The sequence below is a fragment of the Mobula birostris genome, chromosome 7, assembly GCF_030028105.1.
Source record: "Mobula birostris isolate sMobBir1 chromosome 7, sMobBir1.hap1, whole genome shotgun sequence".
In the NCBI taxonomy this organism is placed as follows: Eukaryota; Metazoa; Chordata; class Chondrichthyes; order Myliobatiformes; family Myliobatidae; genus Mobula; species Mobula birostris.
Genome location: NC_092376.1, coordinates 104315379 through 104576583, shown reverse-complemented (window position 1 = coordinate 104576583; position 261205 = coordinate 104315379). Strand labels below are relative to the sequence as shown.

Genomic DNA, 261205 nt, shown 5'->3' with positions numbered 1-261205 from the left:
AAAAGAGTGTAATATTGCAACAGTTGATCTGTCGGGCCATAGTCCAGTTCCTATGCCTCTAATTCTGGAAAGGAAAATGAGGAAAACGCTTTGGAGGCTAAATTCACATATACTCAATAATCCGAAAGTAATGGAGAAATTACAGGGAAAAATCAAAGAATACTTGGACCATAATGACATGGGAGAAGCATCACCAGTGATCTTATGGGATACATTGAAAGCTGTACTGAGAGGGAAAATTATTTCCATTACTACTCACATGAAAAAATTCAATGCACAAAAATTAGCAGACCTTCACGGAAAATTAAAATGACTTCAAGTTGTAGATAGCAACAAAATTAGCTCTAATTTCAAACAGAAAATTAAGAAAGTGCAAAGTGAAATTGATGATATATACACATTGGAAACTCAAAGAAACTTTCTTTGCGCGAGACAAAAGAATTATGAGGTAGGAGGAAAATCAGCTAGATTATTAGCATATAAGGTACGTAAACAAGCAGACAATACAATTCATAAAATAAAGAACCCAAAAACAAAGCTTGTGGAGAATACAATAGGGAAAATTCAAGAGAGTTTTGAAACATATTATCGAGAGCTGGACTCTCAACCCCAGGCCTCCAATGAGCCCTATATAGACACTTCCCTGAATTCTTTAGATCTACCCAAACTGACAGATTTACAAAATGAATGCCTATTGGAACCAGTAACTGCCAAAGAACTGAATGCGGTCATTAAAGGCCGGAAAGTCTCCAGGCTCTGACAGTCCTGACGAAGGGACTCGGCCTGAGGCATCGACTATACCTCTTCCTGGAGATGCTGCCTGGCCTGCTGTGTTCACCAGCAACTTTTATGTGTGTTGCTTGAAACTCCAGCATCTGCAGACTTCCTCGTGTCTCCAGGCTCTGATGGGTTTACCCCAGAGAGGTACAAATCACTGAAGTCACAGTTAGTTCCATTATTACTTAACACCTTTAATTGGATTTTACAGAGAGGAGAAATTCCACCTTCCTGGAGAGAGGTGATTATCTCAGTTATTCCTAAAGTAAAAGTAAAGGCATCCGTTAGTCCAGCGGTCCCCAACCACCGGGCCGCAGACCAGTACCGGGCCGCAAAGCATGCACTACCGGGCCGTGAGGAAGCAATATGATTTGGGGATATGAGTCAGCTGCACCTTTCTTCATTCCCTGTCACGCATTGTTGAGCCATTACGCACGCGAGGTCATTACTCGCGCGTCATCCATGTCAGCGCGGGAAGAAGATAAACTCCTCCAACTTGCAAATGACGGTGGGATGAAAAGTATGTTTGACATGACATCTCTGCCGGTATTCTGGATCAAAGTCAAGGCGAAATATCCTGAGATAGCCACGAAAGCACTGAAAACGTTGCTTCCATTTCCAGCATATCTCTGCAATGAATGCAATGAAAACTAAATTGCGGAACAGACAGGACATAAGGAACCCCCTTCGAGTATCGCTGTCTCCCATCACCCCTCGATAGGACCGTCTTGTTGCAGGGAAACAAGCCCAGGGCTCCCACTGATTCAGCGATATTGGTGTGTTGAAATCATTTTATATGTTCAAACGGGGAAAATATGTGCTGTGTGTTTAATATCCAAACGTTACTTAAAATGTTATGATACCATTGACTTACTTATGTAACCATATAACAATTACAGCATGGAAACAGGCCATCTCGGCCCTTCTAGCCCGAGCCGAACGCTACTGTCACCTAGTCCCACCGACCTGCACTCAGCCCATAACCTTCCATTCCTTTCCTGTCCATATACTTGTCCAATTTTTCTTTAAATGATCATCTCAAACCTGCTTCTGCCACTTCTACTGGAAGTTCGTTCAACACTTACTTGAAGCTCCCCTGATAATTGACTTATCACTATATTCATGCGAGGAAAATATGCGCTGTGTGTTTAATATTAAATTCGTTAGATAAACCCTTTTAGAAACGAAATTGAGTGTATTAGCCACTTATTACCGACATTCCGGTCGTGATTCACACCCTGCCCCCCCGAACAGAATCGCCAAAAAGGATTTGCAGAGGAAAAAAACATCGGCAGGTCACGACGCGCATGCGCACTGGTGCCCGCGCAAGGCTTCATGGTCATTGTAGTCTTCTCTGGGTAAACACAATGTATTTGGCTGCTACTCGTCCGTTGGCAACCCTCCCCTCCCACCCCACCCCCCCCCCCCCCGGGTCGGCCGTTCCGCAAGAATATTGTCAATATTAAACCGGTCCGCAGTGCAGAAAAGAAAAGGTTGGGGACCCCTGCATTAGTCTTGCGAGACCATGGATCTGCGCGTGGAAAGTCTTCACTCTCCAGGGTGCAGGACTGGGCAAGGTTGTATGGAAGACCAGCAGTTGCCCATGCTGCAAGTCTCCCCTCTCCACGACACCGATGTTGTCCAAGGGAAGGGCATTAGCACCCATACAGCTTGGCACCAGTGTCCTAAAGAGGGTAAAGATAAACTAGAATGTGGTAATTACTGACCAATCAGTATTCTTAATTTGGGCTACGAATTATATACATCTATATTAGCTCGTAGACTGGAAAAGCTTCTACTTGGCCTCATCCACTTAGACCAGACTGGGTTCAGTCAGCAAAGACAAACTCAGGACAAAAAGGAGAACTTTACACATACTAGAGCAGGTTATTAAGAACGGGACAGAGACAATGGTAGTGGGATTAGATGCTGAGAAAGCTTTTGATTCAGTTAGTTGGGTATTACCATACAGAGCGTCAGGAGGATTCAGCTTTCAAGAAAAGTTTATTAAGGTAATCCAGACTTTATATGACAGCCCTACAGCTTGAATTAAGATAACTGGGGACCTCTCTGACTCTTATTTGAGACAGAGGAACTAGACAAGGATGCCCAATTTCCCCTCTCCTTTTTGCACAATATATTGAACCTCTTGCCCAACTAATAAGACAGAGTGAAATTGTAAAGGTATCAAGGTGGCAGGGATTGAACAGAAGGTGGCGCTATTTGCAGATGACGTTTTAGTCTATTTGAGTGAACCAGAAAAGTCATTTATAGGAATGTTTACACTGTTGGATGAGTTTAGGAAAATATCAGGTTATAAAATTAATGTAAAGAAAATGCAGGGTTTGTCCTTAAATTATACCCATCCAAAAAACTGCAGGATACTTATGATCTAAAGTGGGAAGCCAAATCATTAAAATATTTAGGAATAACCCTGCCAAAAGATCTTTCAATATTGTCACAGGTAAATTATGGGCCATTAATTTCAGAGATAAAAGCAGATATACACAGGTGGAACCTTATCCCCTTTTTTAAGTTTAAATTCAGGGATAAATACCATGAAAATGAATATTCTCCCTCAGTTACTTTAACTTTTCTGGACTTTACCTGTGGAGGTAGACGATAATCAATTCAGGGAATGGGACAAATGGATTTCCCACCTTACCTGGCAAGGAAAGAAACTTAGAATCCGATTTAACACCTTACAGTTAGGAAGGGAAGGAGGAGGTATGACACTTCCTTGTTTGAGAGATTATTTATATGCTTCACTGATAACCCCTCTGTTATATTGGTGCAATAGGGAATATAAGGCTAGATGGAAGGAAATAGGATTTGGATTGGTTGACAGTCTTCCTCTACAGGCCTTAATAGCAGACAAATGATTGATGGCCCAATTGGAAAAGATTAAAAACAGCTGGATAAATCTTACATTAAAAATATGGCAGAAGGTGGCTAATTCATGTGGAATCAATAACATGTTAAAACTTTTCAGGTGGTGTGCATATGGTACCGAATTCCTTCCCAACAGAGGAGATAAAAGATCTGAACTGTGGATAAAGAAAGGTCTTACAACCTACCTCTCATTTACACGTAAAAGTGTATTACAAAGTTTTCAGTCCCTGCAGGACAAACATGGCCTAGAACATAATGACTTTTTTTAGGTACCTTCAAGCATGATATCATGTTAACCAGAGTTGTAGATATACAGACTTATCAACAGTAGAATTTTTCAAGATTCTGAATTCGGCTTACAGTTCAATACCAAGTAAATCAATTTCTCGATTATATAATGCCCTCTCTCATGCCAAAAATGAAAACACCTTGTTTGTTAAAGAGAAGTGGGAGAAAGAAGCGGGGTTGGTACTTTCAGAGGAGGCTTGGGGGAAAATATGCAGCTTCCAGTAGTCTTCAACTAACTCTTTGATTTGGAGAGAACATTGTTGGAAAAATACTATAAAATACTTCAAGACCCCAGACCAGGAAAAACATAAAGACACAAATGTGGCGTGTTAGAGAAGGTGTGGCTCCAAGGAGGTAAATCATTTCCATATTTTTTGGGACTGCCCTAAATTAGGTTTATATTGGGAAGGTATTCACAGAACATTAGTTAAGGTATTTAAGACTCAGATGCCTCTGAACTTTGAGACGCTCTACTTGGGGGATGTGTTGTTTTTGGAACAGAAGAAAGATATAAAGCTGCTGCAGGCCCTTTTAGTAGCAAGTAAGAAATCAATCACCAGAAAGTGGTTAAATCCAACATCACCTACATTAGAAGATTGGCATGAAATCATTTTGGAAATATTTAAAATGGAAAAGATGACCTACTCGCTGAGAATTCAAAAGGAAAAAAATTATCAAATTTGGAATAAGTGGATTGAATTTATAACCCCAGAGCAAGCAGACTTTAGATGACTCTCCGAATGGTTTATACTGTTTGTCTCACCAACGTAGTAATAGTGTTAACGTAAACACCCTTTGCTCAAATGTTTACTGTTCTTTTTTTTTTGGAAAATGTGGAATTAACACAAGGAAAAGATCTGGGGAAATTTGGACCAGAAAGAAATGGACCACAAGAGATACATGGAAATTAGTATTCAACCACTATGATTAATATTTTTATAACAACTATTAACATTATTTAGTTTAATAGAGTGGAATTACAATTGCACATTAACATCTATTTGAGTGCCTAATTATTTTCTATATTATCTCATTGTGCACTTGTGAATGTACAAATTATTATAGATTTGCTCACATAAAAAATGGAAAAGGTTATACATGTAAAAAAAAAGTTTGTGTATTACTTGTGAATACCTTATCCAAATAAAAATAAAATTTTTTAAACATGACATTGGTGAGGCCTAATTTGGAGTACTGTGAGCAGTTTTGGTCACCTACCTACAGGAAAGGTATAGACAAGTCTGAAAGGGTACAGAGAAAATTTTCAAGGATGTTGCCGAGTCTGGAAGACCTGAGTTATATGGAAAGATTGAATAGGTTAGGTTTATTCCTTGGATTATAGAAGACTGAAGAGGAGATTTTATAAAAGTATACAAAATTAAGAGCTCAATTTCAATATTTTAAGAGAAGTTAGGACAGGTACATTGATGGTAGGGTTATGGAGGGCTATGGTCAATGGGAGTAGGCAGTTTAAATGGACTAGATGGCCTGAGGGCCCTGTTTCTCTGCTGTACCTTTTGTAATTCAATGACGAGTAGTTAAAAAGCCTTCAAACAACCTTCAACAATCACCCTCTGCTCTTTATCTCAGAGGCAATTTTGAATCAAACTAACTACCTCTCTATGGATTCTTTGGGACCTAATGTTCCACCAAACCATAAGAGATAGGAGCAGAATTAGGCCATTTGGCCCATCGAGTCTGCTTCACCTTTTTGTCATAGTTGATCCAATTTTCCTCTCAGCCCCAATCTCCTGCCTTCTCCCCCTATCACTTCATACCATGACCAATCAAGAATCTATCAACTTCTACCTTAAATATACATAAAGGCTTGGCCTCCACAATTGCCTGTGGCAAAGATTCACCACTCTCTGCTGAAGAAATTCCTCCTTAATCTCCATTGTAAAAGGATGCCCCTCTATTCTGAGACTGCGGCCTCTGGTCTTGGACTCTCCCATCATAGAAAACATCCTTTCCACATCCACTCGATCAGACCTTTCACCATTGGATAGGTGTCAATGAGGTCACCCCTCATTCTTCTGAATTCTAGTGAATACAGGCCCAAAGCCATCAAATGCTCCTCTTATGACAAGCCATTCATTCCTGGAATCTCATCATGAACCTCCTTTGAACCTTCTCCATTTTCAGCACATCCTTTCTAATAAGTAGCCCATAACTGCTCACAATATACCAAGTGAGGCCTCACCAGTACCTTATAAAGCCTCAACATTACATCCTTGCTTTTATATTCTAGTCCACTTGAAATGAATGGTAACATTGCATTTGCCTTCCTCACCATAAACTGAACCTGCAAATTAACCTTTGGGAAATCCTGCATAAGCCAAGCCATCGTGTCGCATAAGATCTTGCTAAAGTCCAAATAGGCAACATCTACTGCCTTAGTTCCATCACCTGTTTGGCTATCTCTTCAAATAACTCTAAGATGGCATCAAACATAGTTTTCCACACACAAAGCTATGTTTGGTTGTCCTAATCAGCCTCCGTCTATCCAAATGCTGGTAGATTCTGTTCCTCAGAGCTTCCTGCTGTAACTTCCCTGCCACTAATACAAAGCTGACCGGTCTGTACTGTTGTTGCCAGACATCCCACCCTGGAAAAACTCATTTCAGGGAGGAAGCACCACCACTCCCCCTCCCCCCAGTCAACCTCCAAGGGCATATGTATGTAGGACATTTGATTATGAAAGAACACAACAATTTATTTGCTTACATATTGAAACTAGTTACACACACATATATTTTGTTGGCAGTGTCAATGCTAATAGCTAAATGCTAATGCAAATAGCTTTTCAATTTCTTTTGCAAACTTTCCTTGTACTGTGATGTGGCTTGCTTGGCAGATTTGAGCATTTTGCCAGAAGTCTCAACCTCATAGCAGTCTGTGTCAATGAATTTGTTAATTTTGCAAGACTTCAGATTCACAAGTGTTTCGTGAGATAGCTGACTTCTGAATTCTGTCTTAATGTGACACACCATGCTGAATGCCCTTTCTACATCACAGTTAGAATTTGGCAGCACCAAAAGCAGCTTCATCAACTGGCAGAGCTCTTTGAATCTCAGCTGCCCTGTGCTCACAGATTTTACTTTGGACAGCTTCCCCCAGAACTCGTCAACTGGCAAACTTTTGTAGTTTGGCCCCAGTCCTTCAAGGTTAGTTGAGACATAATCCAGGACTTCCAAGTGGAGCTGTTCTCTTGCATCTGCCTTAATCACATTTGGAAATCTTCCTGCCAAAGTCAAAATCTGCTCTGGAGTCACCTCATCTTAGCTGTCTGTATTGACCACTGACAGATTTTTCAAGATTTGGTCTCTCATGGGGAACATCTCTAAGATTTTTTGAAAGCACCTGACATAGAATGCTGTGGCATCTTTGAAGAACTGCTTTGTCTTGTAAGGGGGATCTCTTGTGCTTCCTTGCTTATATTATATTATCATGGAGTTTTTTTTTATTCTATTACAACTATAAGCAAGACTACAGGGTGTTTGGTCTCATCATGTAGGACATCAATAGAGTAGCTCCTTAGCACCTAGCCAGCTAGTTTAAATATTGTTAGCTATGCTAATGAACAAATGCCACCTGTTAAACTCACCTCAGCATGTCTTTTACAGTCATTTAACCCACCATGGGCAATAGAAAAGTCACTCTTGCAAAGAGTTCAGTGAGCAACGCTGTCATTATTTTTGACCCCTCTTAGGCAGGGGTACACTTTAGTGTAGTCTGGGGTGAAGTACCGTTTTATATTTTCTTTTTTTGGAACACACTGCCATGGCGGTGCAGGACACTAAACTGACTGAAGGGCAATGAAAGAGAGAGAGAGAGAGAGATCGACTGTAAAGCCTGTCCGCAAAGAAAACTGATAGGTCTACATAACACAAAGAGAGAGCAATCAGGATTCTCATTCTCTCTCTCCCTCACTCCCTCTCGCTCGCTCGCACTCAAAGTAATCGATTTCCAGGATATTGTATATAATTTGTGGGTGTCAGGGAGCTGCTATCAATATATGGGAGACTCCCAGAACTTCCGGGAGAGGTGGGATGTCTGTGTTGCAAGACTTCATAAACAAACAATTGACATTAGCCACCCTCCAGGCTTCAGGAACTTCGCCAGTGACTAATGAAGCAAATAGCTCACAAGGGCCTCCACGTTTTTCCTTCAGCCATCCACAAATTCCAACACGCCTTGCCTCAGATCCTGAGGATTTAAGCACCTAAATCAGGGGCAGTGTAGCTCAAAGGGCCAGAAGGACCTACTCTGTGCTATATCTCAATAAATATAATAAATAAATAATCAATAAATATCTCTCCTTGGTATTGTTAATGCTTTCCAAAATGTCTCCATTTTTTCCCCTTAGCTCTTGAGCAACCATGGTTTTCTCCCCGATAAACACCAAGGTAAAATATTTATTAAAAATCCTACCCATCTCCTGCAGCTTGAGATATATGTGGCTCTCCTGCACTCTGAGGGACTTACTCAACTCCCTGACCACCCTTTTACTCTTAATATATCTATAGAAACCCTTGAGATTTTCATTAATTTTACCTGCCATATTCACCTCATACCATCTGTCTGCCTTTTTATACCAAAGGATTCAATCATTTCTACATACATTTACTTATTGATTGATTGATTGATTGAGATACAGCACAAAACAGGCCCTTCCAGCCCTTCAATTCACACCATCCAGCAACCCCCAATTCAATCCTAGCCTAATCACAGGGCAATTTACAATAATCAATTAACCTATTTACCGGTACACCTTTGGACTGTGGAAGGAAACCAGAGCACCCAGGGAAAATCCAAGCATTCCATCCTTACATATGGTGTCGGAGTTGAACTCCGAATTCTGACGCTCCAAGCTGTAATATTGTCGAGCTAACCGCTATGCTACTGTGGCAATCATCCTAAACCCAATGTATGCTTCCTTCCCTTTCTTGACCAGAACCTCAATATCTCTTATCAAACAGGATTCCCTAAACTTGCCAGTTTTACCCTTCACCCTAACAGGAATATGCTGCCACTGGACTTTTGATATCTCACTTTTAACTTTCCTCCACTTGCCATTCATTTCTTTTCCCTCAAACAGCTCTCTCGATCAATCACCAATAGATTTTTAATTTAGTGATACAGCATGGAAGCCCTTCCGGCCTTTCGAACCAGGCCACCCCAGCCACCCCAATAAACCTGATTAAACCCAGTTGTCCCAATTAATCACAGAACAATTGACAATGACCAATTCATCTAGCCAGTAGTGTACATCTTTGGACTGTGGAAGGAAGCTGGAGGACCTGGAGAAAGCCCACGCAATCCACAGGGAGGACAAACAAGAGACTCCTCACAGAAAGGTATTGGCATAGAACTCCAGACTTCAGGATACCCCAAGGTGTAAGAGCATCATGCTAACCACTAAGCTACTGTAATTAGCCCTGCTCCAGTTTTGGACCCCGACCTCTGGACCTGTTCGATACTCTTCCATCACTATCTTAAAACTGTTCGATAGAGTTATAGATGAGGTGGTGCTCAAGTGCTCTCCGACCACCACCTCTATTACTTGCCTGCCTTGTTCCCCAAAAGAAAGTCCAATATTGAACCCTTCCAAGTAGTTCCCTCTATATATTGAGTAGGGAAACTTCCCAGGACACATAATACCAATTCTATTCCATCCAACCCTTTAGCACTCTGTGTGACCCAGTCATTACTGCAGAAATTAAAAATTCCCCATTAATACAAGCTATTATTCTTACAATTATGAACAATTTCTCAGCGTGCCTTCTCCTTGAGCTCCAGCTGGTAATTGGTTTGTTTTGCTATGTGATCAAGCACATTCAGCTTTTATTTTAATGAGCAGTTTCAGATCTGCATTAGGTCACTTCCTGTGCAGGCAGGAAGTACTAGGTATAAAAGCACATTGGCTGTTAGTAGGCTTATGTCAGGAATGAGTGAAGACTATCTGCAGATATCCTAGATGAAGCATTACTTATAAGTTGATATTATATTGTCCAGAAGTTAACCTAAAGGTATTAATATGATTTTTGCTAAAATATTATTTTTAGCTTATTAGACACTAATCTAGATGCTAATGGTTTACACATACTATTTAACTATGGTATTTACTTATTGGAATATTATGTATTTACCTGCAGGGAATTTAACTGAGTTCTAACTTAACTGTATGTATTTACTTGTGGAGTAAAGTGGTAATTGCACTGTATTACTTTTCAGCTTCACTCCTTATTTCTTATGTCACACCATTGAGTCAGCAATAAGCCCAAGGAGCTAAGATGCTATATCCTGTCTCTTGTGGCATTTTAGAATGGAATTGGGCTGACAGTCTAGCTGATGTTATAACACCTCAGTGAGGTTAGTACAATTGGGGTGTCTTATAAAGTTCCACTGGAAAGATGTTCCACTTGTTCCTAATTTCTACCTATATGGCTTCATTGGATGATTCTCTGGGAATGTCATCTCTAAGTACTCCTTATCAGAAAGGCAACATCCACTCCGTACCTCTGTCATGCCTGTTTAAAAGAAAAATCTATGTCCTGAACACTGGGCTGCCTTTCCAGTCTTTCTCTTATCCATGTTTTGGTTATGACTGTAACATCCCAGTCCCGAGCCAGTCTAAACACTGAATTCATGTTGTACCTGTTAATCCCTAGGCATTGAAATAAATGGTAGTTTAATGCAGGTTACCGTTCTTGCAGGTTACTAGTTCAACCTGAAATCCACCCTTTTAGTACAGGTTGCCTCTACTTCAGAAGAGATGCCAATGCTTCAAGAAATTGAATCCCTGTCCCCTGCAGCAGCTCCTCAGTTGAACATTCATCTGGTCTATCTTTATATTTCTGACCCCACTTGCACGTGGCACCTGGGGTAATCCAGAGATCATTAACCTTGAGTCACCTTGGACCATCATGAAGGCACTGTGGGACAAAGACAGAATGGATCCTGTGCGACAGTTACTTGAGCAAATTTCCAGATTACCTGGAAGGACGTCTCTTTGCCAGAACTCATCAACAGAAAACGAGAGTACACATCTGGCAGTGTAACGAAAAATGTTAATGTACGTTTCTTGTTCTTTTCAAATTCAGCAGCAAGAGCAACTCACAAACAAATGAGATGTGGTTGTTGTGTTAAGTTCTGAAGACAATAATAGGATAATATTCATTATAATCATAAAACTACAGAATGATAAGTATTCTTTATATTCTATTAACCACTCAGTGAACTGATGTATGCAGTACTGGAGGGATCCCTTGTCAGTCTAGCATTCTGTCAGCAACAAACAAGAGAAAATCTGTGGATGCAGGTGTCATGTGTGATGCCAAGCAGAGCTACTGGATGGATGATGCTAATGAGAGAGATAACGGAAGACAATGGCGAAACATTCAAAATGCTAATGAGAGAGATTAACGAGAAAGAAACACAATTCAGATATTGACAGACCGTTTGCTTTGAACCTGAACTGTTTGAAGTTTGATGGACAGGTGATACCCCAGCAGGGGGATAAAAAGAGCAGGTTTGCTAAGGCACGAGACACGCCACGAGACCCTGGAAAGAGCAGTGTGCCCCCACAAGTTGGTGGAAGTTCGGAGGACTGGATCGCGGGAATCGGTCAGAGGCTCACAGGGTGTAAAGGTACGATCGGTGGGAACCTGGGGTGTGTGTCCGCCCTTGCCTGGGTGCCAGGTTCACTGCGGAAGAACGATTGTATCTGGAATGGAGGGGTCACAGTCGGTGACCACAGCGGGATCAGAAGACATCAAAAGGTCTACCCAAAACCAACTGTGTCTCTCTGTCTCTCTCTCCTCCCACACCCCCCCCAACGGTACAACAACAGCAATTACTTCGAACTGCACTAAACTGAACTGAACTCTGCTTCACTTAAGACTGATCATTTTACCCCTAGACTGCGATAGAGCTTGGTTGATTCCTATTACCCTATTTCTGTGTATATGTGTATCAACCAACTATTTGGGGTTTCATATAAGACATGGGATCACAATATAATGCAATTCCACCACCTACTTGGGAAGCAACCAATAATTTAAACTTGCAGAGATGGAATTATTTAAATGACAGTTTATAGTGAAACTTGGAATTCCTGTTGGAGGACTAATACAACTTCGGTTTAGAATCAGAATCAAGTTTATTTTCACTGACATATGTCATGAAATTTGTTGGGTGGCAGTGAGATATTAAAAATAATACTTTAAATTCTAATTAAATAAACACAAAGTCTGCAAATGCTGAAAGTCCAAAGAAACACCCACACAAAATGGAGGAACTCTGCAAGTCAGGCAGAATCTACGGAAATGAATAGACAGTCAATGTTGCAGGCAGAGACCCTTCAGTCCTGAATGTCTGGGCTCAATGTTGACCGTTTATTCATTCCCATAGATGCTTCCTGACCTGCTGTTCCTCCTTTTTGTGTGTTGCAAGAACAATAGTGAGCTTGTTGATGAATTCATGGACCATACAGAAATCTGATGGCAGAGAGGAAGATTTCACGCACATATGCTCTCACCTCATCCTCCCGCCACCCCACTAGGAATAGGGTTCTCCTTATCCTCACCTACCACCCCACCAGCCTCCGGTTCCAACATATAATTCTTTGCAACTTCCACCACCTCCAACGGGATCCCACCACTAAGCACATCTTTCCCTCCCCCACCTCCCGCTTTCCGCAGGGATCGCTCCCAACGTGACTCCCTTGTCCATTTGTCCCCCCCATCCCTTCCCACCGATCTCACTCCCAGCACTTATCCTTGTAAGTGGAACAAGTGCTACACATGCCCTTACACCTCCCCCCTCACCACCATTCAGGGCCTCAGACAGTCCTTCCAGGTGAGGCGACACTTCACCTGTGAGTCGGCTGGGGTGATATACTGCGTCCGGTGCTCCCGATGTGGCCTTCTATATATTGGCGAGACCCAATGCAGACTGGGAGACCGTTTCGCTGAACACCTACGCTCTGTTTGCCAGACAAAGTAGGATCTCCCAGTGGCCACACATTTTAATTCCACGTCCCATTCCCATTCTGATAACGTCTATCCACGGCCTCCTCTACTGTCAAGGTGAAGCCACACTTAGGTTGGAGGAACAACACCTTATATTCCATCTGGGTAGCCTCCAACCTGATGGCATGAACATTGACTTCTCTAACTTCCGTTAATGCCCCACCTCCCCTTCGTATCCCATCCGTTATTTTTCTTTTTCTCCCTCTCCCTCCTTTTTCTCCCTCTGTCCCTCTCACTATGCTCCTTGCCCATCCTCTGGGATTCCCCCCTCCCTGGGCCTCCCGTCCCATGATCTTCTCATATCCCCTTTGCCAATCACCTGTCCAGCTCTTGGCTCCATCCCTCCCCCTCCTGTCTTCTCCTATCATTTTGGATCTCCCCCTCCCCCTCCCACCTTCAAATCTCTTACTAGCTCTTCTTTCAGTTAGTCCTGATGAAGGGTCTCAGCCCGAAACATCGACTGTACCTCTCCTTACAGATGCATGCTGCCTGGCCTGCTGCATTCACCAGCAACTTTTATGTGTGTTGCTTGAAATTCCAGCATCTGCAGATTTCCTGGTGTTTGCAGAGAGGAAGAAGTGTGTACCCTTGATAGAGATGGCTGAGTCACACAACCTTCTGCACCTCTTCCAATCTTGTGCATTGGAGCCTCCATACTCGGTGATGATGCAACCAATCAGAAAGCTCCCCATGGTACATCTGTAGAAATATGCTAGAGTCTTTGATGACACAGAAAATCTTTGCAAACTGTTAATGAAATATAGCCACAGGCATGTCTTCTACATGATTGCATAAATATGTTGTGCCCAGGATAGACCCTCTGAGATGTTGACACTCAGGAACTTGAAGCTGCTCACCCTTTCCTTAATGAGTCCCAGTGTGTGTTCTCCCAACTTCCCCTTCCTGAAGTTCACAATCAATTCCTTTGTCTTAATGACATTGAGTCCACGGTTGTTGTTGCAACACCACTCTACCAACTGATCCACTGCACTTCCCTGTCACATTCTGAGATTCTAACAACAGCTGTCATCAGAAAATTTAAAGATGGTGTTATAAATTTATAGGGCTGGGCATTGCCACAAAGTCATGAGTGTAAAGAGTAGAGCTGTGGGCTAAGCACGCATTATTGAAGTGTACATGTGTTGATTGTTAGTGTAGAGAAGATGTTACTGCTGATCTACACTGTCCTCTCTTAATGAGAAAGCCTAGGACCCAACTGCAGAGGGAGGCCCAGGTGTTGAATCTTGTACTGAGGGTATGATGGTGGAGAATGCTGAGCTGTAATCAATAAACAACAGCAACAATAGGTATTTGCTGTTGTCCACGTGGTCCAAGGCCAGGTGGAGAACTAGTGAGACTGCATCTGCTGTAGACCTGTTGTGGAAGTAGGCAAACTGCAGTGGGTCCAGATCCTTGCTCAGGCAGGAGTTAATTCTAGACATGACCAACATCTCAAAGCCCATCATTACAGTACGCATCACTATGTATGCTACCAGGGAGATCACCCTGCTCTTCTTGGACACCAATGTGACTGATGCCTTTTTGAAGCTTGATTCCACCACTGAGAGGTTGAAGATGTCCTTGAACATTTCAGCCATTTGGTCAGCACAGGATAAAGATAACAAGATTAAAAAGTAGCATTATTTGTCACAGGTACATTGAAATATGCAGTGAAATATGCCTTGCCAGGTATACCATTGGGGCCTGACACCTTGTGAAGGTTTACCTTCTTGAAGGATATTCAGCTATTGACCTCCATGACAGAGATCACAGGATCAACAGATGCCTAAAGATTTCACACAGCAGTAGTTTTATTCTCCCTTTCTCAGTGTGTATAAGGGGTTGAGCCTATTGTGAAGTGAAGAATCATAGCTGGTTATGCCGTTAGGTTTGGGGTGTTACGAAATACAATAAAATTGGAAAGACACAGTTCAGTAAAGATCTTGGCCAGTGCAATGACATAACATAATTTGCAAAACACCATTTGCTGAAATCATGTGTATATTAAAGTTGACAAGGAAGTAACTAAGTAGTGTTTAATGTGGAAATCCACAAGTGTTGAATGGTGGAGTTGAATAACTTAATGAAGAGTAGGCTTAATGAAGGAAGAGATCTAGTGTGACAATTTTGTCATTTGAAATGCTAGTCACTTTAAGAGATAAACAGGGCTCCTGTGTTCTGCTGGCAACATTTATTGTTTGCAAGGCTTCAGTAATAGAAATATCTAGGAATAATGGAACACTGTGTATATGTTTAATTCCTGGAGATCAAAACAAAGAATTGAAATCCACTGCAATGACAGAAGATGTTTACTTGAGCTAAAGTTTTTGTATTTCTTTAAGTTTGAAATGGGTTTTGGAATGTGAAGTTAGATGAATGATCATCATATTAGGCTACTTTTCACACACCATTGAGTAAGATACCACTAGAGCTAGATGCAATTTGGAATCACTTTTGCACTTGAATTTTACCAAAAGAAATGTATGACTTAAGAGAATTGGAGTCACCTCTGAAGATTTGTGGCAGTAAACATTGTAGAAAATCAGGAAGTAATATCACATAAACAAACAGATGCTGCTCTTCAAAGGTGCAAAAAGTGTGGAATAGTGCTAAGTTAAGCAAAAAGAGAACCATCTTCAGGAGCTATTATTGAACATATCATTATATATGCAAAGGACTTTGTGTAGATCTGGCCAAAGTTAAAAGAACCTTGGAGGTGTCAGGCTCACCGATGTGCAGAATATTTTAGGTCATGTTAAATATCTGAAAGTCTTGCTCTCACTCATTTATCACTTGTAGTGAAGCCGCTTGGATATTTAAGAGGGGAAGGTACACAAAATGTTCTAAGAAATGAGACTGATGAAATGTAAATGAACCATCACCACAACACTGATTCTTAGTCATTACACTCTTGAAGAAACAACTTTATAATGTGAAGTTTCATAATCAGGACTTGGCGTAACAGAAGTATAGTAAGGACAACCAGTTACCAACGCCTCAAGAACATTAATAATAATGTATGCACACATTAGGTAGAAGCTCAAGGCAATTGATTTTGCTTGTGGTAGATTTAAACTGAGTACCACTGGACCAAACATAGTGAATGCAGCAACAGTTCAATGATATTGCTAGCAATTATTCCAAAATCACTATATGGTGTATACTTAACGACTTCAGAAACCATCACCAGGTGAACAGCACTGGGAAGAAGCGAGCACTAGCATATACCCTGAGCAGAGGGTACTTGCTTAGGATCTACAATTTTACACGAATCTGGAAAGGATTGATAACAATGAAATCATTCTAGTTAGAGATACACTTTGGGAATAGTTTCATCTGGCATTGGAAGTAATCCATTTCTGAAGCAACTAGGAGTAGTTCATGGAGTCAGAGTCAAAAAGTATAGAAAGAAGCCCTTCAGACATCGGGCTTGTGCTGACCATCAGGCACCCATTCATATTAATCTACACTAATCCCACTTTGAGGACTCCTCACAGTCCTCCCAAATTCTCCACTCACTGAATGCTTGGGCCATATACTGTAGCTAATTAGCCTACCAAACCGCACATCTTTGGCATCTCAGAGGAAATGAGACCAGAGGTTTTGAGGGATATAAGTGAAATTCAGGCATTTGGGACCAGATCAGAAAAATACCTTGGGTGGCACGTCATTTACATTCTGTTTAACTCTATTACACTGTGACACCTGGGGGAAACCTATACAGCCAGAGGGAGAATGTACAGATGTGCTGGATATTCATCATCCAGGGTCAGCTTTGTGATAGCCCCAGCTTTTTAGAAACTGTTTAAGGTTCAAGATGTTAATTGTTAATCTTTAACTAATACTATTTAAATATCTTCTTGAGGGACATCTACTGTCCAGACTCAGGACACCTACTTAACTAAGACTGCAACCTACTCAGAAGAAACATTGCCAATGTTAACCTATTCAAAGGCTCCATCTGTCTGACCAGATCAATACAGTTGTGAAAATATGACATGTAGGTGAAGTTATCACTATATGACCGGCAAAGCAATATAAATATTAGAAAGCAGTAATGGTGGGGAGGAGATACAGACATGCAGCCCATACCTCAACCTCAAGAAGGATCTCTTCTCAGAGCCTTCTTTTAGTAATGGACTCATTGGTATACTTTTCTAGATTGTACCAATTGTACTTGTATTTGGAAATCATTCACAGAATTATAATTTGTTAGAACTACTCCTCAAGTAGTTCTCAACTCCTCATATGCTGTTTTAAATAAAATAATTGTGTTTAACATGCTTCCATAACTGGAAATATCTCCTCCTTGATTGGGGAGGGAAGAACGCACCACTTGGAATAATTGTTATTGACAACTCAACCACTTCAGAAAAGAGACCAAAGTAGTTAAGCAAATTAGTCTTTGAACAATAGGTTGATGTAGTATAATTCCCCTTCAGTGATGAAATTCCCCTGACAGACACCAATAAGACTTGAGATCTTGCCTGTAGTTTAGGACTTGTTGGCCAGAAAGAACTACAGTATATAAATCATTCAAATGAATCAAGGACAGTAGAGCAGACAGACCAATTGTCTTTGGTCTTGCCATGAGGTGTAAGGAATAGAGGCTGTTATTTTGTGAAGCTGCTCTGAACTGGAGTTGCATGGCTTGATCAGTGTTTTAAAGTAGGTGAAAGCTATGCTTTCAATGCATTCTGGTAAAGCTCCTGGATTGAATGGTTTTTCAGTAGGATTTTATAAAAATTTGAATAATTGCTTTCTCCATATATGTTAGAAATGCTCAAAGATTCTTTTTTGTTAGGAGAGTTACCTCCCACATTTTATGAAGCTTCTATTTCTTTAATTCTTAAGAAAGATAAAGACCCTACTGATTGCGCTTCATATAGTCCTATTTCATTATTAAAGGTGGATGCTAAAATTCTTTCAAAAATAATGGCTAATAGACTGGAGAATATTCTAGCTAAAATTATTTCTCAGGACCAAACTGGTTTTATAAAAGGCTGTTATTCCTTCTCTAATACTCAGAGATTGTTAAATGTTATATATTCATCACTTTCTAAGACTCCCCAATGTGTTGTTTCTCTTGAGGCTGAAAAGGCATTTGATAGAGTTGAATGGAAATACTTATTTAGAGAAATTTGACTTTGGTACTAATTTTAATAAGTGGATTAGAATGATATATAAAAGCCCTATTGCCACTGTTATTACTAATAATTGCAGATTTTTTTTTTGACTTTCATGGGGTATGAGACGAGGATGTCTGTTAAGTCCCCTGTTATTTAATTTGATGTTGGAACTTTTGGCTATTGCACTTCATGAAGCTAAAGATATTCAAGGAATTTCCATAAATGGGACTATTCATAAGATTTCCCTTTATGCTGATGATCTCTTAGTTTATGTTTTGAATCCTGAAGATTCTGTTCCTAGTTTATTGAAATTATTAAATGAGTTTGGAAAGTTTTTGGGATATAAATTAAACCTTAATAAAAGTGAATTATTTCCTCTAAATGATTCTGCTTCTATATATGATGACAGTCCTTTTAAAGTTACAGACTCTTTCAAATATTTAGGTATTATCATCACTAAAAATTATGGAGAGCTTTATAGAGCTAATTTGGATCCTTAGTGGATTTTATGAAGCAAATATTTTGTAGATGGATCCACTTACACTTTCGTTAGCTGACCGAATTCATGCAGTTAAAATGATGATTTTAGCAAAATTGTTATATGTTTTTCAAAATATTCCTTTTTTTTAAATGTTTTTTTTATCAGGTTGATTCTATTATTTCATCCTTTGTTTGGAATAATAAAAGACCAAGAATTGGAAAATATCATTTACAAAAATCAAAAAAGGATGGAGGTCTTGCTCTGCCTATTTTAAGAATGTATTATTGGGCGGTTAATATACACTATGTGTGTTCTTGGTTATATTGGACCGCTAAAAATGAACGACCACCTTGGGTTGACTTGGAATTGAAAGCTGTGAAACAATTTTACTTAACTTCGTTATTAGGAGCCTCTTTACCTGTACAACTAGCCAAAACTTCTATTCTAAGTTTATATCCTATGATTAAGCAGTCATTACGAATTTGGTACCAGTTTCGTAATTTTTTAAATCTTAAAAAATTTAACCTTCTTAGATTAATTTATTGAAACTATTGACTTAAACCTTCACTTAATGATCCTACCTTTTCTCTTTGGAGGAATAAAGTAGTTTATTCCTTCATGGATCTGTTTCAAGAAGGTCGATTGATGTCTTTTGAGAAATTAGTAACTAAATATTCTCTCTCGTACTCACATTTCTTGCAATATCTTCAGGTCAGACATTTCTTACAAAAATATTTAAGTGATTTTCCATATATACAAGATTCTGACCTGTTAAACATTATTATAAAAATGACTCCTTTAGCGAAAGGTTTTATTGGGAAAATTTATAATTTACTATTACAACAGTATAATTATCCTTTATTAAGAATAAGCAAGATTGGGAAAGAGACCTTAACATGACCTTGATAACAGAGGATTGGTTGCGAATTTTGAAATTAGTTAACTCTTCTTCGATTTGTGCCAGTCACACTCTAATTCAATTTAAAATTGTACATCGTTACTATTTGACAAAGGAGAGACTGTCTAAAATATTTCCTAATGTTGATAGTCAGTGTGATAGATGTAAAACAGAGATGGCTACATTGACACATATGTTTTGGTCGTGTTCTGTATTGAAATAGTTTTGGAAATCTATTTTCTCTATTACTTCTAAAGCTTTAAAAATTAATTTACAACCTAATAAATTGACAGTTTGGTATTATTCCTCAATATATTCACGTTATTTCTACATCAGACCAACATGTAATTGCATTTGTCACATTATTGGCCAGAAGGGCTATTTATTGAAATGGAAAGATGCCTCTGCTCCCACTTTGATACAATAATTCTCTCAGGTGATGCCATGTCTTAGGTTGGAGAAAATCAGAAGTCGAACTTTTGATCCTCGATTTGACTTTGAGAAGAGGTGGGGTTCTTTTGCCCATTACTATCATTTGATTTAATTAAGATGGTCCCCTTCTGATTCTTGTGTAATTGGATTTGGTTGGCGGATTGATGTTTTTCTTTTATGGAAGCTTGTATGATGTATAGCTCCGGGGTTGTGCTCCCAATGGGTTTTTTTTCTTGTTAGTAGGGGTTCTTTTTTCCAAAAAAAAAGTTTTAATGTTTTGTTTTTTCTTATTATTATTGGTATACTGTTTAGCTTGGTTAATCAGTTATTTGATAGTTTAACTCTTATTGTACATATTGATATGTTGATTTGATTACTTTAATGTATTTTTGTTGATTTTCAATAATAATTAATAAAAAGATTTAAAAATGTAAAGAAATAAAGTAGACACACTGATGCTCCAGGTAATCTGCTGGACCACAGATCATTTCTAAATAAGAAGTTATTTGTGAGGTGTAGTGGGGTTTGTCCTGAGTGATTCAAGCTGGTTAATGGGTTGGTAACTGAGTTAGAACAAAGAGTCATTAATTTACCAGTTCTGACTTGCAGGAGGAGGGCAATAAATGGATGCTGACTTGGATCAGAGCCAATAAGGTGCTATATATTATTCAGAAGACCCATAGTCAATGATGCTGAAATACAACAGTTGAACTGATAAGAAATTAATATAAAACAGATTTCAAATGCAAAAAAAACAGTAACAACTTCAAAGATTACCATCGCAGCTACACATGAGAACAAACCTACATAGAACACACAGAGAGTGGATGGGGACTATGAGGAATGCATGGCTAGCATAGACTTCTTTGCCCTGTATTATCGTTTCTATTCTTTGAGGGTCAGTGAAACCTCGTGGGTGTGCATACAGGTACCTAGTGTATGAATTCATGTGCTTGTTAGTTTAGATAATAAAGGTACTTGTTGGTAATTACAGATTCTCTCCGATCATTATTACCTTGTAATAGACACTTGAACAGGTACAGGTACACTCAGGCTACGTCCACACTAGACCAGATAATTTCGAAAACGCCGCTTTGAGTAAAAACAACAGGCATCCACACTACTCATTTTTCAAAATATCTCTTCAAAAACAGATATTTGGGCGAATCTGCTCCTACTGGGCATGTGCAGACACATCTACAGAAAACAAGCGAAGAGGAAACAGTATAATATTTACGTTTCCACGGCAGCATTGTTCTATTTCCATTGGTCAAAAACTAGAGTACCAACAACAACAGCGAAAGAAAGTTTTCAACAATGTCTTCGAGGAATACAAAGAAAACCTCCGCTGGAAAAAGCAGGCCTAGCTTCTTCATTTAGACAGACAATGACGTCGAGCTGTTTCTGCGAGTTACAAACAACTACAAAGTCAGCAAAGCGGTGGAGAACGTGGAGATGTTTAACTCCAAACAAGCTATTAACGTAGACAATAAAGTAAAAAACACATGCATGAAGCCGTCCTCTACCCAATATCAACAAGAGAGTGGAATCTTCTGCCGCCAGACCTGCGCAGTATTTCTGACATTAATATTTTTAAAGATAGACTCAATGAAATCAATTTAGGGGATCTAGTCAAAAAAGCTCACTTTACAATTTAACCCTCACGCCGTTCACACTGACTGCACGTTATAACAGCCGTCCGGCAGTGCTTGCGCAGTACCAAGCAGAAGCAGAAAAAGCATTGTTGTTGTGGTGCTGTCATGACAGCGCTTTCAGATATCTCCATTTACCCCATCCTCACTGCAATACCGAAGAGTTGTTTTCAAATTTACACACTCTGGAGAGTGTTGTAGAAAAGCTCCATTTTCAGGGGATGAAAACGTCGTTTCAGTGTGGACAGAGGGTCAAAACGAAGAGAAAAAGCTTCATTTTCAAAATTATCCGGTGTAGTGTGGACGTAGCCTCAGTATCATCACATAGACTACACACAGGCAGCATGCACAAGGTCAGGATTGAACCTGGGGGTCACTGGAATAGTGAGACAATATTGCCACTAAGCTTTAGCCCAAGGAGCTCTAGGATAGAATCGTGCATTATTATTCTTACTTTAATTTTCAAGATTAACCATACAGGGAAATCTAATTTCAAATGACAGTGGTGGGACCAGTTGCATATACTGTATGATAAGAACCAATCACTCCAGGCAGCATGAGTGCACAGGATTAAATTTATTAAATTAATAAATAATGTGAAGGCACAGGTTACGGTGTTCAAGTACTGTCTTGGATTTTACCAGTTACACACAATGCACATGTAAGTAAAACAAAAAGAGAAGCCACATATCCTCTATAAACCGTTAAAATGAGATTTAACTTATCTCCCTGAAATCTAGTCCCACTTCTATGTAAACATTTGCTTTTATTATTAGATTAAAATTCCAAATGGAACAAGCAGGGAGAAAAATATGACTTTTCACTGCCAACCCCACTCCCTCTCCACAGCTCTTTTCCAATGAGGTAGTAGAGTGAGGCAATCAAGTTCAGAGGTGCTCCTGAGATCTTGGAAGGTTCAAGGTCAGATCTGTGCATAATCTGCTCTATACTTGACCCTTATTGGGTTATGGTCTTGTAAGTGAACATAAAGGGCGGTGGTGAGAGATGTTTGCAGAAGGCCCACAGAACTACGCATGTTGCAGGAAGAGTAAATGGTGTGAGTCTGTAATTGGAGTGAAGGAAGTTTAATGATGGGGACGAGGCACAGCCATATCCTTCTAGTGGGAAGCTCTGTATGATGGTAGGGATCAGGAGCCCCTGCCTATCACTACCCCTTTTTCACTCCAATTACTGACTCAGACCATTTATTTGCCCTGCATCTGGCTAAGAAAGGCCAGGGATTTTGTGTTCCTTAGGGAACTCGCCCAGTGATGTATCCAGCAATGTTACCAGATTGGAATCAAGTAAATCTGCTGGACTTCAACATCAATAGTGGGCATTTATGTAGCTCTGTCGATAGCAAAAGTATCAGACACAAAGACTGATACTAAGAAAAAATACTGAAAGTTCAAAGGCGCACATTTTAAAGAGTAGTTTAAAAGAGGAGAGAGACATTGAGAGGGGGAGTGTTCCAGAAAGGGAATGTTTGCATCTTAGGCAGCTGAAAACAGTTGCCAAAGATAGAGTAAGAACAAACAAAACATAAAATCAGGGATGGTACAGGAGGCTAGAAATTGAGGTCTGGAGAGATGTGGGACGAAGGGTAAGAGAAGATTACAGGATGGCGGTTAGAGCGGGGTGGTAGAGGCTTTGGAAGAATTAGAACAGAGTACAGTTCAGGAACAGACCCATTGGCTCACAATGCTGTGCTGAACTAATCAAGCTGATGGTGCCCATTTAAACTAATCCCTTCTCTCTGCACAAGGTCCATATCCCTTCGTTCTCTGCATATTTATGTGCCAACACAAGAGCCTTTGAAACACTGAACATATGTGCCTCCACCACTAATCCTGGCAGCCCATTCCAGCAGTGGCCACTCATTTAAAAAGTAAATTGTCTTTGAATTTCCACCACCTCCCACGTAGAAATGCACGCCTTCCATTAATAGATATTTTGACTCTGGGGGGAAAATGTAAGCTGTCCATCTATACCTTCATAATTTTATAAAATTCTATCAGGTCTCCCCTCAGCCACTCCAGAGAAAACAGCCAGAGTTTGTCCAACTTTTCCTTGTAGCACATGACCCCTAATCCATACAGCATCCTGGTAAACCACTCTGCAACCAAGAGAAAATCTGCTGATACTGGATCAAAGTAATACACACACTTACGCAGTCTCTCCAAAGCCTCATAGCCTTCCTATAATGGGATGACCAGAAATGAATGCAATACCCCAGGTGTGGCTGAACCAGACTCTTACAACATAACTTCCTGACTTGAAGTTGATGCCACTACCAAAAAAGGCAAGGATGCCCCATCCTTTCTTTATCATTCAATCAACTTGTGTGGCCACTTTTAGGACAAGCTCTAGGAATTTGAATCCAAACATTTTGGAAGCATGGGTGAAAATTTTAAACGTGGGTACTTCAGCTATTTTAGTGGATGGCTCACAAAACCAAGATCTAGCCTGCTCCTTAATGAAGTTCACCTGAAAAGGTCTGTTAAGTGCAGCACTGTGGTATTGGCCCAGATAGTTAGACCTGATTGGTGTTGACCGTGACTTGAAGCCACAAGTTCCTTCCTCACATCATTACAGTGTTGTTTCTGTGACAAGGTCTCAACAATAGACTGCAGATACAGATGAGGAGGAGGGAAAACTGATGAGAAATAATCCATTTAAAAAGGTTGCATTTTCCAAAAATTTTTAGCACAGAGATGCATTCAGTGTTGCTAAGGGGGGATGTCTTGAGGCCAGAAAACTCGGAAGACTGGGTGTTCAGAATATCACATGCTTTCTACCACAAAAACACACTTAAAGTGTTTTCTATTGGTTGCAAATCCTTGGATTAATTCAATGCTGGTCTAGAAGGGAACTGAAACAGCATAGCCTTGGGTGAGGACTACAGAGAGGTGGAGCAAGATGAAGGGCAGGAGAGATTATGGAGGAAGGTGTATGATGGATGGCAGATAACATGGTGACAGAAGATCCAAAGCTCTCTGGAATGAAGTGTCCACTGATGGTTATGCAGCAGAAGGTCTGATGGCTAGGTTGGTAAGGTTCAGATGATGGTGCGAGTTTCCTGTAATGGTAATGGAATTTAACTATGGTGGCCATTAAGGACCACAGGAAATGGTGACTGAGGGACAGAGGTGGAAGAAGAGGAGGTCAGGAGGGGTGCCAAATGATGGCTGGACCTTGGGAGGGTCAACAATAATACACTCTTTATGGGAGGAAGGGATGTAGCTGAAGGGTAAATTTATTGGGTCTGGAGGAAACATTTGATCATCCTGACTTGCAATTACCATGCAAGTTTCCCCTTTCTTACATTTTCCAATTACTGGGTTTCCCAAGCCACGATAATCTTGACACATAAATAAAAAGAACAATCGTCAGCACAAAAGCACAAGACCCATAGTAATAGTTAATAAATAAATTGTCTCCATCAAACCTAACTGGAAAGACCAACTTCAAGGTTTATGGGTTCCTATTTCAGATCTTTTAGAAACAGTCTTTGATCTGACCACAGTTACTTTTTTTGGAAGATAAGCCTACTTTTCGTTCGTAGTTCCAGTGACTGTCAAATGGCCTGGATCAAATTATATGACATATTGTACTTGAGTACTATAGCTGTTCATTTCATCGTGCCTGCTTACCCTCATTTTTTTCTTGAGGGTTCTTCCTATGCTGCAAATTTCTTTTCAAGTATTTTTAAAATTCCCTTTTTGAAAGATGTTGTTGAATATGCTTACAACTTTTCAAGTAGTGCATACCAGATCATGAACACAAAATATATCCTTTCTGTGTTGTTTTGTCAATTGTCACCAGGAAAAAAGGTGTCCTACTTATTGAACTATAAAAACTGTTCATGATTTTGGGCACGCTTCCGAATCTTCCCTAACCCTCTCCACCATGAAGAGAATACACTTAACTTCTCTCCATAGAAGTGAAGCCTCTCCGCCTAAATTTAATCTCTTAATCCTGCCGAAGGGTTTCGGCCCAAACGTCAACTGTACTTTTTTCCATAGATACTGACTGACCTGCTGAGTTCCTCCAGCATTTTGTGTGTGTTGCTCTCTTAATCTTAAATCTATTCTAATAGATCTCTTTGGCATCTTCTTTAAAGCCTCAACCTCCACCCAAAAATTTTAACCCAGAAGTAAATGTAATCTTTGAACTGCCTAACTAGTAACTATAAAGATTCAGCATGAACAGCCTTACTTCAGCACTGAATATATTGATTACAATTATCAAGGATCCCACATTGTGCTTTAAAAGCTTGTTCAGCCTTGAGCCCCCAAGGTTACCAATACTGTATAACCAGATACAGCTCAGTAACATAAATTTTAAAAAAAAAAGCAATAGTTCAGATACTGAGCCCTAGGGATTGTTGCTACATGCTGTCCTTCAGTTTGTAAAGAGAAACACAATTGTTAACAATTACTTTCTGCAACCATTTAGTTTTGGATCCATGCTACTCCCCTCTTGCTATGATTGGATTTTCATTCCACCAAATGCAAAATGTCATATTTTGCCTTGCCCTTCTGTATGGCCACATATACACCAACAACACTGTCTTCATCACTGTACCCTGATCATTCATCAACTAACTCAAATTCATCAGCCTGAATGTGCTTAAGAAATCCACATGCTGATAATTTGTAGCCCATAATATCAATCAGTGTGAATTACACTTGTCTCAATTTATTGTCTCCGAAAACTTCCCACCACTGAAGGTAATCAGACTGGTCTGTGGTTGACGGACATTGTTCCCTATTCTTTTTCAACATTTTACAATCCACCAGAGTAGCAATTTATGAATGTTCACTTAAATTTTGTTTTGGATCATTGGCAAGTGAAATATTCACTCTTGTTGTACGGCATTAATTTCATACAAAAGACTTCAGAATCAAGGCCAAAGGCAACAGCTTAGAATTCTATCCGCAAGTAGCCTTGGTTGTAAATGGGTAGGGGATTCATCCAAGGCTTCCGGATCCCGATTGCTACCCACTGATCCCTGCTGGATTGTTGAATAAGCAGTTCCAATGTTGAACAACTACTTATCCTCATGTTTCTGGGCCGATGCTGAAGAATAGACACCTAGTACAAGGTATCAGAAAATGTCTGGCTGTCACTTGCTGCTGGAGGGATCAATGTCTTCAACCCAGGAAGGGAAAGACTGAATGACAAAAGGGATTTTTCAAACTTATGAGAATATTTTCACAATATTAATTCAACCAAAAACGACTTGAGATATGTAGATTTGGGTTGCAATTTGAACGATGCAGGTTTTCAAGAATGGCTCCCCTGTATTTACAGCTGCTTTGAACTGGATGTCACATTCACTGTTCTGCTGGTATTGATACCATGAGTTCCCAAGACAGCAGAGATCTGGATAGTGCAAGTGCTTCTTGAGGTGTTCCAGGAAGGTCTCCGCTAAAGCCAGACTTTGTTTCTTGATACAGACTATGGATAGTCCCTTCTGCAAAATATGGGGAAAAACGACAGTTAACTAAAGCTTGTCCAGTTCTAATGGATATATAAAAAGCAAGTATAGAACAAGTGATACAGAAATTCCTTGGCACTCCAAATCCATTTCATGTGGTGGGGTAAATTTCAACCAACCATTTTGGAGATGGGCCTTAATTGTACATCTCAGGCTATCCCAACTCTACTTGATCTGCTCTTCTAAGGTGGCGCAGCAGCATGTGGCTTTACCAGAGGAATCTCTGCTCCCATTTCACCTCTCACTGGACAAAATAAAAAGAATTCTACACATTATGGTTGAAGCAGTCTTCAGCCTCTGATTATAACCTTATGGATTTTTGTTGTAGATGCTTGACACTGTTACTCCACTGTATCTTTTTGTAAATAAAATGGCAGAGGTGTTTTATGTTTCAGAAAACCAGAGTAACTCTTACTGAACATCAAAAAACTAAACTTCAAGCGCACCCAAAACCCTTTTCGTAATAAAGTCATGGCGTCAGACCAGCATCTTAAAGTGAAACCCCAACTCAATGTTGGTGATTGTGAATTATGTACATTTCCAACAATTGCATGACCCTACACAAGCCGCCCCAGAGTTCACGAAAACCGGCATTGTGAGCCTGGCTGGCGCTCAGACAAGTCGCGCGGCTTGGGTCCTATGTTCCAAGGGTGCGTTGATATGCTCACAGTCACGTTGGGATGGCAGGGGCAGCGGAATACTCCAATTCTTGGTTTAAGGTGATCTACCAAAATACTTTCAGGTTTATCACTTTGATCTATGAAAAATGTCTTTTTTTCCTTCATTTCAAAATGCGGAATGGGCCAGTTTAAAGGGATGCCAGTGTGCATCATGGTGGACAAAAGCAAACCAGGTAGAATGTTGATCAACAGGAACCCAAGGGTGCTGTATGCCATGATGGGAGGTCAGAATAGGTAGAAAGGAATTGAATTTACTGAGGAGGGTGGAACGCTGTTGAGAAGCTGCCGTGAGAAATGAAATTACCTGGCACTCATAACAGCTGCCTGTATACCAGCTCTGTCACGGACAACTGCAGGTTGTCTTTTGGAGCCGTTCTGAGCCCCAGCAGGACCCTTGGGAGATGATCATGCCAACACTCATCCATCAGGGAAGCCCTCAGAGCAGCTTTTAAAGAGCGGTGAAACCCCTTGCGTAGGCCATTGGACTGCAGATGATACACTGTGATGTGATGTTTTCTAATGCTAAGGTTCTGGGCTGTGATGCTTTGATATTAATTGGGGACTCTGGTCAGAAGAAATATCAGATGGGGGTGCCAAACCGAGCAATCCAAGTGCTGATGAATGCTCGAGCCACGTCGGCAGCCATCGTCGATGCTAGGGGGATGACCTGTGGCCACCTGCTGAAGTCCACCATGGTGCATGAAACTGCAGGACAGGGGAGAAGAGAACCAACAGGGTCCACATTGACATGGTCAAACCGTCGCTCAGGGACTTCAAAAGGTGCCCATGGCACCTGAGCATGATGGTTAATTTTTGCCTGCTGGCACTCCACACCAGCTGCAGGATCACACACAACCTTTGCCACACAAACTATAGTGCAACCAGTTTCTGTGAAGCCTTCCAGCCCGGATGCGAGAGGCCATGTATGGAGTCAAAAACAGTCTGCCAGTGTGTTTAGAGGCACGATGGGGCAAGGGTGACTGATTGAGACATCACAGAGGAGAGAAACCCCAGCTTTCCCAAACCTAATGTCAGTCAACCACAGGCCTGTGGCTGGTGTTCTGTAAGCCTGAACCTTTGGGTCAGTAGGTTGGTCGGATGCCATGCCAAGACAGTCAACCCCTATGTGTATGGCCTCAATGGCTGGCTGTGAGAGGCAATCAGGCAATATTTTGCCTCTTGATACGTTGTATATCAGTTGTGAATTTGGATATTAAGGCCAGGTGGCATTGATCAGTATTTATTCTGTTCAAATAGACTCACCACTCTCCCAGCTGTGGAGTTGCTGAGCGACACTACTACATAGAAATATTTGGTGTTGTTGGCAGAGACATCTTGAGGCACAAATTGAGCACCTGCTTGTAAGAACCAAGTGATGGCATTTTGCACCCGAAACTCCAGCAGTTTCAAAACTATTGTATTGGCTGACATGTTCAATAACTCTGAAATCCTCCTACAACATCAAGGTAACCAATGTAGGTTTTCACAAATAAAATGGCGGAGGCATTTTATGTTTCAGAAAAGCCATAACAACTCATTTATTAAAATAAACTGAACTCTAAGTGCGCTAAAAAAACCCTTTACGTAATAGTGTCATTCCATCGGACCAGCCTCAAAGTGAAACACCAACTCAATATCAGTGGTTGTGAATTATGTACATTTCCACGCAAGATGCTACCCTACACCACCATCGAGAACACTTACCATGCATTCCTACACCCACACTTCGGAAAATCGGATCATCTGCCTGTACCTCTAGTCCTGGTGTATAGGCAGAGACTAAAGTACGCAGCGTCAGTGAGGAGGAGGAGTTTGAGTTGGTGGATTGGACAATACTCGGGACATATCTTTGAATTTGAATAAGTACACCACAGTTGTCATTGATTTTATCAAGGTCTGTGTGGATGAATTTGTGCCTTCGAGAATATAGCAGACATATCTAAACCAAAAGCCAGGGATCAACCAGGAAATTCATAGCCAGCTGAGGGCTACATCTGTGGCATTCAAGACTAGTGATCCAGAACTATACAAGAAGTCCAGGTAAGGCCTACAGAAGGCAATATCAAAGAGCAAAAAACAAATCTGATTGAAATTAGAGATGGAATCAGATGCATGTCAAACTGGCAGGGTTTTCAGGGTCATTACTTCCTATGTGGCAAAACCTTAACATGAATGGTTGTCATGCTTCACTCCCAGATAAGCTCAATGTTTGCAATACATGCTTTGAAAGGGAGAATAAAACTATAGCTGTGCGAATCCCTGCAGCATCTGGTGACCCAGCAATCTGTCTCAGGGGCCAACGTTAGAACATCCTTCAAGAGAGTGAAGCCTCACAAGGCATCAGACTCATTGATTACCTATGCCAATCAACCAGTGGGAGTCTTCAATTATTAAGGACATCTTCCAATATTGCAATCTAAGGTTCTTACCTGCTTTAAAAGGATGACAATCATAACAATGCCCAAGAAGAGCAGAGTGAGATGCCTCAATGAGTATCATCTGGTGGCACTCACATCTACTGTGATGAAGTGCTTTGAGGGGCTAATCATGGCTGGAATCAATTCCTGCCTAAACAAGGACCTGGACCCACTACTTGTATCTACAAAAGGCTTACAGCGAATGCAATCTCACTGGCTCTCCGCTCAGTCTTGAACTACCTGGACAATACCTTTATCGGGCTGCTGTTTATTGACTACAGCCATCCAATTTCTGAATGGACAATGAACCCATGTACACTACCTCACTTTTTTTGAAACACTTCTTTTGCACTTAATTTAAGTGTATCTGTGTGATCTTACTGTAATTTAGTTTTTTTTTTAAATTATGTATTGCAATGTACTGCTGCCACAAAACAGCAACCTTCACGACAAGCACAATTTTATTAAACTTGAGTTTGATCCCACAACTAACTTCTCTGGGACCCCATCTAGCAAATTTTCCATACATCCCTGTAGTTTTTCCCATCCATTACCCAGCCATCAGTTCATACCTATGTACTTCCTCCAATCCCACATCCCCTAATTTTATCTAATCATTTAATTGCCTTAGTTGAAACACCAAACACATTCAGTTTTACTTTACTTGTCCTGCTGGTTAAAACCTCGCACTACAATTTTCCAAACTCCATTTTACTTTCAATTCATCCATATCAACTCCCCTTGTTTTTACTTACTAATTGCCCAGTTACCACTAAATAATATATTCCACATTTTTCTTATTACTGTCTCCTTATTCTGGTTTCATTTGGCATACAGCACTAGCTCTTGCTATACTTACTTGCGTGGGCCAGTGTTAGAACCTTCTGTCCTGTGGTTTATTTCTGCTTGGAGGTAACAATGGTCTCTTATTCATCTGAACACCAAGACCAGCGCTGAGTGCTGTCTGGCTTTGTAAGCTCTGTAACCAAAAACACAAGTTCATTATTTCCAGCATCTTGTAATTCAATATTTGCTGCTTAGGAGTTGTGGGGATGATTTCTGTGTATGGATGCAATCTATGCAGCTAAACTTCATTGTTTTTGCTCACAAGAGACTGCAGGTGCTGGAATCTGGAGTGAAAACAAACTGCTGTTGGAATGCAGTCATCAAGCAGCTTTGCTGGAGGGACAGGGATGATCGATGCTTTGGGTCATGGCCCTGCAAGACTGAGAGTGAAGAGGCAAGACAGCCAGTATAGAGAGATGAGGCAGGCGATTGAAGGAATCATGTGAACTGGAGGGTGATTGGCAGATGAATGTAGGTAGAAAAGCAGATACGGGGAGATTAGATTCAGGGACAGGTGGAAACAGATAGGGAATAAATATGGTCAGATAGACAGGTGGGGGAAGGTAGAAACAAGAAGCTGGAAGATTATAATTTGATCCAGATGAGGGACAGGACGAGATAATGGGCAGATAGATTCAGATGTTCAGATTTAATCTTCACCTGCTTTCTCAAAATCTCCTTTTCACTATTGAGTTTGTCTAGACAGAATTGGAGATTGTGTTTATTCCAACAATACAGTGAATACAATGCATCATATCTTACCCAAAAGTTACATTAGGAATTTAATAGAATATAATGAATTAGTGAGTGAGGTTCAACACCATCATTTCATCAGAAACAATACTACTACATTTAAAGTGTCCTCTTAATCTGTAACCAATGATCCCAAAAGTTTGATTTTGGAGGTGATGCACATAAAGGAAGAAAGAATGTGTTTAATTTATTCCTTCCTGAATGCCAATGAGCAGGATTAAGATCCCTTTGCTTTTGTTCTGTCAAAAACATGATCAGGTGTTAGTCCAAATATTGCTGGAAAGGCAAACTAGGTCCAGTACGCAAAAAGAAATGATTATGTTTGGGTACAGTGGATAGACCTGCTGCCTCATAACTGCAGTGACCCCAGTTCAGTCCCCAACCCTAGTGTTGATGTGCAGACTTCAGACAGACAACGTGAATTTCTCCTGGAGACACTGGTTTCCCCAGGTCCCACAGACATGTGCTGGTAGTTTAATTGGCCAAGGTAAATTTACTTTCCTTCATGGTCCTGAAAAACAGTCATTGACCTGAAATTTTAACTTTCCTCCTCTTTCCAGACATGTTGCCTGGCCTGCTGAGGACGTTCAACACATCAGTATTTTCTTTTCCCACTTCATCACAAAACCCCAGTTAGATTCAACAACCAAAGAGTCTAACTTTGACATGAGGAATGTTCTTCTTCTTTAGCATGTAAACAGCTAGTAATAGCTGCCAATACTCTCCTTGTGCTTTTGGATCAATACATAGTGACTCAGACTGTTGAGTAAGCTTCAAAGCTCTCCTCCTCTCATCTTTGTCCAGCATTGAACTGAGACAGAAACTAAAAACACCCGTTCTTCAGCTGGATCAAACAGGATCAAACCATACACAAAATACTCTAGGCTCAAAACAACACTCACGACACTCAGCAGGTCGGGCAGCATTTTCAGTGGAAATGATCAGTCAACGTTTCGGGCCAGAACCATTCGTCAGGACTGAAGATGGAAGGGGCAGAGGCCCTATAAAGAAGGTGGGGGGAGGGTGGGAAGGAGAAGGCTGGTAGGTTCCAGGTGAAAACCCAGTCAGGGGAAAGATAAAGGGGTGGGGGAGGGGAAGCAGGGAGGTGATAGGCAGGAAAGGTGAAGAAGGAATAGGGGAAAACACAATGAGTAGTAGAAGGAGGCGGAACCATGACGGAGGTGATAGGCAGCTGGGGGAAGGGGCAGAGTGAAACTGGGATAGGGGAAGGGAGGGGGGAGGGAATTACCAGAAGTTGGAGAATTCTATGTTCATACCAAGGGGCTGGAGACTACCCAGACAGCATATGAGGTGTTGCTCTTCCAACCTGAGTTTAGCCTCATCATGGTAGTAGAGGAGGCCATGTATGGACATCTCCGAATGGGAATGTGAAGCAGAGTTGAAGCGGGTGGCAACCGGGAGATCCTGTCTATTGTGGCGGATGAAGCGGAGGTGCTCGACGAAGCGATCGCCAATCTGCGTCGGGTTTCACCGATGTAGAGGAGGCTGCACCAGGAGCACCGGATGCAATAGATGACCCCAACAGACTCACAAGTGAAGTGTTGCCTCACCTGGAAAGACTGTTTGGGGCCCTGAATGGTGGCAAGAGGGGAGGTATAGGGACAGGTGTAGCACTTACGCTTACAGGGATAAGTGCCAGGTGGGAGATCAGTGGGGAGGGACATGTGAACCAGGGAGTCGTGGAGGGAACAATCCCTGCGGACAGCGGAGAGGGGTGGAGAGGGAAAGATGTGCTTAGTGGTGGGGTCCTGTTGAAGGTGGCGGAAGTTGCGGAGGATAATGTGCTGGATCTGGAGGCTGGTGGGGTGGTAGGTGAGGACAAGGGGAACTCTGTTCCTGTTGTGGTGACAGGAGGATGGGGTGAGGGCTGAAGTGTGGGAAATGGAGATGTGGGTAAGAGCATCACTGATGACGGCAGAAGGGAAACCAAAATCCTTAAAAAAAAAGAGGATATTTTGAGATGTCCTGGAACGGAAAGCCTCATCCTGGGAGCAGATGTGGCAGAGATGGAGGAACTGGGAATAGGGAATGGCATTTTTGCATGTGGCAGGGTGGGAAGAGGTATAGTCGAGGTAGTTATGAGAGTCAGTGGGTTTATGGAAGATATCAGTGGACAGTCTGTCTCCGGAGATGGAGACCGAGAGATTGAGAAAGGGGAGAGAAGTGTCTGCGACGGACCAAGTGAATTTGAGGGTTGGGTGGAAGTTTGAAGTAAATTTGATGAAATTGATGAGCTCAGCATGGGCGCAGGAAGCAGCCCCAACGTAGTCGTCAATGTAGCGAAGGAAAAGTTGGGGAGCAGTACCAGTATAGGTTTGGAGCATAGTCTGCATCAAACCATACAACTGAATCATAGTTGGTTAATCCCAATCTTTTGCTCATCAAATCCTTTCATCTTGTTAGCTATCTCACTGCTCAGTCAGCCATATACATAAAAATATAGACGTGGTCCATCCTTATAATTTAACCCCTCCAGTCGTTGTATATATGTGACTAGCCACACTTTATGTTTTCCCTTCTAGCCCCTGTCATTGTCCGAATTGCATGTTGACCTCTTGACCAAACACGATCAGTTTTATTCAGAACAAACTGGATTTGTAAGAAAGATGGTTAGAGTATTTTGTCTGTTTCACAAAGTGCTCCTTGAGACTGATGTGCCTTGAAGGCAGACTGAGAGCTCCCAGCTGTGTACCTTTGGAGTCCGAGGGAGAGGATCTGCTGGCAGAGGTCTGTTCGGTGGACTTTGTTTTGAAAATTTAACATCAGCATCTTTTGCAGTAATTGAAGATTGCAATCCTGGTATTCTAGGGCTAGGCATTTTAAAGACCTGCTGGCTATTGCTGGCTGGAGAGGTAGACCGAGGGGTCGGTAATAGTAAACCTGGATGCTGAGGATGAACGGAGTGAGGTAATCGTGGTTTTGAAGGCACTGCAGGGCTCTGCTGTTGTCCAGTCTGGGGAGAAGAAAAGGAACAGATATACAGTACTTGGTTACATATTTGCCTTTGTTCTTCTCTCTAACCCTCTTCTCCCAGTAATCAACCAATACACATTTACCACCTGCACTCTTTCACAACACCCCCCCACCTCACCCCCCAAGATAGACAAGCAGGTGAAGAAGGTACATGGCACTTTGCCTTCGTCAAACAAGATCATGAATATTACGTGTGAGATGCCACATTACAGCTGTATGAGATGTTGGTGAGACAGCTAGAAGAGAGATGAGATTAAGCTGGAAAGCAGGAAAAGAAAACGTTCATGAGGATGTTGGTGGGACTTGAGGGTTTGATTTACAAGGAGATGCTGAATAGGCTGGGACTGTATTCCTTAGAGCAAAGGAGAGAGTTGATTTTATAGAGGTTCATAATATTACGAACGGCACAGAAATGGTGGATGGTCACAGTCTTCCCCAGGGTGGTTAAGTGTAAAACTAGAGGAGATAGATTTAAGGTGAGAACAGAAAGATTTAAAAGTATGTTTCTCATACAGGATGTTGTGGGTATATGGAATAAGTCACCCGAGGAAGTGGGCGAGGAGGGAACAAAAACAATGTTTAAAAGATGTTTAGACAAGTTTGCACGAATATGGGCCAGATGCAGAGAGATGAGAATATCTCAGGAAGGCAACATGGTCAGCGTGTAAGAGTTGGGCCAAGAGGCTTGTTTCATGTTGTATGACATTATGTCTCTCTCTCCCTCTCTCTCTCTCACACACACACACACACACACACACACTCACTGTCTACCAACTGTATACATGGCACTGAAGACATTGAGTGGAGTTGTAAATCAGGCAAGTTCCTTTGGCAACACACATCAAAGTTGCTGGTGAACGCAGCAGGTCAGGCAGCACCTCTAGGAAGAGGTACAGTCGACGTTTCAGGCCGAGACCCTTCGTCAGGACTTCTTTCAGTTAGTCCTGACGAAGGGTCTCAGCCTGAAACGTCAACTGTACCTCTTCCTAGAGGTGCTGCCTGGCCTGCTGCGTTCACCAGCAACTTTGATGTGTGTTGCTTGAATTCCCAGCATCTGCAGAATTCCTGTTGTTTGTGTTTAAGTTCCTTTGGCAATACCTTTGCCCAAGTATCCATTCTCAAAGAGTGAATGAACAAAACAATGATCATGACTGCTATAAGATGCTGAAAGTGTATGTGATGTGCAGAGGAAGGGAATGCAAGATGGTGTAAATATCCCCCTTTTTGTTGAGAGAAAGGTGATACGACTATTATCATATGAAGATTACCATGTAAAGTGCAAATGAAGTAACTTGACTGTGAGGGCTAGCATCCCAATGTGATTAAATTCACAATGGGAGGAAACAACAAAAGCTTCAACCTCAATTTATAGCCTTACTGTGGAAAGGCACACTGAGGCAATGAAGAGGTGAGTGATATATCTGGCTCACCTCTCTGGAGAACATAGTAATTAGATGACAAATTCTAGGCCAGTTAGTCTTATTCTGATTGCAATATGTGATATGGATGGAATTTAGAGCAACTGGAGGGAACAAGTGTTAACCAGAGCCAATCAGCAAGAATTTCCATGACTGGCTGTGCTTGATCACCATTGCACAAACCTTTGAAGAGTTGCAATGGGAAAAATGGGGAAGTGACAATGTGGGTTATGTGGATTTTCAAAAATGCATTTGGTAAAGAGACAAGTGAAATTAAAGTGGTGTTTGAAAACGTACACCTCCCGCTACTGATTCAGGATGGTCCAGCCACATCAATACCTGTACTCTGCCCCATTGACTTCTCTGTAACTGAATTTCAGAGGCAATGTACTAATGGGGCAAGATAACACAAGTGGTGTCACCAATGGAGGATGAGTTTTGGCATGCATTTTCTTACTTTCAAAGCCATCCTTTAAAAGTTCTGAAGTGGCTTCAAGCATGCATATCATCTCTCTGAAAGAATCCCACATTCACAAAACACATCTCTTCACATTTCAGCACATCTACTGGGCCTATATTAATGGTTAGTGTGGAGCACTCAGATACCTAATCCAAATTGTGGATTGAATCAAGGTCATCCAGAGTAAAACAATGCAACATCTTACTACTTGTCAACCTTGCCTACAATGCCATCTGTGCAATTAACTTTGCCTCTAAGTGTCCTGTTGTCTCTAAACACTGCATTTTCTGTCAACCTTACCTTTGCATCCTTGTTTCTGATTTGGAAGGTTGGGTTGGAATGGCTGTTGTTTGTTTTCTGGTCTACATTATCAGCACTGGGAAATGAAACTGCACTGCTCACATTCTGCTTCACGTATCGTTCATAATCCTTCAGCATGTTAGAAATACCACTGCAGGGAATGCAAAGGAAAATTGCATGTGAGAAAGTAAATGTCTTCTCTTATGATTGTGCAATGGTTTGTATCAGTAGGAATGTGCACATATCATCTCTGTCTCCTTTCTTTACATTCCTTGTTACAATACAGGCAGCAATCTGGAGAAAGCAGCTAAGAAAAACTCAAGTTGATTTGAGATGCAGATTATTTTAAGTTTTCACAGCTATCTTAACCACTTTGGTGCATGCCTTCATCCCGGGTTCAGTTGACATTGCTCCCAGTGAGTCACAAGCAAGTTCAAAGTTAGCCTAATCATAATATCCTTGCCCAATTTTCCCCAGCCTTTGTTGTCAGGTGGCTGGGCTCTTCCATCCCAGGGATGGTACAGAATGACCTGGGCAAGGGATCAAACCAAGATTTCTCAAGGATTTCTGAGAGAAGTCAAAAAAAATTCAGTAGTGCTAGGGTTTTTGAATTTAAAACAATGCAACCCAAATGTACCAGTCACTCCAGAATATGATAAAGTGCATAAGGGCAAGATTGCTGTACTCACTTTCAATGATACTACAACTCATGTCCTCAATACTATCTACCTACCTACCTATTTATTTACTATTTGTATTTGCAGTTTGTCTTTCTTTGCACATTGGTTGCTTGTCAGTCTGTTTTGTGGGTAGTTATTCACTGATTCTATTGTATTTCTTTGTTCTAATGTGAATACCTGCAGGAAAATGCAGGGTAGTTTATGCAAACGTATACATTCTTTGATAATAAACCTGCTTTGAACTTTGAAATGTAGTTAGAAGATAGACAAAAGCAAATATTCTTTTGCTCCATGTAAAATGATACATTTTAAATTCCCTGCATCAAATGATGGTATGCAATTTAGTTCTCTGTCTCTTCAGAATAATCTTGTGATAGGCAAATGCATAGTCTTGGGACTTTAGAACCCACCTCATGTGCTTGAATCCAACCTGGGCTAACCTTGGTTGAAATTTAGCACCAGAAAATATGGGTACTATTGACATTAGAGCAATATTATGGGAAGAAAGATAATCACCATACAGAGGTTGCAGAGAGACACAATTCCTCTGAGAGTGCAAGATGAATTAGAAGTGAAGGTCTAGTTACCAGAACTGCTTTGCATCGGGCCTTGAGTTCCTGATGCCCTGAGGACAGATGTATCTCCGTTGGTAACAGTAATACAAAACGACTCCAATGCCACACAGCAACAGAATGACTGGCACCACAATTCCTGCTGCAATCAGACTATTATCTGCAAAAACATAATTCCTTTGTTGAATGTATACAAGTTTAACCTTAAATGTATTCTCAATATCAATTCTCATACACTGTATGATTGTCATTTAAAGTATATTTATCTTTTGAGGAACAACTGACTGCTGATGCTGGGATGTGGAGCAACAAATAATCTGCTAGAGGAACTCAGAGCTGCATCCATGGAGGACAGAGGATTTGTCAACTAATGCAATGTCAAAACAAACCACCTGATGAAGAACCCAAAATGTCAACTATTCCTTTTCACCCTAAGATGTTGCTCGATCCATTGAGTTCCTTCAGCAGATGGTTTGTTTTGAGAGCTTGACACTCAGTTGAGAAACAAGTAAAATGGAGCAGGATTGGTGAGGGTGAAGAAGTTGTCTCACTGCTTCGAACCAGTCTACCTCTGAGAGCTGGTTCAGTTACTCCCCAAATTAATCAGACCAATATCCCTTTGGAATGCCCAGAATGTCAGCATGGCTTGGTGTTTGTTGGCCATTCCAGGTTGATGCATCAATACGACACTGGTGATACCTACACAGTCACCTATAAGATTAGACATTAAACTGAGAGCTCAGATGTATTTTTCAGGTGCATGTAAGAGAACAGTTTCCCGCAGTGCTAATAGTTGTTCCTCAATAACACTAATACACCAAGCATGGACACCACGACTATAATTAATATTGATGTTTGCAAACCAATACCCTGTACTAGTTGGCTCTTGAATTCCTAAGTTACAGCATTGATTACATATCAGAAGTATTTTACTGGATGTAAAATATTCTGCATATACTAAGGTCATTAAGGCACAAAATAAACAACTCTACTTTGTCACATGTCTTTTCTACATTAACAAACAACCACAGTGGTTTAGGCAGCTTTTACGGGGTGGAGGAGGTGGGATTGTGAAAGGGATTGCTGACAATTTGGGTGAAAACGCTGCATCAGGGCCAACCCAGTATCAACCCAAAATGTCAACATCTCTAACAGAAGATAAAAACAGCATGTAAAAGGAGCAATGTTACAATAGTCATGTGGGACTTCAATATGCAGATAGATTGGGAAAATCAGGTTGGTCCTGGATGCCAAGAGAAAGAATTTGTACAATGCCTATGACTTTGCTTTTGAAGAGCCACTTGTGGTTGAGCCCACTAGGGGAAAGGCAATCTTGGATTGGGTATTGTGTAATAAACCTGATTTAAATAGGGAGGGAGCTTAAGGTAAAGAAACCTGTAAAAGGCAGAGACCATAATATGATAGACTTCACTCTGTAGTCTGAGATGGGGAGGGTAAAGTCGGATGTATGAGTATTATAGAGGAGTAAAGGGAATTCCAGAAGCATAAGAGAGAAGCTGGCCAAAGTTGATTGGAAGGGGACACAAGCAGGAATGATAATAGAACTGGAGTTTCAGGGTGCAATCCAGAATGTGCAGGACAGATACATTGCAAAGATGAAGACATATTCTAAAGGATGGAAGAGGCAACTGTGGTCGACAAGGGACATCAAAGACAGCTTAAAAGCAGGAGAGAGGGCATATAGTATATTAAAAATTAATGGGAAGTTAAAGGATTTTAAAAACCAACAGAAGACAATTAAAAAAATCCATAAGGAGAGAAAAGATGAAATATGAAGGTAAACTAGTTAATAACATAAAAGTAGATACTGATAATTTTTTAGATATATAAAGAGTAAAAGAGAGGTGAGAATGGGTATTGGACCACTGGAAAATGATGCTGGAGAGGTACTAATGGGGGACAAAGAAATGGCAGATGAATTTAATAATTAATTTGTGTCATTTGTCACTGGGGAAGACACTAGCAGTAAGCCAGAAATTTCAGAGTGTTGGAGGCAGAAGTGAGTGTAGTTTCAATTACTAAGAAGAAGGTGCTTGGAAAGCTGGAAGTTCTGAAGGTAGATAAGTTACCTGGACCAGATAGGCTATACCCCCAGGGTTCTAAAAGGGGTAGCTGAAAAGCTTGTGGAGGCATTAGTAATAATTTTTCAAGAATCATTAGATTCTGGAAGACTGGAATATTGCATATTGAAGGGAGGGAGGCAGAACAAAGCAAATTATAGGCCAGTTAGACTGACTTCAGTGGTTGGGAAGAGGTCATTACTGAGGATGAGATTTAGGGTACTTAGAGGCACATGATAAAATAGGTTAAAGTCTGCATGGTTTCCTTATGGAGAAGTCTTTGCTGAGAAATCTGTTGGAATTCTTTGAGGCATGATAGGCAAAGGAGAGTCAGCGGATGTTGTCTACTTAGATTTTTGAAGACCTTTAACAAGGTGCATGGATATGAGATTGGCTTACTGGCAGAAGGCAAAGAGCGGGAATAGATGGGGGCCTTTTCTGGCTGGCTACTGGTGACTAGTGGTGTTCCACAGAGGTTGTTGTTGGGACTATATTATATGTCAATGATTTGTATGACGGAATTGATGGTTTTGTAGCTGAGTTTGCGGATGATAGAAAGATAGCTGGAGGGACAGATTGTGTTGAGAAAACTGGTAATCCGCAGAAGGACTTAGACAGATTGGAAAAATGGGCAAAGAAGTGGCAAATGGAATATAGTGTAGGGAAGTGTATGGTTATTCATTTTGATAGAAATAATAAAGGCATATATTATTTTCTAAATGAAGAAAATTCAAAAATCATAAGTTCAAAGAGATTTGTGAGTTCTCGTGCAGGATTCACTAAAGGTTAATTTGCAGGTTGAGTTGGTGGTGAGGAAGGCAAATGCAATGTTAGTTTTCATTTCAAGAGGACTACAATACAAGAACAAGGATATAATGCTAAGCTTTATAAGGCATTGGTCAGACTGCACTTGGAGTACAGCATTATGAGTAGTTTAGTGCCTTATCCTCTGGAGGGTCCAGAGAAGGTTCACAAGAATGATTCTGAGAATGAAAGGGTCAACCTATGAGGAGTGTTTGATGACTATGGATCTGTAATCACCGGATTTTAGAAGAATAAGTTGAATCTTATTGAAACCTATTGAAGGACTATAGAAAAGACTAGATAGAGTGGATGTTTCCTATAGCGGGGGCTCTATGACCAATGAGCACAGCCTCAGAATAGAGAGACATCCATTCAAAACAGCGATGAGAAGGAATTTCTCTAGCCAGAGGGTGGTGAATCTGTGGAATTCATTGCTATGGATGGCTGTGTGGCTGTGGAGGCCAATTCATTAAATATATCTAAAACGGAGGTTGATGGTTCTTGATTAGTCAGGGTCAAAGGTTACAGGGAGAAGGCAGGAGAATGGAATTGAGAGATATAATAAATGATGTTTGATGGAATGGCAGATTGGACTTGATGGGCGGAATGCCCTAATTCTGCTCCTATGTCTTATGGTCTCATCATCTTGCGGCTAAATCCATCCCCCCCCCCCCCCCCCCCGCCCGACTGCAGATGCTGCTCGGCCCACTAAATTCTTCCAACATATTGCCTGTTGCTCCAAATTCCATCATCTGTAATCTCTTGTGTCTCTTTTCTACATTAGGATAGCAGTACAAAAGGTACACATCTACTCCCAAGCACATCATATGGGAGCTCAAAAAACAAGCTCTGAGGTCTGGTAAGGCCAAAGGATAGACTCTGTTTTCAGATATCAGAAAAATAGGAAGATGTCTGTGCTACTCGCTTCCAATCCAAGACAGTTTCTCCTCTGTCATCTAACAAATCTCTAATAAAGATGGTATATCCATTGTGGATTGAAAACTAAAATGATTTTTTTTGTGGCTGGCTCTCAAATGCCCTCTGAAATGGCTTTGAAAGCTTCTCAATTTAGGTACAATTAAGTGTGGGCAATAAATACTAGCCTTGCCAGTGGTAACCAGATGCTGAAAAATTAACGAATAATAATAAAATAATTATCTGGAATAGGATTTGAACAATTTACCTTGGAAGTAAGAATGCTGCCAATTAGGACAAACTATAGGATTTGATCTCTTCAGTCAAGAGTAGGTTTGACATAATTTACTCACTCTTGCTACATCTTCCGGGATTTCACAGAAGCCAAGTTAATTCATCACTGCACCGTCTGGAAAAGGTGCTATTATAGTTAGAACCAACCAGCACAAGTCCCAGCAACACACACATGCTGGAGGACCTCAGCAGCTCAAGTAGTATCAATGGAAGGAATAAACAGCCGATATTTTGAGCTGAGACCCTTCATCAGGTCTGGAAAGGAAATGGGCAGAAGCTAGAATATGAAGGCAGGGGAGGGGAGTGAATACAGCCTGGCAGGTGATAGGTGAGACAATATGAGGAAGAAAGTGGGTGGGGGGTTGAAGTAGGAAGATAGAAAAGGTAAAGGGCTGAAGAAGGAATCTGACAGCAGAGGACAGTGGACTATAGGAGAAAGGGAAGGAGGAAGGGCACCAGAGGGATGTGATGGGCAGGTGATGGGCAGGTGATGAGAAGGGGTGGGACAGTAACCAGAATGGGGAATGGAAGAAAGAAAGAAGAGGGCAACATCAACGTTTATACCATCAGGTTGGAAGCTACCCATACAGAATATGAGGCGTTGCTCCTCCAACCTGAGTTTAGTCTGATCATGGCAGTAGAACAGGCCATGGACAGACATGTCAGAATGGGAGTAGTAAGTCAAATTGCAATAGGAATCCCCTGGAGAACTGCCTTTTGCAATGGACAGAGTGAAGGTGCCTGACAAAGTTGTCTCCCCAGGCTGCATGGTCCCACAGATATAGAAGGGGCTGCATCGGGAGCACTGGATGACTCCGAAAGACTTGCAGGTGAAGTGTCATCTCACCTGGAAAGACTGTTCAGGGCACGGAATGCAGAGGAGGGTGGAGTGTAGGGGCAAGTGTAACACATCACGGTTGCAGGGTTAAGTGCCAGGAAGGAGATCAGTGGGGAGGGTTGAGTGAGTTTTTAAACAAATGACAGGATGGGAAGAAATATAGTCAAGAAACCGGGAGAATCAGTCTGCTTGTAAAAGATGTCAGAGATGGAGACAGATTGAGAAAGAGGAGAGAGGTGTCAGATAGACCAAGTAAATTTATGGGCAGGGTGGAAGTTGTAGGCAAAGTTGATAGCATTAAGGAACTCCAGAAGGGTACAGGAAGCAGTACCAATGCAGTTGTTGATATTGGAGAGAAAGATTTGGGGAGCATTACCATTGTAGGCTTGGAACAAGGACTGTTCCATGTGGCTGACAAAAAACAGGCATAGCTGAGGCCCATGTAGGTGCCAATGGCTACACCTTTGGTTTTGAGAAAATGAGAGGAGCTGAAAGAGAAATTGTTGAGGATGAAAACCAGTTCTGCCAGAAGAGGAGGGTGGGTGGTGGAGGGGAACTGGTTAGGTCTGTTGTCCAGTAAGTGGAGAGCTATTAAGACTCTCCTGATTGGGGGGGGAGTGGGTAGGAGGGGGATGGAAGTGTATAGGGACTGGACATCCATAGTGAAATTAAAGTGATCAGGGCCAGAGCTGATGGATGTAGGAAAGAAGGGATGGAACCAATGGGGCCAAATCAACTCTCAGGATCATTGGGCGACTTGCATCTGGTGAGTTCTCAATAGTATGGGAGAGATAGTGGAGCATCAACAGGTTCATTAATGGCCTTGTGGCACCCAGTAGACACAGAAAGGCAGAAAATGTGCAGAATTCCTCATTTAGATAAGAGACTTCTTGTTATTCAATTTGACTGGTCACCAGCTTGTACATGCAGGACACGAAGAGTGAAGTGTGTAATTCCTGTTTTCACCATCAGGTGGCACTGGTCTCATAGTTCCAAACTGTAAAGAACAGCAATCTACTACAGAGTTTTGCAGTTAACCCTTCCTGCACAACAGTACTGTGGCAGACAGCAGCCCTATTAGATCAAGTCTCAATGCAAAGGGTTAAACACTTAAGAGATAAGTAATTTCTGCTCTTTGAGTACTGTGAATCTTTACAATGTTATCTTTGCAGGAAACAACGATATTGAAGACTGGGACAGAAGGTCTGAAACGCCGACTGTTTGATTGTATGATTTACTGCTCCACTGCGAAGTCTCTTTGAGGCATGCCTACCCTAAAGAAGTTTAAATCTTCTCTTCGATGGATTTCTGCGAGACCCTTTCTCACTGCTGTCCCCTCTGTGATCTCCGATACTCTCTAAGCAGGTGCTCACCTAGATTCGCTTACCAATCACCGGCCAGCTTGTAATCCCCCTACCCCCTACATTCCTATTCTGGTTTCTGGCCCCATCTTCTCCAGTTGTGAAGAGGGGTCTCAGCTCAAAACATCAACTATTTATTCCCCTCCATAGATGCTGCCAGATTTGCTGAATTCTCCAGAATTTTGTGTGAGTTTCCCAAGGCTTCCAGCATCTGCAGAAAATCTCGCATTTAGAATTTTGTACTGATTGCGGGAATTGATTGTGGGGTGTGAGCAGGGAAAAGGAGCGGGGGTTAAGATAATAGGCCATAATATAACTGAATGGTGGAACTGGCTCTTGGGATCATAATTTTGATCTTAGATCATGGGTTCTTATAAGTAAAAGCACAAACACATCTGAAATCTTGAGCTCTGAGCCCCTTTCATGGGCAGCAGGCAACTGGTTATGTGGCATCAGGAGTACTGCAGACATTTCTCAGCAAGTTAACACAAATGCATAACAGATGCTTCACAAAGTGATCTGACCAACTCTTACAAAGCAGATGAACTGAGAGCAGGGAAGGAGCAACCAATCCATCAAACTTGCCCTGCAGTATGGGGCTGAGGAGTTTCGCTGGGTCTTCCATCCAGAAACATCCAATCACAGGTCAACAAGTCCCTGACTGTCAAGATTGCATCTTGGAAAGTGAAAGTCTGACACGTTGGATGTCAGTGACTCCTGCATATGACTTCCTGCTCTACCCCCGACTATCCAAGCCAAGAGCACCCTGGCCCAAGCGATTGGATCTGCTTTACATCTGAATGAAATCCCCGTCCTGACCGAAAAGTTATTTCCATTTCTAATTTACTGTATAATAATATTTTAAATAAATTTCCAATCCCTCACCTTCAGTCTCACTAGGTCCATTAGTGCATGTGGGCATCAGGGGCTTGGAAAGAACAGCAGTGAAGCAAAAGTCCCAGAGGCATCTAGCAGAGGGTTCAAAGCCCTTTGAGTGTAGCATGATACCAAGAGCAAAGTCAAACCAAACTCAGTGTTAGACAATATCCGTGGAGACAAAGAGATAGTCAACAATTTGGGTTGTGAAGGACTTGTGCATCAAGTCAAGCTCACTCAGGCTCACCCTGAAACATCGACAGACCTTTAGCCTTCGCAGATGCCATTGGACCTAATGACATTTTCCAGTTTGTTTCAGCTCCAGTTTCCAGCAGGCACAATCTCTTGTGTCTATCAATGCTTGTTTCTCATAGGGTCCAGACCTGAGATGATTAACTTTCCCTTTGCTAATTTCTCCTGCTCATTGTTCTGGAGTGAGATTTTTGACTACAAAATTATGTAAAGATATCTGCGACCTCCTGGGTCAGTAAGTTATCAGGAATGTTCATGGAAGGAACCTCAGGCCTGGCTGCTGCCTGAGGCCTACTCCTCCTTTCAAAGGCTGCAGCAATCAGAATTCAACCAGATTGAAAATCAAAGCCACATATAGCAGGTCTGACCACAGGAAGAGGGCATGGGGTTGAAGCAAATGTGGGCAGAGGGCAGGGTCTACCACAATCTGGAGTACTTCTCTCCTACCACCTCTCTCGCAGCCACATAATCTCCCACAAGTATAAAGTCAGAGGCAGCTAAGAGCTGCAGTAATTTTCATCAACGAGCAGGCACTCAGCTTTAAATCCAGACAGTTCTGCAATTTAACGCCGTCTGCAGGCTTGGTTTATAATTATTAATACTTTTGCCAAGCCAAGTATACTAATCGCTGGTTTGAATTTTTCATTTGCTTGCCTTCACAGCCACTCAGCAGTGGATAGAGTGTGCTGGATTTCTGCAGTATGAAGTAATGCTTCCTGACACCATCGCCCTATGGCCTGTCTCTAATTCAATGTTCTCTAAATTCCCTGCTTTGTTCCCAAAGGACTTTTAATTGAATTATCTTAAATAGCTTGATTAGATCACTCCTGAATCAACTAAATTGAGGGGAATACTCTACATAGAAGAGTCAATTTAACCCTTTAAGTCCCAGTATCATTTGTTTGCAATAGAGATATAGAGTAATACAGCGCAGAATCAGTATTGTATCTGGTGCTCCCAGTGTGGTCTCTTGTATATCGGGGAGATCCAATGCAGATTGGGAGACTGATTCACCAAGCACCTACGCTCCGTCCACTAGAAAAAGCAGTATCTCCCAGTGACCACACATTTCAATTCTGCTTACCATTCCCATTCTGACATGTCAGTCCATGACCTCCTCTACTGTCACGATGAGGCCACACTCAGGTTGGAGGAACAACACCTTATATTCCATCTAGGTAGCTTCCAACCTGATGGCATGAACATTGACTTCTCAAACTTCCAGTAATGGCCCACCCCCTTCACCATTCCCATTTTCCTCTCTCATCTTTTCTTACCTACCTGTCACCTCCCTCTGGTGCTCCTCCCCCTTTTCTTTTTTTCATGGCCTTCTGTCCTCTCCTATTAGATTCCCCTTTCTCCAGCCTCGGATCTCTTACACTAATCAACTTCCCAGCCCTTTACTTCACCCCTCCCCCTCCCAGTTTCACCTATCACCTTGTGTTTCTTCCTCCCCTCCCCTCAGTTTCTTACTCTGACTCCTCATCTTTTTTTCCCCAGTCCTGATGAAGGGCCTCAGCCAGAGGTATCAACTGCTTACTCTTTTCCATCGACTCTGCCTGACCTGCTGATTTTCTCCAGCATTTTGTGTGTGTGTTGCTTGGATTTCCAACATCTGCAGATTTTCTCTTGTTTGTGACAGATGCAGGCCCTTTGGCTCAACCTTTCCATTGCCAACCTTTTGCCCACATTTGCCTATATCCTTCTAAATCTTTCATATCTACATACCTGTCCATGTGTCTTGCAAATGTTATTACTGTACCTGCTTCAACCTCTTCCTGCTGCAGCTCATTCCATATACAAACACCCTTTGCTTGAAGAAGTTGCCCGTCAGGTCCTTTGAAACCTTTCCCCTTTCACCTTAAGACTGTGCATTCACCTGCTCTCTGCCCAGTAAGATTTTACATTGTGTCTGCAGCACCTACAATGTACAGTCTAGAATTAAAGTGGAAATTATATTCATGCAGCATTGTGACAATGAACTCTCATTCCTCACGTACAGTCAGGCTTTCCAACTCCACCATCCACACTGCCTCCGTGGCCCCGTTTGTTGCAGAAAGGTGGTGCCCAGCCAGGCTCGCAGTGGCAATTGTGGTTGTTGTTACAGACCTGTGCCAAGATAAGAGAAAAACACCATCAAAATCCCACCATTTTAACCATGATTGTTCACGCAGGAAGGCATCAGTGATCACCTGTCCAGTTCACTGTCCCTTCTGTTTCTCCTGGAGCTTTCCCTGCACAGCACTCCCATCTGTGATCACCATCTCAGCAGAGCCCCTGTACTCTGAGATGGGGCTTCCATGTGCCCCAGAGTTTATACACCATCTCCTTTTTCTATCAAGTCTGCTGCCTCACAGTTCCAACATCTCTTTAAAACTTTCCAGCTGATTCCAGGCCATTCATAGATTAATAATCACTGACTTATGGGAAACCACTACATTTGAACGTGCTTTTAGAAGATTATTAATTTCTGAAGTCTAATATGCATACAAGCATTTACTTCTACAAAAAGTAGAACTACTTTCCTCCTCCTTCTCTTCCCCCCATAGTAATTTTTCTTTATTATCCATCTGAGTGCTTTTGATATCATTCATTGCAATATTGTGGAGGCATGGTTACCATATCAAGTGAATTTCTTTGTGGATTTTCCAATTTATGGACTACATCGACTTATGGATATCTGTAAAAATGTAGCCCATTTGTTATCCAGGAATCGCCTGTATCTCTACTTTCAAATGTCTCCTCAAAACTTCCCTCCGTGATTATACATTGATTCCCCTCCCTAGCTTGCCATTAATTGTGATATGGTGCTCATAATCTCTCTTTCATTGCTGACCACAACCAGAATCTTGACTTTGAATTACACAGATATACAATGCAAGTCATAACCTTGCAGCCTTCTAGATTCATAGTCTCACAGGATGGATACGGGCCGCTTGGCACGGCTTAACAACCCCAATTACGACACTTGTCTATCTGCCTGCATTTGCCCATATCCCTCAAAACCTTTTCAATCCAAGTACCGGTCCAAAGTCTTTAATGTTGTACTGTACCCATTTCTATCATCTCCTCTGGCAGTTTGTTCCATGTGCCCACCATGCTGAGGGTGAAAAGCATGCTCTCAGAGCCCCTTACCCTCTCAACTTAAACCTTTGCCCTCTGGATTTAGGCTCCCTTACTCTGGGTGCCTAAAGTTTCAAAACTCTTCCATATATCCTCACCCAACCCTCACAACAATTAAAGCTTCAATCCCAGGTCTCTGTAATGATAACCAGTTAGTGTGGCACAATACAATTAATCATTGCTGCAATTTAACTGGTGGGGGTTAAATACTTTATTCATAATCTGTATTCCAAAGTATTATGTTCATAAAGAGATCCTCATTTCCACATAAAGAGTCAATAGAGGCTGTGCTTATGTCACCACTGGGAGTCCCACTTAGAGATCAGTGAACTATTGTTTGCGCTAAACTGTTCTGAATTTGTTCCCTTAACATGTAGATTTTTTTGGTCAGGATATAGATCAGAAGCTTCTGGTAAAGGTCTTCGAAAGAGTGCAGAGCATACAGTAGCTGACAGACTTAGTCTAGTTAATGACCAGTCCAGTTAGTGTCCAACTCAGATGGTGTTATGACTATAGTATATCTGGGTGGAGGCTTCAGAACTCGGTTGGGTGAGGGGTGGGGGGGGGGGGAATCCCTGGAAGATAATCCGGTCACAGACAGGATGAATGGTCCCAGGGCAAGTGAGTCTGAAACTGGAGGGCACAGATTTGAGGTGAAAAGGGAAGGATTTAAAGGGGACGTGAGGAGCAAGTTTTTCCACACAGAGGGTGGTGGGTATCTGGAATAAGCTGCAGGGGGTAGTGGTAGAGGTGAGTACAATACAACACTGAAACAGATTTGGACAGCTACACAAATAGCGAAGATTTATTTATTTAGAGAAACAGTGGGGAGTAGGCCCTTCTGGCCCTTCTCGTCAACATCAGCAATCCGCAACAACCCCGATTTTAACCCTAACCTAATCAAGGGACAAATTACAATGACCAGTTTACCTACCCAGTATGCCTGTGGACTGTGGGAGGAAACTGGAGCAACTGGGAAAAAACCCACACATTCCACAGGGAGGACGTATAGAGACTCCATACGGAGGAACCCAGATTTGAACTCTGAACTCTGACACCCTGAGCTGTAAAAGCATCACGCTATGGGACAAACATGCAAATGGGACTAGTTCAGGTAGGCAGTTTGGTCAGCACGGTCAGGTTGGGCTGAAGGGTCTGCCTCTGTGACTCATTTCAAATCACATGACTGAGGCACTGCAGGAGTCTGTGGTGTCTATAGGTGTTTCACTAATTATTAACATTGAGACCCAAGCTCAATAATACATTGCAACTCACAGCTCACCCCCAAATTCCTTGAACCTAGATGTGTTTCACACTTACCCCGTGATTGTGGCATTTTGCAGCACACTCATCAGCGGCCAGGAAGGAAGCGTTCTGACACCGTCCTTCAAAGCAGATCTGTTGGAACAAAGGAACAATAAGCAAAGGGAAAATGGCTATTTGCTCTTACATAGATGAACCAGGCTAAAACCCTGGAAATCTTCAACCTAACCCTCTCATAGCACAAAATCAGGCCACTCGACCCATCTACATCTGTACTGACCACTGTGCACCCATCCATATCAATCCCAACTTCTAGCCATCGTCCAGACACTGATAGAATGGTGTCAGCAACTGCTTCCACCTCTCTCAGGCCGTGTATTCCAGGTACTCTCCACTGGGTGAGAAAGGATACCTTACATTTAGGTCCCCTGATATTAAAGTTTCTTGCAATGTACGCATCCCATACCCCACATAATTTTATATACCTTAACCATGTTCCCTTTTAGCCTTCTTCACTCGAGAGAAGACGCACCTAGGCTCTCCACTCTCCCCTCATTACTGAATGCCACCACCCTTCCCCATCCCAGGCACCATCCTCTCCAGCACTACCATGTCCTCTGTGGAGATACGGTCAGCACTGAGACTACTGTGGTTCTGTAGGTTTCCACAATACAACAAAGTGAGGCGTTTTATGTTTAACAAAACCCATAACACATTATTGAACTCTAAAACCTACACAACAAAAGTGTGCTGAGAAAACTTACAATATAACGTCATCAGGTCAAACCAGTCTCTTACAGCGAAACTTCAACTCAATGTCTGTGGTTGTGAATTATATATATTTCTCCCAATTACAATACCTGACACAGGCGCACCCTAGAATTCACCAAAACTTGTGTTGTGAGCCTGTCCGGAGGTCAGATGACCCGCCCGACTCGTGGTCCTGTGTTCCATGGGTGGAGGAACCACAGGTGCCTCTGGCTCATCCAGAATACGTTGACATGCTCATGGTCACGTTGTGACATCAAGGACATGGCAGCAGAATACTTCAAATCTCGCTGGGCCAGTTTAAGGCGATCTACTGAAATATGTTCAGGTTTACCCCTCTTATCTATGATAAAAGGCTTTTCTCCCTGTTCCAAAACACCAAACAGGCATCATGTGGGGGCATAAGGGTATGCTGGTGTGCATCATGATGGATAAAAACAAACAAGGCAGAATGTCGGTCAACAGGAACCCGAGTGCTGTACGCCATGATGGGAGGTAGGAATAGGTGAAAAGGAATTGAATTTACTGAAGAGGGTGAAACACTGACCAGGCCGTCCTGGAGTCAGGAATGACATCATCTGGCACTCGTAACGTCTGCCCATATACCAACTCAGTCATGGACAACTGCGGGTCCTCAGTTCTGAGCCCCAGCAGGATCCATGAGAGACAATGGTGCCGACACTCATCGATCTGGGAAGTCCTCAGAGCAGCCTTTAAGGAGCGGTGAAACTGCTCGCATAGGCCACTGGACAGCAGGTGATACATCACGGTGCGATGTTTCCTAATGCCAAGGTCCTGGCGAGAGGCCTGATATGAATTGGGTACTGCAGTCAGAGGAAATACCAGATGGAGTGCCAAACCGAGCAACCCAGCTGCTGATGAACACCTAAGCCATGTCTGCAGCCATTGTCAATGCTAGAGGGATGACGGGGTGGAGGAGGAGAGGGATCGGAGGTTGGGGGTCCGAGCAGAAGACCGGTGAGTCATAGGAGGTGGAAGACCTAAGGCTGTGTGCCCAGAGATCTGAAATCTTTGGGCACAGAGCTCTGAAAAACTGACACAACAGACTTTTAACATCGTGAACCAGCTAGTTGATTTTAAATATTTCCCCTCTTGCTGTGAAACAGAGACATCTCTTTCTCCCTTACTGGGAGAGAGAGAGCCTGTGGTTTGTCGAATGCCGGGTAAACAATGTAGTCTTTGGTGTACTGCAAGTCTGTGTCCTTGCTGTCGCCTTGCTCATACTTGAGTATTCGGTGGCGGGTGCCGATGCTTTTTTGTTTGCCAGTGGGGGGAGTGGGGATCGTTGCTTGCTGCCACTTATGCGCAGGAGGGAAGGGAGCTGGGAGGGACTTTGGGGTTCTAACATTTAACTGTCTTTCATTCTTTGGGGGCACCCCTCTGTTTTCACGAATTTTCAGGATGTATATTGTATACATCTCTCTGACACTGAATGTACCTTTGAAACCTGGAATGATTGGGTCAAAAAGCATATGGCTGGAGGATCTCAGCAGGTCAGGCAGCATCTGTGGAGGCAGATGGGATGGCCAATGTTTTTTATTACTAGCTCAGTCTTGATAATTTGGCCACCTTTCTTCCCCTTCATCCTGACACAAGGTTTTAACCCAAAACATTAACTATTTGCATTCCACAAATGCTGCTCAACCTATTAAGTTCTTAACACAACTGTTGCTCCAGATTGCAGTATCTGCAGTCTGTTCTGTCTCCCTGAATATATATAGTGAATCACTGCTCTTTGAAGCAAAGAATTCCAAAGATGTGTGACAATCTAAGAAAAGAAATTCTTCCCTAATTCTGTCTGCTATGGGCTACATCCTTAAACTATGTCCACTAGTTCTAGATTCTCTGCACAAGGGGAAACCCTCAACATCCATCACTTCAACGCCCACAGAATCTCAGATATCTGACATTAGATATTCTAGTAAGTTTGCCTCTCACTCTTATGAGCGTCAATATACGAGGGGTGATTGATAAGTTTATGGCCGAAGGTAGCAGGAGTCAATTTTAGAAAACCTAGCCCATTTATTTTTCAACATAGTCCCCTCCTTCTTTGTAGAAGTCAGCGGCTTGGACCTCCAGAAAGTGGTCCACAGCAGGGGTGATTGATGAGTTCGTGGCCGAAGGTAGAAGGAGATGAGTTATTAACTTCAAACTTTCTGCATAATCACTCAGAGTTGAACTGCATGTGCATGTAACAAGAGCTGTATAAATCATCTCCTTCTACCTTAGGCCACAAACTTATCAATCACCCCTTGTAATTATAACTGTATGCTGAACTCCAGATGTAGTCTCACCAGTTATCGTGAGGTTTTCTTACTTTGAGACACTGTCCCATTTTTATTAAAGGCCAAAATTCTATTTGAATTCCTTGATACCTGCTGTGTCTCTGCATGAACTAACAGCATCTGCTGTTTCAAAGTCAATTAGATTTGCTCATTTTGACTCAGTCCAATCATACCTCACACCCATTCATTTCTCCTAGCAGAATAACTTACATGGTTGTCAGTGCATTTTGTTCCAGTCATGACCAGTCCTGGATCCAACATGTCCCCTTCCAGCTCGAGAGTTGTGTACACATGGGTTCCCCTGCATTGCACCCTTTTCCCGTTTACCACTATAGTGGTGTCTATGGCAACAGCATTTGGCCCAAGCGGTTTCCTAGCATGACTTTGACACTGTATTTTCCCACACTTGGCATTCCTTTAAAAACAGAAAAACACAAATATTAAACCAATTCTGGGAACCCAGGAGGGATTATAGCAGGGGAACAAGCCCTTTAGACCACAAAGACTATGTTGACAAAAATGATACTGATCTTTGTTATTGACCGACAGTGTGTATGATGCCAAATATCAACCTGTCCCTTTTGGTTTAGGAATTTGTGTATAATATTGTCATAAATAGGTTGTTCAATTAAAACACACGTCTTAGCTGGTAATTTCATGCCACTCTTCACTCCTCTGCCTTTCTGTTGGTGTCCACCATTCCCACACCATCTCCTTTACCTTCTGTGCTGCACTCTTCTTCATGGTCTCCCCAATTTCCATCCCTCCCATGACTTGCCCATCTCTTTGGTTACTTCCTATGTCCATTCACACTCCTGCTCTCCTCCCTGTTGTCATCTATCCCACTCCCTCTTTCTCCTTCTGCCCTTTATCTTTTATTATATTCTTACTCACATATTCTCTTCTCTTTCTCTCCTTTAATTACTTCCCTACAGAGTGAGGTAGCAGATTTATTGGCTGCTTCAGTGGGTGTTTTATGTTCTCCCCGTGAAAACGGTGGGCTCTCCCTAGTGCTCTAGTTTCTTCCAATGTCCCAAAGATTTGCAGATTGGTAGGTTAATTGGTCATTGCCCCAAGCATGTAGGTGAGTGGTAGAATCTGAATGAAATTGCCAGAAATATAGAGAGATTAACATAAGATCATTGGAGAATGAATGATAAGTTGGCACAGTGTTTCTGTGGAGTATGACTCTATGCATCTAGATCTCATAATGTACGATTAATCACAGAATAATTTTGAAGTGTTTGCCACAGTTATTTTATTACCCTGTGGCCATATTTTGTTTTATTTACACGTAACCCAAATTATTGGGGGTTTGCATTCCTAGAAAACTTAATTTTTCATGATGCTTACTCACATCATCTGTGCATGCATCAAGAAACACAAGCTGAAAATAAATTGTGTTGATTTGATTTTTTCCTCACACAGATTCCTTGAGAGAAAATTTTATTATGCATCTCAAATTCTTGGAAAGTTACTTGTGAATTTGGTAAGGGCGAATTTCCATAACCTGAAGAGGCATAACACGAGGATCACCTGTACTAGCATGCTCAGTTGTCAATGTGGTTGAATGGTAACACTCTCACCTTTGTCAGAAGATCATGAGATGTTTTGCTCCAAAGATATAACTGAAATTCTCGGCAAACAGTTTTGTTCAATACTGAGAAAGTACTACATTTCAGGATGAGTTGCTAAACCATAACCAACTCCTAGAGTCAAACAATAGGACAGCATAAAAACATGCAATTTGACCCCACTGGTCCATGCCAAGCAAAATTCCCATCTAAACTACACCCATTTGCCCTCGCTGAGCCCATATCCCATCTAAGTCTTTTGAATCCATGTACCTGTACAAGGGCTTTTTAGATGTTGTTAATGTACTTACCTCAACCACTTCCTCTGACAGCTTATTCTGTATATGGATCACCCTCTGAGTGAATAAGTTACTATTAAATCTCTCCCTTCTTATATTAAACCTAGTTCCTGGTACCCCAGCCCTAGGGGAAAGATTGTGCAGTCACCGTACCTATGCCCCTTGAGTCCTATAAAATCATTTCTTATTCTCCCACACTCCAATAAATAAAGTCCTAGCCTGCTCAACATCTCTCTGAAACTCATTCCCTCACATCCCAGCAACATCACTGTAAACCTTTTATGCACTCTTTCCAGGTGAATGACATCTCTCCTATAGCGGAGTGACCAACACAGAACACAATATTCCAAAAGTGGCCTCACCAACAACTTTTACAACTGAAATATATCGGTTCCTTTTCTATACTCAGTGCCCTTTCTAAACTCAGACTGATGAAAGCAGCTTGACAAAATCCTTCTTTACCACCCTATCTACCTGTAACTCCACTTTCAGGAAGCCATGTACCTGAACTCCAACACCTCACAAAGCCCAAATGTTCACTGTGAAAATCTTACCCTGATTTGTCTTAGAGTGTAACATCTTGCACACTGAGTTTAACTTCATTTGCCATTACTTGGCCCATTTCGCCAACTGATCAAGATCTCATGCAGGTCTTGATAACCTCCTTCACTGTCTATGACACCACTAATTTTATGTTTCTCCAAACATACTAACCACGCCCTGTACATTTTCATCCAAATCACTGTTATGGCTGACAAATAACAATGGGCCCAGCACTGATCCCAAAGGCATGAAACTGGTCAGGGCCTCCAGTATGAAAAACAACCTTCCACCATCACCCTCTGCTACTGAGCTAATCATGTATCCAATTAGCCAGCTCTCCCTGGACCCCATCTGATCTAATTTTCCATATCAGTCTATCATGGAAAACCTTACCAAAGCCATTGCAGAAGTCCATATAAACTATATCTACTGCCCAACCCTCATCGACTTTCTTGGTTAATTGTTTGAAGAATTATAATTGGTGAGACATCATCTGCTCCAGATAAAGCTGTGCTGATTTTCGGATGTAATGAAGACTCTATTGCACTGATTCTCCCTGGATCCCACTAATATTTCTCCCTCAACTATTACTGAACAAAATACAAATTATCTGGCCAGCTATTACTGAACAAAATACAAATTATCTGACCAATGTCATCTGTGGGAGCTTGTGTGTATATTTCCTTAATAGCAATGATGACTGAAGAACTTTATTGGTTGTTTAGTCTTTTGGAAAACGCTAAGATTGTGCGAGTATACAAAGAAATTTGCTTCTTTCTCTCTCTCTGTTCTCCATTAAATTAATCTTTGGCAACATTAGACAGGCAACAAATAGAAATCAGCACAATTGTTTGGTAGATTAAGAACTTTCGTTGAAGTCCAAGGCTAATTGGGTGGATGGTGTGAAATTGCCCACTCTACTGGTGCTGTTAATGATACTCAGGTTACCTAGTCTTCCCCTCCCAGCCTCTCTGCTGCTCCACATGAGATGAATCAAATACAACTGGAAATAGACAAATGAATGCAGGTGCCTTCATACCTAGTGTCACACTTGCGGTAATTTCCCCGATGATCTTTGCCACAGTTGCCATAGGCATCCCCAGCATAATTCACATTTTCAAAACATTTTGTCGGAGCAACTCGAGCCCCTGAAACAACAGAGAAGATGATCAGTTACTTTCAATTAGGGAGCAGGACCTCACTCAAAACCATCACCAGGAAATGCCAGAAAACTTACAACAAGTAGCAATGACATTCAAAGCCTAAGATAGTAATTTTCAACTAACTTGCAACTATCAACAACTTTCTTGTTGATCAAAACATACCAAAATATTGAAGCAAAATCAACAAATATCAGAACTACTGTATATTTCCACACTGGCCATGTAAAGATGGACTAACCTACAATCTGAGCTAATGCCTCACTGCAATCTAGCTTCCAGCGGGCATGAGTAACTTTCCTGATTAAGGAAACATAAGAGCCTGCAAATGCTGGAATCTGGGGTGAGGAACAAAGAGCTGATGGAAGTCAACGAGCCAAACAGCATCTGTGGAATCAAAGTCTCGATGCAGGGTCTCGAACATTAACCCCTCTGCATCTACAGATGCTGCTGACCTGCTGAGTTCCTCCAGAAACTTGTTTTTGCTCCACTATCTAAAGAGTTGCAAATGGGAATGAACATTGTGCAGTCATCAGCAAACGTCCCCATTTTTAACTTTATAGTGGAAGGAAAGTTATTGAAGAAGCAGTTAAAATAATTGGAGCTGATACAATGCCCTCAGGATTTCCTGCAGGACAGAGATGACTGTCCTCTGAGAGCCACAACAATCTTCCTTCATGCAAAATATAACCTCAAGCATTAAATGATTTCCTTTGATGCCCATTGACCTCAATTCTCCCTGGGACCTTGATGCCATACTCAGTCAAATGTTTCCTTTGATTTCAAAAGCAGTTTGTCTCAACTCATTTCTGGAATTCTGCTCTTTGGTTAATATTTGGTCCAAGGCTGAGGTGATGTCTGGAGATGAGTGTAACCCAAACTATAACATTAATAAGTTATTGGTGCTTAAGTGTTGCTTGATAGCACTATCAACAAATACAGTAACTATGCTGACTATTGAGAGCAGTCTGATTGGACAGTTGTTAGGTAAATTAGACTTGAAATTCTTTTTGTGCACAGATCATATCTGATCATATTTCCACATTGCTGGGTTGATACTAGTTCTGTAATTGTACTGGAACAGCTTGGCTGGAGGAATAGCTAGTCTTCAATATTACAGCTGAGGTGTTGGCCTGTAGCATTCACTGTATCTGGTGCACTCAAGCATTTCTTGATATTACACGGAATTAATCTAATTAGCTGGAGTATGGCTTTTCTGAAGGTGAGGTTGTCAGAACGAAGCTTAAATAGATCTCTATTTGATATTTTTGTTTGAACATGGTTGTGAATGCTTTATTCTTTACTTTTAAAATCACATGCAGGCCCCGCCATCATCAAGGAGACTCCCCACATTTCACCACCATTCATGACCTCGTGTGGTAGGGCTTCTTTCCCTGGTTTGGTTGCTCCCATCAATATTAGTCTTGCAGTCAACATCTTCCATTGATAGAGTCATAATCTTTTCTACATTGTTGCCAAGAGTTTGCTGTGTACAAAATAGTTATTACAGTTACACAGGTTACAACTGACTCCTCTTATTTAGCTGAAGAGCTCTTCAGGAAATCTTGTTGCTGTGAAAGGTGCCTTACAAATTCAAGTTCTTTCATTGCTTCATCTGTCATTTACAACACAGCCCTTCCAACATAGACTACAAGTCAGCTGATTTTTTGACCAACTCCAATCCACCACCACCACCTTTCCCAAAACTTTCTTAATATAGAAAACATACAGAAGATAGAACTGAAAGGAGGGTCACGGAGACTTCCCTTTGATCTTACCAGCACCCCAAAGTAGCACACACTGGTTTTCATAAGTCAGGCACATCCCATTGTAGCAATAAGCATGACCTCCATCACAGCTGACCCCATCCATTTGGTAAAAGTTGGCCGGACAAAATTCCGAGGTGCCAGAGCAGTACTCAGGTAGGTCACATGGTCCCAATGACTTCCTGCACACTGTGCCAGAGCTCTTCAACTACAGGAAGAGAACATTTGCCACAACATTAGTGTGAGCTATCTTGTAATGCCATTGAAAGTCACTAGTCAATTTCAATAGAATGTAGGTCTAGATTCATCTAGGAGTCCTCACGTGTTTACCACAGGTCCTTTCCACCTAAATGAGGACTCTTGGTAAACCATGAATATTTGTTTTTTTTCTCTCCGTTCCTTCAATGAAGGGTGAGAAGTCTGAAGAACCATCACTGAGGAAGCTCTGACAGTGTATGGCAACCGTCAGAGAGTTTTCATTCAGTATTCAACCCAGTCTATCAGAAAAGTTAATAAGCTTTGCCTGTATTAATGCAGTATATTAGTTACTGGGCTCATCTTGGTAAACATGCTGAATTTATTTAGTCGGGAGTTTGCATGGTTACGTGGAGCAGCATTGACTCTCAGTCCCTGAATGCAAGCACTGCAGGTTTCTTTCCTCATAAAAATACTGGGGCTCCTATTAGGTTTTATTTTCAGCAGCCTAGAAAATTTCGATTTAATGGTGAATTATTGGATGTATGCAAAACATCAAATACAAATAAATTTAAGATAATGGGTTCTAACCTTGCAATTATGACAGCAGATCCCATGAGCGCATTCTGCATTTACCTTCAGAGTGCAGTTATTAGCATTACAACAAATGTTGGTACATTCCTGAAAAACAAGTACAATATATAAAGAAGAACAGTAGCAACATATACTTAAACATAGGTTGCTGAGATACGCCACTTGGACTAGACAGGTTTATTTTAAGTCATGAAGAGATTTAGAATGAGCTCCATATTCCTATCCTTGAAGGGAACTAATCAGTCTGCAACCCTCAACAGGGCATTCTTCTCTGTGTCCCAGCCATTGACCAGCTCCTCATTCCCTCTCATTTCTCCATGAATGCACTTTTTTGTGAATTTAAGTATGCTCTATAGAAAGTTTTATTTTTGAAAAACATGGAATTGCTGGGGTTGGTTTAACAGTGAGGTTACTTTGTTTGAATGTGGCTGAGATGAACCTTGCTTTCACAGACCTTGAGATTGGTTTCAATTTTTTTTGTTGAAGAGGCATGATTGGTGAGCAAGATCAAAATAATCGAGTACAGTCAATGTGACCAGATTTCAGAATCCAGCTCCCTGTCACTGCTGTTGACCAGGAATAATCCCATTAAAGACTTGAAGTGTATCACTACCACTGGCAACACCAACAAAGGACTGACACCTCCAATGCACAGTGAAAGAATTACATTACAGAGTCTGAGGGGTTTGAAATGATATATTGGTATGAACAGAGGAGTGGCTTACTATCAGAAAACAGCTAATTGGGTCATTTTTGAACTGATAATTATTAACTATTGGTTGTCATAATTATCAATACTAGGGCTTCAGCTATTCACACACTATGAGAAGGGTACCCAACCTGGGGTACACAAACCCCTTGGTTGATAGTAGGGGTCCATGGCATAAACAAGATTGGGAAGCCCGGCTCTATGACAATGCCCTAAAGAATGGAACTGAATATTTTGTAGGCAAAGAATGAAAACCAATAAAAGCTGGTCCTGGAACCAAGGTTGCTATTGGTACAAAGAGAGGTGAGTTAGTAAGTTGTCAGGAGAATGCAAACAGCATGCAGAGGAATATAAACGCAAACAACAGGAATTCTGCAGATGCTGGAAATTCAAACAACACACATCAAAGTTGCTGGTGAACACAGCAGGCCAGGCAGCATCTGTAGGAAGAGGTGCAGTCGACGTTTCAGGCCGAGACCCTTCGTCAGGACTAACTGAAGGAAGAGTGAGTAAGGGATTTGAAAGTTGGAGGGGGAGGGGGAGATCCAAAATGATAGGAGAATACAGGAGTGGGAGGGATGGAGCCAAGAGCTGGACAGGTGATTGGCAAAAGGGGATACGAGAGGATCATGGGACAGGAGGTCCGGGATGAAAGACGGGGGGGGGGGAACCCAGAGGATGGGCAAGAGGTATATTCAGAGGGACAGAGGGAGAAAAAGGAGAGTGAGAGAAAGAATGTGTGCATAAAAATAAGTAACAGATGGGGTACGAGGGGGAGGTGGGGCCTAGTGGAAGTTAGAGAAGTCGATGTTCATGCCATCAGGTTGGAGGCTACCCAGACGGAATATAAGGTGTTACATAGAAACATAGAAAATAGGTGCAGGAGTAGGCCATTCGGCCCTTCGAGCCTGCACCGCCATTTATTATAATCATGGCTGATCATCCAACTCAGAACCCCGCCCCAGCCTTCCCTCCATACCCCCTGACCCCCGTAGCCACAAGGGCCATATCTAACTCCCTCTTAAATATAGCCAATGAACTGGCCTCAACTGCTTCCTGTGGCAGAGAATTCCACAGATTCACCACTCTCTGTGTGAAGAAGTTTTTCCTAATCTCGGTCCTAAAAGGCTTCCCCTCTATCTTCAAACTGTGGCCCCTCGTTCTGGACTTCCCCAACATCGGGAACAATCTTCCTGCATCTAGCCTGTCCAATCCCTTTAGGATTTTATACGTTTCAATCAGATCCCCCCTCAATCTTATAAATTCCAACGAGTACAAGCCTAGTTCATCCAGTCTTTCTTCATATGAAAGTCCTGCCATCCCAGGAATCAATCTGGTGAACCTTCTTTGTACTCCCTCTATGGCAAGGACGTCTTTCCTCAGATTAGGGGACCAAAACTGCACACAATACTCCAGGTGTGGTCTCACCAAGGCCTTGTACAACTGCAGTAGTACCTCCCTGCTCCTGTACTCGAATCCTCTCGTTATAAGTGCCAGCATACGATTCGCCCTTTTCACCGCCTGCTGTACCTGCATGCCCACTTTCAATGACTGGTGTATAATGACACCCAGGTCTCGTTGCACCTCCCCTTTTCCTAATCAGCCACCATTCAGATAATAATCTGTTTTCCTATTTTTGCCACCAAAGTGGATAACTTCACATTTATCCACATTAAATTGCATCTGCCATGAATTTGCCCACTCACCCAACCTATCCAAGTCACCCTGCATCCTCTTAGCATCCTCCTCACAGCTAACACTGCCACCCAGCTTCGTGTCATCCGCAAACTTGGAGATGCTGCATTAAATTCGCTCATCCAAGTCATTAATATATATTGTAAACAACTGGGGTCCCAGCACTGAGCCTTGCGGTACCCCACTAGTCACCGCCTGCCATTCTGAAAAGGTCCCGTTTATTCCCACTCTTTGCTTCCTGTCTGCTAACCATCTCTCCACCCACACCAATACCTTACCCCCAATACCGTGTGCTTTAAGTTTGCACACTAATCTCCTGTGTGGGACCTTGTCAAAAGCCTTCTGAAAATCCAAATATACCACATCCACTGGTTCTCCCCTATCCACTCCACTAGTTACATCCTCAAAAAATTCTATGAGATTCGTCAGACATGATTTTCCTTTCACAAATCCATGCTGACTTTGTCCGATCGTTTCACCGCTTTCCATATGTGCTGTTATCACATCCTTGATAACTGACTCCAGCAGTTTCCCACCACCAACGTTAGGCTAACCGGTCTATAATTCCCCGGTTTCTCTCTCCCTCCTTTTTTAAAAAGTGGAGTTACATTAGCCACCCTCCAATCCTCAGGAACTAGTCCAGAATCTAACGAGTTTTGAAAAATTATCACTAATGCATCCACTATTTCTTGGGCTACTTCCTTAAGCACCCTGGGATGCAGACCATCTGGCCCTGGGTATTTATCTGCCTTCAATCCCTTCAATTTACCTAACACCACTTCCCTACTAACATGTATTTCGCTCAGTTCCTCCATCTCACTGGACCCTCTGTCCCCTACTATTTCTGGAAGATTATTTATGTCCTCCTTAGTGAAGACAGAACCAAAGTAATTATTCAATTGGTCTGCCATGTCCTTGCTCCCCATAATCAATTCACCTGTTTCTGTCTGCAGGGGACCTACATTTGTCTTTACCAGTCTTTTCCTTTTTACATATCTATAAAAGCTTTTACAGTCCATTTTTATGTTTCCTGCCAGTTTTCTCTCATAATCTTTTTTCCCCTTCCTAATTAAGCCCTTTGTCCTCCTCTGCTGAACTCTGAATTTCTCCCAGTCCTCAGGTGAGCCACTTTCTCTGGCTAATTTGTATGCTTCTTCTTTGGAATTGATACTATCCCTAATTTCTCTTGTCAGCCACGGGTGCACTACCTTCCTTGATTTATTCTTTTGCCAAACTGGGATGAACAATCGTTGTAGTTCATCCATGCAACCTTTAAATGCTTGCCATTGCATATCCACCGTCAATCCTTTAAGTGTCATTTGCCAGTCTATCTTAGCTAATTCACGTCTCATACCTTCAAAGTTACCCCTCTTTAAGTTCAGAACCTTTGTTTCTGAATTAACTATGTCACTCTCCATCTTAATGAAGAATTCCACCATATTATGGTCACTCTTACCCAAGGGGCCTCTCACGACAAGATTGCTAATTAACCCTTCCTCATTGCTCAAAACCCAGTCCAGAATAGCCTGCTCTCTGGTTGGTTCCTCGACATGTTGGTTCAAAAAACCATCCCGCATACATTCCAAGAAATTCTCTTCCTCAGCACCTTTACCAATTTGGTTCACCCAATCTACATGTAGATTGAAGTCACCCACTATAACTGCTGTTCCTTTATTGCACACATTTCTAATTTCCTGTTTAATACCATCTCTGACCTCACTACTACTGTTAGGTGGCCTGTACACAACTCCCACCAGCGTCTTCTGCCCCTTAGTGTTACGCAGCTCTACCCATATCGATTCCACATCTTCCCGGCTTATGTCCTTCCTTTCTATTGCATTAATCTCTTCTTTAACCAGCAACGCTACCCCACCTCCCCTTCCTTCATGTCTATCCCTCCTGAATATTGAATATCCCTGAACGTTGAGCTCCCATCCCTGGTCACCCTGGAGCCATGTCTCTGTGATCCCAACTATATCATAATCATTAATAACAATCTGCACTTTCAATTCATCCACCTTGTTATGAATGCTCCTTGCATTGACACACAAAGCCTTCAGGCTTGCTTTTACAACTCTCTTAGCCCTTATACAATTATGTTGAAAAATGGCCCTTTTTAATGCTTGCCCTGGATTTGTCGGCCTGCCACTTTTACTTTTCTCCATAGTTCTTTTTGTTTCTACCCTCACTTTACACCCCTCTGTCTCTCTGCACTGGTTCCCATCCCCCTGTAGTGAACTAACCTCCTCACGCCTAGCCTCTTTAATTTGATTCCCACCCCCCAACCATTCTAGTTTAAAGTCACCTCAGTAGCCCCCGCTAATCTCCCTGCCAGGATATTGGCCCCCCTAGGATTCAAGTGTAACCCGTCCTTTTTGTACAGGTCACGCCTGCGCCAAAAGAGGTCCCAATGATCCAAAAACTTGAATCCTTGCCCCCTGCTCCAATCCCTCAGCCACGCATTTATCCTCCACCTCATCGCATTCCTACTCTCACTGTCGCGTGGCACAGGCAGTAATCCCGAGATTACTACCTTTGCGGTCCTTTTTCTCAACTCCCTTCCTAGCTCCCTATATTCTCCTTTCAGGACCTCATCCCTTTTCCTACCTATGTCATTGGTACCTATATGTACCACGACCTCTGGCTCCTCACCTTCCCACTTCAGGATATCTTGGACACGATCAGAAATATCCCGGACCCTGGCACCAGGGAGGCAAACTACCATCCGGGTCTCTGGACTGCATCCACAGAATCGCCTATCTGACCCCCTTACTATCGAGTCCCCTATCACAACTGCCCTCCTCTTCCTTGCCCTACCCTTCTGAGCTATAGGGCCGGACTCTGTGCCGGAGGCACGGCCACTGTCGCTTCCCCCGGGTAAGCTGTCCCCCCCAACAGTACTCAAACAGGAGTACCTGTTGTTCCTCCAACCTGAGTGTGGCTTCATCTTTACAGTAGAGGAGGCCGTGGATAGACATGTCAGAATGGGAATGGGATGTGGAATTAAAATGTGTGGCCACTGGGAGATCCTGTTTTCTCTGGTGGACAGAGCGTAGATGTTCAGCAAAGCGGTCTCCCAGCCTGCGTCGGGTCTCGCCAATATATAAAAGGCCACATCGGGAGCACTGGACGCAGTATATCACCCCAGTCGAGTCACAGGTGAAGTGTTGCCTCACCTGGAAGGACTGTTTGGGGCCCTGAAAGGCCATTGTCTCCCACACCATCACCGACTTTATCCGCTCAGGGGATCTCCCATCCACTGCTACCAACCTTATAGTTCCCACACCCCGCACTTCCCGTTTCTACCTCCTACCCAAGATCCACAAACCTGCCTGTCCTGGCCGACCTGTTATCTCAGCTTGCTCCTGCCCCACCGAACTCATTTCTGCATATCTCGACACTGTTTTATCACCCCTTGTTCAATCCCTTCCGACCTATGTTCGTGACACTTCTCACGCTCTTAAACTTTTCAATGATTTTAAGTTCCCTGGCCCTCACCGCTTTATTTTCACCATGGATGTCCAGTCCTTATATACTTCCATCCCCCATCAGGAAGGTCTCAAAGCTCTACGCTTCTTTTTGGATTCCAGACCTAATCAGTTCCCCTCTACCACCACTCTGCTCCGTCTAGCGGAATTAGTCCTTACTCTTAATAATTTCTCCTTTGGCTCCTCCCACTTCCTCCAAACTAAAGGTGTACCTATGGGCACCCGTATGGGTCCTAGCTATGCTTGCCTTTTTGTTGGGTTTGTGGAACAATCTATGTTCCATGCCTATTCTGGTATCTGTCCCCCACTTTTCCTTCGCTACATCGACGACTGCATTGGAACTGCTTCCTGCACGCATGCAGAACTCGTTGACTTTATTAACTTTGCCTCCAACTTTCACCCTGCCCTCAAGTTTACCTGGTCCATTTCCGACACTTCCCTCCCCTTTCTAGATCTTTCTGTCTCTGTCTCTGGAGACAGCTTATCCACTGATGTCTACTATAAGCCTACTGACTCTCACAGCTATCTGGACTATTCCTCTTCTCACCCTGTCTCTTGCAAAAACGCCATCCCCTTCTCGCAATTCCTCCGTCTCCGCCGCATCTGCTCTCAGGATGAGGCTTTTCATTCTAGGACGAGGAAGATGTCTTCCTTTTTTAAAGAAAGGGGCTTCCCTTCCTCCACTATCAACTCTGCTCTTAAACGCATCTCCCCCATTTCACGTACATCTGCTCTCACTCCATCCTCCCGCCACCCCACTAGGAATAGGGTTCCCCTGGTCCTCACCTACCACTCCACCAGCCTCCGGGTCCAACATATTATTCTCCGTAACTTCCGCCACCTCCAACGGGATCCCACCACTGAGCACATCTTTCCCTCCCCCCCCCCTCTGCGTTCCGCAGGGATCGCTCCCTACACAACTCCCTTGTCCATTCGTCCCCCCCATCCCTCCCCACTGATCTCCCTCCTGGCACTTATCCGTGTAAGCGGAACAAGTGCTACACATGCCCTTACACTTCCTCCCTTACCACCATTCAGGGCCCCAAACAGTCCTTCCAGGTGAGGCAACACTTCACCTGTGAGTCGACTGGGGTGATATACTGCGTCCGGTGCTCCCGATGTAGCCTTTTATATATTGGCGAGACCCGACGCAGACTGGGAGACCGCTTTGCTGAACATCTACGCTCTGTCCGCCAGAGAAAGCAGGATCTCCCAGTGGCCACACATTTTAATTCCACATCCCATTCCCATTCTGACATGTCTATCCACGGCCTCCTGTACTGTAAAGATGAAGCCACACTCAGGTTGGAGGAACAACACCTTATATTCCGTCTGGATAGCCTCCAACCTGATGGCATGAACATCGACTTCTCTAACTTCCGCTAGGCCCCACCTCCCCCTCGTACCCCATCTGTTACTTATTTTTATGCACACATTCTTTCTCTCACTCTCCTTTTTCTCCCTCTGTCCCTCTGAATATACACCTTGCCCATCCTCTGGGTCCTCCCCCACCCTTGTTTTTCTTCCCGGACCTCCTGTCCCATGATCCTCTCGTATCCCCTTTTGCCAATCACCTGTCCAGCTCTTGGCTCCATCCCTCCCACTCCTGTCTTCTCCCATCATTTTGGATCTCCCCCTCCCCCTCCAACTTTCAAATCCCTTACTCACTCTTCCTTCAGTTAGTCCTGACGAAGGGTCTCGGCCTGAAACGTCGACTGCACCTCTTCCTAGAGATGCTGCCTGGCCTGCTGCGTTCACCAGCAACTTTGATGTGTGTTGCAGAGGAATATAGATGGATAACATAAGTAGGCATTAAGTTGGCAGATAGAGTATAATATAGGGAAATAAGAGGTTATTTATCCACTTTGAAAGAATGAAAGAGAAAATTATTATTTAAATAGACTGAGACAACTAAATGCTGCAGAACCAAAGGATCTGAGCTCCCAATGCTTGAAACACAAGTATGGCAATGTGATTAGGAAGAACAATAGAATATTGGTCTTTACTGCAAGGGGAATGGAATATGAAAATAGGCACTGTTAAAATTAATAGGGATATCATGTATAGTTTTGGTCTTTATATTTAAGGACATTTGAGGTATTGCAGAGAAAGTTCAGTAAGTTGGTTTCTGGAAAAAAGGAAGAAAGGTTAAACATATTGCATCCATCACTACAGGGATTTAAATGAATCAGAGGATGAATAAGAATGATATTAGTGAGACTTTAATCATCTAAGGGGATTGACAGAACGGATGCTGAGAGCATGTTTTCCCTAGTAGGGACATCTAGAACCTGAGGCCATGGTTTCGGATTAAGAGTTTACCAATTAAGACAATAATGAGGAGAAATTTCTTCCCTTAAGCAGTTAGGACTCTGTAATTCTCTACCCCAGAGGTCTCTGGAGAAAGAGTCGATGAATATATTCAAGGCAAAGATTGATATTTGAACAATAAGGTTTGAGGAAAGAACAGGAAAGTATTATTTACGTCATTACTGGATTAGTCAACGTTTTAATGAATGGCAGAGCAGACTAAAGAAGCTAATTACCTACTGCTGTTCCTATTTCTTACATTCTTATATTCTACCAGTCACGTAGCAAGGAGGCAAAACTTAGCACCACTCCCCTATTCTCAACTCACTCAAGGTAGGCCAGCAATCAAGGTCACAAACTTAGATTTGTACAACATACTGTAAGTAAATAGTGACTTAACCATGTCACTGGAGTATTATAGGAGGCACACATTTCTCAGCAATAAAAACTGTAGTTAATAATTCAGCCACATGTATCACAGATAAGGAAAAGAGCTTCCATTCATAGTGTGTCAAAGTTCAAAGTTAAAAGTAAATTCAAAGTAAAGTGAAATTCATTCAGAACATTAATGTGCATCATTGTCAATTCAGGTGACCCCTGTTCTCCAAATAAATCTGCCAATTCATACACGCAAGGTCCCACCAACACAAGTTACCAAATAGTTTGTTTTTATTGGCATTGGTGATGCATTGACTGACAGACCAGAGAGACGGGCCTGTTCTTCATGAAGACCTTAATAACTGCCTTGGTTTAACAATTCATTTGAAAGACAGCATTTTGACTGTGCAGCACTCCATTGCTACTGCATTAGAGCAGTGGTCTTTACTTTGTACTCAAGTCTCCACAGCAGGACATGATCTCCTGGTTCAGAAGTGAGAGTCATGCTGACACCCAAATAAGTGAACAGAGCTGTGATAAAATGGATCGTATTGTGTTGCCTCGAACCCTTGAGAGGGATTGGTTAAAAGCTGTTCTGTGACTGCTCCCAATCTCGGTCATGCTATCTGAATGACTTCTTCATAATGAATCATGCATCATGCAAAGCAAAGGGAAGTGAAGGATCACTGGAATTTCCCTGCTTTCCCATTCCACCTGTTCATGAAGTGCCATTTCTTGAAGAAGTCATTTCTTTCTGAAGAATGCAAGGTTAACGAGCCCTGCAAAATATGTAAACGTTAATACCTGACGGGTACTACTGTGATCCTCTCAGTAAACGTTAATACCCGACGGGTACTACTGTGATCCCCTCGGTAAACGTTAATACCTGACAGGTACCACTGTGATCCTCTCAGTAAACGTTAATACCTGACAGGTACCACTGTGATCCTCTCAGTAAACGTTAATACCCGACGGGTACTACTGTGATCCCCTCGGTAAACGTTAATACCTGACGGGTATTACTGTGATCCTCTCAGTATAGCCAAGAGTCATTTCAAAAGAGAATTGCTAGAAAACGTGGATTGTGTAAACTTGAAAACCAAAATAATTCAGCTTCTAAGCAGAGTCCTCCCATGCAGGAAAATGGCTGTAGGAAGGGGCCAGAAAGCCCAGCATAATACAGGCAAGCTCATTCAAAACCAAAGTAACTTAACCCTTTTGAAAACTGCTGCAGGATTCTGAATCAAAAATATGAGGACGGGGGGCGTGCCCGAGGTTCCGAGCAGGGCTTGGCTTTGTGCAACAGTGCTGTTTTCTTGCACCTCGGGGTTACTTGTGCATGGGTGGGAACTTATAGGGTTGGAGTTTTTGCATCTATTTTTGTTACATCTATTTCTTTCAGGATTATTTTAAAGGAAGACCTGGTTATCAATTTAAAAGAAAATATGGATAGATATTTTTCGGGGATATAAAAGTCAAAGGAGAACTGAACTGTATGCAAAAGGGCTGCCACATTTCCTCCATTACAGCAGCATATACGTCATTGTCTGTAAAGCCTCACGAGCTGATGAAAGGTATTTACATAAAGATGCAAGTTGCTTCTTTCTTTGACAGCAAGCCTGGTACAAACACCACAGTTCAAGAAGGAGGTCATCACTTTAATAAGTGTGTGAGGATCAGGCAATAGGGGTTGCCTTTGCAGGCACTGTCAACATAGAAATAAATCTAAAGAGAGGAGCAACACCCCATATTCTGTCTGGTAGCCTCCAAACTGATGGCATGAACATCAGTTTCTTCAATTTATGGTAATTACCCCACCATCCTTTCTTCTTTCTTTTTCCATTCCTCTATCTAGTTCAGAGGCTTTCAACCTGGGGTCCAAGGGCTCCCTACTAACTAGTATTGGTATAAAAAAATTGGGAACCCCTGATTCAGTTACACTCTTACCCCTTCTCCTCACCTGCCCATCATCTCCCTCTAGCTCCCTTCTTTCTTTCCTTTCCTCATGGTCAATTGTGTTTTCCTATCAGATTCCTCCTTCTTCAGCCCTTTACCTCTTTCCCCTATCCCCTCCCAGCTTCTCACTTCATCGCCCCCCCACCAACCACCTACCTTTCCCCTCACCTAAGTCTCACCTATCATTAATAGTTTCCCTTCCCCACCCCACCACCTTCATATTCTGCTTTCTGCCTCCTTCCTCTCCAGTCCTGCCGAAGGGTCTCAGAGCAAAATGTCTACGGTTTATTCCAAAGATGTTGCCCAACTTGCTGAGTTTCTCCAACACTTTGTGTGAGTTGCTCAAGATTTCCAGCACCTGCAGAATCCCACTGTGTATGCTGCTGTCATTTCATCTATTAACTATCAGAATGTTTTTCCTTCACTCCTTCATATTCATATTGAAAGTTCATGCTCAAATGGCAGAAATATAATTTCAAAAATATGCTCTTGGTCCATTTGGTAGTTAAAAACATAAGAAATTTAGTCCTTACATCTGCTTCAGTGAGATCTCTTCTGACATTCGACCTCAGTTACACTTTCCTTCAAAGTCCAGTCCTGTGAGACACAAGAGACTACAGATGCTGGGAGAGAACCAAAACACAAGCTGCTGGAGGAACTCAGGAGGTCAAGCAGCATTTGTAGAGGCAACAAGATGGTGTGTTCGATATTGAGGGAGGGTCCAGAGCATGCACCAGGAAGCTGGCATGCAGGATCTTGAACTGAACTTTATTGATAACGCTGCTTGTACAATACGTGAACTCTTCCCATGTGGGAGCGGCTACCAGAATGGCATCGGATTAACCCATTAACTACCACAACACAAGAAGGTTTGTATTTTGGGTTAGGACCTTGCACAGGAACTGAGAGTATGAAGAGAAGATGGCTAGAATAAACAGGTTAGAAGAAGGCAGTTGTTAATCTGACACAGTTTCCATTTCAGTTTGGTTCTTGGATCGAAATCACCAGTAAAGTATCCATAATAATCCACAAAATATGTTAAAATTACCGCAAACACAGAGGCCTGGGGTTTGTAGGATAATGACAGGGAAATATGATAGTATTATCCTAACAACTGAGAGCAATTTTGGCATACAAGATCATGGGAATTTCAATTTGCCTCTGGCAGCAGAATTGTTCTGGTGCTGAATTCTCCATGAAGTTCAACATGACATATTGAACTTAAACTAAATGCTCTAAGTGATTCGCAGATTTTCTTCTGAGAAAGAAAGAGATTATTCAAATCTGTGCCAGATTCTGAGTGCAATTCCCTCAGCACATTCCTTCTGACCAATCCTGTCTCACATTCCCATCAACACTATCCTAGTTTTCCTATCACCCAATGACCTACATATGCAGATAATTTATAGTGGCCAATTAGCCTACCTCTCCAAGGGGACCACAACCTTGTCAAGGATTGGAGGCTTGTGTGCCTCAATGACGCAGAGAACGATGTTGGCTGGGGTCAGGGCTTTATGCTTTGGCTGTTGTTAAGGGTCACTCTTGCCAAACAGGTCAAAGAGTAGAGACCAGACTAAGAGTGGTCCACCAGTCCTCTCGGTTTGGTGTTTCAGCTGAAAGCTAGAAGCCCTGACTGGTAAACCAAAATTGTTACAGAAACAGCAATGAAGAATCCCTCTACATCTGAGTGCAATGGCATTCATGACATTTGCATGACTGACATGAAGAAAGCCCTGAACACCACCAGAGATGGAGGACTTTCATTGCTGCCCTAAATGCCAGCAGCGTAACCAGCAGTAAGTAAGTAATTAACCTACCGACCAAGCTAGTCTTTGAGATGTGTGAAGGAACCAGAGCACCCAGAGGAAACCCGTGCCGTCACAGAGAGAACATGCAAACTCTACACAGCCAGCACCAAAGGTGAGGATTGAACCCAGGTCGCTGGAGCCGTGAAGCCGAAGCATCACCACTGTACCATTCACAGTACAATCCAGTATTTCACACTCGCCGATGTATTCTGTGTCAAGGTCACGTCAGTCATGTGGGTACTTGATTTGAATAAAATTGCCACAAGTCTCCAATAAGAGTCTGGTCATTTAGAAAGAGCTTCAGACAGATTCATTAGTTAGAAAATTGTCTTTCAGACCTTTCAAAGAATTTTTCCTTTACAAGTTCTCTAAGTGCATACAGGTGTTTAAAACTGATGCAAGTATTTATTAGTGTTAAAGTGTTCCCGGGTTTTTAGCATTGAAATTCCTTTACCATATACAAGTTATTTTAATACCTCAAACTATTGGAAATTTCATCAGTGTTTTAAAGAATGTAAAGCTTTTGACACTTCTGGCTAACTTAGCAGTGTATCAATGTTATACTTCTGTTATGGGCTGAGCATATTTAGACCAACTCCTCACTGATTCTCTGATACAGAAAGCACTTCTGAAAGCTAACAGTTTCTACAAGTTCCCACTAAGAGGATCTTGGAATTTCTTTTTAAACTGAAGCAACCAATCTAATCCCAAAGCTACCCATTAGTTTGTTTTGATACATCTCAGGAAAATGCTGTTTATAGTAGAAAAATCTGGGAATGTGGACCTTGTCTTCTAAAAGCAGCATTGACACTGGGTGCCTGGACTGAGGCTCCTGGTCCTTGGAATCAAACACTGAAATGTGCAAAATCACAAAAAAATGAAACATTACCAACTGGATGTGTTCAGTTTTAAATTATGTCCATTATCTGAACTAAATCCCACAGCAAGTCAGTGATGTCACAGGAAGAAAATGATGCTTAGATCAATGATGTGGGAACGTTTCAGTTATGTGTCACAGTCTGGGCAGCTCTTGGAGAGAAATAACTTGCATTTACTTAGTATAAAATTTTTTAAAAGTGCAAGAGATACTCAGAAGGTCAGGCAGTATCTGTGAGGAGGGCCCAAGTTAATATTTCAGATCAATAACTTCTCAGCAGAGCTGAAAGAATTAGAGAACAAACATCTGTCAAGGAGAAGGGTGGAGGTTTTTCAAGGTGGGGCGTTCTTGAAAGAGATAAAACAGAAACTGCAGATGCTGTAATTTTGAAATAAAACCAGGAAACAGTGGAGCCACTTAGCAGATCAGACATAATTTATTTTGTGCCTTATAAATCAAAGTTCAAAGTAAGTTTATTATCAAAATATATATATATATATATATATATATATATATATATATAAAGGATCTAGTGTTTTCCCAGTATATATGACAAATAAACTCTTCTCGGGCTTCTAGTTGAGTACAGGTTTTGATTTTAACCGATGTTTCCACAACAAACTCTGCTATCTTTATCAGGGATGATGTCTGGGCATATCTAAGCCGGGGCAATTATATCCCCGTCATCTGTCCCTCCTGATTGGTTAGTCCTCATCCAATCAGGTTTCTGTTGTCCCACCTTGTTTACAGTCAAATTCCAGTTCTTCTTGGAGCAAGACCTTCATCTTTGTTAAAACTCTTTTCCTATAGTTTTATTTCAATGGCTTTCTTCACCAGGCAGCCCCAAAATCCATTGGCGAGGCACAGTAGTTTTGTGCCATTAAAGTCAATCCTATGGCCATCACGAATGAAATGTTCTGCTACTGCGGATTTCTCCAGGTAACCCACATCATATCACAAACCCAACAGACTTCGTAAATATGATAACCAACATCCAGCTGACCCCAGAGGACATAATGGTTAATTTCAATGTGGTGTCCCTGTTCATGAGAATTCCCATTAAGGACAGCTTGGAGTCAAGGTTTGAAGAGGGTACCATTGACTTTTTTTGAACACACCCTTATAGCAAAATATTTCCTTGAGAGGGCAACTACTGTGAACAAATGGGTAGAGTTGCCTTGGGATCACCCTTGTCACTGGCTATTGTTAATTTCTACATGGAGGACTTCGAGAAGAGGCTCTGAGTTCATCACCCTTACACCTCAAATGCTTCTTCAGATACATCGATGACACCTTCGCAGCATGGCCTCCTGGACTCCAGGCACTTCAACAGTTCCACGACCATCTGCACAGCCTACATCAAAACATTCAATTTACCATGGAGATGGAGAAGAATGGTTGCCTCCCATTCCTGGACATTCTAATATGACGGAAACCAGTCGGTAGCCTTGGACATGGTGTCTCTCAGAAAACCACTCACACGGACTTATACCTCAACAATAACAGTCACCATCACACCTCCCAATGTAGAGCAGTTCTTTCTACTTTGATTAGCCATGTGAAAACTATTTCAGACCCCGACAGTCTCCATGAGAAAATAAGATGATTACACAAGACGTTCCTACAGAATGGCTACGAGGTGAAGGAAATCAATCAGGCCCTTCAAAGGGCTGACGAAAAAACCAGGAAACCTAACAAGAAGGAACCCATCGCTACTGCCTGTCTTCCCACGGTTCCATGGTTTCTGGAAGGATCGCCAGTGTCCTGAAGAAATATTGGTTTAATACCACCCACAAACCCATAAGGTAGCTCAAATCACAGCTTATGTGGGTCAGATATGACCTGGGACTCAGGCCAGCTGAAGTTTACAGGATTCCCTGTGAACGCAGAGCAGCAAAAATTGACCAGACATGATGAACGGTGGAAACCTGCAAAAAGGAGCACAGGACGCGTATCCGTTTAGGTTACCTGGAGAAATCAGTGGTAGCAGAACATTATACTCACAATGGCGGCAGGATTGACTTCAGTCCAAAACTACTGTGCCTCACCAATAGCTTTTGGGACCACCTGGTAAAGGAAGCTATTGAAATAAAACTAGACGAAAATAATTTTGACAAAGTCAAAGGTCTCGCTCTAAGTAAGAACTGGAGTTCAATTGTGAACAAAGTGGGACAGTGGAAACCCAATTGGATGAGGACCAGCCAATAAGGAAAGAAGATGATGAGGGTATAAATACCACGAGACTAGACTTGCCCAGGCATCATCCCTGATGATGTCAGAGTTTGTCACAGAAACATCAATTAAAATCATACCTGTATCTGGCTGGAAGCCCAAGAACAGTTTAAGATACATATATGTCACCATATACAACCCTGAGATTCATTTTCTTGTGGGCATTCACAGTAAACCTGAGAAACACAACTGAATCAATGAAAGACTGAACACAAATAAAGACAAACAATAAACATGCACAAGATGATAAACTGTGCAAAGACAACAAATTGTGTAAATACAAAAAAGTAAAAAAAAATCAAGTAATAATAAATATATGAATAATATTGAGAGCATGTGTTGTAGAGTCCTTGAAAGTCAGGCTATAGGCTGTGGAATCAGTTTATTGATAGGTTGAGTGAATTTATCCACTCTGGTTCAGGAGCCTGACACTTGAGGGGTAATAACTGTTCCTGAACCAGGTGACATGTGACCTAATGCTCCTGTACCTCACTCCTGATGGCAGCAGCAAGAAGAGAGTACATAGAAACATAGAAAATAGGTGCAGGAGTAGGCCATTCGGCCCTTCGAGCCTGCACCGCCATTTATTATGATCATGGCTGATCATCCAACTCAGAACCCCGCCCCAGCCTTCCCTCCATACCCCCTGACCCCCGTAGCCACAAGGGCCATATCTAACTCCCTCTTAAATATAGCCAATGAACTGGCCTCAACTGTTTCCTGTGGCAGAGAATTCCACAGATTCACCACTCTCTGTGTGAAGAAGTTTTTCCTAATCTCAGTCCTAAAAGGCTTCCCCTCTATCCTCAAACTGTGGCCCCTCGTTCTGGACTTTCCCAACATCGGGAACAATCTTCCTGCATCTAGCCTGTCCAATCCCTTTAGGATCTTATACGTTTCAATCAGATCCCCCCTCAATCTTCTAAATTCCAACGAGTACAAGCCCAGTTCATCCAGTCTTTCTTCATATGAAAGTCCTGCCATCCCAGGAATCAATCTGGTGAACCTACGGCCTGGATGGAGAGTATGGCCTGATGGATGCTGTTTTCCTGTGACAACGTTCCTTGTGCTCCTGAAGGATGCTCTCATATCACAGGATGGTCAGGGGCTGTGAGAGTTCGTGAAGTTGCCTCCATGTTCTGTCAGTCAAAGCGAGCTTGAAAGGCATTGAGCCCTTCTGGGAGCAAAACCTTGTTGTCACATATCACTTGGTTTTAAGCTCAGCCACAGTTGTTGAGCATCCTCCTGGGAGTCAAGTTTGGTCCAAAATTGCGACTTTGCATGCTTTCTGGAGGTCATACATAGACCTCTTGTATCTTCCTCGAACCCCAGACCCGAACGCCACTGATCCAGCCCTCACCCTATTGTGATCTCTTGGTTCACCCTGGGCTTCTGGTTGGGGCAGACTCTAAATGATTGTGTGGGCAAACACTCCTTCACAAGTGTCTGTATAGAATATCCCAAATTATTTTACAATCAGTTCAAGGCGTTTGAATGTGTGGTCACCTTTCTAAGGTAGGAATCATGGTGACTAACTTACTTGAGTGAATTTCATAAGTGAAAATGAGATTGTGTCCCATCTACACTGTGTCTACTTTATTAGGTACACCTGTACACCTGCTCATGAATGCAAATATCTAATCAGCCAATCACATAGCAACAGCTCAATACATAAATGTATGCAGACATGGTCAAAAGGTTCATTTGTTGTTCAGACCAAATATCAGAATGAGGAAGAAAAGTGATCTAAGTGACTTTGACCATGGAATGATTGTTGGTGGTTTCAGAAACTGCAGATCTCCTGAAATTTTCATGTAAAACAGTTTCTAGAGTTTACAGAGAGTAGTGTGTAAAACAAAAAAAACATACAGCGAGTGGCAGTTCTGTGTGCAGAAACGCCTCATTAACGAGCAAGGTCAGAGGAGAATGGTCAGACTGGTTCAAGCTGACAGGAAGACCACACATTCCAACAGTGGTGTGCAGAAGAGCATCTCTGAATGCACAACACATTGAACCTTGAAGTGGATGGGCTATAGCAATGGAAACCCTCGCCAGGTTCTATTCCTGTACTTAATAAAGAGGCCACTGAATGTAATTTGGTAATGTAGGTTAACGACAAATATCTTTTAAATGCAGATAAATCCCCTGCTCTTTATCTGTATCTTACTTTTAGTCTTGTTTTATGTTCATTGGCTTTGCATCCCATCTGAAAGACAGTTTGTCAGAAAGTACAGAACTTTTCTGATGTTAAACTGAGTGTTAGCTTATGACCAAGTCACGGACTAGGAGACTTGATTGTTAATCTTCTGACCTGCAGCCAAGATCTTGCTAACAAATCCACACCAGGCATTAGAAAACTAAAATAATTGAGGAAGAATAGTAAATCCCAGTGCTAAACAAAGCAAATGGAAGAAGTTGGAGACACAGGAGATTCCACACGCTGGCAATCTGGAGGAGGACACAAAAAACTGGAGGAACTCAGCAGGTTAGGCAGCATCTATGGAGGGAAAGGGAATCAATATTTTGGGTCAAGGTCCTTCATCTGGACAAAAGCATACAAGGGAGATCTAGCCAGTATAAAGATGTGGAGGAAAGTGGTTGTGCAAGTGCAGACAGGTGATAGAGAGGTAGATCTGAGTAGCGGTGGAGGGGGGAGTGGGAAGGTTGATATGATGGAGGGCAGGTGGAGTGAGAGGAGCATCAACATCTGGGGGCAGGGGGTAATAAGTGCAAGTGATAAGTAACCTGAGAGGATGCAATAAAAGATGGGAGGTTTCTACCTGGCTGACTTAAGGAGCCAACTTACTTCAACTTCTCCACAGTCACATTGCTCGCCTTCCTCTACATAGCCATTCCCACACCTTCGGCCTCCATACAGAGTGTTCACATCAGGCATGTTGAAAAGGCACATCCCTCCACCTTCATGCAGGTACTTCTGAAGCTCCTTTTCATTGCATTTGTTGAAAACTTTGGGAAATGGATCCCTGAAGAGCAAACATTGGAAACAAGTAGTTACACTTTGGTTCAGGATAAAGTAGAAAATAAAAATATTGAAAGCAGTCCCATGCAATGCTCAAGGAAAAACTTTCTTCAGAAGATTTGAGTTATGCTTCATACAATGATCCTTCAGGGTAATTAGTTCAATTGCTATCCTCCAGCATAGTTGCTTGTAACCAAGTTACTTTTATCAATTGAAGTCCAGTTCAGAACCTGTGCACATACAGCATTAAAAACATACTGAATGCAAGATTCCCACACTAACCAGAACTAGTTTACCCCAGTCCTTAATCTGCTTCCATAACTAGAGAAGTTACCTTGCCAAGGAGGTTCCCAGTCAATCACTGACTCTACACATTTCTCAGAGACAGCTGTGAATTACAGATTTAAAGACTAGTCATAGAGTTTACCTTGTCATCTGGGTCCTAACAGTTTAAGAATGCCGCCAAGGTCGACCAAAACAAAGCTGGGTCCATTGTAATTAAACTGGAACTAACAGTCATCCTGAAGTAATGCAATATGGGGAAGGCTGAGGACATTCGCATAGGAATGTTTATGCACAATTTGCATTTTGATATTTCCTGCTTTAAATGCTTTAGAACTTGCATTGTGCACAGACAGTGCTAACTACCCATTCAGAAGCCTAGCTTCACGGAAATGGGAGGCTTGCTTCTATAAAGCTACATGACTTACTTCATAGCTTGGAGTAAGGCATCTAGATTCACACATGTGCATCCATATTAAAGGCTTATCAAACCTAATATCCTCCTCCCAATTCCTGTGGGGTTCTTTCAAGACTAGAGCTACTGGATCCAGCCAGATTGCATTCTCAACTCCCCTTGCCATTGAAAACCCTCCCAAAAAAAGATCCCATCAATGCTCTAATCCAAGATTTGATGTCACAACTTGGCATGACAACCTTTACACTACCTAACCACCCAGAATGGCTCTCCCCCCCAGGAACACCTCTATGACCCAGGGAGTGAATGTACAAAATATTTATCCACACAAAGTGTGCATGGTATTTTCTATTATACGTGACACCTTGGATGCCTTGTGAGGTAGAATTTTGCTGCAGGGTCCACAACACAAAATTTATATTGGGTTATTGTGCATCCCATATTTAACATACCTCTAGAGGCAGAAGAATTTATTGGCTAATGTCTTTAGTCCCTCCACAAACTTCATTCCTTCAGCTATGCTTCCATGCCTGGCAACTGCCCTGTGTGAAGCCAACCTCTCTGCAACCTTAGTTTTGCACTGTTTTTGAGATGAGCTTCCAATAACATAAACATCAGTCTCACTGCCCATTTGGACCTCTGCATCGGGAACCAACTCTGAACCCACCCCCCTCCATTCATCCACATCTCCATACCCCTACAACCATGGCTACTTTCCTACTTCCCCAGTATCCTAGATTCAAGCCAACATACACTTGTCATCTTCTAAGGCTCTGCTGTTAGTATTTCATGTCACTCCAGATCTCATTCACCCTACACTCTGCTCTGACTGGCTACCATCTGACCACTTAAGAGCTTTAAAACCCTCATCCTTGAATACTGTCCTTCCACAGCCTTGTTGCCTCTCCCTCTGGAACTTCCTCCAACACTCTATGCCTCAGGGATGAGAAAATACTGGGGAGAAAAACAGCATCAGTGGACACAGAAATGGGTAATGTTTCAGGGACAAGATCGTCTGTCAATGAGTTATCAGACACAGATGAAAGGCTTCTTCATGAGCTTTGTGTTTTACGGCGATGGTCTCCAGTGTGCACATTGCAATGAGGTCAGCTTCAAGCATTACTCGGCACAACAGCACACAATGTCACTGTTAAGACACCAGCCCAGCTGTGTTGGGACCCTCACCCAGTGGCTGCTGCCATGATACATCCTCCGTCCTCTGGACGAGCTGAACAGCAGCCATCAGAATCATGGCTCATACCAAAGTTGTGTCCCATCTCATGGGCCATGGTAGCAGCAACTCCAACTGCACTGTCAGAGTGATCCTGGAGAGAGAAGAGACTATTAGAGAACAGAAAATAGTGAATTTCAAGAACAGTGTTGAAGATTGAAGATTGCATGTTTATTCCTATTTGCAAATAATGTTTCAATCTTTTGCATATTGGTAATTAGTTTATCATTATTACACATAACAAGATACAGTGCATGCCATCCAGACAGATTATTCCATGAGTAAATTGAAATAATCCAAAAGGAAAACAATAACAAAATGCAGAATATAATGCTACACTTGCAGAAAAAGTGGAGTGCAGATTGAGAAATAACATGCAAGAGCCATCTTGAGAGATCAGGAATTCTTTATTGTACAAGACATTCTTTCAGGGGTCCTATGAAATAGTAAGGTAACTGGAGTATTGGTACAGCTGTGGAATACCTAAACACAAAGAGAGGAAAGGAATCATTCATTTGATAAAGTGCGTCAAGATGTCCGAAGCTGGCATACTTCTGAACTCCATACACTCCGGTTAAGATGGTGCCGAGATGTGGTGTCCATCGAGGTCCTGGCTTAGACTTAGTTTGTTTTTCAGGGTTGGTTTTGGGATCAGAGCAAGGAGTTAGGGGTCAGGTTAGAGTGTCAGGATAGGGATGTGCGGATGTTAGAAGTCAGGCTGAAGTCTAGGCCTCTGCCCCGGGTAGAGCCCTTCACAGTTGAAGGCCAGTGATCCCATGGACGAATACCACAACGCAAGCACTGTGGAGAAGGAGCAGTGAAGACAAAGGCCCCAGGTCCCTCCAAATTAGCAAACCCACCCAGGTTGATGGGTCTCACAATAAAAGGTCCATGCAAGCTTGAAGCACGAAGGTCGGTGACCCTCTCAGGAGGTGTTCAGAGTTCGAGGCCTAGAGTTCAGGGTCCCGTCATCAGCAAGTACTCGGGTCAATACCAGAGATTGAAACCGAAAGACGAAGAGGAAGAAAGAGGCTTGTTTTTTTTTCTGCTGTGTTTTGTTCTGTTACTGTTTTTCTGTTCTTGTTGTGGTTTGTGTAGTTCTGCTGAGCATTATGGGCAGGCTATGTGGCGCTAGAATGTGTGGCAACACTTGCGGGGTGCTCCCAAACACCCTTAGGTTGTGTTAAGGCAAATGATGCATTTCACTGTAGATGTGATAAATAAATAAATCTGAATCAGTAGGGAAGCCAACAAGCAATTTGTACACAGTAAGGTCTCATATACAGCAATCAGGTAATGATTAGATATTTAGAGCTTTTTTTTTAATCTGAGAGTTAAGTATTTCCTTTTCTTCAGCATTCTTTGATGCTCAGCTGAAAAGAGTCAAGAATCTTTTCCAAGGCGTCATGTGAATGACATCACCTCTGATGGGGCAGCAATAAGGTGCAGAATGGAACCAGAACCCATGGTCATCTGATGGAAGTGAGTGAACTAATAACTGAGGAAGACCTGGCACCTGAGCCAAGGCCAAGGTACCCATATTCATGAGCAAGAGAATTAGAACAGATCTCTTCAACTATTCTCTCCCAGTGCTGTGGCAGTGTTCCATAACAATGGCATTCCCCTCTCATACCCATTGGGCATGTCCCTTTGACCCACACCAGGTTTATCAATGTTTCATAATAAATACTTTACTGATCCCAAGTGGGCAAAACTTTTGTTACAGCAGCAGTGTACGGATTTAACTAATGATAAAGAATAATAATATACACAATAATAATGTACAAAATGATAAAACAGAGCACTGATTCTTGAGACTTTGGCGAAAACATGTCCCACTAAGAAAAGTGCTAATTCCATTAAAAATGAATAACATTTTCTTATTTAAAATAATCAGGTTGATCATCTGAGGGTCTTTTGCACAAATGCAAAATTTTTTCATATGTTCATTTTTAATTTTATAAATTATATGATATGATAGCCCAGTACCCACAAAATCAGTTGTCTTCAGACAAGAGATTATCATTTCAATTTCATAAAAAAGTATGAAAAAATCATTTAAAATGTACAATATATATATGCCAGATGAAAGAGTAGAGTGAAAAACCTCTTTAAAACTAAAAGCAATGAATTTTCAACAATATTTACTCTTATTTTGTGCTTGCTCAACATGTTTTTGACAACACCATCAGATATTTATAAAATCTGGCAAGCACATGTTCAACTATATTCCTGAGAACCCCCTTTCCACCCTCCACATCTGCTAAATGCAGCAAGGTCAAACAAGCTCCTGTAAGTTTTCTATTTTTTCCAATAATTTTTACATATTTGTTGATGTTGCTACTGTCACAACCATGACATGTCAACACTTTCTCTTTTGTATAGAAAGAATTATTTTAAATTATGACATAAATTTATGAATTTTAAGTAGAAGCCAGAGGCAGCTAGCAACAGATGGAAAACAAGATGGCTTCTGTATACAACTCATACACGTCATGTAAAAAAGTGTGTTTTTCTCACCACCGTCAGGCGTTAACACTGTCAGGTTTTCTGTCACATAGTTTGACTGTGCTGACAAAAACATCTAAATCATCCTCAATGGAGGCTTGAATATAATTTATGATAAAAATAAATAGTAATATGGCTTGTAATGTTTCATTAACCTATTTATAATATACATAATTTCCACGTTATTCCTTCCACACAGAGGCCTACAATATTTCCTTACTATATGTATTTCCAATGACTAAAACCATAAATGAATTTAGTTGCACCATTTCATAATCATTTTATAAAATTTCACCAAATTAAACATAATTAAATTCATAGTAATTTTGGACAATTTCATAGTAATTCCATTAAATTCTGAACTTCATTTTATGTATTTTAGGAAGTTATGGCTAGGCAGCAGCTATCAGTGGAGGAGCGAAGGAGAAGAAACAGGGAATACCAAAAAAAAAGTGGAGAAAGAAAATATATAGTGAGCTTGAGTTAAAGGAGGAATACCTGAGAAAGGAAAAGCAAAGATGGAAGAAGAGAGTAGAGAATGGGAAGATAAAAACTATCAGTGATTTGAATGAAAGGGAAAAGAGGACTAAGAGAAAGGCGTGGAAACATAGACAGCAAGAGTCAAGAGAGCATAAGAGAAAGGGCCCAGAACGCCCAGAAACTCCCCCAGATAGTCGATTGGATCAAACTAATACAGGAGCCAGCACGCAGTAGGCAGTCTACAGCAGGGGAAAAGGAAAGAAAGAAAACAAGAGCAAGATACTTGAGAGAGATGAAAGCTTTGAAAAATAAACTTCAAGAGATAATAAAAGATAGGAACAAACTGAAAAAGTGTTGTTGATGAGAGCAAACTAGAAATAAAAAAACACAAGAATCACCAAGAAACAAAACAGAGCAGATGCTACAGAGAAAGAAAATCTTCCATGAGATGGTTGGGAGGAGCCTTTGCCGTACTCAGCTCTATCATATCGCTGAAAGTGACATGCAGACAGATGATGCACTCCTTTCTCAACCACTAAAACCTGTACCAGCAACAAGGAAAATCCATCAGGTCATACCTTACAGAAACAGCATCCATTGCAGATCATTGTCATGTTTCTGCAGGGAGCCATAGATGTGCCAATGTTTCAGCCCAACAACACTTCAGTTGACTGAAAATACATACGCCAGGGTACAGGCTGAGGAGAATGATGGTCCTACCACAATGGGAAAGAACAGAGGGCCTTTGGCAATGCTGATGGAAGAAATGGAGCAGGAACCCCAGAGTGGTCCTGACGGCAATACGACAGATATATCTTCTGGCATCATTAATCGTGGAGATTAGCTTGCAGTCATTTATGACAAAAAAGGTGGTTAGCAAAGGCTGTCACTATGGATGCTCATAATCAAGATGTTCAAGTGGAGTTTTTACCACCCTCATGAGCCCAACACGCGCTTCCATCCAAAACCAGGTGGAAAGGATATCTCAAACAACAGGAATTCTGCAGATGCTGGAAATTCAAGCAACACACATCAAAGTTGCTGGTGAACGCAGCAGGCCAGGCAGCATCTCTAGGAAGAGGTACAGTCAACGTTTCAGGCCGAGACCCTTCGTCAGGACTAACTGAATGAAGAGTTAGTAAGAGATTTGAAAGTGGGAGGGGAAGGGGGATATCCAAAATGATAGGAGAAGACAGGAGGGGGAGGGATGGAGCCAAGAGCTGGACAGGTGATTGGCAAAGGGGATATGAGAGGATCATGAGAAGAAGGCCCAGGGAGAAAGACGGTGGGGGGGGGGGGACCCAGAGGATGGGCAAGGGGTATAGTCAGAGGGACAGAGGGAGAAAAAGGAGAGTGAGAGAAAGAATGTGTGTATAAAAATAAATAACGGGTGGGGTGCGAGGGGAAGGTGGGGCATCAGTGGAAGTTAGAGAAGTCAATGTTCATGCCATCAGGTTGGAGGCTACCCAGACGGAATATAAGGTCTTGTTCCTCCAACCTGAGTGTGGCTTCATCTTTACAGTAGAGGAGGCCATGGATAGACATGTCAGAATGGGAATGGGATGTGGAATTAAAATGGGTGGCCACTGGGAGATCCTGCTTTCTGTAGCGGACGGAGCGTAGGTGTTCAGCAAAACGGTCTCCCAGTCGGCGTCGGGTCTTCCCAATATATAGAAGGCCACATTGGGAGCACCGGATGCAGTATATCACCCCAGCCAACTCACAGGTGAAGTGTTGCCTCACCTGGAAGGACTGTTTGGGGCCCTGAATGGTGGTAAGGGAGGAAGTGTAAGGGCACGTGTAGCACTTGTTCCGCTTACAAGGATAAGTGCCAGGAGGGAGATCAGTGGGGAGGGATGGGGGGGACGAATGGACAAGGGATCCCTGCGGAATGCAGAGAGAGGTGGGGAGGGAAAGGTGTGCTTAGTGGTGGGATCCCACTGGAGGTGGCAGAAGTTACGGAGAATAATATGTTGGATCTGGAGGCTGGTGGGGTGGTAGGTGAGGACCAGGGGAACCCTATTCCTAGTGGGGTGGCGGGAGGATGGAGTGAGAGCAGATGTGCGTGAAATGGGAGAGATGCGTTAGAGAGCAGAGTTGATGGTGGAGGAAGGGAAGCCCCTTTCTTTAAAAAAGGAAGACATCTCCCTCGTCCTGGAATGAAAAGCCTCATCCTGAGTGCAGATACAGCGGAGATGGAGGAATTGCGAGAAGGGGATGGCATTTTTGCAAGAGACAGGGTGAGAAGAGGAATAGTCCAGATAGCTGTGAGAGTCAGTTGGCTTATAGTAGACATCAGTGGATAAGCTGTCTCCAGAGATAGAGACAGAAAGATCTAGAAAGGGGAGGGAGGTGTCAGAAATGGACCAGGTAAACTTGAGGGCAGGGTGAAAGTTGGAGGCAAAGTTAATAAAGTCAACAAGCTCAGCATGCGTGCAGGAAGTAGCGCCAATGCAGTCGTTGATGTAGCGAAGGAAAACTGGGGGACAGATACCAGAATAGGTATGGAACATAGATTGTCCCACAAAGCCAACAAAAAGGCAGGCATAGCTAGGACCCATACGGGTGCCCATAGCTACACGTTTAGTTTGGAGGAAGTGGGAGGAGCCAAAGGAGAAATTATTAAGAGTAAGGACTAATTCCGCTAGACGGAGCAGAGTGGTGATAGAGGGAAACTGATTATGTCTGGAATCCAAAAAGAAGCGGAACGCTTTGAGACCTTCCTGATGGGGGATGGAAGTATATAGGGACTGGACATCCATGGTGAAAATAAAGCGGTGGGGGCCAGGGAACTTAAAATCATCGAAAAGTTTCAGAGCGTGAGAAGTGTCACGAACATAGGTAGGAAGGGATAGAACAAGGGGGGATAAAACTGTGTCGAGGTATGCAGAAATGAATTCGGTCGGGCAGGAGCAAGCTGAGACAATAGGTCTGCCAGGACAGGCAGGTTTGTGGATCTTGGGTAGGAGGTAGAAACGGGAAGTGCGAGGTGTGGGAACTATAAGGTTGGTAGCAGTGGATGGGAGATCCCCTGAGCGGATAAAGTGGGTGATAGCGTGGGAGACAATGGCCTGGTGCTCCTTAGTGGGATCGAGGGGTAAATAAGAGGAGGTATCCGCGAGTTGTCGCTGTGCCTCGGCAAGGTAGAGGTCAGTACGCCAGACTACAACAGCACCCCTCTTATCTGCGGGTTTATTAGTAAGGTTAGGATTAGTGCGGAGGGAGTGGAGAGCAGGGTGTTCGGAAGGAGTGAGGTTGGAATGGGAACAAGATGCGGTGAAGTCGAGATGGTTGATGTAGTTTTTATTTTGCTGTTTACCGTTGCTGTTAATATTTACTGAAGGATAAAATGTACATGACAAATTGTTATTTGTTGTACCAAATTGTTAAATAAAGTTGTTAAGTAAGGAAGCAGTGACTTGAGTGGTGAAAAGGTTGGAATTATTTGTTGTAATTAGGCCACTGCCACCCGGTCAGGTCTCAGTCACCACCGTCAGATGGAACTTTCTTTGTTTTAAATTAATATGCTTACAATCTGTTCCTCCAAAACAGTTGATTTATTAAAGTAATTGTCTCTTTAAAATTAAAAAGTGTTTTATGTCCAAAATTGTTATTTTGTATATTTAATGCTAATGATAAAAGTTGCATGATGTAAGTTTTTAAAGGAGTACACGTGAAATAGTATAAAAATGAAGAAAAGTGAATATTTAACATTTAACAGAATATATGGTGTAGACACAATGAGCTAAAAGCTCTAAATCTATATAAGACTAAATAAATAGGAATAATTAGTTTTTTTATTGTGTCTGACTGTGTTGACAAAAACTAAGTAATGACAGGAAAAACACATTTTATGAAAAAATTACAAAATCAGGAGGTTGCACTGAATTATTGCTTGATTGCTGAAACCTCGTTCTATAAACATATAAGTTTAAATTTCTTAACATTTAAATTTTTTTCTTTTCAAAATTAAAACCTGTTTTATCCAAATTCTCAAGAATCTGTGAGAGACTATTGTACTATGATGTGTGTTCTCCTGTTATGCAGAGATGAACTGTTGTATGTGCTTATTACATAGAAAGAATCCTGTCTGGAGACATTACTGTTTGATACGGCAACTGTTCTGCCTGAGACCATGATAAACTGCGGAGAGTTCTGGGCATGGCTCAGCACATCACAAGAACCCACTTCTCCTCCGTGGACTCTGTCTACACCTCGCTGCCTCAGTAAAACAGCAAAAAGTCCTCTCTCTCTCTTTCTCTCTCTCTCTCTCTCAGTCTCATCAAGCAGATGATACAAAGACTGAAACCACTATGCTCAAGGACTTCGATCCACTGTTAGGAGACAACTGAATGGTCCCCTTTTGCAATAAGGTGGACTCCTGACTTTGTGATCTACTTCATCATAGACCTTTCACTTTACAGTCTGTCAGCCATGCATTCTCTCTGTAGCTCTAAGTTCACGTTCTGTTCTTCTCTCTCTCATGTACTGATATGATGGATGGATGGATGCAAAACATATTTTTCACTATACTGCAGTACATATGACAATAATAAACCAATTTAAACCAGTGGTGACACACTGATCCCCAACAGACACAATTCCTTCCTGAAAATCAGAAGTCCGGGTCCACAGATTCACTCTTAATCAGTTCCCCTACATTTCGATATAACTGTGGACAACACAGTTCATCTGAATATTTAACAATTTTAATCAAAAAAATAACAGGCATTTTCATTACAGGGTAAAAGAAGCATCCAAATCCATTATTTAATTAGCAAGTCTCAATTTTATCATTAACAAAAAAATCCTAAAGGGAAATTTAGTTATTAACCTTTAAAGTTCCCCAAGTGGATCAGAAAGGGAAATGAAAATAATAGAAGGGAAATTACTAAGAGGAGAATCATGTCATTGAAGCCACAATCTACCACTGAGTCTCACTGACAATTCCAGTGATGACTGGTAGAAAATAACTCTGAACTTTGTGTCAGATTCGCTGCCACATTCACTCACCATATTCACACCTCCTGACTGATGATCTGAACACATACCCATCAAGGGTGCCAAGCCGATGGTAGTGCCATTGAAGGTGATCCCCCTAAGTGCAAATGCATTCAGTGTTACAAGGCAGAAATAAAACCAAAAAGCAGAAGGAAAACATTTTCTCAGATGCAACCCCGAGATGTTTATGCCCTTCAAAGTCTGGCGAAGATTTTCCTAGAAACTGCTACAAGTGACTTCTGATCATTGTCCACATTGCAATGAGCAAGAAGAACTTTCCAAAGCCAGAAGTGTGTGGCAGAAATTCATCCTGGAACCGATACTGAGAAAATCAATGGACACATAGCCATGGACAGAATTCATTCAGAAAATCCATACCACAACCCCCATCCTTTCCCCTATTTCTATGATCAGACTGGCAGATAACATGACATCCTTTACATAAAAAAGCTGTTCTATATTCACTTCTAATTAAACCATGGTTCTGTCCAGTATTATTTTGGCAGAATTTTTCTTAAATTCAGTATATTACACATTACCTAAGTTTTAACTTAACTGCCTACCTTACAGATAGTAAAAGGAAACTTTGTTTGCAGGTGTATCACACACGTAGCCTTTACAGCTGCGATCAGGCTTTACAACTAAGGCAGCACAGTAGCATTGTGGTTAGCATAATGCTTTACAGTACCTGCAACCTGGGTTCAATTCCCACCGTTGTCTGTAACGAGTTAGTACGTCCTCCCCATGACTGCGTGGATTTCCTCTGAGGCTCGAGTTTCCTCTCACAGTCAAAGACCTACTGGTTGGTAAGTTAATTGGTCATTGTTTAATGTCCTGTGATTAGGTTAAGGTTAAATCAGGAGTTGCTGGGCAGCATGTCTCGAAGAGCTGGTAGGGCCTATTCTACACTGAATCTCAATCAATAAATAAATATTATTTGTTGGTGATTAAGATTGGAAACGTAATGATTCTTCCTTTTCCTGGTGCAGGGTGAAGGACTTGTAGATGCTGTTCTTAACTGCAATCAGCTATGTAAACAATCTGGTAACCTGTGGTGTGTGTGGTGCAGCTCAGCATACTAGAGTTGGCATTTTACAACATACTTTATCTCAAGATAGAGCATCTTACAAAATGCCTTATCTTCATCTCAAGATAAGAAATTACCCATGTAAGCAAGAGCTGAGAATTTCTTGTTATTCATTCAACAGATGTGGACTTTGCAGGCGGAGCCACTATTTGCTTACCTTCCCCAATTGCCCTCGAGGACATGGTAGTGAGCTGCCTATTTAAACAGTGCAGTGCCTCCTATACATGGTACAAACTGCAGACCTCTCTTCCTCCGAGGAGAGTGAAAGCAGAGTCTTTGGAGACAGGGAGAGACAGATTCTTGATAGGTAGGGTATGAAAGACCAGCAGGCACTCAGTTGGGAATGCGGAATTGAGGTTACAACCAGGGCATGGCTCCTAATTGATATTATTTGCTGAATGGGACCAGCACTCTAATGGAATACAATATTACAGTACACTTCACTGGGGATGAAATTAGGAAATTCTCCCAATCTCCTACATCAAGCAGAGATTCCATCTCAGCAGGTTTAGCAGGTATAAGGTATTCATTTTGCAGTACAAGTACGTGCCCTGGAGAAAGACAAGAAAAACATCCTTGGTACTTACGTGATGAGCTGTGCATTATCATGCTTCTTCCAGGTCAATACCTGCCGTCTCCATTTTAGAAAGGACCAGAGGGTGCTGTAGGGATTCTCCCTCACTTCACACCTGTTCTGATGAGTCCATACCTCCAGATGAACCAAAGCAATCCTGATATTGAGAGATCTGTAATACTGAGGAAACATACCAGTAAAGAGATAGACTTGAAAAGTGAATCAAAGCAGAGTTGGCTCTCTGCAAGTACATAGTACTGGTAATTGCAAAACACCATCATTGGCCTGCAACTGTTATTACTTCAGACGAATTTGATCCACATGTGCAAGCTCTGCAAACTTCACATTATAATGCAATTCTTCATTCCAATCAGGAGGAAGAAAGGGTTTCTGTAATACCTCTTGCCAGCACTGGACACTCTGTAGTACTTACAGACAAAGAACGGGTCTGATCAAAGAACACTGAGGCTGTCTACAAGAAAGGTCAGAGTTGTCTCTATTTCCTGAGGAGACTGAGGTCCTTTAACATCTGCCGGATGATGCTGAGGATGTTCTACGAGTCTGTGGTGGCCAGTAGGATCGTGTTTGCTGTTGTGTGCTGGGGCAGCAGGCTGCGGGTAGCAGACACCAACAGAATCAACAAACTCATTCATAAGGCCAGTGATGTTGTGGGGATGGAACTGGACTCCCTGATGGTGGTGTCTGAAAAGAGGATGCTGTCCAAGTTGCATGCCATCTTGGACAACGTCTCCCATCCACTACATAATGTACTGGTTGGGCACAGGAGTACATTCAGCCAGAGACTCATTCCACCGAGATGCAACACTGAACGTCATAGGAAGTCATTCCTGCCTGTGGCCATCAAACTTTACAACTCCTCCCTTAGAGGGTCAGACACCCTGAGCCAATAGGTTAGTCCTGGTCTTATTTCCTGGCATAATTTACATATTACTATTTAACTATTTATGGTTTTATTACTATTTAATAATTTATGGTGCAACTGTAACAGAAAACAATTTCCCCCGGAATCAATAAAGTATGACTATGACAACCGTGGTGCTGGAATGTGGTTACTGTTAGAAAGCAGCTAGCAAAACAGTAATTTCACAGGACAATGGGGGGCCAAGTTCTACTAAGCTCATAGACAGACTACAGACACAGTCTGCCAGTACAAACATACAAAGACCTCTGATAGTTCAATAGTTCCATTTAATATCAGAAAATGTATGAAATACACATCCTGAGATTCTCATTCTTCACAGACATCCACGAAAACAGAAGACTGTCGCAAAACATGAGTGATGGCAGAATGTTAGAACTTCAAACCCCCTACTTCCCCTTCCCAGGAACAAGCAGCAACAAAGAAACGACCTTCCCCCTCCCCCACTTACTTCAGCAAAAAAAAAGCCTCAACACCCTCCATCCACCAAGCATACAATAAAGCCGCAAAGAGAGACCATGATCTGCAGCACGACAAAATCTAACCGTTCACCCGGCAATTTGACATACACATGCTCCTTGTAAAGGGACAAAGAGGTGTCACACAGAGAGAGGGGAGACCAACAAAGACACAGACATCCCACCTCTCCCGGAAGTTCCGGGAGTCTCCTGCATATTAATAGTGGCTCCCTGATGCCCGCAAATTATATAGAATATTCCGGAAATCAATTTTTTTGAGAGAGTGAGCGCAAGAGAGACGAGAGCGAGTGAGAGAGAGCATGAGAGTGCGCGAGAGAGAGCGTGAGAAAGAGCAAGAGAGCATGAGAGCGACCACGAGAGAGAGAGAGAGAGAGCGAGCGAGCGAGTGCACGCGCCATGGCAGAGTGTTTCAAAAAAAGAAAATATAAAACGTACGTCACCCCAGAATACACTAAAGTGTGCCCCTGCCTAATAGGGGTCAAAAGTAATGACAGTGTTGCTCGCTGCACTGTTTGCAACAGTGACTTTTCTATTGCCCATGGCAGGTTAAGACTGTATAAGACATGTTGAGGTGAGATTAACATTCGTTCATTAGCATAGCTAACGTTATTTAAACTAGCTGGCTAGCTGCTAAGGAGCTACTCTATTGCAGACATCCCACTTCTCCTGGAAGTTCTGGGAGTCTCCCACAAATTGATGGTGCTACCTCCCTGAAATGAGTTTTTGCAGGGTGGGATGTCTGAAGACAACCTACTCAATGATTAATACATTCTCACCTTATCAACATAATTAGCAGTTTCCTTCAACTTCTGTTTTGTTTTCTCAAGATCCCGGTGATGTTTCTGAAACTGAAAGGATAGATTTAGATAAAGATACAGTATATTTTGTTCTGCCAAGCAGCTTCACTTTGCTTAATGTCCTAATACCTTGGGCCAAATTAAGAATGCTCTTTAGTTCACTTCATTTCACCCTTTCAGGATGCAAGCTTCAGGATCGCTATATGACAGCAACTCACTACTCTTCTAAAATTATTCCAATCTCGTAGGAACAAGCCTCCAAGGGGACCACAACCTTTTCATGGTTTGGAGCTTGCATGCCTGAATGATCCAGAGAGCTATGCTGGCTGAAGTCAGAGCTTTATGCTTTGGCTCTTGGTAGGGTCACCCATGCCAAACAGGTCAAAGGGTAGAGGATAGGTTAAAGGTGGTCGACCAGTCCCCCAGGTTCAGGGTTCAGCTCAGGGCCAACAACTCTGTGTGGTAAACCAGAATTCTTATGGCAGCTGCAATGAAGAATCATTCTACATCTAAGTGCAGTGGTATTCCTGAGTCTCCACCGGGACTTGCATGATGACAGTGGTGAAAGCCAAGCTACTGACATGATGAAGGAAGCCATGGACACCACCAGAGAGGGAGGACCTTCACTGATGCCCTAAATACCAGTGGCATAATAGTAAGTAATAAATAAGTCACAATGGTTCTCTCAAGTGATGCTAAGTCTTAGTTGGCATAAAATTAGAAGTCAAACCTTTGAACCTATGTTTCATTTTGAGAAAAGATGGGGTTCATTTGCTCGTTACTATCATTTGAGTTAATTGATAGATTTCCTCCACGATCTAATTGTAAATTTTTGGTACATTTTTTTTCTTGCTGGCGGTTTGATGTTTATCTTTCGAAGCTTTTTGTATGACGCATGGCTCCGGGGTTGAACACCTAATGGGTTTTTTTCCCCTCATTTTTTTTTTTTTGCTTTAGTAGGGTTTTTTTCCTCTTTTTTTTTGTCACCGAAATTTTTTCACTCTTTAAAACAATGTTTTTTTTTCTCTTGAAACATTGTAAGTGTTGCCTACTTTGATGTACTCTTGGTAATTTTGGATAGTAATAATAAAAAGATTTGAAAAGAAAGAAGTAAGTAAGACATAGGAAAAAAAGGACTACCAGACCAAGAATGGGCTTCTTCTTCCATCATTGGTCCCACAACACAATGGTAATATTGACCAACTGTGAAAATCAGTTTTGGCCAAACATGACTTTGACCGTGTTTCAGAACAGCTACTCTCTCTCTGCATAAAGAACTACTTCTTGGAATCAGAAGCAAAACCAGAAAATGCTGGAAACACCCAGCAGGTTAGGCAGCATCTGTAGAAAGAACAATAGAACTAATAATTCAGGTCAATGCCTTATCTTCAGAAAGAGAAACAGCTGCCTGACTTGTGGAGTGTTTCCAGCATTTTATGTGATTGTTTCAAATTTCCAACATCAGCAGCTTTATTAACTTTCACTTCCTGGAGTCGCATCTCAATGTGTCATGTCGGGTCAGTTTTCTGGGAAACCTTCGAGTATTGTGGGAATTATGTCTTCTTTTAGTTTGCAGAGCCTTTAAACTGTTCCCAAAGCACAGTCAGCTGCCTCTCAGTGAATCTTACAGACATCTGGACTAGATCAGGATCCTAAGCAGGGAGTTATATCGTTCAATATTTGATGAAATTGCTGGCAGTGGGAGCTTCCGATACCAAATCTGATGGAAAAAACTAAATGATGATTCACTTTCCTGTTATAGTTTAATGTTTAGATCGTGTGATCCATAGGTTTTGTTCTAAACCAGAGAATGCACTGGGAAGGGAAAACCTTTAATAATGTCAACAATACAATAGACAATAGTGTTAACTGCTTTGCTGAGGAATTACAAGCTGAACAATGAACAAAGTTATGATTAACACAATGTTTTACTGTACAGATTACCCAGGTTAAATTCCTGCCCTGCCCGTAAGAAGTCTGTACAATCTCCACGTGACTGTGTAGGTTTCCTCTGGGTGCTCCGGTTTCCTCCCACAGTCCAAACCCCTACCGGTTGGTAGGTTAATTGGTCATTGTAAATTGTCCTGTGATTAGGCTAGGATTAAATTAGGGGATGCAGGGTAGCACAGCTTGAAGTGCCTCAGGGCCTATTTCGTGCTGTATCTCAATAAATCAGTCAATAAATAAAATGCTGAACTTTGTCTCAGTGTCCCTATAAGTTCCCTGCTGCCATATTTGAAGTTCAATAACCATTGATTAAGAGTACATGAAAATCAGGGGATGATAGTCACAAGTATGCCAAAGGTCCCCACAAACAATTTCCATAAATACTGTGAAAAAAAACAGCATTCCCAGAGCTGTTAAGCAGGAAAATCAAGATTTAAAAAAATCAACTCCTGCTGAGTAGGGCTAGGCTTTCTGTGCTGGTGTAAAATAGGTGACAGAGAGGTGACAATTTGTGTTAAATTCTCCACATTTTAAAAAATTTATATTGAAATCAGTAAGGAGGAAAACGGGTTACCATTACCTGCCCTCTCACTTTACACCATTGTACAAAGTCACACCCCTATAAATGAATGCTCTCCAAATTCAACACCTCGCTTTTGACCCCCCAAAACTATAAACTGAACCTTTCCTCAGAATTGTCTGACTTCTCTTCAGTTCCAACCCGTTCCATCTCATTGCACCTATGAGCTTTGAACAGCTATGAACCCAACACTGAATAAAGCAAAGCAGAGTTCAATTTTAGGAACATTAAGCGTCTTACCTCAGCATAATCAGCCACTAAATAAAGTTCCACATACTTCATATCCTTCACCACATCTCTCTTGCTCTGTGCAAAGTAGAAATAATACTTAGAGCAATTAAAGATCTGCGCGTGCAACTGTATTAAAATTCAAACCAGCCAATCCTTTGAGTCTCAGATTTTGAGTACTCTATTTCATACAGTTAGAGTCCTCAAACAACTATTCTATCCATTAATATAAATCACTTCCTGCATTTTTTATGCAAAAGCCTGTTTAATGTAGATATGTTAACTAGTAAACTAAAGACTGTGGTGAGAGGATTTAGAAACGGTGACATTTCATTAATTTACCATCACAACACACAGTGTACTATTTTTGCCAAGCAATTTTCATAATACTCAAAGGGCTTACATCCAAATCCTCTCTAAAGCTGTGGCTGTACTCTTTAAATTGAGGTTGCCATCTATATGCTGTTGACCACAGAAATGTTAACAGTTATCCCACTTGTTTCTGAACAGTAGACAAGACACAATGACCTACAGCATAGTGGACAAATTAGGATCCTGGGTATGACTTTTACTGAAGCCTTCACTACTAATAATCTTACCCGATGGTGACTTGGATGAAGATGGACGGCGAAATCTTTGAACCAGTCTTCCTTGTGCTCACTCTGTCGGTGACCACAGGTCCCACTTTTCAGCTTCAGGTACTCAGACCTATAGATGAGATGTTGACTGCGGCTGTTGTCAAGTGGCTCCACGAAGTAGCTGATATTTGAGTTCAGAATTATCAAACCCCTAGCAGAGAAGAACCCATTCAGGTAATATATTTTCCATTACTGCAGAATCGTTATTAACTTATCAAAACCTCATGTCATCAACATTATAAGGTCACAGAATTTGATGATATAAGAAGTTAGCAACTGATCGTCCAATTCGGGGATCTAATGTGTGGGCCAGTATGAGGATCCAATATGAAATGATTTGGCAAACATGAGAAAATCTGCAGATGCTGGAAATTCAAGCAACACACACAAAATGCTGGTGGAATGCAGCAGGCCAGGCAGCATCTATAGGAAGAAGTACAGTCGACATTTTCGGGCTGAGACCCTTTGTCAGGATTAATGTTAGTCCTGACGAAGGGGCTCGGCCCAAAATGTCGACTATACTTCTTCCTATAGATGCTGCCTGGCCTGCTGCGTTCCACCAGCATTTTGTGTGTGTTGCCTGAAATGATTTGGGTTAGTTTCAGCTACTTCACTCTAACAATAGCCTTACTATCGTAAAATAACTTCTAACTTTAAAATGATATTCTCACTTACCTATAATACTGATAGAATGGCTAATGTGCAGAATGGATGTACAGTATGGAAGAGAGCAAAATTGTCTTTGGGTGAGAGGCAAAAGATCCTCCATCAAGATCAACAGAGTAAGTTACCAGGCAAAACGATGGTGAGAGCTGACTTACTATCAGCCACCTTACAGTTTGTTATCCTCACATGTACCAAGGTACATTGAAAACTTTGTTTTGCTTGCCATCCACACAGATCACTTCACCACATTGGTACATCCAGGTGGTACGAGGGAAAGCCATTACAGTCAGAATCAGAATCAGGTTTAATATCACCAGCATATGTCATGAAATTTGTTATCCTTTACAGCAGGAGTTCAATGAAATATATGATAAATAAATATAGAGAAAAAAACGGAAATACATTAGGTATATAGATGTCAATTAAATCATCTTCTTCTTCATGTGCCTTGCGCGTTACACGCTTGGGCAATCATGGCTGTCCACATCGAACGATCCCTTGCAGAATCAATGATATCTCGCACACTTAGATCTGTTAGTTCTTTCACAGTGTCCTTATATTTTCTTCTTTGCCTTCCTCTTCCGTGTTTCCCAGGCATACGGCCTTGTAATATAAGGCATTCTATTTCTCCCTTTCTGATGACATGGCCCAGGAAGTTAAGTTTCCTCTCATTTAATGTTCTCATTAAAGATCTTTTTGTATTGGCACATTGGAGTACTGTCTCATTAGTTACCCTATCTCTATATGATATTTTCAACATTCTTCTAAGAAACCACATTTCTGTTGCTTCTAGGTTTCTTTGGAGTTCTGGTGTTATAGTCCACGTTTTGGAAGCTTACAGCAAGATTGACCAGATGCAACATTTTAGTAATCTAAGCCTTGTTGTTATAGAAATGTGTCTGTTGGTAAAAATGGGTTTCATTTTTTGGAAGTTGGTTTTGGCAATGGCAATTTTTCTTTTTATTTCTACTTTACTTCTAGCATCTAAAACTACCAAGGTAATTAAAGCTGATCTTTCGTTCAATCCCTTGGTTACTGATGTACAATTGGCAGTTGGGAGTATCCTGCTGTTTTGATATTACCATACATTTGTTTGTTTGTTTGTTTGTCTGTTTTTTTTTAAAACAGTTGATGGTTAGACCAAAATCTGCATTTGTTTGTGCTACTTAGTCTAGGAGGATTTGTAGGTCTTCTGCAGCACTTGCTATTAGGGTGGTATCGTCTGCATATCTTATATGGTTGATATTAGCACCTCCAATTTTTATCTCATCTCGGTCTTCTATTTCCCTGAGAATCATTTCACTACAGATATTAAACAATATTAAATAGCTAAGTTAAAATAAGTTGTGCAAAATAGCAGAAGTAAATAAGTAGTGGGGCAGTGTCCAAGGGTTCAATGTCCATTTTGACATCGAGTGGTAGAGGGGAAGAAGCTGTTCTTGAATCACTGAGTGTGTGCCTTCAGGCTTCTGTACCTCCTTTCCGATGGTAACAGTGAGAACAGGCATTCCTGGGTGGAGATCCTTAATGATGGACACCACCTTCTTAAGGCACTGTTCCTTGAAGATGTCTTGAATACTACGCTGGTACCCATGATGGAGCAGACTAATTTTACAAGTTTCTACAACTTACTTCAATCTTGTGCAGTAGCCCCAACCCCACCATCCCCCACCAGACAGTGATGCAGCCAGTCAGAATGCTCTCCATGGTACATTTGTAGTAGTTTGAGTGTTTTAATTAACAAATCAAATCTCCTCAAACTCCAAATGAAATACATCCATTGTCTTGCCCTCTTTATAGCTGAATTGATGTCTTGCATCTAGGTTAGATCCTTGGAGATATTGACTCCCAGGAATCTGAAAATGCTCCCCTTCTCCTCTTCTGATCCCTTGATGAGGATTGGTTTGTGTTCCCTCGTCTTACCCTTTCTGAAGTCTACAATTGGCTCTTCGATCTTGCTGACATTGAGTGCCAGGTTGTTGCTGCAATACCACTCAACAACCTGGTGTATCTTGCACCTGTACGCCCTTTTGTCACCATCTGAAATTCTGCCAACAATGGCTGCATCATCAGCAAATTTACAGATGGCATTTGAGCTATGTTTAGCTACACAGTCATGGGTGTAGAGCGAGTACAGCAGTGGGCCAAGTACACATCCCTGTAGTACACCAGTGTTGATTGTCAACGAGGTGGAGATGTTACTTCCAATCCGCACAGACTGGGGTCCTCTGGTTAGGAAGTCGAGGATCCATTTGCAGAGGGAGGTACAGAGGCCTAGGTTCTGTAGCCTTTCAACCAGGACTGTAAACAGAATGATGATGTTAAATGCTGACCAATGATCAATAAACAGCATCCTGACTTAGGTACTTGCATTATCCAGGTGATCCAAGGCTGTGTGGAGAGCCATTAAGATCACATCTGCTCTAGATCTATTGCGGTGATAGGCAAATTGCAGTGGGTCCAGGTCCTTCCTGAGACAGGTCTTGATTCTTGCTATGACCAACCTCTCAAAGCATTTCATCACTGGTAATCATTAAGACAGCTCACACAGCTCTTCTTTGGCTCTGGTATAACTGTTGCCTTTTTGAAGCAGGTAGAAACTTCCAACTGTAGCAATGAGAGACTGAAAATGCCTCTGAATACCCCTGCCAGTTGGTTGGCACAGGTTTTCAGAGCCTTACCAGATACATCAGGCCCTGCTGCCTTGCGAGGGTTCACCCTCTTGAAAGACAGCCTGACATCGACAGAGATCACAGGGTCACCAGGCGCTGCAGGGATCCTCATAGCTGTGGTTTTATTCTCCCTTTCAAACCAAGCATAAAAGATGTTGAGCTCATCTGGTAATGAAGCATCGCTGCCATTCATGATGTTGGGTTGTGCTTTGTAGGAAGTAATTCCCTGCAAACCCTGCCAGAGCTGACGCGCATCCAACCTCGCCTCTAGCCACTCTTGGACTCGTTTCTTTGCTCTTGAAATAGCTCTCCGCAAGTCGTACTTGGTTTTCTTATACAGACCTGGGTCACCAGACTTAAATGCCACAGATTTAGCCCTCAGCAGACTACAAACCTCCTGGTTCTTTCACGGCTTTTGGTTTGGGAATGCACAGTAAATTTTCAGAGGCACGCAATGTGGAATATAGTTTTACAGTACAGAAAATGTGCAGGCTGGGCAGGCAAAGTAATGGCAAACTTGACTGTGGGAGCAAGAGTCTAACTTATCATTCAGGATGTCCATTCAGCAGATTTATAACAGTGGGTCAGAAGTTATACTTTACCCTGTGCTCTTAGTCTTTTGTATTGTCTGACTAATGGGAGAGGGCGAGAAGAGAGAATGCCCGAGGTTTGGTGGAACGGAGCTTTGATTATATTGGCTGCTTACCAAAGTACCTGGAAATATATGGAGGGAAGTCTGGTTTTTGTAATGTGCTGAACTGTGGCCACAGCTCTATACTGGTTCTTGCAGACTTGGGCAGAGTGGTTGCCATCTTGAGCTGTGGTTCACCCAGTAAGAATGTTTCCTATGGTGCATCTACAAAAATTGGTGAGGGTCAACAAGGACTTGCCAAGTTTCCTTAGCCTCCTGAGGACGTAGAGGTGCTACTGGGTTTTTTTCTGCCATGACCTCGATATGGTTAGGCCAGGGTAAGCTATTAGTGATGTATTACTATACATTGCCATGTTGAGACAGAAGTGAACAATCGGAGCTGAACCTTAACTTGGTAAACATCTTAGGAACAGGAAAAAGAATAATTAGAAGATGCATTAATAAGTCACATTACCTCAGTTTAGAGTTCAAATCCATAGGCATAACTGGGAGTTTATGTTAACTGTATAAGCAATGTGTATGCATTTACCATACAATTTACCAAACAAAAAATAAGTCCTTAGTCTATTTTTAATGGATTAATAAAGCAAACACATTTGCTATTTCTACACAGGGAGGTCAAATCCAGACCTTTGCATATCAAAATCACAACTGTCCCCAGCTTGATTCCAATTCAGTGAAGCTCATCTTGTACTGAATCCATTTCCTACCAATGGTGTTTTGAACTACAATGTAACAACCTACCCCGGGGGGGGGGGGGGGGGGGGGGGGGGGGGGGGGGGGATTAAATAGCAACTACCAACAAAACACTAAAAAAATGTCTGCTCTTTGATTAAAAGAAGAGAGACTTTAAAGCCAAGAGGACTTTGTTTTATCTGTTATAAAAGACTGTGCCTTGTCATTGTGACATTTCTAAATATTACATTGTTCAATACTGCTCTCAAATGTCAGCTCAAGTCATGAATTATAGCATGAAGTCAACTTTCAATTTCAAGAGCTAACTACAGAAATAAAGTCAAACTAATAATTACCTTAACTTTTATAACACAAACCTAGTTTTACCACCTTAACAACACAGCACGTTGGTCCAGTTTTGAAGTAAGGACTCCGTGCGGGAAATTAATTCTGTCTCATCAGGAAAGGTACACCACACATTCTTTGCAAAAACTGCATCTGCACACAATTTGCTCCCTGTTTCATATAAACATTAAGAAGCTGATCTGATTGAACTTGACAGAATATCCAGTATAGGAAGTTCATTGTTTTCATCCGGGGAGATGGCTTGTGGTTTCCTTCAGTTATAAGTAGGAAAATTATTATCATGCTGACTTAAGCCATGGAACTCCCAACCATCTGCACTTACAACCTCCAGATGCTGCCACGCTGTAAAGAACTCCTTACTCCTCCATTGTCACTTCAAACTTCGCTTTAGCTTACTGTAAAGAATATTACTTGCCAAGTAACATAATTTAACTTACTAGACATTTGAATAGTAAACAAATCCATTCCAAGTTGGCATTCCAATATTAGTCTGTTTACCAGTAACTAAACACCAAGACTGGAAGATCTAAAATAGTCGGATTACATATCAAAGGAAGTTAATGCTGTTAATAAATAGCATCCCAACGTCTGCACAGTGAGCAAAAGGCCACCAATGCAAATAAATGTGATTCCCCGCACCCCCCCGATACATTTCCCCCTTTCCTGGGGAGATGTCATGCACCCCATCAGTACGGTAAACACAGATGGCAGATAGGAAGGAAATCAGTAGATCATGTTCTTCTACCTATTTGGTTTTGGTGTTAACTAGATTTACTTTTTGAACAAGACCTTACACAAGATTGTGGTGATTTAAAAAACAATATTGAGATGTACTGAGAGTTGTCCAAACTGGTCACTTTAGCAATGGCAGTGGACAGATGGAAGTTCCACTAACAATGGCTGTCAAAGTTTAACACAGAAGCTCCTATCTTCCTAAGTAAGAACAGTACTTCAGAAATTTCTCCAACCTCTGTAACTGCTACCACCATAGAGAACAAGAGCAGCTATACCATGAGAACATAATAATCTTCAAACTGACATGAACATATATCCCTGTTCCTTCATCGTCCATGGGTCATGTTTAAATCAGTGAAATAGAAACTCCATTGCACAGGAATGGCAGTGGCTCCAGACAGTGCTGGACTCAGCCCGCTCAGTCACACTTACAGCTCTCCCCAGCGTCGAGAGCGTTCGCGGCTCTCCCCAGCGTCGGGAACGTTCGCGGCTCTCCCCAGCGTCGGGAGCGTTTGCGGCTCTCCTCAGCTCAGTCACACTTACAGCTCTCCCCAGCGTCAAGAGCGTTCACGGCTCTCCCCAGTGTTGAAAGCGTTCACGGCTCTCCCCAGCTCAGTCACACTCACAGCTCTCCCCAGCGTCGAGAACGTTCACGGCTCTCCCCAGCGTCGAGAACGTTCACGGCTCTCCCCAGCGTCGAGAACGTTCGCGGCTCTCCCCAGCGTCGGGAGCGTTTGCGGCTCTCCTCAGCTCAGTCACACTTACAGCTCTCCCCAGCGTCAAGAGCGTTCACGGCTCTCCCCAGTGTTGAGAGCGTTCACGGCTCTCCCCAGCTCAGTCACACTCACAGCTCTCCCCAGCGTCGAGAACGTTCACGGCTCTCCCCAGCGTCGAGAACGTTCACGGCTCTCCCCAGTGTCGAGAACATTTACAAGAGGCAACATCTAAGGAAAGTACCATCCATCATCAGGGTTTCTTATCGTCCAGGCCACGCCCTCTTCTCAATGCTGCCTGTGGATTCAAGGTTCAACAACAGCTTCTTCCCCGCTGCCAACAATTTCATGTACTGACCTAGAAAAACCTTAATACTATCTCAGACAATATTTCTCTTATACTCTCTCAACTTGTACTAGTGTGGTTATTTTTATTCTGTTCTTATGTCTGTCATGACTGCAATGCCTTGTTCTGCTGAAACACACTGGAATTTTCATAGTATTTGTACTGTGTGTGTGTATACATACATACACATACACACACATATATACCCGTGACAATACTTTGAACCTGAATTTGGACTTCAATATCCTGGAAATCCTGATCTAACCGTAAACTAGTTTCGGTCATTGAACTCTCTAACTCACACAGAAGACCGGGAGTGTAAGCTCAGTTCCAAAGTCATGAGTGTGCTCTATAACCTGACATTTCAGTGGGCCACTACAGCAAAGCAACTTTCCTTCAGGCAGCACAACAAAATCCATTTTTCCTTTCTCATTGTTTGTAAGTCAACCCATAGCACTATGGAAAGAACAGGAGGCTCTCCCAGTTACCATCATGCAATACTAACAAAAGGAGCTGCCTCACTGCCACATGTGGTCCCCTGGAAATAATTTATCTCCCAGAATTCCAGATGTTGCTTCACTACAGCAATTAATTACCCTCAAGATTTTCTGTGAAGTTCATCAGAATATTTTCAGGGACTATAGAAATGCAAGTCTTCTGGAATTGGGCGGTGGTATACCCTGCTAGGTCATAGACTAAAATAACACAAACATATATTCCTGTTCGTTTATCGTTTTGGGTCATGTCTGAATCCTAGCCTGATTTGGAGACTCCAATGCACAAGAACAGAAGAGGCTCCAGAGGTCAGTTAATGCAGCCAGTCCTATCATGGGTACAGATCTCTCAACAATCACTACTCAGTCCATGTTGGTTCAAGGCGACAACCTACTGTCATTTTGTCCAACCAGGCATTGGACAACAAACACCAGGCATCGTTACTCATAACCTACCTTTTCCCTAACTCACTATCTTCTCATCCTTTCACTGCAGCTAATTCTGCTTGAGACATTCATGAGATCATTTACAAACCATTCCACTACAATTTTATTGTTAAGTAAGTATTTATGGTTATCAAATGCATACACAGTCAGTCTTACCTCAGACCTCCACATGTACTCAATACTACAGTGGAATGCTCAAATCCCTTCACGTTGCCATGGTAAAAACAGTGCGCCTAAAATAAAAGTAAACAACAGATAGATATTAATGATGGTGAAGCATACCAAGGCTTCACATGCTGCAGCTGCTTAGATGAATCTGGTCAAGTCATGATGATTTTCATCTTACCTGCTGAGACTCTCAGTGAGTTCTCATCACTGCCATCCCCACCCTATATTCCTCTGACCTATTCTCTCTCACATACAGCAGAACTATGTTCATTCACTATTTGATCATCATTAAAACGCAATGCTATCAAAATCCTTACAGCCTTGGGGAACTTAGCACTGACTTTGGCTACCAGTTCTGAGGGATCTACGCATCTGCACTGGCAGGTCACAGCCTTACATGAGAACATAGTAAGGCCAGAGGTTTCTGAATGACAGATGTCACCATATCTGTCACAGCACCTCAACACTGCCTTCTAGGTGGAGCCCACTAGCAGAATGGCCTTGCTGAGACTCAGATCCTACATCGAGTCAAACCTCACATTGTGCTGTCCACTCTATAACTCTGAACAGGAATTTTTCATTTGCAGAAGTAGGAAAGGTAAGTGTGCTTTAAAATGATCTTCAATAAAACTTTTTTAAAATTTTTAACTACTTAAATTGAATTTCGGAGCATTTAATGTCTCTAAATGTTCCAAGATATTTAACGATGTTTAAATGATTTGACCGATTTGACAGAGCTCATCCTCTCTTGCCTCTCAGGCAATTCTGTCAAGCAGGTCCTCAGAAACATACTGCCAGAGGTCAACACGTGTACTCGGAGAGTCCAGGCATGGAGAGAGTGGGGTGTGCATCCAGGCCAGAAGATCTCTGCTTGCGGTGAAGGTAATGCCCACTTATCACACCAGAAATAATCAGGATACTTTAAGACCATAAGACTATAAGAGATAGGAAGAGAATTAAGCCATTTGGCCCATTGAGCCTGTTCTGCCATTTCATCACGGTGGATCCTATTTTCCTCTCAACCCCAAACTTCTGCCTTCTCTCCGTTTCACTTCATCCCCTGACCAATTAAGAATCTATCAACCTTTGCCTTAAATATACATAAAGACTTGGCCTCCATAATTGCCTGTGGCAAAGAATTCCACAGGTTCACCACCGTCTGTCTAAAGAAATTCCTCCTCATCTCCATTCTAAAAGGATGCCTCTCTATTCTCAAGCTGTGTCCTCTGGTCTTAGATTCTCCCACTATAGGAAACATCCTCTCCACATCCAGCAGACCTTTCACTGTTCAATAGGTTTCAGTGAGGTCACCTCTCATTCTTCTGAATTCTAGTGAATACAGGCTCAGATCCATCAAACACTCTTCATATGACAAGCCATTCAATCCTGGAATCATTTTCATGAACCTCCTTTGAACCCTCTCTAGCTTCAGCACATCCTTTCTCAGATAAGGGGCCCAAACTACTCACAATACTCCAAGTGAGGCCATAATCAATGTTTCATAAAGTCTCAACATTATATCCTTGCTTTTATATTCTGGTCTCGTGAAATGAATGCTAACATTGTATTTGCCTTCCTCGCCACAGACTCAACAGGGAATCCTGCACAAGGGCTCCCAAGTCCCATTGTGCCTCCGCTTTTCGTATGCCCTCTCCATTTAGAATATAGTTAACCCTTTCATTTCTTCTACCTGTATTCTATCTGCTACTTCTTTGACCATCCTCCTAATCTATAGGTCCTTCTGTAGCCTCTCTGCTTCCTCAAAACCACCTGCCCTCCATATATCTTCATATCATCTGCAAACTTTACCACAAAGCCATCAATTCCATTATCCAAATCATTGACATATAACAGAAGAAGGAATAGGCCCCAACACAGACCCCTGTGAAACACCACATCACTGGCAGTCAACCAGAAAAAGCTCCCTTTATTTCCACTCTTTGCCTGCTGCCAGTCAGCCAATGCTTCATCCATGATAGTACCTTTCCTGTAATACCATGGGCTTGTAGCTTGTTAAGCAGCATCATGTGTGGACCTTGTCAAAGGCCTTCTGAAAATCCAAGTACACAACATCAACCAATTCTCCTTTGTCTATCCTGCTCGTTATTTCTTCAAAGAATTCCAACAGATTTATCAGGCAAGATTTTCCCTTGAGGAAACCATGCTGACAATGGCCTATTTTATCATGTGTCTCCAAGTACCCTGAGATCTCATCCTTAATAATTGACTTCAACATCTGAGGTCAACCACTGAGGTCAGACTAATTGGTCTATAGTTTCCTTTCTTCTGCCTCTCTCCCCTCTTGAAGGGTGATGGAGTGACATTTTCAATTTTCCAGTCTTCCATTCCAGAATATAGTGATTCTTGAAAAATCATTACTGATACCTCCATAATCTCTTCAGCCAGGTCTTTCAGAACCCTGGGGTGTACACCATCTGGTCCAGGTAGCTTATCAACCTTCTGACCATCCAGTTTCCCAAACACATTCTCTCTAGTAATGGTAACTTCACACACTTCATGACCCCTGACACCTGGAACTTCCACCATACTGCTAGAATCTTTCACCATGAAGATTGATGCAAAACACTTACTCAATTCATTCACCATTTCCTTGTCCCCTGTTATTACCTCTACAGCTTCCAACGGTCCAATATCCACTCTCACCTCTCTTTTTCACTTTATTCATCTGAAGAAACTTTTGGCATCTTCTTTAATCTTATTGGCTAGCTTACTTTCATATTCCATCTTTTCCTTCTTAATAACTTCTTTAGTTGCTGTCTGTTGGTTTTTAAGAGCTTCTCAAACCTCTAACTTCCCACTAATTTTTGCTCTATTATATGTCCTCTCTTTGATTTTTAAAATGGCTTTGACTTTTCTTGTTAGCCATGGTGTGCCATCTTGCCTTCAGAATGCTTCTTTGGGATATATATATATATATATATATATATATATATATATTTTTCTATCTATCGGTCTCTGTTGCCTTCCTCTTTGGGATATGGATATATCCCAACTCCTCTCCCATGCCTCAGTAAGTCCCTTTACTTCACTCTAATACTGTTACATCTGACTTCAGCTTCTTCTCCACTTTCACAGTGAATTCAATCATATTACGATCACTTTCCCTTAAAGGTTCTTTTACCTTAAGCTCTCTAATCAACTGCTGTTCATTGCACAACACCAAGTCCAGAATAGCTGATATGCTACTGGGCTTAACTATCAGCTGCTCTAAAACACCATGTCATAGGCATTCCAGAAATAGCCTTCTTGAAATCCAGCACCAACCTGATTGTGCCAATCTACCTGTGTGTTTGAAATCCCCCATGACTATTGTAACATTGCCCTCTTGGCATGCATCTTCTATCTCCTATTGTAATTTGTAGATCACGTCCTTACTACTGTTTGGGGGCCTGTATATAACTTCCATCAGGGTCTTTTTACCCTTGAAGTTCCTTAGATCTATCCACACTGATTCAACACCTTCCGGCCCTATGTCACCTTGTTATAGATTGAATTAAGTAACTGAAATGTCTTTGTTAAGGATCTGCATAGGGATTCTGCAATAGGATTAGTTATAGAGACACAACAATGTTTTTCCTGTTCATAGACATCTCAAACTTCCTGCACTAATGAGGAGTTTCCTCAGATTGTAACAAACCTCTGTTCTCTGTTTTTTCTAAAGTACAGGATAATGATGCAAATTTTCTCATCTATTCAAACACAATTGAAAATGCAATCTGTTTTGCAAATTTACAGTAAGATGATCATATTCTGCATGCATAAGTGGAATTGTACAGGTTATATATGTAACACACCTCAGTCACGTACTGTAAATGTACTTTGAGTTTAACTTTAGTAGCTGCATCTCACTGTCATTGGCAGGCCAGCCCTTACCCAGTACACGGAGTCACAACATGACAGGAGCTCACCTTATGGCCAGGGAAAGTGGTCCTTTCCTCTCCATCCTGGGTATAGTGAGTCTCAGCATAACTTGGTGCCAGCAGCTGCCTGAAAATCAGACAAAATTACATTTAACACATCAATAATATTGACAAGGCTTTGGCATATCAGAATTATTTTTCAAATAGTAGATTAGTTTCCTGCAAGTCTCTGTTTTACAAGAATCAAGATCAATCCCGAATCCTAGGGGTGTACTGAGGGAGTGTGATACTGTCAGAGACCCCATCGATTGGATGTGGTACTAAGCCTAGATCCTGACTGCTCTCTCAGATAGGCATGAAGTATGGCCTGGCACTACCTCAATAAACTGCTGGAGACCTGCCATTGGTCTCCAGACCTCTCATCTGAATATGTACGTACATTTAATGGTAGGTATCTCTGAAATATTCTGGTTTGCAAAATTGCTTCAGTTTTCCTTATTTACAATCATTATAGCACTATGTGAGAAGAGCTTTAACATAAGAGCATAAAAGAGAGAAGGGACTTGTCCATTCAGCCCCTCACTCTTGCTTCAACATTCACCATGACCTTCTACCTTAACTTTGTATTCCTCTACTATCTATATTTGCCTTGTACCAGCAAGAAGCTTTATTTTGAATAATCTGGGCCTCTGTAGCCTTCTCAGATATTGAACCCTGTGCATGAAAAAAAACTCCCCTCATATCAGTGCCAAATGACCTCCCTCTTCTTCAGAGATTGCGATTTTCCTTACTAGATTCTTAAGACAAGTTACTTATTTCACCTCATCCAGCTTGGTGAGTCCTTGTAAGGACCTTGTAATTTCCACTGAGATCTGTTTGAGTTTTTCTAAACTCCAGAGAGTACAAGCCTAATTTACTCAATCTCCCCTCATACGGCAAACTGAATATTTCTTAAACCAGTCCAATGAACCTTAGCTGCATTTCCAAAATGACAAGTATATTCTCTGTTTGATAAGAATACCAAAAGTATACGCATTAGTCCTAGAGAGACACAGCATGGATACAAGCCCTTCAGCCCAGCAAGACCAAAGTGATCAACAAGGACCATTTTTACATGAATCCTACCTGAAGCCATCTTATTTTCTGTACATTCTTATCAACCTCCTCCTCATCTTCACACTAGCGGCAGCTTACCGTGTCCAGTTACCCTACCAACCCATGGAATGTGGGAGGAAACCAGAGCCAGAGCACAGGAGGAAACCCATGCAGTCATTATTTTTTTCTACAGCACATTAGAAAAATGGGTGTTGTGCAATGGTCTGGAGGTGATAAAAGAGCTTAAGGTTAAGAAACCCTTGGGGAACAGTGATCACAATATGATAGAGTTCACTTTGAAATTTGAGAAGGAGAAGCTAAATTCCAATCTGTTGGTACTTCAGTGGAATAAAGGAAATTACAATGGCATGAGAGGAGAACTGGCTAAAGTTGACTGGAAAAGGACACTAGCAGGAAGGACAGCAGAGCAACAATGGCTGGAGGTTCTGTGAAAAATGAGGTAAGTCCAAGACAGGTATATTCCAAATAAGAAGAAATTTTCAAATGGGAGAAGGACACTACCGTGGCTGACAAGTGAAGTCAGAGCCAAAGTAAAAGCAAATGAGAGGGCAAACAAGGAAGCCAAAGCTAGTGGGAAGATAGAGGATTGGGGAGCTTTTTAAAACTTGCAGAAGGAAGCTAAGAAGGTCATTAGGAAGGAAAAGATGAATTATGAAAGAAAGCTGGCGACTATACAAAGAAGATACTATAAGTTTTTTTTAAGTATTTAAAGGGTAAGAGAGAGTTGAGGATAGATATAGGACCAATAGGAAATGATCCTGGAGATATTGTAATGAGAGATGCTGAGATCGCAGAGGAACTGACTGTGTATTTTGCATCAATCTTTAGAGTTGAAGACATCTACAGTATACCGGACATTCAAGAGTGTCAGGGAAATGAAGTATGTGCAGTGAAAATTACAACTGAGAACGTCATCAGGAAGCTTAATGGTCTGAGGGTGGATAAATCTCCTGGACCTGATGGAATGCACCCTCCGGTTCTGAAGGAAGTAGCTGGAGAGATTGCGAAGTCATTAACAATGATCTTTCAAGAATCGATAGATTCTGGCATTATACTGGATGACTGGAAAATTGCAAATGTTAATCCACTATTTAAGAAGGGTGGGAGGCAGCCAAAAGGAAACTATAGACCTGTTAGCCTGACATCAGTGGTTGGGAAGTTGTTGGAGTCGATTGTTAGGGATGAGATTACGGAGTACCTGGAGGCACATGACAAGACAGGCCAAAGCCAGTATGGTTTCCTGAAAAGAAAATCCCACCTGACTAACCTACTGCAACCCTTTGAGGAAATTATAAGCAGGGTAGACAAAGGAGATCCAGTAGACATGGTGTACTTGGATTTTCAGAAGGCCTTTGACAAGGTGCCGCACATGAGGCTGCTTAGCAAGATAAGAGCCCATGGAATTACAGGGAAGTTACTAGTGTGGGTGGAGCATTGGCTGGTTGGCAGAAAACAGAGAGTGGGAATAAAGGGATCCTATTCTGGCTGGCTGCCGGTTACCAGTGGAGTTCCACAGGGACCGGTGTTGGGACCACTGCTTTTTACAATGTATATCAATGATTTGGACAATGGGATTAATGGATTTGTGGCTAAATTTGCCGATGATACAAAGACAGGTGGAGGGGCGGGTAGTGTTGAGGAAACAGAGAGCCTGCAGAAAGACTTAGTTTAGGGAAATGAGCAAAGGAGTGGCAAATGAAATACAATGTTGGAAAGTGTATGGTCATGCACTTTGGTGGAAGAAATAAATGAGCAGACTATTATTTAGATGGGGAGAAAATTCAAAATGCAGAGATGCAAAGGGACTTTGGAGTCCTTGTGCAGAATACCCTAAAGGTTAACCACCAGGTTCAGTCAGTGGTACAGAAGGCAAATGCAAATGTTGGCATTCAGTTCTGGAGGTACAGAATACAAGAGCAGGGATGTGATGTTGATGCTCTATAAGGCACTTGTGAGACCACGCTTGGAGTATTATGTGCAGTTTTGGGCTCCTCATTTTAGATAGGATATACTGACATTGGAGAGGGTTCAAAGATGATTCACTAGAATGATTCCAGGAATGAAAGGGTTACCGTATGAGGAACATTTGGCAGCTCTTGGGTTGTATTCACTGGAGTTCAGATGAATGAGGGGGGAATCTCATAGAAACATTACGAATATTAAAAGGCCTGAACAGATTAGATATGGCAAAGTTATTTCCCATGGTAGAGGAGTTTAGGACAAGGGGTCATGACTTCAGGATTGAAGGATGTCCATTTAGAACAGAGATGCTGAGAAATTACTTCAGTCAGAGGATGGTAAATCTATGGGATTTGTTACCACAAGCAGCTGTGGAGGCCAAGTCATTGGGTGCATTTAAGGCAGAGATCAATGGGTTCTTGATTAGCCAGGGCATCAAAGGGCATGGGGAGATGACTGGAAGAATTGGATGAGCCCATGACTGAATGGTGGAGCAGACTCGATGGGCCGAACGGCCTACTTCTGCTACTATATCTTATGGTCTTATTACAGGCCCTTCAGCCCACAATGTGGTGCCGACCATGTATCCATATAACCTACCCTAGAAACTGCCTCGAATTACGGTCACTTGGAGAACATGCAAGTTCCATACAAGCAGCACCATCAGGTAGGATTAAACCTAGGTCACTGAAGTTGTGAGGTCAGTCCATCACGAGTAAAGCCCTTCCCACCATTCAGCACACCTACCCAGGACATGCTCTCTTCTTGCTGCTACCATCAGGAAGAAGGTACAAGAGCCTCAGGGCTCACACCACCAGGTTCAGGAATAGTTATTACCCCTCAACCATCAGGCCCTGGAACCAAAGTGAATAATTTCACTCAACTTCACTTGCCTCATCATTGAAATGTTCCCACAACCAATTGATTCATTTTCAAGGACTCTTCATCTCAAGTTCTCTATGCGTATTGTTTATTTATTTATTATTACTATTTCTTTCTTTTTGTATTTGCGTAGTTTGTTGTCTTTTGCACACCGGTTGAATGTCCAAGTTGGTGTGGTCTTTCTTTGATTCTACAATGGTTGTTATTCGATTATGGATTTATTGAGTATGCCCACAAGCAAATGAATCTCAAGGTTGTATATGGTAACAGATATGTACTTTGACAATAAATTTATTTTGAAATGTGGTAAGATATACTTGCTTCTCTATTCAAATCGTCTCATAATAGAGGTCAACATAACATTCGCCCTTTTGGTCACTTGCCACGACTGCATGTTGGCTTTAAGTGACTTGTGTACAAGCATACTGAGCAAAACACACCATATATCTCACCACTTAATATACTCTGCTCTTCTGCTTTGTCCAACAAAATGGTTGACCTCTCATTTTTCCTTATGGCGTTCCATCTGCCATGTTCTTATTCACTCACTCCTTATTTCCATGAAGCCTCATTACAGCCTCCTCCATATCACAATCCCATCTAGGTTAATATCATCAGCACACTTGGCAATATAACATCCAGTCCCACCTGCTGAATAAGTGCCACATATTATTAATAGCTAGGTCCTAAGCTCTGAATCACAATAAAAGCTTGTCTCAGCCCATCAGCCCGTGAAGGAGTCATTTGTTCCCACTTTATGCTTTCTGTCCACGAAATTCAGTCCATATCTGATTATCACCCCAATTCCACACTTACTGTGGATCAGCCTCCTTATGGAACCTGAAAAGTCTTCTGAAAAACAAATACATCACATCCAGCAGTTCCCCTCTGTTAGTCACATCACTAAAGATAAGGGGACAGTACAGTGGCATAGCAGTTAACACAATGCTTTATAGCACACCAGCGGTAATGTCATGGTTCAATTGCCTCTGCTGTCCACAAGGAGTTTGTACGTCCTCGCAGTGATTGTGCAGGTTCCTTCCAGGTGCTCCACTTTCCACCAAAGACATACAGGCTAGGGTAAGCAGATTGTGAGCATTCTAGCACAGGAAGTGTGGCAGCACTTGCAGGCTGCCCCTAACACATCTCCGACGCAAGCAGCACACTTAACCATGTACATTTGACAAAAAAATTTAATCTTCAAGTTTTTAAACCTTTAAAAGAAACTGCAGTGAATTTTATTTTCGTTGATCCATGTTGACTCTGCCTAAATCTATTATCCTTTTCAAGGAGGTCTGTTATTATATCCTCTGCTAAGCATTCCAACTTTTCGCTATTATTTACTTCAGGCCAACAGGATAATGATTTTCTCTTTTCCTTCTCCCTCTTAAATAGTAGTCACATTTGCCACACTGCCCTCCACAGGATCAACTCCAGAATCTTTACAATATTGGAAGGAGATAACCAAATATCCACTACCCCTACAGCCACCTCTTTCAAAACTCACAGATGTAATTCATCAAATGAATGGGACCTATGAACTTTCAAGCTCACCAATATCTTTTCTTTTGTGAAATATTGGATCCATCCTTATTCCAATCCATCTTTATTCTCATGAAATGCTTGTTTTCCTTTGGTACACACATTATTTACTTATTTACTGAGATAGTGCCGAGTAGGCCCAGTCCAGCAACCCCCCCCAAATTTAATCGTAGTCTTTGGACTGTGGGAGGAGACCAGAGCACCTGGAGGAAACACATGTGGCCACGGGGAGAACGTACACACTCCACGCGGGCAGGGGCGGGAATTGAACCCTCATGGCTGGCACTGTAAAGCATTGTGCTAACTACTGTACTACCATGCTGCCCCTGCGAAAGCAAGGTTTATTTTCCTCCTATGCTCTTGGAATCGTAGTGACCATCACAACATCAATATCTGATCAGGCCGAAGACAATCAACTTTTGTTCACAGTCATTGAGCTCTCTTGTCAATAGTAACATTGTCCACGCTCACACACGAAAAATAAAAATCTGTTTGTGTTGTTGCTGAAGGGACATAGTGAGCCATTCATAAAAAATATCAAGTGGACTAGTAATGCAACAACCAGTCTCCAGTAATGCATTTCCAGAGCTACAGAGGCACATTGCATTGCAGAGGAGAATACCGACCTAAAGCCAATGAGAAAGTTGAGAAGGGGCACAATTACTTTTACTTTACATTTAGAATTCCAAAGCAATTTGAATAAGTTGAATATGGCATACTACTTTACCTTGTCCAGAACAGTGAAAGCAGAGGACGTGATCTACATTTGAAAGGTGTTAAATTCAAATCTAGTCAGTGAAAACAATGCTGAGTGACTGAGTGGCTAAACAATTAGGGTTCCTAGGGAAGTAGTTAGTATTAAATCAAATATAATTTGCATAGATATAGTTCAGAAATAACATTTTGAAATGCAGAATAAGAGTAACTAGACATGACAAGTGAAATTAAGGAATAATTGGTTCCACTATCCCCTTAGGAAATCTTCATCCTCTGCAGCATTGTTTCTGCAGATTAGTTTTCTCCGGATTAGTTTATCATTTTACAGGCCTGTGTCATGTCCCTTGGATTTACAACCCTTACAAGGAAAGATTTGACTTTAAATTTATGTCTCCAGCATTGGAGCTTTCCTGCTCAATTGCCTGGATTTGATGGAAACTAATCAATATGGATCAATTGTTATGATTAGTCATCATCTCCATTGTCATTGTATCATGTACTGACAAAAGGGCAGAAGGTAAAATGTGACCTTTTTTTTTAACCGATCTATTACTGCCGCTGTAAGAATAGATGGAGAACTGAGTCAGTTTACGAAAATCAAGAGAGGCGTTAGACAAGGGTGTGTTTTCTCCCCTGATTTATTCAATGTGTACAGTGAAACAACATTTCAAAAAATAAGAGACATCTTGGGAATCAAAGTTGGCAGTGAAAACATCAATAATTTTAGATATGCAGATGACACTGTTAATTGCAAGTACTGAGGAAGAACTACAAAACTTAACTGATGTAGTTGAAGCAAGTGCTAAACTGGGTCTATCTATCAATTGCAAAAAGACAGAATGTATGGTGATATCCAAAAAGAAGGAGAATCCTATCTGCAGGCTGAGAATAAATGGGGAAGACATAAAACAAGTACAGAACTTTTGCTACTTAGGAAGCTGGGTGACATCAGATGGCAGGTGCAACACGGACATCAAAAGAAGAATGGGGTGGCAAAAGACACCTTTACGAAAATGAAGAGTATACTGACCAACACCAAACAAGGCATGACAATCTGCCTCAGAGTACTGAAATGTTACGTTTATCCAGTTGTTATATGGCTCAGAATGTTGGACAATATCTAGCAACATGAGGAAATGAATTGTAGCAGCAGAGATGTGGTTTTTGAGGAGGATGCAAAGAATATCATGGACGAAATGAATATCTAACGAGGGTGTCATGAACAGAGCAAACACAAAAAGAGAAATAATGTATGAGATCATGAAAAGGCAACATAACCATTAGACATGCGGCTAGGAAAGAGGAGTTGAAATGCACGGTAATTATGGGAAAGATTGAAGGGAAGAAAGCAAGAGGAAGACAAAGACAAATGATGATGGAGACAGCAGCCAGAGAACTGGAAATGAATACCAATGCAAACAACAGGAATTCTGCAGATGCTGGAAATTCAAGCAACACACATCAAAGTTGCTGGTGAACGCAGCAGGCCAGGCAGCATCTCTAAGAAGAGGTACAGTCAAGAGGTCTCGGCCTGAAACGTCGAATAAATACCAATGAATTGATCTGCTTGACTCGAAACAGGAGTGTGTGGGCCATGGCAGTCAAAGCTCAAACTGGGCATGGCACCTGATGATGATGATGATGATGATCTATTACTGTGTTCTTAGCTATACATTGAAAGGAAAGTAACATTTGCCTAGTGTGGCCTGTTAGTAAAGATCAGGTCAAGAAGGAGGTTAGTTAAACCATGTTCTGTTGAACCAGTTTTTTAATGATGCAGAACGGGTCAAGTGCACGAATGCTAGATCTTCACTCTGCTTAGTCACAGAGAAATACATCATGGAAACAGGCTGTTTGGCCCAATCAGTCTGTCTAACCAAGGTGCCCATGAAAGCTCATCCTACTTGTCCGTGTTTGGCCCATATCCCCCTCAACTTTCTGATCCATGCATTTTTAAATGTTGTTATTATACCCGCCTCAACTACATTCTGCGGCAGCTCATTCCATATATTGTGTGAAGTTACTCCCAGCTCCCTTTTCCCTCTCACCTTAAACCTACGCTCACTTTCTATGGGAAAAGGAAGAGTGTGTGTTCAACTTACACACCTCGATAAGGTCTCAGTCTCCTATGCTCCAAGGAACAGAGTCCTAGCCTGTCCAACTTCTCCCTATTACTCATGCTTTTGTGTCCTGGCAACATTCAGTGTAGTAGTCTTTCAGTCCTTATTGAAGTCTATTTCAAATCCTTTACATTTGCACTGATAACAACCAAGAGACCTGTGCTTATGTTGAAATTCTCATGTCTGCATTTAGACATCTTCTAACTAGATCGCTTTTGGATGCGTGGTTATTGTGCATTTGTGGCTAAATGTATCAGAAATGGGCAAAGGAAATGTGATTGTGCATGATGCTGAAATATACTTAAGCTGCCAACAAGGTAGAGGGTGACAACCTTTGAAACGCAGTTTAAATTCCATTGCGTGCTAGTAGCAAAAGATGTGTGTGCACACACACCAATACCTTAGAGGGAACATTGCGTACATGCACCATTTAAATTAAAAACTAATCCTACACCAGTTATCTCCTGGCTCCTTGTATTGCTTTCAATTAGTTTTAAAGTTTTGGGGTTAGAAAACGTAACAGGGAGAATTAAAGTTTCCGGTTGATGACCGTTAGCTTGAACTGGGAAAAGGCAAAAATCAAAGAGATTGCGGAGAAGGGGGAGAGTGGAGGGGTGGAGAGAACGAAGACTGGAGACCACAGGGGATTGTATCACTGGTGATACAGATGAGAGAGGGTGGTACGGACTGTCAATTATAGCTAATCACTTGAAGACAGTGTAAATTGAGGGAGATCCATGGAAACAATGGGAAACAACACGAGAACCCCGAACACAAAATTGTATAAATTTGAACTAAAATAGGAGGTTGGAAAGATCCTTATAGTCAGGGAGCATGTGTGGAGAGAGAAAATCAGAGTTAGCATAACATCTTAGTAGGTAGTGAATCTCCTATATTTGTTGCCACAGAGAGGCCACATCATTGGGTGTACTTAAGCCACAAAGATTGATAGGTTCTTGATTGGTAAGGGGTAAGGGTAGCATGAAGTAGATAGGAGAATGGGGTTGGGAAAAAAAAATCAACCGTGATTCAGTGGCAGAGCAGACTTGATGGGCTGAATAGCCTAATTTTGTTCCTGTATCTTATGGTCTTATGTCCTAGCTTGATGACTAAAACTTGGATGTTATTTCAGCTTCTCATAATTTGCAACAACTTGCACCAATGGGGCATCTTTAAATGGTCCAAAACTATTTACATTATAATAAACAGAGAAGCAAAGTTATCAAGCCACCTATGCAAAGAGAGTAAGTGTCCTAATGTACGAGGGATAATTGATAAGTTCGTGGCCTAAGGTAGAAGGAGTCAATTTTAGAAAACTTAGCACATTTATTTTTCCACATAGTCCCCTCCTACATTTACACACTTAGTCCAGCGGTCGTGGAGCAAACGGATCCCTTCTTTGTAGAAGTCGGCGTCTTGGACCTCCAGAAAGTGGTCCACAGCAGGAGTGATTGATAATTTTGTGGCCTAAGGTAGAAGGAGTTATTATCTTCAAACTTTCTGCATTTTCACTCAAAGAGTTGAACTGCACGTGCATGTAACGAGAGCTGTATAACTCATCTCCTTCTATCTTAGGCCACAAACTTATCATTCACCCCTGCTGGGGACCACCTGGAAGTCCAAGATGCTCTTGTTACATGCACGTGCAGTTCAACTCTTTGAGTGATAATAGACAACAGGTGCAGGAGTAGGCCATTTGGCCCTTTGAGCCAGCACCGCCATTTACTGTGATCATGGCTGATCATCCACAATCAGTACCCTGTTCCTGCCTTCTCCCCATATCCCTTGACTCCGCTATCTTTAAGAACTCTGTCTAACTCTTTCTTGAAAGAATCCAGATAATTGGCTTCCACTGCCTTCTGAGGCACAGCATTCCACAGATCCGCAACCCTCTGTGTGAAAAAGTTTTCCTCAACTTCGTTCTAAATGGTCTACCCCTTATTCTTAAACTGTGGCCTCTGGTTCTGGACTCCCTCAACATCGGGAAAATGCAGAAAGTTTGAAGTTAATAACTGACCTCCCTCCACCTTAGGGCACGAACTTATCAATCACCCCTGTTGTGGACCACTTCTACAAAGAAGGGATCCGTATGCTCCACGATCGCTGGACTAACTGTGTACATGTAGCGGGGGGGGGGGGGAACGGGGGACTATGTTGAAAAATAAATGTGCTAGGTTTTCCAAAATTGACTCCTTCTACCTTAGGCCACGAACCTATCAATCACCCCTCGTATAGTCAAGGAAGTAGACCTTAAGGGATAGCATGGGAGACAGCAATAGGCTGGTTCAAGGAGTCCACAGTGGCAATTGTGGAAAACATAAAAATGGGAGTGTAACAATAAAGAAGTGTGGAGATCTGGGAGAGGCTGTAACTCTGGAGTAGATTTCAGAAATATGAAGTGATCAGGTTCAGAGGAGTTTGAAAAGAAAGATGAAAATGTTCTAAATAAAGCATTCAGGAACTTAATGACAAATCAAGAATGAGGAATGAAAGGTCTTGGTGTAAGTTACATACTAGGTCAGTGATAAATGAGTTAAACTTTATAAAGGGCCAAAGGTGGGAGGCTAACAGTAGAATAGTTCTAACTTTTGGTAACAAAAAGGCAAATGAAGCAGAAAAATGTAATGAGGGAGAGAGAGACAGGCAGGAGTTTGAGGGAGATACGAAATCAGGAGATGAGTCACAGCAAATACTGTAGGACTGAGATCTTGAACTACCTAAAGCATGACTGGAGAATAGAAAGACTGAAGACAATGATTGGGAGAAATTTCTGCTCATTTAATGCTGGATATTAGGCAAAGAGAATGGAAGATTAGGGAGGAAGGATAATGGTGTGGTGAACTAGAAGTGCAAAACTGATACTATTGGATAAAAAAAAGAGGATAGGGTTGTGGTTCAAAGTTACTGGATAGATCAGGTGATAGATTTTTTAAAAAAGATAAAATAATCTAGGATCTACCTTGCCACATCAAGAGGTACTGTGAGCGCAATCAATTGACCAAAGTCACAAAAACATTGTTAATGTTTCTGAATGTAAAAAGCATATAGTATCTGCCACTGGACATTTTTTCTTCATCTGGATTACTACAGCAGTGGGTTAGATGGGCACTGTGGCTTAATGTTAGCCCTGCATTCATCACAGACTGGAAGTCCGCCTTTGGAAGTTCCAGTGGACTTTAGTTAGTAATGCAGAGGTTCACCTCAATATTTCAAACAAATGGAATTTAAAGCTACATCGATAGCAAGTCATGAAAACCAGATAGGCACAGGATTCATCCTTGCATTGGGCTGATCTCAATCAAGGAAGAAGTAGGCCGACTTCAATCATCTTCAGTGTCATGATATAGCAAGAGTTGGAGGGAGGGGGAAAGGGAAAGACAGAGAAAGAGAGCAATGAACACAGAGAGTGAAAGTAGAGGAAAAGAGCAAGAAAGAAAGGCACTGAATGACCCTTTCTTGGAGAAAGATCACAGAAGGTAAGAAGCTATTCCTAAATTGTTAAGTGTGCCTCTTCAGACTCTTATACCTCCTCTCTGATGGTAGTAAAAAGAGGGCATGACCTGGATGATGAAGGTACTTTGTTACATCTACTGGATGATGGCTAATGAAATGATGCTGTTCAAAATTACTTTCAAGTTCTCTACCACCTCAAGCAACATCCACATGGAAGATTATTGCTAATCTTTCTTTTTCACTTAGTGGAATCCTGGAAGTGCTTACATAACTGTACAACAGAGGTACCTCGGCCCCATGAATTGCAGAAGTTCTACACTATATCTCAGTTTCACTTTCTCAACAACACCTACACTTGAGTAATAAACTTGAACTTTGTCAGTGACATCCACATCACCAGGCTAAAACACAAAATAAAAACAGACAACAGTTGGAATGCTAAGCAGGTCAGCATTTTCTGCTTTTATTTCTCATCTTCAACATCTGCACTTACTTGCTTTTCCACAACACTAAAGTGTCCCGCTCATGATCTTGAGGGTATTCATCTATGCATTCTGATGAGGATACAGGGGAATTGAAGACAAAACTTAGAAATGATACGCAAGAATTCCGATGTTACTCGTCTATCTCTAGGACAAGGGTTTCCAAATTTTTTTATATGGTAAAGACCAATACCAGTAAGCAAAAGGTCCATAAACCCCAGGTTGGGAACTCCTGCTCAAGGAGAAGCACTTGGTTGAACGAGTGAAAGGAAAATAATGCCAGACTGAGCAAAGACCTTAAAGAGACAGACTATTTTAAATGATAGATAAATGTGCACCATTTTATAGCAGCTACAGTATAAAGCCGTTGGCGTGTGGCCAAGTGGTTAAGGCATTCATCTAGTGATCTGAAGGTCGCTAGTTCGAGCCTTGGCTGAGGCGGCGTGTTGTGGCCTTGAGCAAGGCACTTAACCACACATTGCTCTGCGACAACATCGGTGCCAAGCTGTATTGGTCCTAATGCCCTTCCCTTGGACAACATCGGTAGTGTGGAGGGGGGAGACTTGCAGCATGGGCAACTGCTGGTCTTCCATAAAACCTTGTCCAGGCCTGCGCCCTGAAAACCTTCCAAGGCACAAATCCATGGTCTCACAAGACTAACGGATGCCTATACAGTATAAAGCCAAAGAAATAGTCCAACAATTTATATATCTCTTTTAAATAAATACATTGTCAATACACTCTAGTAATCAGATTGCATGTTTTGTAATTTCAGGCATTAAGGCAATTTTATTGATGCATTAGGGTACTTTTTCAAATTAGAGCCAGAAATGTCATCTTTTACTCAGATCCCGAATTTTGCAAGCATTTATGCTAATACTACAATCAACTCCAAGAATTTTCATTTCCACTTCCAAGGCAAACCATTTCTTTATAGGGGCTGCCTAAACAATAATTTTAAAGGGACAGGTTACATTAGGGACTGGAACATCACAATCCTTCTGGAACCATTTTAAATGAACCAACAGAATTTAGTTGTTGCAGTTCAAATGCTCTCAATGATTCAACCAACTGCCATGTTAAGAGTTAAACAGAACTGCTCAGGATCACTTTATTAAGACACAGATTGCTAAGCAGGAAATCCGGCTGAAGGTTTCTGGATGAATGAGTGCTCAGTTATAACAATGCCTATCTGCTGGATAAAACAATTTTACAGATTGCACAACATAGCTTATAATGATGTCTGTCTGTAAAGAAGAATAACTTAATTCTCCTCAATATAATAAGACTAATCTCTTTATCAATATCATCCTTAGAAACAAAACAGTGTTGGATTACAAGACATAGCAGCATTTTAAATCCCGATGATTTGCTTCATTTTGGGGTTTGTCTTGCACCATTTTAACTAGGTCATAAGTCTTCTTCTGAATCCCTGCAGTTTAACTGCAACTGAATAAAATTCTTCTGATGTAAAGATTAATCCAAACACAAAGAATGTGCATTTGTGCAGTAAGGTTTAAGATTTCATGACAAAATTCTTCACAACAAATGAAATATTGTGATAATGTAAGGAAAAGCAGCAGCTAATTTGGACAGTAGAAAGTTAATTAAATGACTTAGATGATAATTGGGCTGGGAACCAAGGCTCTTGTTTGAAGCAGTGTCTGAGATGGTAGGCAGAGCTCTGGCTTGATGTTTTATATGAAAGATAATATCTTTGACAACATAACATCTCCTCAGTGCTGCACTGAAGTATTAACCCTCGAGGCACCGGTTTTGTGAGGAAGGACTGCAATCCAAGGCCCTTTTGCCACTGGACACTAAGGGGCTGGGTCCTGTGAAAGCATTCCGGAAACATATGAAGGGTGTATTTTTCGAAGAGGCCACATGGGTAGCACTGGTACTTTTTACATGAAATGGGAAATAACACACATGTGCCAGTTCTCATTGAAGGGTCTGTGGTGGATGGGGTGAGCAGCTTCAGGTTCCTGGCTGAGAACCTCTTGGACCCAGAACAGATGCAACCATGAGAGTTTGCACCAGTGTCTCTACTTTCTTAGAAGTATAAGGAGTTTCGACATTCTAACAAATTTTTAATGAGATACAGTGGAAAGCATTCTAACTGACTGCATCACAGCCTGATACGGAAACTCCAATGCACAGGAATTCAAGAGGATATAAAGACTGGTAGTTTCAGCCAGTTTTATCACGGGTACAGCTCTCCCTCCTCTCAAGGACGGTTCACGGGTACAGCTCTCCCTCCTATCAAGGATGTTTCACGGGTACAGCTCTCCCTGCTATCAAGGATGTTTCACGGGTACAGCTCTCCCTGCTATCAAGGACAGTTGACGGGTACAGCTCTCCCTGCTATCAAGGACAGTTGACGGGTACAGCTCTCCCTCCTCTCAAGGACAGTTGACGGGTACAGCTCTCCCTGCTATCAAGGACAGTTGACGGGTACAGCTCTCCCTCCTATCAAGGACAGTCGACGGGTACAGCTCTCCCTGCTATCAAGGACAGTCGACGGGTACAGCTCTCCCTGCTATCAAGGACAGTCGACGGGTACAGCTCTCCCTGCTATCAAGGACAGTCGACGGGTACAGCTCTCCCTGCTATCAAGGACAGTCGACGGGTACAGCTCTCCCTGCTATCAAGGACAGTCGACGGGTACAGCTCTCCCTGCTATCAAGGACAGTCGACGGGTACAGCTCTCCCTGCTATCAAGGACAGTCGACGGGTACAGCTCTCCCTGCTATCAAGGACAGTCGACGGGTACAGCTCTCCCTGCTATCAAGGACAGTCGACGGGTACAGCTCTCCCTGCTATCAAGGACAGTCGACGGGTACAGCTCTCCCTGCTATCAAGGACAGTCGACGGGTACAGCTCTCCCTGCTATCAAGGACAGTTGACGGGTACAGCTCTCCCTCCTCTCAAGGACAGTTGACGGGTACAGCTCTCCCTCCTATCAAGGACAGTTGACGGGTACAGCTCTCCCTCCTCTCAAGGACAGTTGACGGGTACAGCTCTCCCTCCTCTCAAGGACAGTTGACGGGTACAGCTCTCCCTGCTATCAAGGACAGTTGATGGGTACAGCTCTCCCTCCTCTCAAGGACGGTTCACGGGTACAGCTCTCCCTCCTCTCAAGGACGGTTCACGGGTACAGCTCTCCCTGCTATCAAGGATGTTTCACGGGTACAGCTCTCCCTGCTATCAAGGATGTTTCACGGGTACAGCTGTCCCTACTATCAAGGACATTTACAAGAGAAAGTGTCTCAGGAAGGTGGCATGGATCATCAGGGATGCCCACATCCTGGTCATGCCCTCATCTTAATGCTGCCATCGAGCAGGAGGTACAGGAGCCAGAGGTCCTACATCTTAAGGTTCAGCAATAGCTTCTTCCCCATTGCCACCAGATTCTTGAACTGACCCAAAAAATCCTTAACTCTACCATAGACTATATACTTTATCTTTTCCTCTCTTTCAGTCTTGCACTAGTGTCATTATGTATATTTTGTACACACTTATGCATAAAATTTTAATTAAAGATTATGTTAATATATGTTTGTCCTGTCTGTTGCTGCAAAAAGCTCATTTTCTTGGCATTTATACCCGCGAATGTTTACCTGTGAAACAACAAACAAACTTGAGAGCATAAACTCAACAACACTATGAATGAAAATATTTGTATTTGTACATCCTGTACATATTATTTTTAAATAACCTTATTGTTGAAATAAAACTATTAATCCCAGATTACCCACATGAGTAAATCCAAAGCAGCACACACTAAATGGTGGAGGAACTGAACAGGTGAGGTAGCATCCATGGAAAAGAGTAAACAATCGATGTTTTGCACTGAGACCTTTCACCAGGACACCGGTTAACTGTTCAAGTAAGAGTTGAATTTACAGGCTTCTCATTCATAGGCATGTAGGCTGCCAACTGAAATCAGACCCCTATCTCTCCCACATTCCTGTCCCTAAACCTTAAGCTGACCCCTAACGACCCTATCCCCAACATCATCCCAAAGAACATATTTGAAAATAAGTCTGAGCTACAACCTCAGCTGAGACCACATCTCAGTATGTCTTTGAACAGACTCTGAAATAACTCCCATATTTCCTAAATTACAAAGTCCAAAGTTAATCATATGAGAATTACTCTCAGCAACTGTGAATTAGAGAGAAAATTATTTGTTCCCTTCTATTCCCTTTTGAAAGTTACTACTAGATCTGCTGTGCTACTGAGCCTTTGCCAGAAACAAAATCAAGATCAGCTGTATTGCAACCTCTTCGCACAATTGCCACATGAAGGAGAGGAAACGCCGCCAATGAATGGCAGAGCCCCATGAGCTAGTGTCCTCAGGGAAATAAATCTGAAGTAGAAAACGTAAATCAAAGCAACTTACAACTTGGGAAGAAGCCACCCTTTGGCCGTGCTTTTGTTGGTTCTTTGAAAATCTGCTGATTAGTCACTATTGTTGGTCTTTCCCCTTGATATTTTACTATTCCTGCTATGATTTGTAACTCCAAAACACAAAACTAATTGAAAGAAAAACATGGAGCTGGGAATAACATGTACTTTTTGTTTTTTACTTTAGTGAAGCACACTCTTATGATTTGGTGGCTTAATCAAGTCAAGTTGCTTTTTATTGTCATTTCAACCATAAACTGCTGATACCGTACACAGTAAAAACAAAACAACGTTCCTCCAGGAGCCTGGTGCTACATGAAACAACACAAAACTACACTAGACTATGTGAGACAGCACAAGGCTACACTAGACTACGTAAAACAACATAAAAACTACACTAGACTACAGACCTACACAGGACTACATAAAGTGCACAAAACAGTGGAAGGCAGTACAATAATTAATAAACCAGACGATAGGCACAGTAGAGGACAAATTACAATATAATAATAAATGATGTAGATGTCAGTCTAGTCTCTGGGTATTAAGGAGTCTGATGGCTTGGGGGAAGAAACTGTTGCACAGTCTGGTCGTGAGAGCCCGAATGCTTCGGTACCTTTTGCCAGATAGCAGGAGGGAGAAGAGTTTGCGTGAGGGGTGCGTGGGGCCCTTCGCAATGCTGTTGGCTTTACAGATGCAGCGTGTGGTGTAAATGTCTGTAGTGGCGGGAAGAGAGACCCCGATGATCTTCTCAGCTGACCTCACTATCCACTGCAGGGTCTTGCGATCCGAGATGGTGAAATTTCCGAACCAGGCAATGATGCAGCTGCTCAGGATGATCTCAATACATCCTTTGTAGAATGTGGTGAAGATGGGGGGAGGGGGGGGTGAGAGATGGACTTAACTCAGCCTTCGCAGAAAGTAGAGACGCTGCTGGGCTTTCTTGGCTATGGAGCTAGTGTTGAGGGACCCGGTGAGATTCTCCGCCAGGTGAACATCAAGAAATTTGGTGCTCTTAACGACCTCAACAGAGGAGCCGTCAATGTTCAGCGGAGAGTAGTCGCTCCGTGCTCTCCTGAAGTCAACAACCATCTCTTTTGTTATGTTCACATTCAGAGACAGATTGTTGGCTCTGCACCAATCCATTAGCCACTGCACCTCCTCTCTGTATGCTGACTCATCATTCTTGCAGATGAGACCCTCCACGGTCGTGTCATTGGCAAACTTGATGATGTGGTTCGAGCTGTGTGTTGCAGCGCAGTCATGGGTCAGCAGAGTGAACAGCAGTGGACTGAGCACACAGCCCTGGGGTGGGGGGGGGGGCCCCGTGCTCAGTGTGATGGTGTTGGAGATGCTGCTTCCGATCCGGACTGACTGAGGTCTCTCAGTCAGGAAGTCTAGGATCCAGTTGCAGAGGGAGGTGTTCAGGCCCAGCAGTTTCAGCTTTCCAATCAGGTGCTGAGGAGTAATTGTGTTGAATGCTGAACTGAAGTCTATAAACAGTATTCGAACGTACGTGTCTTTTTTGTCCAGGTGGGTTAGGGCCAGGCGGAGGGTACTGGCGATGGCGTCGTCTGTTGAACGGTTGGGACGATACGTGAACTGCGGAGGGTCCAGTGAGGGGGGCAGCAGGGTCTTCGTGTGCCTCATGACGAGCCTTTCATACATGAAGTTGTATGCTATTCACGTACTATTACACATAAAAAAGGAAAGGTACACCACTTCCAGAGTTTCTCCGGTTAGCGGACGATTTCCCTCCACGCCTCTCTGACGTAGTGGGGAATCACGTACGAGGCAAGTTACAGCAGTGGTTTGCCATTGCCTTCTGCTGGGTGGGTTTCCAAAGAGAACACCAGCTCGCAACCCAGCACGGATGAAAAGCGTGCAGGGGAGCTGGCTGGATAAAAACTTGGGACCTTTCGTCCCAAAGTCCGGCATTGATGCCACTATGCCAGCAGCCAGGTCTATTACACATAACACGTAATAAATCATGTAAACAAAGAATGCTTAATCGAACAATATATAATACACCATTACTTAAATATTAAATTCAGAACACTCCTCCCTGCTTAGCTATAAACTGCAACTCAATGTAGAATGCATCTGTGCAAAAGTCTAAGGCACATATATCTAGTTTGGATGCCTAAGACTTTTGAATAGTTCTGTATTTGTCAACATAGAGCAGAGAGCAAGTTCATAAATCTGGCAGAAGCAAAGGATGTCGGGAATGGCGAGGGTGGAGTGCTGTAGGAGGGGGATGGGACAGGTGGCAGAGAAGCAGTGCCAGGGATGGGAATTGGCATGGGTGCAGATACACCCAACCCTGAGACAGCGTCCAATTCCATCTTAATTAATTTGCTGTTCACTTCTGCTATATGCCATATTTCTTGTCTCTTATTAATTTTCACATTGTAAATCTCAAGGCTAGCCGGTCCTGTTTCACTCTCATCATTACCAGATTTTTATCAGCATCATGCCGGTAAGCGCTCCTTATGAAACTGCAATTTGACTTTTTAGCTTTTTTGCCTCCCTGAGCAGTCCATTTATTTTTGCCCAACATGCACTTTGTATGTGTCTTACTTTGTTGCATTTTCTGCAAGTTTCCCCTTTGAACTTGCATTGGTCTGGTGTAAGTGAGCACCTGTCAGAACAGTAACACTATTTGTTTGGCCGGGCAGGTTTCTGTTTGTATGTTGCAATTTTGTTTATACTTGCTTTCATTCCTGGCTGCAGCTCAATTGCATCTCTGGCTGTGACTTCCATTGATACAGTGATTTCAACTGGTTTTTTATGAGCCATTTTTGAATGCTTTCTTGTAAGATCCCACAAAATAAGAGATCTCTCAGTGCATTATGATATCTATTACTGAACTGGCAATCTCTTTATTTAGCCACATACACAGAAAAAGACTTCCTTTCCTTTTGATTACACTAATGAAACCTAAAGCATTCTACAATCAACAACGGTATTGGTTCTAAGTGTTCTTGCATTACTTTCATATTGGCAAAGCTCATTGCAGCCTGTTTGGTTGGAGCAATGAAACTTCTAAGTAAACTGCGTGCTTTCCCATTTGTTACACTCAGTAAAACCGACACTCATTTTTCATTGGCCATTTCATTTGCTTCATAATACTGCTCAACTCACTCAGTATGCATCAGACAGTTATCCATTGTGCAATAAAACATGCATTACCTTTCCAATGTAGCCAGCTATTTCTGCTCTTCTTTTATTATTATTATTTGCACCCGGTATTCACTGTTTATGAACCCGTGATTTTTTTCCATTTTCTGCCTCAACTTTTAACTCAACCATCTGTGTCATCTTGCGAAGAAAGCATATTGTGCTTTTTACTTAAAGTGGAACATATTGCTGCACTTCACCAGGTACAGTAGGGAGTCATGTCAGGTTCATTTTAAATCTTACTCATTGGCTCCGGTATGTTTTGTAACTCCAAAACATAAAACCGATCGAAAGGGAAACTGGGTACCAGGGATAATGTGTATGCTTCATTTCTTTCTTTACTGAGGCATGCACTTATGATGTGGTGGTGTAATGATGTAAGCCATTCACATACTGTTACATACAAACCGTAGTGAATTATATAAACAACAAAGAGAGCTTGATCAATCGATATAATTATAATGTTACTCAAATATTGTTGAAATATTAAATACACAATTCCCTTCTGAAAGTTACTATTGAATCATCTCCCATCAGTCCCTTGGGCACTCTAGGTCATAATACCCTGCAGAAGAAATTTACTATATCTCCCCTCCCATCCTCTTCCCCTAAACCCGAGTCCTCCTGTTATTAAATCTTCTGCCAGTGGTATCAGTTTGTCCTTATTTACCCCATTAATTCCTTCTACAAATATGAACACCCCCATATAATCTGCCCTCAGTTTTGACTGCTTTCGGCAGGGGCTGTTCTGTTCTTTTTCCAGTCAATTTCCTGTATATAAAAATACACCACTGTGAAACAGCAGGCTAACACTGACGTAATTTTTCCCCGCACTCCTAACCAATCGGAGCAGAGCCAAAACCCATGGGATTGAAAGTCCAACCGATTCAAACACTGGAGATCGTCCTTATTTTACCCTTGTTGAACGAACAGCTTGTGTCAATCGAGTAATGCTTTCTCAGCCTTCAAGGCAGAGAGTGGAATAGACTGTGATCAGTGAAACATACCAGCTCCACAGGCTGTCTTGGTGACTGAAATCATTGCAGTAGTTGAAAAATATGCACAGACTTTCTTCTGGCCATTTCTACCAAAGCAAATATCAAGGATAAGAAAGGCAGAAAGGGATAAGGCCCTAAGGCAGGCAAATGATTTTAGACATCATGATCAGCCTAGATAAGGCAGTTTCTGGACTTGTCAATTCAATAATTCTAAGGTGACTCAAGGAAAGCAGATTCCCCACCAAATTGCTGACCTGGAAGTATATCGTCATTCCTGGGTCGATATCCTGATATACTTGACTCAAAGACATGATGGAAAAGAGCTTCTTACCATTTGCCTTTAAAAAATACAGCTGGACTCAAAATACAGAGCAGACAAGCTTTATCTGGGGTTCTGCTAATTGATCTACAGCAGGAAACACCTGAAGGTGTGGCCAAGCAGCGGTAGAGAAATGTATGTTCTTCATCAAACCACTTCTAAGCACCTTCGTTTTCTTTTCTGTGAGTCAGACAAATTCCCCGAATTCCTCCAGAATGTTACTCAGAATCAGAATGTGATCTGAAGATTGTGCAAGTTGATAATGTGTGTGCTTGTTACTGTCTCCTCAGTAAGGTTTCCTGAGCTACACCACACTATCATAATGGACACTGGCACAGTTCCTAATGTAATAAACAGTGAGCATGAAACAAAAACCAATTTCCCACGGGATCAATAAAGTATGACTATGAAATCAGTTTAACTTGGCCTCTATCAACCCCGCCCCTTACTCTTGCGGCATAGAACCTCAGAAATCTCAGCCTGATAATATTTTACATACGAGAGAAAATGCAGAAAAATACTCAGCAAGAAAGGCAGCATATGTTGGGAGAGAAACAGAGTTAACATTTCCGGTCAATGTCCTTCCACCAGAACTGGAAAAGGGAGAAAACTAGCGTGTTTTCAGTCACATACAACAGCTGAATTCTGACCTAGTTCTGATAAAAGGTCAGTGACCTAAAAGATTAATTCTGTTTCTATCCATACAGATGCCAGAAGACCATAAAACATAGAAGTAGGATTAGACTATTCAGCCAATCAAGTCTGTTCTTTCAATCCATCATGGCAAATATATTACCCCTCTCAAACACATTCTCCTGCCTTCTCCCTGTAACTTTTGACTCCCACACTAATGAAGAACCTGTCAACTTCCTCTTTAAATATATCCAGTGACTCTGCCTCTGCAGCCATCTGAGACAATAAATTTCACAGATTCATCACCATCTGACTAAAAAGATTCCTCCTCATGCCTGTTCAAAAGGGTGTCTTTGTAGTCTGAGGCTCTGCCCTCTGGTCGTAGACTTTTCCGGATGACCTGCTGAGCATTTCTGGCATTTTTCTATTTTTACTTTAGGATTTCCAGCATCTGAAGTCTTGTAAGTAATGTTTTACATGTTTCAGGATTCTTTGTAATAATAAAGTGAATTAACCAACTTCATGAACTGCCATTATTTATACCAACTTTCTACAAACAGTCCAAGCAGGATCCATCTTCAAGGTAGGGACACAAGAGATTACAGATGCCAGAATATGGAGCAACACACAAAACTGCTGGAGGAACTCAGCATGTCAGATAGCATCTATGGAAGGAAATGGACAGATGGCCAGAAACATTGTCCCTGCATAGATACTGCTTGACCTACTGAGTTCCTGCAACATTTTGTGTGTTGTTCCATCTTCAAAGGGCTGATTGAGTTGTACAATTTGTCTGGCTAGTTGGAAACACTGCCAGATGATGATTATTAAGGGAATGTCACAAACTTCAGTCTTTAAGAGACCATTTTACAAGTATACATCATTACTTTGAATTATCAGTCAAATCAAGGATGTCTCTCCTTAATGCACCTCACCCATCTACTTCCTCATTTCAAAGTATTCTTTAAAACGTAACTCTGATCAAAGTTTTGATTACCCATTGTCATACAGTTGAACATCTTGGCATCAAACATTGTTAATCGAGGAAGGTCCTTGGGACTTTAATGCACAAAATAAATTCAATCTTTCATTGTCATTTCAACTAAAGGTGTATAACACTGTCACGGCTTCTTGGGATTTGTACAGAATATGTTTTGGAAAACAATGGGAGATGACAAGCCTGTTGAAGTTACTGAGAAGTGGAGGGGGGGGCAGAAAGAGGGTATAGATGTAACACCCTGGGAAAGGTTTCACTGCTAACATAAGGGTCCTTCTGGAGAAGCGGTGTTTGGGTTATGGTGAGAGGTAACAGGTGCTTTGGAATGTGAGCCGTCCAATGAAGGGAGGGTGTTTTTTGTGTTGTGTGCCTGACACCCATGTGAGCTGGGTCTTTTGTTGAGTGCGAGATGAAGGGAGAAGATGCTGGAGAGAAAAGGTCGTAGGACACAACCCGGAGCAGGGCCATGATTCAACGAAGCTTGGGGAGATCGAAGGAGAACCGGCCAATGGGAAACCATGAGCTCCAACTTCTGCACATTAGACTGTTTCATTAAAATGGACCTTTTTCTTTTTTTTGCTTTTTCTTTAATAACCCTTTAGTCAAATTAAGAATTATAAAGCTAAATCATTTAATTGTATGCAGTGCACTGTGTGTTATTTCGTGGTACTGATTTGCAACAGGGTAACAGATCACGCCACATCCACACAAACAGGGGGTTTCAGGGTCTTACACCTCAATCTCCCGCGTTTGCTGGGGCTGGAGATCATCTTCCCGAGACTTGTGCAGTTGATGAAACCGGAGTGTTTCATAGAGGAAAAGGTTGAGGTGTGCTAGCGATCATTTCTGTGCTGAGAGAATGAAGAAATGGAGATTAGGAAACAAGGCGGTGGAATAAATTCGGAGTTGACACCACAAATGCTCAGGAGAATTGGCTAACTCAGAAGGGGAGAGGAAATACATCCTGAAAGATAACTGCAGTCCTTACATTGTGAAAAGCAAGGTAAAGGGTTTCAAAAGAAATATAAAAGGGAAGTACTGAGGACACAATGATAGCTTCAACATTTATAGATAAGAGACGGAAGTTAAAGATGTGTAACGTGCAATGCTTGATGCAACCTCATCCTATTGTAATGGGATATTTAGAGACATTGGTCTACTCCAACACATTGAGAGGAAACATTTCCTATTAAATTTAACTCTCTGTCACACAGCTCAGTGAAGGGTAGAAAGGCTAAGATTTGACCATTGACTGTATCAACAGTGTTGTCCAGTAATATCCTGCCATTTGTCACATAAAATTACAGTAGCAACAGAAAGAAATGTTGTTAGTGTGGCCACAAACAATCCGTCAATAGATTTCTTTTAAGATTGTTTTGATGGAAAATGGTTTTGTATTGCACTAGCACATAGTAAACTGGTCAGTTCATAAATTGGTTTATTATTGTCACCTATACTGTACCGAAGTACAGTGAAAAACATGGTTTTGTATGCTACCCACGTAGATCATTTCATCACGCCAGTGTATTGAGGGAAAACAATAACAGAATGCGGAATAAGGTGTTATAATTACAGAGGAAACACAGTGTAGGTAGTCAGTAAGGTGCAGCATCAGTGTGAGGTAGATTGTGAGGTCGAGAGTCCATCGTACCATACTAGGAGAATCATTTCATACTAGGGCTGCTGTTCAGGTAGAGGATATCTAGTGATTCTTAATTGATGATCCATCATCACTGGCTTCAGTTAAAGGAACTGACAATTAAGTATTCTGTAAATATTCATTAAATCTTCAATAATCCTTTTTTGTTCCAGTGATATTAGTGTCAGTTGCTATTTTGTGGTAGATTCCTAGCTCGAGTACTTGCTTCCACCAATAGAGGACAACCTCAACCATTCCTTCAAGCTTCCACCTCCCTTGAACAGTTTGCCCCGCTCATAAAGTATTTATGTACCAGCAATGCCACCCATGATGTCCCAAAGTATTCAACTAAAGTATAAAGATATCAGCTGATTATGTTGAAGATCCAAAGATCTGCCCACTGATATGCACTACAGTTGTGGTATTAACCAGGACAGCAGTTCAACACCATTAAGCTTAGTGCCCACAAATACTGAGACCAGTATCTGGCTCCTGTGTATTTCTTTCAATTAGTCTCTTGAGTTACAAAACACAAGACAAAGTCTGTCACAATACTTTTGTTCACTGGCCTGGCATTAAGGGTAAAAGTGACCTTATTTGAGGCAAGGTCCATCCACCTAGCCTTCTCCCATTGTAGAAAAAGTCAGGAAAGGGAGTGTTGCAGGGAAGGGAGACCAAGTGGTGGGGACAGGTCATCAATCTGGCCAGTAAAGAGAGAGTTCTATGCCATCTTTGGCTGGGGCAGTAGCAACACTTGGTTAGGAGCGGTAGCTCTCTAGTTGAGTGCTGCAGTCCAGTTTTGAAGGATGCTGGTAGGGTTGAGTTGTTGCAGGAATGGTTGGGGAGAGATTCAGGTGGGTGGCTGGGTATGAAATACAAACTTGGTAGTGAGTGTGGGGAATTATATTATGGGGTTGGAGGAGTGATGGGAAACAGTCAATATTCTCAAAGGGGCTCTGTTCATTGCAGTCCCTTAGAACAAACAAACAGCTTACACAGGCACATTGAACATTGTAATAGTGTGAGCAGCCTGCAGATCAAATGGGCCAGTCCAAATTAAATAAAAACCTTGGAAATAATGTCCAAACTTGTCCCTGGAGAGAACTGTGCATGTCCAAGGTCTTTTGTGCCATGTGACCAACTCACATTAGACCCTGTTCAAAATTTCAGAATTACAAAGCACACTTCAGAATCCAGATGTCAATAATATTTAATGTTTCATTCAAAAAAAATATCAGATTACTCAGAGTACACTGCCATGGAAAAGCAATGAAAAAGAACTGATGCATTGAACTGTCTGCAGGAGTAGGGAAGCATCGGGCATGTATAACTAGTCTTGGCAACCTTCCCTACAGACCTCTTCAGATCCAAACTGTAATCGCTACACTCTTGCTGCACACTTCGCCTCCAAAATTTTTTGGTCTCTTGGTGTCTCTTCCCTCAGTTATTCTGGGTTTTAAGTGTAATTCATAGCCCCCACATCCTCTTTATTAAAACCCCAGGTAACGTTTTGTTTCCACGCCAGAGGAAGGAGCAAGCTATTCATATCACCCTTGTCAGCCACATCCTCTTAGTCTGCTGATATACTGGTAAATCTTACTGGACTCTGTGGTTTTTAGTTAAATGGAAACCTGAATGGTCCACAGTATTCTGACGATTTGAAATTCAGTATTAGCTGCTTGCTTTTATATAATGTTCTTTTTTGATTATGTGTTATAAAAATATAATTCCATTCCATTCTAGGGAAAATTTGTATTCCACAACAATTCTTCTTTACATTTTACGCAGGCAAATCTGTAAACCATGTCAAGTAGGAAATGGGGAACGTGCTTTTCTGCAGTCATGGCTCTGGTTTCTGTCAACCATGTCATATTGCTTGTCTGGTTAACCCCAGAGATTCAGGTCAGGATTTTTAAAAGTGATTATGCATGATCAATATTTCGCCTTCTGGACTTGCATCTCACTTCATAAATAGTAGGCACACTCTGCAGTCTTTCCCAGTATCTTCCATGTCCAGCGAAAACTCCCTCTCCTTTATACCAATGTCCCACTCCAGATGCCAGGCAGAATTCAAGTGTGCATTAGACTCTAATGCCCACCATAGTCAAATAGTCTTCTGACCAACAGCACAAAAGCTTATACATGAAGAAACAGCATTTGGATGTAATATTACCATGTAGCCAGAATAATAATGCAGCATGGGTTCAAGATTTCAGCAGAGCAAGGGAAGTAGCTGGAGATGAATAGAATGTTCTATTCAATATTAAAATTTTGTTATTACATACAGAACAAAACTGCATAAGAAGAATGTGTTTGGGCTTCATTTGAGCCATTATGCCATCTGTTCTTTTAATTCAGCTTACTGCATTATGATATACTCCCCTATAATTATGTAGGATTTATGGAGGCAAACATTGGCTAAATTCAAATGCCTTGCTGCTTCTCTGCCAAAAATAACAACAAGAATGCTTTTACTGTAGCAAATGCAAGGTTTTTTTTATGTTGAGTGTTGGAAACAATCAGTTGCCTTTTTTGAAATACTTGTTCTTATTGTTGTAGTTGTATGATTAGTGTTAACACACTCGCAATTTTGAATGGCTCTTCAACTTCCAAATGAAACCCAGTTTGTTTTCAAACAGTCAGCAAAGATTGCCCAAGCTTCTGATTATACTTTACTTGAAAGTAGAATAATCCAGTTAGAGAAGCTTCACTGTTACTTTCACTCCAACCTCTCTCCCCAACCCATCACTTACTTACTACTTGCTTCTTCTGGCACCACCAACCCCACCCCATCCCCCACACCCCAGGATCACTTTTCCAGCTTTCAAATAAACTAATTTAAACTGCTTTTACAGAACTTTGTGGGACCAAGTCTGTCTGTGGCATAAATATTATGGCTTATTAAAACTTGGCGATGCTGATATCCATCACATCTGGCCAGATTCATAATCATTGCCTTGTCTATAACTTTAGTGATGTTAGATCCAGTTACTTAAAAGACAAACACACGGTTTTGCTGGAATGGAGAATACAACAGCATTGTTTTTCAAGAAAACAAGAAAATAGCAAGTGTAAACAACAGGAATTCTGCAGATGCTGGAAATTCAAGCAACACACATCAAAGTTGCTGGTGAACGCAGCAGGCCAGGCAGCATCTCTAGGAAGAGGTGCAGTCGACGTTTCAGGCCGAGACCCTTCGTCAGGACTAACTGAAGGAAGAGTGAGTAAGGGATTTGAAAGTAGGAGGGGAAGGGGGAGATCCAAAATGATAGGAGAAGACAGGAGGGGGAGGGATAGAGCCAAGAGCTGGACAGGTGATAGGCAAAAGGGGATACGAGAGGATCATGGGACAGGAGGTCTGGGAAGAAAGACAAGGGCGGGGCGGGGGGGGGGACCCAGAGGATGGGCAAGAGGTATATTCAGAGGGACGAAGGGAGAAAAAGGAGAGTGAGAGGAAGAATGTGTGCATAAAAATAAGTAACAGATGGGGTACGAGGGGGAGGTGGGGCATTAGCGGAAGTTAGAGAAGTCGATGTTCATGCCATCAGGTTGGAGGCTACCCAGACGGAATATAAGGTGTTGTTCCTCCAACCTGAGTGTGGCTTCATCTTTACAGTAGAGGAGGCCGTGGATAGACATGTCAGAATGGGAATGGGATGTGGAATTAAAATGTGTGGCCACTGGGAGATCCTGCTTTCTCTGGCAGACAGAGCGCAGATGTTCAGCAAAGCGGTCTCCCAGTCTGCGTCGGGTCTCTCCAATATATAAAAGGCCACATCGGGAGCACCAGACGCAGTATATCACCCGAGTCGAGTCACAGGTGAAGTGTTGCCTCACCTGGAAGGACTGTTTGGGGCCCTGAATGGTGGTAAGGGAGGAAGTGTAAGGGCATGTGTAGCACTTGTTCCACTTACACGGATAAGTGCCAGGAGGAAGATCAGTGGGGAGGGATTGGGGGGACGAATGGACAAGGGAGTTGTGTAGGGAGCGATCCCTGCGGAATGCAGAGGGGGGGGGGAGGGAAAGATGTGCTTAGCGGTGGGATCCCGTTGGAGGTGGTGGAAGTTACGGAGAATAATATGTTGGACCCGGAGGCTGGTGGGGTGGTAGGTGAGGACCAGGGGAACCCTATTCCTAGTGGGATGGCGGGAGGATGGAGTGAGAGCAGATGTACGTGAAATGGGGGAGATGCGTTTAAGAGCAGAGTTGATAGTGGAGGAAGGGAAGCCCCTTTCTTTAAAAAAGGAAGACATCTCCCTCATCCTAGAATGAAAAGCCTCATCCTGAGAGCAGATGCGGCGGAGACGGAGGAATTGCGAGAAGGGGATGGCATTTTTGCAAGAGACAGGGTGAGAAGAGGAATAGTCAAGATAGCTGTGAGAGTCAGTAGGCTTATAGAAGACATCAGTGGATAAGCTGTCTCCAGAGACAGAGACAGAAAGATCTAGAAAGGGGAGGGAGGTGTCAGAAATGGACCAGGTAAACTTGAGGGCAGGGTGAAAGTTGGAGGCAAAGTTAATAAAGTCAACGAGCTCAGCATGTGTGCAGGAAGCAGCGCCAATGCAGTCATCGATGTAGCGAAGGAAAAGTGGGGGACAGATACCAGAATAGGCACGGAACATAGATTGTTCCACAAACCCAACAAAAAGGCAGGCATAGCTAGGACCCATACGGGTGCACATAGCTACACCTTTAGTTTGGAGGAAGTGGGAGGAGCCAAAGGAGAAATTATTAAGAGTAAGGACTAATTCCGCTAGACGGAGCAGAGTGGTGGTAGAGGGGAACTGATTAGGTCTGGAATCCAAAAAGAAGGGTAGAGCTTTGAGACCTTCCTGATGGGGGATGGAAGTATATAAGGACTGGACATCCATGGTGAAAATAAAGCGGTGGGGGCCAGGGAACTTAAAATCATCGAAAAGTTTAAGAGTGTGAGAAGTGTCACGAACATAGGTTGGAAGGGATTGAACAAGGGGTGATAAAACCGTGTCGAGGTATGTAGAAATGAGTTCGGTGGGGCAGGAGCAAGCTGAGACAACAGGTCGGCCAGGACAGGCAGGTTTGTGGAACTTGGGTAGGAGGTAGAAACGGGAAATGCGGGGTGTGGGAACTATAAGGTTGGTAGCAGTGGATGGGAGATCCCCTGAGCGGATAAAGTCGGTGATGGTGTGGGAGACAACGGCCCGGTGCTCCTTAGTGGGGTCACGATCGAGGGGTAAATAACAGGAGGTATCTGCGAGTTGTCGCTGTGCCTCGGCAAGGTAGAGGTCAGTACGCCAGACTACAACAGCACCCCCCTTATCAGCGGGTTTAATAATAAGGTTAGGATTAGTGCGGAGGGAGTGGAGAGCAGAGCGTTCTGAAGGAGTGAGGTTGGAATGGGAACAAGGTGCGATGAAGTCGAGACGGTTGATGTCCCGTCGGCAATTAGCGATAAAGAGATCCAGAGCAGGCAGAAGACCAGAGCAGGGTGTCCATGAAGAAGAGGAGGGTTGAAGACGGGAGAAGGGGTCATCGGTGGGGGTGGAAGAGTCCTTGCCGAAGAAGTAGGCAAGAAATAGTAAGTGTAGGCCACTCTGCCATTCAAGCCAGCCCCGCTACATCAACTTTCCACCATTCAACATTAAAAACCCTTTCATCGTTCAGACTTGCTAGGTGAAAATTCACAAATCCCGTAAGACCAAACGAAACATGTCCACCTAATGCTCTACACTGTTCTTCATACTATAAGTTTTAACCATGTTTCTAACATTGAGAAATTCTTTCTAGTTCTTTAAATATCCGTTTCTAGTACTTGTTCAATTATACTCCAAATTTGAACCTCTGATACCACCTCTCTCATACTCTACTTGTGCCTATTCATTTTGTGCATTATCATGCCTAAGTGGTGAAGGCAGGGACGCTCAAAACATTTAGAGAGACATTTGAAATATAATGGCACAGAAGGCTATTGGTTGCGTGCTAGATGATGGCATTAGCATTGTTAGGTACTTGAGTGCCTACCAAAGTTGCTCAAAGGGCTTGTTTCCACAACTCAATTACCTTGCACACAGTGACAATGAGTCTTCTTTAGCCACAGCAGTGTTACGGAAGATTGGACAGTATCTTTGGGCAACAAGAACAGACCAGGAAATTATATGCCAGTGAGCTTTACATTAGTGGGTTGGAAATGATTGGAGAAGATTCTTAGGGACAACATTTACTTGCATTTGGAAAAGCTTGCACTTATTAGGAATACTCAGCATGGATTTGTGTGGAGTAGGTTCTGTCTCACAAATTTGATTGAGTTTTTTGAGGAAGTGATGAAGATGATTGAATAGGATAAGGCAATGGATGTTGATTTTGTGGGATTTAGTAAAGTTCTTGACAAGGTCACCCAGTGATGGGCTGGTCCAGAAATAAATCACAGAGTATCCAGGATAAGCTGGTAAATTGGATCCAAAGTTGGCTTAGTCTTAGATAATAGAAGGTCGTGGTGAAAGGTATTATCCTGGTCTGAGGTCTACGATTGGTGCAAGTATATATATAAAAAATAAGAATGAAAATGTAGGTGGTCTTATTAGTAAGTGTGCAGATGTACAAATGTAATAAAGATTGATGGGGTTGTTGATAGAGGAATGCTGGTAAATGATACAGCAGGATATAGGTCAGTTGTAAACTTAGGCAGTGTAAAGGGTGGATGGAGGATAATCAGGATAAGTGCGAGCTGTTGTATTTTGGGAGAATACATTTAAGAGAAGAGTATTCAGAAAATGATGTAGAGGGATCTTAGCATGCATGTTCATTGCTCCCTGTACCTGGCAACAAGTGGGTGGAGTGATAATGAGGTATACACTATGGGTGCTTGCCTTCATCAGTGGAGGTACTGAACATAAAAGTCAGGAATCATGTTGCAGCTGTATAAAACTTCGGTTAGGTCACATTTGGAACACTGAGTATATTTCAGATCGCTGTGCAAATTGTTTTTACATAGAGAGGTAGGAGCCGAGAAAATGCTACCAGGAGTGGTGGTCAAAAAAAACGATGGTAACAGCATTTAAGAAGCTTTTAGACAGACATTTGAACAGTCAGAATCATGGTTGGGGCCAAAGGGTCTGTTCCGATGCTGTACTGTTCTATCTTCTATGATATGATTTATTCAGCAATAAATAGTGTCCATTTTAGTCCACAGTTTATTTAAACTAGGACAAGCTTCCAAGATTACTCTGAGTTCAAATAGTTTTCACAATGTCTGCATCAACATGAGGTCTAATGTTTGTCACTTGATGATTGGATGCAATCTGTGAGATTGAAAGTGAACGGAATAACCTGTGTCTATATTAGACCGGCAATCTGTATGTTGTGTAGTCTGTATGAATATCACGAGCCAAGAAGAGGAATATTTAAACCTAAACCTATTATCCAGCAATGTTTTATGACACAGAAAAAAATAAAAATATCAGAGTACTGGCTGTTTTAATTTACATTTTTAAGAAATCCGGTATTAAAAATCTCAGGTTCACCAAGGGTTGTGGCTTAGAAAACCTCCACCCCCACTGAAATCTCCCCTGCCACATCATCAATAAACCACCATCACAACGATCCCAATACTGCAATCTCCTATCCTGTCACCTCACCATCTCCAATATCCAACAACCCCCTCCAAAACAACATCATCTACATAGGCCCAACCCACAACATCCCATCACCTCACATCTCCAATATCCCACAACCCTCTTCAACACAACATCACCTTCACAGACCCAACCCACAACATCCCATCACCTCACATCTCCAATACCCCATGAATCTCGGATGGTAGTTTGCCTCCAAGGTGCCAGGGTCTGGGATATTTCTGATCGTGTCCAAGATATCCCGAAGTGAGAAGGAGAACAGCCAGAGGTTGTGGTACATATTGGTACCAACGACATAGGCAGGAAAAGGGAGGAGGTCCTGAAAGGAGACTACAGGGAGTTAGGAAGGAAGTTGAGAAGCAGGACCACAAAGGTAGTAATCTTGGGATTACTGCCTGTGCCACATGACGGTGAGTATAGGAATAGTCAGGTGGAGGATAAATGCGTGGCTGAGGGATTGAAGCAGGGGGCAGAGATTCAGATTTCTAGATCATTGGGACCTCTTTTGGGGCAGGAGTGACCTGTACAAAAAAGACGAGTTGCACTTGAATCCTAGGGAGACCAATATCCTGGCAGGGAGGATTGCTAAGGCTATTGGGGAGAGTTTAAACTGGAATTGTTGGGAGTTGGTAATCAAACTGAAGAGACTGGGGAAGAGGCGGTTGGCTTACAAATAAAGAAAGCTTGGAGACAGTGCGAGGGGGAGGATAGGCAGGTGATAGAGAAGGTACACGCTCAGACTGATGGTTTAAGATGTATCTAATTTAATGCAAGGAGTATTATGAACAAAGCAGATCAGCTTAGAGCCTGGATCAGTACTTGCAACTATGATGTGGTCACCATTACAGAGACTTAGATGGTTCAGGGGCAGGAATGGTTACTTCAAGTGCCAGGCTTTAGATGTTTCAGAAAGGACAGGGAGGGAGGCAAAAGATGTGGGGGCATGGCACTGTTGATCAGAGATAATATCACGGCCATAGAAAAGGAGGAAGACATGGAGGGATTGTCTACGGAGTCTCTGTGGGTGGAAGTTAGGAATAGGAAGGGGCCAATAACTCTACTGGGTGTTTTTTATAGACCACCCAATAGTCACAGGGACATCGAGGAGCAGACAGGGAGACAAATTCTGGAAAGGTGGAATGATTACAGGGTTGTCGTGGTGGGAGATTTAAATTTCCCAAATATTGATTGGCATGTCCCCAGAGTGAGGGGTTTAGATGGGGTGGAGTTTGTTAGATGTGTTCAAGAAGGTTTCTTGACACAATATGTAGATAAGCTTACAAGAGGAGAGGCTGTACTTGATCTGGTATTGGGAAATGAACCTGGTCAAGTGTCAGATCTCTCAGTGCAAGAGCATTTTGGAGATAGTGATCATAATTCTATCTCCTTTACCATAGCATTGGAGAGGGATCGGAACAGACAAGTTAGGAAAACATTTAATTGGAATAAGGGGAAATATAAGGCTATCAGGCAGGAACTTGGAAGTATAAATTGGAAAATAGATGTTCTCAGGGAAATGTACGGAAGAAATGTACCAAATGTTCAGGGGATATTTGCATGGAGTTCTGCATAGGTACGTTCCAATGAGACAAGGAAAGGATGGTCGAGTACAGGAAATGTGATGTACAAAGTCTGTTGTAAGTCTAGTCAAGAAGAAAAGAAGAGCTTATGAAGGTTCAAAAAGCTAGGTAATGATAGAGAGCTAGAAGTTTATAAGGCTAGCAGGAAGGAGCTCAAGAAAGAAATTAGGAGAGCCCTAAGGGGCCATGAGAAGGCCTGGGCGGACAGGATTAAGGAAAACCCCAAGGCATTTTACAAGTATGTTAAGAGCAAGAGGATAAGATGTGAGAGAATAGGACCAATCAAGTGTGACAGTGGAAAAGTGTGTATGGAACCGGAGGAGACAGCAAAGGTACTTTGCTTCAGTATTCACTACAGAAAAGGATCTTGGTGATTGTAGGGATGACTTACAGCAGACTGAAAAGCTTGAGCATGTATATATTAAGAAAGAGGATGTGCTGGAGCTTTTGAAAAGCATCAAGTTGGATAAGTCATCGGGACCAGACGGGATGTACCCCAGGCTACTGTGGGAGGCGAGGGAGGAGATTGCTGAGCCTCTGGTGATGATCTCTGCATCATCAGTGGAGACGAGAGAGGTTCTAGAGGATTGGAGGGTTGCAGATGTTGTTCCATTATTCAAGAAAGGGAGTAGAGATAGCCCAGGAAATTATAGACCAGTGAGTCTTACCTCAGTGGTTGGTAAGTTGATGGAGAAGATCCTGAGAGGCAGGATTTATGAACATTTGAAGAGGCATAATATGATTAGGAATAGTCAGCATGGCTTTGTTAAAGGCAGATCATGCCTTACAAGCCTGACTGAATTTTTTGAGGATATGACTAAACACATCGATGAAGGAAGAGCAGTAGATGTAGTGTATATGGATTTTAGCAAGGCATTTGATAAGGTACCCCATGCAAGGCTTATTGGGGAAGTAAGGAGGCATGGGATCCAAGGGGACATTGCTTTATGGATCCTGAACTGGCTTGCCCACAGAAGAAAAAGAATGGTTGTAGACGAGTCATATTCTGCATTGAGGTCGGTCATCAGTGGAGTGCCTCAGGGATCTGTTCTGGGACCCGTACTCTTCGTGATTTTTATAAATGACCAGGATGAAGAAGTGCAGGGATGGGTTAGTAAATTTGCTGATGACACAAAGGTTGGGGGTGTTGTGGATAGTGTGGAGAGCTGTCAGAAGTTACAGCAGGACATCGATAGGCTGCAAAACTGGGCTGAAAAATGGCAGATGGAGTTCAACCCATATAAGTGTGAGCTGGTTCATTTTGGTAGGTCAAATATGATGACAGAATGTATTACTAATGCCAAGACTCTTGGCAGTGTGGAGGATCAGTGGGATCTTGGGGTCTGAGTCCCTAGGACACTCAAGGCTGATGCGCAGGTTGACTCTGTGGTTAAAAAAGCATACAGCTCATTGGCCTTCATCGATCGTGAGACTGAGTTTAGGAGCCGAGAGGTAATGTCGCAGCTATACAGGACCCTGGTCAGACCCCACTTGGAGTACTGTGCTCAGTTCTGGTCGCCTCACTATAGGAAGAATGTGGAAACCATAGACACGGTGCAGAGGAGATTTACAAGGATGTTGCCTGGATTGGGGAGCATGCCTTATGAGAATAGGTTGAGTGAACTCAGCCTTTTTTCCTTGGAGCGACAGAAGATGACAGGTGACCTGATAGAGGTGTATAAGTTGATGAGAGGCATTGATCGCGTGGATAGTCAGGGCTGAAATGGCTAGCAGGAGAGGGCACAGTTTTAAGGTGCTTGGAAGTAGGTACAGAGGAGATATCAGGGGTAAGTTGTTTATTTTTTTTACGCAGGGAGTGGTGAGCACACGGAATGGGCTGCCGGCGACAGTGGTGGAGGCAAATACGATAGGGTCTTTTAAGAAAGTCCCGGACAGGTATATGGAACTCAGAAAAATAGAGGACTACGGGTAACCCTAGGTAATTTCTCAGATAAGGACATGTTCAGCACAGCTTTGTGGGCCGAAGGGCCTGTATTGTGCTGTAGGTTTACTGTGTTCTGTGTTCTAATCTCCTCCAGCAGAAACTCACCATCACAGACCCAACCCACAACATCCCATCACCTCATCATCTCGTGTACCCCACAACTCCCTCCATCACAATGTCACCAACAACACCCCAGAAACCCAACCCGTAACACCCCATCACCCATCCTATCTCCTCACCACCCCCAATACCTTACACATCTTCTCCAGCACAATCTCACCATCACATACCCAACCCTCAACACCCCATTACCTCACCATCTTCAATACCCTACAAATCTCCTCCAGTGCAATCCCACCTTCACATACCACCTACCACTACCCTCAGCACCTTAACACCCTCTGAATCACCTGATCACCTACTGCAAAATACTACCACATCTCCAACACCCAACTTCCCAGCACCAACAGAAGCTGTTACATCACCATCCACAACACCCTGCAATCAGCCAACTACCACTCCATCAGACCAAACCACCTCAAAACTCCATGACTTCCCCAACACTCACCCCTCAGCAATCTCATATTAATCCCGAAACTCCATCACTACCACATCATTCCTCCGAATATCATCAGTATACCACCAACAATACATATTTCAAGTCTCCAACAAGATTCTATGCTCCAACTCCAGCCAACAACACCATCACCCTATCTGCTCACCTCCACAACAGCCATATCCACCTGACTTTCCTACCCTGGGAAAAAGGCTGATTATCCCGACTATCTGTGCCCCTCATAATATTGTACACCTGTACAAGGTCACTCCTCAACCTCTCGCCCCAGAGAAAACAATCCCAGGCATTCTTGGTGACATCCCCATGAGTTTGTTCTGTGCTCATTCTCAGAAAATTACATCCTTCCCACAGTATTGCAGCCAGAACCTCACATAATATCCAAGTTGCCGTAGTTGTCACTAACTTCATCAGGACCCTCGTTGATGAGTGTTTGCCTTCAACAATATACCGGACATACCAAAAGCTGTGAACCATCTGCTGAGTCTAGATATAGTCTGCTGATGGCTAGATAGCTGGCATTCAAGACCAGTGATCCAGAACTATTCAAGTCGTCCAGGTATGACCTACAGAAGCTATTTTAAAAGCGAGTAAACAATTTTGATTGAAGTTAAAGACAGAATCAGATGTACATCAGCTCTGGCTTGGTTTGCTGGCCATTAATTCCTTCATTGTGAAACCTAACATCATGACTGGCTGTGATGTTCAGCTCCCAGGTGAGCCCAACGCCTTTTATGCATGCTTTGAAAAGGAAAATAAAACTACACTTGTGCAAATCACTGAAGCATCTGGTAACCCTATGATCTCCGTCTTGGAGGCTGACATTAGAACATCTTTCAAGAGGATGAACCCTTGCAAGACGCCAGGCCCAGATGGTGTACCTGGTAGGGCTCTGAAGACCTGTGCCAACCAACTGGTGGGAATGTTGAGGACATTTTCTATCTCTCACTACTGTTTCAAAAGGGTGACAATCATACCAGTGCCCAAGAAGAGCAGAGAGTTAGATGAATATCATCCACTGTTTCTCATATCTACTGTAACAAAGTGCTTTGAGGGATTTGTCATGGCCAGTATCAACTCCTGCCTCAGCAAGGACTGGGACCCACTGCTAGTTACCTATTGCCATAACAGGTCCACCTGCAGATGCAATCTTACTGGCTCTCCACTTGGCCTTGGATCATTTAGGCAATAGCAATATCTATGTCAGGCTACTGTTTATTGATTACAACTCAGTATTCAACACCATCATCCCCTCAGTACTAATCAACAAGCTCCAAAACATAGGCCTTTGTACCTCCCTCTGCAACTGGATCCTTTAGTTCCTCATCAGGAGATCAGAGTCAGCGCAAATTGGAAATAACACCTCCTTCTCACTGACAACTACAATGATAACATTTCAGATGATGCTGGTGAGGAAGCAAACAGGAGTGATATAGACCAGCTGGTCGAGTGGTGTTGCAAGAATAGCCTTGCACGCAACATCAGTAAGACCAAGGAATGGAATGTGAACTTCAGGAAAGGGAAGCTGAGGGAACACCTACCAGTTCTCATCGAGGAATCAGCAGTGGAAGGGGTGAGCAGTTTCTAGTTCCCGCATGTCAACATCTCTGAGGATCTATCCTGAGCCAGCATATTGATGCAATTACAAAGAAGGCACGACAGCAGCTATATTTTTTATTTGGAATTTGAGTAGACTTGGCACATCACCAAAGACTCTTGCAAGTTTCTACAGACGTACCATGGAGAGCATTCCGACTGGTTGCATCACCGTCTGGTAAGGAGGGGCTACTACACAGAGTCAGGAAAACCTGCAGAAAGTTGCAAACTCAGCCAGCTCCACCACGGGCATGAGTATTCCAGTATCGAGAACACCTTCAAAAGGTGATGCCTCAAAACAGTGGCATCCATCATTAAGGGCCCCTATCAACCACAACATGCCCACTTCTCATTGCTACCATCAGAGCCTGAAGACACACATTTGGTATTTTAGGAACAGCTTCTTCCCCTCCGCTATCAGATTTCTGAATGGACAATGGATCGGTGTACACTACCTCACTATTTTTTGCTCTCCTTTTTTGCATGACATTTCTAATTTATTTTAGAGAGTGTATACATATTTCTTATTGTAATCTATCATTTTTTCTTATTATGTATTGCAATGTACTACTGCTGCAAAACAAATTTCACAATATCTGCCAGTGATATTAAACCTGATTCTGATTCTTAAGTGCAGTCTAACCAACAAATTGTACAGCTGTACTGCGACATCCCAACTCGTATACTCAATGCCACTGCCAATATGCCATGCCCTGTATACCACTGCCATGACTTTTTGGGAACAACTGTATGTATTCATACCCATCAGTCACTCTGATCTACAATACTCCCCAAGGCTTTGCCACTCACTGTTAATGCCCTGGGGAGAATTAACTTTCCAGAATGGACCACTCACACTTGCCCAAGTTAAATGCCATCTGCCATTCCTTTGCCTACTTTCTCAGTTGATCTAGATCCTGTTGTCACCTTAGACTACCCTCACCAGAACAACACCCAATCCAAAAGCATTAAGTAAAGATGGCCTGCCTGCCTTGGCTATAGAGAATTAAGAGGAGATTTAAACAAAATGCATAAACGTATGGTTGGAGGAAACAACTCTTCCCCCACTGGAAGAATCAGGAAACAAGAGGACAACTTTAAACTTAAAGAAAGGCATTCAAGGAATCACAAAAAGTATTCAGATAGAAGCCTTTTATCAGTCAATGTGGCTGAAAGATAACACACACCCCTCAAATGCTTCAGAGACTAGATATCAACTAAAGCTTTAAAGAAAGATCAATACTTGAAAGTTGAAGGGACACAAGGACATGGAACAAATAACATTGAGATACATAAAGGTGACAATTTGAGGGAATGCAGAATAGGACTGAGTGTCTGAAGGAACTTCTGCCTCTGGTGTTCATGTGTACTGCACCGCAAAACATCATTGCTCAACAGTAACACTGCAACTGACCAAATTGCTCCATGTGCTTCGCAATTGCCTTCAATTTGCACATTAATTCCTCCTTTCACTGTTGATTTTTTAATACGGAAATTTCCCAACTATATTTGATGAAGTGACAGAGTGACTAAGAAAGTTTGCTGTTCCTTACTTCCTACTACGCCATGCTCAGTAAATCTGAGCTTACTAACCAACCACAGCTTTTGGTAAGAGAAGATGACAAACTAAAGTCCTTTCTACTTCTGCTAGTTTATGTGAATATTAACATTCCCAGGGCACTGTCCTTGAAGATCAAGATGTTGTTCTAGGATAATGATCAACACTTCCCTCCGAGTTCCACCCATCAGCCTTTCGTAACCAACAATACTAACAAACAAAATGGTTGCCATTCATCTCATTGTTCTCCATGAGATATTAAATATAGTATCTACAGTATATAATAGCAAGTACAGTTGATAGTTGATATTGATATGGTGGGCTGAAAGGCTTGCTTCCATGTCCAACAACTCTGTGATTAATACAGTTGTGTTTACATAATTATCCAATACCTAAGAAGCCCTTTTCATTGGCTGACCAGGCAGTGAGTGTAAGATGCAAACTGATCAGAGAAATGGTATTACAGCCCATCCATGTCGTCACTAAAATTTCAAGTTTAAGTTTAATTATCATTCAACTATACATGAATATAGTCAAATGAAACAGTGTTCCTCTGGGGTCAAGATGCAGAACACATTACCAGCAGCACACAGCACATAGTACAAATAACGCATATGGTTACAATTTCAGAAAACTGTACAGTCACAAAGAAGGTGATAATAATACAACCCAGTCCATGAGTGTTCCTGGTCCAGCCTGTTCTTCCACCAAGTGAACACTTCAGGGCAGCACTGATCAGAGGGCTCAGCCCCCAACCTAATATGAAATCTAGCGGCACACAGCCAGCTCTGGCGTCACCTTCACCGTCAACTGCAACAGGCAAGCCCGAGGTATGAGGGCCTTGTCTACACAACAACTGAGGCAACATAGCTCCCCTGATGTCAGTTTCACCAATGTACCAATAAACCAAGCTTGCAGTATCCTACATCACCAGTGTCGACACAATAAAAATGTCCAACACAATCACTCGCAATTTTTTTTTGCACATGCACTATCTCAGCACAACAATATGCAACAAGCCCAGTATGCAATAAATCCAGCCCCATGGCTATCGACCATTGCAATGATGGGATAGTCTTGCAGTTCTTGATGTTCTTAGTATCCAGCAGTGATTTGCAAGCATAAAAGAGATATACAAGATGAACCACTGTGCCAAGCATTTCGCCATTGTTCAAGAATAGCCTACTACCCTCAGAGATGGACACCACCTGTTCATCCCATTCCACCTCCACAGCTGCACTGTGGTTCAAGGAAACAGAGGCCAACTGAAACAACTGTCAAGGATGAGGACAACAAATATGTAAACTAACAGCAGCAACTATCCAGCCTAACTGCAGCGATTATTAACCCCAGGAGAATCAAGGTAGCTTAATTACTGGGCTTAGATCCATCAATGTGCTTTTTATGTTTGGATTTGTCCAACACTCTGCAATGCATTTAACCAATAGGCACAGAGGGATGTTCTTCATTACTGAAATTCAAAGTTCTTCATCAACTATTTCCGACTGAAGTTCTAACTAAAGTGATTAACTGTTAACAATTTATTTCCTGTGCCATGTACCTTCAGCATTGGCCAAATGAAAGTATACATAGAAACAAAGTAAAGTGTTTTTTTTTTTTTGTAGAGTGTTTCTTTTGTGGTTGATAACCTGTTTTTATTTCTTCATAAGTTAAAGCAGGGTCATTCATCGGCCAAGGTTGATGGGGAGTCAGTAAAGGCGTTTGACTCACAGATCATATATAGGGTGCCGGTGTAATAAGTTCCCAAAGAACACTGAGAAGCTGTGGGAAAGAATGTATCATGTAAAAAATGAGAAAGAAACAAATACACTAAGAGAAATATTGGCTAAAGGACTGAAATATCTGATGCAAAGAAAGATAGAAATTGTAACACATCATACTCCACAAACAAATTATTAATCATAGGAATTCATCAGTGACATGAAACTATAAAAACTGTACGTCAGTGCCAGGAAACAAATAATGAGGAACTTACATCAACAGTTAGTTTTCATCAGAAAATTGCAAAAATATCCCCGAACAATAACAGCAGTAAGGCTTCTTATTGGGTAGGGACAGCACATTCAATGAGAAGGGTCAGTTTTCTGATTTTCCACCATCATTGATCAAGGGTTAGCTTTACTTGAAACTCTCTAACTGGGAAACTGCTTGAATCAGTCTTTCAGCCAGCTTTATGTCCCACTCAGAGCTCATTCTTCAAGTGCTCTAAATCAGACAGAAGTTTGTTATAAACATCACCAATGCCTTCCAATCCATCTGAGTCACTCACATGTTATCACAACTACACTGAAGCATACTTGGCTTTGCCATCAGCCACTCCACCAATCTCCCACCATTGATAACACTGGACAACAATTTTTTCCAAACGTGTTGCTTCCTCATAAATTTCTTCTGTTTATGATAGACAATTTGAAGCTGAACACAAATATAGTTTCAGACTACTTGTATCACATTGGTCGACTGGTGGCGCAGTGACATCAGCGCCAGACTCTGGAACGGAGGTTCCCAGGTTCAAATCCAGTTGGGCCGCTCCCGAGTACGCTTTCCATCCGTGCCAGGTTGAGCGTTGAACTCGCAACTCGACCTCATAAAATAAAGAAAAATACTGCGAAATGTCTGTGTGAGGAGAGGCACCCCACACAGCCTTCCGATCCGCGCCTTGTAAGGCATGAGAATACGCAACGCTGGCCTCTCAGGCCTGAGTCGACGTCATCATCATCATTATCATGTATCACATAGGAATATGGAGAAACAAAAGATTAACTTTTATTGAAGATATTTGATTGCATAACAGTGCTGATGCTTTGCAATAGCTCAACTGAACTAAAAATGCTTTGTTGATGATTTTCATTTGTCTGAGGCTTGTCACTTAAGGGTCCAACAATAATCAGCCAGCATTGACAGATTCCAGTTGCCCTAATACCATTTCTCCATGACCATAATATCCTGGTGAAAGCTTTCACCATGCTTGTCAATGACAGTGTCAAGATTTGCAGGGAAGAAGCCTAAATGGGAATGCAGAAAATGAATCTTCAGTGAAATGTTGCACTTCATGGTTTTGTATGCTTGAAGTATGTTGTCAATCAGCTGCACATAATTCGGTGCTCTGTAGTTGCCAAGAAAATTTTCTACATCCTTGAATGCCTTCCATGCAATTTTCTCCAGTCCCACTAGAATTTCTTCAAATTACCTGGCATTGATAACCTGTGTGATTTATGGACCAACAAAAATGCCTTCCTTAATCTTGGCATCAGATATTCTGGGAAGCATCTGTCTCAAATATGAAAATTGTTCATGAAAATTTAAAGCCTTTCTAAAATTTGTCTAGCCGTGCAGCATTCACTGTCTAAGCTTGCCTGGACAAGATAGAAAACTTTACAGCTTGCATTGTTGGCACCATTTTAATTGACTTGAATTATGAATTGAAACAACAAATGGAGGCAATTTTAAAAAATGGTGTAGGATAGGGAAATTTCATGGCAATTTTTATGATCAGCAGACCAAGATCCATTAGATATACCCAAAAGTATTCAGAAAGCAAAATCTTTGTTGTCTAGTGTAATTGTCTCCTCACTCTTTATCCCATTCCTGAAACTGACTCATTTACTGGTGCTCCCCAATGTTATTCGTTTAATGCTCACATCTGGAGATCTGAAACAGTAACTACATTGTCAGTCAGGTAATAAGGAGCACTCTGCAGAAGTGTAAAATCCACCCTATTTAGCAGCTCTTCTAAAGTGTGGTACAGAAAGATATATCATCAGAGGACCAATCAGCATTGGCAGCAGAGCATTTTGAAGAGGTTACTCACAGGTTGGCAAAGCTTGTATAAAAAGAGACAGTCACAGGCGTTTAGACGTTCTAGAGGCCCAATCAGCGTTGGGAGCAGAGCATTGCAAAGTAAATAAAAGTACAGAAGGGGCAAGTGGGGTGGCCACTGTTGGAACAGCCATCGTTTGGAGCAGGCCAGCAGTGAATTGAATTTAAATTGACTTAATTTCTTACATCCTTCACATACATGAGAAGTAAAAATCTTTATGTTACGTCTCCGTCTAAATGTGCAATCATAGTAATTTATAATAATTTATAATATATAGAACAGTTAATGTAACATAGAAATACACTCAAATCAGCGTGAGCTAATCAGCCTGGTGATAGAAGTTGTCCCGGAGCCTGTTGGTCCTGGCTTTTATGCTGCAGTACCATTTCCCTGATGATAGCAGCTGGAACAGATGGTGGTTGGGGTGACTAGGGTCTCTAATGATCCTACAGGCCCTTTTCTCACACTCATCTTTGTAAATGTCCTGAATCATGGGAAGTGCACAACTACAGATGTGCTGGGCTGTCCGCACCACTCTCTGCAGAATCCTGCGATTAAGGGAAGTACCAGGCAGTGATGCAGTAGGAGCATCAGACTTTGACTCGAGAGGCTTCAACAAGAAGAGGCTGAGGCCAAAGAAACAGGTTAGAACGGTTAGTTTTTTCCCTTCATTATGTACAGGGCGGGCAGGATGGCAGATATGGCAGTGGAATACTCTTCCTGTAGGATGAGGGAAAATTTATGGAACCTGTAGCCTCCCTGATGACTACACCTGCAGGAAGCTCAGCCAACTCCTGCTCCTGAAAGACTGCATTCAGTTGCTGGAGCTGGAGTTGGATGAATTTAGGATTATCCGGGAGGCAGAGCAATTGATAATACAACGTTTGAGCAGATGGTTACACCCAGAGTGCAGAATTCGGGGAGGAGATGGGTGAACTCCGAGAGAGGTGAACAGAGAAAGAAGTCAGTGCAGGGTCTCCCTGTGGTCATTTCCCTCAGCAACAGGTATACTCCTTTGGATACTGCTAAGGAGGATGACCTATCTGGGAAAGGCACCAGCAGCCAGACCAATAGCACTGTGGTCGGTTCTGAGCCTCAAAAGGGTAGGGTGAAGTCAGGCAGAGCAATAGTCATGGGGGGCAGATAGGAAGTTCAGTGGCAGCAAAAAAGACACCAGGATAGGGTCTGGCCTCCCGGGTGCTAGGGTCCAGGATGTCTCTGAGCACTTGCAGAATATTCTTGGAGGGAAGGGTGAGCAGCCAGAGGTCATGGTACATGTTGGTACCAATGACATAGGCAGAAGAGAGGTAGAGGTCCTGCACAGTAAGTTTAGTGAGTTAGGAAGGAGGCTGAAAAGCAGGACCTCCAAGGTAGTAATCTTTGGATTACACCCAGTGCCACGAGCTAGGGAAGGTCAGAAAAAGAAGATAGCACAGATGAACGAGTGGCTGAGGAGATGATGCAGGGGCAGGTTTCAAGTTCTTGGATCAATGAAAACATTTCTGGGGGAAGGGTAACCTGTACAAGTGGGTCGGTTTGCACCTGAACTGATGGGGAACCAATGTCCTGGGAAGGAGGTATGCTAATGCTGTTGGGGAGGGCTTAAACTAGATTTGAAGGCGGCTGGGAACCAAAGTAAAGATGCAGAGGATGGGGCGTTTGGTGCATAAGTAGAAACAGCTTCTAGGGAGTTTGTGAGGAAGGATAAGCAGATGATAGAGCAAAGATGCTCTCAGATGGTTTGAGATGTGTCTATTTTAATGCAAGGAGTATCATAAGCAAGGCTGATGAACTTAGAGCGTGGATCAGTACGTGGAACTGTGACGTTGTGGCCATCACAGAGACTTGGATGTCTCAGGGGCAGGAATGGCTGCTGAGTGTGTGGGGCTTTAGAAGTTTCAAAAAGGACAGGGAGGGAGGCCAAAGTCGTTGGGGAGCACAATTGCTAATTAAGGACAGTATCAGAGCTGCAGAAAAGGAGGAAGTCATGGAGGGATTGTCTACTGAGTCATTGTGGATGGAAGTTAGAAACAGGAAGGAAGCAATAACCCTACTGGGTGTTTTGTTTTTTATAGACACCACCCCCCCCACCCAATAGTAACAGAGATATTGAGGAGCAGATAGGGAGGCAGATAATAATTGGGCTGTTGTAATGGGTGATTTTAACTTTCCTAATATTGACTGGCATCTCCTTAGAGCATGGGGTTTAGATAGGGTGAAGTTTATTAGGTGAGTTCAGGAAGGTTTCCTGATGCAATATGTAGATAAGCCACCTAGAGGAGAAGCTGTATTTGATCAGATATTAGGAAATGAACCTGGTAAACCGTCAAATCATTTGTTGTATCATTTTTAATGCATGCATTTCTAAATGACAATAAACGAGTACTGACTGAGTGTCATAATATAAAAAAAATATCTCGGTGGGAGAGCATTTTGCAGGTAGTGACCATATCTCTATCTCCTTTACCATAGCACTGGAGAAGAATAAGAACAGACAATTTCGGAAATCATTCAGTTGGGGTAGAGGGAAATATAATGCTATTAGGCAGGAACTTGAGAACATAAATTGGGAGCAGATGTTCTCAGGGAACATCTCAACAGAAATGTGATATTTGTTCAGGGAACATTCGCATGGTGTTCTGCATAGATATGTTCCATTGAGGCAGGGAAAGTATGGTAGAGTAAAAGAAACATGGTGTACAAAGGATGTAGAAAATGTAGTTAAGAAGAAAAGAAAAACTTATGAAAGGTTCAAGAAACTAGGTACTGTTAGAACTCTGGAAAATGACAAGGGTACTCAAGTATGAAATTAGGAGAGCTAGAAGGGGTCATGAGAAGCCTTTGCGAGCAGGATTAAGGAAAAACTCAAGGCAATCTACAAACATGTGAAGAGCAAGAGGATGAACCGTATGAGAATAGGACCAATCAGGAGTGATAGTGGAAACATGTGCATGGAGTTGGAGGAGGTAGCGGAAGTACTTAATGAATACTTTGCTTCAGTATTCACTACGGAAAAGGACCTTGGCAATTCTGAGGATGACTTACAATGGACTGAAATGCTTGAGTGTAGAGACATTAAGAAAGAGGATGTGTTGGAGCTTTTGAAAGGTATCAAGTTTGATAAGTCGCTGGGACTGGATGCGATATACTCCAGGCTACTGTGGGAAGCGAGAGAGGAGTTTGCTGAGCCTCTGGCAATTATCTTTGCATCATCAATATGGATGGGAGAAGTCCCAGAGGATTGGAAGATTGCAAACATTGTTCCCCTGTTCAAGAAAAGGAGTAGAGATAACCCAGGAAATTATAGACCAGCGAGTCTTACTTCAGTGGTGGGCCAGATGTTGGAGAAGATCCTGATAGACAGCATTTATGAGCATTTGGAGAGACATAATCTGATTAGAGATAGTCAAGGGCAGGTCATGCCTTACAAATCTGATTGAATTCTTTGAGGATGTAAAACATATTGATGAAGGTAGAGCAGTGGTTGTAGTGTATATGGATTTCAGTAAGACATTTGCTAAGGTTCCCCATGCAAGGCTCATCCAGAAAGTATTGAGGCATGGAATCCAAGGAGACCTTGCTTTGTGGATCCGGAATCAGCTTGCCCACAAAAGGCAAAGGGTGGTTGTAGATGGTTTGTATTCTACATGGAGGACGGTGACCAGTGGTGTTCCATGGGGATCTGTCCTGGGACCCCTCCTCTGTGATTTTTATAAATGGCTTGGATAAGGAAGTAGAAGGGTGGGTTAGTAAGTTTGCTAATGACACAAAAGTTGGGATGTTGTGGATAGTCTGGAGAGTTGTCAGAGGTTACAAAGGAACATTGATAGGATGCAGAACTGGGCAGATGGAGTTCAACCCAGAGAAGTGTGAAGTGGTTCATTTCCGTAGGTCAACTTTGAAGACTGAATGTAATATTACTGGTTAAACTCTTGGTAGTGTGGAGGATCAGCGAGATCTTGGGGTACATGTCCACAGGACACTCAAAAGCTGTTGCACAGGTTGACAGTGTTGTTAAGAAAACGTATGGTGTGTTGGCCTTCATCGACCATGGGATTGAGTTCAAGAGCCGCGAAGTAATGTTACAGCTATATAAGACTTTAGTTAGACACCATTTAGAGTACTGTGTTCAGTTCTGGTCACCACACTACAAGAAGGATGTGGATACTATAGAGAGTACAGAGTAGATTTACAAGGATGCTGCCTGGATTGGAGAGCATGTCTTATGAGAGGATAGGTTGGGTGAACTTGGCCTTTTCTCCTTGGAGTGACGGAGGATGAGAGGTGACCTGATAGAGGTGTATAAGATGATGAGAGGCATTGATCATGTGGATACCCAGAGGCTTTTTTCCCCAGGGCTGAAATGGCTAACATGAGGGGGCATAGTTCTTAGGTGCTTGGAAGTAGGTGCAAGGGGTATGTCAGAGGTAAGTTTTTCCACACAGAGAGTAGTAGGTGTGTGGAATGCACTGCCAGCAACAGTGGTAGAGGCGGATACAATAGGGTCTTTTAAGTGACTCTTAGATAGGTACATAGGGCTTAGAAAAATAGAAGGCTATGCAGTAGGAAAATTCTAGGCATTTTCTAGAGTAGGTTATATAGTCAGCACAACAGTGTGGGCTGAAGGACCTATATTGTGCTGTAGATTTCTGTTTCTATGTACATCATCCTTCAGAAGAGGTGCTAAATGGAGGTCCCACCTGCCTACTCAGGCATCTTGGAGAAAAACAGCAGTTCCACTCACTTCAATGAGATGTCCTTGTATACATAATCAATATTCCCAAAGTACAAAAATACCTTTGAAGGAGCTAGTTGGCCAGTGAAACGTGAAGATTCATCAGACTGATTCTTGGAATGACTTATCCACCCTAACTGTAGAGATCAAGTAAGCTTGCTTCTGTCGAAACACAAAAAATTCTTAGAAGGGTTGAATGAGTTTGGGAGGATGTCTTCCTGGAGTCAGGACTTTGGCAAAAGGGTCACATTTTTGAAATAAGAGGTGATCTAATTAAGAGTAAAGTGTGGAGCAAAGTCTTCACTCAGGGGATGGTGAAACTTGAAATTCTCTAACCCAGAAGACTGTGAGGGGTTGTAAGCATTTTTTAAAGCTGAAATGGATAGATTTCTGAATATGAGAGGATTCTACACTGAAAGGAACATAAGTGTAATGTGATTTTTTTAATTGATGAAAATCACTCATTTCTGAGATATGGCAGCTTACATTTGAATCTGTTCCACTCTTACTGTACAGTCACATCCCTAAGGCACACAGGCTGCAGCCAGATGACAATCAAAAAGGTCAGAACTCCCGGGAGAATTCACAGACCGGCCAACACTGCTCTGTGCAGTGATCTGTTGCAGCCCTTCTATTCAGCAGATGCTAATACTTACGAAGAGGCATATTTCCCAGGCGGGCTAGCATCTGAGGAAGTGAGCCAGACTAGAACTTGCCATATTGATAACTTAGATGTTATCCTTTAGAACACAACAGTGAGGTTTAAGAATATAAGCATTTTCATGCATTAGAATACATGATATTTTTTCTCAGGAAGATCCTTGTCAAACGGTGTAAATCCAGAAAGAGGTCACTACCCCCACTCTTTCAGAGGAAGCGGCGTGGATCAACATAACAATTGCACCCACATCCCAAAGACCAAGAAGGATTCTGAGAATTGCCTGTGGTTAGAATTAGTTTCTGTTTATTTAGAACATTCTGGGCCACACAGACTGTCCTAACGTACTTTGGATCATTCAGGAAACACACAATGCACACAAATCCTGATCACAATTGGCTGCAAATAAGAGACTGGGAACACTGACAAGAGAAAATCTGCAGATGCTGGAAATCCAAGCAACACACACGAAATGCAAGAGGAACTCCGCAGGCCAAGCAGCAAACATGGAAAAAGGTTCAGTCAAAGTTTTGGGCCAGGACCTGCCAGCTGAGAACACTAGACAGGTCTGGTATTTATCAGCATTCAAACAGGCAGCTGGACTAAAGTGAAAGATTGCACTTAACCAAATGACCAACAAGATACACATCCTGTTCTGTACGTCAGTGGCAGCTTGGGTCCTCGGTAAGAAGGATTTATCCTGCTACACGGATTAAAAATAAGATCCTTGAAACATGATGAAGCCAGCTGTACAGTATCTTCAGGGAAGATGAAAGATCAAAGTCAAGATTAGCTGAAACAGTACACAATATAATCTTATGCCTTCTTTCAATTCAATTTTCACTAAAACCTGATCAGAATGACATTGACATGCACATGCTTTTAATTAATTAGGACAATCCAGGAAAATATGAGGCAATGCATGTTGGGATGCTAAATTTTGGCAGAACATACAGTATTGAGTAAAAGGCTGGAAGCTTAGAAGCGCTGATGTATTAGAGATCTTGGGTTCAGGTTGGTGGTGGTGGAATCCATTAGTCTCGCAAGACCATAGATCTGCGCTTGGAAAGTCTTGCTCCAGTCTGTGTTGGTACAGCAGCATCTGTTGTGGCTGTAGAGGCCCACACGGGAGTAACAGTCTCGGCTTCAGCGACTGCACTTGAAGGCGTTGTCCTCCAGTGTTGTCTTGGTGCTGTTTTTCTGGCGAGTGCACTTTTCTTCAGCAGCAAGCCTCAGCTTCTCTTCTCCTCTTTTTAGACCTTTGCGTAGTTCCAGCCTCCAGCGAGAGCGATCGCTTGCAATGTCTTCCCACCTCTCGACGTTCATGTTCAGTGACTTCATATCTCTCTTGCAGGCATCTTTGAAACGAAGATGGGGCCATCCTTGTGCTCTCTTGCCAGAGACCAGTTCCCCATACAGCAGGTCTTTCGGGATCCTCCCATCTGACATGTGGTGTACGTGGCCCAGCCAGCAGAGACGGCGTTGTTGGAGGTGGGTGAAGAGGCTGGGTATCTGGGCGCGGGCCAGGACCTCACTGTTGGTGACTCGGTCAACCCACGTGATGTCCAGGATGCGTCTCAGGCTGTGAAGGTGGAAGGCGTTGAGACGCCGCTCTTGTCTGGAGTAGAGGCTCCAGGTCTCGCTGCCGTAAAGCAGTGTGCTGAGGATGCAGGCCCTGTAGACTGCAACCTTGGTGTGCGTCGTCAGCTTTCTGTACTCCCAGACTCTCTTTGTCAGCCTGGTGAATGTTGAGGCTGCTCGCCTGATCTGTCTGTTGATCTCGGGGTCTAGGGAGAGGCTGTCTGTGATGGTGGAGACAAGGTATGTAAACTCATGAACTACCTCCAGCTCGTAGTTGTTGATGGTATTGGCAGGGGGATGCTCAATGCCTTGGCCCAACATGTTAGTCTTCTTTAGGCTGATGGTCAAGCTGAAGTCTTGGCAGGCTCTTGAGAAGCTGTCCACGAGGCGTTGCATTGACCTTACGAAGGCCTTCGACCTTGTGAGAAGAGATGGCCTGTTTTAAATCCTCGCCAGAATTGGTTGTTCCTCGAGGCTCCTCTGGATAGTTCAGTCATTCCACACAGACATGAAGGGCGTCGTTCAGTTTGACGGCTCTTCTTCGGAGGCCTTCAACATCCGCAGCGGTGTGAAGCAGGGCTGTGTGCTTGCCCTCACCCTGTTCGGCATCTTCTTCGCAGTCATGCTGAAGCACGCCTTTGGAACATCAACTGATGGTGTCTACTTCCACACCAGATCAGACGGGAGGCTGTTCAGTCTGTCCCGGCTGAGGGCAAAAACCAAGGTTCGTGAAGTACTCATCAGGGATATGTTGTTTGCAGACGACACGGCACTGGCAACACACTCTGAAGAGTAACTGCAACGCCTCATGGACAGCTTCTCAAGAGCCTGCCAGGACTTCAGCTTGACCATCAGCCTGAAGAAGACCAACGTGTTGGGGTTCAAGTTACATTTCCCTGAAAATGGTGACATAGTAGGATAGAGTAGTGAAGAAGGCATTTGGCAATAGTTACATAGTGATTTTGAAGCTGTACAAAACATTATCTAGAGTGCACTAGTATTTTGTACAGTTCTGGTCACCACTCGACAGGAAAGAAGTGGTAGCAATAGAGAGAGTATTGAGGAGATTCACCAGGATGTTGCCTAAAATGGCAGGCTTGAGTTATACAGAGAGATCGAATAGGCTGGGTTTATTCTCACTGGAACATAGAAGGCTGATGGGTGATCTAATCAAGATCTATAAAATTATGGAGGATAATAGTTAAGATAGTTAGTCGAAGTCTTTTTCTCAGAGCGGGGAGTCTATAGTTAGAGAGTACAGGTTTAAGGAGGAAGGAAAGAAATTTAGAAAGATCTGAGGGGCAGGTTTTACCCAAAGTGGGTGGGTAATGCAACCAAATGGGATTAGTTTAAATAGGCATCACAATCAGTATGACCAAGGAAGACTAAAAGGGCCAGTTTCTACGCTGTATGATTCTATGACATGAGTGGAATACTAGTAGCTTGGGTTGGCTATCTAGAAGTTTGGTCGATGACTGAGCTTGGCAAAATGTTTTGCCAAGCCCAGCCACCAACCAAACTTTCAGACTTTCTCATGTTTATAATTTACTCCTTGCTTAGGATGCCCAGTCGCACATCAATTCTGCCTGTAAAGACTCAGATAGATAACTACTAAAGCAGGATCCAAGAGGGAATACTTCCTTCAAAATTAAGTATTCAGAACTATAGATTAAGTTCCTTCTTCACAAATTTATTCCACTTCAATTAAATGGGCAATTAAGATGACAAGCGATATTCTCATCTCTATCAGGAATCACAACCTGGGAAACATCACTGGATGAAGCAATCTGCCAATTTAACATGGAATGTGTAAGAACCTGCTTCAGCATGGTGTAGATGTAGTTGGAGCAACTCTCCTTCCTCAGCTTCTTGCTGGCCTTCACCTGCTTTTTATTTCTGGCCTCCTTATCACCCTTCTTGGGAAGCGTCTTTCTTTCCTCTGACGTCTTCAGCAGCAATTTCCAGTGCAACAGCCATCACCGGCACCTCCAAGGCTATAAGCATCATGAACTCGTTTGTGAACGTATTTTTGAGTGTATTGTGGGCGAGGCTTCCCACCTGGCCCATTATAACAAGTGGTCAATCATCAGTTGCAAGGAGATCCAGACCACTGTACGCTTGCTGCTGCCTGGCAAACGGGCCAAACACTCCATCCCAGAGGGCACCAAGTCAGTGACCAACTATATCAGCTCCAAATGAAGTTCACAGAAATGGCAGTCGTGAAACAAAGGCTCTTCTCAGAACCAGCAGAAGCCTATAGTACAGAAATACCTGTACCAACACTACACATGGACTGGGTTGTTTGCATTTATCTTAATCTTTTGTCTTTAGTCCAGCTATGGGTAAATAGCCCCACTGCCTTGTGGGCAACCTGGGGAGAAACGAAGGCTATGGGACTAAGCCCAGACAGTAGGTCTGGAGTGGAGCCACTAAGGCAGCTGGACGCCTCTGACCATCCTTCCAGAAGCTCCTGCAGCTGAGCTGGTGCCAAAAGTATTGCTTCACTTTCCTTTGGACTACACCAGTAAGGATAAGGGGGGGATCTTGACTAACCATCCTCAGATCTCCATACCTTCTGCCCAGGCTCATGCCCTGGAGAGGTCACTCCAGTGCTGCTATTCGATTGTCCTTCGAGACAGATGGATGCCATCATCATGGATGTGTATGACCAGACACACTGTGCAGGCAACTGACCTTTTTAATGCCTAGAGATACCAACACAAACCTTAGGATTCTCCTTCAACAAGGAGCTGGAACTGATCCAGCAGTAAAGTGAACCATATAGCAGATGCTTATGAAAAATGATCAGGGTCAAAAGAGCTTAAAAAAAAGAGAGTATTTAACATTATTATTTGAGGTGATGAATTTTCCTTGTGTCCTTTACTATTCTAGACACAGGCTCCTTGTTGCTATTGCCACAGGACTTTCCCTCAGTTCAATGGTAAGGTGATATTGAAAAGTCAGGTGAAACAGTAATGGCATGGATTATCAGAGAAGGGAGCCAGCGGCCGCAACTAGGACAAACAATCAAAACTATTTGAGTTGGGCAGGGTAGTCACTCCCACACTTTATTACTTACAGAGCCTTCGTTTTATATTTTGCCTAAAAGATGGTATATTTGACTTTATAGAATCCCCTCAAAGTTTCAAAATCAAATACAAGCAGATGCTAGAAATCTGGAATAAAAACACAAGGATCTGGAGCCTCTCAATGTGACAGGCAGCATTGATGGAAAGAGAAACAGGATTAACCTTCTGGCTATATATCAATATTCTGATAATGAGTTGTGGGCCTTAAAGTATTATGACTGTTTTCTTTCCTCTATAGATCCTACTGTCTCTGAGTATTACCCCCGTTTTTAATCAAACAATAATGGCACAGGGACATTGAAAAAAATCCCAGGTTTTAAACTACTAACGGATTGAGATGCTGCAGTCTTATTTCTTGCTTAGACCACTAAACTCAAATGTTACGTTATTGGAGATGCAGTGTCTCATAGCTCCTGAACTGCCGGCCTGATCCTGATCATCTTATCCGGGAGGTCTCCTAGCAACATGTGGGATTCCTCCAGGAACTCTAGTTTCCTCCCACATCTCAAAAATACATATGTTGACCACTGTAAACTGTGCTTAGTGTAGTGGGGGAGCTGGAAGGGAAGACGAGTGCAATGTTGGGGAAGTAAGTGAGCAGATGGAATTACTCAGATATAAACTCAATAGGACAAGTGGTCTCCCTTTATCTCTTGAGAAATGCATTATAGACTTGGACTGAAGACTGCTTTCAACTCTTTAACATCACCAGATGACACCAGGGTGCCTGATCAGATGTTGTCACTGGTTCAAAGGAAAAATATCCCCTCCATATGGGATTGCTAAGTAATAAGTGCTCTTCTCCACTAAGTGATACATAATACATCCCTATGGAGCTCTGAGATTTCCCATCACTCACAAGAGATCGAATTCCCTAAAGTGACATTTAAAAGAGAATTTGAAATTACATCTGAACAGGTTTATCTTGTATCGTGCTCTGGAATATGATGCACAGATTATGTTCTCCCACTCCCCCTCCCACTCCAATAACTGCTGAAGGCAGGCAAAAGAGAGACAAAGTATACGGATTATTCAACCTTCACAGTCCCTCAGTTTGTAACATTCCTGCAACGTAATATTTTCACCACTAGATCTCATCCACCCAACAATACCACCCTCTGCTCTCAATGTCCTTCACTAACTTTTCGTATCCCACAATCCTCAAATTGCAAACCGTCATCTTGCCTGCTGTACCTATCCACAGACATATGTGGCAGATGGCTGACTGGGTGGTGCACAAGACATGTGATAAACTAAACCCCAGGATAAGCTTCTATTTCAGTTCAGAGAAAAATAAATAGATAAATTAAACAAACACTATGTCTGGCTGCATGGAAGTTTGCTCAAAGGAACTAGCAGAAATACTGGAGAACCAAAGGTCCAACACAAATGAGGAAGTAAAATGAACTATTACCACAAGAGAGTCTGCAAACGCTGGAAATCCAGAGTAGCACACACAATATGGTGGAGGAGCTCAACACATCAGGCAGCATCTATGGAAAGGAATAAACAGTCGACATTTTGGGCCGAGGCTCTTCATCGGGACTGGAAAGGAAGAGAAGCCAGAATAAGTGGTGGGGGAGGGGAAGGAGTACACCCTAGATGATAATAGGTGAAGCCAGGTGAGGGGGGGCAGAGAGGTGATGAAGTGACAAGCTGGGTGGTGATAGGTGGAAAAGGTAAAGTGCTAAAGAAGAAGGAATCTGATAGGGGAGGACAGTGGACCTTGGGAAAGATGAGGGGCATCAGGGGGGAGGTGAGGAGAACAGAAGAGTTAAGAAGGGAATCAGAGTGGGGAATGGAAGAAGAGGGAAAGAATGGGAACAATCATCCAGAGCAAAGGGCTCAATCTGAATCGTTATCCATCCATTTGCCTCTATAGATACAGCCTGATCCATTGAGTTACTCCAGCATCCTGTTTGTTGCCCCAGATTCCAACATCTGCATTCTCATGTCTCCTTGGTGGCTGCTTTCTATACCATTTCAATTCTATGCCATTCATTTCTATGCACTGCACTCACACCACACCAATCCTTTTTCATTAAACCTTGCTCTCCACTTTTCCCGTGCTCTCACAATCTTGCAATAGAGTTATTACTTTATTTTTCACACATGCAATTATGTATAATTTATGTTAATTTAAGTTAATACAAACTATGTTTGTCAACAACCTCGTAATGTACTTTACAGCTACTGCAAAAAAAAACGAATTTTTGTGGCATTTACTGTACACCTTGTGTATGTGTGCCCTATGACAACAATAAACTTGCAATTGATTTCGAGTTACTGTTATAATGCCCAGAGTCTATTTCCTAGTGAGTTGTCATGTTCAACTACATTTGTCACTGTTCTGCCAACTCTCTGTTCTCCTCTTCACACTTCACTAGATCACCTGGTGTAGTGTCAGATGCAAATTGTGAATTGTGGATACAGCTCAGCATATCATAGAAACCATCATAGACTCTGTCTATGCTTCTCACGGCCTCAGTAAAGCAGTCAGCAGAATCAAAGAGCCCACCTTTTCCTATTGGGCAGAAGATACAAAAGCCTGAAAGCACATACCACCAGGCTCAAGTATAGAATGGTTCCCTGGTATTACAAGATGGATCCATGACCTCACAATCTACCTCGTTATGATCTTGCACCTTATTGTCTGCACTTTCTCTGTAGCTGTTACACAGTATTCAGTATTATTGTTTTAATTTGTACTACTTTAATGCACAGTGTGATGAACCGTATGTTCCAAGTATGTACAAATTATACAACCTTGAGATTTGTCTCCTTACAGGCAGCTACAAAACAAGAAACCTGAAAGAACCCATTAAAAAAAAACAGACTAACAAATGATCAATGCGCAGAGAGAGAGAGAGAGAAACAAACATAAATCATGCAATAAAAGCAAGCAACGACATTCAGAACTAAAGTCCATAGACACGAAGCCTGGAGCAAGCACATAGCCTCAACCTCTGTTCATCATACAACAGGGCAAACCTTCACGAAGCTTGCAGACACGAAGCTCAGAGCAATGACAGCAGGCCATAGCCTCAGCCTCTGTGCCGTGGAGAGTAGAATTGGTCTGACCTTCACTTCCGGGCCTGACACCCTGCATTTTCAATTCATCTTTTTTTTTTATATATATAGGCATCTGTTAGTCTCATGAGACCATGGATTTGCGCCTTGGAAGGTTTCCATGGCATAGGCCTGGGCAAGGTTGTATGGAAGACCAGCAGTTGCCTATGCTGCAAGTCTCCCCTCTCCACGCCACCGATGTTGTCCAAGGGAAGGGCACTAGGACTCATACAGCTTGGCACCTTGGCACCGGTGTCATCGCAGAACAATGTGTGGTTAAGTGCCTTGCTCAAGGACGCACACGCTGCCTCAGTCAAGGCTGAACCTAGTGACCTTTAAATCACCAGACGAATGCCTTAACCACTTGGCCATGTGCCAACACACTAATCTAGCCCAGCATTTAAATTGTCCAAACATCGGGTCATTCCCACACTAGGGTCTGGGCCCTATCACTTAGATATACTCTGGGCCTGGAGTCCACTGCCACGTTCACTATACCTCCGTACATGTGACAATAATAATCAAATTCCAATTCTTCTCTATTCCAAAGGACTGAGAAAGGGACATTCATTATTTCACAGCTTTAAACTGAAGGAGAACACAAGATAAGTTTTCAGCTATGGACAATAGCCTGTTGATCAAGTGCCTGTTATAGGAAACATCTGATTCATATTTTAAAGCTGGTATTTATTCATCATCCAGAGTTATCCTTGGAAACATGAGATAATAGTCAGTGTTAATCCCAACTTCTTCAATGTAAGAAAGGTGTTGAACAAGGGACAATGAAGAAATGACACTAATGTCCAATCTGGATAGAGTATAGCTTAGAGGGATAGTTGGAGGTAGCAGCCTTTCTACGTATCTTTAAGTGGATGGGACATGTGGCTGGAAATGGATTTTTATGGTGAAGGAAGGGATGTTGATCAAATGGACTGATTTGACCTAATTTGTCAGAACTGATTCTGAGTACTCTTGACAGTCCTGACGAAGGGTCTCGGCCCAAAACGTCAACTGTACCTCTTCCTATAGATGCTGCCTGGCCTGCTGCGTTCACCAGCATTTTGCATGTGTTGTCTGAGTACTCTTACTCTTTATGCAGCATTAGAATTGTTTTATAAAATTACCCTAGGATGAATGTTGCATTTGTTATTACATTTCCAAATCTCAAAATTGTTCATCACACACAAGTGATTACATTAAAATGGCATCCTACAACTTTATAGTACTTCTGGGAAGTCAGCTATTAATGGTAACACTCCACCTCACAATAATTGCAGCTAAAATCCTTTTATGTGACGTTCTATAGTTAAAAAGACAACCCTGAACTTTCCCATTGAGACAAATAATTTTGCACATTAGATAGTCCTTGGACCAACAAAAATACTCTCATTAATGCATAAGCTGGCTCACGTTCAATTTTAAGGTCAACTTCTCAAAAGAGAGACTGTAACAACTAACGAAGCTGAAGTCCTTGAAATTATGAGATCACTGCTATAGGCACAGGATGAATCATTTTTTTAATAAAAACAATGTACTCCAGATCCTATTAAACCAACTTCCTTGACATTCCCTAGATAGATCTTCATATTGTTGTTCAGAACACATTGAGAAAGATCGCCAGATTGGCACTGAAATTTATAGCTGCTGTGCAAGCAATTTTACTTGGAAGGTGAGAATGCTGCTATTTTAATTTCATTAATTTGAGGCATAGTGCCAAGATCTGTTATGAGAGATATCAACTGGTTTACCTGAGGAGTAAAGAAAACAGGCATTGCTTGAGTGTTTGGGTGGGTGGAGGTGGGTGGGGGTGGAAGTATGAGTAACAGAGAATCCTGCGAGATACTGGTGTAACGTTCCGTTATATTGGGTCGTATATGTCTAGGGGAAATCCCACCCAGCACCCGCCTCAACGCTCCCCACAGGGTCGGTCGCCGCCCGAACCAAGCCCAAACATCAATCATCAGCCAGCACACCCAGTAAATTCTAACAAATACACTTTATAGATATTACTAATTCTATGACATTAATATAAATTTGATACAGAAAGGGAAGTAATGGAAAAAAAGGCACCAACGCTTATCAAAGTCCGAGTTCTTCGCGCACAACCGTTGGAGCTCAATCGATTCCTGATGACCACCCGAATCCTGTCGATTCACGGCTTGGGACCACCTGGAGTGATCAACCGGAGCCTTTCCGCATGTCCTCGGTCCTCCCCATCTCTCCTCCGACGCCCCGCCAAAACCTCGTCCACCGTCCTCCCCGTCTCTCCTCCGACTCCCCCCCAAAAACCCCCGCACGTCCACTGTCCTCCCCGTCTCTCCTCTGACTCCCCCTAAAAACTCCTGCACGTCCACCGTCCTCCTTGTCTCTCCTCCGACTCCCCACCAAAAACCCCCGCATGTCCACCATCCTCCTTGTCTCCCCTCCAACTCCCCCCAAAAACCCCCGCACGTCCACCGTCCTCCTCGTCTCTCCTCCAACTCCCCACCGAAAACCCCGTCTCTCCTCAGATTCCCCACAAAAACACCTGCATGTCCGCCATCCTCCCCGTCTCTCCTCCGACTCCCCCCCAAAAACCCCCGCACGTCCACCGTCCTCCTCGTCTCTCCTCCGACTCCCCACCAAAAACTCTGTCCACCGTCCTCCCTGTCTCTCCTCCGACTCCCCGCCAAAAACCCCATCCACCATCCTCCCCGTCTCTCCTCCAACTCCGTCAAAAAACCCCGCACGTCTACCATCCTCCCCATCTCTCCTCCGACTCCTCCCAAAAACCCACGCACGTCCACCATCCTCCCCGTCTCTCCTCTGACTCCCCGCCAAAACCCCCGCACGTCCGCCGTCCTCCTCGTCTCTCCTCCGACTCCGTCAAAAAACCCCGCACATCCACCATCCTCCTCGCCTCCCCTCCGGCTCCCCCCAAAAACCCCCGCACGTCCACCGTCCTCCTCGTTTCTCCTCCAACTCCCCGCCGAAAACCCCGTCCACCTCCCTCCGCGTCTCTCCTCAGATTCCCCACAAAAACCCCCACATATCCGCCATCCTCCCTGTCTCTCCTCTGACTCCCCCCCAAAAACCCCCGCACGTCCACCGTCCTCCACGTCTCTCCTCTGACTCTCCACTAAAAACCCCATCCACCGTCCTCCCCGTCTCTCCTCCGACTCGTCCCCCCCAAAAACCCCCGCACATCCACTGTCCTCCTCGTCTCTCCTCCGACTTCCCGCCAAAAACCCCCGCACATCCACCGTCCTCCTTGTCTCTCCTCCGACTTCCCGCCAAAAACCCCCACACATCCACCGTCCTCCCCGTCTCTCCTCCGACTCGCCCCCCCAAAAAACCCCCGCACGTCCACCGTCCTCCTCGTCTCTCTTCCGACTCCCCACCAAAAACCCCGTCCACCGTCCTCCCCGTCTCTCCTCCGACTCCCCCCAAAAACCCCCGCACATCCGTCGTCCTCCCCGTCTCTCCTCCAACTCCCCTCAAAAACCCCTGCACGTCCTTCGTCCTCCCCGTCTCTCCTCCGACTCCCCGCCAAAAACCCCGTCCATCGTCCTCCCCATCTCTCCTCCGACTCCCCCCAAAAACCCCCGCACGTCCTTCGTCTTCCCCGTCTCTCCTCCGACTCCCCGTCGAAAACCCCCGCACGTCCACCATCCTCCCCGTCTCTCCTCCGACTCCCCCCAAAAACCCCCGCACGTCCACCGTCCTCCTCGTCTCTCCTCCGACTCCCCCCCAAAAACCCCGCCCACAGTCATATGATACAGCATTGTATCCGAAAACAAAACGATACATGACCATCCATTGGCTAATAGCACCCTGCTATCTCTAATAACCCAAGCAGCTGTCTTGTTTGAGACTGTCTCAGCATTCCCCAGTATAACATAACAAAAGAAGCCATTTTAAATTTAACAAAAAAGAAAGACCCCGTACACTGGATTTAGTAGTTAATAGGTTGTCCAATATAAACAGGGCTATTCCACGACATTAAATGACAGGAACTATATTGGCATGTTCTTCAGATTCTTTTTACATAAGAACGTCTTCTATGCTTCAACGCTCCTCAACAGAAGGCAATTTTACACCATCCTGTCAGACTTACAAATACAAGAGATCTATCACTGAAGACCCTAATCATTCAGAACATTTACTCTTATCATTGCTACCACCGGGAAGGCAGAAAATCCACTCTGAATGATTCAGGAACAGCTCCTTCCCCTCCACCACCAGATTTCTGAATGGTCCATGAACACTACCTCATTATTTCTTTTTTTTCTTGCACTATTTTTTGTTCTGCAATTTATAGTAATTTTATAACTTTGCATCATACTGCTGCCGCAAAACAAGTTTCACATCATAGAAGTAAATGATGCTAATTGTCATTCTGAAAGTAAAGAGGCAGCAAAAGAGAAAGAGGGTAGGAATTAATTGCTACTCTTTGGGTAACTAGACAGGTACAAGTAAAATTGGTCAGTGATAAAAGTTCAATGTAGATTTATTATCAAAGTACACGTGTCACCAAATAAAACCCTAAGATTCATTTTCTTGCGGGCGTACTCAATAAATCCAATAACCATAACAGAACCAATGAAAGATTGCACTGACATGACAGACAACCAGTGTGCAAAAGACAACAAACTGCATGAATACAAAAACATAGAAAAAAGGAAATAATAATATAAATAAATAAGCAATAAATAGAGGACATGAGATGAAGAGTCCTTGAAAGTGAATCCATAGGTTGTGGAAACAATTCAGTGATAGGGCAGGTGAAGTTACCCCTCTGATTCAACAGCCTGATGGTTGAGGGGCAACAACTATCTCTGAACCTGGTGGTGTGAGTCCTGAAGCTTCCTGATGGCCGCAGCAAAAAAGAGAGCATGTCCTGGGTCATGGGTCATGGGTACTGCTTTGCTGTGACAGCCCTCTGTGAGGATGGTAGGAAAGGCTTTACCTGTGATGGACTGGGCCTGCTCTTTTGAAGTACAACCACTGCTGAAATGCTGAAAACACAGCAGCCAATGTGTTGAGCAAGCTCTCTCAAGCAGGAAGGATGTGATAATCAAAAATATTTTTCCTTAAAAGAAAAAATTACTGAGGAATCAATAGTAGCCAACATATGAGGAATAAACTTCCATTCTTGCTCTTCTTTGAAATGGGATCCTTCAATTTCACCATATGAGAGGGCAGTGTTCAATTAGCCTCTCGAAACTTCAACACCTCTATCTACGCAACAGTTCCTCATTGCATTGAAAGTGCCAGCCCAACTCATCCCCCAGCATACACTGATAATCTGAATAGATGGTGGACAGCACTCTGATCAATAATCCCTTTTACTCTTTCTCAACTGGGATGTGTTTTTCTGTGAGATTAAAATACTTTTAATTCTTGAGGAACTTGCTTTAGAATTCAATAATGCTGAACACAGGACAAAACGTAAAAGGTTTAAAGCATATTCACATTCAGTCGATTCACTTCTGGTTACCAACTCCCTTATGCACAACCTGGAACTAATTGATTGACATATTGATTTAATGTGAGATATTGATACTCAACTGAAATGAAAGAACGATACTTGATCGAATGTCTAGAAATACAACATAATATCTGATTAGAAGCAGCTTATACTATGTCAGTGACTCTGGATGAAAACAGGTTCATCTACTGCTCTGGTTCATTTTATTAGAGAGAGGCTGCCAGTTAACAAGACTGTTTTGTAATGGGTTCTGCAGTCCCTCAAACCAGAATTAAATCAGTAGAATTCAATAATAAATTCACTTTTTCCAGCAGAATCCAAGATTTCTTTTTTAAGACACAAGTACTGCCAATCCAGAGATTAATGTGCAATGGCTCCAGAGTTCCATCTTAAACTTGGGCGCTGGTTGTGTGGAGTTTGCATGTTCTACCTGTGAATTTCTTCCCATTCCCCAACGACTTATGGGTTGGTAAATTAATTGCCCTATATGTAGGTGGATGCAGGGAGAATCTGGAGGAGAACTAAAGAGAATTGATGGTAATATGGGGAAAACAAATGGAGTTAATATAAATGGGTGCCTGAAGTTTCCATACTCAATTAGCGAATGCAGTCTGCACCATCAGTGGTACTAGGATATGTATATACGTTATATATTGGTGTAAACCGTTGCATACAGCTTTGCTCACTGTGATGCTTTTTCTATTTGTCCCATTGAATTTATGCTGGAACTCAAAGCAATCTCATTGCCCCACCAGTGTCCCTACTGTTGTACATTTACTATTTCGGTAATATTTGAGTAATTTTGCAAATATACCTTATTGCTTGACTAAGCATAATTCGTTGTTTACATAACTCATCACAGGTTATATGTATGAGGCACATGAATGGCATATGGCATTATTCCACCACATCACATGTGAGCACCTCACTAAAGTAAAAACAAAGAGTACACGTTTATTCCTGTCTCCTGTGCTTTTCCTTTGGTCAGTTTACGCAGTTACCAAACGTAACAGTGGCGATTTAAAATGAACCTAAGATGACTACCTAACTGTTAAAGCACAGTGAGATGCCTGAATAAAGAAAAAGCACAACATGTTTTCTTCGGAAGGGGAGAGACAGTCAAGTTAAAAACACAGGCAGTAGATGGGCGGAATTCACAGGTTCATAAACGTGGTTTATCATGATGATAATAAATCAAAAAGCAGAAATGGCAGGCTACATAGGAAAGGTAGATGAAAGATTGATTGCACAACGGATAACTGGATTATACATACTGAATAAATTGAGCAGTATCTTAAATCAAATGGAACACCAATGAGAAAAAAAGTTCCAGTTTTGCTGAGTGTAATTGGTGTGCAACAGCATAACATTTGCTTCAGTTTTACTACTCCAACCAAATGAGCTGAAATAAACTTTGCCAATATTGTGAAAGTAATGCAGGAATATTTAAAATGAAACCATTGTTGATTGCAGAACACTTTAGGTTTCAAAAGTGCAATCAAAAGGCACGGGAGTCCATTTCAGCTTACGGGGTTGAATTGAAGAAACTGTGTATTATGATCTCAGTAATGGGATTAATACACAGAGAGATTGTTAAGTTTTTTGGAATCAAACAAGAAAGAGTTTCTAACAGAAGCACAAGTCTTACTTAAAAGAGCAGCTGAAATTGCTGTATCAATGGAATCAGCAGCCAGAGATGCAGTTGAGTCGCAGTTAGGAATGAAAGTGAGTGTGAACAAAATTGCAGCATCAAAATGGAGGTCAACATGAGCCGAACAGATTGTGTTACTGTTGTGGCAAATACACCAGACCAATGCAGATTTAAAGGCAAAACTTGCAGAAATTGCAGCACAGTAGGACACATACAAAGAGCACGTGTGGCAGACAAAGATAAATGAACTGCATGGGTAAGAGAAAAAGATAAAAAGTCATGCTGCAGTTTCAAAAAGAGCACTAATCTGCATGCTGTTGAAACATATGATAAGGATGAGAGTGATATAGAACTGAGTAGCCTTAAGATTTAAAATGTGAAAACTAACAAGGGACAAGCAATATGGCTTGCACCTGAGGCGAATGGCAAATTAAAATAGAATGGGACACTGGCTCAACTATTTCAGTAATTTCACCAAATAGGTTTGAAAGGCATTTCATAGACACTGAACTGAAACCTTGCAGGTATCCAACTAACAACTTATACTGGAGAAAAGGTAACTCATGGGAATGACATTTGTACAGTGAAATACAGCAACCAACAAGCCATATTGGGCTTATATGTGGTAAAAACAGGAGGGACAACATTGTGGGGTTGCGATTGGCTGAGACAACTACAACTTGATTAGAGATCCATCCACTATTTGCATGCCACATCCCCTACAATAAAAACAACTGAAAGCAAATTAAGAAAAGTGTTGGATGATGCTACAGCAGCATTCAAGGACAGCATTAGGAAAACTCAGAAATACGAAGTGTAAAATAGTATTAAATGAAAATGCCACACCCAAGTTTTTCAAAGCCTGTCCAGTTCCTTATATTATATGCGATAAAATAGCCAGTCAGATAGATCACATAGAGGCTGAAGGAATTCTTTGCAGGGTTGAGTGGAGCCCAGTGGTCCCAGTCGCCAAGAAGAATGGGCCTGTCAGGATCTGTGGTGATTTTAAAGTCACCATCAACCCAGTACTGAAAGTAGATCAATACCCCCTGTCCAGAATTGAGGATATCGTTACAAACCTGTTTGAAGGAAAACACTTCAGCAAACTGGACTTAGCTGAGGTCTACCTATAAATAGAGATAGACGAAGAGTCAAAGTTTTTCCTCAGCATATACACTCACAAAAGGCTTTATTGCTACAATAGGTTTATTTTTGAAGCTACATCTGTATCCCCACTCTGGCAGAAAGCTACAGACCAGATGCTACATGGCTCTCCAGGCACTCACTGTTACCTGGATGACATCATTGTTACCGATGAGGATGACAAGGAACATCTCCAAAATATCAAGACTGTTTTAAAATAATAAGAACATTATGAAACACAGCATGATGCAACAAGTGTAAATTTCTGCAGTCACACTATTGACATACAAGATATACATAGGTGTACTGAGAAAATTCAGCCAGTGGTAGATGCCCCAAGGCCAAAGGACATGTTACAGTCGCGGTACTCTTTAGGGTTTGTCAATTAATATAATAGGCTCCTGCTAAACCTGGCTACTGTACTCCACTTCTTGAACTCATTATTACAGATCAGGAAGAAATGGCAATGGACAAAGCAGTGTGAAGTCGCTTTCCAAAGAGTAAAGGAAATGGCGACATCAAACACTGTTCTCATGCACGATGATCCCCATCATCCAACGGAAGCTTGCCTATAATGTCTCGCCTTATGGTATGGTATAGGTGCAGTCATGTCACAGTATGAGAGGCGGAAGTGAAAGCCCCATAGCTTTTGCATCACGTTCCCTTGCTGCTGCAGAGAAAAGTTAAGCACACATCGACAGAGAGACCTTGAGTCTGATTTCAGGGGTGCTGGCGTAAAACATTTCAACCTGTACGTGTATGGGAATGAGCTCTCCCTCATTAGAGGGAAAGTCCATTTTCAATCCACAGAAGGGGGCTCCACAAACAGCCACAACACAAGTGCAGAGATGGGCTCTGTTTCTTGGAGGACACAAGTACAAAATTGAATTCAAGAGGATGACTAATCATGGAAATACCAATGGATTGTCCTGTACAACATTGGAAAAGGAAAAAACTGAAAAAAATTACAAAAAGAAAACACTTCTCTTGACACATTCTCCCTATGACAAACTGAATGTCTCCATATCATGGCAGAGATGATTCAAAAGGAAATCAGAAAGGGTCCCACACTGTCTCAGGTCAACATGACAACCCAAAATGGCTGGAATGTGCAGCAGAAATCCAAGTTCACAGTGCAGATTGAGAGCTGTTGAACCACTTAAGCTGACAAGTGTAAGAGGTGCTTAATTACATTTTGGTCGTCATGATCAAATGAAAGTGTTGGCTCCAGGCATTGTCTGGTGCCCAGGGACAGATCAGCAGATCAAGCAGCATGCCATGCACTTTTCAGGATACCAACATGTCCAGTAGAAAGCTGTCCAGAGCTGTCAGAACCACTTTCTGCAGTCCCAAGTCAATTCGTACAATGGCCACCATTGAAGCCCTCCAACCTGAGATTGCTTAAAACATAGAAAAAACAGAAAACCTACAGCACAATACAGGGCCTTCGGCCCACAAATTTGTGTCAAACATCTCCCTACCTTAGAAATTACTAGGGTTACCCATAGCCCTCTATTTTTCTAAGCTCCATGTACCTATCGAGGAGTCTCTTAAAAGACCATATCGTATCTGCTTCCACACAGTCCCCGGCAGCCCATTCCACATAATCACCACTATCTGCATAAAAAACTTACCCGTGACATCTCCTCTGTACCTACTCCCAAGCCTCTTAAACCTGTGCCCTCTTGTGACAGCCATTTCAGCCCTGGGGAAAAGCCTCCGACTATCCACACGATCAATGCCTCTCATCATCTTATACACCTCTAATTTTGCTAAGATTTCACAGCTATAAGTCTCACCCACCAAGCAGGGTGATTGCTCCTGTTTGGAAAGATATCCATTGTGTTACGAACCCACAGTTTTCCTTTACTGTGGACTGTTATTTTAAGAGCACCTGAATGAGGTGGGACTATGTGGTTCACTGACTGACTTGCAGCTTGTTTAACTTGAGGGGGAGAGGGGGAGAGGGGGAGAGGGGGAGAGGGGGAGAGGGGGAGAGGGGGAGAGGGGGAGAGGGGATGTGGATATGGAACAACCCAACAGACAAGATCTAAAGTGACTGTTACCTCATTTTACCATTGTGGAATCTGTGGAATACTTTCATTTACCTGTGGAATTGGACATAACCACCTTTTCTCTACATTTCACCCTGGATTACAAATATCTCTCTCCTATCATACATTCTGTGGATGAACTGAACTTTCCTACTTTACCATCTCAAAACTCTGAGCTTTGTATCCCCAAGCTTAACTTAGTTTGGGAGCTATATTACACACATATATACATATAAACAAAGTTAATATTTGTTTATCTTGGTTAAGTTATGATGTTATAAGTAGATACTAATAAAGATAGTGGTTTTAACATTAAAACCCAACTCCGTGTGAAATCTCTTGCTGCTGGTTTATTTCCAAACGTTACAGTTCGTAACAATTGAGACTAAGAAATCCCCTGCCATGATTAAATCTATAGACTGAAATGAGGCGGTTTAAATTTTACTAGGTGTGACTGTCTATATAGTAGCTGAATTATATAGTATACTCTACCACAATATCATCTTTTCCCTGGTAAGGAAATAAGTAAGAATTGCATTGCAGGTGTCTAGTATTGACTCAGTTGGCCAAAAATATCACAGTTCTACTAATATTCTGTGATTAATACTTCCTCTTTCTCTAATTATAGTGTAGCCAATGACTGTTGCAAATCTGGGCGGTTTTCTATTCCATTTGTCACATCACTTGGTCCTAGTTCCATTTAACGTTTAAAAGTGGGTATGCACGATACATTTTTGAAATCTGCAGTTGACAAATCCTAATAAACAGTGAGACTTCAAGAAGGCAAAGATAGACGGAGTGAATTGGCAGATACATGGTGGCTGAAGTAGAAATACAGGAAAGGGTGAGGTGTACAAAGAGAGACATCATGGACTAAGTGGTATATTTCCAAAGGCTGTGCAAAATGAGAGACTTCAGGGTGGCACTGTGCGTTAATCCTTGAAAGAGGCATGGCATGCTAAGTGAGGTTTAACAATAGAAGTATTACAGCACAATCACTAGGATGATATGTTATATCTGATTACAAGTTTAGGATTGCAACCAATTTTGGTCATCACAAAGGACGCTCTTGGTGAGGGTACAGAAAAGAATGGCTCCTGGGAAGAAGGTTTCAGCTACAAGGTTTTGAATGGGAGGCTGGAGTTGCTGGAGTTGCTGGAAGCAACGAAGGTTGAGAGGAGAATGGATTAAGGTGCACGTACAAAACTACAATAGGTTTTGACATTGTTAATAACAGGAAGCTATTCCTGTTAGCATTTGTTTCAAGAACAAGGGTCACAAGTTTAAAATACTGGGCAGAAGGTATGTGGGAAGTGAGAAAAACCTTTTACCTCTCACACATGCAGTAGTTATGTCTAGAATTCAATAAATGGTGAAAAAAGCAAAATCAATCTGTGAAACCATAAAGGAATTAGATGGCTGTCACTGTTGAGAAAGTAATTTGGAGGGGTATGGTATCTTCCTGTACCATAATAAATCTGTGATTCAAGTTATCCCTATAATAAACTGTTTGAATCGAGTTACACAAACCCTACCGCAGCCAATGGCAACTCGTATTCTGTAATCTAAATCTTTTCCATTTCATCTTACATTTCTGTTGTTCAGTGTTCAGCATCAAGAGAATTTTTTTTCTTATCTTCAACCTTGACTGTTACTGAATCCTACACTCAGCACTGGTTGCTGAGAGGCCAACATTTCATACAATATATCATATTTACATTACCTTTCATTCAATATATCATTTGTATCCTGTAACCAATATCAACATCCTTCTCTTTCCACAATGCTCTCTCTTCCTACATTGCATGCTGTACTTACTCATTTTTCTGGATCTGTAAAACATGGTCACTTCCTTCAGCGATGACTCGGATCTCTGCCCATGTCGGATGCTGGGTGCATGGGAAGGGAGGGTGAAGACAGGAATGAAAGAGAAAAACACCCCAGATGTAATTTATTGAGTTGTAGATTGAGTCATTTGAAGTAACTGGTCTCCGTTGCACCAATTTCCAGCCACTAAATATTGGTAGCTTTTCCAGGCCGGAAGACCCTTATCTGCATCTATTAAATGTCCGTCTTCAGGCATAGTTCTGCAAACATGACCCACTCTTTCAGTTGCACACTATGCAAAGTGACAATCCCTGTCAATATGAGAATGGGCTCACCGAAAATAAAACATTTGGGAAAAAAACTTGCACTTATATCCAGAGCACTGAACATTCTGTAGCAAACTATGGCCTACTTCTCCATGGTCACAGTCCTGGGCTGGAAAAAACTAGTGGCAGAAATGTGCACAGCAAGATCCCACAAGCAGTAGAATGACTGAGTGAGCAGGTATCCCACAGCAGGCAAAGATTTGGATATTTGTCTTGACAACAGAGACAAGTCCCTCCTTACTACCAAAGAGTGCTGGGGGATGTTTTAATCCATCCAATGAGTACACACGTTGCCATACACATGTACAAATTAGATACAGCTGCAGACCACTAGGTTGCTTGCCATTTAATATGATTGTGATTGATTCAGCTGTGACTTCAACCCAAGATGTTCACCTCCTTATGAAAAATTAAGATATATTTGTATTAAAATATACAAATATTGCTTTCCCTTGGAGGAAAGGAGTCGCAAAGACTCACCACCCTCCAAGAAAGTGATTGCTTCCATTATACCTTCATTGGGGGACCCATATTTTTAAAGAGTGACAGCTATTTCTGTATTCTTTCATCCTCACCACATCCATCCTGTCAAGATCCCTCAGGAATTTATGTTTCAATTAAACCCCTCTCATTTTTTCAATCTCTAGTGAGCAGAAACCGGGTCTCCCCAACCTTTCATCAAAGGCAACCCACCAATTCCAAGCAATTTCAGTTAAATGTCTTATCCAGAAAGATACTAGTTTAATATTGACCTCGATTATAAGCTCTGTATACATGGCTTTCTGGCCTGAATTAAATTTTTTACAACCTAATTAAAACATCTGGTAAATTAAAAGAAATGCATAAAATGCAAATTAGAAATAGAAAATGCATTTTTTGTTTTCATTTTAGATTTCCAGCATCTACAGCAGGGTTCCCAACCTTGTTCATGCTATAGAACCCTATCTTTAACAAAAGAGTCCATGGACCCCAGGTTGGGAACTCCTGATCTACCATCGGTTTGATTTTCATTTATGTGTTGAATACACTGGATGCCTCTTCCAGAAACATTTAATCTGAAGAAGCCCTGCTCTGTTCCGTCTTTCTCTCTTGAATTTTTTACCCTCTGTTTCTCAGTTTTGATGAAGGGTCTTTGACCTGAAACCCCTGCTGTATTTCACTTCCCACAGAACTGACATATTATTTGCTGATCTTATGATTTGCATCTGGCCTCACTGTGGCAGTGCAGAAGACAAGAATACTAGTTCTTGTTCTAGCCCTAGAGTTATTCAGAGTGAGAACAAGTTCTGCCAGGTGGTTGAGAGTTTTGCTGGAAGGAAATGGGTTGGGTCTTTGTTCCAGAAAGAAGCAGAAGGCCCCAAGACTTTTCTGACTGGCAAATGGAAGTGTATAGAGACTAGATACCCATGTTGGGACCAGGGAATTGGAAGTTGGCAGAATGGTGGAGGACATGAACAATGCCTTGGTATGGTCAAGGAAGGCATTGTATAGGATAGGGGAAATAGGATAGAGTTGAGATATGAGAAGATAAGTTTGGTGGAGCAAGAGCAATCAGATCTAACATCTCTACCAAGAAAGTCCTGCTTGTGGATCATAGATAAGAGACAGAAGTGGGCATTCTGAGGTTGTGGCACCATCATGTTGGAGAGTTTGGAGAGGAGATTTCCTGCTGTGATGAGATCAGCAAAGGTCTGAGAGACAGTTGTTTTGTGTTTATTCATGGGATCGCTGTCCAGGGGAAGGCAAAAGAAAGTATCCGAGTGCTGCAGTCTGGCTTCTGCGAATTAGAGGTCTATCCACCAAACTACAATGTCACCACCCTTGTCTGCAGGTTTGCGTACTTGGTCAGGATTCGTCTGAAGTGCATGGAGTGCTCCATATGTGGAAGAGGGGAGTGGAGAAGTCAACATGTGACAACCAGAAATGAAAAGGTCTTGAGAGGACAAGAGGCCAGAAGGAGGAATCCAAGTGGAAGTGCTGGAGAATGAGAAAGGGCTATCCGTGGGGAGTCAGAATTCCTTGCCAAAGGAACAGGCATTAAGGTAAAGACAGCAAGAGAAGTGTCTGGCATCACATTGGGCTCGGAAATCAGTGACAGAAATGTTTTGGGTGGCACTGGGGCTGGGATAATGGGATTAGCGGAGGCCAAGGGAATCAGTAGGCTGGAAGAGATGGGAAGCAAGAAGGCCCTTGTAAGGTGTTAGGGGTCTGATTCAGAGCACAGAGCTGGTGAGAGAATGGAGCATCAAGAGTCTGGGCCTAGGGAAGGGACTTCCTGGAGCCTTTTTTCCATATACCTTCTAATTTTTCTGTTCCCCAAACTACAACCCCAAAGGCAATGTAAAAGGTTCAAGTGTGTTGCAGTTAACTTGGAGCAGAATGGGTACTCCCTGCATTGTTTTGCTCAACTAGCAGTGAACAAGGCACTTCACTCACCCAGGCTGAAGGGTGCATGTTGAGCTGAATGAATAGTCAGGGCCAGAATCTGATCTGCATAACCACAGGCAGACTCAATATCTCCCCACTAATTGCTGTTGTTAAATTGGATAAACTGAAATGTGATCTTATCGAGGTGTATGAAATAATCAGAGATATAGACAGAGTGAATACACTCTAATTTTTTCCATGGTTGGGTGAATCAAGAACCAAAGGGCACGGGTTTATGATGAGATGGAAAATGTTTCATAGGTAGAAGGGAACTTCTGTACAGAGAGGGCCATGAATATATGGAATAAGCTGCCAGATGAGGTCATTAAGGTAGGCACAGTAACAATATTTAAAAGACATTTGGAAAAGTACATGAAAGGTTTAGAAGTTTATGGACCAAACATCAACAAATGGGACCAGCTTGAATGGACATCTTGGTTGCCCATGGGTCAGTTGGGTCTTTTATGCGCTGTAGGACTCTATGGTTCCATGAAATCTCACAAATAGGCTATTTGGTCCATCATCTCCATGCCAAACATCAAGCACTTCCACTTCGCTGTGGAAGGCACTCGCAGTATGGTGGAAGTTTCAGGTGTCAGGGGTCAAGAAATGTGTGAAGTTACCATAACTAGACAGAAAGTTCTTGGGAAAATGCAAGCTCTGAAAGTAGATAAGTCACCTGGACCAGATGGTGTACATCCCAGAGTTCTGAAAGAGATGGCTTAAAGAGATCATAATGATCTTTACAAATTTACAAGATTCTGGAATGGCTCTGGAAGACTAGAAATTGACAAACATCACACAATGCTTCAAGAAGGCAGAGAGGCAGAAAAAAGGAAACTAGAGGCCTGTTAGTCTGACCTCAGTGGTTTGGAAGATGTTGCAGTCGATTATTAAGATCTCAGGGTACTTCGAGGTACATGATAAAATAGACTGTAGTCAGCATGGTTCCTCAAGGAAAAGAATGATCTGATAAATCTATTGGAATTCTTTGAAGAATTAACAAGCAGGATAGACGAAGGAGAATCAGTTGATGTGCACCTTGATTTTCAGAAGGCCTTTGATGAGGTGCCACACATGAGGCTGCTCAAGAAGTTATTAACATGATATTAGAGGAAAGATTCTAGCATTGATAAAGCAGTGTCCAATTGACAGGAGGCAAAGAGTGGGAATAAAGGGAGCCTTTTCTGACTGGCTGCCAGTGACTAATGGTGTTCCACAAGGATCTGTGTTGGGACTGATTCTTTTTACATTACACTGTATGTCAATGATTTGGATAATGAAATTGATGGCTTTATTACAAAGTTTGCATACAATATGAAGATAGGTGGAGGGGCAGGTAGTTTTGAGGAAGCGGAGAGGCTACAGAAGGACGTAGACAGATTAGGAAAGTGAGCAAAGAAATGGCAAATGGAATACAGTGTTGGGAAGTGTATGGTTATTCATTCTGGTAGAAGAAATGAAAGACAATACAGACAACACAGCAAGTCCAGTTGCCTTCATTTATTACTGCTTGATAAATAGAAGGGTTGATTATTTTCTAAGTGGAGAGAAAGTACAAAAAACTGAGGTGCAAAGGGACTTGAAAGTCCTTGTGAAGGGTTCCCTAAAGGGTAATTTACAGGCTGAGTCTGTGGTGAGGAAGGTAAATGCAATGTTAGCATTCATTTCAACAGGACTAGAATATCAAAGTAAGGATGTAATGTTGAGACTTTAAAAAGTGCTGGCGAGGCTCATTTGGAGTAATGGTGGTTTCAGTGAGGGGTGACCTCATTGAAACCTATCAAATGGTGAAAGGCCTTAAGAGAGTGGATGTGGAGAGGATGTTTCCTGTGGTGGGAGAGTCTAGGGTCAGAGGACACAGCCTGAGAATAGAAGGCATCATTTTAGAGCAGAGATGGAGAGGAATTTCTTTAGCCAGACAGTGGTGAATATGTGGAATTCTTTGCCATAGGCAGCTGTGGAGGCCAAGTCTTTATGTACATTTAAGGCAGAGGTTGATAGATTCTTGAGTGGTCAGGGCATGAAGGGATACAGGGAGAAGGCAGGAGATTGGGACCAAGAGGAAAATTGGATCAGCCATGATGAAATGGTGAAGCAGACACCAAGGGCCAAATGGCCAAATTCTGCTCCTAAATCTTATGGTCTTATTGTCTCACTATTCTCCACAATCCCCAACCCACGACAGCCTCCCCTCCCACCTTGATTCTACCACTCACCTACACACTGAGATTCCTTTATTGCAGCCAATTAAACTTCCAACCCATAGGCCTTAGGGATGCGGGAGAAAAACTGAGCAACCCACACTGTCACAGAGAGACAGCATGCAAACCCCACACAGACAGCACCAGAGGTCACCAGAGCCCTCACAGCAGCTCTATTATCTTCTGGCACTCTGCACACTTCTGTTCTCTAACACAGAATTATGAAATTATCAGGAAAAATTAATGGCAAGGTTAGAATGTTGGCCGGCAAAGATGAAGTGCTTTTCAGCACGAGGAAGAAATTTTGAAGGTATTCTGACCCTCTAAAATCATAGCACATGACTCTGGGCAGGGTGGACTCATGTGCCTCCATTTTGGCTTGGTGCCTTCAGCATTGAACCTTTGCACAGAGGATCCAGCCATGGAGGAACCAGCTGTGTAACCTGTCCTCAAGGGTTTCCTGCAGAGTCATCACAAGGTAAAAACCTATCTTATCAGCACATCAACCACAAATTAATAAGTTACACATTATTATTAGGTCTAGGCAGTATCCAGTTTGCCAGTTGCACCTTGGGGTATTGAATAAATATCCTATTCTCAATTAGTGTTGGAATTTGTCACCTGATAATTGGAATAAAACAAAACAAGTGGTTATTAATATAACACGGCATAACTGCCCTGTTACTGAGTTAACCTGATTACTGAATGAGCTTTGTTACGTGGGACGTTAAATGATCTGACTTGCCTAATACATTGTCAAGCGGTTTGTTCTTTGGCCTAACTAACATGATGGGATAGTTATCAGATGAACTTCCTGTACCTGCTTGTGAGACGGAACGCTTTCCAGAGGACCTGAGCTGAGCCACTGGGGCACCATTATTTCATACTTTGTGATGTGGTCGTACTTGTGCATCTTTGGCTTCAGGTTACTGGTTCGCCCTGGGAAGCAAGAAAAGGACATGTAAGTTGGCAGACAGGTCACGTTCCGAGAATCTGCAGCAAATGTTTCCCTCTACAGACTTAAATTTTTGCCCGCTAATTCATCCCCCCAATGTTGATTGTGATTGCACTGCTGACAATCATCTCTTCGACTTCAACAAAGCAAATGTGGTCAAATGCAGACAGGGTAATTGATGTTTCTGTGCATATACCCCGATAAATTGGCAAGTGACACTGCTCTTCCTCACTCCACCTCCAGCCCACTTCAGCCTGAACTTCCCTACAACTCCACAGAACAGAGAACAAGACAACACAGGATTACGCCATTTGGCCTACAACTGTCTGTGCAAAACAACTCTCAAGCAAAGTAATCCCAATCTATTCCCTCCTATTCATGGATCCATTGAAACATGCCTTAAACATTGCTATCACATTTGCTTCTACCTCTTCCCCTGGCACCATGCCTCAGGTACCTACCCTCCCCTGGCACCATGCCTCAGGTACCTACCCTCCCCTGGCACCATGCTTTGGGTACCTACCCCTTCCCCTGGCACCATGCTTTGGGTACCTACCTTCCCCTGGCACCATGCTTCAGGTACCTACCCTCCCCTGGCACCATGTTTCAGGTACCTACCTCTTCCCCTGGCACCATGCTTCGGGTACCTACCTCTTCCCCGGCACCATGCTTCAGGTACCTACCCTCCCCTGGCACCATGCTTCGGGTACCTACCTCTTCCCCTGGCACCATGCTTCGGGTAGCTACCCCTTCCCCTGGCACCATGCTTCAGGTACCTAAAACTCACTGTGTAAAATAAAACTTGTCTTGTAAATCTTCTTTCATGCTCCCACCTTAAAACAATGCCCACTAATATATGACATTTTGACCCTAGTGGGAAAATAGCTCTAATCATCTGTCTTCGCTATGCCACACATAACTTTATACACATCTATCCGATCACCCCTCAGCCTCTGGCACTCCAGAAAAAAAAACCATCCAAGTCTGCCCAATCTTTCCTTATAATTAACACACTCCAATTCTGACAACACCCTTTTGAATATTTCTCGAACACCGCCACATTATTCCTGTAATGCAGAACTGCACCAAATGTGAAATGTTTTATACAACTTTATTTTTTTTTAATTTATTGAGAATGAGCACAGAACAGACCCTTTTGGCCCTTCAAGCCTTGCCACCCAGCAATCCCCCGAACTTAATTCAGCAGATTAGGAATCTTTTTCTTTACTTCAGATCAAAAGAGAACTGAAGCCAATGTTAGGGCCTCTCTCCTCTCATCTGATCCTTGCCCAACATAAGGGATGTGATTGCACTGGAGAGAGCAATCATAGGATGTTGTTTGGGATGCAGTATTTCAGTAATGGGGAGAAACACAAGATTGCCCTCCAGCAATCATCTCCACCTTCACCCAACACCCCTCCACTCCTAGCTGGTTCTATCTGCCCTTTGTTTTGCCTGCTTCAGCCCATCACCTATCCGTCTATCTGTCAACTCCACCCCTCCCCTTTCCCCACCTGGCTCCATCTGCCCATCGTCCTTCATCCTTCTTCAATCCACCAATTACCTACTAATCCCTAGCTCACACTTCCCACTTTCCTTATTACACAGGCATCTTCTCCCTCAAGTCTGTCCTTATATAGAACCTTGACCCAAAACATCGACAATTTCTTCCCCACAAAATCCTCCACCTACAAATTTGTTTTTTTTTCGCTCCTGTAATGCCCTGGTTCACATTTTTACTGTTATACTGTTAGTATTTCATTTAGCAGTTCTGTAAGAGCTGTCTGTTCTGCTGTCAGCCTGTTTGGATTATTGTTGAAGATAAGGAGTGATGAAGATTGTGTGCCATCCAATTAGGATCGTGGAACTGTGGGGAGGTTGTTCTGGTGAGGGACACTAAGGTTGGTCTTGGGGTTTTTTTGTTCAGTGGGAGATGAAGATAGAAGATGCTGGAGAAAACAGGTCGTAGGATTCGATGAAGACAGGTGCCGAGATTCATTGACGATCGGTGAATATGGTGAAACGTTGAGCTCCAACTTGTGCACATTTGACTGTTTAATTAAAATGGGCCCTTTTATTTTTGTTTTTCTTTACTAACCCTTTAGTTAAGATTCATAAATATGGTTCCTTTTACCGTATGTAGTATGTTGTCAGTTATTTCATGGCACTAATTTGTAGCAGGGTAGCAAATTACACAGTGTCCACACAAACCGGGGTTTGGGATGGGAGAGCAGTCTCAATCTCACTGGTTTGGCGGAACCGGAGAGTGTCTTCCCTAGATTTACGCTGTCAAGGAAACCGGGGGGGGGGGGTTCATTCCTTTTGCTTGATTCCAGCATTTGGAGTCTCTTGTCTACGTGAACATAAGAATCATGATTGTTACATCACGAGGGGCCAAATCACGAGGGGCACAGAAAGATGGAATGTGCTCAGTATTTCTCCAGTGGTTATGGAATCATTGTTGTAAGATGAGAGGGGAAAGATATAACAAGAACTTGAGGGGCAACTTTATTTACTCACAATGATTGCTATGTATGCAGGATGAGCTGCCAAATGAAGTTGCTGAGGCTGGTGTAACCACAATAACATTTGAAAAGACAGTTGGATAGGTACATGGATTAAAAAGGTTTAAAAGGTTATGGCCCAAACACGTGCAAATTGGGCTAGCTTGGATGTGGCATCGTGGTCAAGATGAACCAGTTTGACCAAAGGGCTTGTTTCCATGCGACATAACTATGACTGTCCAGTTAGCTACGTAGAACAGCTGTAAGTAATCCTGAGTTCTCTGGTATGACTCCATGCTAAACTAGCCTGAATTTATGGTTACTACCACAATGCACAAATTAATTTACACTTTTACATTACTTAATGCAAACCAAGTATGTAATTAATTGACTACCAGGTAAGGCTTAGGATGCAAACTTGCCTGCAAGTGTAGTTGTTGATCTACCTGAGGTGAAGCTCTCAGTAAATGCACAAGGAAGAAATGAGGACAAGATCGTTCTGATAAGATGTGATGAAGCAAGACGAGAGGAAGTGCGTGTGTGACAGGAAACATCAGCACAGACTGGTGAAGACAAACAGGTTGCTTTCGCATCTTAGGTTCTCTGTAGTTCCATGTATTACTCAGCACTCACCCACTCTCATTAACCCTTCTGTTAACCAGTAGCACTAATACAAGAGCAAAATACACATGAACACACAAAGGAGCCCATGAACTTCAGAACATTAACAAGTGCCACGATGCTTGTTCATAGATGTGTTGTCAACACAGGGATTCAATGAGTCTGACCTGTTCAAGCTCAACACCATTATTGTCTAATTGCCCCACCCTAGAATATATTAATTTGTCTGCTAATCTTGTAGAATTTATTCATCACATTCAGCTTTCCTGTGACTTCCTGATTTTCTCCCCTGGAGGAGCAGCGGAAGACAGAAAAGCCAATATTTCCAAACGTTCGTGTGTGGCTGTGGTTCAGAACACTATTACACTACATATTCCAACACAACCTCAAGCTCAATTCAGTACATGCCATTCTGCAAACTGAAACTGATAACTGCTTCGGATAAGTTGATCGTGCAGATGCATTACCAAATATAAATAGCAAATTCAGATGATGTTGAAGATTTTAAAAAAGCTGTATAATATTATTATAATCTCACACTCTGAAAAGGGCTATCTGGCAAAATTGCTGTATGTCAGGTTATACTCCAGATTAACCTACTCCCAGCTCATCTTTACCTCACTTTATTGACAAAACTTTCAAGGCTTTATTTGGCAAAGGAACTTTAAAAAAGGTGGGGATATTTGGGAGACAGCTGTCAAGACAGGTCACTGGGGCTTAAGACAAGACAAAATGTCAATTTTACTACAGCAGAGTTGTTTCCCCAGATTAAACATTCCCATGTCAAGAGTTCAAATCTAGAGACATTCTCCTTGAGTACTGTGTACAATTTTGGTCTCCATATTGTGTGAGGGATGTGTAAACACTGGAGAGAGAAAGGTGACTTGACTCAGTCCAGGTCTGCAGGATATGAGCTATGAAGAAAGATTGAAAGAATTCAATCTTTTTAGCCTAAGTAGACATAGGATGAGAGAAGACATGATAGAAGTGTTCAAAATCATTAAGGGCATAAGTAAATTGGATGTCAGCTGCTGCTTCAAAATTAATCCAACACCAAGGGCACACGGCCATAGGTGGAGACTGGTTAAAGGAAGATTTCAGACTAACATCAGGAAGCATTTCTTTACACAGTGAGTTGTGGACACATGGAACAAACTACCTAGTTATGTATTTAAGAGTAGTACCTCAGATAGTTTCAAATCTAAATGTGCTAGTTATTTCAACACACTATGTGAATAAGAATTTGGCAAACTTTGTTGGGCTGAATGGCCTGTTCTTGTCAAAACCTTTGCTCTAACGTTCACGGTGAGCAGACCTTTTGCCCTGATTCCTGGGCTCCTGCCATGAGGTATTCATGTTTCCAAGTTAAACCCCAAGCTGTGGAATATCAGCCTCAGCCGAGTGCCTGCACTGAATAAGTGGGCTCCCCATGGACAACATAAATATCCACAAATCTCCCAGATCTCAACCTCCCTGTGAGCCCGTGACAGGGATAAGTACAACTGTCCCAGTAGAATGAACAGGGGAAATTTGTTGCCTGACGAATCCAAGCTGGGTTTGGATTAAACTTAATTCAATTTGGTTTTAATTATGTATTTTAGTCCTTTAACCTGCAAAAATATTCACTGATTTTTATGAAAAATATTTCTATATGAGAAAAAGACTTTGAATGTCTGTGAAGGCAAATGAATACAGGAAAATAGGGGCAGGAGTAGGACATCAGGTCCCTCAGGACAGTGCTAACACTCAATATACCCCAGCAAGTTGCCCTCCACCAGAAGGAATTCCAGAGATTCACCACATCATGCAAGAAGAAATTCCAACTTCCTTCAGATTTAACTAACTGCCCACTTACCTGGTAATGATACTCTTGTTCAACCTATTCTAAGTGCAGCTGCCTATCTACACTGCAGCATAAAGTGGAATAGATACAAACAACAACATATACCATCTCTGTCTCTGTGCTACTCTCAGAACATTGTCGAAACATTTAGAAAAACACTTGAATGACCAACTGCAAGAAGTCTACACATCAAATGAAGGTAAATGGGACTAGTATAAATATGTAAAATGGGACTAGTATAGATAAGTAAAATGGTTAGTATAACAATGATGGGCTGAAAGGTCTGATGTACAACTCTGCATACCTATAGACCTATGGATATCAATTCTTTGTTCACTAGGTTGGAGGCACTGTTCCTAATGCACATATTCCTACATAAAGCTTTGATCTTATAACTTTGCAGTTACTGTGCTTTTTACCACCCTGTTACTGCAGTGTAAAACAACAAGTTATAACAATGCAGAAACTGTTACACCGCAAAGCTGCCCCAAGTATCACCAACCAGAAATAATTGACTAGAAACCACATGACGACACCTTAAGACTGGTACCCAAAAGGTTTATTGGAAGGCAAACGTTTTAAGGAACTTAATAAAAGAAATAAAGGACCATAAGACTATAAGATATAGGAGCAGAATTAGGCCATTTGGCCCATCGAGTCTGCTCTACCATTTCATCATGGCTGATCCATTTCCCTCTCAGCCTTAATCTCCCATCTTCTCTCTATATTCCTTCTTAACCTGACTAATCAAGAATCTATCAACCTCTGCCTTAAACATGCCTAGTGTCTTGGCCTCCACAGTCACTGTGGGAATGAATTCCACAGATTCACCACTCCAGCTAAAGAAATTCCTCCTCATCTCTGTTCAAAAACGATACCCCTCTATTCTGAGGCTGTGTCCTCTGGTCTTAGACACCCCCACCATAAGAAACATCTTCTCCAATCTATTCTATGGAAGCCTTTCAGCATTCAATAGGTTTCAATGAGGTCACCTTCATTCTTCTGAATTCCAGTGAATACATGCCCAGAGGCATCTGACACTCTTCATATGACAAGCCATTCAAACCTGGAATCATTTTGTGAACCTTCTCTGAAACCTCTTGAATGTCAGCACATCCTTTCTTAGATAAGGGGACCAAAACTGCTCACAAAGCTCCAAGTGAGGCCTCACCAGTGCTTTATAAAGTCTCAGCATTACATCCTTGCTTTTATATTCTAGTCCACTTGAAATGAATGCTAACATTACATTTGCCTTCCTTGACTCAACCTCCAGATTAACCTTCAGGAAATCCTACATGAAGACTCCCAAGTCCCTATGCACCTCAGTCTTTTTTCAATTTTCTGTCCTTTTAGAAAACAGTTTAAAAGGAGGCAGAGAGGTTTAGCAAAGGCATTCCAGAACCAGGAATCTTGGCAACTGAAAGTACAACTGCCAATGGGAAAGTAATTAAATTTAACAATGCTTAAAAAGCCAAATTAGAAGAGCATAGATGTCACAGATAGTTGTAGAATTATAGATTACAGAAAGAGTGATGGCCGTGTCCATGCAGGATTTAAAATAAACAAGGAAGAGAATACCAATATCAAGATGTTGCTTAACCAGGACCAGTTTTGGTCAGCCAGCAGAGCTAATTAGACGAAAAGGACATTGCAAGTTTGAGTCAGGGCAGCAATTATTTGCATGAGCTCAAGTTTATGGAGAACAGAAGGGAAATCAGCGGCGGTAACTGTGGAACAGGTGAGGGTATCAGCCACCTTCCGCCACCTTCAATAAAAATGCCATCCCTTTCTCGCAATTCCTCTGTCTCCTCCGCATCTGCTCTCAGAATGAGGCTTTTCATTCCAGGACGAGGGAGATGTCCTCCTTTTTTAAAGAAAGGGGCTTCCCTTCCTCCACCATCAACTCTGCTCTCAAATGCATCTCCCCCATTTCACGCACATCTGCTCTCACCCCAACCTCCCACCACCCCACTAGGAATAGGGTTCCCCTTGTCCTCACCTACAACCCCACCAGCCTTCGGGTCCAACATATTATTCTCCGTAATTTCCGCCACCTCCAACGGGATCCCACCACTGAGCACATCTTTCCCTCTCCACCCCCCCCACCGCTTTCCGCAGGGATCGCTCCCTACGTGCCTCCCTTGTCCATTCGTCCCCCTCCATCCCTCCCCACCGATCAACCTCCTGGCACTTATCCTTGTAAGCCGAACAAGTGCTACACATGCCCTTACACTTCCTCCCTCACCACCATTCAGGGCCCCAGACAGTCCTTCCAGGTGAGGTGACACTTCACCTGCAAGTCGGCTGGGGTGATATACCTCGTCCGGTGCTCCCGATGTGGCCTTCTATATATTGGCAAGACCCAACGCAGACTGGGAGATCGTTTTGCTGAACACCTACGCTCTGTCTGCCAGAGAAAGCAGGATCTCCCAGTGGCCACACATTTTAATTCCACGTCCCATTCCCATTCTGATATGTCTATCCACGGCCTCCTCTACTGTAAAGATGAAGCCACATTCATGTTGGAGGAACAACACCTTATATTCCGTCTGGGTAGCCTCCAACCTGAAGGCATAAACATTGACTTCTCAAACATCTGCTAATGCCCCACCTCCCCCTCATACCCCATCTGTCATTTATTTATATATACACATTCTTTTTCTCTCTCTCCTTTTTCTCCCTCTGTCCCTCTCACTATACCCCTTGCCCATCCTCTGGGTTTTCCCCCCCCCCCCCTCTTTTCTTTCTCCCTAGGCCTCCTGTTCCATGATCGTCTCATATCCTTTTTGCCAGTCACCTATCCAGCTCTTGGCTCCATCCCTCCCCCTCCTGTCTTCTCCTATCATTTTGGATCTCCCCCTCCCCTCCCCCTTTCAAATCTCTTCTTTCAGTTAGTCCTGACGAAGGGTCTCAGCCCGAAACATCGACTGTACCTCTTCCTAGAGATGCTGCCTGGCCTGCTGCATTCACCAGCAACTTTGATGTGTGTTGCTTGAATTTCCAGCATCGGCAGATTTCCTCGTGTAGGGTTTCAGCTGATGAGCTGAAACAGGACATGTCACAGAGGCAGAAGAGGTGTTGTGATAACACGTATATGATTCAAACCTCAAGTCTACATCCAATGACACCAAGTTTGAGATTAAACTGATTGAGATTGGGAGTTACCAACCTATTAGACTTGTTAATTGTAAACATTAACCCTTAGCTTTCCCAGAGGATGTTCCTTGTTCATAAGCAGTCCGTACAGGTTTTTTTCCAAAACAGCAACAAGGAATCCTTCATTAAAAGCAAACAAATAAATGGGAGATAGTTTAGACATTATAGAATTTTACCAGGTGTAGCAACTGGTTAGAATTAGGCCATCAAATCCCATCAGTTACCAACAAATTGACACTTAAAAAGCTGACATTGTTTGCATAACCTCCAGAGGCATCTAGAGAGGAAACTGGGGCAAGGATTTAGGATGTGGGACAATCCCTACTTGGCGACACACAGTGATTGCAGGATTCCCTATCTTCATCCCAGTTATCAGTTAGACCAAATCAATGTGGGTCACTGATTCATCCCTGACACTTTTCTTCGCACTGTTGTAACTAAATGTTATAATTATGTGGTTTTGTCAGTTTTAGTCTTGGTTTGTCCTGTGTTTCTGTGATACCTTTCCGGAGGAACATTGTATCATTTGTTAATGCATGCATTTCTAAATAACAATAAACGAGGACTGTGTGTCCTCATAATCTAATCTAATAGTCCACCAAACTGTTTCTTTCACTTCTTTTATGTCTGCTTTTCACCTTAAATGCATTTCTAGAACTGTTAGAGCCTGCAATTTACAGTTTGGCGATTGATTGAGTGATCTAGCACTTAACTGTCTCCAAGAAGATTCCAGGAAGCAAACACAAGCTCAAAGCGGCTTCGAGGCAAAGGAGCTTGGAGATGGAGCGCGAGCCAATGATCGACTCCATTTTGCCAATTAAAGCCTCGAGGAAGATTGAACCGTTGAGGCAAATGCTGAAGACAAACAAGGGTTCATTGCCAACTACCTGCCTTGTGATTGTGGCTGGGGACAGATCTCCCTGCTGCCAGAGAAAGAGTCTATGTAGAAGTCTATCACTCACTATTGCTGGAACGTAGGCCTCTGTGTTCTAGTGGGATTTCTTTATCTTGATGCTGTCAGAGGATGTTACAAAATTCTGCATTTATGGATTGGACTATAGATTTTTTTTTATACAGTCTTATGGTCTTTATCTTCTGTGTTTTCATGCATTCTTTCTTGTTGCCATGTGGTGTGATGTGTTAGTTTTATTGTGCAAGGGGAGAGGGTTTGGGGGTTGGTGTTCTTGTTGCCGCTTGACACATTTTGTTAGTTTTTTTGAGCAGAGGAGGGGTGATTTGGGGATATGATGATTGTGCTGGCATCCTCTTGTGTGGGTGGGTGGGTTTGATTTTTTTCTTTGAACAACTTGCATGGTTTTCTTTGTTTCATGGCTATCTGGAGAAGATGAATCTCAGAGTTCTATACTGCAAACATACTTTGATAATAAATGAACCCTTGAACCTTTTTTTGAGCCTTTAAAGGGTGTGACCTGTAAGGAGAGGCTGAACAGGCTGGACAGAACTGGTTGTTTTCCCTTTGGGCATCAGAGATTGAGGGACAACTTGACAGGAGAGTACAAGTCCATGAGAGGCATAGATAGAGCAGACAGTCAGAATATTTTTCTCAGGGCAGGAATGTCAAATAGAGAATGTTGATTTAAGGAGAAAGGGATAAAATTTTGGTTTTATCACCCTTATCATCCTGGAGCCAGAAGAGACATGGGGGAGCTGCTCACATGTGCTTGTGTTGGGCTGAAGCCACTATTGGAGGTTCCGAATAAAGATGTGTTAGTTTGGAGGTTTGCTTCATCTCAGAGCTTGGCAGTATGTTTGCCGATGTTTCAGTTCCAATCAAGAAGCTTTCATCAGTGCACAGCTGACTATCAATTGCGCACTGACGATGGCTTCTTGATTGGAGCTGAAAGGTCTGCAAACATTTTGCCAAGCTCAGCGACCAACCAGATTCCAAACAGCCAACCCGAGCTACCGATATTCCGCAAGGTGTTATTTTACCCATGCTGTTTGTCTTTATTAAGAACAAACACAACTTATATAGAGTTTAATTCAGAAACACAGACAAAATGCTGGAGGAACTCAGCAGGCCAGGCAGCATCTATGAAAAAAAGTACAGTCAAAGTTTTGGGCCAAGACCCTTCAGCAGGACTGGAGAAAAAAAAAGATGAGGCGTAGATTTAAAAGGTGGGGGAGGGGATGGAGAAACACAAGGTGATAGGTGAAGAACAGAGCTGCAAAGTTGATTGGTGAAAGAGATACAGGGCTAGAGAAGGGAGAATATAGCACGAGAGGACAGAAGGCCTTGGAAGAAAGAAAATGGGGAGAAGGAAGGCAACAGGCAGGCAAAGAGATAACACAAGCTTCTTATTACCCCTCAAACAGGACCCCACTAAGGACACCACACCATTGTCTCCCACACAATCACTGACCTTATTAGCTCTGGGGATCTCCCATCCACTGCCACCAACCTCATCGTTCCCACACCCCACACCTCCCATTTCTACCTCCTACTCAAGATCCACAAACATGCTTGTCCAAGTAAACCCATCAATGCTGCCCTCAATTGCATCTCTCATTTTACGCATGTCTGCCCTCACCCCATCCTCCCACCACCTACTAGGGATAGAGTTCCTTTTGTCATATAACCATATAACAATTACAACACGGAAACAGGCCATCTCGGCCCTTCTAGTCCGTGCCGAACTCTTACTCTCACCTAGTCCCACCGACCTGCACTCAGCCCATAACCCTCCATTCCTTTCCTGTCCATATAGCTGTCCAATTTAACTTTAAATGACAACATCGAACCTGCCTCAACCACTTCTGCTGGAAGCTCATTCCACAAAGCTACCACTCTCTGAGTAAAGAAGTTCCCCCTCATGTTACCCCTAAACTTTTACCCCCTAACTCTCAACTCATGTCTCCTTGTTTGAATCTCCCCCACTCTCAATGGAAAAAGCCTATCCATGTCAACTCTATCTATCCCCCTGATAAATTTAAATACCTCTATTAAGTCCCCCCTCAACCTTCTACGTTCCAAAGAATAAAGACCCAACTTGTTCAACCTTTCTCTGTAACTTAGGTGATGAAACCCTGGTAACATTCTAGTAAATCTTCTCTGTACTCTCTCTATTTTGTTGACATCTTTCCTATAATTCAGTGATCAAAACTGTACACAATACTCCAAATTTGGCTTCACCAATGCCTTGTACAATTTCAACATTACATCCCAACTCCTATACTCAATGCTCTGATTTATAAAGGCCAGCATACCAAAAGCTTTCTTCACCACCCTATCCACATGAGATTCCACCTTCAGAGAACTAAGCACCATTATTCCTAGATCCCTCTATTCTACTGCATTCTTCAATGCCCTACAATTTACCATGCATGTCCTATTTTGATTAGTCCTACCAAAATATAGCACCTCACATTTATCAGCATTAAACTCCATCTGCAATCTTTCAGCCCACTCTTCTAACTAGCCTAAACCTCTCTGCAAGCTTTGAAAACCTACTTCATTATCTACATCTTCACTGACCTTAGTATCATCTGCATACTTACTAATCCAATTTACCACCCCATCATCCAGATCATTAATGTATATGACAAACAACATTGGACCCAGTACAGATCCCTGAGGCACACCACTAGTCACCAGCCCACCAGCCTCTGCATCCAGCACATAATTCTCCACAACTTCCACCATCTGCAACAGGATCCCATCTCTAAGCACATCTTTCCCTCCACCACCCCCCCCCCAGGGATCACTCCCTATGCGACTCCCTTGTCCATTTGTCCCTCCCCACTGATCTCCCTCCCGGCACTTATCCTTGCAAATAGAATAAGTGCTACACCTGCCTCTACACCTCCTCCCTCACCACCATTCAGGGCGCCAAAACAGTCCTTCCAGGTGAGATGACACTTCACCTATGAGTCTACTGGGGTCATAAACTGTGTCCAGTGGTCCTGGTGTGGTCTCCTATTTATCAATAAAACCCAACACAGGTTAGGAAACCACTTTGCTGAGCACCTATGCTTCGTCCACCAGGAGCAGGTTCTCCCGGTTGCGACCCATTTTAATTCCACTTCTCATTCCGATATGTCGGTCCACGGCCTCTATTGTCACAATGAAGCCACACTCAGCTTGGAGGAACAACACCTTATATTCTGTCTGGTAGCATCCACCTGATGGCATGAACGTCAATTTCTCGAACTTCCGGTAATGCCGTCCCCCTTCACCAATCCCATCTCCTATTCCCTCACTTTGCCTACCCATCACCTCCTTCTGGTGCTCCCCCTCTTTTTTCTTCCATGGCCTTCTGTCCTCTCCTACTACATTCCCCCTTCTCCAGCCCTGTATCTCTTTCACCAATCAACATCCGAGCTCTTTACTTCACACCTTCCCCTCCTGGTTTCACGTATCACCTTGTGTTTCTCCCTCCCACCTTTTAATTCAAATCATCTTTTTTCCCCTCCAGTCCTGCTGAAGGGTCTTGGCCCGAAATGTGGATGGTACTGTTCTTCGTTAGATGCTGCCTGGCCTGGTGAGTTCCTCCAGCATTTTGTGTGTGTTGCTTGGATTTCCAGCATTGGCAGATTTTCTCTTGTTTGAGTTTAATTCACCATTGTATTCAGTGTAGATATTGAAAGCCAAAGGCCCTGTTCCTGTGTTGTACAGTTCTACAATCAATAAAATAGAATGCTTTACCACCCACTCAGATCCTAGATGATTGTCTATCAACCTCATTATCCTGCCCTAGTTTTGCATTTGACAATCAGCTGCAACTAGCTATGCTGAGTGTCATCAGGTGGGTCAACCCTTGCCAGAGAAGTAATGGGTCAATTCCGTCAGTGCTGATCACCTGCACAGCATTAGCTGATGAAATCCGGTGATTTCCTTCCCATCACTCTACAGCCTTTTAGGGTCCAATCTTTGAATTTTGTCAACTCATGCCCACATTCTCTGGGCTTGGCAATGCAATAAGCATCTCTGAAATCTAAGCCAAGCACTTAAAAACTCTGTTTGCAAGTGAACTCAGAAGTTTCAAAGTGCATTTATTACCAAAGAATGTACAAATTATACAGCTTTGAGATTTGTTTCTTTACAGGCAGTCACAAAGCAAGGAACCCGAAAGAACCCAGTTGAAAAATAAGACCATTGTCCCCCAGTGCCCACAGAGAAAGGGAAAAAAAAACTCAGACCAAATTATATAAACACTGGACACAAGCAACAACAACGGAATTCCAAACCAAATTGAGTCCTTAGATCCAAGCCCCCAGAGGAGGCCCAAAGCTTCAGTATTCGGTTCACCATATTAGTGGGGCAAAGTTCACAGACACAAAGCACAGCAGACAGGGGCAGCCTCACAGCCTTAGCATCGCAGAGAGAGAGAAGCCCCAGGACCATCAGTGCTGGCGTTTAAATTGTCCGAAACTCGCACTAGGACCTGGGCCCCACCACCGGTGAATCGCTCCGGGCCTAGATTTCACTACTGCAGGAGCTGTTCTTGACCTCTCCAAATCGGCTTAGCGTCCAGAGAGATCCAACCTCATCTGACTCTCCACACCCTGCCTTTCCAGTCTATATGCGCCAACATTTAGATTGTCCAAACACCAGATTATACTTCACACTAGGACCCAGGCGAGTTGCTCCAGACCTAGAACACGCCACCCATCGATTAACTTTGGACCTGGATTTCACTGCTGAAGAAGCTGTTTTAAACCTCTCCAGTTCGGTTCGGTGAACTTTTGAGTGATTTACAAATCTTCACATGTCACTCCTGAATAAAAAAATAACCAACTCTCATTTATTGGCCAATAATATGATGTCATCATCTGAATGTTAAAGTTGAGACTCTCTGTACAATTGGAACATTAATATCTTGGATATATATCATGAAGGAAAAACTTTTAGAACAAAGAAGAAAGGACAGAGGATTGAGATACATAGCGTTTGCCAACTCCCAGAGCCTGTATAGGGCAAATGGCCTCATTATTTGTTCCCAATTTACGAATGCAATGTGTATTATGGACACCAGCCAGTTCCTCTACACTGATGACTCTCAGCATTACATCACCTCCTTAAACTTGCACACAGAAAGAGCAGGTCCCATTACACTTCGGCCAAAGTAAGCTTTCTAAAAGGAGCAGCACTGAGGAATTTATAGAAAAAGGCACTTCGAAATTAGTAGTTTCATCTGTCAAAAAACTTTTTATGTCCTAACATGAGGAGAGACGAGTATTTCCAGGCTGGAAAGTTAGACAAATTGGACAGAAGGAAATGATGATAAAAATGGATTGAAATAAGATTTGTGTTCAGGAGGATGATCAAGGTGCTGTAGCAGAACACAGAATAGTACTGTACAGCAACAGACCCTCTGGCTCACAATGCCTTCACCAACCATGATGCCGAGTTAAACCAAGCTCATCTCCCTGCACATTGTCCACAGCACAACCCTCTAATCCCTGTGTGCTCATATATCTGCCTAATGTCTCTCAAATTTTACTTTCATATCTGCTTCTATTATCTCCCCTGGCCGTACATCGCAGAGGTGTCTTTTACACTCTATATAAAAGCACTTGCCTCATAAATCTCATTTAAATTCTACCTCCTCCCCCCCCCAACATTAATCCTATGCCTTCTAGTATTTGACATTTCATCCATGGGGTAAGACTCTATCTACCCTGTCTATGCCTTTCATAATTTTATAAACTTCCCTCAGTCACTCACTGCAGAGAAAGTAATCCAAATGTATCCAATTTCTCCTTGCAGCTAATACTCTCCAATCCAGTTAATATCCCAGTGAACTTCTCTTCCAACCTCCCCAGTGCCTCCAAATACTTCCGGTAATACAGTAACCACAACAGCGCATAATACATGTAGTCTGTATGAAGTTTTACACAGCTGCAACATAACTTCCTGACTATTCTCAATGACCCAACTAGGAAAGAGAAGCATGCCCTCCATCTTCTTTACCAATCTATATGCTTGTATTGCCACCTTCAAGGGAAGAGATTGCACAGAGTATAAAGATTGTATAAAAAGCAGTATCTTTACTTCTTGAAGTTCCAAGATCTTTGTGGGATTATCGTATCACAGGTATTTCAAATCACAAGTTATTGCCTTGTAATCGATTCGAACATATCATTATATTAATTTACAGAATTTACAGCTCAGTAGATAGTGCTTTACTGATCATCTACTTACAAGCAGTTCCTTTTTATCTTTTTAAATCCACAAATGTGATTTTCCCCATCTATTCCTTGAGGCAGTGCTTTCTAACCATTTACTGGGTAAAATGTTTCCCTGACGGCCTCGATGGATTTATTATCAAAAATCTCACGCATTTTGCCCCTATTTTTGGACTCATTCCAGGTCTCCTTTCCAAATGGCTTCAGATGCAAGAACCGGTCTGTGATGAAGTGACAAAGGAGGCTGAGTGACACCGGTGGCCCTCAGGAAGCTCAGCAAACACAGGATGAGATTCATCTGCACAATATCAAGAAATGTGTCATCCTACAGTTTGTGAGCTCCTGTTCAAAATACAATAAAAGGGCAAGGTTACCAGCAAGCTCAGTCTTCAAGTACAGGGAGAAGTCATTCCACCCACAGAGGACCACCCAGGAAAGAGTCGTGGAAAGTGGTTTAATGCAGCAATGACGGACAGCGCCAACATCACCAACACTGTAAAGCAGACTCAAGAGTGGCTGAAGAAGATCGACAAAACCAGACTCCCTGTTAAATGCAAGACATGGTTGTACCAACATGGTCTTCGACCAAGACAGGTCTGGATTTTCATGGTGTACGAGCTCCCCATAACCACTGTAGAAGACATTGTGAGGAAAGTCAACAAGCACCTGCGAAGGTGGCTGGGGATTCTTCAGTGGGGCTTTACATAAGATCCAGTGGGGCTCAGACAACTGACCACAGTTCCCATTGTCATCAGTAGTGGAGGAGTTCAAGGTGGCAAAGTGTAGAGTTGTGCTAACACTGGGGGGCTCTGATGATAAGCTAATAAACCAAACAGGAGCCACAACAAAATTAGGATGAAAGTGGGCCCCCCAATTTGGTCATAGACCAGGCAGTGAGCTCCCTGCAATTGAGAGACATCATTGGCAATCCATGCCTCGGACAGCAAGGCCTTAGCTTCCAACGATGCGGGGGGTGCAAGTGCAAAGGATAGGCGTGACAAGGTCCAGGCAGAGGTATGGAACTGTGAGGATGAAAGGTGGGTATTGAAGGCAGTGAAGTTGGGGTCCCAGGACGTCTGAACGAAATGGGATCTTCCCAAGTGCAAGGTCACTTGGGAAGAGCTTTGGAGACCAGAGCCTTTCCACATTTCTTTCCTCCTGCAGTCCGTTTACGACACTCTCCCTACACCATCATAGCTACACACATGGATGCTGAGAGAGGACCCTAACTGCAAGCTTTGTGGTCAGCGGGGTTCACTGGCACACATACTGTCAGGATGCAAAAGAGCTTTATCACAAGGTTGGTATAGGTGGTGCCATGACAAGGTCCTGCTGTCCCTTGCTGACACACTGGAGTGGGGGAGGTGTAAAAAAGGACCAGCTGGCAGAAAGGCAAACAGGGCAGTCATTTTTGTCAAGGAGAGGGCCACACCAGATATATCAAAGAGACCTAAATCCAATCTGCTGCGAACTGCCAAATCATGGGAGATGAGGGTCGATGTAAGGAGGAAGCTGCAGTTCCCAGAGGTGGTGCAAACCACACTTCGACCAGATATTGTACTGTGCTCCACCAATGACCACAAAATCATCCTGGTGGAGCTCACAGTACCATGGGAGGAATAATGTGAGGAGGCTCATGGGAGGAAGGCACTGACGTACTAGTCTTTAGTCCAGGAGTGCAGGGACAAAGGATGGCAGACGTGGCTATTTCCCATGGAGATTGGCTGCAGAGGGTTCCTGGCAGGGTCGGCTTAGAGGTTGCTGTCTGTGTTGGGCCTCGATGAAAAGAGCAAGAACCAAGCAGCTCGCAGGGTGGGGAGAAAGCAGAAAGAGCCTCTTGCTGGATAAAGAGCAGGTGAGAGGAGTTGAGCTGGAAGTCAGGAGCAGATGGACAGTGACTTGGCCACGACTGCTGACCCGCCAACTGGAGAGTGTAGTGGTTAAGGGTCGAAAGACTATTAAGGTTGGGTACCACCTGATGACATCTGCTCCTGGTCATCAGATAACTGAAGAAAGCACCACAATGTATGATGCAACTAAGGTATTGAAGTATTACAACCTCTTTGACCCTGAATTTCCATGGCTTTGGAAGCTGAAAGACAGCAAGATCCAGAAGGAGAATTAGTCCATTTGGCCCATTGATCTGTAGTGTATTTAATATTTCAGTAATATTTGAGTAATATTGAAAATACATTGTTCAATTAAATATTCTTTGTTTACACAATCCACTATGGATTATATGCAAGAAGAACGTCAATGACATTTGTCATTAAGTCATACGTAAGCACGTTACTAAAAAAAGTAACTTCATCCCAGCTCCTGTGCTTTTCCTATTGATTAGTTTCTGGAGTTACAAAACATAACCGTGGTGACGAGGAAGTTTTAAAATAAACCTGAGGTGACTACCTACAAGTTAAAGCACAGCACATTTCTCTTTAGCAGCGGAGAGACGCTCTCAAGTTTAAAAAAAGTGCAGGGCCGCCTGGTGGCGCAATGACATCAGCGCCGGACCCTGGAACGGAGGTTCCCGAGTTCAAATCCAGTCAGGGCCGCTCCCGAGTATGCTTTCCATCCATGCCGGTTGAGTGTCGAGATCGCAGCTCGACCTCGTAAAATAAAAGGGAAAAATGCTGCAAAAACACTGTGTGAGGAGTGGCGTGCCACACAGTCTCTCTCTCGCACCATACTTTGTAAAGGCTTGAAAAAGACATCATCGCGCATACGCACGGACGCACGCACATGCAGACACACAGATGCACATGCCAAAAAAAAAGTGCAGCATGATTTTTTTTTGGAAGGAGAGAGACATTTGAAAGCAGAAAATGGAAGAAATTAACAAGCAGTAAGGATGGCTACCTGTGAGTACTGGGTGATAATAATAATAATAATAATAAATAAATTAATAGAGCGGAAATAGCTGGCTACACCTGAAAGATAGACACATTTGATCGCACAATAGATATCTGGCTGATGTATACTGAGCGAACTGAGAAGTAGTTTAAAGCAAATGAAATAGCCAAAAAGAAAAGTGCCAGTGTTCCTGAGTGCAAAAGGTGGAAAAGCATACAGTTTACTTAGAAGTTTAACTTTGCTGATATTAGGAAGGTAATGTAGGTACATTTCAAACCAAAACCATTGTTGATTGCAGAACATTTTAGGTTTCGTAAATAGAATCAAAAGGATTGGGAGTCCATTCCAGCTTAAGTGGCTGAAATGAAGAAATTATCCAAGCATTAGACGATAAAACCATAAGATATAGGAGCAGAATTAAGCCACTTAGCCCATCAAGTCTGCTCCACCATTCAATCATGGCTGATCCTTTATTCCTTTTCCTCCTCAACCCCATTTCTCGGCCTTCTCCCTGTAACCTTTGATGCCATGTCCAATCAAGAACCTATCAACCTCTGCCTTAAATACACCCAACCTGGCCTCCACAGCATCATGTGGCAACAAATTCGCCACCCTCTGGCTAAAGAAATTTCTCTGTATCTCAGTGGATGCCCCTCTATCCTGAGGCTGCGTCCTCTTGTCCAAGACTCTCCCACCATGGGAAACATCCTTTCCACATTCACCATGTCTAGGCCTTTCAACATGTCACCATATCTAGGCCTTTCAACATTCGAAAGGTTTCAATGAAATACCCCCACCTCCTTCTAAATTCCAGCAAGTACAGACCCAGAGCCATCAAACATTCCTCGTATGACAACCCTTTCATTCCTGGAATCATCCTTGTGAACCTCTCCTGGACCCTCTCCAATGCCAGCACATCTTTTCTAAGATGAAGAGCCCAAAACTGTACACAATACTCAAGGTGAGGCCTCACCAGTGCCTTATAAAGCCTCAGCATCACATCCCTGCTCTTGTATTCTACACCTCTTGAAATGAATGCTAATATTGCATTTGCCTTCCTCACCACCGACTCAACTTCTAAGTTAACCTTTAGGATGTTCTGCACAAGGTCTCCCAAATCCCTCTGCGTCTCAGATTTTTCGATTTTCTCCCTGTTTAGAAAATAGTCCACACATTTATTTCTACTACCAAAGTGCATGACCATGCATTTTCCAACTTTATATTTCATTTGCCACTTTCTTGCCCATTCTCCTAATCTGGCTAAGTCCTGTTCACTCAACACTACCTGTCCCTCCACCAGTCTTCGTAACATCTGCAAACATGGCAAAAAAAGCTATCTATTTCATCATCTAAATCATTTATATACAGCATAAACAGTGTCCCAACACCGACCCCTGCGGAACACCACTAGTCACTGGCAGCCAACCAGACAAGGATCCATTTATTCCCACTCGCTGCCTCCTTCCAATCAGCCAATGCTCTAAGCATGTTAGTATCTTTCCTGTAATACCACAGGTCCTTAACTTGGTATGCAGCCTCATGTGTGGCACTTTGTCAAAGGCCTTCTGAAAGTCTAAATATACAACATCCACTGCATCCCCTTTATCTATCCCACTTGTAATCTCCTCAGAGAATTCCAACAGGTTCGTCAGCCATGCTGACCTTGTCCTATCTTGTCCTGTGTCACCAAGTACTCCACCACCTCATCCTTCACAATTGACTCCAACATCTTCCTATCCTCTGAGGTCAGGCTAACTGGTCTATAATTTCCTTTCTGCTGCCTTCATCCTTTCTCAAAGAGTGGAGTAACATTTGCAATTTTTCAGTCCTCTGGCACCCTGCTAGAATCCAATGGTTTTTGATAGATCATTGCTAATGTCGCCACAATTTCTAACACTACCTCTTTCAGAACCCTAGGTTCATCTGCAGCTCATCTGGTCCAGGTGACTTATGTACCTTTAGCCCTTTCAGCTTTTAGAGCATCTCCTCCCTTGTAATAGTAACTGCACCCACTTCTCTTCCTTCACACACTATGACATTTGGCATACTGCTAGTGTCTCCCACAGTGAAGACTGATGCAAAATAGTCATTTACTTCAGCAGCCATATCCTTGTCCCCCGTTATTATTTCTCCTGCCTCATTTTCTAGCAGTCCTATATCAACTCTCATCTCTTTTCTATTTTTTTTTCACACTTGAAGAAGCTTTTACTATCCACTTTGATATTATTTGCTAGCTTGCTTTCATATTTCATCTTTTCCCTTTTAATTGCTCAGGACAGGTTTTTAAAAACTTTCCAATCCTCTACCTTCCCACTATTTTTTGCTTTCTTGTATTTCTTCATTTTTGCAATACACGTCTTGCACCTTCCTCATTTTTCCCAGAAACGCATGCCATTGCTGCTCTGCTGACATCCCTGCCAGCAGCTCCTTCCAATTTACTTTGGCCAACTCCTCCCTCATACCACTGTAATTTCCCTTACTCCACTGAAATACTCCTATATCAGTCTTTACTTTCTCCCTGTCAAATTTCAAGTTGAACACAATCATATTGTGATCACTGGTTCCTGAAGGTTCTTTTACCTTGAGCACCCTAATCACCTCCCATTCATTACATAACACCCAATCCAGTATAGCTGATCCCCTAGTAGGCTCAACAACAAACTGCTCTAAAAAGCCATTGCTTAGGCATTCAACGAACCCACTCTCCTGAGGTCCATTATCAACCTGATTTTTCCCAATCGACCTGCATGTTAAAATCTCCCATAATATTGTCCATTTGACATGCCTTTTCTATTTCCCATTGTAATCGCTGGTCCACCTCCCAGCCACTGTCGGGAAGCCTGTATAGAACTGCCATCAGGGTCCTTTTACCCTTGCAGTTTCTAAACTCAACCCACAAGGATTCAACATTTAATATAGTCCTTGCCTTTGGTTTCTTTCCCACTCATACTCATACTGCATGGTCTGAAGGGTGGGTGAGCAGAGTGCTTCAGATAAAAGCAGGATTAGGCCATTTGGCCATTCAGTCTCCTCCACCATTCAAACATGGCTCGTTTACTTTCCCTCTCAACCACTTTCTCTTGCCTTTCTCACTTCTGATCCTATGTCACATCTTTCTACTGATTTGATGCCATTCTTTACTAATAGAGCCACACCACCCTCTCTGCCTACCTTCCTATCCCTCCAATATAACGTGTTACTTTGAACCTTCAGCTCCCAAGTACAACCATCCTTCAGCCACAATTCAGTGATGGCCACACCATCATAAATGGCAATCTGTAATAGTGTAACAAGATCATCCACCTTATTTCTTATGGTGGATACAACACCCTGACTACCGTATTTGCTACCCTTTCTGATTTTGCATCCCTAATGTACAGATACTCTTCCTGTTCACTACAATATGTCCCATCACTTGCCTGCCCTTCCTGACAGTCTGACTGCACGCTATCTTTACTTTTTTACCATCTGTCCTATCCCAGGTCCCATCACTCCAGTTCCCACCCCCCTGCCAAATTAGTTTAAACCCTCCCCAACGGCGCTAACAAACCTGCCTGTGAGAATATTCGTACCCCTCAGGTTCAGGTGCAACCTGTCACTTTTGAACAGGTCATTGGATTAGATTAGATTAGATTAGATTCAACTTTATTGTCATTGTGCCGAGTACAGATACAAAACCAATGAAATGCAGTTAGCGTCTGACCAGAAATGCAAAGAATAGTGTTATTTACAAAATAACTGTGACTAAAAAGTAAGTGCTACAGCACACAAATATAAAAGTACTGAGACAGTACAATATGGGTGCAATACTGCTTAGCGCTGTGATGTGAGGTTCAGCAGGGTCACAGCCTCAGGGAAGGCTCCTGTAACACCTCCAGATGGAAGGAGAGTAAAAAGTCCATGGTTAGGATGAGATGCATCCCTGATAATACCTTTTGCCCTGCCCAGGCAGCGTTTATGGTAGATGTTCTCAATGGTGGGCAATTGGGTGTCGATAATCCACTGGGCAGTTTTCACCACGCGCTGGAGTGCTTTGCGGTCCGATACGGGACAATTGTCATACCACACTGAGATGTAGTTGGTGTGTATCCTCTCAATGGTACAGCGGTAAAAGTCCGTCAGTATCCTGGGACAGAGGTGAGCTTTCTTGATGCTCTGCAGGAAATAAAGGCCCTGTTGCACCTTCTTGCAGGATGGAGGAGTTCAGGGACCAGGTGAGATCCTTGGAAATGCGAACACAAAGGAATTTGAAGCTTGATACATGCTCCACTACAGCTCCGTTGATTGAGATGGGGACGTGAGTGTGGCTTCTAGGATGCCTGAAGTCCACAATGATCTCCTTGGTCTTCTGGGTGTTAAGGGCCAGGTTGTTGTCGGCACACCACGCGTCCAGGTGCTGGACCTCATCCTTGTAGGCCGTCTCGTCATCCCCTCAGATCAGGCCAACCACCTCCCCCCAGAAGAAATCCTAATGATCCAAGAACCTGAAGCCCTGCCCCCCACACCAGCTTCTCAGCCACACATTTACCTGCCAAATCATTCTGTTTCTACCCTCATTGGTGCATGGTACAGGCAACAATCTAGAAATTACTACGCTGGAGGTCCTGCTTCTCAGCTTTCTACCCAGCTCTCTAAAATCTCGTGCACCTACCATAGCTTCACCAGCTATTCTGTTGCTGGCTCATCCCTTGCACTCACACTTGGATCTCCTCTGATTGAGAAGTTGCAGAACCTGGGCCTCTGTACCTCCCTCTGCAATTGGATCCTCAGCTTCCTAACCGGAAGACCACAATCTATACGGATTGGTGATAACATATCCTCTTTGCTGACGATCAACATTGGCGCACCTCAGGGGTGTGTGCTTAACCCACTGCTCTACTCTCTATATACACATGACTGTGTGGTTAGGCATAGCTCAAATACCATCTACAAATTTGCTGATGATACAACCATGGTGATAAGAGGGCGTACAGGAGTGAGATATGCCAACTAGTGGAATGGTGCCACAGCAACAACCTGCCACTCAAAGTCAGTAAGACGGAAGAGCTGATTGTGGACTTAAGGAAGGGTAAGATGAAGGAACACATACCAATCCTCATAGAGGGATCAGAAGTGGAGAAAGTGAGCAGCTTCAAGTTCCTCGATGTCAAGATCTCTGAGGATCTAACCTGCTCGCAACATATCAATATAGTCATAAAGAAGGCAAAACAGCGGCTATACTTTATTAGGAGTTTGAAGAGATTTGGCATGTCAACAAATACACTCAAAAACCTCACTAGATGTACTGTGGAGAGCATTCTGACAGACTGCATCACTGTCTGCTATGGAGGGGCTACTGCACAGGACTGAAAGAAGCTGCAGAAGGTTGTAAATCTAGTCAGCTCCATCTTGGCACTAGCCTACAAAGTACCCAGCACATCTTTAGGGAGCGGTGTCTTAGAAAGGCAGCGTCCATTATTAAGGACCTCCAGCATCCAGGACATGCTCTTTTCTCACTGTTACCATCAGGTAGGAGGTACAGTAGCCTGAAGGCACACACTCAGCAATTCAGGAACAGCTTCTTCCCCTCTGCCATCAGATTCCTAAATGGACATTGAAGCTTTGGACACTATCTCACTTTTTTTGATGTACAATATTTCTGTTTTTCGTACATTTTAAAAAATCTATTCAATATATGTAATTGATTTACTTGTTTATTTATTACTATGTTTTGTTATATATATATATTTTTTTCTCTCTCTGCTAGATTATGTATTGCATTGAACTGCTGCGGCTAAGTTAACAAATTTCACGTCACATGCCGTGATAATAAATCTGATTCTGATTCTAATTCTGATTCAAACCCAATGAAGGACAAACAGCTGAGAGAAATTGAGGGTACCTCAAACAAGGAGGTTTTTTATTTCACTCCTGGACATGCAGTTCTGGTGACTGACTACAGAGGTGATCAAAACTGGGTAGTTGGAAAGATTAAGGACAGAAATGGACCTCTCTCCCACACAGTGGAGATTGCTTCTAATGTCACATGGAGACAACACATCAATCAATTGAGGAGAGCAGAGTCAATTGCTAGAGAAGAAAGGTGTCCAGAGCTGTCAGAATCCTGCAGTCCCAGAGTCAACTCCTACAACCACCCAGAACCTGCGATTGTTTTACAGCCACAAGTCTCACATGCCAAGCAGAATGATCCCCCTTGTCAGAAAAGATGTTATCCCACAAGAGTAAGACATTCTCAACAGCGATTAAAATCTTTAGGCTTAAATGGGACAATTTAAAATGTACTATGTTGTGGATGTCTGTATAGTAGTTGTAATATATAGTATACTCTGTATACAAGATGGCTGGAAAGCAGTATGTTATATATATATGTCATACGTTATATATGAGTTGAGATGCATCCTATATTGAGTTAGAGTTTATAGCTAAGCAGGGAGGAGCATTATGTATTTAATATTTCAGTAACATTTGAGTGATATTGTAACTACTGTTTAAGAATTCTTTATGTAATTCTATATGGGTTATATTTGAGAAGTACGTGAATAGAATACTACATAAGAACAGCTCACTAAAAGAAAAAGTAATTACATAAATTCATCCCGGCTCCTTGCCCGTTTTTTTGTTGAACCTTCGATAAGTTTCTTCAGTTACAAACCATAACAGATTCTACTCTGCTATCAAATCATGGCCATTTTTTTCTCTTCCCTATTCTTCCACCTTCACCCTGTAACCCTTAATCCCTTTAAATTTAGGTGCTTAAATACACTAAATAGCTTAGCCTTCACAGAAATCTCAAAATGGAGTTACTCTCTACTTGAGGTACAGTACAAATTTATGGTCTTAATGGTACTTGAATGACATATTGCCAAACCATTCAAAATGAGACCCCAAAAATGTGTGAGTGTGTGAGTATCTGAAGTGGGTTTTGGTCTCAGTGCATGTGAGAGAAGGAGAAGTATATGCACGTGGATCTGTGTTTGTGCATAAGAGGGAGAGAGTTAGCATTCAGTTGAATGTGTGTTGTGTGTACGCATGCATACATGCAATTAAAACTACGTTCTCTAACAAACAGATTTTTCTCATTACTAAGAGTTTTTGTCCTCAAATTCCATAAAGGACAATACTGTGAACTCAGAAATAAATTTCACTTAGTTTGCTTTACTGGCGACTAATGCCACACTATGCTCAAGACAGACTGAAGGATAATTGTTTCTTCATATTATCTAGTTCAAGGTTTTCCTTTCAGTGTCTATTTGTGAAGAATAGAGAACACTGCCTGAGACTTCTTGTATCAACATCCTATAGGTATCATCTGCACTGTGTTTTCTCACGAGAGGTTTGTTCTCTCAATCATACCTTCAAGCGGTGTTATCTAATAAAAGTATGGCATTCCCTGAACAAATGTAGAAATTCGGAAGTTCAAAATAAATGTTATTATCAAGGTACATATATGTCACCATATACAACCCTGAGCTTCATTTTCTTGTGGGCATTCTCAGCAAACCTATAGAAAAGTAAATATAACAGGATCAATGAAAGATCAACTATATACAGAAGACAACAAACTGTGCAAATGCAAACATAAAGAAATAGCAATAAATAACGAGAACATGAGATAATGAGATAAAGCGTCATGGAAATTGAGATCATTGGCTGTAGGAACAATGAAATTGAGTTCAGTTATCCACTTTTGTACAAGAGCCTGATGGTTGAGGGGTAGTAACTGTTTTTTGAGCCTGGTGGTGTGAGTCCTGAGGCTTTTGTATCTTCTACCTGATGGCTGCAGTGAGAAAGAGCTTGGGTGTTGGAGTTCTCTGATGATGGATGCTGTTTTCATATGACAGTGTTTCATGTATATGTGCTCAATAGTTGGGAGGACTTTGCCCATGATATATTGGGCTGAATCCACTATCTGCTGTACTTTTTTTTCCCCAGTTGGAGGCATTTGTGTTTCCACACCAGGTCACAATGCAGCCACATAGCTATAGAAGTTCAGTAAAGCCAACACAAACCAGCATCAAATTTACATTCTCTATGCTCATTGTGTTCCTTTGCAGAAGTGAATGTACGACTATACAGCAGACTGAACCGAATGGTGATAAAAGCAGGAGTAAGTGTATAGGTGTAGGGTTAGTTAGGTAGCCTACACTGCCTAGCATTTTTGCCCTATCAGAGCAACACGTGTTCACATCCCATTTCACTGACACAATAATATAATAGTGCAGAACTAGTGCACAGATGGATATTAGATTATGAGGACACTCAGTCCTCGTTTATTGTCATTTAGTAATGCATGCATTAAGAAATGATACAATGTTCCTCCGGTATGATATCACAGAAACACAAGACAGACCAAGACTAAAACTGACAAAAACCACATAATTAAAACATATAGTTACAACAGTGCAAAGCAATACCGTAATTTGATAAAGAACAGACCATGGACACGGTAAAAAAAAGTCTCAAAGTCCCGATAGCCCCATCATCTCACGCAGACGGTAGAAGGAAGAAACTCTCCCTGTCATGAACCTCCAGTACCGCAAACTTGTCGATGCAGCACCCTGGAAGCACCCGACCACAGCCGATTCTGAGTCCATCCGAAAACATTGAGCCTCTGACCAGCTCTCCGACACCGAGCACCACCTCTGCTGAGCGCTTCGACCCTGACCGCCAAGCAACAAGCAAAACCAAGGATTCGGGGCCTTCCCCTCCGGAGATTCTGGATTGCACAGCAGCAGCAGCAGCGAAACAGTAATTTCAAAAGTTTCAGCAGGTGTTCCTCTGTGTTTCTCACGTCCATCTCCATCAAATCAGGATTGTGCATGGCATCCTACTTGACAAATAACAGATATTCATCACCGGAGAGGCCGCTGTGCGCTGCGTCACACCGCCATCTTCTCTTGGGGAATTATTTGATGTTTATCTGAGCAGCAGAGGTGATTTTCCTGGTGACTTGTCTGACTTTAGCCTTCAAACAATATCACTGATACAAGCTAGCCTGAAACATTGAATCCCATGTAATGCTTGTTGCATGGACACACATCAATAGCCAGTGTCTGCAGGTGTGTTGAGCATGTTCCATTAGCTCACATTAACTGTATAAGAGATCATTTGCTATACTGGAGTTCAAAGCTCTTTCCAATGCTCCCACACTGCTGAGCACGCATTCAGAAGGGAAAAGCTCATGCAGCTTAAAAGGGATCATAAGCAACCTGCAGGTTAGGAGCTGATGGATTTCCTTCAGCTGTGGCCACAATCAAACAACCATCTGACACTTTCTACAGTTCTATAAACATGACTCGGGCCAAAAAGAGTAATGTTCCAAATATTGATGAACACTATCTTGACCTCAAGGCTTCCGCGCAACCCATTTGCTCCCACAGACTGATGCATTTATGGGCATTTCCCATTGAAGCACGACAGGGAGAATGAATAGAGGGCATGTGAGCCAGGATAAAAGAACGGGGAGGGGAAAGGCTCCGAGGAGGAAGCCAATGGACTTGGACTGTTCAGTCTGCATTTATCCTACACGAACCTCTTTAAGGAGCTATGTGCAAGAAATCGTTTCTGTAAGAACATTCTCAGAGAAATCTCTCAACTGTATTAGCCACAGCTCTAGCCTTAGAGCAAGTTAAGCAATATACTATAAATGGAATTAGAACTGGAATAGAACCAAAATTGGCTTATTATTGTCACATGTACCAAGATACAATCTAACATACTATTCATACAGATCAAATCGTTACACAGCATATTGAGGTAAAACAATAACAGAATGCAGAATAAAGTCACAGCTACAGACAAAGTGCAGCAGACATAAACAATAAGGTGCAAGATAATAATGAGGTCCCATCTATTGTAGTAGGGAACCATTCAATAGTCAATAGTCTTATAACCATGGGGTGGAAACTATCCTCGAGCCTGGTGGTATATGCTTTCAGGCTTTTGTACCGCCGGGCTGATGGGAGAAAGGAAGAGAGAGAATATCTGGGGTAGGTGGGGTCTTTGACTATGTTAACTGCTTTAATGATTCAGCAAGAAGTAGCGACAGAGTCCATGGTGAGAAGGCTGGTTGCAAAAGAACACAAGAAATAGGAGCAGGAGTAGGCCACCTGGCCCATCGAGCCTGCCTGCTCTGCCATTCAATATGATCATGGCTGATCTGACCACCTACCTACCTTTTCCCCATAATCCTTAATTCCCCTACTATGCACAAATCTATCCAACCTTGTCTTAAATATATTTACTGAGGTAGCCTCCACTGCTTCATTGGGCATAGAGCAGAGAATTCCACAGAGAACGATGTGCACAGCCATGATGTGCTGAGCCATGTCCACAGCTCTCTGCAGTTTCTTGTAGTCATGCACAGAGCAGTTGCAGTACCAGGCCATTATGCATCCAGATAAAATGCTTCCTGTGGTGCTTCATCAAAAATTGGTGAGGGTCAATGCAGATATGCATTAGCCTCTTGAAGAAATAGAGGCATAGGTGGGCTTTCTTGGCCATAGCATCTATGTGGTTGACCAGGGCAGGCTACTGATGAGACTCACTGCTAGGAACTTTCTCAACCTCAACACTGTTGATGTAAGGAGGAGTATGTGCACTGCCTTCCTTCCTGAAGTCAATGACCAGTTCTTTTGTTTTGCTGGCATTCTAGGAAAGATTGCTATCATGGTACCAAGCTTTCCAACTCATTCCTGTACCATCAAATACAAGTACTCCTTCCCCTTCTCCAAACTTCTTATTGTAGCTTCTGCCCCTTTCCTTTACAGTCCTGATGAAAGGTCTCATTTTGAAACGTCATCTATTTATCCACCTCCATAGATGCTGCCTGACTTGCTGAGTTCTACCAGCACAGATGGCATGCGTTGCTCAAGATCTCCAGCTTTTGCAGAATCCATTGTGTTTAAAAATTCAACCTTTCTTGACAAGTGTCACGTTGAGTTTATTATCACAGGTACTGTCTGACCTTCTGAGCTTTTCTAACACTTTGTTTCTAGACCTTACAATCCAGATTTACATTCCAGTAGTTCAATATTGGCCACCCAATTGAGATATTAACCGCCTCACAATGGCTGCACAAATCAATGCTGTAAGTAAACAGCCTACAGTCAGTGAACTGTTTGCATTGCAAGGCATAGGTATGGATTAACCGCATGCTGGAATCCACATGCCTGTTCTTTTTTTGGAACAATCCAAATTAATGAAAAAGGATCTAGTGCTTTCCCGGCATATATGACAGATAAACTCTTCTCGGGCTTTCAGCCGGGTACAGATAAAGATTTTAACTGACATTTGGATGACAAACTCTGCCATCCTCATCAGGGACGATGCCTGGGCATGTCTAATCCAGTAGTCTTTATACTCCCATAATCTGTCCCTCCTGATTGGTTAGTCCTCATCCAAATCAGGTTTCCAGTGTCCCATCTTATTTACAATGGAATTTCAGTTCTTACTTCGAGCAAGACCTTCGTCTTTGATAAGATTCTTTTCCTCTAGTTTTAGTTCAAGCAGTTCCTTCACCAGGCAGTCCCAAAAGACCACTGGACCGACACAGTAGTTTTGTGCGGAAGTCATTCCTATGGCTATTGCGAATACAATGTTCTGTTATGGTATCGGAAACCCGACTGGATGAGGACTAACCAATCAGGATTGACAAACAACAGGGGTATAAATACCATTGGACTATATATGCTCAAGCACCATCCCTGACGAAGACAGCAGATTTTGTCATCGAAATGTCAATTAAAATTTATACCTGTACACAGCTGGAAGCCCGAGAAGAGTTTATTAATCCAAATTAATGTCTAGGATCTTGGCATTCTGCATGTGGGAGTTTGCCATGTTTGCTCCATTTTAACTTTGGTTATAAAGCATCTAAGGACGTTTACAGTCATGAAGGCATGATATAAAGGAAAGAATTTCTTCTTGGTTTTTTGCATTTAGGGATGATATTCAGTGAACATATCCTACGGAATTTAAAAATATATTTGTGGAATAGTAATAATAGACCTCTGATATAAAATATACATTCAAACTTCACATGGAGAATGGTATGTATATGGAATGAGCTCCCAGTGAAAGTAGTTAGTACAATAACAACATTCAAAGGACTTTTGGACCAGTACATGGATAGAAGAGATTTAGGGGAATATGGGCCAAATGCAGGAAATGAAGCTGGTTTGCTGGACATCTTCTCAGCACGGACAAGTTACACTGAGAAGTCTGGCTTTGTGTTGTATGACTTATGATGATGAGTTCCATTCATTTCTAATAAGCTCAATCTATTGAGGATTGAGCAACCTCTACCATTTGACAGTGTAATGTGTTCCTTTACAATTAAACATTAACTACCCCAGATCATCCCATGTATATATTGAAAGCATTCTTATTAACTTTTAAATCTATTGAAGCCTTTAGTGCTCCAAATAAAGATTCCATTTCCAGTTGTAGCAACTGTAAGTGTAGAACAATTAAACTTTTCAATTTTTTTCACGAATGTCTATTTTTAAGGAAGAGGTAGTATCCCTAATCATTTTAGCCCAGATTTCTGTCATTAGACTTACAATACATGAAGCTGTAAATTAGTCCTGGTTTCATTTCACACTTTCAGCTTATCTACTACCCTTTCTTGTGCAGATTCAGCAGCCAAACCACCACAGTTCCCTTGAATAGATGGTTCCAAAGAGCCTGTTGGACGACAACTCCACCCTACACCCCCCGCCACCCCCAACAACTTTCTTGAATGGTTGAGCCTTTATTCTGCAATTGTAGCCCTGGTTCAAGATCAGCTAGTCAGGGAAAGCATCAACTCTGTCAAGTCCTGTAAGAACATTGTATGTTTCAATAAATTCACCTCAGTTTTTTTTTAATTCACAAGCATAATCTGCTTAATCTCTCCTCAAACCCAAACAGGATGTGATGGAATGAAAATAACCTGCACAACAGAGGGAATCACTGACCCCAGGAACACCTGTTGAATTGAATTGACTTTATTACTTACATCCTTCGTATACACAAGGAGTAAAAATCTTTACATTACATCCCTGTCTAAATGTGCAATTCACAGTAATTTGTAATAAATAGCATGTGCAATAGAACAGTCAATATAACATAGAAATAGAATTGTATCAGTGTGAATTATTCAGTCTAATGGTCTGGTGGAAGAAGCCATCCTGGAGCCAGTTGGTCCTGGCTTTTATGCTGAAGTACCGTTTCTCAGATGGTAGCAGCTGGAACAATTTGTGGTTGGGGTGACTCGGGTCCCAATGATGTTTTGGGCCCTTTTTACACACCTGTCTTTGTAAATGTCCTGAATAATGGGAAGTTCACGTCTACAGATGAGCTGGGCTGTGCGCACCACTTTCTGCAGAGTCCTGCGATTGAGGGAAGTACAGTACAGTTCCTATACCAGGCAGTGATGCAGCCAGTCAGGATGCTCTCAATTGTCCCCCTGTAGAAAGATCTCGATCAGAGACGTGTGGTGTCCAGGGGAAACTTGGAACACTTGTTAACCTGCTCCTACAAATCTCCCATTAGCAATTAGTGGATTGCAATGCTGGAGAAGGAATCTTGCTTTATATCCCACCCGAGGAGGAATGAAGTGCCTTATAATAGCTACAAATTGGAGTATAGCAACAAAATTGCAGGAACTACCAGTAATCAGGCTGGGTCTCTCTGTTACAGTCTACTGTTGTTGGTATGTTCTTGTCACATGCCCTGAAATACAGTGAAAAGCTTTTATTTGCATGTCATCCAGACAGATCACGTCATACACAAGTACATCAGCATAGCAAAAGGAAAACGGAATACAGAATTTAGTGTTACAGCCACAGGGAAAGTGCAGTGCAGATAGACAATAAGGCACAGCCACAATGAGTTAGATTGTGAGACACACTTCAGCCTCTTTTCCCTTTCCAGTTCACGCTGCAGAAACTTCCATATCCTCCTCCGTCATGTGCTTATCTTGCTTTCTTTTAAACTCACCCATGAAACTCACATCGTCTTTGAATTACTATGTTCCATCTTTCAATTGTTTGTGTAAAAAAAACTTTCTCCTCAATTTCCCAGTCTGATTTATTAGAGCATATCATATTCATATTTTCATTATGTTGAAACTTTAAATATTGCCGTCATTTGTAAAAAACCCAATCCTTTTCATCTTAGCTGGTAGGTGTAAGCTCTTGTTTCAGACATTATTTTTGCTCCTTCTGCAGACTCAATTGAACACTTCAGCAAGTAACCTCAGCAGCTATTACACACTAACTCTGATTTAAAGTGCTGGGGGAAGGGATAGGATAAAATAAGCTTCTATTTTCTGCAGAGAAGGATTAGTTTCTATGTTAATGAATGTAAAAATAGGACCACTTGGTTCTACCTGTGGAAGCTGCTCATCCCAGCAAGAGAAAATAGCACAGGTTTAAAATAGCTCTTAAAAGAACAGAAATACAAGCAAAAAGAACAGTGCAGAAGCATTTCCTTGTTGTTAAAACTGTATAGTATTACTCATCTGATTCGTACGTACAACAATCATTGCAGACTCTGGAGAGGAAGATTTATGAATGTGTCCATTAAATCTTCAGTAAGTTCCATTTAGGCAATTGCTTGAATACATTACCACATGCAAGCTGCTGTTGAAGTTTTTTTGAGAGGTGGGGGAGGGGGAGAATGATCTGCCATTGCAGATTTCATTCACTGGCACAAAAACAAACTATGCTCACGAAGCTCCTCGTAAACAGAACAAGCGGTGTTGGGGACTAGGGTGTGGAAAACAGGGCAGTTGTGCAGTACAAGCTAGCAAGACAAACGCACATTGTGGTACATTATTCTATGGAGAGTACAGGCCTGTACTCAGCTCTACTAGAACAGACGGATCCAGACCTGGTGGAGGTGTACAACACTGTGCACCTGATAGGCGAAATGTCAGATTCTGTGAGAAAGGGCAACATTACCCTCATCAATAAGCAAAAGGGTGCAAAGGGAGGGAAGTGGAAACCCATTTCACTGTTAACTCCTGCCTAAGCAAAGAGATGGACCTCTGCAATTTTCCTATTGTCACGATAAATCAATGGTGGATGCAATTTCACTGGCTCTCCACTTAGCCTTTGAACAACTGGACAAGAGCAATATCCATGTCAGACTGCTATTTAGTGATCACAGCTCAGCAGCCCCTCGGTGCTAATCAACAAGTTTCAACACCTGGGCCTCTGTACCTCCCTCTGCAATTGGATCTTCGACTTCCTCACCAGAGACCACAGTCAGTGAAGATCAGAGACAACATTTCCTTTTCATTGGCAATCAACACCAGTGCACTTCAACGATGCATGCCTAGCTCACTGCCTTACTCTCTCCATACCTGTGACTGTGTGGCTAGGCACAGCTTAAATGGCATCTGTAAATTTGTCAATGACACAACAGTTGTTGGCAGAATTTCAGCCGGTGATGAGGAGGCATACAAGAGTGAGTTAGATCAGCTGGTTGAGTGGTGTCACGACAGCCTTGCACTCAATGTCAGTAAGACCAAGGAATTGATTGTGGACTATGGGAAGGGGAAAATCAAGGGAACACACATCAGTCCTCATTGAGGGATCACCAGTAGAAAGACCGAGCAGTTTTATGCTCCTGGGCGTCAACATCTTGAAGATCTATTCTGGCCCCAACATATTCATGCAATTACAAAGAAGGCACATCAGTGGCTTTATTATTTCTTATCATAATTTATAGTCATGGAGTCTTAGAACACTATAGTACAGAAATAGACCACTCAACCCATCCAGTCTGTGCCGAAACCTTGATCTGCCTAATCCCATCGACCTGCACCCAGATCTTTACCCTCCATACCCTCCCATCCATGCACCCATCCTGAATGCCAAGCAACTGAAACTTCTTAACCAATGTCCCATGCAGGATTTTGTCAAAGGCCTCGCCAAAATCCATGTAGACAACATCCACTGCTTTGCTTTCATCCACTTACCGGTAACTTCCTCTAAAAACTCTATAAGATTGGTTAGATTCAGCTTAGCATCCACAAAGCCACGCTGACTATCCCTAATCAGCCTATGTCAAGCCAAGTACTTATATCCGGCCCCTTAGAATACTTTCCAGTAACTTTCCCACCAGCCTATAATATCATGTCTTATTCTTAGAGCCTTTCTTAAACAATGGAACAACACTAGCTACCCTCCTGAAGCCATCCTCTGACACCTCACGGGTGGCTAAGGGTGTTTTAAATCTCTCTGCTAGGGCCCCTCTAATTTCTGCATGAGCCTCCCACAAAGTCCAAGGGAATACCTTGTCAGGCCCTGTGGACTTATCCACCCCAATCTGCATCAAAACAACAAACACCACCTACTCTGTGATCTATATCTGGTCCATGACCTTGCTACTGCATTTCCCAACATCTATAGAGTCTGTGGCAAGACTTCCTCATTCATAGACTCATGTATATGTTTCTTATTCCTCATTTCTACCCATAGACCCTCACTAGACAAGCGCTCCAGCCCGCCTTGACTGAGTACTGCTGTGACATTTTCCCTGGCTGGGAATGCCACCACTCCCCTTTTAATCCCCCGTTCTATTGTGTCTAAAAGAACAGAACCCTGGAACACTGAGCTGCCAGTCCTGCCTCTATGGCAACCAAGTCTCACTAATGGCTACAATGTCTAATTCCACATGCTGATCCATGCCCTAAGCTCATCCAATCTTTCCTACAACACCCCTCACATTGAAATATATGCAGCTCAGAACACAGTCCCACCACGCTCAGCTTTTTGATTGCTGACCCCAAGTGTAGGCTTAACAATTTCTTTCTCAGAATCAGAATCAGGTTTAATATCACCGGCATATGTTGTGGAATTTGTTAACTTAGCGGCAGCAGCACAATGCAATACATGATATAGAAAACAAAATAAGTAAATCAATTGCAGTAAGCATATGTATGTTAAATAGTTAAATGAAAGTGCAAAAACAGAAATAATAAAAGTGAGGTTGTGTTCATGTGTTCAATGTCCATTTAGGAATGGGATGCAGGGGGGAAGAAGCTGTTCCTGAGTTGCTGAAGTTTGCTCCTTCAGGCTCTTGTACTTCCTTCCCGATGGTAGCACCGAGAAGAGAGCAGGTGCTCGGTGATGGAGGTCCTTAATAATGAACGCTGCCTTTCTGAGGCACCACTCCTTGAAGGTGTCTTGGATACTACAAAGACTAGTACCCAAGATGGAGATGACTAATTTTACAACTTTCTGTAGCTTCTTTTGATCCTGTGCAGCAGCTCCTTCCAACCCACACAACTCCACTATCTGTTTTGGACTCTAGTTCCCGACCCCTTTCAATTCTAATTTAAACACCCCCCCCCCACCCCAATGCAGCACTAGCAAACCTTCCCGCTAGGATACTAGTCCTCTCCTCCTCTAGTTCAGCTGCGGCCAATCCCCTTCTGTACAGGTCCTCCCTGGAAGAGAGCCCAATGATCCAAAAATCTGAAGCCCTCCCTCCTTAGCAACATGTTAAACCGTATGATCTCCCTACTCTGGACTCAGTAGCACCAGTCTATTTAATGTATTGCACAGTCATGCTGTTGCTAAACAACAAATTTCACAATGTACGTCACTGACATTAAGTCTGATTCTGATTCTGTTGAATGTGAACTGTAAAATGCTCTCCAGGGCCATCCTCAACCAGGTTAGTCCACTCCAGGATGGGTGATCCATACAAACCAAAGCTACGCTCTACCAGGGAGGAAAGTCTCTGACAACCCTGTGCTACTCAGGGATACCATTGTCTACGTACAAGGCAGAGAGGTGGATCCTTGCTTGGTCAGCTTGGACCAGGAGAAATCCTTCAACAGGTCATACCTGATCGATGTGATCTCCAAAACAGGTTTTGGAGAGGGTATTAGAAACTGAATCAAACTGCTCTACACATATCTGTAATGAAGTCCAAATTAATGGATGTGAAACAGACAACTTCCCCATCAAGATTGGAGTGAAGCTGAGCTATTTCCTCTCCCGCCTTGTCTGTGGATTGTACTGAATCTTTTGCCAAATCCATCAGACATAAAAGAAAGGTGACTTTGCTCAGCAGTAGAGCCACACAAGTACAAACCTCCCTATGCAGGTATAATGTTACTGACTTTTGCTCAAATCCATGGTCAGTCCACAGTTTGATCAGCATCATTGACAAGTTGGAGTTGGCATCAAGGGCCAGGGTCAACCACAGTAAGAGCAAGACCACGTTCTTTAGTAACTGGTCTGACTGATCTAATTACCCTTCACTGTCGGGTCTGACTACTTGAAGTTGCTGGGGATCTGGTTGCCGAGGTGTGTAACTAGAATTGGCTGGAGCAGATTGAGAAGGTGAACAAAACATGAATCGTCAAAATGCTGTTTTCTGTCATTTTCTGCCAATAGCTGGTAAGAACTCGGTCATTGGGTGTGATATGCTCTCAGAGCTGCTGTCCTTGGAGTAAGTGTGGCCTTGTGGAAGAATTCTTCCAAGTAAACAAATTTAACCACATGCTGATCAGGTTCTGGTTACAGAGGACTGTTCTGCAGACACCTGGGACAGGGACCCTATGGGTTTGTTCCCTGTGCAAAGAGTGCTAAACATCTGGCAGAAAGCATCATCACTAGATCTGACCAACAAGCAGCAAGACCTCACTTTCACCTATAGAGTAAGTAGAGCTTACGATGGCCAATTAACCCACCAACTGACACCCAGGGAAAATGCACATGGAGAATCAGAATCAGGTTTATTATCACCGGCATGTGATGTGAAATTTAACTTAGCAGCAGCAGTTCAATGCAAAACATGATAACATAGAAGAAAAAAAACAAAATAAAATAATAGTAAGTAAATCATTTACAGTATATGCATATTGAATAGATTAAAAATCATGCAAAAAACAGAAATACTATATATTTAAAAAAGTGAGGTAGTGTTCAAGGGTCAATGTCTAATTAGGAATCGGATGGCAGAGGGGAAGAAGCTGTTCCTGAATCACTGAGTGTGTGCCTTCAGGCTTCTGTACCTCCTACCCGATGGTAACAGTGAGAAAAGGGCATGCCCTGGGTGCTGGAGGTCCTTGATAATGGACGCTGCCTTTCTGAGACACCACTCCCTAAAGATGTCCTGGGTACTTTGTAGGCTAGTGCCCAAGATGGAGCCGACTAAATTTACAACCTTCTGCAGCTTCCTTCGGTCCTGTGTAGTAGCAATCCCTCCACCCCTCATACCAGACAGTGATGCAGCCTGTCAGAATGCTCTCCACGGTACAACTATAGAAGTTTTTGAGTGTATTTGTTGACATGCCAAATCTCTTCAAACTCCTAATGAAGTATAGCCGCTGTCTTGCCTTCTTTATAGCTGCATCAATATGTTGGGATTGGGTTAGATCCTCAGAGGTCTTAATACTCAGGAACTTGAAACTGCTCACTCTCTCCACTTCTGATCCCTCTATGAGGAACATGCAAACTCCACTCAAACAGGTCAGGAGTAAACCTGGGTTGCGGGACTTATGAGGCAGTAGCTCTCTTAGCTGTAACACCGTATCACCACAGCATGTAACAAGAACTAGTCAGAACCGAAGATCAATTGCAGGTAACATTTGATTCACACAAAAGTCAGTCAATGATCATCGCCGACCAGAACCCATATCCCCATGATATTGAAAGGCAAATATCTCATTTTCAACATCATGTGTTTATCATTGACCTCTATCATTAGCATATGAATGCTAAAAACAACAGAGCATTGAGAAACTGGGTATTCTAAGATCGACTGACTCACATCCTGACCACGCAGAACCTCAAGGTAAAAGTAAAGCATGCAAATATTTTTCATTGAATTGGATAGATGAAGCACTATCAGTCTAGAAGCTCATTGCCATCCAGGAGAAACAATCACCCTCATCAAACAGTCTGGCTCCTTTATGTATACTTTCTAAGCCTAAAATGTGAAGTATATGGAGTTATCAAGAAGCGTGGCGGGTTATCAACCAATTTCATGTTCCTCTCCAAGTCACAGACCTTCCTGACTTGGACACGTAACATCTCTCTATCAATGCCATATTCACAGACTGGAACTTGATATGACACCACTATAGGAGATCAATCACCATCAAGGGATCAAAAGTGGAAAGGGTGAGCAGTTTCAAGCTCCTTGGTGTCAACATCACTGGGGATTATTCATGAGGCAGAGGCAGAAATAGACAGGAGTTTCAGGTAGACAGTCACCCCTAAAAGTCAGGAGGCAGGTTGCTGGGTGACAGTCAGGAGAGGGAAGGGGAATAGACAGAAAGAGCAGAGCGCCCCTGTGGCCGTTCCCATCAACAATAAGTATACCACTTCGGATACTGTTGGTGGGGACGAGCTACCAGGCACAAGTTGTAGTGGTCACCTCTCTGGCACCGAGACTGGACTCTCAGCTCAGAAAGGAAGGAGGGAAAAGAGGAGAGCAGTAGTGAAGGGGATTCGATAGTTAGAGGAACAGATAAGAGGTTCTGTGGGAGAGATCGAGAATCCCGGATGGTCTGTTGCCTCCCTGGTGCCAGGGTCCACGATATCTCAGATCGAGTTCTCAGTATTCTCAGGGGGGAGTGTGAGCAGCCAGATGTCATGGTCCATGTAGGGACCAATGACGTGGATAGGAAGGAGGAGGTGGTCCTGCAAAAAAAAGAGTTTAGGGAGTTAGGTGAAAAGTTGAAGGACAGGACCTTCAGGGTTGCAATCTCAGGATTGCTACCTGTGCCATGTGCTAGTGAGGCTAGAAATAGGAAGATAATGCAGCTAAATATGTGGCTAAGGAGATGGTGCAGGAGAGAGGGCTTCATGTTTCTGGCGAATTGGGCTTTGTTCCAGAGAAGGTGGGACCTGTTCCAACAGGACGGTTTGCACCTGAACTGGAAGGGGACTAACATCCTTGCAGGTAGATTTGCTAGTGCTGCTCCGGGGGGGGGGGTTTAAACTAGATTTGCAGGGGAAGGGGAATCAGAGTGTTAGAGCAGATAGTGAGGTGGAGGAGGATAAAGGTCATGCGAAGACTGCATGTATAGACAGAAATCAAAGGTTTGTATGTGATAGAAATGTTCTCAGGTGCATCTTTTTCAATTAACGACATTATTGCTAATAGTAAGACTTGGTTGCAGGAGGGGCAGTACTGGCAGCTTAATGTTCCGGGGTCCCATTGTTTCAGATGCGATAGAGGGGGAGGGATGAAAGTGGGAGGAGTGGCATTACTAGTCAGGGAAAATATCACAACTGTGTGTAGACAGGACAGCCTGGAGGGCTTGTCTACAAAGGCCATATGGGTGGAGCTGAGGAACGGGAAAGGTGCGACCATACAAATAGGATTGTATTATAGACCACCCAATAGTCAGGGAGAATTGGAGGAGCAAATCTGTAGAGATAGCAGACTGACGTAGGAAACAGAAAGTTGTAATAGTAGGGGATTTTATCTTTCCACATACTGCCTGGGACTCCCACACTGTGAAAGGGGTAGATGGCTTGAAGTTTGTCAAATGTGTTCAGGAAAGTTTTCTAAATCAATATATAGAGGTACCCACGAGAGAGGATGCAATTCTTGATCTCCTATTAGGGAACCAGACAGGTCAGGTGACAGAAGTACGTGTAGGTGAACATTTTGGGTCCAGTGACCATAATGTCATTAGTTTCAAGTTAATTATGGAAAAGGATAGATCTGATCCTCAAGTTGAGGTTCTAAATTGGAGAAGGGCCAATTGTGTGGAAATGAAAAAGGAACTAGGAAGAGTGGATTGGGATAAGTTGTTTTCTGGCAAGTATATGTTCAGCAAGTGGAAGGCCTTTAAAAGCAGAATTTTGAGAGTGCAGTTTGCATGTTCCTACCAGGATTAAAGGCAAAGTTAACAAGCATAGAGAACCTTGGTTTTCAAGGGATATTAGTGAGCTGGTTAAGAAAAAGAGAGAGGTGTATAGCAGGTATAGGTAACAAGGAACAAATGAAGTACTTGAAGAGTATAGCAAATGTAAGAAAATACTAAAGAAGGAAATCAAGAAGGCAAAAAGAAGACATGAGGTTGCTTTGGCAGATAATGTGAAGGTAAACCCAAAGGGTTTCTACAAGTATATTAAGAGTAAAAGGATAGTAAGGGACAAAATTGGTCCCCTAGAAGATCAGAGTGATCATCTATGTGTGGAGCCTCACGAGATGGGGGAGATCTTAAACAGTTTTTTTGCATCAGTGTTTACTCAGGAAACTGGCATAGCATATATGGGAGGAAGGGAAACAAGCAGTAGTGTCATGGAACATATAGAGATTAAAGAGAAGGAGGTGCTTGCTGCCTTACACCAAATAAAGGTAGATAAATCCCCCGGGCCTGACAAGATATTTCCTCAGACCTTGAGAGAGACTAGTATAGAAATTGCAGGCACCCTGGCAGAAATATTTAAAATGTCCTTAGCCACAGGTGCGGTGCCAGAGGATTGGAGGGTAGCTCATGTTGTTCCGTTGTTTAAAAAATGCTCCAAAAGTAAACCAGGTAATTACAGGCCGGTGAGCCTGATATCAGTAGTAGGTAAATTATTGGAAGGTGTTCTGAGAGATTGGACATACAAAAGCCAGGAGTTCAAGCACTTTATTAAAGAAATTGCGGTAAAACTGGATGTAGTGTGTATTCAGGAAACTTAGTTGAACCTGACTTTAGACTTTGTGGTATATGGGTATACAAGGATAAGGAAAGATAGAAATCTAGGGGGAGGAGGGGGTTGTGCTATGTTAATCAAGCAAGGTATACCATATAGGGTACTGGAAAAAGGAGATGATCAGGAATGGTGGAAGTGTGGGAGAGAGAGGAGGGATTGGTTATGATTAACTACTACAATCCATTTAAAAGGTTGGATTTGGACAGCCTATTAAGGATACAAGGACAAAACAGACAAAGTAGTGTGGTGTGCAGACTTCAATGTTCACAGCACAATATGAGGGGATCCGATTACAGATTCAATTGAAGGTTTGATGGAAGAAAGGGATTTGGTGTGTATGAATGAGGGCAGAGAAACAAGGATAAACATAACAACAGGAACTGAGTCAGTATTAGATATTACATTTTATGATTATGAAGACACGTAGTCCTTTTTTATTGTCATTTAGTAATGCATGCATTAAGAATTGATACATTATTTCCTCCAGTGTGATATCACAAAAACACAGGACAAACCACATAATTATAACATATAGTTACAAACAGTGCAACAATACCATAACTTGATGAAGAAGTCCATGAGCACAGTAAAGTTCAAAGTTTCTCAAATGTCCCACATCTCATGCAGATGGGAGAAGGAAGAAAAACTCTCCCTGCCATGCCGACCACAATCCGTCTCTGAGTCATCCAAAAACTTCGAGCTCTGATCAGCTCTCCGACACCAAGTACTGAGCGTCATCTCTATTCAAACGATTTGACCTCCTTCTCGGTCGCCAAAAGCAGGCAAGGCCGGGGACTTTGAGGCCTACCCTCTGAAAGATTCCCGACCACACAGTAACGACAGCAGCAAACGGGCGTTTCAGAAATTTCTCCAGATGTTCCTCTGTGCTTTCACGTCCATTCTCCATCAAATCAGAATTGTCCACGGCCCCTATTTAACAGATACCATATCATTTTTCACCGGAGGGCTGTGCACACGCAGGCACGCCGCCATCTTCTCCTCCCACCTTTTCTGTCCAATACCTTAGCTGGCATTAGTAAATGGGGAGTTTGGACTGCTTCAACAGTAGGCAGTGATCACTACCCAGTTTTATGTTCAGTGGGTGAAAGAGTTGAAGAAAGACCAGGTGGTGGAATCCCAAAGTGGGTGTTTGGAAAAGCAGAATGGGGTAAGTTCCAGAAGTTGAGTGAAGATGCATTGACAAGGATTGACATTTCTGGAAATATAGATGAATTAAACAGTCAGGTGACTTCAGCAATTATTATGGCAGCAGAAAGATCTATACCCAGGAGTAAAAATAGGATGAATAGAAAACTGGTGGACAGAGGAATGCTGTCAGGCTGTTAAAAACAGAAATAGAGCATTCAGGCTAGTTAAAACAACCCATAATATGCAGCATTTGATTCAATATAAGAAGGCACAGGCAGTGTGAGAAGAACTATAGGTCAAGCTAAAAGGGCAAGTTGGAGGAGTTTTTGCAACAAAATAGGAAGAACAACACCTGTGGGAGAGGTATGGGGAATGATTAAGAGGATGGGGGGAGATAGAAGGCAATGGGAATATCCAGTAATGATGTCTGAGGAGGAAACAGCAGTCTCCAGTAGGGATAAGGCTGAGATTATGGCCACGCCGTTTGTACAGATACATAGTTCAGAAAATTTGTCTGAAGAAGGGAGAAGGAGATGGGAAAGAACAATGAGTCAACACCCAGGTGTGTTAAGCAGGAGGGAGGAAACAGTTGATATAATTGATGATCCACTTACCTTGGCAGAAATGGTGAGAGCAATAAAGAGATTGAGACCAACATCCCCAGGGAAAGATCTGATATGCTCTGTGATGCTAAAAAATCTAGGAGAAGGAGCGCTCTTGAAGTTGCTGCATTTTTATGACAGAGTGTGGGAGGAGGGCAGATTACCAAGTGCATGGAAAGAAGTAGTAGTAATTCCAATAAGGAAACCTCACGAGGATCCATCAAAACTCACTAGCTACAGATCAATAGCATTAACATCAAATATATGTAAGATAATGGAAAGGATGATAATAGAAAGTTTATTGTATGAGCTTGAGAAGAGGGGAATGCTGGTAAGTTAGCAGAGTGGTTTTAGGAAGGGAAGGAATTCCATGGACTTAGTGATAAGGTTAGAGACTGAAATATGAAAGGCCCAGGCAAATAAAGAGTCAATAGTTGCAGTGTTTTTTGACATTGAAAAAGCCTATGATATGATGTGGAAGGAAGGATTGTTAATTAAACTGCTCAAGATGGGGGTTGGTGAGAGTGTTTTTAATTGGATTAAAGATTTTTTGTTTGGTAGAAAAATTCAAGTTCAGATTGGATCAGAATTATCAAAACAGTACATAGTGGGAAATGGCACACCTCAAGGTAGTGTGATTAGCCCGTTACTTTTCATCATTATGATCAATGATGTCTTCACAAAGGTACAAGTGGATATATGTAGGTCACTGTTTGCGGATGATGGGGCCTTGTGGAAAAGAGGCAGAAACATGGAGCATATAATCAGGAAACTACAAGAAGCAACTGATGAAGTGGTGGAGTGGGGTTGTGATTGGGGATTTAGATTTTCAGTAGAAAAAACTCAAACTGTATTTTTCACCAGGAAAAGAAATGAGGTAGGGAAGAAGTTAAGGATGTATGGGATTGAATTAGAAAGGGTTGGATCATTTAAATTTCTGGGAGTTATATTTGATTCACAATTAACATGGGCAGACCATATCAGGAAAGTTGAGGAGAAATGTAAAAAAGTAATAAATATGATGAGATATTTGACTGGTAGGGAACAGGGAGCAAGTTCTTCAGTGTTGAAGAGAATGTATGTGGCTTTAGTGAGATCTGTGTTGGACTATGGAAATATAGCATACGGATCAGCAGCTAGGTCTCTTATAAGGAAACTGGATGGCTTTGAGAGTGTGCAGTGGGGCTTTTAAAACATCACCAGTGTCAGCCCTACAGGTAGAAATGGGACTAATGCCTTTGGAACTAAGGAGGATGCAGTTGATGGCAAACTACTGAGCTAATTTGCAGGGGCACAATGATTCTTACCCTGCTAAAGGAGTGTTGCAGGAGTGCTGGGAAAATGGGAGGTTCCAGAAGGGTAACTTTAGTTGGGTAGGGAATGATGTTGCTAAAGAATGTGGAGTGTTTGATCTAAGGATAAGTCCTTCAGTAGTTTATCTGGTTGTAGCTCCATGGAAGTTTGTATGGCCTGACATAGACTGGCATTTGTGAGAGGTAAAAAGGAAAGGAAAATATAAAACTGATTTGGTAAGTGCATTTAACTGTCATGTGATGGAAAAATATGGTGATTATATTCAGATTTATATGGATGGTGCTAAGGAACCTGAAACACGAGTGAAAAGGTTTGAGGTGGTTATACCAGCAAAAGAAATTAGAATCAGCAGAAGAAACTCTAATAAGTTAGGGGTGTATACAGTGGAGATGCTGGCAGTGTTGCAACGGGTGGAGAAAGCTAGACAAGTCAAAGTGTTGATATGCTCAGATTCATCCTCAGTTCTAGCAAGTTTCACTCAAACAGTCGGCAAGATGTACTTTATGAAGTCCTTCAGTTAGTTGCAAGAATTGCAAATCAGGAAGGTCAGGTAAAATTTCTATGGGTTCCAGCACATGTAGGGATGAAGGGGAATGAGAGGGTGGATGAGTTGGCAAAGAGGGTGTTAAAGAAAGAAAATATAGAAATGCACATTAGTATCAGTAAAGCAGAGGTTAAGTGTGTAATCTTGGAAAAAAATCAACCAAATGTGGCAAGAAAGATGGGACAGGGAGGGAAAAGGGAGGCATTTATATCAAATACAAAGAAGTGTTGCAGATACTAGGGTAGGTAGTGGATACAGAAGAGAGGAAACTGTGTGGACTAGGTTAAGGTTGGGGCACTGTGCATTAAACAAAACATTGAAAATGATGGGGAAACACCAGACAGGATTGTGTGAGGAATGTCAGAAAGAGGAGTCAGTAGAATATGTAGTTCTGAGTTGCAGGAAGTATGGGATACAGCGAGAGATGATGAGAATTAATCTAAGGGAATTGGGGGTGCAGGAATTCACATTAAAAAGGTTGCTGAGCATGGGTGAGAGAGCACAGGTTAGGGTATTTTTAGCTTTCTTAAGGGCTACAGGGGCTTTTTATAGGATATGACGGATAAGCAGGAATAGGGCACTAGGACGGCCAAAGATGGGAGGATAAAATGTAGGTTAGGGGTGTGTGTGTGTGTGCGTGTGTGAGAGAGAGAGAAAGAGAGAGAGAGAGAGAAAGAGAGAGAGAGAGAGAAAGAGAGAGAGAGAGAGAAAGAGAGAGAGAGAGAGAAAGAGAGAGAGAGAGAGAAAGAGAGAGAGAGAGAGAGAAAGAGAGAGAGAGAAAGAGAGAGAGAGAAAGAGAGAGAGAGAAAGAGAGAGAGAGAAAGAGAGAGAGAGAAAGAGAGAGAGAGAGAAAGAGAGAGAGAGAAAGAGAGAGAGAGAAAGAGAGAGAGAGAAAGAGAGAGAGAGAAAGAGAGAGAGAGAAAGAGAGAGAGAGAAAGAGAGAGAGAGAGAGAGAGAGAGAGAAAGAGAGAGAGAGAGAAGGAGAGAGAGAGAGAGAGAAAGAAAGAGAGAGAGAGAGATTGGGTGAAGGGATTTAGAATGTAAGTCTATTGCACACTCCGGAGCAGAAGGTGGCAATAATGTACCATTAAGCTGGGTGCCAACCGTCATAAAACCAGAAGAAAAAGAAGAAGGTTATACAAGTATTTGGACAGCCAAGGGCTGATTAAGAATAGTCAGCATGGCTTTGTGCATGGTAGATCATGTTTAATGAATCTTGTAGAGTTTTTCGAGGAGGTTACCAAGAAAGTAGATGAAGGAAAGGCTGTGGATGTTGTCTACATGGACTTTAGTAAGGCCTTTGACAAGGTCCCACATGGGAGGTTAGTTCAGAAGGTTCAGACACGAGGTATCCATGGAGAGGTTGAAAACTGGATTCGAAATTGGCTGTGTGGGAGAAGACCAGAGAGTGGTAGTGGATGATTGCTTCTCAGAATAGAGGCCTGTGACTAGTGATGTGCCTCAGGGATCTGTGCTGGGACCATTGTTGTTTGTTGTCTATATCGATGATCTATATGATAATGTGTTAAATTGGATCAGCAAGTTTGCTGATGACACTAAGATTGGAGGCGTTGTGGGACAGTGAGGAAGGCTTTCAAAGCTTGCAGACGGATCTGGATCAACTGGAAAAATAGGCCAGAAGATGGCAAATGGAATTTAATGCAGACAAGTATGAGGTGTTGCATTTTGGAAGGACAAACCAAGGTAGGACATATACAGTAAATGGTAGGGCACTGAGGAGTGCAGAAGAACAAAGTGATCTAGGAGTTCAGATACATAATTCCCTGAAAGTGGCGTCACAGCTAGACAGGGTTGTAAAGAAGGCTTTTGGCATCCTGGCATTCATAAATCAAAGTATTGAGTATAGGTGTTGGGATGTTATGGTGAGGTTGTATAAGACATTGGTGAGGCCAAATTTGGAGTATTGTGTGCAATTCTGGTCACCTAACTGTAGGAAGGATATCAGTAAGATTGAAAGAGTACAGAGAAGATTTACTACGATGTTGCTGGGGCTTCAGGAGTTGAGTTACAGGGAAAGATTGAACAGGTTTGGACTTTATTCCTTGGAGCGTAGAAGAATGAGGGAGGATTTGGTTGAGGTTTACAAAACTATGAGGGGTATAGACAGAGTAAATGCGAGTAGGCTCTTTCCACTTAGAATAGGAGAGATAAATAAGAGAGGACATGACTTTAGGGTGAAAGGGGAAAGGTTTAGGGGGAACATCTTCACTCAGAGAGTGGTGGGAGTGTGGAACGAGCTGCCATCTGACATGGTAAATGCGGGCTCACTCTTAAGTTTTAAAAATAAATTGGATAGATACATGGATGGGAGAGGTCTGGAGGGTTATGGACTGGGTGCAGGTCAATGGGACTAGCGGAATAAAGTTTCAGCACAGACTAGAAGGGCCGAATGAACTGTTTTCTGTGGTTCTATGGAGGATATATCCTGGGCCCAACATATTGATGCAATCGCAAAGTAGGTATAACAGTGGCTATATTTCATTAGGAGTTTGAGGAGAATTGGTATGTCACCGAAGACACTCGCAAATTTCTACAGATCTGCTGTGGAGAGCATTCTAACTGGTTGCATCACCATTTCAAATGGAGGGGCCTCTGCACAGGATCAGAAAAAGCTGCAGAAAGTTGTAAACTCTCCCTGCTGCATCATGGACACCAACCTCCCCAGCATCCAGGACAGCCTCAAAAAGGTAGCATCCATCATCATGGCCATCATCCAGGACATGTCCTCTTCTCGTTGATGGTCTTCACCATCAAGGAGGTGGCACACGAGCTTGAAGTCACTCACTCAACATTTCAGGTACAGCTTCTTCTCCTCTGCCATCAGATTTCTGAATTGACAATGAACCCATGAACTCTCCCTCTGTGTTTACTTCCCTCTCTTTGCACTACTTATAGACTCTGTGGTAACAAATTTCATAACGTTTGCCAGTGATATTAAACCAGATTCTGAGTTTAAAAAGTGCTCTCGCTCTCTGTCACCTTCTGAAAGGCAACTGAATAGGGCAGTAGGTCCTGCTCCCACTGGACATTGAGGCTGCATCCTGTGTAGCAGCCTCTCAAACATCTAAGAAATATGAGTGCTTTGTAAAAGCATATAATAGTTTGATGTCACAGTGAATGTGGAGTGGTGTGTTATGATTATATTGTATTTCTAATATATATTTGTATGAAGAAAGTATATTTTTTAAAAATTGTGTTTCTCTTAAGGTGATGCACAAGTCGTATGAAAAACAACTTATCAGTAATAAATCAGGAGTTCCCAACACAAACCATCTTCCCCTTGACCCTCCCAAGACAATTAAATTTGTGTTTTCCCAATTATTTGCAGCAAAATTCTAAATGTTCAAGCTAATTCATATTTCATTAAAACGACTGGCTTAATTTGTACAGATTGTTAAATTCTGCACATTCTTTTAGACTGCCAGTACTTCAGCGTGAAGTCATAATAGCATATTAATAACCATACACACCCAAAGAAGGAGATACTTTACACTTATAGAGTGTCCATCACAAAACCACACAACATTTTCCCAACTTTATTTGTGGAATATTTTCCCAATATCATGTCTCCCTTTTCCCTACACAGGATAAGTTTGTACAATTGTCAGACCCCTCCCCCTCGATTTTCCCAGTCCCTGTGACTAATTGTTTCAATGCACTCTTTTCCCAAAGGAAAACTTCAATTACCGAATCAATACCAAGCACAAAACGAAACGAGGGAAAGGACGCAAAAACTGAAAGCTAAATTATTTTCTCTTCGTTTCACTCCGCAGCTCGGATTTAAAACAACTTTCCTTCTTTCTCTCAAACATGCCTGCACTGTGAGCCAAGCTCTTAAGTTGTCTGCCAATATCCATATAGAGTAAGAGACACGCCTCACCTTTGCCCGCTTTATCAGTGGAACAAGCCAGAACCAAGCAGCAGAGTAAGTGGGCGAGGTGAGCTATCCGTCCCAGCCTCCGAGCCATTAGCCCTCCGAGGTCCGCGGGTGACCGTCGATTTTCCCACCAGCCTCCAGAATCCGCTTTGCTCGCTTCTTGTCAGACGGTGGAGCAGTTAAGTCTCCACAGCATCAAGCTATTAACGAGCCCGCTGGATCCACTCACATCATGTGTGTGGGAAAGTCTCTGCACATTAAGTTAAAAACAGAGGTCTCGGCGAAGTATACATGATTCATCGCAAGGCAATCAGCCGAAAAATCATCCTCCTACCCTCAGCCTTGTCAGTTTGTGACAGATTTTTTTTTCTTGCCTCAGGCCTATTTAGATATATCGGGTCTAGACCACGCCTTTTCAGATCCTCCACCCCGCCTCTCCCTGCTATGAACGAGGTCGGTATCTTGCTCGATCTCCACTCGTTCAAACGTAACCCCATTGTGCTCCGTTTATAATTTGCTGCATGTGATTCCCAGCTTACTTTATTTTAGAGCAGTTTGTATTCATGGTTTTGCTCTTCCTTTAACATCCGAAGACATAGGAGCATAATTAGGACTTTTGGCCCATCGAGTCTGCTCTTGCATCCATCATAGCTGAATAATTATCTTTCTCAACCCCAGACTCTTGCTTCACCCCATACCTTTGATGCCCTTACTAAACAAGAACTCAAAAAGCTTTGCTTGAAGCAAACTCAGCAACTTGGCCTCCTCAACTGTCTGTGGCAATGAATTCTACAGATTCACCACCCTCTGGCTAAAGAAATTCCTCTTCATCTCTGTTCTAAAGGGATAACCTTGAATCCTGAATCTGTGGCCTCTTGTCCTAGACCCTCCCATTATTGGAAACATCCTCTCCACATCTACTCTATCTAGTTACTTACTTGGATTTTTCCTAATCCCTTCAATATTCGATAGGTTTCAATAAGATCCTTCCTGATTCTTCTAAACTCCAGTGAGTACAGGTCCGTAGCTGTCAGATGCTCCTCATATATTAACCCTTTCATTCCCAGGATCATTTTCATTAGCCTCCTGTGGACCCACTCCAATGCCAACACATTCTTTCTTTGATAAGGAACCCAAGGCTGCTCACAATACTCCAAATACACTCTGCCTAATGTGATATAAAGCCTCTTGTTTAAATCTATGCTTTTATATTCCAATCCTCTCAACATGAATGCTCACATTGCATTTGCCTTCCTTACTAACGACCTGCAAGTTAACCTTTAGGGAATCCTGCACTAGGACTCCCAAGTCCCCTTGCACCTCCAATTTCTGTGTTTGCTCCCTGTTTAGGAAATAGTCTACTCTTTTATTACCTCCACCAAAGTGCATGAGCATGAACTTCCCTATACTGTATTCCATCTGCCACTTCTTTGCCCATCTGTCCAAGCCCCTTTTGCAGACTCCCTGCTTCCTCAATACTGCCTGGGCCTCCGTCTATCTTTGCTTTCAGTTTTTGCTCCAGAGGACAGAATGTTTCCCATGGAGAATTCGAGGTGTGTGGGGGAGGGGGGAGGGGGGAGGGTATTGTTTGAGTGCATTGGAACATTGGAGGCAGTTCAAAGGAGATATACCAAGCTAACTATTGGAATGAAGGGGTGTCCTATCAAGAGAGGCTAGACAGAATCAGAATCAGGTTTATTATCACTGGCATGTGTCGTGAAATGTGTTAACTTAGCAGCAGCAGTTCAATGCAATACATAATATAGAACAAGAAGAAAAATACTAGATAAATAAGTAAATCAATTATAATATAATATACCGAATAGATTAAAAATTGTGCAAAAAACAGAAATTATATATATTTAAAAAGTGAGGTAGTGCTCATAGGTTCAATATCCAGTTAGGAATTGGATGGCAGAGGGGAAGAAGCTATTCCTGAATGGCTGAGTGTGTGCCTTCAGGCTTCTGTATCTCTTGTCTGATGGTAACAATGAGAAAAGGGCATGTCCTGGGTGCTGGAAGTCCTTAATAATTGACGCTGCTTTTCTGAAACACCACTCCTTGAAGATGTCCTGGGGTACTCTGTAAGCTAGTACCCAAGATGGAGCCAACTAAATTTACAACTTTCTGCAGCTTCTTATGGTCCTGTGCTAGTAGACCACCCCCCCACCCCCATACCTGACAGTGATGCAGCCTGTCAGAATGCTCTCCACAGTACATCTAGAGAAGTTTTTGAGTGCATTTGTTGACATGCCAAATCTCTTCAAACTCCTAATGAAGGATAATCGCTGTCTTGCCTTCTTTACAACTGCATTGATATATTGTGACTAGGTTAGGTCCTCAGAGATCTTTGCACCCAGGAACTCGAAGCTGTTCACTCTCTCTGCTTCTGATCCCTGTATGAGGATTGGTATGTGTTGCTTCATCTTACCCTTCCTGAAGTCCACAATCAGTCCTTTCATTTTACTGACATTGAGTGAAAGGCTGTTGCTGCAGCACCTCTCCACTAGTTGGCATATCTCACTCCTGTACGCCCTCTTGTCTTCATCCGAGATTCTCCCAACAATGGTTGTATCATCAGCAAATTTGTAGATGGTATTTGAGCTATGCCTAGCCACACAGTCATGTGTATACAGAGCGTAGAGCAGTGGGCTAAGCACACACCCCTGAGGTGCATCAGTGTTGATCGTCAGTGAGGAGGAGATGTTATTACCAATCTACACAGAATGTGGTCTTCCAGTTAGGAAGTTGAGGATCCAATTGCAGAAGGAGACACAGAGGCCCAGGTTCTGTAACTTCTCAATCAGGATTGTGGGATTGATGGTGTTAGATGCTAAGCTATAGTCGATGAACAGCATCCTGACATAGGTGTTTATATCGTCCAGGTGGTCTAAGGCGATGTGAAGAGCCATTGCGGTTGCATCTGCTGTTGACCTATTGTGGCAATAGGCAAATTGTAATGGGTCCAGCTCCTTGCTGAGGCAGGAGTTCAGTCTAGTCATGACCAACCTCTCAAAGCATTTCAAGAAGGGGGCATAAGAAGGCCTTGGTGAGTAGGGTAAAGGAAAACCCCAAGGCATCCTTCAATTATGTGAAGAAAAAAAGGATGACAGGAGTAAAGGTAGGACTGATAAGAGATAAAGGTGGGAAGATGTGCCTGGAGGCTGTGGAAGTGAGCGAGGTCCTCAATGAATACTTCTCTTCGGTATCCACCAATGAGAGGGAACTTGATGATGGTGAGGACAATATGAGTGAGGTTGATGTTCTGGAGCATGTTGATATTAAGGGAGAGGAGGTGTTGGAGTTGTTAAAATATATTAGGACGGATAAGTCCACGGGGCCTGACAGAATATTCCCCAGGCTGCTCCACGAGGCGAGGGAAGAGATTGCTGAGCCTCTGGCTAGGATCCTTATGTCCTCGTTGTCCACGGGAATGGTACCGGAGGATTGGAGGGAGGCAAATGTTGTCCCCTTGTTCAAAAAAGGTAGTAGGGATAGTCCGGGTAATTATAGACCAGTGAACCTTACGTCTGTGGTGGGAAAGCTTTTGGAAAAGATTCCTAGAGATAGGATCTCTGGGCAGTGCAGTGGATGTGATCTATATGGATTTTAGTAAAGCATTTGACAAGCATCCATACGGTAGGCTTATTCAGAAAGTCAGAAGTCATGGGATCCAGGGAAGTTTGGCCAGGTGGATTCAGAATTGGCTTGCCTGCAGAAGGCAGAGGGTCATGCTGGAGGGAGTACATTCAGATTGGAGGATTGTGACTAGTGGTGTCCCACAAGGATCTGTTCTGGGACCTCTACTTTTTGTGATTTTTATTAACGACCTGGATGTGGGGGTAGAAGGGTGGGTTGGCAAGTTTGCAGGTGACACAAAGGTTGGTGGTGTTGTAGATAGTGTAGAGGATTGTTGAAGATTGCAGAAAGACATTGATAGGATGCAGAAGTAGGCTGAGAAGTGGCAGATGAGTTCAACCCGGAGAAGTGTGAGGTGGTACACTTTGGAAGGACAAACTCCGAGGCAGAGTACAAAGTAAATGGCAGGATACTTGGTAGTGTGGAGGAGCAGAGGGATCTGGGGGTGCATGTCCACAGATCCCTGAAAGTTGCCTCACAGGTGGATAGGGTAGTTAAGAAAGCTTAAGGGGTGTTAGCTTTCATAAGTCAAGGGATAGAGTTTAAGAGTCGCGATGTAATGATGCAGCTCTATAAAACTCTGGTGAGGCCACACTTGGAGTACAGTGTCCAGTTCTGGTCGCCTCACTATAGGAAGGATGTGGAAGCATTGGGAAGGGTACAGAGGAGATTTACCAGGATGCTGCCTGGTTTAGAAAGTATGCATTATGATCAGAGATTAAGGGAGCTAGGTCTTTACCCTTTGGAGAGAAGGAGGATGAGAGGAGACATGATAGAGGTGTACAAGATAATAAGAGGAATAGATAGTGTGGATAGCCAGCGCCTCTTCCCCAGGGCACCACTACTCAATACAAGAGGACATGGCTTTAAGGTAAGGGGTGGGAAGTTCAGGGGGGCTATTAGAGGAAGGTTTTTTACTCAGAGAGTGGTTGGTGCGTGGAATGCACTGCCTGACTCAGTGGTGGAGGCAGATACACTAGTGAAATTTAAGAGACTGCTAGACAGGTATATGGAGGAATTTAAGGTGGAGGCTTATATGGGAGGCAGGGTTTGAGGGTCAGCACAACATTGTGGGCTGAAGGGCCTGTACCATGCTGTACTATTCTATCATTGTAGATGTGAGTGCTACTGGGCAATAGTCATTAAGGCAGCTTGCATTATTCTTCTCAGGCACTGGTATAATTGTTGCCTTTTTGAAGCAAGTGGGAACTTCCGTCCGTAGTAGTGATAGGTTGAAAATATCCTTGAATACTCCGACTTGTTGATTGGCATAGGTTTTCAGAGCCTTACCAGGTACTCCTTTGGAACCTCCCGCCTTGCGAGGGTGAACCCACGCTCTCCTTAAAGACAGTCTAACATCGGCCCCTGAGACAGAGATGACAGGGTCATCAGGTGCAGCAGGGATCTTCACAGCTGTAGTTGTGTTATCCGTTTCAAAGCGGGCTTAGAAGGCGTTGAGTTCATCCGGTGGTAAAGCATCGCTGCCATTCATGCTATTGGGTTTCGCTTTGTAAGAAGTAATGTCTTGCAAACCCTACCAGAGTTGCCGTACATCCAATGTCACCTCCGACCTCGATAGAAATTGTCTCTTCGCCTTTGAAATAGCCCTCTATAAATCATACCTGGTGTTCTGGTTCAGAGCTGGGTCGCCAGACTTGAATGCCACAGATCTAGTCTTCAGCAGACGATGTATCTCCTGGTTCAACCACAGCTTCTGGTTTGGAAACATACAGCAAGCCTTTGTAGGCACTGACTCATCTGATTTTAATGAAGTTGATAACAACTGCAGCACACTCATCCAGATTCAAAGGTGAATTTCTGAGTACAGTCCAGTCGATCAATTCAAAGCAATCCTGTAAGCGCTCCTGTGCTTCTCTTGTCCAAACCTTCCTGGTCCTCACTACAGTTTGGGTATGTATTCTATAGTTTATAGGAAGGAAGGTTGGCCTTATTCATCAAGGTAAGATTTTAAGGGAGTTTGATAAAGGAGGAGTTAAAATGTTTCCACTAGTGGGAGAATCACAAAAAGAATGCAGCTGCAAAGTAAGAAGACAGACATTTAAAAAGAAGGTGCAGAGAAACTCCTGCTTTCAGAGGTTAGTAAATCCTCGGCATTCTTTGCCCCAGAGGGTCATTGATATATTTAAGATGGGGATAGATAAATATCTGAAAGCTAGAGGAATTAAGAATTATGGGGAACTGGCACAGAGGAAACCTTGAGAACAACATCAGTGATGATCATATTGAATGGTGGGGCAGGTTTTGAGGGCCAAAGTGGCTGTTTACCATTCGTATTTTCTGATATTCTTGTATTATATTTGTGTCAGGAAATAGCCAACTATCCAAAGCTAGGAATTAAAGTTTAATTATCACCTGTAACCCTGGGTGGACAACCTTCAGGACAGATGAAGGATCTCAACCTAAAATATCATCTCTCCATTTCCTTCCATATAGGCTGCATGACCCACTGAGTTCCTCCAGCTCTGTGTGTTGCTCCACATTCCAACATCTGCACACACTTATGTCTCCATCTAAAATGGTTCAGCAGGATTTGTTTTCCTTGGAATGGGAGAGGCTAAGGGGGAGCCCAACAGAGGTTCACAAAGTTATGAGAGGCATAGACAGTATAAACAGGAGGAAACCTTTAACCATGACAGAAGTGTCTAAAATTTGAAGGCATCTGTTTAAGTAAGAATTAGGAAGATTAGAGGGAATCCAAGGAAGATTTTTTTTTCATTCAGAGGATGCTTGGAATCTGGAACATGCTGCCTGGAGGCATGTGTTCTCAAAACATTTAATAAGTATTTATATGAGCACCTGAATCTCCAATGCATAACCAATTATGGACAAGGTCATGATAGATCAGACTGGTATAAATAGGGGCTTGATGGTCAGCTTATTACTTAATTAGATACTCAGTAAGTGAATATCAAAACAACTGCAGATGCTGAATATCTTTAAAAAACCCTGAAAATCTGGGATGCCGCCAGATTACAAATCTCTCTGAATCGATCTCTGGCCCTGATGGCTCTTGACTCCTCTGTACCGGTGACACTAACATCACCAACACCGATTCCAAAGATCCCGGGCGGATTCAGAACTCAAATTCCACCATAGTCAATGCCAATTCCAATGACCCCAGACACCTTCAAACTCCGAATCCAGCCTGGAACTTGACCAGCAGCACGTCCAGGCCAAGACTTTACGTGCTGCTGCTAGAACCCTTGTCTCCCCTTACCCCACCACCATTCTGCAACGCTGTGTCTCTCAGGCCCCACCGTCAGCCCTTAGGTCCACGGAGCCTCCATCCTCTTCCCTCCCCAACTCTTCTCTCTCACCCCACCCCCACACCCGATCCCAGGTCTCATCCACGCTGGGTCTTCATCATCCCCTCTGAGGCAGAACGTTCTGTCCTCAGTAAGGACCTGGCCTTTTTCCCCCGGCACCCACACCTCAGTGAGTTCCTTACCCGTCATGACACTGAGCTCTTCTTCTGCCACCTCTATCTCCGTGCCTACTGCTTTGGCAAGGACTCTCCAGCCTGCGCCAATGACTCCTTCTCCTGTCTTCAACCCTCCTCCTCTTCCTTTGCACCTCACTCTGGTCTTCTGCCTGCTCTGGATCATTTTATTTCTATCTGCCGATGAGACATCAACCATCTCGACTTTAACACTCCTCTCTTCAGTTCTAACCTCACTCCTTCCGAACATGCTGCTCTCCACCCTCTCCGCACTAATCTCAAGCTCACCTTCAGGTGGACTGACCTCTACCTTGTTGAAGCCAGGGGGCAACTCTCAAACACCTCATCTTACTTACCCCTTAAACAGGACCCCACAAAGGAACACCAGGCCATTGTCTCCTGTACCATCATTGATATTATCGACTCTGGGGATCTCTCATCCACTGCCACCAACCTCATTGTTCCCTTACCCCACACCTCCCGTTTCTATCTCCTACCCAAGATCCATAAACTTGCCTGTTCAGGTAGACTCATTGTTTCTGCTTGTTCCTGCCCTACCAAGCTTATATCAGTATTTCTCAACTCTGTTTTATCCCTCTGGTTCGGTCCCTTCCGACCTACATCCACAAAACTTCAAACACTCTAAATCTTTTCAATGACCTTAAGTTTCCTGGCTGCAATCGTCTCATTTTCACTATGGATGTCCAGTCTCTATAGACTTCTATCTCCATCAAGAGGGCCTTAAAGTGCTTCGTTTCTTTCTGGACAACAGACCCAACCTGTTCCCCTCCACTACCACTCTCCTCCATCTGACAGAACTGATCCTCACCCCCAATGATTTCTCCTTCAGCTCCTCCTACTTCCTTCAAATCTAAGGCGTAGTCATGGGCACTCGCATGGGTCCCAGCTATGCCTGCCTTTTTGTCAGCGACGTGGAACCGTCCATGTCCAAGTCTGCACCAGCATCAGTCCCCAACTCTTCCTACACTACACTGATAACTGCATTGGTGCTGCTTCCTGCTCCCATGCTGAACACATCGATTTCATCAACTTTGCCTCTAGCATCCACCTTGCCCTCAAATTCACTCGGTCCAATTCTGACACCTCTCTCCCCTTTCTCAATCTCTCTGATCCCGTCTCTGGAGACAATCTAACTACTGATATCTTTTATTAACCCACTACTTTCACAGCTATCTATACTTCTTACCACCCTGTCAATTGTAAAAATGTCACCTCCTTTTGTTCTTCCATTTCCACCTTGTCTTCTCTCAGGATGAGGCTTTTCATTCCAGAACAACTGAAATGTCCTTCTTCTTCAAAAAATGGGGCTTTCCTTCCTCCACCATCAATGCTGTCTTCACCCGCTTCTCTTCCATTCCACACACATCTGTCCGCACCTCATCGTCCCGCCACCACAACAAACATAGGGTTTCTTTTGCCCTCACGTACTGCTCCACTAAACTCTGTGTTCAACTCCCAATTCTCTGTAACTTCAACAGTATTCCACCACTAGGCACATCTTTCCTTCCCTCCCAGTTTCCACTTTCCCTAGGGATCATTCCCTATGTGGCTCTGTTGTCCACTCGACCCTCCCCACTGATCTCCCTCCTGGCATGTATCCTTGCAAGCGGAACTAGTGTCACGCCTGCCCCTACACCTCCTCCCTCGCTACCATTCAGGGCCCCAAACAGTCCTTACAGGTGAGGCGACACTTCTACTGTGAGCTGGTTGGGGTCATCTACTGTATCCAGTGCTCCCAGTGTGGGTTCCCGTATATCAGTGAGACCTGACGTAGTTTGGGAGACCACTTCACCAAGCACCTTTGCTTCATCCACCGCAAAAGGCAGAATTTCCCGGTGCCCACTCATTTCAGTTCTACTTCCAATTCCCATTCCAACATGTCAATCCATGGCCTTCTCTACTGTAGGATGAGGCCACACTCATGTTAGAGGAGCAGCAGCTTATATTTTGTCTGGGTAGCCTCCAGCCTAATGGCATGAACATCGATTTCTGGAACTTCTAGTAACTGCACCTCCCCCCCCCCCATTCACCATTCCCTATTCCTATTTCCTTCTCTCGCCTTATCTCCTTACCTGCCCATCACCTCCCTCCGGTGCTCCTCCCTCTAACTTTCCTTCCATGGTCTTCTGTCATCTCCTATCAGATTCCTCCTTCTACAGTCCTTTATCTCTTTCACCAATCAACTTCTCAGCTCTTTACTTCACCCCACCTCCTCTTTCCGTTTCACCTATCACTTGTCACCTTGTACTTCTTCCTCCCCTCCCCCCATCTTCTGACTTCTCCCCTTTCTTTCCAGCCCTGATGAAGGGTCTTGGTCCAAAATGTTGACTGTTTACTCTTTTCTGTAGGTACTGCCTGGACTGCTGAGTTCCTCCAGCAATTGTGTGTGTGTTGCTTTGGATTTCTAGCAGCTGCAGATTTTCTTGTATTTCTGAAAATGTTAGTGTTCTGTGTTTAATATTTCAGTAGTATTTGAGTAATATTGTAAATATATTGTTTGATTAAGCATTCTTGTGCATTTAAATAATTCATTGAGTTATGTGTAAAAAGTAAGTAAATTGCATACATTATGACACTTCCACACGATACGAGCATGCCTCACTTAAAGTAAACACGAAATTAGATCCACATTTCAGACTCCTGTCATTTCCTTTCAATTAGTTACAAAACATAATGGCTATAAATAGTTCAGACAACAGGGGTGACCCTGAGCTTGCCATTGCCTGCTACTTTAAGTGGTCCAGGTTTGATATATGTAAATAGGTCAGAGTGGGAGCAGGTTGGGGAATTAAACAGGCAGTGAGTGGGAAGCTCAGGGTCACCCCTGCTGACAGAATTATTTCAGCATCTTTTGGTTTTAATACTGAGTTCAACAATTTCAGGCAACTTGATTTCTCTGTATATGTCAGTTGTCCATCTGTGATGTAGGCTCAGCTCATTTTCTCCCCCCCCCCCCCCCCGTTTTTTCCTCTGGGACTAGAGTTCATGCCCATCTTGAACTGCTGAGCATGTCTTCCTTCTCTGCATGTTGCAATGCCCATATTGTTTTGTCTATATCCTCACCCTCTAACTGCTCCTATTCACTCATTGACCAGATAACCTTGTTTACAGCTTATCCCCTTGGTCGCTCTGGTTTTACCTCATCAGGGACATCCCCTTTCCCCAACCCTCACTGCTGCTTAACAAGCTACTTTTGTCTGATGGCATGAACATTGATTTCTCTAACTTCTGTTAATGCCCCATCCCTAATTTACTATTTTTCCCTCTCTTTCCCTCTGACAATACTCCTTGCCTGTTCTCCATCTTCCTCTGGTACTCCCCTCCCCCTTTCTTTCTTCCAAAGCCTTCCGTCCCATGATACTTCCACCTTCTCCAGCCCTGTATCCCCTTTTGCCAATAAACTTCCCAGCTCTCAGGTTCATCCCTCCCCCTCCTGTCTTCTCCTATCATTTCGGGTCTCCCCCCCGCCCCCACTTCCCACTTTAAAGTCTCTTACTTTCTCTTTTTTCCATTAGTCCTGACGAAGGGTCTCAACCCATAATGCCGACTGTACTTCTTCCTATAGATGCTGCCTGGCCTGCTGTGTTCCACCAGCATTTTGTGTGTGTTACTTGAATTTCCAGCATCTGCAGATTTTCTCGTGTATACTTTTGTCTCTTTCCCATTTCTGACAACGTGTCTTCCAAATGAAAAATTAACTCTGCTTCTCTTTCCCAGACACAGCTTGATTTGCTAAGTATTTCCAGCATTTTCTTTTGTTTTTTTACATTCTGAATACAAGTGTAGGGAGATTTACATTGTATAGCATAAAGGGTCACTAACCATAAACATTAACCTTGTTTCCCTCTTCAAGTTCAGAATTTCCTATTTTTGTTTTGAGTTTCGAACACCAGAGGTATATTTTCACCCCAATCAGAGTAAGGAGAGGAAAGGGTGAAAGTTTTATACAGCAATGGAGAGACCACATCTGGAGTTCTGTGTAGTAGGCCTCTACTGCAGGAAGGATCTAAATGTGTTGGACGAAGTCCAGGGGTGGTTTACAAGAGTAGTGCTTGGAATTGGTAGATTAACCTATGAGAAAAAGTTAGACTGGCTAGACATGTATCTGCAAAAGTAAACTGTGTTCTGCATAAGATGCTGAAGGATTTTCATTGGGTGAACATGGAGAGTACGTTTCCTCTTATGGGAAATCCTAGAAGCAGAGGTTACTATTTAAAATTAAAGATTAACCCTCTTTAAAACAAATATAAGATGTATTTCTTTTCTCTGAGGATTGGAAGTCTTTGGAGATCTATTCCTCAAAGAGCAGTTGATGCAGAATATTTTCTGGGGCAGAAGTAGATTTATTCCTGCTAATCAGGGGGTGGGGTGGGGTGGGCAATGGGTTGTAGCCGGGAATGTGGAGTTGAGATCACGTTAGTTATGATTTGATCAACTGATGAAGTGGGCTTGAGGGGTTCTGGCCTTCTACTTTTGTATATTCAGTGGTTCCATTTAATATCAGAGGAGGTATACAATACACAACCTGGAGTTCTTACTCTCCACAGGCATCCACGAAACAGAAGAAAAACCCCAAAGAATGAATGACGGGAACAATGTCAGAACCCCAAAGCCCCCCACCCCATGCACAAGCAGCAGCAAAGCCTCACCCCTCCCCTCACTTATTCCATCTAAAAGTATTATCCTCCCCATCACCCACCATGCGAGCAATAGCAAAGTCCCCACGAGACCATAGCCAAGAGTCCAGCAAAAACCACTGTTCATGTTCATATGCAAAAAGTCCAACTAGCATCATGTTCCTTTGAGATTTGGGCTTGTTGGAGATGCTTCAAAGATTTGGTGTTAAGGGATTTTCTTTCCTTGCTAGGTTTTTCCCCTTTTTTCACCTTCTATGATTGTGTGGACTTCTTTACCAAGGTTACAAGAATGTCAAAAACAGTTCAATGGAAATCTCCACAGGCTGTTCCAGCAAGTGTAGCAATTGCAGACAAGTTAGTCCAGTAATCATCTGTGGTTCAAAGGCTCACACCTCTCGGAAGGCTTGTTGGACACTGTTCAGAATATCACAAACATGAGAAAGTCCGCAGATGCCGGAAATCCAAAGCAACACGCAAAAAACACTGGAGGAGCTCAGCAGGTCAGACAGCATCTACGCAAATGAATGAACGGTCAACGTTCTGGGCTAAGACCCTTCTTCAGGACTGAGAAGGAAGGGGGAAGACACCAGAATAAAAAAGTGGGGGGGGAGGGGAAAGAGGTTAGCTGAAGCCAAGTGGGTGGGAAAGTCAAGCACTGGAGAAGATGGAATCTGAGAGGAGAAGAGAGTAGACCGTAGAAGAAGGAGAAGGAGAGGACTCGGGGAGGTGATAGGCAGGTAAGAAGAGGTAAGAGGCCAGAGTGGGGATTAGAGGAAGAGAGGGGGGGAAATCTTTTATATTAGAAGGAAGAATTGATATTCATGCCATCAGGTTGGAGGCTACTCAGGTGGAATATAAGGTATGGCTCCTCCGTCTTGAAGGTGGCCTCGTCTTGGAACAAGAAGAGGCCATGGATCGATATGTCAGAACAGGAATAAGCATCAGAATTAAAATGCTTGGCCACTACGAAATTCTGTTTTTGATTGGTGGACCACAGAAGATTCACAGGTGAAGTGTTGCCTCACCTGGAAGGACTTCCTGGGAACCTGAATGGAGGAGGGACGAATGGACAAGGGAATCATGGAGAGAGTGATCCCTGTGAAATGCAGAGGGGAGGGAAGGTAAAGATGTGTTTAGTGGCAGGATCCCTTTGGAGATGGTGGAAGTTGCGGAGGAGGATGTGTTGTATGTGGAGAATCATGGGGTGGTAGGTAAGGATAAGAAGGACTCTATCACTGTTAAGGCAACGGAAAGACGGGGTGAGTGCAGGTGTTTGGGAAAAGGAAGACATGCGGGTAATGGCAGCATCAGTAGTAGAGGGAGTGGTAAAGGAGGACATCTCAGATGTCCTGGAAAGGAAAGCTGCATCCTGGGAACAGGTGTGGCAGAGACGAAGGCACTGAGAAAAGGGAATGGCATTTTTACAGGAGGTAGGCTGGGAAGAGATAACCACGGGAATGGGTACGTTTATAAAAGGTGTCGGTTGACAATATGTCTCCAGAGATAGACCATACCTTATACTCCATCTGGGTAGTCTCCAACCTAATGCATGAATATCGATTTTTCCTTCCAGTAAAAAAAACTCCTTCCCCCTTGCTTCTTCCTCTATTCCCGACTCTAGCCTTTTACCTCTTCTCACCTGCCTATCACTACCCCCCTGTATTCCCTCCTCCTTTCCTTTCTCCCACAGTCCACTCTCCTCTCCTATCAGATTACTTCTTCTCCAGCCCTTTACCTTTCCTACCCACCTGGCTTCACCTATCACCTTACAGCAAGCCTCATTCCCCTCCCCCACCTTTTTTATTCTGGTGTCTTTCCCTTTCCTTTCCAGTCCTGAAGCAGGGACTCAGCCTGGAACGCCAACTGGTTATTCATTTCCATAAATGCTTCCTGACCTGCTGAATTCCTCTGGAATTTTGTGAGTGTCCAGGATGACCAGAATGAAACTCATTTACATTTGCTGCATTGGGTCAGATTTAACAGGAATACGAAGCATTTAAATAGCAGCTTTAACGTTGTAAAACCTTCCAAGGTGCTGCATGGGTCTACTTTAGAGACACAAGTTTGACACAATCCAAAAAAGATTTTAGGACAGATATAGGGTCTCAACCCAGAATGCTGTCTTATACCTTTTGTATTTACAAGTACTGCTTAACATGCTGAGTTCTTTCGGTCTTCTGTTTTTGTTCTAGCTGTATCTATAGACTCCTTTACCTTTAAGTTAAGACAGATATTAAAGTGCATGACAGGTAGGCTTTAAGGTATCAGAAACAAGTGTATATGAGCGTAGTCAGAGGATATGGGGAGTGTGGTCCCGAGCTTGGGTTGGGATAGCTGAAAGGGCAGTCAGAGCAGAGCAAAGGAAGAAGATGATGGTGGGATTAGTGAGACGATAGATGGGAAACGCAGGCTTAAACAATATCCCTGAGGATTGAACGGCTGGAGAGATTCCTTGGATAGCTGTGGTGAGTGGGCTACCAAGGACTTCAGTGGAAACATCTTGATGATTAGGGTGTGGAGGATTAGGGTGTGCACTGGGTAGAAGTGTGAATTGAGAAGAGGCTTTAAGGTGGCTTAGGCAGAGAAAACAAAAAAATTGTAGATGTCATAAGATAATTGTGAAGTTATCTAGTATGATAGGAAATATAAATAGATAAGGTATTATTTATATGGTATTAGATTGGAAAATGTTAATGTTCCCAGTACAGTGTTACTGAAAACAGAAATGCAGTTGTAGCAAGCAGTTATGAAGGCAAGTTATCTTAGCCTTAGCAGATTTAAGTACAGTGGCAAGGATGCCCTGCTGTAGCTGTACAGTATTTTAGTGAGAACACACTTGGAATATCATATGCAGTTCTAGTCAACTTATCCAGGAAAGGATATACTTGCCTTCGAGGGAGTGTTGTGATGATTCACAAGACTGATTCATAAATAGTGGGACTGCCATATGCAGCAAGAGTTAGTCAAACAATTTGTGCCTGCTGAAGCTAGAAGAATGACAGGGGATCTAATAGAAATCACAAAATTCAGACAGATCCAGGCAGATTGGATAATGTTTCCCCTGGCTTGAATGTCCAGAGTGAGAGATTACACTCAGTTTACAGAGCAAGAGACCTAGAACGGTAGAATTCACTTCCACAGAGGGCCATGGAGGCTCAGGCAATGAAGATATTTACAAAGAATATAAATACTATCATTCCAAATAAACTGATTCCTTTAATACCATCATTCCAAATAAACTGATTCCTTTAATACCATCATTCCAAATAAACTGATTCCTAAGCTCCGGAACCTAGGCCTTAGCACTCAGATCTGTAGCTGGATCTTCAACTTCTTCACAGACAGGACCCAGGCTGTAAAAATAGGGGACAAGCTCTCCTCTACAATCACTCTGAGCACCGGTGCCCCACAAGGCTGTGTACTCAGCCCCCGCTGTACTAACTGTACACCCATGATTGTGTAGCCAAGTTTCCGTCAAACTCAATATATAAGTTTGCTGATGACACCACAATTGTAGGCCATATCTCGGGTAATGATGAGTTTGAGTACAGAGAGGAAATTAAGAACCTGGTGGCATGGTGTGAAGACAATAACCTATCCCTCAACGTCAGCAAGATGAAGGAATTGGTTGTTGATTTCAGAAGGAGTAGCAGACTGCACGACCCAATTTACATCGGTGGTGTGCAAGTGGAACAGGTCAAATACTTTAAGTTCCTCGGGGTCAATATCACAAGTGACCTGACTTGGTCCAACCAAGCAGAGTCCACTGCCAAGAAGGCCCACCAGCGCCTTTACTTCCTGAGAAAGCTGAAGAAATTTGGCCTGTCCCCTAAAACCCTCACTAATTTTTATAGATGCACCGTAGAAAGCATTCTTCTAGGGTGCATCACAACCTGGTATGGAAGTTGTCCTGTCCAAGACTGAAAGAAGCTGCAGAAGATCGTGAACACAGCCCAGCACATCACACAAACCAACCTTCTGTCCTTGGACTCACTTTACACCGCACACTGTCGGAGCAGTGCTGCCAGGATAATCAAGGATGCCACCCACCCAGCCAACACACTTTTCGTCCCTCTTCCCTCCGGGAGAAGGCTCAGGAGCTTGAAGACTCGTATGGCCAGATTTGGGAATGGCTTCTTTCCAACTGTGATAAGACTGCTGAATCGATCCTGACCCGGATCTGGGCCGTACCCTCCAAATATCCGGACCTGCCTCTCGGTTTTTTTGCACTACCTTACTTTCCCTATTCTATTTTCTATTTATGTTTTATAATTCAAATTTTTAATATTTACTATTGATTTGTACTCCAGGGAGTGCAAAGCGCAGAATCAAGTATCGCTGTGATGATTGTACGTTCTAGTATCAATTGTTTGGTGACAATAAAGTATAAAGTATATGTCTTTAGAAGCAAAATACATCGAGGTACAGGGCATACTGAAGTAGATGATTAGCCATGACTACATCACATGGCAGAGCAGATATAAAGAGCTGTGGGGCTATTTCCTGCTCCTGTTTCTCTGTGCTTCTAACAGGACTCTTTCTTTCTTATTCTTTGAACTTCCATCTCCCACACAGCAGGAATGCAGACTATATGAGGATGATCTAGTTAAAAGCCTGCCATGCACACACATGTCTTTATTGTTACAGTTCCCCCTGTTCAGTGTTATAGTGTTTTCCTTTGCAACCTAATTCTGACCCGGCCCTAAAGCAAAACCAGCAGATTAACACTAACCCACCATATCTAACACAGCTCTGAATAGAGGGAGTCATTTAGTGAACAGCAACTGGACTAAATGCTGCCTAGTTCTTATCTACCAGCCTTGTACACTGTTGCTGCTGCTGCTCCACTGAACACACCCAGGCTGAGGCAAGACAGGGTAAAAGAACTTCGCTCCATTCCCTTAAAAGCAAGTCATGAAACACACCTTTTAATAGGTTGAAGAGTTAATGACAGGGAGGGGTAGCTGGGAATTTGGGTGGCAGACTGTGTGTTATCCGAAGAATGAGAAGGCCGCAGTAAGTGTGGTGATCTGCAGCCACACCTACTGTGATAGCATACCATGGATTTAAGATGGGAGGCCCACACTCCGAGCTGGGATACCAGCTGTCAGGACTGATCACTCCTTGGTCATGAGCTGCAGATCCAGTTGTGCAGAAGTGTTTGGTAAGATGTGCAAGGATAGCTTTGCAATGTGCATACAGCTGGATCAACACACACAAAATGCTGGAGGGACTCAAAAGGCCAGGCTGCATCTATTGAAAAGTCAATGTTTTGGACTGAGACCCTTCATCAGGACACTATAGTCCTTATGAAGAATCTCAGCCTGAAACGTTGACTGTTTATTCTTTTCCATAGATGCTGCCTGACCTGTTGAGCTCCTCCAGCATTCTGTGTGTTGCTTTGGACTTCCAGCATCTGCTTATTCTCTCAGTTGTTGACATACTGTCAAATGCAGCCTGGCCTTTGGAAAGAAGCAATGGCCTCGCAGAAATCATATGCATGGCTATTCTGTCCATTCTACTTGTGCTGGCTCTTGGAAGGAACTAATCAATCTGTCTCATTCCTCCATCCATTCTCTGTAGTCCTGTCAATTCTTCCAGTGAAAATCTGTGAGCAGTTCCATCTTGAGAATTACTAGTGAATATTAGGACCAGAATCAAAACCAAAATCACTTTATTATCACTGACATTTGTAATAAAATTTAAGGTTTTGTGGCAGCAGTATAATGCAAGGCATTCAAATTACTTTAAGTCAAATAAATAAATAAATAAGAGGTCGTATTCATGGACAATTCTTTGATAGCGAAGGGGAAGAAGCTCTTCATAAAACATTAAGGGGGAGGGGGTCTTCAGGCTCCTGTACCTCCTTCCTGATGGTAGTAATGAGAAGTGAGCACACCCAGGTGATGAGGTTCCTTAAAGATAGATGCCACCTGATTGAGGTGCTGCCTTTTGAAGATGTCCTTGATGGTGAGGAGGGTTGTGCCTGTGATGGAGCTGGCAGAGTTGCCGTTGCCAATTAACTGGACTCTAACAACTTGCACTCACCCTTTATTTACTTGTCCACAAGAACTATATGGTCTTTGTCATCACACTGCTGTGATGTTTCAACAAAAAATTTCCATTTGATATAGAAGTTGACTAGTTGTATACAAATATTGATCCAACAGAAATTTTGTGCCCTTCAGAATCCCAATAATTGCATATTTAATACCAATCATACAGAGGTTTCAAAGGTACAATTTAATGTCAAAGAAATGTATACAATATACATCCTGAAATGCTTTTTCTTCACAACCATCCACAAAAACAGAGGAGTGCCCCAAAGAATAAACGACAGTTAAATATTAGAACCCCGAAGCCCCCCCCCCAGCTCCCCTCCCTCCCATATGAAAGCAGCAGTAAGCAACAATCCCCCCACCAGCAATAAAAAGCATCGGCACCTTCCACCGTGCACTCAAGCATGAGCAAAGCAACAGCAGAGGCACAGACTTGCAGTTACCCAAAGACTTTGCGTTTCACCCGGCATTCAACATACCACAGGTTCTCTCTCTCCCTAATAAGGGAGAAAGAGGTGCCTCCATTTTCACAGTGGGCAGGGAGACATAACAAACAACTGGCTGGTTTACAATGTTGAAAATCCATGACATTGTTTTTTTTCGAGCTCTGTGCCCAAAGATCTGGGCACACAGCCGTAGATATTCTGACTCCCCCGATGACATATGGGTCTCCTGCCATGACACCAACCCTCGATCTGCCCATCTCCAGAGCAACAAGATCTTAGTCTTCCAAATCTGAGCCGGATTCTTAGGCCAAGCCCTTGGCGTGCCAAACAACGGCCAGTTATGAAACCCCGAGAGCGGGTCCCATTCCCGCAAAGAACTGTAGTCAGCGTGTAACTCCAGGTCAAGGTCTTCAAAATAACCCTGAAAGGGAAAAATAAGAGATATTAAAGATAGAAATAGAGCTGTTTCCGAAGATGCCAGCAAAGGAGTCACCATTTAGCACCATCATCTCTCTGCTCCACCTCCATATCATACATGATTAATATGTGAGAATTAGTAAAATAACTGTCCAATAGTAAGTGTTGCCCTAGAATCCTAAACTTGCATCTTTATCTTCGCTTAATATAATTGGTTTCTAAGCTTGAACAGAAAAGCAGTACAAGAGTTAGGCTGTTAAGGTCCATGTTCGGCCTGGTTGACTGTGCACTGTCCCTGTCAGCTTATCATCTTGACTTGTTGCCTACAGAGGAAGACTGCACATGGTGCCTGCACTCTGTTCGGTAAGCACACATTTTAACCCTTACTTTACTGCAATTGGCACAGTTCCTCCCCTTTTTGTCCTGTAAAGGCAACTAGCAAGAATATAGCCCCCATTTCCCACTGTACAATGCAACTACCCCAACCACCCAGAAGGGGGTGGAGATGGGTGGTGACCAGGTGCAATGTAACCCCTGCTCTATGTTCTTCACCTTATTAGCTTCTAACTGGATCAGGGGTTTACATACAACACTCCTCGACAATGATGCCACAAGTACCACCTTCCTTTTAGCCAGTGGGAAGCCCAACACCAACTGCCTCTAAGTTGCCACAGGATGAATTGCAAAGATCTCGGCTGTGATGCCTTCATAGCCTAAATGGCATCATGCAAAGACAAGTGCCTCATTGGCCTACTTCTCCATCAAGGAGGCCATATTGATGCTCTTGCGGGCTAGTCTGGCCATCTCACAGAATAGGATGCTATTTACCAGAAATGTTCTGTCTCTATAATGGTCCTACACTGACAGCCTCACACAGTTGCATGTTATGAGATTCTAGTTGCTACATATATGATATCACATTTAACAAGTAATAATTAGCCCTCCACGGCTCTAGTTCAGGCCAAAGTTCCCTGTAAAAATTAACAGGATTCCGAAGAAGACTGGTGATATAGAGATTGCCTGTATTGTTAACCAAGTCTAGTTGCATTGGTTAGAGTCATTTATGGCCAGTACAGTCCCCTGCTTGTCTCAGTTTTATTACCAAACTAGAAAACAGAACCAAAAGAGTAAGGTTTCACCTCCTGAATATTCATAAGTAAGATGAAGAAAAGTATTGAGAATATTAGTGTCATGAGACAGTTCTGTACTTGTGCAGAAGCTAATGCACAGACTATCCAAAACACATAGCGCACAATGATTACCATTACTTAAGCTTGTAGGCAGTAATAATCAAGTAGTTCGGTTAGTCCACCTTTGTCATTGGGGTTCTTCTGGCTATTGGTTCCAAGATCTGGAGGTACCACTGGCTTAATGTGCAATGCTTGGACTCCAGTTGGTTTCTCATGAATCTTCAGAGCAGTATATGTAGTTAGCAGTACTTGAAATGGGCCTTCCCATCAGAGCTCAAGGCAGTTCTTTTGTCAGTAAGCTTTCACCAGTACCCAATCTCTTAGCTAGTGGGTATGGCACTCTGCAGTCTTTTAAGAATTGTGTTAGTGCTACACAATACTGCCACATGCTTTCACTCAAGGATGTCCATTCATTTAACCAAAGGGGAGTGGTGTCTGGCAATCTGCTGAGCCCCATCAATTAGTCTAGGTTGGACAATTCACTACACAACTCTTAATTAATCAAAGCTTGCACTTTATTGTCTCTGCACAAGTATCAATGTAACTGTGTTGACCCCAGGCCAACAATTTAAAGCATGAATTTTAACATTTCCGTTGTACTAATATTCACTCAGGCCATTTCTCCAATTTATAGAACTGAAACAGAGGATTTCCTATTGACCAAGAGCACCTGCAGCTTTTAGTTTCACCTCCTGTAAATCACCCAGCTTCCCTTGGCCTTGTGCCTGTTCTTCTGGCAATGCTGAGTGTAACACTGAAGTTAGACACAGAAGGGTTAACTTCTGCTCCTCTGTTTCATCTGAACAATGAGTTATCCTATTCTATTGAGTGCACTGGAAAAGTTCTCAAGGATCGTCACCCAGCCAATACTTTGGTATAGTCACAGCTGTAGCACTCAATTGGGCCACGGCAAAAGGGGTAGAATATTGTGTCACAACTGGTCCCACTGGCTCTGGTGTCTCCTGAACTCTCTCCATTACTGTAGGCAGGGGGTGTTGAAGGTTCCACTCCTTCAACAGAAGTCCAGAGGGAGACAGGCCACTTCCCCAATCATCCTGACTATTATAATGTGTTGACTCATAAGCAAAACATCACCATCATCGTTATTCTTCATTCCAAATGCACATGTCACTCGTCCCTGAGCTGAGAGTTGACCTTGCAGATTTTTGATCTTTTTTAAACACTTGGTTGATCGGCGCTGCCTTTTTCCCATCTGCTGATTCCTGCAGTCTGTAAATCCTGACACTAACTTTTCAATTTTCTCTACTTCTGTATTTGCCTTTTTACATTTCTCTTCACTTTTGTCTTGTCACACATTCACACTAAGACTGAAACTGACTCATGTGGATCAAATTCACCTGACCCTGCTCCCTCAGAATTTCATTTTCTTTCCTCTCTCTCCAGTTCCTCTCTCCCTCTCTATAGCTCTTCCCTACACTTACACAATTCCTCTGCCAGTTTCTGCTTTTCTCTCTTCACATCAATTATATCTTCTGGCATACATCCCATTAGACCGATTTTTAATGACGTAATTTCTTTGATTTATTTTCAAATAACTTCTATCCACAATGCATCCCCACTCTCCACCTTTCATATCCACTCCTCATAGTCAAGCCATTTTCGTTGTATATAACTATGAACATAATCTCTCCCATTCTCTGAACCCCCGGGTTTTTCTTGTCCTTCTTTCCTTTTACTATTTTAATATCCTAACCTAGTGGATGGTTCAACTGAAAACTAGGTTTCCAGACCTCTATTTTCCTTTTTGAGCCCACCCAGGGATGTCAATATTTGTTGAGTACCATCAACTAGTCTAGGTTAGTAAACTCACTATACAACTCTTAATTAATCAGAGCTTGCACTTTATTGTTGCTGCACAAACATCAATGTAACCATGTTGACCTCAGGCCAACAACTTAAAACATGATTTCTACAGTTCCCTCTGTAAAATACTCCCTCAGACCACTTCTCCAATTTATAATACTGAAATAGGGGATCTCTCATTGACCAAATGATTAATCTTTCTTCTCCCAGCCCCTGGCCAGGAGGTCTTCCTTGTGATAGTTAATCTCTGGAGTTCTTGCTGCTTTGCATTCAAAGCCTCTCATTCTTATACACTCCTTATCAGTTCAAATGTTGTGTTTCAATCTCATTGACTCTCATCTATCTGGCAAACATGTATTAACTTCCCATTGGCACTGGTCCAAGCCAGCATCATTTTATTTCCTCACAAGTGACAACTTATAATTAATGTCTCTTTGTTCTAAATCAGGGCAGATCAGCCAGTTGCTAGGCTCAAGTTGCTCAGGACAGACATAGACTCTCCTATTCATAAACCTGCATGTTCTATCATACCAAGGAACACCTGACAAATAACTTCTTATTCGTAAATTATCTCTAGTTCAGCACATTATCAGGAGCATCACCGTGTTCACTTGAAAGCACTTTGGTACAGTTATTCCTGAGCAAACCCGGTTTATGAGACAGGTCACAAAACAGAGGTCACAGAGCAGCTTCACAAAATTACAACCTCCATTCCTTCAAGCACATGGCAAGGACAAAAACATTGGTCTGTCTACTTCCAGTGTCCTTGGCTTATTCAAGCTTGATGTTTTCTTACCATATTTTAATCCTTTCAGGGCCAACAAAGCTCATGGGAAGTCCCAATACTATCTCATATGGAGATAGGCCTGTCATTCAGTTTGGAGTGCAGCACATTGTCATGAGAGCTAGTGGAAGCACCTCTTGGCTTTTCCATCCAGTTTCCTACCACAATTTACACAACCAGATTTTCAGGGCCCCATTTTGTCTTTCTACTGCCCCCAGTGATTGTGGATGGTACAGACAGGTAGTGTGATGCTAAAACCGCAAGGCTTTTGTTAACTCCTATATCGCTTTACCCAAAAAGTGAGGACCATCATCATTTGAGTTCTTCTCAGGGATTCCAAACTTAGAAATAAATCTCACAATAAAAGAGAGAGTTGAATGTTGAAGGAGATTTAATACATGGATAAGACTTGTTGAATTTGTTATGTTGTTGGGCCCAGAGCCAGCACCCAGAGCACAAAGGATGAAATGGATTTTTGTAAATATTTATGCAGTATTTTTATATGAGACCAAACTTATATAGGTGAGAGGCCTAAAACTTGAAATAAGGAAGCAGAAGTGAGCCAGAGTACTTCTGGCCTCAGTTGCTCTTTCCTGTTTTATCTCTATGTATCCCAATTTGCTTTAAGCACAACAAATTCAGCCATCAGACCCCTGAACCAGAGTAGATAACTTCACTCACCCCAACACTGAACTGATTGAACAACCTATGGACTCACTTTCAAGGAATCTGCAACTCAAGTTCTCAATATTGTTTATTATTATTGTTACTAGTTTTTTTGTATTTACACACTTTGTCTTCTTTGCGCATTGGTTGTTTGGTGTCTTTATGTGCAGTTTCTCATGACTGTATTGTATATTTTTATATCTACTGTGAATGCCTGCAATAAAATGAATGTCAGGTTAGTATATGGTGACATATACATACTTTGATAATAAATTTCCTTTGAACTTAGATATTGTCAATCCCTGGCCGCATCTCGTTCAATGGCTGAGGGCCCACTTGCTCATGCACCAGAGAATTCCAAGAATTTCGGCTTTCATTGAGTCATAGAGACAAAGAGTTATGCAGCACAGAAATCGGAAATCTCTTCCTGTGTTAGTGCAGTGTGCCCTCACCCTGAGTTGGTAACCTCCAGTTCAGAGTATAATAGACTATTTATGATAGAAAAGGAGGCTCTTTAACTCAATCCCCCAACTAATGAAGGCCAATACATCATACACCTTATTAACCACTTTTGAGAGATCTATTATCATGGACCCCAAGAAAGCCACACTGCTAAGAATCCTGCCATCAACCCTGTATTCAGCCTTCAAATTCAACCTTCCAAAGTGAATCACTTCACACTTTTCTGGATTGAACTCCACCTGCCAGCTCTGCATCCTATCAATGCCCTGTTGTAATCTATGACAGCAAACTTCACCACCCACAATACCACCAATCTTCGTGTTACCTGCAAACTTACTAACCCACCCATCCACTTTATCAACCAAGTCATTTATAAAAAACCACAACCATAGAAAAAAACATAGAAATTACAGCACAGAAACAGGCCTTTTGGCCCTTCTTGGCTGTGCTGAACCATTTTCTGCCTAGTCCCACTGACCTGCCCACAGACCATATCCCTCCATACACCTCCCATCCATGTATCTGTCCAATTTATTCTTAAATGTTAAGAAAGAACCCGCATTTACCACCTCATCTGGCAGCTCATTCCATACTCCTACCACTCCCACCGCAAAAACTGAGAGTCTCAGAACAGGTCCCTGCGGAACACCACTGGTCACCAAACTCTCCATTAAGTACCACCCTCTGCCTTCTGTGGGCAAGCTAATTCTGAATCCACACAGCCAAGTGTCTGGTTTATTATCATTGACATATGTTGTGAAATTTGTTGTTTTGTGGTCGCGGTACGGTAAAATACATATATAAATATACCATAAATTACAGTAAGTATATATAAAGAATAAATAAGTAGACCAAAGGAGATTAAAAATAGTGAGATAATCTTCATGGGTTCATTGACCATCAGAAATTTGGTGGCAGAAGGGACAAAGCTATTCCTAAAATATTGGGAGTGTCTCTTTGAGGTCCCATACCTTCTCCCCAATAGTCGCAATGAGAAGAGGGCATATCCTGGGTGCTGCTGGTCCTTAATGATGGATGCCATCTTTTGGAGGCATTGCCTTTTGCTTGTGGGTACGCTAGTACCCGTAATGGAGCTCTGTAGCCCTCTACAGCTTTTGGGGATCCTGTGCAGTGGTTCCCTTTGTATCAGACTGTGGTGCAACCATTTCAAACGCTCTCCACGTACATCGGTAGAGATTTGCAGGAATCCTTGGTGACATAGTAAATCTCCTCAACCCCCTAATAAAATATCGTGCTGGGGCCTCTACTCACTGGAATTCAGAAGAATGAGGAGTAACCACATTGAAACTTATCAAGTGTTGAAACACCTCGATAGAGTGGATATGGAGACGATGTTTCCTATGGTGAGGGAGTCTAAGACCAGAGGACATTGCCTCAGAATAGAGTGGCATCGTTTTAGAATGGAGATAAGAGGAATTTCTTTAGCCAGAGAATGGTAAATCTGTGGAACTCTTTGCCACAGGCAGCTGTGGAGGCCAAGTTATTGGGTACATTTAAGGCAGGTTGATAGATTCTTGATTAGTCAGGCAATGAAGGTATATGGGGAGAAAGCAGGAGATTGGGGCTGAGAGGGAAAATGGATCAGCCATGATGAAATGGCAGAGCATACTTGATGGGGCAAATGGCCTAATTCTGCTCCTATATGTTCTTTTGGTCTATGACTTCCCCTTCCTGAAGTCCACAATCTTTTCTTTGGTCTTACTGATGGTAATTGTAAGGTTGGTATTACATCACCACTCATATTGCTGATCTATCTCACTGTATGCCTCCTTGTCACCATCTGAGATTCTGCCGACAGTTTTGTCATCAGTGAATTTATACATGATGTTTGCACTGTGCCTAACCTTACAGTCATGTGTGTAGAGAGACTAGAGCAGTGGGCTAGGCACACAGCCTTGAGGTGCTCCTTATCAGCAAAGAGGGGATGTTACTTCTGACCTGCATTGACATGGTTTCCCGATGAAGTAGTCAAGGATCCAATTGCAGAGGCAGGTACAGAGGCCAGGTTTTGAAGCTTCCCATGCCTCCTGAATGTTTGGAAGAGCTTACCATGGAAAATCTTGTCAATGCCTTACGAACCACCCCTCACAAAGCCATGCTGACTATCGCTGACCAGGCTATGCTTCTCCAAATGCCCATAAATACTATCTCTAAAAATCCACTCCAATCATTTACCCACCATTGATACATGATTCACTGGTCTACCTTCCCAGGATTATCCCCATTAACTTTCTCCTGTGTTCTGCTGCTACTCCTGTAGCCAGTGAGGGTGCCAAGATCATCGCAAAGGGTGTAGCAATCTCTTCCCTTCCTTCCCATAGTAATCTGGGGTTTATCCTACCTGGCCCCTAATGTTTTTCAAAAGTTCTAGCACATCCCCATTCTTAATGATGACAGATCCCAGCATATCAGACTGTTTTACATTGTCCTCCTGTTCATTAATGCTCACCCATGAAAACAGAGGAGTGCCCCAAAAATGAATGACAGTTAAATGTTGGAACCCCAAAGTCACCCCCCCAGCTCCCCTTCCTCCTGCATGTAAGTGGCAGTAAGTAATGATCCCCCCCTCCCCCCATGACAAAAAAAGCACTGGCATCTGCCACTGAACACTCAAGTGTCCGTGAAAAGCGACAGCAAAGACACAGACTTGCAGTACGCAAAGACTACACGTTCACCATACCACAGGTTCCCTCTCTCCCTAATAAGGGAGAAAGAGATGTCTCCATTTCACAGTGAGAAAGGAGACATAACAAACAACTCCCTGGTTTACAATGTTAAAAGTCCATTGTGTCGCTTTTTCTGAGCTCTCAGATCTCTGGGCACACAGTCAAAGCTCTTCCAGCTCCCATAGCACACCGGTCCAGGACACCAACCTTCAATCCACCCGTCTCCAGAGCCTCGAGATCCTAGGCCTCCAAAGGCGAGCTGAACTCTTAGGCTGCGCCCTTGGCATGTCGCATAACAGCCAGTCGTGAGACACCGAGAGCAGGTCCCATTCTGCCAAAGAACCAAGGTCAGCGTGTAACTCCAGGTTGGTCTTCAAAAGAACCCTGAAAGGGAAAAATAGAGATATTAAAGATGGAAATAGAACTGTTTCCGAAGATGCAAGCAAAGGAGTCGCCAACTAAGCGCCATCTTGACTTAGTACACCCAATGACCAAGACATCCTCCCTTTCTGCAACTGTGATGCTATCCCAGATTAACAATAACACACCCCAACCTCCTTTGGCTCCCTCCCTCCCTTTTGGAATCATCAAAACCCTGGAATATTCAGCAGCCATTCCATAAGACTATAAGATATAGGAACAGATTTAGGCCATTTGACCCATCGTTTGCTCTGCCATCCCTCGGTGGCTATTCATTTCAATTTGACTTTCCATTCCATTCCTATTCTAACATGTCTGTCCATGGCCTCCTCTTCTGCCACAATGAGACCATCTTCTGTTTGGATATTCTCCACCTGATGGTATGAAAATTGATATCTCTAACTTCTGTAGTTTCTACCCTCTCCCTAATTCTCTCTTTTTCCATTCCCTATTTGGTATCCCTGTCACTCCTTCTCTTCTGCTCACCTACTTATCACTTCCCTCTTGTTCCCCTCCTCTTTGTCTTTATTTTATGGTCCTCTCCTATCAAATTCATTCTTCCGCCCTTTTTCTCTTCCACCTATCACCTCCCAGCTTCTCACTTCATCCCCACCACTTACCTTCCCCCTCAGCTTGTTTCACTTATCATCTGCCCACTTGCCCTTCTTTCCTTCTTATTCTGGCTTCTGCCCCTTTCCTTTCCACTCCTGAAAATGGGTCTTGGTCCTGAATGTCTACTGTTTATTCCCCTTTAGAGACTTCCTCCTCCTCCAGCATTTTGTGTTTGTTTTCACAAAACCAGAAACTACCGAAAACTCACAAGTTTGGAAGCATCTGTGAAGAAAGAGATAGAGTCAAGTGTTCAGAAGTGTTGATTCAAAGTCATTGTCATTGACCTGCAGTGATAACTCCAGGTATGCTCCATTGAGAGAGAAATTCTGTTTATTTTATTATAGTGTTGCACCTTATTACCTGCCTCCAATGCACTTTCTCAGTAATGGTAACACTTTGTTCTGCAATCTGTTATCGTTTTCCCTTGCACCACCTCAATGCTTTGATATGATCTATATGGTTGACATGGAAAAAAAAGGTTTTTCTCTGTACTGTGGTACACATGACCATAATAAACCAATTAATTAATTTTTTTTGAATATCATACCAGCCCAAGATCCTGCCAGATGCATTATTTGAAGAAAAGCTGTTCTAAAGGTGAGATTCCTTATTCAAAGCCATGTTATTCCAACTATAATTAAGTAGTCATTAATGTTCATTGTCTATGAGAAAATTAGCCACTCTTAGTTATCAAATTTTTAAAGTTTTGAAGCTTAACTGCCTGTCAAACTTATCATGTGATTTACGATTGGATCCAAGGCACCTCTGATCAGGTTGGAGATGTTTCTTTGTCGAGGCCTGCACTCAGATGCTTACTCAAGCCATGACTGAGGATTGTGGGTATTTAAGCAGTCAGCAGTTTTGTGGAAATCCTGGGCCATTACTATTTACATTGGTTATCCCAAAGCTCAGAATCCTTTTTCCCTATAAATCTCTGCATCCAGCACCTCATCCTTCAACAATCTCTCACATTCCCTCTGTTCCTTGGCCTTCTGCTCCTAGCCCATCTCTCCCCAGACAAAATGGACATAGGAGTTCCCTTCGTCCTCACCTTTCACCCAGCAAGACTGTACATCCAGAGCATTCTTCACCACTGTCTTACTCCTGCCTTTCTCCTCTTTATACTAGCTATCTCTTCCTCAATCTCTGTCCTGATGCAGGTTTTTGACCCAGAACATTGACAATTCTTTTCCCCCACAGCTCCTCCAGCAGATTCTTTGTTACTCAAGTACTTGGATACTGGTGAACACAAGAAGTAAAGGAGGCCACCTGCTGTTTGCATGATGAACTTTAATCTCTAGTGATACAGTATTTCACCAGCAATTATCAGTCACCAACAGTTAATCTTATATTTCTAGGAGGGTTCTGAAGATTAAGACACAAGGAATATTCAGGAAGTGTTTCTGTGATACAGATATACACATCTCACTGGCAGGTTGCCTTCACGACAGTGACCGCAGAAAGTGTTGGGAAGTCTCACTGAGCTCCTCAAGGATGCATGAGTGTCCCACTGCTCTACAGTTTCTATATCCATGACTGTGTGGCTAGGCACAGCTCAAACAGCATCAACAGCAGTCATGCCATGGACCAGTACCTGTAAGCAAGGGGTCATGGACACCATGTTGGGAATCCTGATCCATAGATTCACTGGTGACACTCCTGTTGCTGGCACAGTCTCAGATGGTGGTGAGGAGGCATAAAGGAATGAGACAGGTCGGCTGGCTGAGTGGTGTCACAACAACAATCTTGCATTGGACAATTGACTGTGATTGTCTCAACTGACCATGGACTTCAGAAAGAGGAAGGAGGGAGAACATATTGAGGGGTCAGCAGTGGAAGAGGAGAGCATCTTCACGCTCCTGGGTGTCAACATCTTTGAAAACTTATCCAAGGCACAATGTTTTGATGCAATCATGAAGAATGCATGCTAGAAGCACTACTTCATTGGGACTTTGCGGTACATCACCAAAGACTCTAGCAAATTTCCATAGATATGTATACCATAGAGGGAATTCTGACTGGTTACATCACTGTCTGGTATGGAGGGTTAATAAAAGCTGCAGAGGGTTGTGGACTTAGCAGTACCCTCCCCACTATCAAAGGTACTGTACCTTTAAAGTGGGTGCCCCAAGAAGATGTTATGAATCATTAAGGACCCTCACCTCCAGGACATGCATTCTTCCCATTACTATCATCAAGGAGGAGGTACTGGAGCCTGAAGACACACACTCAACATTTTAAGAATAACTTCCTGCCCTTCATCAGATTTCTGATTGGTGCCAAGCTGTATCCATGAATACCATCTCACTATTTTGCACTCTTTTAGTAAGTTATAGTAATATTTTACACATTGCACTGTACTGTGTGAGCACGTGGCCATGTGGTTAAGGCATTGGACTAGCTACCTGGAGGTCGTGAGTTCGAGCCCAGCCGAGGCAGCGTGTTGTGTCCTTGAGCAAGGCACTTAATCACACATTGCTCTGCGACGACACTGGTGCCAAGCTGTATGGGTCCTAATGCCCTTCCCTTGGACAACATCGGTGTCGTGGAGAGGGGAGACTTGCAGCATGGGCAACTGCTGGTCTTCCATACAACCTTGCCCAGGCCTGCACCCTGGAGAGTGAAGACTTTCCAGGTGCAGATCCATGGTCTCGCAAGCCTAACGGATGCACTATACTACTGTCATAAAATAAACACATTTCATGACATACATCGGTGATAATAAACCTGATTCTGATTCTGATTGAAATTTTGTCCCTTGCTGCTGTCCTAAATGTACCTGTGAGTTAACTAAGCCAGTGGCAGCAAAGCCGATGACGTCTGCGAACCAGGGCTCTGGCGGAATGGGACCTCCGCCGTTAGCTCCACCGTGAGGAACAACGAGGGTCGGTAGCCTGAGGCATTTCAAAGGGTGGCGTACCTGTGGCAGAAGAGGTGTGAAAATTGTGGGACAGCTCGGCCCAGAGAAGATACTTCTTTCTTGTTGAGGGGTTAGAGGCAGCGAAGCATTGCAGAAACCTTCACTTGCTGATTGGCTCTTTGTGACTGACATTGGTCTGTGGATGATAGCCAGAGGGCAAACTCATGGAGATGTGGAGGAGGGTGCAGAAGGCTCACCATAAGAGGGAGATGAATTGTGGGCTCTGGTCTGACACAAGGCCCTGAGGGAAGTCGTAGAGGTACACTACATGTTGGAGAATGGCTGTCTCAACAGCTGATGGAACTTTGAGGAGGGCAATGAAGTGGGCCACCTTGGAGAACCAGTCCAACACTGTCATGATCACCATGGCCTCATCAGAAGGTGAAAAACCCATGATGAAATCCATGAGTGTGGTACTGCAGGTGTTGAAGGATTGGCATTGCCCACAGGGGCACAGGGGGCCACTGGTTGGAGGAATTGGACTGGTCAGATTGAGGACAGGCATTGACAAACTGATGTACATCTGTGATCATGCTGGGCCTCCAGAACTGGTGTTGCAGAAATTGCAGATTCTGTCATGCACCTGGATGGCCAGAGAGGGGTCTGGAGTGGGCTCACTGGAGGGCCTCAGAGCACACGACTGCTGGCATGTGCATGTGATGATACATGTGTTGGCCGGAGCAGTTTTGTACTGTAGGGCCTGATGAATCTGGTTCTCAAAGCCCCAGATGATTGAGCCGAGGATCTGGGAGGATGGAATGATAGGCTGAGGGTCAACTCCATTTCAGCTGGATTGAACTGTCAACAGGGCGTCCGCGGATCCGTAAGAAATTGTGAAGTTGAATTGCTCGAAGAAGAGGCCCAGTGAGGCTGACGTGAGTCAATTTGGAGGGTCTGCTGTATGGATATGAGGTTTGGTGTTCAGTCCAGATCTGGAAGGGCTCAATGTTTCCCATCAGCCAATGTCTCCACTCCGCCAAGGCCCATTTAATGGTGGGACGCTCCCTGTCTCCTACTCCATAATGGCACTGTGTAGAGTTGAACTCCATTATAGCACTCTGTAGAGTCAAAGTCACATCAGTGCAGGAGGCCCATGCAGGTCAGGGAGCAAGCAATTCAAATAAAGGAGTTTTCATGGGATTTCAGCAGCACAGTCACAGTCAAACTGACGTGATAGGCCACACTCTTTAGCAAAGGCAATGAAAAATATTACAGGGACCAACGTAGTGGCCATTTTGTGAGTGGACCAGTGTTAGAGTGGGGAGTCTTTGACTCATAAGGCTTGGGCAAAGTAAGTATCTGGTAAGTTTCTTCTTCTTCATTCTTCATCTTATCTGTTAGTACTTAGTATTAGCAATGAGAATGGTTCCAGGAGCTGTGTTGTGCTCTTCATGTGAGATGTGGAATTTCTGGAAAATCTCCAGCCTCCCGGATAGTCACATTTGCACCAGGTGCATCAAGCTGCAGCTCCTCAGAGAATGCATAGAGGAACTGGAGGGGCAGCTCGATGACCTTCGGCTCAAATGGGAAATTAAGGAGATGATAGATAAGAGCTACAGGGAGGTAGTCACCCCTACATTGCAGGAGGCAGGAAAATGGGTGACTGTCAGCAGAGTGAAGGGATAGTGCAGAAGATACCTGTGGCCATTCCCCTCAATAATGAG

The 261205-nt window shown here is 42.8% G+C and overlaps 1 protein-coding gene across 1 annotated transcript; it reads right to left on the bottom strand.

Annotated features, from left to right (window-relative positions):
• Nucleotides 1-22127: 22127 nt before the first annotated feature.
• adam19b (ADAM metallopeptidase domain 19b) lies at nt 22128-229636 on the bottom strand. The gene is made up of 23 exons (XM_072263558.1): nt 229301-229636; nt 180863-180981; nt 175077-175147; nt 106703-106781; nt 102762-102838; nt 94801-94990; nt 94214-94279; nt 91426-91497; nt 89244-89410; nt 87582-87666; nt 79535-79674; nt 77479-77656; nt 59217-59306; nt 58443-58638; nt 56544-56652; nt 53299-53503; nt 50072-50149; nt 47629-47737; nt 38223-38367; nt 36956-37106; nt 34497-34757; nt 31044-31163; nt 22128-27063 (listed from the first exon to the last, which is right to left on the bottom strand). The coding sequence occupies exons 1-22, from the start codon at nt 229386-229388 to the stop codon at nt 31059-31061; spliced, it is 2781 nt and encodes a 926-aa protein (XP_072119659.1). The 5' UTR covers nt 229389-229636; the 3' UTR covers nt 22128-27063; nt 31044-31058.
• Between the last annotated feature and the right edge of the window lie 31569 nt (nt 229637-261205).

What these genes read in the sequence shown, in the direction of transcription:
- adam19b (XM_072263558.1), bottom strand. Translation starts at nt 229,388, where the DNA reads ATGGCTCGGAGGCTGGGACGGATAGCTCACCTCGCCCACTTACTCTGC. An exon ending in TAGTGGCTGATTATGCTGAG is followed by an intron (nt 91,498 to 94,213) that starts GTAAGACGCTTA and finishes CTATCCTTTCAG; the next exon opens with TTTCAGAAACATCACCGGGA. An exon ending in CAAAATGCCACAATCACGGG is followed by an intron (nt 47,738 to 50,071) that starts GTAAGTGTGAAA and finishes ATCTTGGCACAG; the next exon opens with GTCTGTAACAACAACCACAA.